This window comes from Paroedura picta, chromosome 3 (genome assembly GCF_049243985.1).
Source record: "Paroedura picta isolate Pp20150507F chromosome 3, Ppicta_v3.0, whole genome shotgun sequence".
NCBI classification, from domain to species: domain Eukaryota; kingdom Metazoa; phylum Chordata; class Lepidosauria; order Squamata; family Gekkonidae; genus Paroedura; species Paroedura picta.
This window is the reverse complement of record NC_135371.1, coordinates 12,077,138-12,326,936: the sequence shown is the minus strand read 5'-3', so window position 1 is coordinate 12,326,936 and position 249,799 is coordinate 12,077,138. Positions and strand designations below refer to the sequence as shown.

General features: G+C 47.5%; 8 protein-coding genes and 2 long non-coding RNA genes across 24 annotated transcripts; 5 read left to right on the top strand and 5 right to left on the bottom strand.

Annotated features, from left to right (window-relative positions):
* Nucleotides 1-20,411: 20,411 nt before the first annotated feature.
* Nucleotides 20,412-31,184, bottom strand: LOC143831536 (uncharacterized). 4 transcript variants are annotated; one of them, XR_013228911.1, is made up of 4 exons: nt 30,797-30,955; nt 21,129-21,215; nt 20,890-21,006; nt 20,412-20,758 (listed from the first exon to the last, which is right to left on the bottom strand). XR_013228911.1 is itself a non-coding variant. In XM_077324595.1 (2 exons), the coding sequence occupies exons 1-2, from the start codon at nt 23,636-23,638 to the stop codon at nt 22,694-22,696; spliced, it is 828 nt and encodes a 275-aa protein (XP_077180710.1). In that variant the 5' UTR covers nt 23,639-28,072; the 3' UTR covers nt 22,119-22,693. The 4 variants fall into 4 exon arrangements, 1 of the variants encoding a protein (XP_077180710.1); XR_013228910.1 differs by having other exon boundaries at nt 20,890-21,009; nt 30,797-30,954; XR_013228912.1 differs by lacking the exons at nt 20,412-20,758; nt 20,890-21,006; nt 21,129-21,215 and adding an exon at nt 22,119-22,879 and having other exon boundaries at nt 30,797-31,184.
* On the top strand, nt 28,559-65,937 carry LOC143831537 (natural killer cells antigen CD94-like). Of its 5 annotated transcripts, none has more exons than XM_077324598.1 (7): nt 28,559-29,448; nt 34,706-34,875; nt 56,248-56,389; nt 57,580-57,669; nt 59,808-60,004; nt 62,020-62,114; nt 63,716-65,937. In XM_077324598.1, the coding sequence occupies exons 3-7, from the start codon at nt 56,260-56,262 to the stop codon at nt 63,834-63,836; spliced, it is 633 nt and encodes a 210-aa protein (XP_077180713.1). In that variant the 5' UTR covers nt 28,559-29,448; nt 34,706-34,875; nt 56,248-56,259; the 3' UTR covers nt 63,837-65,937. The 5 variants fall into 5 exon arrangements, with proteins under 5 accessions (XP_077180713.1, XP_077180712.1, XP_077180711.1 ...); XM_077324597.1 differs by having other exon boundaries at nt 34,706-34,894; XM_077324596.1 differs by having other exon boundaries at nt 34,706-35,021.
* On the bottom strand, nt 49,370-52,581 carry LOC143831539 (uncharacterized). Its single transcript, XR_013228913.1, has 2 exons — nt 52,474-52,581; nt 49,370-51,433 (listed from the first exon to the last, which is right to left on the bottom strand). It is a non-coding gene; the product is annotated as an uncharacterized LOC143831539 (long non-coding RNA).
* A 364-nt stretch (nt 65,938-66,301) lies between the features above and the next one.
* On the top strand, nt 66,302-96,468 carry LOC143834494 (uncharacterized). The gene is made up of 4 exons (XM_077331320.1): nt 66,302-66,330; nt 66,420-66,500; nt 67,924-68,087; nt 90,505-96,468. Exons 1-4 carry the CDS (start codon nt 66,302-66,304, stop codon nt 92,361-92,363), a joined length of 2,133 nt encoding a protein of 710 aa, XP_077187435.1. The 3' UTR covers nt 92,364-96,468.
* LOC143831535 (uncharacterized) lies at nt 77,278-83,979 on the bottom strand. Its single transcript, XM_077324594.1, has 4 exons — nt 83,798-83,979; nt 81,829-82,131; nt 80,778-80,882; nt 77,278-78,919 (listed from the first exon to the last, which is right to left on the bottom strand). The coding sequence occupies exons 1-4, from the start codon at nt 83,904-83,906 to the stop codon at nt 78,738-78,740; spliced, it is 699 nt and encodes a 232-aa protein (XP_077180709.1). The 5' UTR covers nt 83,907-83,979; the 3' UTR covers nt 77,278-78,737.
* An 11,986-nt stretch (nt 96,469-108,454) lies between the features above and the next one.
* On the top strand, nt 108,455-123,653 carry LOC143831534 (C-type lectin domain family 2 member E-like). 3 transcript variants are annotated; one of them, XM_077324591.1, is made up of 6 exons: nt 108,461-108,784; nt 111,412-111,551; nt 114,667-114,798; nt 115,239-115,459; nt 116,262-116,350; nt 118,605-123,653. In XM_077324591.1, exons 2-6 carry the CDS (start codon nt 111,419-111,421, stop codon nt 118,735-118,737), a joined length of 708 nt encoding a protein of 235 aa, XP_077180706.1. In that variant the 5' UTR covers nt 108,461-108,784; nt 111,412-111,418; the 3' UTR covers nt 118,738-123,653. The 3 variants fall into 3 exon arrangements, with proteins under 3 accessions (XP_077180708.1, XP_077180706.1, XP_077180705.1); XM_077324590.1 differs by having other exon boundaries at nt 108,463-108,784; nt 111,417-111,551; XM_077324593.1 differs by lacking the exon at nt 116,262-116,350 and having other exon boundaries at nt 108,455-108,784; nt 111,417-111,551.
* A 1,445-nt stretch (nt 123,654-125,098) lies between these two features.
* On the bottom strand, nt 125,099-155,674 carry LOC143831532 (killer cell lectin-like receptor subfamily F member 1). Of its 6 annotated transcripts, XM_077324583.1 has the most exons (8): nt 155,411-155,674; nt 153,020-153,112; nt 140,494-141,193; nt 135,108-135,206; nt 132,055-132,210; nt 130,811-130,965; nt 128,568-128,680; nt 125,099-125,975 (listed from the first exon to the last, which is right to left on the bottom strand). In XM_077324583.1, the coding sequence occupies exons 3-8, from the start codon at nt 140,567-140,569 to the stop codon at nt 125,822-125,824; spliced, it is 753 nt and encodes a 250-aa protein (XP_077180698.1). In that variant the 5' UTR covers nt 140,570-141,193; nt 153,020-153,112; nt 155,411-155,674; the 3' UTR covers nt 125,099-125,821. The 6 variants fall into 6 exon arrangements, with proteins under 6 accessions (XP_077180698.1, XP_077180699.1, XP_077180700.1 ...); XM_077324584.1 differs by lacking the exon at nt 153,020-153,112; XM_077324585.1 differs by lacking the exon at nt 140,494-141,193 and having other exon boundaries at nt 155,411-155,673.
* Nucleotides 155,675-155,967: 293 nt separating this feature from the next.
* LOC143834493 (uncharacterized) lies at nt 155,968-198,227 on the top strand. Its single transcript, XM_077331319.1, has 14 exons — nt 155,968-157,018; nt 158,150-158,522; nt 160,512-160,622; nt 162,553-162,749; nt 165,249-165,355; nt 166,616-166,816; nt 168,673-168,748; nt 170,717-170,919; nt 179,303-179,427; nt 180,013-180,141; nt 182,065-182,202; nt 183,677-183,864; nt 187,074-187,180; nt 192,085-198,227. The coding sequence occupies exons 2-14, from the start codon at nt 158,441-158,443 to the stop codon at nt 192,185-192,187; spliced, it is 1,767 nt and encodes a 588-aa protein (XP_077187434.1). The 5' UTR covers nt 155,968-157,018; nt 158,150-158,440; the 3' UTR covers nt 192,188-198,227.
* Nucleotides 198,228-202,445: 4,218 nt separating this feature from the next.
* On the bottom strand, nt 202,446-213,351 carry LOC143834517 (uncharacterized). Its single transcript, XR_013229791.1, has 6 exons — nt 212,872-213,351; nt 210,424-210,504; nt 207,992-208,117; nt 206,160-206,314; nt 204,924-205,018; nt 202,446-203,019 (listed from the first exon to the last, which is right to left on the bottom strand). It is a non-coding gene; the product is annotated as an uncharacterized LOC143834517 (long non-coding RNA).
* Nucleotides 213,352-219,880: 6,529 nt separating this feature from the next.
* Nucleotides 219,881-249,528, top strand: LOC143831530 (C-type lectin domain family 2 member D-like). The gene is made up of 7 exons (XM_077324581.1): nt 219,881-219,902; nt 231,140-231,250; nt 232,261-232,342; nt 238,305-238,403; nt 239,681-239,853; nt 242,410-242,516; nt 247,653-249,528. Exons 3-7 carry the CDS (start codon nt 232,282-232,284, stop codon nt 247,879-247,881), a joined length of 669 nt encoding a protein of 222 aa, XP_077180696.1. The 5' UTR covers nt 219,881-219,902; nt 231,140-231,250; nt 232,261-232,281; the 3' UTR covers nt 247,882-249,528.
* Nucleotides 249,529-249,799: the final 271 nt, after the last annotated feature.

Here is a 249,799-nt window from a genome sequence, read left to right as displayed (position 1 = left end):
CCCCGTCCCCCGAGGAGAGTAGGACTGTGACTCAGCGTGCAGCACCCCAAACTGTAAAGGGGGAGGGGGTGATAAGGGAGCGAACCATCTCTACAGCAGGGGTGTGTGAAGAAGAAGAAAGAAAGAAGAAGGAAGAAGGAGAAGGAGAAGAAGAACCTCGCTCCCGTTCCCTGTTGCCCCGAGTCCATTGAGAGCCCTGCGCGGGTGGACGGCTTCTCTCCTGCTTCAACCTCATTCACAAGAAGAAGAAGAGCTGGTTCTTATATGCCGCTTTTCCCTACCCAAAGGAGTCTCAAAGCGGCTTACAGTCGCCTTCCCTTTCCTCTCCCCACAACAGACACCTTGTGGGGTGGGTGAGGCTGAGAGAGCCCTGATATTACTGCTCGGTCAGAACAGTTTTATCAGTGCTGTGTCGAGCCCAAGGTCACCCAGCTGGCTGCCTGTGGGGGAGCGCAGAATCGAACCTGGCAGCACTCCTAACCACTACACCAAACTGGCTCTCAAGGAGGAGGAGAGCCGCGGCGGGGCGCCGAGGAGCCGTCTGAAGAGATCTGACATCGTATTGGATACGTATCTCCAGGAGGAGGAGGCGGGGACGACAGGAGCTGGGGAGGAGCCTTCGGAAGAGATGTGATACCCGACACACACCTCCAGGGGGAGGAGGGCCGGGGAAGAGAGGAGCCAGTGCCTTTCCCATCCCCAAGGGACGGTGACTCAGTGTGCTTTTTCCATCCACGAGGGAGCCGGATGCCCTGGCGCCCCTGCCAACCCCACACTGTAAAAAAAAAAAAATGGGGGGTTGAGAAGGGAGCCACCTCTGCAGCAGGGGTGTGTGTGTGGGGGGGCGGTCATGCTTTGGGAGACACTCATCCGCTACCTCTCTCCACCACACCACACCACATCTTCTGGAAGTCCCCCCCCTTTTTTTTTTTCTTTTCTCTCCTCCCCCTCCTCTCCCCTCCCGTTTGCCATTGAAGTAAAAAGTCTTCCGGCCTTTGTGCTGGGGATTCAGTATCCCCCCCACAGAGACCTTCTCCTGTTGAATAGCCTCTGCTGTCCCCCTCCCTCCCTCCCTCCCAGCTGTTTTCTCCAGAGGAACTGGTGCCTGGAGAGCAGTTGTTCTTCCTGAAGATCCCCAGGCTCCCTCTGTACGCTAACAAAAGGAATAGGGAATCTTGTGGCAGATTCAACAAGATTCAACCTGTTCTGCTTGCATAATGAATTTGATATTTGCCATTCCGTTGTGGCGAGTTTATCTATTCCCCCTGTAGGTTAGCAACCCAGCTGGCTGCACATGGAGGAGGTGTGGGGGATCAAACCGGGCTCTTGATATTAGAGCCTGCCTCTTTCATGACTTCCGCCACGCTGGATCTCAAGATCAGGTGGGGTGCAGGGGGAGGAGGGTCAGCACTCAGGAAAGCCACCGTGCAGGCATGGGTGCTAGCTGGGTACAACAGGGATACAACGGTCTGGTACCTCGAATGAAACTCTGCTGGTTTCCAGTGTGCTGCTTTCTTCTGCATCTTCAGTCCAGCATGGCTACTCCGCTGACCTTTTCCCGTGGCCCAAGCTGTCCATTCTTGGAACTCTTTGCTTGGAAGTCCCATCCAGGAAGGCAGCCTGAGATGCCAGGATGGGAAATCTCACTGCCCCAGGGACTGGGATCGAGCAGGTTCCCCTTTCCAGAGAAGCGGGGCAGGGTGGCTGGGAGGGAGGGAGGGAGTGCAGACTCCTGGGTGGCTCCCTCCCCCCAAAGCCCCAGCTGGCAGAAGTGCCTGGCGGTCTCACCCACACATGATGCACCCTGTTCTTGCAGCAGGCGCCCAGCCCTGTTGGAGTCAGCTCTCCCCGTTTGGGTAAGTCCGGAGCTTGTCCCCCTTGGAGGGCATCAGCTGCATTGATGTTGGGGGAGGGGGAGCTGTGGTGGGGTCTGAGCAGTTCCTCCTCTTTCCCCCCCTTTCTCCCCCTTTTGTGTGTGTGTGTGTGCAGGGCCGGTTTAGCCATGTAACACACATAGCACTGCTAGAGGCTTCCAGGGGTTCTGCATGGTGCCTTCTGTTGGCATAGGCAATGTCTGGTGTACATGATCTGCTATCTCCAAAGTCAGGGAGAGAGGCTGGCCATTGGGGAGGAACAGTCACGCCACTGCTACCTCCAGTGCTCAGGGCAGGATTAGCTCCCCAATTCTATTCAACATCTCCATGCGCCTTCTGGCTGGACCCAGCCCATATCTGTGGACAAGCTGAGCCAGGGGGCAAAGGACACCCAGCTCTACCTGTTGAAGAGCAGCCATCTGAATGCTCCACCTGAATCTTTGTCCAGGTTTCTGGACCCTGTGCCTCCAACAAAGCCACCTGGCTGGGTAGAAAAGGGCCAGAAGAGGAAGTGTGGCTACCCTGTTTGGACAGGGCTTGGCTTGGAAGCAGCATGCACCCTTTGGAACCTGGGAGAGGCCTTCAATGCCTCCCTTACTATGGAGGAGCAAGTCACCAAAGTAGCTCATCAGGCATTCTTTCACTTACACCAGGCAAAGCTACCGTATCTGGCCCCAGATCACCTAGCCACAGTGATCCATGTAATGGTAACCTCCAGGTTAGGGCTCTGCTCTGTCACTTGCTCTACACGCGTCTATCCTTGTTACAGGTGGGGGGAGGGGGAGGTTTCTATAGCTCACTGGTCTGGAGTGCCAGGTGGTGTTCAGGGAGAGAGGGGCTGTCCCAAAATCAAAGTATGTGTCTAAGAGCCAGGGAATGGTGATAAGTCCTCCTAAGGTCAGGGTACAGAAAGCTGAGCCAAGGATCTAGGCCAGACTTGGCCACTCCTCTTAAACTGACTCAGAGCCAAGCATGGCGGGCGACCTTCTGCTTGATACTCCTGGCTCAGCCTGCTCCCTAGACAGCCCTGTCTGCGGTGAAGCAGGCCTGCTTTGTGGCCCTCCCACCTGTTCTTTTGGGGCCTCTGAATGAACTTAGGTCCTTATGAGGGCACCATGGAGGGCGCATATTCAACTGGGAGGCTTTCTCAACCAGGGCTTCGTGAAACCCTGGGGTTTCTTGATGGTTTCCCAAATGAGAAAAGTCCTCCAGATTATGTTTTGCTTTTGCTCGATGGTATGCAACTGGAGAGTCCAGAAAATGGTTTCTTATTTTGCACCGATGTTCTGTGATTCTTGTCCTGAATGATCTACTTGTCATTCCTATGTAATTTAGGTTGCATTTACACTCTATCATATAGATTACATTTTTTGTTGGACACGTAATAAAATCCCTTATTTTTATACAGAAATCATAGGTATGAGTATAACAGTCAATCTCCCGCATTTATTTATATACTCTACACCAGGGGTAGTCAGCCTGTGGTCCTCCAGATGTCCATGGACTACATTTCCCATGAGCCCCTGCAGGGGCTCATGGGAATTGTAGTCCATGAACATCTGGAGGACCACAGGCTGACTACCCCTGCTCTACACAATTTCCACTTTTTGTGATTTCCCTTAGGCATGTTCTATTAAATGCCAACGTTTCATACTAATTTGTTTAGTTCCTTTTGAGTAATCTGAAAAATCAAATGCACAGGTAATTCTGTTAGAGGTGCTATGGTGCTTGTATGTTAATAGCGTCTGTCTTTCCACTCTGTCTGTGAGGCTTTTAGCACCTGCAAGGTATTTCGCTGGGTAACCTCAAGCCTTTAGATCTTGTTTTAAAGAGTTGCAAGCTTCTAATCTTGTGAGCTGGGTTTGATTCCCCTCTCCCCCACATGCAACCAGTTGGGTGACCTTGGGGTCGCCATAGCCCTGATAGGGCTGTTCTCACAGAGCAGTAACAGCATGGCTCCCTCAACCAACTCTTCTTCAGTACTATGGGGGCTCTCTCAGCCTCACCTCCATCACAGGGTGTCCGTTGTGGGGAGAGGAAAGGGAAGGCGACTGTAAGCCGCTTTGAGACTCCTTCGGGTAGAGAAAAGCGGCATATAAGAACCAACTCTTCTTCTTCAGTAATCTCAGGACTCTCTCAGCCTCACCTCCCTCACAGGGTGTCTGTTGTGGGGAGAGGAAAGGGAAGGCGACTGTAAGCCGCTTTAAGACTCCTTTGGGTAGAGAAAAGCGGCATATAAGAACCAACTCTTCTTCATTAATATCAGGGCTCTCTCAGCCTCACCTCCCTCACAGGGTGTCTGTTGTGGGGAAAGGAAGGTGAAAGGGATTGTAAGCCGCTTTGAGCCTCCTTCGGGTAGAGAAAAGTGACATATAAGAACCAACTCTTCTTCTTTTTCCTCCTCAGAATAACCTTAGGAACAGAATTTAATTGAAGTGGAAAACTTCCCCAGCTGCTGAGGGCCGAGACATGGAACTAGGCAGGAAATGGACAGTACTAGCAAGGCCCATCCCCTTTCCATAGGCCTGTTTGGCAACCAGCTGACCACTCCAGGTTTGGAGGCGAAAGGGGGCTGAAAGAGAGCGGCAACAGAAGCCGATACAGGCTCGGCCCAGAAGGTGGCGTCAGAGGGAGCCAGCCAGCCCAGCTGTCGGAGCAGGAGGCTTGTTAGAGAACAGGCACTGGTGAAATCCAGTGCCTGCCCCGCCCATGCTGAGAGACCAAAAGGAACCAGGAGGGTGAAAGCAACCACACCGAGATCAGTCCCCCTGGAGGAAATGGCTGCTTTGGAGGGGGGATTCCGTAGCATTACATTCCACTGAGGCCCCGCCCCGCCCCAAATCCCGCCCACTCCTGGCTCCACCCCCCTGCAAAGTCTTCCCAACCCAGATCTGGCAACCATACTAAGCTTGAAAAAGAGATCCTTTCCCTCCAATGGTGTTCGTGGGAAAGATTCCCTCCCTGTCCTTTGGAACCTGGTTGCTTTTTCCCTCTCTCTCTAACCCACTCGCTCAAAGGAATGGCGCTTTCCCCTGAACTATGTACCCGGAAGGCTCCTTGGAAAAACTTGCCCAGCAAGGAGGGAGGAGCAATGTGATGCTGGGACTCCCCCTACCCCCTTGGTGAATCTCCCTTTCCTTTTTTTGCTTGGCAACTGCGGGTTTGTGTGAACCCCAAATGGGTGAGAGATGCTTAGTAAGGTTTGGACTATGTCCTCCTCCAATAATGCAAGTTTAAGAGAGATTCTCCTGACTTCTCTTTGCCCAGTTTCTTCCCAGCGATTCAGCCTGATCTATTCAGATCTTGGAAGCTCAAGCAGGGTCGACCCCTGGCTAGTATCTGAGCAGTATTTCCTCCAAGGAACACCAAGGGTCATGGTGCAGGGGCAGGCGATGGAAAACCACCTCAGAACGTCCCTTGCCAGGCTGTCAGACAATCCTCGGATTTCCTGGCTACACTACACACACCCCATAAATACATAAATCCTGACATTCAACAAAATGTTTCTTCTTAAGAATCTGGACCAGTGGTTCTCAACCTTCCTGATGCCGCGACCCTTTAATACAGTTCCTCATGTTGTGGTGACCCCCCCCAACCATAAAATTAGGCAAGTGTTCTTTCACAGTAATTAAACCGAAACTGAAGTGAAGATCCATTGTTCATGATTGGATACCTATTGATTATAAATTGGCAGGCGCCTTCAGGAGAAGCAGCAACAGTGGCAGCCCTACCCCCCCCCCAGCCAAGCTGCTCCCCCTGCCGCGACCCCCTGTGAAAGGGTTGTTCGACCTCCAAAGGGGTCCCGACCCCCAGGTTGAGAACCACTGATCTGGATGCTGTTTCTGATCGATACCATTGTTACGAAAGGGTTGTTTGAAGAGGGAAGGGGCAGCTGAAGGGAGATTCCGCAGCATTTCACTCTGTACATGTTCAGAGAGGCAGCTGGTCTCAGGCCTTCCTGTCCTCCTCCTGGAGCATCCCCTGTGTCTCTCTTTTCAAAGAGGAATCCACAGCTGTATCTAAAATGAATTTCAGGAGAAGAAATTCTCCTCTCCGTGACTGTGCTACAGCAATACCTGCCAGACTGCCATCGGACGGGTCTCTCAGAGTAGCAGGTGATCAGGACTGCAGAGTATGGCCAGATCCTGTTGGACCTCAAAAGCTAAGCTGGGATTCCCCAGGTCAGTGCTTGGATGGGGGGCCTACCTGGAAGCCCAGGGTGGCTGTGCAGAGGTCCACAGGGGCTCATGAGCATTGTAGTCCATGGACATCTGGAGAGCCACAGATTGGCCACCCTGATGAAAGTGCTGGCATTGTTACCTGCAGTGCTTTGGCACATGGATGTCTTTCAAAGCCGGGTGGCACTCTTCAGCATATTCACAGAGCAACTTTGTTACAGGTGACCTGGTATGTTTTCTTTAAACTCCAAGATGAATGTTTTTACCCTTTGCTTGTTTCAGAGGAGTGAGAAAGGATGCTTTTCGGAGAGTTTTAACATCTTGGGCATGGGGCAGAGTAAACAGCTGCAAAATAACAAGGCGGGTAAGCCTAAGAAGGCAGAAACCGAAACAGATTAAAAACACCAAGTGAAACAGAAAAATTGCTAGATACGCTGCAGGTGTTCGAAGGGTTAACAAAGTGTCATGGGAAAGGAAGTGGCAGTGATAGGAGCTGCAGCAACAGAGATCACACAAATGACAAGGTGGAGAGATTCTGCAGAACAGGAGACAGGCAGCCTTGTGGCAGGAAATACTTCACCAGGAGGGAGGGGGGAAAGGAAGGGAGAAGGAAGCAAGAAAGAAAGAAAGAGGGAGGGAGGGAGGGAGGGGGAGAGAGAGAGAGAGAGAGAGAGAGAGAAAGAAAGAAAGAAAGAAAGAAAGAAAGAAAGAAAGAAAGAAAGAAAGAAAGAAAGAAAGAAAGAAAGAAAGAAAGAGGGAGAGAGGGAGGGAGGGAGGGAGGGAGAGAAAGAGAGAGAGAAAGAGGGAGGGAGAGAGAGAGAGAGAAAGAGAGAGAGAGAGAGAAAGAGAGAGAGGGAGGGAGGGAGGGAGAGAGAGAGAGAGAGAGAGAGAGAGAGAGAGAGAGAGGCCTTGCATGCAAATACACCACGAAGTGGCACTATGATCCATATATATACACACACACCCTTCAATTATAAAATCTGCCAATTCTTGTTCTGTTTCTTCCCCCAGGCCCAATGGGGAGGAGTCTAATGAAACTGGAACAGCAGGAGCCCAGAGCGAATTCTGCATGGAGCAGAGCTGTGCTTTGGAAAGGCGGGAATGCCAGAGTGGCATTTCCTGGGGGAGGGGAAAGCAGCCAGAGAGTCAGGCGCCAGAGGGAGCAGGGGCACCGCTGTGTGCTTACAGCTTGCGACTGAGTAGATGAGGGTGGAGGAACTCAATGCAGATAAGGAGGATCTGGTGCCTGTGGTAAGGTGACCAGATTGTCCCACTTTTGGAGGGACATCTGGGGGCAACTGGCACATTGTACTTATGTTGAAAAATATATATTACAATACTATTTTTGCGTTCTATGAAAAATGTTGTTGCTCCATATAGACCAAATTTTAATCAAGAACCCCCCCCCCCCCCGGTCAATGGTGTCCCGCTTTACCAATATTATAATCTGGTCATCTTAGCTTGTGGAGAATATAAGAAGAGGCCTGCTGGATCAGAGCAGTGGCCCATCGAGTCCAGCATGTGGCCAACCAGTTCCTCTGGAGGTGAAATAAAGACAGAAGAAGAAGAAGAAGAGCTGGTTCTTGTAGGCCGCTTTTCTCTACCCGAAGGAGGCTCAAAGCGGTTTACAGTCGCCTTCCCTTTCCTCTCCGTGTGGCAGAAATCGCTAATTCCAAGAAACATGAAATGACAAATTTGGCACCGTTTCCTCTTCTTTCACCGAAGTTAGTTAACTGGCAGCCGAATTTGCTTGGAGACAAAATTGAAGAAGATGTGCCTTGTTCAGTTCAGTTCAGCAGATCTATTAACATACAATTACACAAACTGGCAACTTATACAAAAGGGGAAATTATGTATTCTAGAAATGAAAAAAAATTGCTATTCAGTTGAGACAATTTATGATGAAAAATACAATGATTGATAACATCTACCAAATTATACAATAGTTGAAAATATCTATTGCACTATGACAGTAGCATGAAAATAGTTACATGGTAATCAAAATGCAAAGAGAAACCTTCCATTGAGCAAAAGTCCTCCCAGCTCATATAAACTCTCCAAAAACAGTTGTATGTTATAATCAAAACATTCAAACTGTTATGGACCATGCAGTGTAAAATGTACAAGACCACAACAAAGCCAGCTAAGCAACAAGAGGATTTATTTAGGATACATGTGTACAACGATATAGGCTAGATATCAAGAAAAAATTTTTCACAGTCAGGTTAGTTCAGCAGTGGAACAGGCTGCCTAAGGAGGTGGTGAGCTCCCCCTCACTGGCAGTCTTCAAGCAAAGGTTGGATGCACACTTTTCTTGGATGCTTTGGGCTGATCCTGCGTTGAGCAGGAGGTTCGACTAGATGGCCTGTATGGCCTCTTCCAACTCTATGATTCTGTGATTCTGTTTCTAGCAGAAAAAAGTCTCTCTCCTTAGCGCTCTTTTCGTTACCCACAAGTTTCCGGTCTTGCCGGAATCGCAACAAAGGTGGTGATATTTTTCCACGCTTCTTCCCGCCCCTGGCCATCAATCAAACAGAACAGCCAATGAACTGTTGTGTTCATGCTCCCCAAAAGCCCCTTTCCCTTTAAAAACTGTTTTTAAAAAACCCGAAAACAACAATAGCAAGGTATATTTGTTCATTCAATGTTTCAGAAAGGTCTTTTTCACTGGCGTAGGAGCTGGTGCTTAATCGTTTACATGCTCTTCAAGTAAAAAAAAAAATTCCTCCCCAATGGGTGCAATTTCTGGCTGAAATTACAGGCATTGTAGAACAGGGAGCTGTATTGTGTTTGGAAAGTTTAAAGACAATTGCAGAAGGGAGCTTTGTTTTACTGTTAAGCACTTCTTAATTGCTTGTGGAGGGACTTCAGCCAAAGAAGCCTCGCTTATTCGTTGCTTTCACTGGTTTAAGGGGGGGAAAATGGCGAGCGTGTCTCCGGAAGCTTGGGGGCGAGAGCTAGGGAGGGCATTCTTTCTACCGCTATATTGAGAACATGCATGTCTTTTTCGGATGTGTTGCAGGTTGTTCTCAGGAGTGAAGCAGGTTTTTTAGGGCGAATCCACTTTTTACGATTCCCCTGAAAGCGCTACATCGAAGCGCTTTTTGTGGGAGTGTTGCGGGAGTGTTGCGGACTGTGTACGACGTCGTGCATAATGTTAAAAAATTAGCATTACACAAAAGTTAGACTTCAGCAACATTAGCGCTGTGCGGAATGGCCCTGAAAATTACATTGGGTGTGGCTAAAGTTATAATGTTACCTTGATATAACAGTGTTTTAGTTTCTTTAAAAAAAATATACAGCCGGGATACTGATAAAAACGTGCAGCAAACATAAAAGGGCTGGTGGCTCTGTGACACCATTGATAACAACAGCACTCTGGTGGAACCCCTGAATATTGAATGCATTTGCATAAGCAAATGGACTCGCAGCTTTAAAAATTAAGACGAAGGGCAGACATGCAGAAGATCTGTGCCCAGGCGGATTTCAATGCTCGTGGCACAACTGCAAAGGAAATGAGGAAGTCGAGGGTGTGTGACAACTTATTTTTCCAGTCAGAGTCACCTCTCGCAAGAACAGCCCTGACAAGTTTAACTTTCCAGACGCCACAGCTAAAGAGGAGCAAAGGCACTCTCCACATGGGAATCCTGGGGATAGGGAAGTTAAAATGGTAGTGGAGCCAGCCCAGCTGAATGGGCCCTGCAGTGCCCCAAGCAGCAATAGATTAACCACCAGCATGCTGTGCCTGAAATGGATGTTGGCTACTTGCCTGTTGCCTCTTCCTGCACTGCTGCCCACTTGCTGTAACTGGTGAGCAGACTAGCAATGTCCTAGGCAGAGTCTGCACTTACTTTGTTTATTCCATTGTCAATCCTGTTGAATTCAGATCGATTTGAACTCGAGTCTTCCTCTCCCCCCCCCATTGAAACAGGGATGTGTTCTGCACGTGGTTAGGGAAGCTCAGAAGAGGGGGGGGAGGCAAATGGAGACTCTTTGTTTTCTTGAAGGGGGGAGAGGATCCAAGAAGTCAGAGGAGGGAGGAAAAAAATCTTTCCATTTCTTGAAGGGAGGGGGGAGGATCGAAGAAGGCAGGAAAAAAATCCCACACGTTGAGAGAAATTAGGGGCTTCTCCTTTAAGGCAAGTTTGTCACATGACCACCTGTGGCCAATCATGGGAGAGCCCAGATTCCAAACAATGCGATTTTAAAATATATTGAGAATTAAAAGCACTCTAAGTGCTTTTAAGTTCAGCATTCATGTCACTGGAAAGTTACTCCTAAGTCCAAAACTGTGATATTTGATATTTACAAAAATGAGGGGAATTGTAAAAACAAACAAAGAAAACCCTGGAAAATCATATCCCTGGCCACAGGCTAGGAATGGCACTGACAAATCTAAAAGAATCAGAGTCCAGTAGCACCTTTAAGACCAACAAAGATTTATTCAAGGCGTGAGCTTTTGAGTGCAAGCACTCTTCGTCAGACTAAGAACTCCTTACATGACCATGGGACTATATAGCAAAAATTAATTCTGTTACATTAGTAAACTGTGTCACACATCCAAATACAGCCAATCAATCCCTTTGAAATTCAGTTGTTATTCACACACACATGGGAGAAATAAAACTGTCTGGGAAAGTGATCAAAGGCTATCACATCAGATAGTTACCTTGTAAGAATGTTTCACACTGGCATGGGAACAGATGGGGCAAGCAACATATGGTGATGTAATAGCCTTTGATCACTTTCACAGACAGAATTGATTTTTGCTAGGAGTTCTTAGTCTGACGAAGAAAAGCTCACGCCCTGAATAAATCTTTGTTGGTCTTAAAGGTACTACTGGACTCCGATTCTATTGTGCTACTTCAGACCAACACGGCTACCCATTTAAATCTAAAAGAATGCATGCATAGTTAACAACAAAAGCCAAGGAAGCTATACAATTTAAAGATGCTCCTGTTAAAAAGGGGAAGATTCAAGCATGCACAGGAATATATTATTCCTGGGTTTCATTTTTTTAAAGAGCAAGTCTTTAGGCCTTTCCCGCATGGAAATATAAGGAAAAGGGCATATTTCTACAAGGTAGGGGGACAAAGACTTACCTTCTAAAAGAAAAAGAAGGCTGGGAATTCAGAGAGCCTGATAAATCTTTTGAAGGGGCATTCTTATATTGATAGAAGGATTGTATTTAAATACTGAAAATAAGATGAGTTTTCTTGAGGGGGAGGAGCGGGCATGGTGTGATAATGATGACAGTCTAATAACTGAAAAGTGGATGGAAGGTGAATAGGGGAAAAAATCCAATATAAACATTACACAGGAGGAAAACATGGTCTCAAAAGAACTGGAAAATCCCCTGAGGAAAAACAGAGTGAATACCGAAGGCCCCAAACTGCATGTGGAAATCGGGATTAAACTGAAGCCATATGGGGCCAGGACTGAGGGGAAGAACACATGTGGGAAAAAAGCTGCTACTTGCCTGTATATTGGTTGTGAGTGTCCTGCATAGTGCAGGGGGTTGGACTAGATGACCCATGGGGTCCCTTCCAACTCTAGGATCCTATGGTTGGAGCCCATGTTTTTCTCTATGAGTAGCCACCCTGATGTTTTGTTGCTGATTGATTCTGCACCAAACCACAGAGGAAGGTGGTTGTTTCTAAAGGCTTCTGCCAAATTAATGTGACAACGGATGACGCTCCATGGTGGGGGTGGGGTGGGGAGTGTTTGGACACTCTTTGCCCATAGAAGCCTTTTAGCCCTCTCGGGAGGCAATTCACCTTCGCTATCAACACTGGGGAGGGTTTGTGTGTGTGGAGAACTGTGTTGTCCGGTGGTGACTGCCGAATTTCCAAGAGCTGAGCAGAGAGGGCTTGCGCTGCTTCCACATAGCAACCTTAATCTTTCTTGGCTGTGTCTCTCAAGGGCAACGTTTAGCTTGTTTAGCTTCCAGTCCCTGACAAGACCAGGCTAGCCTTGCCTACACAGCATAGCTTACGTAACATGCAGAGCCTGGTGGGGGAGGGGACTTGGGCCCGGTATGGTAAGAAAGGGAAAAAGAGGAGAGGGAGGAGGGAGGAGGAGGGAGCAGACGCCAACCGTTTCTTTCCTCCTCCTCCAACAGGGAGAGGAGAGTGGAGTAGCAGCAGAACTAGAGTTACAACCACATCGGTTTCACTCCCACCAGCTGTACTTTTAAAAAATATCCCTCCTTTTCTGTGCCTTCCTGCTAGCCAGCGTACCAGAGGATAGATTCGAGTGGGTAGCCGTGTTGGTCAGAAGCAGCACAACAAAACAAAATCAGAGTCCAGTGGCACCTTTTAAGACCAACAAAGACTTATTCAAGGTGTGAGCTTTCGAGTGCAAAGCACTCTTCCTCAGACAGAGGAGTTACAGTTAGTCTCCCAACTACAGATATCAGTTCTCCTGGGTAGGGGGGGAAATGGCTACTTTGGAGGGTGGACTCTGTGGTGTTGTACCCCACTAAGGTCCGCATCCTCACCAGACTACGACCTCAAATCTCCAGGAGTTTCGCAACTTGCAGTTGGCAACTTATACTTCCGTCCCCCACTGATAGGGAGACCTGGCCACCCTATGTCCCGGCTATTTGGTGGTTGGTTCTGCCTCCTGTGGCAGCCATTTTGTTGCCACGGCCAACACCCTGTATTTGAATTCCAAAGACACCCACAGGTTCAGAAAGGCTGAGAGACTGCTCTTAATTCACAGTGGATATTTTCTCCCGGCATTTGCAACATTTAAACTGTGGGGCTAAGAAGTGGGAAATCTTCATCTAGAATTATGAAATATTATTCCTCTCTGTCCTCAGGATTTAGAAGACTACCAGATATTTTTTGGCAAAACTGGGTTTGGTCCAAGGATGCTTATATCACTTTATATTTGTGGGTCTTTCAAGGGCCCCAAAATGCTCTGTCCTTTTTTGATGATAGGCTAGCCTGCCTATTTCCTTTTGAAACTGTGGAGAAAAAGGGGGAGAATGAAGCAAAAAAGTCTGTCAGCTGCTCCAGATAAACAGGTGGGAAATGTTACGTTGTGGGTCAGGCAGGACTCAGTCCTCAGAGGAGGAGGGGTCTGGTGTTGCTAGCCCAGAGCTACCAAAAGCTAGCCAACAGGAGGATGAGCTAAAGGCATGCCAGGACTTACAGTCAAGAGCTGATGCAGAATCACCTCCACCCCCAACACTGATCACCAGGTGTAATCTAGTTGCCCTTTCCCAACCATCTGAGATCCCTTTCACCTTTAGCAGAAAGAGGCTTTAAAGGGAGCTACCAGCTCAGGGGGAAAGTGCACGCCTCCTGGCTCAGCACCAATTATCTGCCAATACTATCTGCCAATACCTCTGAGGAGTCTTTGCAGGGCTGTGACTGAAAACCTGACATGGAACTATAAAGTCTCCCAAGAGACACTGTAAGTGTACATAAGGTATGAAGGCAAGTACACAGCAGATGTTGCCTTGCAACACGGCCTTGAATGATATCTAGCAATCTGACTTCTGGACTGAAGGACTGAACTTTGAAAACTTCCCTCATCTGTGGGGCTTAATTGAAAAGTACTGTAAGCAGACACCAGCAGGAGCCCGCAGGCTATTACATGCTGAGGCGAGGGAGTGAGGAGTAACGAAAGAGAAATACCTCACAGTGGTTTCATTCAAATATCAAATGGATTGCTTGTTGAGTTACTAGGTTCATAGTGCTCCTTTCATCCCTGAAATCCAAAACAGATCATGGGACTTAAGGGCAACGCAGAAAAACAGCAAAATACATTTGACAAAACAATACCATAAAAAGTGAAACACAGTACAAGAAAATCAAACCTGTGGATTACAAAATTAGAAAAGACTGCAGTATGAACAGCTTAAAAAGGAAGAATAAAAGAAAATGGCTTAATTTTTCTTCACAGATTAAATCCTCTTATTTAAAAAAATCAGTTCTTCTTGTTTCAATACAACTTTCTTATGTTTTATTGTGGGGATTTTTACTTGTAACCTTGCCACGGACCTGCCAATCTGGGAGTGGCAAGTAATAAATCAAATGATAACTAAATAAAAATAAAACCCTGTTCCCTTTTTAAAGAAATGCCATTATGGCTAATTCTATTTCCCTACAGCCATATTCCCTTGATGCTGCAGGAAGGTGCAAAGAACACCTCCGTTGAGGTCAGCAACTGTTTCTCTGACATCAAGATGCAGCCCCTGAACACAGAATGGGCTATAAAAGTGTGGGGAGATGGATTCAGTCAACCTTTGCCCTTTCCTTTCTCAGCCCAGTACATGAGCTAAGCTTCATTTGCATCGATAGCCAGCTGCAGGGCTCTGCTGAAGCAAAGGAGGATTTTCGTTGCTTGCATAGCAACATGACACTTTCAAGAGTAGGAGAACACCTAACCTCCCCCCAGGAAGCTTCGAACCCAACCCTTGAATTAAGGAAGATAACAAGGGTGGGAGATACAGGAGAGGGGGGAAAGGTGCACAGTCAAGACCTTACGTTCTAACACGTCTATGTCAACCAGGTGTACTTCAAGGCAAGAGATGAACATAGGGGATTTGCCATTTCCAGGTCTGCCTCTTGTGTCACAACTCTTGCTTCCTTTGCTGTCTCCCATCCCAGGACTAAACAGAGCTGTCCCTGCTTAGCTTCCCAGACATGACGAGACCAGACAAGCCTGCACCTTGTTTCAGCCAAGAACAGCAATAAAATGTTTGTTTGCCATGAAGAAGGGCCTGAAGGACATTCAATGGCCCCAGGTCTTCTGGGAGGCCGTTCCAGGCATTGTTGTTAGTTGTTGTTAGTTGTGAAGTTGTGTCCGACCCATCGCGACCCCATGGACAATGATCCTCCAGGCCTTCCTGTCCTCTACCATTCCCCGGAGGCCATTTAAGCTTGCACCGACTGCTTCAGTGACTCCATCCAGCCACCTCATTCTCTGTCGTCCCCTTCTTCTTTTGCCCTCAATCGCTCCCAGCATTAGCTCTTCTCCAGGGAGTCCTTCCTTCTCATGAGGTGGCCAAAGTATTTGAGTTGCATCTTCAGGATCTGGCCTTCTAAGGAGCACCCAGGGCTGATCTCCTCTAGGACTGACCGGTTTGTTCGCCTTGCAGTCCAAGGGACTCGCAAGAGTCTTCTCCAGCACCAGAGTCCAAAAGCCTCAATTCGTTGACGCTCGGCCTTCCTTATGGTCCAACTTTAACAGCCATACAGGCATATGGAGCAGCAAGAGAGAGATGGTGGAGTTATCTGAAGGAACAGGAGAACTCAAGAAGGCTGAGCATGGTGGAGAGGGATGAGAAAGGCAAAGGGTACCTTCAGGCAGTGGTCCCCAACTTGCGGGCCGCTGCCCGGTGCCGGGCCGCGAAGGCCATGGTGCCGGGCCGCGGCTCCCTCTCCCCGCCCCCCCCCGCAGTAAAAAACTTCCCAGGCTGCAAGCTTGCGGCCCGGGAAGCTTCTTACTGCGGGAGGGCGGGGAGAAGGAATCAGGGCCGGGCCGCGCCCCTGCAGGCGCGGCTCATGGGCGCGGCCCGATGCGGGGCGCGGCCCGATGCGGGGGCGTGGCCCGCGCCCCAATGCCCTGCCGGTCCCCAACCTCAGAAAGGTTGGGGACCACTGCCTTCAGGGATGTGTTTGGATAGAGAGTGGGGAGCAAAGGAGTTAGAGCTAGTGGAACAGTTCACAGAAGAACCTTTCCCAGGCAACCTGTCTTTTGTCCCTAAACTCCTCTTGGAAGCTTGGAAGAGCTTCCTAAGCACAATGCATTACAAAGCATGCTGTGAAACAAGGAGGAAATCCGGTGAAATCCACCTCTTTCTCCCTTTTCCTGCTTGCATCAGCAGATGAGGGAAAGAGTAGGTGAGTTTAGCTGGTTCCCTATGCCTTGCTGTGATTGTGTCTTTTCCTTGCTTCCCATTCCTCTGGAAGAAGATGATTTAATTTTTATCCCACCCTTCCCTGAAGGCTCAGGGCATAAAGCAGCTGCTTGGGGAAGAAGAGGGCACAAAAACATCATAAATTGGAGAGATGCTTGCCAATCTGTGTAGCAATTTATCTACTCAGGGTAATGGTCTGACTCAGGCGGAGGAAAAATCTAGAGAAATTCACGTACAGAGCGGAGAGAAAGGGCAAAAGGGGGCCATACAAAAACTACTCCGGGGGACAGTGATGTTGTCACTGTGGCTGTAGCCAAATAACATGAGGGATCCTCATTTCTACCTCCTGAACTCTGAGTATTTCATCCTTTCTCAGCCCAAAACACAATGCAGAAACAACTTCCACTGCAGGTCTTTTGCCGCTGCTTCCTGCCTTTCTCCGTCTCTTTCCCCTCCCCCCTCTCTGTTGAAAGAGAGAATCCGGCTGTTGCAAAGTTCTTTGTTCTCCGGATTTATGTCCAAGGTCTTTTATTGTCTCTGGCGCATTTCCTACTATCTCATGTGATCACGTGATAACAGGCCTGTTGGGAGGATAGTGCTGGGATGAGAAAGGCTGTTTATGTGGCTTTCCTAATCTTTTCCAGACTGCAAGGACAAAGGGGATGATGCTCTTAGGTTTTTAGTCCATTCTGTTTTCTGTCAGATTACATTTTTTTAAAATCACCCATGCAAAAATTCTGCGAATAATCAGTGTAATAATTTGCAGCTTCTTGGTTGTGGGAAAATATATATGAGAGAATCCAAAGGGCTACTTTCGGTCAAGGACGTGAGAGATTTTGAGTTTTTCTCAGAAGTACAGGTTCTTCCTCATCACTTTGGGATGGTCCCCTCTGTTTTTTTGTTTTTATGTTGCTCCTCACATGTTGGGGATGCAGGAAAGGATCTTCCAGGTCAGACAATGTGGCTTCCAAACAATCTGGGGACATCCCTTATTTGTAAGGATTTGTCCCTAGCAAACAGATGCCTCTTGGATAGCATCTACCTGTCTTATATGGTAGTAAAATTAAGGGCCATTTCCCACGGCTTAAAAATAGCACAATGGTTGCTGATTGAAAACGCTACTAATTTGGCATAACGCACGACGTCGTAGACAATCTGCAACACTCCTGAAACCGACCCGCAAAAAGCGCTTCGTTGTAGCGCTTTTAGGGGAATCCAGAAAAGTGGATTCACCCTCCGGATAGCGATACACTCCTGCAACCAATCTGCAACACTAGCGCTAAAGACCTGTGCGTTACCATTGTTGCGGGTTCTTCAAAGTCCCTCCTCCTGAGCCTGCCCTCCAAACTTCCGGCGAAGCGATCGCCATTTTTTTTTCTCGGACCGAGCACAGATCAACGAGGCAACGCGACAGCGACTGGCTTTCTAGCACGATCACTGACGGAATTTGTGCCCGAACACCACAAGAGTATTTCAAAAGCACAGTGGCACACACCGTCACGTTCCCAAAATGTGCCCAAAGCTTAAAACCCCGTCTACCATTGGCCAGTCCTAGCGGAGTCAACGTACAGGGAGCATTTTAAAAATTTTTCCTCTGAGCATGCCAACGAACGTTCGCCGCTCGCAGTCTCCTGCTTAGCTTAGAGGGGTTCAATAGACATGATTCGAGGTGATATCATGAGGGGCGGTTTATGTGTAGTGGGTCTTTGTGTGGTTCCCGGTGCGTGGTTGTGCTTGGGTGCGGACAACCCCTTCCATCGGCGGCTAGACCTCCGGCAAGCGGAGTCGCCGTCCCCCGTTCATTTTAAAAAACTTTCCTCTGAGCGTGCCAACGAACGTTCGCCAGTAACATGTCATGTTTGGTTGATTTATGCTGTGGCTGGTGAATATTATTGGGGAACTGCCGAGTACTGCTGCACTTGCTCTCGGTTGAACACCGGCATGCGTTTGTGTAATGGCGGACATTTCCGTAAAATGGCTCCCGCTGCATGCCCATACTGCTCTTCTCGCGTGTAAACGAATTTGCGCATGCGGGAAGTCAAACAACAAGTGCGCCAATCTGGCCATTAGGGGCAGATCCTGTTCCCGCGCGAGGAGTTTTGAACGTGACATGTGACCCCGTGTGGCCAATGTGCGTGTCCCCTACTGGCCACCACCAATCAGGAGCCGGCTGGTCCCTTTGTCTTTGTGTGCGGGAAGGTATGTGATCCGTTGCACCCTGCACCTCGCATCTCCATTTTGCTCAGCTACTTGCGAAGGCAGCATGGAATCTTCTTCGCAAGCGTCGTCCGTTCCGGCAACCGGCAGGGGGCCAACATGGAGGGACGCCGAGGTCAGGGACCTGATCGCAATATTTTCGGAGGAGAAAATCCAGGACGCCTTCCAGTCCTCACACAGGAATCGGGAGGTTTTTGAGCAAGTGGCCATTAAGATGCGTGCCCTGGGCCACCAGAGGACCGGCCTCGAATGCCGGTCAAAAACAAAGACCATGCGGGCAGAGTACATGCGTGCCGTTAATCATAATAAGGGTTCTGGCAACGCTAAAGTAACCTGCCCGTATTTCGAGGAGCAGCGGGCCCTGTACGGCGAGGGGGACGGAGCCGGCAGGCCGAAGCGCGTCGGGAGGAGCCTGAAGGTGATTCATAGGCCGGCTGCCCCGGTGGAGGAACCACCCGCTGACGAGGATCCCGGAGAGGGCACCTCGTCCACCGTCCGGCCTCCACCCCAGGTCCAGGAACGCGGAGCGGACCTCGTGACGCTGGACCTAGTGGCCATCGTTCCTGGGGAGCCAGAAGAGATTCCGCAGGAGACGCCCCTGGCCTCCGGTAAGCACTTGTATTTTAATTTTATATTTAATTTTGAGCAAATGTGTGTTCTGACGTTTGGGAATCGTTTTCTCGTGTGTTCGTTGCAACGCATAAGATGGTAGGCTGTGGACTGCTTGCTGTGGTTACTATTTGAAACGGTTATGTTTAACCAACAACCCCAAAAGATTTGCTGCATGCCTCGCCCATAGGCCTTCTGCAGTACTTTGGCTCACTACTTTGGGAGCTTGCTGTGTGGTTCATGTTGTATGCTTGCTCATTTTTCACTATTTTCTGCTCTTGTCCACAGAGACACAGTTGCCAGGGACGGGGCCCCTCGAGTCTCCAGCAGCGCCGGACGTGGATAGTGATTCGGGGGCATCAACAAGCATTGGTAAGTATTAGTAACAATAGGGGGGGGGGGCTGTTTTAACTGCTTTGTGCTTTTCTGTTTGTGCAGGGCAGCAGCACTGCTAAGAGAAAGAAGAGAGTCCCTCTGCGTTGCTGGTGTAGGCTTTGAAGCTTGCTTTGCCACCCTTTGGTCCTAGATCTGTTTTTTTTTCTTTTTTTGCAGATTTCATACCCGGAACACAGGAGGAGGAAGAGCGTGGGGTGCCTGGACCTCCTGCCCGGCGCAGGCGGATACAGATTCAAGATGGTGAGCGTGCATGAACTGTTCCTTTCGAGCCATAACTGCAGGACAATGTCGCAAGCCACTAACCATGTGCTCCCTTTTCATTGTTGAGAGTCTTGCTGTGAAAGTAGGCAAAAGAAAAAGTCCACCATGGGCAAACAAACACTAACCATGTGTTCCCCGGGGATTGTTTAGATTCTTGGTTTGAAAACACGGGGACAAAAAAGCACACCATGGGCACCATGGTGTGTTTTGACTGTATCGATGGTACTAACAGTTTTGTTTCTCATTTTTTGCCAACAGAGGTTCTTTCAGATGAGGAGGAACCACCCCTGGCTCCAGCCAGCCCACCACCTAGAGGTGCGCCTTCAGCAGAGGAGAGGCTTATGAGGGAACGCGGCAGACTTTGGCGCGTCTCCATCTTGACAAGCGTGGGAGAGAGGCTCCTTGAGCACTGCCAGGAGGAGTCACGGCGTGCTGCGGCCGCTGACCAAGCCATGCTCACCCTCATTGCCCAGGAGGGGAAAAAATTGAGGGCAATCCTTAGGGAGTCAAACCAAATCCTACGCGAAGGCGTGGAGGAGGTGCGACTGATAAGGAGACTGATGGAGAGGGCGGGTAGCGGTCATGGAAAGGGCCTACCCTCCACAAATCACCGTCAACGTCCCCCCCCCCCCACACCAACACCACCACTTCCAGCACCCACCCCACCGACTCCGTCTCAGAATGCCGCCACCCAAACAAGAAGGAGGACTATTCTCGGGAAGAGAAAAATAAAACCAGCGGACAAGTACTCCCCCTCCTAGTTTGGGCCAGTTTTTCTATTTAATGTTATCTGTGTTTTGTTGTTTGTTGAATAAAGTTTATATTTTTGACTCTGTCTCTGTGTACCCTACTGTAGAATCAGGAAGGCCGAAAGCGGCCTCTCTAGTGATTGTGTATATTCTGGTACTGTTGTGTGGGTTGGAGGTTGGAGGGGTGTCAGTTCAAGGAGTTTTAGGAGTGTGGGGTGAAAGGTGTGCGCGTTTAAGGAGTCACACAGGAGTCTTTTAATAAAATTTGCAATAGCATTTTATTTTCAAAAACATTTTAACAGGGGAAAAACATTAGGGAGTGTAACTTGGAGCCCCACCAGCACCACCACCCCCCACCCCCCTGGAAAACCAATTTTTTTTAACAAATGTATATATTTAACAGGGGAAAAACATTAGGGAATGTAACTTGGACCCCCCCCCCACTCCCCACCCCAAAACACACACAGAAAACATAACTCAATTCCCACTGCTCCCCTCACCAGCCCCTTCCCCTCCGGTCTCCGCCATCTCCCTCACTCTCCTGCACAACCGTCCCCCTGACTTTGCGGCGGAAGCGGTCTTTGCCCTCCTTCTTCTTAACTGTGTGGAGAGGGAGAAAAAGTACACATTAGTGCCAAACATATTTTCCAATCTGGAGTTTACATGGATACACTTTTTAGTGGCCTGAGCCACAGTGTGAGAAGAGTTGGGCAGTGGGGAACATAACCTACGTTCTTCCGCCTCCCTCTGCTGCCTCTGCCTCTCCATCTCCCCTTTTAGGTCTGCCACTTCTGCCTCTAAGGATGTCACCCTGGCCTCCATGGCACGCAGCCTTGCCTCCATAGTTTCTGCTATAGAAATCAAATAAAGAATTCAATCACACTTCAAATGGAAGCATCACAGCAGGCTCCCTTATGGCTCCATGGGGGTACACACACATGGGTCTCCCTAAAAGACATAAAACTCTCACCTGCAGCCTGTCCTGAGGTGGAAGGTCCCTCTTCCTCCCCTTCCTCACGCTGAGGTAATTTTGCAAGCTTGGATGGTGATTGTGTAGCTGGGCAAAGAAAAAGAGAAATCATAAGTAAAAGCACACAAACCAGAGATGAAACACAGCTGATGGCCACACCACAATCAGAGTCAAAGCGCATTACCAAAGTGGTTCCACAGTACTGGCGGGCTAAGTCAGAGGGGGTTGACAGCATCTTAATACTTTCTCGAATTTCATTGGGGACAGTAGGGGAAAGAGGCATCTAGACATTCCACGCATGCTTAAGGGTAAAACACAACGAGGGCAGCACTCACCCATATGCCTCCTCATGTCCAGGGGGGGCTTCCCAGCCTTCTCCCATATCTTGACCATCTGGTCATGGAAGACCGTTCTCCCACTTGGCTGCGGAACCCCCCCCCCCCCCCACACTGTTCTAGACTATTTAGGAAGTCCAGCTTCACCCTCTTAAATTTCGTCCGGACCTGCTCCCAGGTCCGGACGTAGCCCCTCTCCCTCAGCTTTGATGCCAACACCAGGTAAGCACCCTTGGTGTGGCAGTGGGTGCTGGCCATAAGGCGGCCAACGCTTTTAGACTGGAGAACCAGCTCCAGAAGTGCCTCAGCCTCGGCGCGCTGCCAGAAGGAGCCCTTCCATGGCTTCGGCATCTTCAGAATGACGGTTAGGCAACGAACATGCGTTGCTCCGATCGACCACCCCAATTTCAAATGTATCAAAGCTGCCCACCAATAAAATTATTCCTTGGAACATCAGTGGTTTTATCCTCCAGTTTGACAGGGGTCGCCAATACTTCCTGGCTACCCGCCTCCCCAACCTTTCCCTGTTCAGCGCTTCCGTACTGTGTTTGTCAACTTCAGCGCTGAGTTAGCATTAAGGTCTGTCAAAGTGCTTTTGGGCCAGAGACTCCCCGTTTTTTTGGCAGGTAAAATAGACAAACCGCACAAGACAAGGTTAAACAAAGAACATAAACTTTTATTTTACAACAGAGTAGAAAAAAACAATCACACACGCCTCCTGTTTCTGTAGAGGTGAGTGGCCACAGCGTCCCGAACCCTGCACCCCTCCGCATACATCCTTTTTCTCCTAGCTTCAGGGATGTCTTGTGTATCCTGAAGGACTACAGGTTCAGGTTCATCCACAGGGAAGGGGATGTTATGTCCCTTGTCCTCGCATATGTTGTGCAAAATCACACATGCGATTATCAGCGGAGTCACATTGTCAATATGTACATGGAGTCGTGACATTAAACAACGGAACCGTGACTTCAAACGTCCAAAGGCACGCTCCACTACATTCCTTGCCCGGGAGTGACTGAGGTTGTAGTGGCTCTGCACGTCCGTCCTTGGCCGCTTATAGGGAGTCATGAGCCAGCGGCGTAATGGGTAGGCTCCGTCCCCGAGCACCAACGCCGGCACACGCACGCCCTCAATGGTGACGGTGAGGTTTCCTGGAACAAAGACCCCTTCGTCCATGGCTTTCCTTAGGTTAGATTCCCTGAAAACAAGGGCATCATGCCTCCTCCCGCTCTACCCCACCTCGGCATCTATAAAGCATCCGGAGAAGTCCACAGTTCCTTGCAGGAGAACAGAGCAAAAGTCCTTCCTGTTCCCGTATTCCTTTATGCTTCCCCCGGGTGCACGGATAGGGATGTGGCTTCCATCGACGGCTGCGAAACAATGCGGGAATCCTAGCCTGGCAAACCCGTCCATACTCTGAAATAAGGGAAAAAACCCATGACATGTTAGCGTGGGGTGCCTCGCGTATTCGTTGCTCACCTGTCAAACAAGAAAAAAAAATTTAAAGGGAAAAGGGCATAGAATGACACTCACCGCTCCAAGCCGGTCTCCGAGGCACACCACCTTGCTGTACAATTCTGCCTCCATGGCGAGGCAGAACTCCTTAAGGATATCGCCAACCGTTGTGACTCCGAGTCCGAATTGCTGGGCTACTGTCCGGAAGTACTGAGGGGTGGCCAAGTACCACAATGCGGCTGCCACCCTTTTTTCAACTGGAACGGGGCGCCGCATGCCAGTGACTTGCCTTTCCATGCGGCCACGTAGAGCCTCTACGAGTTCAAAAAATGTCCCCCTCGACATCCTGAAGTTGGCAATCCAGTGGTCATCATCCCAGCGAGTCCACACAAAATTCTCCCACCAGTCAGAGGATCTTTCGTCCACCCAGAACTGTCTGGGGAACCGGACCTCTGCCAGAGCTTGCCAGCGTTTCTTGGCCGCCATGGTTGCCCTTAGAGAACGTCTTCTGCTGGTGGTCATCGTTCCGGCCACACGTTCTCGGTACTCCTCGATAGCAGACGTCCTACGCGACACGGTGGTATGGATACGCTGGACCACCGCGAGCATCTGAGCCAACAATTGAAAAATAATCCTCTCCATTGCAATGTTGACCTGTGCTGCGGGCAGTAGGCTACGCAAACAGAGAGTGAGGCCGACCGCGTGTCTGCCCAGGTGCATATAAGCAGGTAACCTGTGGGCGTGTACTGTGGGCGGGGATTAACCAATCAAACATATCAATGCATCAACCTCTGGTTCATAGAAAACAATAGAAAACACGTTCCAAGGGCGCCAATGATTGGACGATAACGCGTTGCTACGGGGTTTCCTGGGTTTTTTTTAAAAAAAGGGAACCCCGACAAGTCCGGCTTTAGGGTCGAGGTCAAAGGTGTGCCTGCAGTTTGATTGATGGGCACGGGAGGCCAGAAGCGCTAAAAAGGGACCTCCTTTGTAGCGATAAGACGGAGAACCGGAAGCCTGTGGGTTACGAAAGTAACGAGAAGTGAAAGTGCTAAATTCCGCAAAAACCGCAGCTGTGCGTTACGGGCACAGCTAGTTACATTTCGCTACTTGAAGTAGCGCTTTCACAAACGGCAACCAAATAGCAACTTTGAGCTCTGTGCGAAATGGCCCTAACTGTCCTCAGTTCCAGGCCCGCACAATAGACAAAGTCTATGCAGATCTGCTCTGATATTCTAGTTACAGAAGACTCTTGAATACATTTTTTCTGCAGCGTCAGGCAGAATATGATGCAATTAATTTTGGCAAGGGGGGGAATGTAGTGAAGGTTTAATAGCTTTTTAAAGTCATGGACAGTTGTTTTTAGGGTTTTTTAAAATTGCCTTTTTAACTGTTGAGGCTTCTTTATTTGCCTTCGATTCCAGGATATTTAGATTAACTGAATTATCTGTATTTTCATACGGTGCTTGCTGGCTGGGACTGCCTCACCACACTGGTAAATGTCACAGCTGCTCAGAGGAGATATTGGTGAACCAGGAACCTCCTCCCTGTGAATCACATTACAGATGAAGTTTGGCTGAACTGCCAGTTTGTGCGTTGACCTCCACTGCTAAGGTGACAAACTTTCGATTTCAAAACCCTGGGAGGTGGATTCTTGCACCTTGGGCAGAGCTGTGGTCGGAAGCTCCTGAGCACTGACAGACCTGAGCCAGTGTTTGTCCCTGGCTGTTGCTGGGAGAGACAGAAGGCTGATTTTCTGTGTTTTGGATTTAAGGGCAGAACAGAAATGGGTGGTGTTATGTCTGTGGGCATTCCGCCACTGATGCAAATGAGGGCTTCTGCCAGCCAAGGAACCAATCAAAGGAACCTGATCACTCTGTTAGAGCCAATCAGATTGTTCTGCTTAGGGGCCAATCGGATTGCTCTGCTTAGAGCCAATCAGAGGCAGCAGCTGGCTGCCTGAAAGGTATAAAAGTGCAGGAGTTTGCCTTGTTTTCTCTGCTGAGTAGTTGTAGTCTGTTGTTGGAGTTGCTAAATAAAAAGAGCTGTTCTGAAGAACTGGAGTCTGTGATCACTGACCCCGCAGACTCATCAGTCACTACATTGCTATGCTATTATTCAGCTGCCTGTTTACTCTCCACAGAGCCCGCAGAAAGCAGCCTCACAGGAAGCACACTCAGGCATTTAACAAGAACAGATGCTGCTTTGGTGGAAAGCAAACCCTGCTGGCCTCATTTTCCATTTAGTCGGCAGTCCTACATCCCGCACTTCATCAGACGTGTGTCCTGTTTATACCCCATTTCCCTGCAATTACTTTGACACATTTCATTGATGGAACTCAAAGTTACAGGTGGGGATGAAGGCATTCGCTGGCAGGGGCTCATGGGAATTGTAGTCCATGAACATCTGGAGGACCACAGGTTGACTACCCCTGAGTTATGGTACCTACAGAACTCAGTACCTACTGAGTTCCTACAGTATGGTACCTACAGAGTTATGGTACCTACAGAGTTATGGTACCTCTCTGAATGTGCCCCAAAGGAACACTGCACTCAGCCAAAGCCAACAGGCCAGTGGTCCCTGGCCCCAAAGAAATTCAGCCAGCCTTGACCCCGGGCTCCTGCCTGGTGGAAGGAGCTCCCAGAAGACATCAAGGCTCTGTTGGAACTCACCGAGTCCTGCATGGCCTACAGAAGGGAGCTCTTCCACCAGTCCTATGGTTGAGGCTAGTAGAAACATCCACATCGCCTTTTCCTCCCTCCTGTATCACACCCCCACTCTGGCTTCAGGTTTTGCGCCCCAGGACGGAGTTTTTAGGAATGTTTTAGAAATGTTTAAACTGTGGGTTTTAATTGCAATGTCTTTATATATGTTGTTTACCGCCCTGTGCCCACTTTGGTGGAGAGGGCGGTTTATACATTTAAAGCAAGCAACACTAATACTGGGGCATCTGTGTTCAGAGATGCCAAAAGACTGGATATAGGTTCTTGAGAGGCAAATGACAAAAGTAGGCGGCAGCTCAGGCAAGCCTGATCTCATCAGATCATTAAGCAGGGTTGAACCGTGGTTAGTATTTGGATGGAGATCTCCAAGGGACACTAGGGGGTCAAGAGGCAGAGGCAGGCCATGGCAAGCCTCCTCCAAACACCTCCTTATAGAAGAAGTATTGGTTTTTATATGCTGCTTTTCTCTACCTGAAGGAGTCTCAAAGCGGCTTACAGTCTCCTTCCCTTTCCTCTCCCCACAACAGACACCCTGTGAGGGAGGTGAGGCTGGGAGAGCCCTGAGATTACTGAAGATGAAGAGCTGGTTCTTATATGCCGCTTTTCTCTACCCAGAGTCTCAAAGCGGCTTACAGTCGCCTTCCCTTTCCTCTCCCCACAACAGACACCCTGTGAGGGAGGTGAGGCTGAGAGAGCCCTGATATTACTGAAGAAGAGTTGGTTCTTATATGCTGCGTTTCTCTACCCAAAGGAGTCTCAATGTGGCTTACATTCGCTTTCCCTTTCCTCTTCCCACAACAGACACCCTGTGAGGGAGGTGAGACTGAGAGCCCTGATATTAAGAAGAAAGAGCGATAAATAAATAACATGTAGTCTGCTAATGGGAGCTGGAGGCTGGACGTTGTGCAATACAGGCCCCTTTAGTGAGAAAGATCTTTGTTCTCTTCTAGCTGAGCACTTTGTTTATTCTTCTTTATCCACAGCACCGAGTTCAAAAGAGTTCAGCGGGGTATAGCCAATGTCAGTTTATTGCAGCATAAAACCAAGACTCCTGCTTTTGGGCAATGATCCATATTGACTAACAATTCTGCTGGGAGAAAAGTGGTTTTAACTTCTAGCATGTTTGGACTGGAACTCCATGCAGACCCATGGGGTCTCCAGACGTGTTTTCACCTGGATTAATTACACTTTATATTCCACACAAAGTTGACATTTGAAAACTGTGTCCTTACACGGAACATTGCTCTCTTTACTTCCCAGGCAGCTTGTACTTGTAGTTTAAACCCATTACTGATCATTTTCTGATTCTGTCATTCTAGCCCTAGTAGTGCTTTATTAGTCAGATGTCTTATGGTAAATAAGTACGCCTGGTTCATGAATAAAGTTAGCAGTGGTTTGCTGACACCTTTTCTTCACAAACCATGAGAAAAGTGGTGTGAAACATTTCTTCAGAACTGCTCTGAAAGCATCATGGTTTTCCTACTTACTGAGCTGGGGCTGTTTTAGGAGCACTGAAACTTTTTCAGTGGGTCAAACCGAGATCTTTTTCTTCAGTCTCAGTTTGATTCAAGTGGGTCGGCGTGTGGGCCTGAAGTAGCACGAGAAAACCAGAGTTCGGTAGCACCTTTAAGACCAACAAAGATTTATTCAAGGCGTGAGCTTTTGAGTGCAAGCACTCTTCCTCAGACTAATGAATTACCATCATCATAACTGGAAATACAAAGCAAAATGAGAGAGCCCCCATCTACCTGTTGCATAATTATGGGCTGGTCCAAGGGAACCTTTGTTGGTCTTTACTGGACTCTGATTTTGTTGTTCTCCGTTTGAGTCCAGGGGCACCTTTCAGACCAACAAAATGTTATTCAAGGCATAAGCTTTCGTGTGCATCTGCAGACATGTTCATGCACATGAACATTTATACCTCGAATTAAACTTTGCAGGTCTTCAAGGTGCCCCTGGATTCCAAATTTGTCCTGCTGCTTCAGACCAACCCAGCTGCCCACATGAATCAAACTTCAACATTTGTGATATATGAGGAAGAGGACATTCTCCTCCCATCAAAGTCAGCATTTAGGAATAAAGAACTAGTCATTTTGCCGACCAAAATTAGCCAGCTCACTTAGATAGGGGAAAGTTTCCTCTCTGAAATACTCCCCCCCATCATGTCTGCCTCCAAATTTCAGTTCTGCATAAGAGTCTCTCACAATAAGTACGGACAAGATAAATAAAGGAAGGTTGCTTTTACACTCTGAAATTAGCTTTGGCCCAAGCAAAGGCATAAATCCCCAAGAATGCAGCTCTTTGTATTGGTTTGCTTTCTTTATGCCCTATTTTTCTCTTCGGAGTGGCTTACAGAAGGGGTAGTCAAGCTGTGGTCCTCCAGATGTCCATGGACTACAATTCCCACGAGCCCCTGCCAGAAAATGCTGGCAGGGGCTCATGGGAATCGTAGTCCATGGACATCTGGAGGACCACAGGTTGACTACCCCTGTGCATGTTCCATTTTGTCCTTGCAACACTCTTGAGGGGTAGTTTAGGCTGACAGTGCATGACTGACCTGAGGGGAAAGTCTGATCTGGGTCCCTTTCCATAGAGGGGCAAGAATTTGAACCAGGGTCTTCCAGAAATATGGTCATGCGAACCTTTCCCTCCATGGCTAATCATGGGCCTGGAGAGGGTGGGAAAGGCGTACCCAGCTCTGTTTCCCAGCCATAATCTCCACACGATCATGCGCTTCTGGGGTTTCTCAAAGCCTGAAGTGTTTCAGGGCTTTCTCAACAGTAAAAAAAAAAAAAAAAAAAAGACTGAGAAATGCTGGTCTAAAGGCCATGATGGGCGGCAAGAGCGCCTGACTGGCTGACGCAAAATGTTTAAAAAGAGAAGGGTGAGAAGACAACCCACTTCCTTCCTGCTCTTCTGAAATAGCTAGCCCACAAATGCGAGCCAATGCAAAGCAGACTCAAATGGAAGCGGCCCGCGAAACCGAATTTCCTCTCCATGGGAACGACAAAAGCCTGGCAGCAGGAGGCGGCTTCGGGCTGGGTCCTCTGCAGAGAAGCTTTCCGGCCGCCTCAGCCTGATCTATGGCGGAGGAGGATCACGGCGAGGGAATCGGCTCCAGCACAGGAGGATCACGGCGAGGGAATCCTGCTGCCGCTGGGTCCTGCTCCTGCGATCCTGCCCCGTCGGCACATTCCCGCAAAGGAGGAGATCCTTTCTCCCAGGCTGGCCTTGCGGGATTCAAGCGGGTTGGCCGCGTTGGTTTGAGGGAACGCAACAAAATTTCCGTCCGGGGGGCACCTTGAAGGCCCACCAAGGTTTGCTCCAGACGGGAGCTTTCGAGCGCATTCTTCTTTGTCCGCATGAAACGCGCAAAGCACGTTTTGAAATTTGCTTCGCGGGAATCCACTGCGGGCTTTCTCAACCCGCAATCCAGGGGCTCCGCGACGGCCCTGGAAGGCTTTCCCGAAGAGACGGGAGTTCATTCATTTTAAAAATGTGTTTGTCAAAAATTGTGAGACGTTCGCCCAAACGGCCAGCGCCGTAGACCGCAGAATAACTCCCTGGATTGCAGCTGGCTGCGCTTCATTTGGTTTCCGCGCCTAATTCCGCTTCCAAGGGCGCCAGCGCCAGGAGTGGGCGGCGGGTTGGCCCTATCCGCGAGCGTAGCGTAGCACGGAAAATCGCAGAGGACGGCCGCTTGTTTGTCGGAGATCCGACGATCGCGGTGAGCTCCTGGGAATCCAGCCAAAAGCCCCCGACTGTGCCTCCGATGGCAGCGCAGGACCGTCTCCAAGCGACGAATGCGTAAGTGCGGCCCCGTTTCTTCCAGCGTTTCTCTCGGACGCGGGCGGGGCATGTGGCTTTCCGACAGGGGAGCGGCAGAAAGGGAAGGACAGCAGATCCAGCTGGATCTCTTCTATTATTTATTTTTGGGGAGAGGGGGCTGGGTTGGAAGCTCACGTTTCCCCCTACCCGGCCCCTGCGACACTCGGTACAGGGCAGGCAGCGAAATGCTCCGCAGCTGTTTTGTGCTGGTCTGGAAGTGGCGACGCGGACTACTGAATTCGGCAAGAATTCTCCCGTCGTCTTGGACCGAAGCTGATCGGGGCCCACGGAGCAGGATGCAGTTGTTTGGGTTTCGCCGTGTGGCGGTCGGATCCCAGAAGCTGGAAGCCTTTTTGGAGCAGGGGAGGCGCTTTCCTGCTCTGAGTCGCTGCTCGCTCTTTCAAGGCCTTTCTCACGGCTGGTTACTGGGGAGAGGGACTAGGGAAAGTCGGCGCCACCGTCGTTAAAGGGCCGAGCCTTGTTCGCGCTACAAAGAAGGCTTCCATTTTCTGATTAATCTTGTTCCTCGTTCTTTGATCTTGGCTGGTTGTTAGCTAGTTTTGTGCGTGGCTGCTTTCTGGAGATCTACCACCCCGTAGTGGTGAAAACGATGAGCTGCGCTTTCATAGAATCATGGAATCATAAGAGTTGGAAGGGGCCATACAGGCCATCTAGTCCAGAGGAAGTCAAACTGCGGCCCTCCAGATGTCCATGGACTACAATTCCCATGAGCCCCTGCCTGCTGGCAGGGGCTCATGGGAATTGTAGTCCATGGACATCTGGAGGGCCGCAGTTTGACTACCCCTGATCTAGTCCAACCCCCTGCTCAACGCAGGATCAGCCCAAAGCATCCAAGAAAAGTGTGTATCCAACCTTTGCTTGAAGACTGCCAGTGAGGGGGAGCTCACCACCTCCTTAGGCAGCCTATTCCACTGCTGAACACTGCTTTTTGAAACATCCCACCCTCTAGTGGCGGAACCAAATTTGAGTCCGACGGCACCTTTAAGACAAACAACGTTTTCCCACCCCCCTCCATAAGCCCAGCCTCAGCGGCCTACAATCCAATATTTGTTTCCTCGCTTCCCCTCCCCTGCCTCTGAGGATCTTAAGGAGGCACACCGGGTTCCCCCCTCCACTGCCCCCTCCACATCCACCACCGCAGCCCTCTGAGGTGGGCCTGGTTGAGCAACCAGCCCCAGGTGACAGGATCCTTGCTCGGGTTTGGGATGGGGGGGGGGTCTGAACCTGGCTCTCCTGCGACCCCCTTTTTCCGCACAGGTTGGGGGAGGAGAAGGGAAGTCACCGTCCCACCCTCCCCGATACTCACTCTGCCTCCAGCTGCATGACAGTGCAGACAACGGCTGCGGCGACTTCCCCCTTCGCTCCCTCACTGGCTTCTGGGGCTTTCTCCTCACGGTGGCATGCGCAATATTCTCCACGCTTCCTGTTCCTCCTCTTCCTTTCTCCTGCTGGCTAATCCATTTGTCAGCAGACTGCCACTCTCAATGCTACGCCTCCCTCAAGGAGTGGCTTCACCAGTGAGATAGCTTCCTGTTTCCCTCCTTCACACAAGCTGCCGATTCTGGCCTGTGGGCTGAATAGTGGACATCCCTTGGGTTACTGCCACAGCTTCAGAGGGATGGTCGGTTTTACTCAAATATTAACAAGGACGGACTCACTGCCACTGACGAAAGATTGAAAACGGAAAACAAATCTAGAGACCGTTCTGGCAGAGTCAAAGCCTGGATAAATAACATAAGAGACTCTTTATCTTTTCAAGCTTTATTAAGCCACTGGATAGATTCTGTTTCTCTCTTGTCACTAATTTGGAATCGTCCATTTTTTTCGTGCAGCAGGTTATCAGAGTGCAGCTGGGAACCCTGCCAGGGGTAGTCAAACTGCGGCCCTCCAGATGTCCATGGACTACAATTCCCACGAGCCCCTGCCAGCATTTGCTGGCAGGGGCTCGTGGGAATTGTAGTCCATGGACATCTGGAGGGCCGCAGTTTGACTACCCCTGTACCCCTTTAAAAATGAAACCAATTTGGCTTTAGAAGCCGATAGGACTTTTAAGACCAACAAAGATTTATTCAAGGCATGAGCTGTCACTCGAATAAATCTTTCTTGGTCTTAAAGGTGCTACTGGACTCTGATTTTGTTGTGCTACTTCAGACCAAACTGGCTCCCCACTTGAATCTATGATTTTGCTTTGTGAGGGTCCACTGCAGGCTTTCTTTGTGAGGGTCCACTGCAGGCTTCTCCTCCCGGGGGAGCCTGGGGGGCTTCATGACGGCCCTAGAAGGGTTTCCCGAATAGGTGGGAGTTAATTAATGTTTAAATATATATTTTTAAATTTGTTATACATTTATCGGGTGATATGATCAGGTTGACCCACCCACTCCCAAAAGGGCCAGTGATGTGCCTGGAGAGGTGGGAAGGGGAGGGACATGTTTGGATAACAAAGGCGTGGCAACTCTGGTTCATTGGGAGAGAGGTTTGTGTTGTTTCAAAGTCAGACAGGTTTGTTGTCGGGTAGGCATTAGGGTGCTTGACACCCCCCCCCCCCTTTCTTCAACCCATTTGTTCCAAGGGCCGGATTTGACTTGAATGTCACTTTGTCGGGTGGCCCACAGACAGACACAATTAATTATATTGTTTTTTACTTAAAATGCAAACAAAATCAATTGATTCCTAGCATTGAAAGCAATTGATTTAGCAGGGAAACTCAGTAAACGGATTGAATTGTATGCAAGGCTAGGTTTTTTTTTCCTTAAAAAGGAAGATATATTTCCAGACAAATGAGTTACTTTTTGTACCTGTAGATTCAAATGGGTAGCCGTGTTGGTACGAAGTAGCACAATAGAATCAGAGTCCTGGAGCCCACCATGTTTGTGTGAATAACAACTGAATTTCAAGGGGATTGATTGGCTATTTTGGCAAAGAATTCTCATTGGCTGTATTTGGATGTGTGACACAGTTTACTAATGTAACAGAATTAATTTTTGCTATATATTCCCACGGTCATGTAAGGAGTTCTTAGTCTGAGGAAGAGTGCTTGCACTTGAAAGCTCACGCCGTGAATAAATCTATGTTGGTCTTAAAGGTGCTTTTTGTACCTATACCCCTGTTAGGAGACAAGTCATTTCCTTTGCAAGTGAACAAAGTAGTTTTTCAGTACCCCACCTTCGTATGCCCAGCCTCAACAGCCAAGAAGGGTGATGATCCATCTCTCGCTCTTTGTTTCCTCGCTTCCCCTGTCTTACTTCTGAGGACCCAGGGAGGCACAGTAGACTTCCCCCGTCCACTGCTCTGAGGCGAGCACCCGGCCTTGTGTGACCCAGATGACAGGTTTCCTGCTGCAGGTGTGTGTGTGGGGGGGTCTGAACCTGGATTTCTCAGACCCCACCCCTCTCATCCCTTCTGCATTTTCCTCAGAAGGGCCAGGGCTGAGGGAAGGCCTGGTGGAAAGGTTGTTTTTGAAACCTCTGGGGGGGGGGCTTTTTATCCTCTCATGACCCCATTTTCCTCTTAGGTTGAGAAGAGTTGGGGGAGAAGGGAGGTCATTGTCATTGTCCAGCACTTCAAATGTGCTGCTGGAAACAGTGGGGGCCCTTTCCCGCTTCGCCCCCCCCATTGGCTTCTGAAGCTGGGGAGGGAAGCCTTTCTCCTGCCCTTTCCCCCTAATTTGATGTGCCCTCCAAGCCCAAAATGGGAGAGAGGCGGTACAAAAATCCCATTAAAATATTATTAATAATAAAATGAATAGAAAAAGTAGTGTTGGTTTTTCTCTACCCGAAGGAGTCTCAAAGTGGCTTACAGTCGCCTTCCCTTTCCTCTCCCCACAACAGACGCCCTGTGAGGGAGGTGAGGCTGAGAGAGCCCTGAGATTACTGAAGAAGAAGAGTTGGTTCTTATATGCCACTTTTCGGTACCAGAAGGAGTCTCAAGGTGGCTTACATTCACCTTCCCTTTCCTCTCCCTACAACAGACACCCTGTGAGGGAGGTGAGGCTGAGAGAGCTCTGAGATTACTGAAGAAGAAGAAGAGTTGGTTCTTATATGCCACTTTTATCTACTCAAAGGAGTCTCAAAGTGGCTTACAGTCGCCTTCCCTTTCCTCTCCCCACAATGGACACCCTGCGAGGTGGGTGAGGCTGAGAGAGCCCTGAGATTACTGAAGAAGAATTGGTTCTTATATGCCACTTTTCTCTACTAGAAGGAGTCTCAAAGTCGCTTACATTTGCCTTCCCTTTCCTCTCCCCACAACAGACACCCTGTGAGGGAGGTGAGGCTGAGTGAGCCCTGATATTACTGCCTGGTCAGAACAGTTTATCAGCATTGTGGTGAGCCCAAGGTCACCCAGCTGGTTGCACGTGGGGGAGGGCAGAATCAAACCCAGCTCACCAGATTAGAAGTCCGCAGCCGCACTCCTAACCACTACACCAAGCTGGCTTTGCAGTCTCACAGTTCTGTAGTCTCCTGCTAAGTCACCCAACTTGCACCCCCTTGTCTGTCCTGCCTGCACTTTCCTTGCGTTTCAAGAGTAAAAATTCAGCTTCTCTTGCAAATAGCTAATCTGGATTCTCTTATTTGGATTCCTTTCAGTTTTTGCACTGAAACTCCCATGATCTCTTTGAAGTTTTCTGATATATTATGCCTGTTGTAGGCAGATGCGTGGATCTGTTGGTTGCCCTAGAACAGTGGTCCCCAACCTTTTTATCACCGGGGACCATTCAACACTTGACAATTTTACTGAGGCCCGGGGGAGGGTAGTCTCTTGCTGAGGGACGTCACCACTGCCTGAGCCCCTGCTCCACTTGCTTTCCCGCCGGCGCTCCTGACTTCCTGCCACTTGCTGGGGGGTACTGCCAGCAGCAGCTGCACAGTGCCATACCGAGGGGGAGCCCCAGCCATGGCGGCTGCCAGAGAGCACCAAAGGTGAACTGGTGCAGAGTGGCAGGCCAGCCCCCGAGGCAGCAGCTGGGGAGAAGGACGAGGAGGAGCCGTGGCCCGGTACCGACTGATCCACGGACCGGTCCCAGTCTCCGGACCGGGGGTTGGGGACCACTGCCCTAGAAGATTTATTCCTTCAATGAGTCAGACGTGTGTCATTGTGCTATCCATCCAATCCAAGAATAATCCCAAATGATTCCACTGCATGGCAATATAGTGCAAGAGTAGCAGAACTAAAAAACTAGGATTCTCACGCTGAAATCTTTATCTGCTCTTTGTTCTAGGTTTGCTGCAGTCCTGGGATTGCTTGAAAGTACCTTACGGCAAACGCTGCTTGTTAACCTTACGACAAACACCATGGGAGAAGCCTGCTGGGACTCTGCACACCCTTTTAAGTCCAAGCTGCTGCTGTCGCGTCCAGGAGGGCACCAATCAGAGAGACGTTTATTGAGCAGTAAGATCATGGAAAGCAGGCATGGCTCTCTTCCTTGTGACCACTCTGGGTTATGGAATTACCTTGCCGGGAGGATCTGCAGAGCATCAAGGTCGCTCAGGAAGCCAGGTCCTTTGGGTTGGTGTTTGACGTCCCCTGGGAAGCACGTATGTCTGAATGGTTTTAGCTTCACCCAGTTGGCCTTTTTAGCTGTTTTACGCTGCATCCCGATTACGTACCTGTTGTCACGAACTGTAGGCTGGTCTGGCAGACCATAGGAGACCCCCTTGTAGAGGGGGTCCATATATGTGTGGTGCTAAGAAATCAGTCTTTATTGAGGGATTCCATGGGGTGAAGTGGGGCAAAGCTTGGCAGGAACTGGAACATTGACAGAGGCACGCACAGGTAGCCCCCGCGGGTCTATATATGGGGGTTAGTTTAAGCGGGAGAGATCCTTCTCATAGAGAAGGCTTTTGATCTAAAAGGACTCCTTTCCAAGGAAGCATCTAGTTCAGCCTGCTCCATGCTTCTGAGCCTGCTCCTGGATTTGGATGAGGACTAGCGGCTTTGCTAAAAGTGAGAGTCAATGTACTGTCGGGATGGGAGTGCTGGATTAGGATCTGGCTGGGAGACCAGGCTCTGGTACCTCCGGTTGCTACAGAAGGGCACCCAGGCTGGAATCCCACCTTTCTCACAGCATTTTAACAACATTTAAATATTGGTTGCCTGAGGAAACATACCAAGAGAATACAAAGATGGGGATATACAGTATATAGAACAGGAAAAAAAATGAAGCAAAAGCCACTGTGTATAAATATAAACATCAACAGTGGCTTCAGAGCCACTGATGAAAGTTCGTTTCGAAAATGAGCATTTGTTTTGGCTCAGTGCGTGTGACTCATTTTAAGACTGCGTTGCTGTTTTGCCGTCGTCTCTCCAGCGACACACAGGAAGCAGGAAGATACAGGCCCTCTCTCACTCTGGCAAGGGGGATGAAAAGGGAAATGATGTCATGCCTGCGACATTCTTGTAGGCACACTGGGAAATGTAGTTCTTGGTCAGGCAGAAGCCTGATTTCTTCCTGGGCCTCTTCTGCATGATGGAAAAGCTAATAAAAACTCACTAAATACATTGTTGTTTTTCTGATCTCTGCACTAAAGAGTGAATTTACTCCGCAAAACTGATTTTGCTCTGCATGGTGAACTGCCTCTTCGGTGCTTTGAGCGTCTTTTAAGCGTTGTTTCTGAAAGAGGCTTTTCACCGGTTCATTTCTCTCCTGACTGCCTGTTAGTCGTGCAGAGAAGCTCCTGGTTTCTGATTTTGCTTTTGCGTGGGCGGCGAGGTGGTTACCTGCCCAGAATGAAGTTGGTTAGCTTTCCTGTCAGAACTCATGTGCTTGGGAAGGCACATTCTTCTGGCTTGTGGGTCAATTGCTGAACCGGTTAAAGAATCACACGAAATGTATCTGGTTTGTTGTGGGATGATCTTGTGCCATACTGACAAAAGGAGGAAATGCCCAAAGTACCTCTGCAGCCCTTGAGCCCAAACTATGTGCCCTGAGAAACAATTCTTAATGATTTCAGTTGGGCATGCATGTGAGTAATGACTGGGGAAGGCACTGGCAAACCACCCCGTATTGAGTCTGCCATGAAAACGCTAGACGGCGTCACCCCAAAGGTCAGACATGACCCGGTGCTTGCACAGGGGATACCTTTACCTTTTATGCATGTGAGTAAGCCAGAGAAAGCGCATATCACTTTAATGCGTAAGCCCACCATCTGTGGCTTTTGTGACCTGCCTTCAGGGATTATTGTTTCTGCATTTGCATTTTACAACTTTTAAAGCTCATTAGCCTCGGTGAGATCCTAGTTGATTGAAAGACCACATAAAAATAAACTTAAAAAATGAGGAGGTTAGGTTAACATAATATCCGCATAGATTCAGATGGGTAGCCATGTTGGTCTGTAGAAGAACAAACTTTGAGTCCAGTTGGGCCTTTAAGACCAACCGAGTTTTATTCAAGGTAAAAGTTCTCAGCTTCAAATGCTTTGAGTATATTTGCGGGGGTGGGAGTAGGTTTCTGAAAAACTGCCTTATTCCCTTGCAAGGATGACAACTTGCCTCCTAAGAGTGTTACACATCCAAAAAGTAGCCAATTTACATTGAAATATAAGGCATCTCCTTTTTAAGATATCCCTTGGGGGAAACCTGAAGCTTACACTTGATTAAATGCACTGATTTGGACTTTTGTGGGTTCCCCAGTAAATGAATTGCTTTTACTGCTAAGAATCAATTGATTTTGTTTGTATTTTTAAAATATATCCACTGCATTTGCCTGGGTCCTTTGTAAAGTTTGTACCGCTGGTACCTGGTATTCCATTTTGTGGCAAGTGTGGTCCAGCCCGACCAAGTGACATTTAGGTCAAATCCAGCCCTTGGAACAAATGGACCAAAGAAGGGGCTTATCTAGCACACTCATGCCTACCCAACAAGAAATCTAGCTGCCTTTGGCGGCTGAAGCCGCTCCGCTTTTTAAAGCAACAACAGAACTAGCATGGCCGCCTCCGATCCACCATTGAAGGTACAGACAGATGATTTTTCACCACTAGAGGGCGGTAGATCTCCAGAAACAACCTGGCTCTCAACCTTCCTAATACCGCAACCCTTTAATACAGTTCCCCATGTTGTGGTGACCCCCAACCATACAATTATGCAAGGGTTCTTTCACAGAAATTAAATCAAAACTGACCAATGGCGTGAAGATCCGTTGTTCATGATTGTATATAACTTGGTTTCCCCCCCCCCCAGGGTTTCTCAGTTCAGTTCTGCCTCTTGTCCCACCATGCCGATCTTACTGTTTTCCGCTGCTCCAGACAGATGAACGGTCTACCTTGATCTACCCTGAAAGGCTGTTGTGTGGATGGTGCCCCCCCCCCGTCAAGCTGCTTGCACTGCTGCGACCCCTGTGAAAGGGCCATTCGACAACCGAAGGGGTCCCGACCCCCAGGCTGAGAAAAATGGAGCCATTCCAAAAGCAGACCAAGGGGCCACAGAAGAACCAGAAACCTCCTTTATGACAGGGATGTCAATTAGCAAGGCTCAGCCCTCTGATGATGGTCGTAGCAAAACAGAAATTGAGTCCAATAGGGTCTTTAAGACCAAAAAAGATTTATTCAAGGCATGAACTATTCGGGTGCCTGCCCTCTTCCTCAGACAAAATGGAACAAGGATCATAAGTGTACAGATATAAGGCAAAAGTAAATTAGTGGCAAATTAGTCGACTGTGTCATAAGGTCCAAATTAAGCCATGTTGTGCCATATGATAATTTTTTTGCTAAAACAGCTAATCAGGCCTTTTGAGTTCAGCTGTAGTTCAGAAGATCATTGGAGAAATAGAACTGTCCACGTCAGTAATTAATGGCAGACACTTTTCCAGTTGTGAAAAGGAATAGTTAAAAGAGACTAGTTGCTGGCCCCATCCATCTCCACCCAAGCGTGGAAGCATCCTTGCAAGTGACAATCTGTGCTGGAAAGTTATCTTGCCCAATACTCAGCCTGCCTCAGATACAAAGATAGGAAAACGGGAGAATCTCAAAGGGCAGTCACTTCCCTGCTCATCACGGTGTCACTTGCCTGCCTCTTTCCCCATGCAGCTGCTTGCCTCATCACATATAGAACCCTATATCAATGACCCTACATGGAGCAGGACTAGATGGCCCATATGCCCCCTTCCAGCTGTATGTTTCTACGGTAAGTTTGCGTTTAAAGAAACAGGAGATCTTTGGCTTTGAAACAACAGTCTCAACATTGTAAGGAAAAACTGTCACATTTGTCAAGATCTCTCCACTATGCCTGTGGCATGTAAAATGCTACAGTTCTTAACTGTGGGAAGAAATGTAAGCTGTCAGTAACGAAAGTCTTAGACTTGTGCAACTGTACCCTAGTGCTCACAACTTGAATAACTCAAGAATGACTTTTGCTTTTGCCTGGAGCGTTTGGCTCTCCCTCCGTGGAAAGGGCCAGCACCTCCTTTATCACAGCTTTCTCAGCTGCGGCCTTCTCCTCTTTTTCAATCTCTTCACAGTCCTGATAGAAATAGAGATCCAGCATGACCTCCCACGGATGTTCACAGGAAATCATGCTGCGCACAGGTAGAACCTCCTGCGCCGACTTCCACCACATCAGGCCAACTGAGTAAGCCCCCTTGTTGTTGCAGGGGAAGAAGAAGAGTTGGTTCTTATATGCCGCTTATCTCTACCTGAAGGAGTCTCAAACCGGCTTACAATCTCCTTCCCTTTCCTCTCTCCACAACAGACACCCTGTGAGGGAGGTGAGGCTGCGAGAGCCCTGATATTACCGAAGAAGAAGAGTTGGTTCTTATATGCCGCTTTTCTCTACTTGAAGGAGGCTCAAAGTGGCTTATAATCGCCTTCCCTTTCCTCTCCCCACAACAGACACCATGTGAGGGAGGTGAGGCTGCGAGAGCCCTGAGATTACTGTAGTTGTAGTTAGTTTTATTACGGTCATAGACCAGCATAAGATGATACAGAAGCATCCATTAAAACCAGGAATTAAAACATCTTAAAAGATAACAATAGAAAATAGAAAAGGTAGATAAACACAGCTGTCCAGATTCATTTAAAACAGACCATTCTATTACGAATTTTGATCGCTGCTGCGCAGAACTTGGCAATTCTATAAGTTGTGTTATTTTCTATATCTGCAAGCAGCAGAGAAATGTAAAATTCTCCTGAGCGCCCTGGGAATCTGCCTAGCAACGGAAGAATTAGACTAGTTCAAATCTCATTATAGAATCAACATTGAAAGAGAACATGTTCCATGGTTTCTACATGCCCAGAGCCACAGGTGCATTTCCTTTCAGTATACGGTATTTTCCTATATAGGCCCTCCTATGACGAGGTACTTCAAGCTTGCCCAGATATGTCATAGGGAAAGATGAATATCTATTGGGTTCACTAATAATGAAAGATGGGTTATTAGCTAGGTCCTGTTGGCGTTCTATGTCAGTCAATCTCTGCTTAACAACTTCTTTGGCCTGATCATATCCCATACTCGGTAGGAACTCAGGAGAGAACCCCAAGAGTGTGATTTTAGTTCTGATGTTTCGTTGCCAAGATGATTGATAGCCATCCTCCGTTGTTAGTAGGGCAAGGCCACGAGGGAAAAAGGACTGTCTAAGCGAGTGATTTAAAGCAGTCAGCCATACTCTAGCCTCCATCTTCATGGAACCTGTCTCAAGTCTCAGAGTAACATTGGAGGCACACTTTGGCACTTGAAGAGCAGATCTTAAAAATTTAGATTGAACCCTCTCTAAGGGGGCCAAGTTTGAGAGGGGGCCCAACTGTGTGCCATAAAACAGTTGTGACACTGCCTTGGCTTCAGATAATTTGAGTGCTGCAGGTATATATTGTCCACCTTTTGATCTAAAAAATTTAAGAATGGCATTTGCACTTTTCTGTGCGTTGTTGGCCACATAGTCCCCATGGGCTTTCCAGCTACCAGAGGTCTGAAAGACCACCCCTAAGTTTTTGAAATGACAGACCTGTTCAATTCTGTGCCCATCAATGATCCAGGAATGTCTCTTAGGTTTTTTAGCAAATGACATAATTTTGGTTTTCTGGTAATTTAGTTCTAATTGGTCCATTTTACAGTATAGGAACCCAAAAGTCCAGGTTGTTTTTTATAGCCTCTGCAGGAATTAGGTCTTCCCCTGGAGCTTTCCCTGATCTTAGCTGTGCTATTAGGCTCTTTATCTCTGCCTCAGTCACTGGTGCCCATGGTTAACTTCCACTGTCCCTTTAACCACCTGCTGCGTATAGGAGACTCGGATTTTCAAATCTTGTTGGAGGTTAATCCATTTCCTCTGCAAGTTCGTTTATGCGTTTCAATATGACCACCAGAGTCTCTGCAGACAGAAGGCAGACCTCATGAAGAGGTTGAATAAGAAGCCGAGGAGAGCTGGCAGCCTGTTCTTGGAGGTTATCTCCCCTTCTCTCCTCCCCCGCAGGCTGTCTCATCCGAAGGCTTTGGTGAGTCGAGGGGGAGTCCTGTCTTTTGGCTGTTCTCTGCAATTCCTTATTAGTTGCGGGAGAGAGTTCCGAGGCCATAACTCTTTTACTCACATCTTGCGTCAGTTCTGCAGCAGCGACAAAGTCATCAATCCTCATCTGTTTCTCCGCTTTACAAGGTTTAGAAATCCCGGTTTCATTGGCAGGACTGGTCCTTATTCTTTTCTTTCCTCTGGATATCATTTTGAACCATAAAAATTAGGCCGGAGGAAGGTAAAACCAAAAATAAAACAGGAGCTTCTCTGGGAGCTGCTAGGCAGACGCCGTCTTTGGCTCCTCCCCCTGATATTACTGAAGAAGAAGAGTTGGTTCTTATACACCGCTTTTCTCTACCTGAAGGAGTCTCAAAGCGGCTTACAATCTTGCCTTACCTTTCTTCTCCCCACAACAGACACCCTGTGAGGGAGGTGAGGCTGCGAGAGCCCTGATATTACTGAAGAAGAAGAGTTGGTTCTTATACACCGCTTTTCTCTACCTGAAGGAGTCTCAAAGCGGCTTACAATCTTGCCTTACCTTTCTTCTCCCCACAACAGACACCCTGTGAGGGAGGTGAGGCTGCGAGAGCCCTGATATTACTGAAGAAGAAGAGTTGGTTCTTATACACCGCTTTTCTCTACCTGAAGGAGTCTCAAAGCGGCTTACAGTTGCCTTCCCTTTCCTCTCCCCACACCAGACACCCTGTGAGGGAGGTGAGGCTGAGGGAGCCCTGAGATTACTCAAGAAGAGTTGGTTCTTATATGCCGCTTGTCTCTATTCGAAGGAGTTCCAACGTGAAGCTGAGAGAGCCCTGATACCACTGCCCGGTCAGAACAGTTTTATCAGTGCTGTGGCGAGCCCAAGGTCATCCAGCTGGTTGCATGTGGGGGAGTGCAGAATCAGCACTCCCGGCTTGCCAGATTAGAAGTCCGCACTCCCAACCACTACACAAAACTGGCTCTCCACCAAGCATGTCCATGTAATGCCGGGAGAATCAGTGTTACACAAGGCAATGGTGGGGATGTTTACATAGGATGCCTCAGTCAGAGGTTAATAATCGGCCCTCAGATCAGTAACCACTAAAAGGCGCGGCGCGCGGAAGGCAGTCTGGATCTGATTGGTGAAAGTACCAGGAGTGAAGCGGCCAGCTCTAGGTGTGGCACCAGTTGCAGCAGTAAACTTCAGAACAGCATGCTTGCCCGGTATTCCTGGAGGACATAACGATCTCGTCAGCCGGGTTCTCAGTCGCAAAAATGGCACAGGCAGCCACAAGCAGTTTTTCCCAGGTCCTCTTCAGGCTGATAATATAAATGCTATCAGTCTTCCTTTTATAGATGTACTGTTCCATCTGGAAGTCTAGACTGGTGCCTCCCAAGTGCAGCAAAGAATTTGAGGACAGCTTCTTGTTTTACTTGCAAAACATCAAGGCCTCCAGACCTTGTGAAAGCTTCCTTTGACAGCAAGGACAGGAAACGCAGTGCAATGCCGTCTGGAGCAGAAAGAGCCCCTGTCACAGATTTTAATGTCTTGTCCCTAGATTCTTCCTCTTTCGTGCTGCTATTTCTTTTCAAGCATGGACAGCAGCAGCTTCTTTGAAGTAGGGCTATGTGGCTGTGTAGAGTTATTCCCCCTGCCCCCAGACCAGAGAAAAACATTCCAATCTACCAAACCAAATTACATTACTTGCTACTATTCATTACATTACATGGCAATCTGCTGTTCTGATCTGTTACTCCAAATAAGAAAATAAACTAAAATATGGCCCTTCTGGAAGATTGTTAAGGATGCAGACATAAGGGCTGAATGAAGTTAGCATATGTAGTGATCTAAGAAACCGATATCCCTATTGCGTCCTGGGAATTCCATGGTCTTGAGTGTTGTAATAACTTCCAGCTCAGCAATTTCCCCTTCCAGTCTGTTCCTGATGTTCCTTTGTAATAGATCAGCTACTTTCAGGTAACCCTTTGAATGTCCTGGAAGGTTGAAGTGCCTTCCTAAAGCACTGGTTCTCAACCTGGGGGTTGAGATCCCTTTGGGGGTCGAACGGCCCTTCCACAGGAGTCGCGGCAGGACAAGCAGCTCGGCCGGGGGGGGGGCGCCATCCACACAACAACTTTGCGGGGTAGATTGCGATAGAGCATTCGTGTGTCTAGAGCAGTGTAAAGGAGCGAGATCGGCATGATGGGACAAGAGGCAGAGCTGAATGAGAAACCCCGGGAAAAAAAACAATATATATACAATAATGAACCATGGATCTTCACACCATTGGTCAGTTTTAGTTTAATTTCTGTGAAAGGACGCTTGCATAATTTTATGGTTGGGGGTCTCCACAACACGAGGAACTGTAATAAAGGGTCGCGGCATTAGGAAGGTTGAGAACCACTGTCCCTAAAGGTTTCTCATTCACGAGACTCTCAATGTCAGATTTGTGCAGAGAATGGAAGGCCATTGTTGGCATTTAATGGCATATACAGTGTTAGAAGATGAGCATGTCAATAAGTCTGAGATGGAGTAGTTGATGTTTCTAGGTCCAGTGATGGTGCCGTCTGGGTGTATGCGGCAGCAGAGTCGGCATCTGGGTTTATACCAAGGTTTGGTATCAGTACTTGTGAAAGGGGACTGTCATTTTCCAATAGAGGCTGTAAGTCACTGATGATGGTTTGAGTTGAGAACTGTATGTGATCGCTAGTGGTGTCTTCTTGTTGTTGTTGTTAAGATCGAATCAGAATACAGGATGATTTTGATAGGCTCGAGAACCGGGCTAAACTAAATGAAATCAAATTCAATAGACAAATGTAAAGTTCTGCATTTATACCAATATAGGACGGGGGAGACTTGTCATGGCAGTAAAGGTAAAGGTATCCCCTGTGCAAGCACCGAGTCATATCTGACCCTTGGGGTGACGTCCTCCAGCGTTTTCATGGCAGACTCAATATGGGGTGGTTTGCCAGTGCCTTCCCCAGTCATTACCGTTTACCCCCCAGCAAGCTGGGTACTCATTTTACCGATCTCAGAAGGATGGAAGGCTGAGTCAACCTTGAGCCGGCTGCTGGGATTGAACTCCCAGCCTCATGGGCAAAGCTTTCAGACAGCTGCCTTACCACTCTGCGCCACAAGAGGCTCTTGTCATGGCAGTAGCATGTGCGAAAAGGATCCACGGGCCTTCGTAGACCATACATTGAACATGAGTTAGCAGTGTAACTCGGTGGCTAAAAAGGCAAATGGAATTTTGGGCTATATCAAACAGAGTATCGTGTCCAGCTCACAGGAGGTGATGGTACCGCTGTACTCTGCTCTCGTTCGGCCTCACTTGGAGTACTGTGTTCAGTTTTGGGCACCCCAGTTGAAGAGGGATATAGAGAAACTGGAGCGTGTCCAGAGGAGGGCAACAAAGATGGTGAGGGTTTTGGAAACCAAGACATATGAAGAAAGGTTTGGGGGAGCTTGGTGTGTTTAGCCTAGAGAGGAGATGACTCAGAGGGGATCTGAAAACCATCTTCAAGTATTTAAAAGGGTGCCATATAGAGGATGGAGCAGAGTTGTTCTCTCTTGCCCTGGAAGGACAGACCAGAACCAATGGGATGAAATTAATCCAAAGGAAATTCCGTCTCAACATCAGGAAGAAGTTCTTGACAATTATAGCGGTTTCCCAGTGGAACAGGCTTCCTCAGGAGGTGGTAGGTTCTTCTTCTTTGGAAATTTTTAAACAGAGGCTGGATAGCCATCTAACAGAGAGGCTGATTTTGTGAAGGTCCATACATGTTACAGTGTATGAGCGATAAGAGTTGTGAGTCTCCTGCATTGTGCAGGGGGTTGGACTAGATGACCCATGAGGTACCCTCCACTTCTATTATTCTTTTCTATGATCTCTTTGGGGCCTGTCTTGCAACAGGTAGATTCAAGTGGGTAGCCGTGTTGGCCTGAAGCAGCAGAACAAATTTAGAGTCCAGTGGGACCTTTATTGGCTTGAAAGGTGCCATTGGACTCTAAATTTGTTCAACCAAGACAGGGGTCCTTCCTGGACTTCCCAGAGATATCTGTGTGGCATATAATATACTGGATGGATGACTAGTCTGATCCCACAGTGGAGTTCTTGTGAAAGCTGAGCACTGGGAGAATGTATGTTTGGCATACCAAAGGTCTCAGGTTCAATCCCTGGCATTTTGATTAAACAGGTGCGGTGGTAAAGCAAAACAGGCCCGACATACAAGCCTCCAGATGAGGAATTCTGAGCATAAGATCCCCTCACCACCACTTTAATTGCTTCCCCACCAGAGGTGAGAGATACAGAAAGGTCCAAATTCTCTTGAAAGTGCCTTTCCATTGTTGTTTTAAGATTGGGATAAATTGCTGACTATGTTTTGGTCCAGTCTATCTCAAATCAATAACTGCTGTGACAGGGCCAATTAGAAATACCTGCTTGTAAGTGTTTTGGCCCTTTTTACGGGGTTGTCTAAGGCTTTAACACTTCCTATATGATTAGACACGGATTTCGACACCAAGAATCTTATTCAGCTCTATTAGCCAGAGGAAGCAAAGAAGAAGAAAAAAATCCCCAAAAAGCAAAAGAAATATGACGACATTGTTAAAGGACTTCTTACATGGCTATGCTACCTGCAATTAATACGGGGCAATTAATTAAATTTATATACTGCTCCTCTCTGTAGACTGGCTCAGGGCAGTTAACAACGTTAAAATCAGTTCAAAATACAATTTAAAAAATTGTTGTTGTTAGGTGCAAAGTCGTGTCCGACCCATCGCGACCCCATGGACAATGATCCTCCAGGCCTTCCTGACCTCGACCACTCCCTGGAGTCCATTTAAGTTTGCACCAAATAAAAAAAAATAAAATAAACCAAATGTTCGAATTTGTCCACTACTTCTCCATGTATTCAGTATTCAGCAGTGAGACTTTATTCTGGAGAAGGAAAGAAGGAGGCCCACATAATTTCATTTGCTTGTTCCGGCCTCAGCCATATGTCTTGTGGAATAGCGACATTTTGTTGGCCCAGCTTGAATGGTTCCATCAGGGCCTGCGTCTCACCTGGCAACTGATTCCACCATGTCGAGGCCAGACGTACTTCTTTGGTGCCAGGGACCACCAACGTGTCAGCATTTGATGACCGTAATGTTCTTCCGGTAAAAGCAGTCCTTCAGAGACTCTGGGCCTAGACCAGGGGTAGTCAAACTGCAGCCCTCCAGATGTCCATGGACTACAATTCCCAGGAGTCCCTGCCAGCATTTGCGTTGGAAGGTTAGAGCCAGGTCCTTAAACTTCATCTGGAATTCCACTGGTAACCAGTGCAGTTGCTGGAGGGCAGGTTGCATATGGGCCCTCCATGGTGTCACGGTAAGGACCCCTGCTTCTGCATTTTGTACCAGTTGAGCTTCCGGGTCAAGGTTATGGGCAGACCCATGTAAAGTGAGTTACAATAGTCTACCCTAGAGATGACTGTCACATGGATCACTGCGCCTTGGTTTTCCGGGGTCAGATAGGATGCTAGTAGCTTCTCCTGGCAAAGGTGGAAGAACGTGTGGTTTGCTACCTTACAGTTCCTTACAGAGCGTGACACTGTCGGTTGTACTCCACCCGTGCAGTGGAGACGCACTTCCTGTTCTGGCACTTTCCTCCCTAAACACTTATGCAAGAATAATTTAAATGGGCCATTGGTCAAACTGGGCACAAAACTAGCTATTGCAATCTTAGAGTTAACTTGGTGTAGTGGTTACGAGCGACGGCTTCTAATCTGGCAAACTGGGTTAGATTTCCCGCTTCCAGAGGCATTTAGGCCTGGAAAGGGTTTAAAAAGTGGAGGAGTTTCACTTATTCATTTCTACAATATTGTTTTCCAGTATCTGTAATGCATCCCCCCCCACCACCCGTTTTTTTAGCAGTTCTCTTGTTTGTTTCATGCCCGTTCCAAGGTGTTCCAGAACCATTTTGTCCTGGAACAGGTGAATAAAGATGTGAGAGTTAACTTCTTCATTTCTAAAATATTGTTCTTGAGTGTCTGTAATTCACCCTGCTGGTTTTTGTGGTACCCGTTTGTTCCAGGGTGTTCGAGGCATTTTGACCCAGGATTAATAAGAGGGAGAGAGTTACACTTCTTCATTTCTAAAATATTGTTCTCGAGTGTCTGTAATTCACCCTGCTGGTTTTTTGCAGTTCTCTTGTTTGTTCCAGCCTACTCTCAAGGCATTTTGGCCCAGAATAAAGGGGTGACAGTTCTGCTTCTTCATTGTTCTCAAATGTCTGTAATTCACCCTGCTGTTTTTTGCAGTTCTCTTGTTGAGAGCCATCTTGGTGTAGCGGTTAAGAGTGGCAGCCTACAATCCGGCAGGATCGTCACAGCCCTGATAGGGCTGTTCTCACAGAGCAGTTCTGTCAGAAGCTCTCTCAGCCTCCCCTACCTCACCAAGGGCGTCTGTTGTGGGGAGATGAAAGGGAAAGCAATTGTAAGCCGCTTTGCGACTCCTGGTAGAGAAAAGGGGCATATAAGAACCAGCTTCATTTTACTGACTCAGGAGAGCTCAACTAGGGTGCCCACTTGTAGATTCAGGGCTGCACTTTGATTGGTTCGTGTGAGGGCCTGTGACCCTATTGGTGTGGAGGTCAGGGACCAGACTGGCTAACCAGGCTGACCTTTGAGAGCAGGGGTACTTGAGTATTTATGAAATGGCTGCCTGGGCAGATGGCAAGTTTTAGCTCAGTGGCTAAAGGGTACCAATAAGATGGGCAAACGGCCCCTTGCCCTGTCCAGAATTGTAGCTGCAAGTCAGAAACAAGAGAGCTGTTATTTTAGATTGCAAACGTAGCTCATTCTGTATGTCACAAAAGGTATGGCGAGCTCATGGGGCTGTGAAAGGCACATCCAGGTGGACTCTGGATGTGGCGGTTCTAAAGTACAACTTTTGGAAATGTGAGCCACTTTTTTAAAACACTGTTTTCAAAACTAAAGCCTCCTTTTTTTTTTTTTTTTTTTGAGTGCCGAGGTGTTCAACATCTTCACCTAATATGGGCATTTGTATTTTGCTCTAGCTGAGGCATGGTGTAGGGGGAAAGGATTAAACCAGTGGTCCCCAACCTTTTTATCACCGGGGACCACTCAACGCTTGACAGTTTTACTGAGGCCGGGGGGGGGGGGGGGGTAGTTTACTCCTCTACTCTCAACCACTGCCCTAACGCTCTCTGATTGCCATGGTAATGTTTAAACATCCCTTCAAAATAAGATACAGGCACGCCACAACAATGAACATAAGGAACATTTTATTTTCATGGAAATTTTAACTCATGACAATGACAAATCAATGGGAACCCCGAGCTTGTTTCTCTGCAACAAGATAGTCCCATCTGGGAGTGATGGGAGACAAGGACACCCGGAGTGTGTTGCTTATGTCCAGTCTACTCCGTTGTTTTGTTTTGGTTGCTGTCACTGCAGAAAACCCCGTTTCACACAGATAAGGTGTTGGAAATGGCAACAGGGCTTTCAGTGCTGTGGTGGCGATCTCAGGGTACTCTGCCATGACTTTAATCCAGAATACCGGCAGAGTTGTTGTCTCAAAAATACTTTTAAGGCCGCCGTCATTTGCAATCTCCAGCAGCTGATCTTCTTCCTTTAAAGACAGACTAGATTCACCTGGTTTGTTGGCAAATGGGTCGCGGATCCATTCCTTGCCGGTTCGTGGGTCTTTTGTGGTTGGGAAGTAGCGCTCAAACTCCTTTAAAAGTAAAGCCAGGTGATTGTGCACCAGCTGGGAGAATGAAGGCACAGGCTCAGTCTCACCCAAAATCCCCGCTAATGTGGGAAACATGTCCAATATGCCCCTGTTCACGCTCTGTCCCCACAAATCCAATCTGGCTTTAAATGCAGCTACTTTATCTGCCAAATTGAAGACAGTTGTCATTTTTCCTTGGAAGTGACAGATGGAGTTCATTGAGCAGGTTGAATATGTCACACAGGTAAGCCAGTTTGGCAACCCGTTCCTTGCCACTGAAATTTGCTTCCAGCGGTGACTTTTCTGAGAGAAATGTTTGCAGAGGCTCTCGTAATTCAAACACTCTGGCCAGCGATTTCCCTCGGGATATAACCATCTTATTTCTGTGTATAAGAGAAGGCGTCTGTAATCTGCATCCATCTCGTCACAAAGCTGCTCAAACAGGCGTGAGTGGAGGGCTTGTGCTTTGACGTGGTTAATGACTTTAACAATACCATTCATCACGCTGTTCAATTCTGGTGGCATTTTTCGGCTTGCCAGCATTTCCCTGTGAATGATACAGTGTGTAGATTCACATTCAGGTGCAACTTCCTTGATCTGAGCTGTTAAACCAGACAGCCGTCTGGTCATGGCAGCAGCTCCATCTGTGCAGATGCCAATACAAGAGGACCATTTCAGTTTTCCTGATATAAAACCATCCAGCAACTTGAACGGTTCTGCAGCGGTGGTGTTGGTTCAATCAGTCAATCAGTAACCTTTTATTGGCATAAAATGTATAAGACATATAAAAATTGGGTTTAAAATTTCAACAAAATAATAAAATGGGGTTACATGACCAAACAGATCTTAAAATGATTAAATAAACTATAAGAGATAAAATACAAGGTAGGCAGCATATTATAAAAGCATCTTAGTTAAAACTCTGGCAACTAAAATGGTTATCTCTGGGTCTTTGTCAGAGAGCAGAAATTGCAAGGTCATAGATTTACTTACAGAAGGCTTGTTTCCCAGCAAAGCAACAAAGCTGTCATCCCGACCCTGCTCATATAAGGGGCAATCTAACAAAATGTGTGAGACAGAGTCAGGGCAGCCAGAACCACACGGACAGAGTCTCGCATGGTATGGGATATGGTGGAATCTTCCCTCTAAGACCTTTGAGGGGAAAGCATTCATTCGTGTGAGGAGAAAAGCTCTTCTCAGGGGTGGGACATCAAGGAGATGCAAATATGTAGGCATAATATTTCTCTGCATAATGATGCCAAAGAATGCTGGTGAGCAGACTCGAGGCTGGGTAGGTATGAGTTCCTGCTGCTCATGGTCTAAAATTCTCTGTTTAATAATCCGGAAGATACATTTTTCTTCCAGAGGTAGAAGGGAGTTCAGATCGATGCCAATGGAGACTAATTTTTGTTCAATAGCCTGGAACCATTGAAATTTAAGAGGGTCACTTTTTAGACAAGTTAAAAGGCTGCCAGTTTCTATTCTAAAAAACAGTCTGACCCAAAATTTAAAAGTAGCTATCCAGGCCCTTGTCTCTACCCTAATTTGGCCAAATTCTGCGCAAATGGCATGGTAGGAGACACAGTTGGGAACCCCTGCAATTTGCTGGTTGGCAAATTGTGTTGTGTTGGTTGGCAACGATAACATATCCTCATGCACATCCTCCTGATAAAGATATCGCACATATGCAAGTAGTAATGCCTTGTTGTCAGCATCTGTAGATTCGTCAACCTGGAGGGCGTAGCATGGTGATTTATTAATCCTCTCCAACAATTGTGTCTCGATGTCTTTGAGCCAGCTTGGTGTAGTGGTTAGGAGTGCGGACTTCTAATCTGGCATGCCAGGTTCGATTCTGCACTCCCCCACATGCAGCCAGCTGGGTGACCTTGGGCTCGCCATGGCACTGATAAAACTGTTCTGACCGAGCAGTGATATCAGCGCTCTCTCAGCCTCACCCACCTCACAGGGTGTCTGTTGTGGGGAGAGGAAAGGGAAGGCGACTGTAAGCCGCTTTGAGCCTCCTTCGGGTAGGGAAAAGCGGCATATAAGAACCAGCTCTTCTTCTTCAGTAATATCAGGGCTCTCTCAGCCTCGCCTCCCTCACAGGGTGTCTGTTGTGGGGAGAGGAAAGGGAAGGCGACTGTAAGCCGCTTTGAGCCTCCTTCGGGTAGGGAAAAGCGGCATATAAGAACCAACTCTTCCTCTTCTTTGGCTATTTCTGCGATGCGCCAAGTCACGGTGCTACCCGACAGAGGCACCTGTGTGAACTTTGTGACAGCAGCCTCTCCTACAGGTTCACGGCACATGTGTACAGAGCAGGGCAAGACCAATTCCTCAGCAATAGTGAATGGCTTTTTAGCCTTGCCAATTTCATTAGCCACCAAGCATGACACTTTCAGTGCATTCACATTTACTGATGTGGTGGCCTTCGGTAATTTCTTCTGTCCATTGTGTTCCTGTTTTTTTTCTTTCAAAAAACTCCAGGGGCTTGTCTTTTAATCCAGGGTGCTTGGTCTCCAAGTGGAGAAGCAGTTTTGAAGGCTTCATTGCCTCATTAGCCAGCCATTTGCCGCATATTATGCAGAGTGGGCTTGGTATGTGGGAATCACCTACCGGGACAAATCCATATTTCAAATAAGACTCGTATTGTCTACAAACTTTCCTTTTCTTGGAAGCGGACGGTTCTTCTGTGTCTTCACTGAGCCTTTTACCCTTCGCAAAGAAACCTTACAAAGACATCTGCTTCTTACTCATTTTGCTTGATTGTGATGCCTCACTATTTCTACAGCTGTGTTGGCCTGAAACAACACAAGAAAGTATGAATCCAGTGGAACCTTTAGGACTAACAAAGTATCTGAAACTGCTGGGGGTGGGGCTCTTACAGCATGTGAAATGGTGCAAGGAGAGGGGATATGGGCTTGATCAGGGTTCAGGCTTGTGGCATTTTGGAATGGCTGAATAAATCTCTAGAACGGCTTCAGTGTCCATGGGTCAGACCTGTGGCTGCTGTAAAACCTTGTTTGGCCCTAAATTGGCAATCTCTACCAATTTCCCTAGAGCCTCTTGTGGCGCAGAGTGGTAAGGCAGCCGTCTGAAAGCTTTGCCCATGAGGCTGGGAGTTCAATCCCAGCAGCTGGCTCAAGGTTGACTCAGCCTTCCATCCTTCCGAGGTCGGTAAAATGAGTACCCAGCTTGCTGGGGGGGTAAACGGTCATGACTGGGGAAGGCACTGGCAAACCACCCCATACTGAGTCTGCCATGAAAACGCTGGAGGGCGTCACCCCAAGGGTCAGACATGACTCGGTGCTTGCACAGGGGATACCTTTACCTTTACCAATTTCCCTGATCCACCATCATTTTGTGGAGGTGGGCTGCAATGTGAAGATGAAGCAGGGAGGTTTCATTATGCTGATGGGAAATTTGGTCTAGATCCAATCCCATACAACAATAAAGCCCCTTTATTATCGTGTCGTTTTCCTACGTTTTGTAAAATGCACAATGATAACATCAATGCATGATGAAAAGCACAGAAAAATCTCAAAAGCAAACTATTCATCTGACCCCAAAGGCTTGCATTTAAAGCCAGGATAAACCACCCCAGTGGTACATGTAGCAGCTGAAGGTGTGGTTCAATGTACTAAGCATCTTTGATTTTATCTCCATAAACCACAATCTGTCAACACCATGTGTGATGGTATGGTCATTGCTGTTTCCCAAAGTGAAATGCAAAGGCTGTAATGGTATTGCTTCTGCTGTTGACGATCTTTTAAAAATTCCAAAGGTACAACGAGGATTATAGTCAACAAGGAACTAACATGCTTTTCAGACAAATCCTCACCCAGTTCCAATTGCCTTTGAGTCCAGGCCTTCTCCTCAGGCAGGCGGGCTTGCTGGGGCGGGGGAGGGAGGCAGCCGGAATGCAAAGGATCGCTCCTTAATTGCTGTGACGCCGGGTGGGCGGGGCAGCCGAGGCGGCGCTTCTCCCCAGGGAGGCCCTCCGAACCAGGCAGCTTGCACGTCAATGGGGATTTGGGCACGACGGAAGAGCCCCAAAGTTGCAGCTTTCGCAGGGTGAGGCAAGGAATTCTTTACAAAGTTTCAGCGCGTCCGGCTCCGGTGGGCCCGGACGTTGTTTTTCCTGGGGCGGGGCGTCCCGCCTTGCTTTGGGAAAGCGGCGGCATTGCAGGCTGCAGTCCCACCCCCTGCCCACGGGGCTCGGACGTGAGAGGTGCCCGCCCCCTACCGGGGCGGAGGCGGGTCCGCCTGTTTCCCTTCATGGTGGCAGAGGCAAGGCAGCTGCGCGGAGGGGCGCGTAAGTGGGGCGCAGGGCAAGGGCTCGGGGCGGCGGCGGCAGCGGCGGGGATTGAGCCCGCTCGGTTCTCCTACAGGCGGCGCATCCCGGTGACTCGAGCACGCCTGCCAGAGGGTCTGCGACTCGCTCCGCCCGTCCCAGCCTCTTTTCGCGTGCTGTAATTCATTCGCACGTGAAAAGAGGCTGGGACGGGGGTTCAATCCCAGCAGCCGGCTCAAGGTCGACTCAGCCTTCCATCCTTCTGAGGTCGGTAAAATGAGGACCCAGCTTGCTGGGGGGTAAACGGTCATGACTGGGGAAGGCCCTGGCAAACCACCCCGTATTGAGTCTGCCATGAAAACGCTGGAGGGCGTCACCCCAAGGGTCAGCCATGACTCGGTGCTTGCACAAGGGATACCTTTACCTTTAATTAATTCGCACGAGCGGGAGACTGACTGCCAACCCCGTTTTTATTATTATTATATCATTATTAGTCGTCAGAAAGGGGGGGGGAGGGAGGCGTTTGGAGGCCCTGTCGTGCACTTCCCACCCCACACCCACCCCCGACGGCGGTGGGGCAGGGGAGCGTCGGCCTCGGGGCTTGGCTTCCGCCTCACCTTTGACCGGGCAGGGGGCGGTGGGCTTCCGCCGCAGCCTCCCCCTAGCAGGCAGCGAGTAGCGGCGCTCTCCACGGCGGGTCTCTCCTCGCCGGGGCGGCCGGCTGCCGTGCTCCGCCGTCCAGGTGCAGCGCGGAGCGTGGCAGACCCACTGACACTGGGAGCCAGGCGTGTCTGTGGGCATGGCAGCGAGCGGGCGGCCACCTGTAGGGGCAGATTTGGGGCTCGGACACTCGCCGGGGGGCCGGACAATTAAGAGGAGCCAAGTTAATGCAGCTTGCATTAAACAAGTTGAAAAGGTGAGGGGTGAGAAGGAAGCCGGAGGCACGCCGCACTCGGGCGGCGATTTCAGGGCGGGGCAAGGGCAAGGGCGAGGGCTCGGAGCCAAGAAGGATTTTGCGCTGCTCGCCCTAACCCTTTCCCTGCTCCTGTGGCCGTTTTTGCACGCTTACGCCGTTGAGTGGGAGTAGGAATGCCGCCTTTTCCGGGGAGGAGGCCAGTCAGGGAGAGAAGGGCTGGCTTTTGCTCTTCCTTTTTAAGGGGCCGCTCGGCTCAGGTGAGGAGACGGCGCTCTCCAGGGTGTCCAGCCGCTCTCCAGGGTGTCCAGCCGCTGTTTGGACCTGGGCGCTCAGCAGGGCCAGCCCTGGTGGCGCATTTGAATAGGAGACATCTACAGGCTGTGTCGCAGCTAAGTCAGCTGTGCCTGGACGGCCCAACAAGGATTCCTGAGAGACCCCCCACCCCACCCCTTCATCCTCTGGAGGAGAACTCCTCGCTGGCCGCCCCTTGCCTGTCCCACCCTCTTTTTTGCTCTCGGCTTCGCACAGAGAGACAGCCACAGTCTGTTTGGGGCCGGCCGCTACAGAGCTTGTGGAAGGGGTGGGGGGAGATGTCTCCTCCGTGCACCATGAATGGCTCCAAAAGTTCCTAACTCATTGTTTTACCCAACTTCTATACAGCTTTCTCCGCCTGCCATTGCTGCTCTGGAGCTTGAATGGCACCATGCCCTGCCCGCTGGCGAAAACACGCCACTTACAGCCTTTCTGTCAGAGCTGTTTGGGTTAAAGAATCTCGATGTGTCGGTTGCCACCCACTGTTCCCTTTTGACAAATCGGCTGTGGGCCCGTTTATCGGTCCTAGAGGAGGGAGGGAGGGAGCCAAGGCCCACCAGGCATGCCCACCAGTTGCTGCAGTAGTTCCTCCTTTGGAAAAATGACTTCCCGTCCAGAATCTCCCTGCTGTTTTCAACTTGCTTGCACACTTGCGTTGCGGCTTTCTTTCTTAAGAGCTGAAGTGGGAACACATGGTAAAACCAAATTACACCGTCTTCATGATCAGAATTTGCAGGGAGTGTTTTTCAGGAGTTCCTAGGTTGACTGTGTACACATCCTACTTCAGATGTGGTTACAAGCGGCTGCTTGTGTGGTTCAGAGACTTGCCATGGGGTTTTCCCAGATTCTGGGATCCCTGTCCAAGAACCTAAGAACTATAGCTGCTCTGCATACCAATAAAAAGCACCCCTTTGTTTAAACAAAAACCACTGCCCTCACACCCCAATCCTAGGTGCAGATTCAGCCTGAAGCAATGTGTAATGAACCCACAAAACTTGCATGTAGGTGGAAAAGATCATATCATACAATCCTATAAATCAAATAGCTCCCGGGAGGTGTTTCCTCACATTTGTCTGTTCAGTCTCTTGCTTCCCTGCTGGCCGTGCTTCTTGTATGTTGCCCGTGAACCCATGGCAATGTGTATGAAGAAGAAGAGTTGGTTCTTATATGCCACTTTTCTCTACCCGAAGGAGTCTCAACAGCTTAGAAAAGGAGCAGTCTATGGTGCCAGAGGGGAGGTTTGTGTACATATTAATGTATCAGGAAAATTGCTTTATTTTTCAGTGGTTTACAAGGCAGTGATTTAGAAGTCCCCAGTAGGCCTTCGGTGTTTCTTAGAAGTAAAGGTAAAGGTAAAGGTATCCCCTGTGCAAGCACCGAGTCATGTCTGACCCTTGGGGTGACGCCCTCTAGCATTTTCATGGCAGACTCAATACGGGGTGGTTTGCCAGTGCCTTCCCCAGTCATTACCGTTTACCCCCAGCAAGCTGGGTACTCATTTTACCGACCTCGGGAGGATGGAAGGCTGAGTCAACCTTGAGCCGGCTGCTGGGATTGAACTCCCAGCCTCATGGGCAAAGCTTTCAGACGGCTGCCTTACCACTCTGCACCACAAGAGGCTCTTAGAAGTAGGGCCTGCAAAATAGAGCTCTTCCACCAGGTCTATGGTTGAGGCTGGGGTACTGCGGAAGATACACCCCCCACCCCCGGTCAGCCAGAAGCTAGTCTTACAATCTCGAACCCTCTTTCCATCCCTCCATTGATGGCGGTAAAGGGGGTGGGAATGGAGGAGTTTTCTGGACTTTTTACTGCCAATGGTGTTGGGTTTTATTGTATTTGTGGTCCGTTTTAATGGGGTTTTGACTGGGGTTTTTATTGGAAGTCTGTAACCAGCCATGAGCCGGATCTGGAGTGGCGGGTAATAAATTGAAGAAATAAAAAAACGAAGTAGTTGACAGCGTCTTAAAGCTGGTCATGTGTAAGAGTCAGTAAATACCTAAAGGCTGGGCAAAAGTATAATTTCAGTGATGTTGGGCATCAAGCCCCTGTGGACAGTGTAGAAATGAAGGTATTGTCAACATTTTCTCATGCAGGTATCGTATTAAATGGCAGCTAAGGTAGACAAGATGGCATGTGAGATCCCTATTGAAGGTGAAGAAGATGTGAACAAAACGCTAATGAAGAATGGTGGTCGCCACAAAAATGGCCCAGACAGGCGTCCAAAAGGATGGCGTGGTAAGTTTAACTTGCTTTGCTGAAGAAGTTGAGGCTGAGGTGCTGGCCCTTTCCATGGAGGGGGAGCCAAACGCTCCAGGCAAAGGCAAAAAGAAATCTTGAGTCGTTCTTGAGTTATTCAAGATGTGAAGACTAGGGTACAGCCGCATAAGTCTAAGACAGTGGTTCTCAACCTTCCTAATGCCGCAACCCTTTAATACAGTTCCTCCTGTTGCGGTGACCCCCAACCATAAAATTATGCAAGGGTTCTTCCACAGAAATTAAACCCAAACTGACCAATTGCATGAAGATCCAATGTTCATGATTGCATATAAATTGTTTTTTCCCCGGGGTATCTTAATTCAGTTCTGCCTCTTGTCCCGCCATGCCGATCTCGCTCTTTTTCACTGCTTGAGACAGACGAGACAGCTCTATCTCATAGAATCATAGAGTTGGAAGGGGCCATACAGGCCATCTAGTCCAACCCCCTGCTCTCTCGATCCACCCCGCAAGGCTGTTGAGTGGATGCCCCCCCCCCACAGCCAAGCTGCTTGCCCTGCTATGACCACTGGTCTAAGACTTTCGTTACTGAGAGTTTACATTTCCTCCCACAGTTAATAACTGTAGTGTTTTACATGCCACAGGCATAGTGGAGAGATCTTGACAAATGTGACCGTTTTTCCTTACCATGTTGAGACTGTTGTTTCAAAGCCAAAGATCTCCTGTTTCTTTAAACGCAAACTTACCGTAGAAACATAGAGCTGGAAGGGGGCATATGGGCCATCTAGTCCTGCTCCATGTAGGGCCATTGATATAGGGTTCTATATGTGATGAGGTGAGCACCAGCATGGGGAAAGGGGCAGACGAGTGACACCGTGATGAGCAGGGAAGTGGCCACCCTTTGAGATTCTCCCGTTTTCCTATCTTTGTATCTAAGGCAGACTGAGAAAGTCACAGAAGCTGTGGAGAGGGCCCCCCCCCCCGCTGGGAAACAGTGGTTGCTTTTTCTTTAGCAAGGCTGCTTCCAAAAGCACCCCAAAAGCTTTTCTTGGCTGGCCAATTGTTGTCATGGCTTCAGTCATTTGGATTCAGATACAGCCTGTTCGCCCCAAACCTCGGGGCAGCCGTAGTAGAGCCAGGGAGTGTGGATATAACTCTGATTTAAAAATACCCTTCAAGTGATGATATTTTCTTTTCTTTGTATTTAAAAGCTTGTCAATGGTTCAAGAGGAAGAATATCATTATTGCAGTCTTAAGCTGTTGTCTCCTGGGCTCAGTCATTGGCAATATCATTCAGGCCGGTGAGATCTTAATTGCCTAATATTGTTTATCTTGCATGATGGTGCTGTGTATTTTGAAATATGTTTCCTATCTGGACCTGAAGGCATTCGTATATGATTTTTTTCAGTTTCTGCTGAATCTCTTGTTGCTTTGTCTCACCCAGCAGAGCTCTTCTTAGGCAGTATCTGTTAACTGCGCATGCATTGATGTTTTTAAAGTTCTCATCCTTCTTGGGCTCCAAAATCAGAAACAAGATGAAATGGTCCACAAATGAACGGGGCCCCTCACAATCTGCCGCTTTTGAGCATTTTAAATCGGCTACCCCTCGAACATGTGTTGCAGCAAGATCAAAATGGCAGAAATCTTATCTGCAGGAATTCTGAAGCCAGCCTAAACTGGAATAATTTTAAAAGCTTTTCTATCCAACTATCGCCCCATCTCGCACCTAGCATTTCTGGGGAAATTGCTTGAAAAAGCGGTCATGGGCCAATTGTCAGCATACTTGGAAGAAACTTCGGTCCTAGACCCATCCCAGTCTGGTTTCCGGCCTGGCCATGGGGTAGAGACAGTGCTAGTTGCCCTGATGGACGACCTCCGTCGCCAGCTGGACTGGGGGGGGGTCAACGCTGCTTACATTATTAGATCTCTCAGCAGCGTTCGACACAGTAGATCATGAGCTTTTAGCTCATCGCCAATGCCGGGATCAGAGGGACTGCCCTTCAGTGGCTGATCTCCTTTCTCCGGAAGCGCGGACAGAGGGTAGCATTAGGAGAGAGCTCATCAAGCCGTCACCAACTGGCTTGTGGAGTCCCCCAAGGGGCAAGTCTCTCTCCAACTCTATTTAACATCTTTATGCGCCCTCTTGCCCAACTGGTGCGGAGATTTGGGCTGGGTTGTCACCAATATGCTGATGACACCCAACTCTTCCTCCTGATAGATGGCCGCCCTGACTCTCCCCCAGAAACATTAGCCAGCTGCCTGGAAGCGGTGACGGGATGGCTCAAGCAGAGTCGTCTGAAGCTCAACCCTTCAAAGACAGAGGTCCTGTGGCTGGGCAGGAAAGGTCCAAGCGAGAAAGCGCGCCTACCCAATCTGGATGGAGTGCAGCTAACAGTGGCCCACTCCACCAGAAACCTGGGAGTGATACTTGATGCCTCCTTCTCTATGGAGGCTCATATCACGATGGTAGCGCGGCTGGCATTTTACCACCTTCGCCAAGCCAAACTACTAGCGCCCTACTTGACCCCGGAACCCCTAGCCACAGTGATCCACGCGACGGTCACCTCTGGGATGGACTTCTGTAACTCGCTCTACGCTGGCCTACCCTAATCCTTGATCCGGAAACTGCAGTTGGTCCAGAACGCGGCTGCCAGGGTCCTCACAGCAACACCTCGGAGGTCCCACATCCAGCCCATCCTCCAGCAGCTGCGCTGGCTCCCGGTTGAATTCCGGATCAGGCTTAAGGTTTTGGTTATCACCTTTAAGGCCATTCGCGGCCTGGGCCCAGTATACCTGAGGGATCGCCTCTCCGCCTACACCCCTCAAAGAGCCTTGAGCTCTACTTCCTCCAACCTCCTGGTGGTCCCTGGCCCCAGATAAGCCCGCTTGACCTCAACCAGGGCCAGAGCTTTCTCCATCCTGGCCCCCACCTGGTGGAACGAGCTCCCAGAGGAGATCAGGGCCCTGATGGAACCCAAACAGTTCCGGAGGGCCTGCAAAAGGGAGCTCCTCCGCCAGGCATTTGGTTGAGGTTGACCTGGACCATCGCTTCCAATTGGCTCTCTTATTATGACCGCCACTAATCTGCCTAACGCACTGGGTCCCAGTAAGAGTTGAGCTGAGGCTTCTTTGCAGTCCTATTTTATTATTACTGCTGTTATCATGTTGGAGTTATTATTGCTGTATTGTTATTGCTGTTGTCACAGCTGTTTCCTTACGTTACCTGTACCTGTTTCCTGTTCCCTGTAAACCGCCCTGAGCCTTCGGGGGAGGACGGTATCAAAATAAAAACAAATACTTTCTTCCCCTGCCTAATGAGCCTCAGAAAAGTGGTAGCCCCCCCTCCCCCACCCAGCTGCAGCAGGATGTTGGCAGCGTCCTGAGGAGATGGTGGTGAATCTCACAGATTTAATTAAATTTCTGCCCCCCCCCCTTACAGCCACCAGACCTTCCCCCCCCAGAAAAAATGAAGGAATTGCAAGCGAAGATATTGTAGATGGATGCATTCGTGGTTGGAGCCGACATGGAGACCAGTGTTACATTTCCGACAATGCGGAGCACAGTTGGGACTTCTGCAACAGCTTCTGCTCTGCATCCGATGCTTCCTTGGTGACACTGAACTCTGAGGAGGAAAGGGTGAGTCAAACCTCTGTGTAGTTGGGAAATGTGTGGTCGCTCATGGTCACTAGGCAACACTTCATGGGGGTTAAGAACAAAAAGACATCAGTTTGTATTTGTGGTCTTCGGTGCTTACCCCCAGGGGTAGTCAAACTGCGTCCCTCCAGATGTCCATGGACTACAATTCCCATGAGCCCCGGCCAGCGAACGCTGGCACGGGCTCATGGGAATTGTAGTCCGTGGACATCTGGAGGGACGCAGTTTGACTAACCCTGGGGTAGGGGAATGGTTCTGGATGTGGGCAAACCACTTGACGCTAAATCCCCAAATATGTAATAGTTAATTCTGTATCAAACCTAACCTTTGTCCTGATTGACCAATATAAAAATGCATCCTTTATTAGCCTGTGCAATTGCCAGTTTGGTGTAGTGGTTAGGAGTGCGGACTTCTAATCTGGCATGCTGGGTTCGATTCTGCATTCCTCCACAGGCAGCCAGCTGGGTGACCTTGGGCTCGCCACGGCACTGATACAACTGTTCTGACTCAGCAGTGATATCAGGACTCTCTCAGCCTCACCCATCCCGAAGGGTGTCTGATGTGAGGAGAGGAATGGGAAGGCGACTGTGAGCCGCTTTGAGCCTCCTTTGGGTAGGGAAAAGTGGCATATAAGAACCAACTCTTCTTCTTCTTCTTCTTCTTCTTCAATATTTGGCTAATTTATGAAATTTAGAAGTATAGCTCTTTGTTTTCCCTAAGAAAAACTGGAAACATACCCAATACTGTAGGCTGTGCTGTCATAGCGTATGTATCTTTACTGTTTGACATCTGAGAAACAGGAGCAAAAATTAGAGACAACAAATTGTGCAGTAAATAGAATAAAGTATATTTGGACAGAAGCTCTCTCGTAAAGTCGCAGTTGGTGACTTTATAACTTTGAAAACACTGCCCTTTTTAAAATAATGTATAATCATTAACACATTATAACCTATTAATTATTACCAAAATTATTTACTTGTCTCCTCCCATTTTGAATATGTTGTATATGTTTGCAGTTTAAGGTGTTAGGATTTTTTTTTTAGTGCCCCCTATAATTTTCCAATTCTTTGATTGGAAAAATTGGAAATTCTTGAAGCAACGGGGGGGGGGGGGGGAGCATGATTCCTGTGTTTTCTTAATCTTTCCAAGCCTTTGCATCACTCTGTGGTCTTTCATAGGGGTCATCTTCTCCTTATGTCAATGCTTCAGTAATCATGCCTGGAACATTACCCATGTTAATTCCATTATTTCAGATTCTTTGTTGCATAAATTAATGTATTTGTAACTGCAAAACTGACTGTGGGGCTTCCCTAGATAACATTTTAGAAACTAATTGGTGCTGATAACAGCATAATCTGATGTTAGGAAAGAGACATTTGGCCGCTAATCTTCATGCTAACCTGTGACATACTATGTCATGTGGAAAAGATAAATTCTTTTGTACATCAACAAGGACAGAGAGCTTGAGTGAAAGTAATAAAGATCTCAATGCTGAGGGGGATAGCTTTTTTTTTTTTTTTTGAGAACCACACACTTTGACAAAATTCCACAGCACAAAGGTTTGCAGCAACCTGCAGAATTATAATTAACAGTAGGGGCCAAGCCCATTGCATTCAAGAATACAATGGGCACTAGATTGGGGGGTGGGGGGTGGAAGAACTCTGCAGACAGCCTCTCCCCAGGATCTGGGAAGGCTGCAGACAGCTGTTAGGGGACTCATCTGCAGGGGCATCGATCTGCAGCCTCCGAGCCTCAGAGGGAAGTAGAAGAATTAGGGGGTGGGGGACAGAAGGCGATTGGCTGGCTGCTGGACAGACAGGCAAGCTGGTTGGAGGAGGAGGCACTCAGGGTGGCTCAGCTGCCCTGAGTGGATTGGAGGTGCTGAGTGGCATTTAAGCCATGAGACACGCTCCTCCTCCAAGCCCTTACCAGAAATATTAAGTGGAACAGATAAATGCAGCTTAAAAGATCATAAACTTGATTTGCTTTTAATTAAGGCTTTACTAAAGAGCAAGGAAGGTGAATACTGGATTGATCTTCAGAGGGAGAAGGGAAATCAGTGGAAGTGGAAAAACAGTACCAGTGTTACCGAGTAAGTATTGCCATTTTCTGAACAAACCAGATTTGAGATGTTTTCAGAGGATTCAGCTCTCTAGAAGGAATAAGGTGTTGTTGTTTTTTTAATCACCTAAACTTTTTCTGGTTTTTTTATGCATGGTGATAGAATTCTCCTGCCTGAGTATCAAAAATGACTCAGATGCAGTGTGTTTTTTGTTGAAGAAAACTCAGCCAAGTTTGGGTCTGACATGGTTAAATACCTGCAACTTGATGCTAGCGAACAAACATTGCTGCATTTTCAAAATGCGTTTGGGTAGTCAGAGCATGCTCAGCTCTTTAACTCTCTTTTATAACCAGGAGAGCATTCAGAATTCTGCTGCAGGTTGAAAGTGTACATCCCAGGGTAATATATTTTGAAAAGGAGCTGTCTGCAGTGGTTTGATACCCCACACTGACGAAGGGAAAGGGAGAGAAGGAAACGGGAACGTAGAGCATCATCACCAGCATGTTCAAGCTGAGACAGTGCTAGAAGGAGAATGCGCCAGCAAAGTTCACCAAAATGATTGTAAAACAGATGGGGTTAAGGAAGTCCACATGCATACTTTCCGGAGAGGAATAGAGTAAACAGTTTATACATCTACAAATTCTTTAGCATATGTTCTCAATATTAGTGCCCAAGAACAGAATGACATTTTTTTAAAGAAAGAGAGGGACCATTTACGCACAGGGGGCCAAATTGCCTGTAATTATGGGATAGTAAGTTGCGCATTTTTACCTCTCTACACTATAAAGCCTTCCTGCATTTTTCTGCCACTGCATCACTCCTTTTCCTGTGCTCACTAGTGGGGGCGGGGAAAGGCAGAAGAGAGAGCAACGCGCACTTTACTCACTGCTCCTTGGCCTGTCAATCACTGGAGGCAACCAATCCCCTCTCAATGGAGGTTGGTGGGTCTCCAAAGTTCCCCTGAGCATGAAAATGAATTTTTTAAAAATTCAAACTTACGCGTTGCAATGTATGTGTGTTGCTATAAAAAGAGCCAACTGTTCTTCACATTATCCCTGGTGGCTCACTGGTTGCTCACCGATGGGATGTGCAACAGAGGGTGGTAATCCATTTCCCTGGATTTAACACATTGCACTTTAAAAATGGCCGAATCTCGACCCATCTACTGGACAGCCTCAGGATGTTGGCAGCGTCATGAGGAGAGGGCTCTAAAAGCCGACAACATTTGGAGACTCTCCAGGAACATATTTCTTGTGCGGAAATGAAGGAGAACAGAATGAAGGAGAACAGAAGTATTTTGGTGATAGGAGTTGATGCAAGATGAATCAGGATGGGTTTGCCAGAATGAGCTCACTAGAAGGGTTGATAAGATTGTTTAGGGATATAAGGGGCGGGAATAAGAGTGGGGGATCCCAACCGTCAAACGAGCAGCTGTTAAGAATGATGTAGTTGGGAGCATTTGATGAATCATGGCTGGATATTTTCAAAGAAAGAGAGAGAGAGAGAAACAAAGAAACAAAGAAAGAAATGTGGAGAAACAAGGCTGTCATCTATCATTCAAGGCTTCTTGTCTGTATTGGTCCATGGTGGAACACAACTCCTGACTAACCTCTGGGGTGGTTCTCTTTCAGATTTGAAGTGAAAGGGACCGGTTTCTGTGCCTACACGAGTGGTGATACAGTCAGCTCTACAACCTGTGACAATATCCGTCGCTGCATATGCAGGAAACAGGTGTCAGGAGCCAAGCAGTAGATCCCCAGCAAACTCTCTCCCTAGACTAGGGGTAGTCAACCTGTGGTCCTCCAGATGTTGATGGACTACAATTCCCATGAGCCCCTGCCAGCATTGACTACCCCTGCCCTAGACATCACTCTCGGGCTTCAGTGATGGATAAGGGGGTGAAATAATATTTTCTTAATTATTGTTCTGTAAAGAGAAGCTCAGTGTACCAGACTGTTTGGTAACACAAGGTCCAGAAACTTGTTCTTGATTGTATCTGATATGTTCTGTTCTCAATGCCAGTGACAATTGTCTATATCAGGGGTAGTCAAACTGCGGCCCTCCAGATGTCCGTGGACTACAATTCCCAGGAGCCCCTCCCATGAGCCCCTGCCCGGACATCTGGAGGGCCGCAGTTTGACTACCCCTGGTCTATATCATGCCATTGTTTATGTTACCAGAGGATTGGAAAAAAAACTGGGAAATGGTCTTTTGTAACCCTTTCCCAGTGACTTAGCATAATGGCAATGGGGTGGTCCTGTGGGATGTGCAAGGGGTGGAGACCCCAGGTTATTGGTTTGACCCGAAAAGCATCATCTTTCCCTGCCTTCAGTGTATTATAAAGTCTCATTCAATCCTTTGTTCGACACACAGGCTCTTTCGGGACCTACCCCCCTGTGTCTTTTTGTTTAATATAAAATCATAAAAGGTTTTCCAGTCTAGTGGTCATTCTATTTTGGGCTACTGCACACTAGGCAAATGATCCCAAAATGCCCTGTGCTATCATCACGGTGAAGCCTTAAGTAGAAAGTCTTTCTAAGTCTTTGTATGTTTTGAAAATAAAATTGTGGAAAAACTTTATTAATATTCTCAAGCCCCTCTACTGTATTTCTTACGAACTGCCCGTCGCCACCTGTTCACACTTGTGTCTTCTTTTTATGAGACTGAATAGAAAGCAACTTGATTCCGAGTCACTTGGTGTCGTTTGCACATCAGGCCACTCTGGCTTAACTCTCACACTCCATCACTGACCTGGTCCCCAGCCTCTCCATTGGGGAAGCGAGTGTGGAAGAGGGAATGTTGGACCCAGCCTGGAGAGATCTGGACTGAAACCTCTACCCAGCCACAATTCTGGGCTATTTACCAACTCTCCGTCTTACCCAAGAGAAGTTTGGTGAGAGGCACAAAAAGGAGGAGTTTTGGGAGGAAGCGGGAGATGCAAATTAGAGAAAACACCCTGCTTTTGAAACAGATTCATGGTGGTAGCTGTGTTGTCCAGGAGCAACAGAACAAAGTTGGGCACCTTGAAGACTCAACAAAGTTTTATTCAAGGTGTAATCTTCTGTGTGCATGCACACTTTCTCATTTTACATTGTGCTTGAAGGCGTGTGCATGAACATGGAAGTGTATACCTTGAATAAAACAGCCTCGAGTCTGCTCACCAGCATTCTTTGGCATCACTATGCAGAGAAATATTATGCCTACATATTTGCATCGATGTCCCACCCCTGAGAAGAGCTTTTCTCCTGGCACGAATGAATGCTTTCCCCTCAAAGGTCTTAGAGGGAAGATTCCACCGTATCCCATACCATGCAAGACTCTGTCCGTATGGTTCTGGCTAAACGTAAATGTAATTTTGATCTTTACATTGAATTAACATGTAGCATGGGGATATGTTTATATTTATATATATTATATATTGTACACTTATATTTAGAATTCACTGATGAAGAATCGAAAACTGACTACACTTGGGAATACGTTTTGAAATGTTCTGGCTGCCCTGACTCTGTCTCACGCATTTTGTTAGATTGCCCCTTATATGAGCAGTGTTGGGATGTCAGCTTTGTTGGTTTGCTGGGAAACAAGCCTTCTGTAAGTAAATCTGTGACCTGGCAATTTCTGCTCTCTGACAAAGACCCAGAGGTAACCATTTTAGTTGCCAGAGTTTTAACTAAGATGCTTTTATAATATGCTGCCTGACTTGAATTTTATCTTTTATAGTTTATTTAATCATTTTAAGATCTGTTTGGTTATGGCCTATTTTATTATTTTGTTGAAATTTTAAACCCTATTTTTAAATGTCTTATATGTATTTTATGCCAATAAAAGGTTATTGACTGACTGAATGAAACTGTTTTGTCTTGAGGGTGCAACTGGACTCGACCTTCGTTCTTCAGACCCTTCTGTGCATACACTTTATATATATCCCAATGTTTAAACCAGATTATTTGCAATTATTTCTCCCACACATACACCCATTCACGTATTGCTGTTACAAATGCAGTATGGAGCATGGTTGCATTGCATACATGTAAGAAATACTGTGTAGGACAATTTGGGTCCTCTATATCAAGGGTAGTCAACCTGTGGTCCTCCAGATGTTCATGGACTACAATTCCCATGAGCCCCTGCCAGCGTTTGTAGTCCATGAGCATCTGGAGGACCACAGTTTGACTACACCTGCGTTAGAGGATAAAACGGAGGACAGGAGAACAATGGGGGCCACTTTGGAGATAAAGGCCAGGTAAGACATTGGGGCTCAATCTAATGTTGCCTACAGGCAGCCAACAAAATATGATCACCCCTGGGTTGCTTCCTCCAATATCCCTGCAGCTATTTTGGCAGGAGACGGAACTACTCCGCCAGGATTCGTATTGCTGTTGAATTTGGCAAGCACAGCAAGCTGGAGCACCCGTAAGAGGAACAAGCGAGCATAGCTATAATAAATAAATATGTCTGGAACCAGCGTACTGGAAATGCTTGCCAAGGCTGACTCGGGTTTTGTGTGGTAATGGAGCCAAGTGGTACCAGACTTGGCCTCAGAAGCTCCACAAATAATTACACACACACTCACAATAAGGCAAAACAGAGCTTTACTCGAGAAAAAGGGTTTCAAAACAAGGCATATAATTCAGTGGCAGGAAGAGTGCATTGAAAAGCAAGAAAGCTAACTAGCTGCCTGTTCCTGGAGCCCGAACACAGCACAGTTGGTCCTGAAAGGGAAGGGATCTTGAGCATAATAAAAGTGTCTTCTTGGCAGTACAGTAAGAGGGTAAAGATAGAAAGTAACTAACTCACTAACTATATTGATAGAAAACTGCAGGCCATATCCCCCTGACCTCTTCAGCCAATCACTGGACAGTATCCATGGAATCTTCCAAGTAAGAGCAGATCCCCCCCCCCCAAAAAAAACACCCATCGCTGAACTAAAGTGAGCCAAATTCACAGGCCTGGATGGACAATCTGGTTGAAGTGTTGGGGGGGGGAGGGAAGGGGGGGAGAGAATGACCATCGGCACCTGTAGCGTAGCCCCGTGGAGTTAAAGCGTCCTTCAAGGCAGGGGTAGTCAACCTGTGGTCCTCCAGATGTCCGTGGACTACAATTACCATAAGCCCTTGCCAGCGTTTGCTCATGGCTCATGGGAATTGTAGTCCATGGACATCTGGAGGACCACAGGTTTGACTACCCCTGCTTCAAGGGACTTTCCAGCACCGTCGCTGGTCCCGCCTCCGTGTTGGCACAGCCGGGAGTGGGGAAGAGAGAGGATTGGACCAGAGCACTAAACGGACCGCGATGTGATTGGCTACAAGAAAGCAAGAAGAGGCGCGCCTGCCGTTCAATTCGCTCCCGAGCTGGAGAAGAGAGCGGAGCAGAGGGTCGGCGTGTTTTGTCGTCTCCAACGACGGGGGTTGGGGGAGGGGGCTTTCCTTTGAACCTGAAATGTCTAAATGTCGTCCCATCGGTGTCCGTCCAACTCTGTTATTCCCCCCCCCCCGATCCTTTCTCTAGAGAGCTCAAAGTTCTTTCCTCCTTGAACTTTCACAACAACTCGGCGAGGTAGGCTAGGGCGAGAGACCCGGGGTGGGGGTGATTGGTGAAAGGCAAGCCTGCTCGCCCCTTCCCTCCCCGAGGATCTCGTGGGTCTCTTCGCGGCCAGCCCGGCTGTTGGGACGGGGGAGGCCGCCTCGGGGGCTTTCAAGATCACGGAAAGAAATCCTGCCGGGAGCCATGCCCCGGCCGCGGCGGGAGGGGGACGGGAGACTCTCAGTGGCTTTCTCTGACGCCAAAGAGGAAGCGAAAAATAAGTTGGGCGGGGAGGGGGAGGCTCCGGTTCTAGGGTCCCGCCGCTTCCTTCTCGGAAGGACGCGTGTGCCAAAAAAGGGCACCACGTCGGTCACTTTAGTTTCTCCCGAAGCCGCTGTCAATCCTGTTGGGCTCAACCGACTGCGCTCTCGGCAGGGGACGACGCCCGGACACCCTCGGCCGGCCGCCGCCATGGGAGTGAGTAGGACCCCCCGCTTCTCTGGCGCTGCTTGGGGAGACTTCGGAGGAGGACGGGAAGGGGGCAAGGGGGGCGACCCCAGGCTCAGGGAAGCGGCTCAGAGAAGCCGAATCAAATGCGTTCCCGCGGTAGTTCTGGCCTCCTAACCGGGGCCCATTCCACACACGTCGGAGTGCTTTTGCGGCTGGGTTTCCTTGTGCAGAACAGGAAAAATCTGCTTCGAAAGTGCATTATCTAACGCAGGGGTAGTCAAACTGCGGCCCTCCAGAGGTCCATGGACTACAATTCCCATGAGCCCCTGCCGGCAGGGGCTCATGGGAATTGTAGTCCATGGACCTCTGGAGGGCCGCAGTTTGACTACCCCTGATCTAACGTGTGCATAAAGGACCCAGGAAGGCCCGGTGCATTTCTCTCGCGGCTAGCAGCTGTCTGCTGAACCGAGTTGGCGTCCAGCAATGCTTTCCAAGGCCCCACAAAGTGTTATTCTGGGGGAGGGGGAGCAAACTGTTATTCTTGGGGGGGGGGGGTTTAAGAAGCAAACTTCGCTGGACACAAACTTTGTCCTGTTCATTGCGACCGACGGGGCTGCCCCGCCCCCTCCGCTCTCCGAATCGCTCTGCCTGCTGCTGGGCGCTCCACAAACCTCGACGCCGGGCGCTTCTTGTCCGAACCGCTGCCGGGCTCCGGCTTGTCCAACCTCCTGCGTTTGGGGACCGTGGTCTGCGGCGCCGGGGTGGGAGCGAAGACCGGGGGAAGGGCGCGGGAGCTGCGGACGCCGTCGGGCCGGGCACAGGGTTTACGGGGGGGGGTTTACAATACATTCCTGAAATTGACTTTTTCTTGATTCTCAAAACTCTTTTACTATTATTCTATCTCGGACCACCGTTCATAGGTTTCGCTTGGGGGGGTATTTCTTTTATTGCATCTTCTTGGGTGGGGGTGTGGTTGACCCCCCCCCCCTTGCACAGGACCTTGAGACCCGCCAGTGTTTAAAAACTTGGATTCTTGCAGAAGGTCTCCCTTCAGAGTGTCCTAAAGCAGATTTAGGCGTGTGGTTGGGCAATCCCCTTCCCTGACTCTTGGCAAGTGGGGAGGGGAGATGTGAGGTCTGAGTCAGCTACCACCAGCGGATCCGCTTTCTCCCAGGCCGAAGGGGAAAGGAGCTAGTCAGCTGAGCTGGCTGACCTTGAGCTTGGGGAAGGAGCTAAGTAAGGGTCTCTTAAGAAATCAACAAGCTTCTTTTGGGGGGAAGGGGGATCAGCTTTCAAGGGACCATGGAAGCTTCAATTTTACACAGCACATAATCGGGGATTCTTGTGGGTCTCGTAGGCGCTCCTGCATGCCAAATACCTTTGGATAATACACTTTCTATGTGTTTTTGCAGCTGGCTTTTCCTGTGCAGAAGAGAAAAAAATCTACTTCCAAAGTGCATTATCTAACGTGTGCAGAATGGGTCTTGGTCTCAAATCTCTCCCGCGGTCCTGCTGCAGACCGCTGCCAATTGGATGGCTCCCCTGCCTGTTAAGCTTTCTTGCCAAACTCCCTCTTAATTCTGCCTTCTAAAAAGGGAGGGCCCAGGTTTGCCAGTCTCCCTTAAGTTAAATTAAGAACATTCTCCAGTCCATGCCTCTGCCAATTAATAGGAGCCTCAAGGAAGGTTTGGTGCTGGTGGGGAAGGCACAGGAGCACCATAGCAGCCAGCTCCCAGGGACTGCTGCCATCTCCCACCCCCCTGTTTTTAAAGTCTGGGGCTAGAAGGAAAGGCATAGGACCATCACAGCCTCCCCTGGCCTCCCAGCCCTCCTTGGAGGAGTGGGGGGACCAGGAAAGGCAATGCACAGGGATGAGCACCCCGCTGGGTGCTCCATGCCATGGCACACATCTCCTTGGCCCTCCTCGGAGGAGGGTGTGACATGGGGAAATGTGGCACACAGAGGTGGGTGCTCCACAGTGCAGCACCCAGCCCTTCTCAGAAAGAGCAGGAGGCCAAAGGGAATGCCCATAAAATGGATATAAATCCCATAATTTATATATTTCTTATAATCCTAGAATTATATCCTGTTAAACTAGGTACTCTTAGGATAAATACAGTAGAAGGCCCTGTTGGCATATACAAAAAGGTTGACACTACATGAATACCTATAGATCCCCATGCATAAATCTTTCATTTCTAAAGTTACATGCATCTGTATTCAGTGTTCAGCACAATCTTCTTTGAGAGGCAAGGTGCCTTAGTATCTGGATCAAGTGGTTAGCAGCCCATTCAGGGGTAAAAAATATTCTAATGGTCTTGCTGACCTTCACAGCATTGGCAGAGTTTGAATATGCAAGAAAAGGGAGTGCCAAACTGCTTAGAGGAATTCAGTTTTATTTAGAAGAGAAACAACTTTGCAAAGAAAGGGAGGGGAGACCAAGATTCCTAACTGTGTAACTGTTATGTTGTTCATTCTGTCTGTTCTGGAGGCAAGCAGAGAGGGAGTGGGTTCAAAGGACACCGAAGGAGATTGATTGAAATACATCAGGAAGTTCTCATTACAACTATATTAAATACACATCTCTGATGCCCCCTGTAGGATATTCTCCATATGCTTTTGAGTCATGCACGTCACAGATCTTGCATATTCCAAAACATAGCTCATTGTCTGTTAATTGGTTCTCAGAGAAATTAAGTCCGTTTTTTTTTTTATTTTTCACTGACTGACTGGACCCCATTTTAGTTTAAGACCACAGGATACTTGAGGGGCTTTTCGCACCGGGATCTTTGTAGCAAACTGGTTGCTGAATGAAAAATCGCCATTTAAAATAGTGGAATTCGTCGTTATGCATACCTGCCTTTGTAGTGGAATCCAGTTGCGTTTTGTAGCGTTTCCCACAGGCTTCCGGTCTCGGCAAAAATCGCTAGAAAGGAAGCGCTCTTGCCAAGCTCGTCCCGCCCCTGGCCGTCAAGCAGCCAATGGGCAGCCGTTAGCATGCTCCCAAACAGCCCCTTTCCCTTTCCCTTTTAGAAAGTTTTTTTTAAAAAAAACCAGACCCATTGCAACGAATCTGTGTTGATTCGTTGCAACGGAGAGACCCATCCAGCTGCCTGGTGTGTTTGAGCTGTCATTTATTCGTTGCCACGCTCCCTCCGAGTGAAACCCCCCCCCTCTCACGGCCCGATTTTCGGCTGAAAATCCAATGGACAGCCGTTAGCATGCTTCCAAACAGCCCCTTTCCCTTTAAGAAAGTTTAAAAAAAAAAAAACCAGACCCATTGCAACGAATCTGTGTTGATTCGTTGCAACAGAGAGACCCATCCAGCTGCCTGGTGTGTTTGAGCTGTCATTTATTCGTTGCCACGCTCCCTCTGAGTGAAACCCCCCCCCCTCTCACGGGCCCGATTTTCGGCTGAATGAATTTGTAAAAAATAAAGGGAAAATGCATCAGCAAACGGGCTTCTCTTGTTTGTGCTTAGTGACTGAAGGGGAGGGACTGAAGCCGGGGAAGCCTCTAAACAGAGGCTCGCTGGTGCGTTTATCCCCGCTTGCTCGGAGAAAAAAAAATGGCGATCGCTTCGCCGGAAGATCAGAGGAGAGAACCAGGGGGAGGGACTTTGTAGAAACCGCAACAATGTTAACGCACAGGTCTTTTTCGCTAGTGTTGCAGATTGGTTGCATGAGTGTATCGCTTTCCGGAGGGTGAATCCACTTTTGGGGATTTCCCTGAAAGCGCTACAAGGAAGCGCTTTTTGCAGATCGTTTTCAGGTGTGTGGCAGATTGTCAACGACGTTGTGCATAACGGCAAATCAGTAGCGTTTTCAATTGGCAACCATTGTGCGATTTTGAAGGCGTGCAAAAAGCCTTGAGTCTTCTCAAGCCAGAATGTCTCACAATAGAGGACACAGTAATGCTGGTGTGAAATTTCAACAGAGGTCCCAATTAGACCAAAAGGGCATCAACATTACTTTGAGGGCTAAAAATAAGGGTAACTTGCACATAGCCCTTGAGAATCTTGTTGCTATGTGTCCTGATGGTGTGAGATCTGCTGCAGCCAATAAGAACCAGTGTTACAGGAGAACTGGCAACATAACTGTGAATAGCTGGCCAGGGTTGGTCCACCAGGAGGCTCAAGGCCAGGCATAACAATCTGTTTGAGCCTGAGGCCATCGGATGTTGGGTTAAACCACAAAACAACTGTTACAAGAGAAAGAGACAACCACAAAATGGCTTCAACAGAGGCCAGCCACAAAGTAGGTGCCACAACAAGTCAAGCCAGCAACAGAATGTCAAGAGGGTGAGGTTACATGCAACTCTTCGGCATTTTAAAAAGAAGCTTTGCAAAGATGCCTTGCAAAAAGAACACATTGATCACTAAACATAAAAAAGCTCAAACCGACAGGCTACTTGCTTCCTGATTGACCCTTGGCCCTCCCTTGTAGCTTAGCTCCTATCAAGAGGAAGCCCTTGGCCAGGAAGGGCTGATAAGGGTGAGCTCTCCACCAGAATCTCTCTCTCTCCCTCCCTCCCTCCTTCCCTCCCTTCTTCCTATGATTTATACTTTTGCCAGAGAGCCAGTCCTCAGGAAGGCCACAGTGCAGGTGTGCATTCCAACACCTGTTGTTTGTATCCCCTGTGCAAGCACCTGGGTCATGTCTGACCCTTGGGGTGACGCCCTCCAGCGTTTTCATGGCAGACTCAATACGGGATGGTTTGCCAGTGCCTTCCCCAGTCATTACCGTTTACCCCCCAGCAAGCCGGGGTACTCATTTTACCGACCTCGGAAGGATGGAAGGCTGAGTCAACCTTGAGCCGGCTGCTGGGATCGAACTCCCAGCCTCATGGGCAGAGCTTTCAGACTGCATGTCTGCTGCCTTACCACTCTGCGCCACAAGAGGCTCTAACCTGTTGTTCACATGGGTGCAACAGGCTCTGCCTCTAATTTTAAATATTTTCTCGCATAGACACAGTCTTCAGTTGTACAGTGAACATCTCTGGTGTCACCTGGTGACCAGGTGACAACTGCTACCAAGTGATTTTTTAAAATCTGCACAGTTCACTTTCTCAAAACTCTTGGTAGGTGCCGTAAAAGGTTTTGGCCCCACAGTGGGGAAAGCTGTCCTAGGAAATTGCTTAGGATTCCAGTGGTGGAGAGGTGCCATCTGGCCCTTTGTCCTCCCCATTGATTCCCAGCCCCCCCCCCCCGGTGCCACTGGGAGGCATCTAAGGTGGCCGGCTCTGAGTTGGGAAATACCTGGAGATTTTGGGGGTGGGGACTGGGGAAGGAGGGGTTTGGGGCGGAGCAACTTCAGCAGGGAATAATGTCGTAGAGTCCATCCTCCCAGGCAGCCATATTCTCCAGGGGAGCTGATGTTTGTCCACTGTAATAGTAAGAGATCTCTAGGCCCTCCCTGGAGCTTAGCAGCTGTAAAAAAATTTTTGGCCTTGCTGGAACCTGGTGGGGTGGTCAAACCCCAGTTCACAAAGGCCAAGTCCACAGACCTCAGAGAAGAGGGTGGTGCATGAGAAGGGTCAAAACAGTTACAAAACTAAGGAGGCAGATAACCCAACCTCCTTGTTTAGTAGTACTGCCACCACCTCTGAATGGGCCCCTTGGCGCCCAAGACCGAGAGGCAGTCTTGAAGTCTGTCAGGGGTTTTCCAGGGAACTTGACTCTGTCCAGAGGCAAGGCCCACAAATCAAAAGGATTAGTTGGTAGTATAGCATGAGTCAGGCAGGCTGGGCTTCGACTTAGCTTGTTCCAGAATTGAAACACAAAGTTTTAAAAATTATTTGATATGTATTAAGGTGCACAGATATAAATCACATGCTAGCAGTGAGAAAATAAGAACGTTGTACAATATTTCTGGCTAACACAAGATACCTTCCGGAATGGCATAATACAAGCTGCAGGTAACTGGAACAAATCAACATCTGAACAGGCCAAGACCTGAACTGAGCAGAGATCTGAACAATGTGATGTTACAATAGAAGACCTTTATGGCTTACACCTACATGGGGTTTTGGACACAGAAACCAATCAAGACCAAATTAACAATTGATTAATTAACCAATGGGGTTACTAGAGTCAGGGTAGATGAGCCAATCCTGAAACAGATGTTGCAATGCTGACTCATCTCACTCAAGTTGAGTGACCTGTTCTCATAACAAGCTAATTCAGAAGGGAAGCCAATTGTCTTATCAGTATGTGTGGACAGTGCTGGGCTTCTCAAGGGCACAGGTGTGACTAATTGGCATTACATTCTTTCACTAAGAGAAGCAAAACATTTCCTCATGCGGCCCACTAAGATTTTGCTGGGCCGAAGCCTGAACCAAAGTTTCATGAGCAGGGTTTGAAACCATATTTCACTACACTCCTTGTGCGGATGGGCTAAGCTGGTGCTGTGGAATGAAGCAAAGATTTTCGGAGGGTGGGTCTGAGACCACTCCTGCTTTTGTGTTATTAAAGGACATGCACACTAAAATAAAGGACAGCCACTAATCTTCAGTGAGGTGTGCCTAGCCCAGGGGTAGTCAAACTGCGGCCCTCCAGATGTCCATGGACTACAATTCCCAGGAGCCCCTGCTGGCAGGGGCTCCTGGGAATTGTAGTCCATGGACATCTGGAGGGCCGCAGTTTGACTACCCCTGGCCTAGCCTCACGGATCTGTTTGACACATAACCAGTGTTTGCAGAGATGAACAGAAATTTCTGTTGGGTAGGGCTCATCAAGAACTTTGGGCATTGTGGAACAAGACCAGCTCAGGCGATTTTATTTATTTTACATTTGTCTGCTAACTCAAGCTTGCAAAGGAAATGGAATTTGGGGAGCTCGTTCATGATTTGGCAGGGGGGTGGGGGAAGACCAGGAAAAATGTCTTTAAAGTGAATCAGTGTATAAAATGTTTTGCAACAAAATTGTCCCAATGAGAATAATAAAATGTTACGCAGTACTAAATGATATAGAATGTGGTAAATCTCTGGGTGGAGATCTGTATTATGAGCTTGTATTGGACCCAGAAAAAAATGTTTGGACCCGGTCCTGTCACAGCAGATTAATTTACTTGGTGGGACAATTGGCAGAGGTGGGAAAGACCAGAACTTGAGGGGGTAGGTTGGTTCTGGAAGCTCATATATTTAACGCAATCAATTATATCAGTCATAGCCTCTCTCCCAATCACCAAAAGTGTGGCAAAGATCCTGCTTTCTGAAACACACCACTCCCATTAAAAGTTAAACACTTTTAAAATATATTTCAGATTTTCCTGAAAACCGGAGGGGTGTGTGTGTCAGGTTTGCAGAAAGATGTGTTGTCTTTGCTTCTGGCTGCAGTCTCTGGATTTAAGTATCCACATATTTGGGCATGTTGAGGATTAGGTATACTAGCAACGGGGGGCTCACAAGACTCACAGAGGGGGCAGAATTTCATCTCCACCCCCCACTCCCTTGTCGAGCCCAGCCTGGTACTCCAGGTTGTCCGGCAATTTTCTGCATCTTGCCCAGAGCTGCGCAGGGTAAGCCACTGTAGACCATCCCCAGCCTCCCTTCTCTGTGGCTCACAGGAGAGCTGGGGGTGAGGGGAGGTTCTGCTGGCTCGCCTGGAGTGGCTTTCGGTGAACTGCAGAGAGTAGGTGGGGCGCGTCTCTAAGGCAGGGATAGTCAAACTGCGGCCCTCCAGATGTCCATGGACTACAATTCCCAGGAATTCCTGGGAATTGTAGTCCATGGACATCTGGAGGGCCGCAGTTTGACTACCCCTGCTCTAAGGGCTTGCCCTGCTCTGAGTCGGCCAGTACAGACTTCTCCTCAGCTGACCGAGGACAGCTCTAGGAGAGCTGGGAGATATCCTGACTGCTCTCTATTGCCCAGAGCTCTCCCTCACCCAGCACACTCTTCACTCCCTAGTTGCTATGCCTCCAACACTAGGTGCAGCATGGCTCCGTGAGAGAAAGATTTTTTTTATTATTATTTTGTCAGGAATCCCTCTCCCATGCACACAAAGTGGCTTTAAGTCAATGTTTTTCTGCAAACCTAGAGGGTATCTTGAGTTTGCAGAAATATCGGTTTAGCATCCATGTGGCCTTATCTGCAGATGGGAGGCACAGATGGCTGACGGTAGGTAGATAATAATTCACCTATGTTATTGTGAGGTTCTGTCAAGTCGTTTCACACTCATGGTGACTTTATGAATCAAGGCCTGCCATCCAACTCTGTCTGTAGTTATTTCTTTAAAGTTTTTGTGAGGCCAATCCACGTATCTTTGACTCTATCCATCCACCTTGTTCTTTATCTACCTCTTCTTCAGCTTCCTTCAAACTTGCCAAATTAGAATCATTTTTTTTTCCTAATCCACCATTTGCACACCTTTGTTTACAGATCATTGCAGTTGGGTTGAATTTGGTCCAGAATGGATCGAGTTGTTCTTTTTGCAGTCAGGCCCATAATTCACGTATATCTTTTTTCTCTCACACTTCCTTATGGTCTAACTTACCTATGGTATACAGAACCTAGGTACACATTTGATGAAATTCTTGCATCTGTTTGCCTCCAGTCAAATTCTTAATATTAGGTTCAATTCCTATTCACTGGGTGCCACTTGTGTGGGGAAAGTCTAGGATACAGATTCCATAGAGCAGGTTTAGCAATGACCCAATGGCTCTAAGAAGCCATTGCTATTGGCAGGGGTAGTCAACCTGTGGTCCAGCGTTAGCTGGCAGGGGCTCATTGGAATTGTAGTCCATGAACATCTGGAGGACCACAGGTTGACTACCCCTGGCTATTGGGGAATGCGAAGCAGCTGGATGAAGCCATCAGCCTCCTGTTGGTAGACAAGCAATACAAGGCATCCCCCTAGACTCAGCTGCTCATCCCCCCTATCAAAGATGGGCAAAGACAGAGCATGCTGGTGAAAAGCTAGATCTGCCCACACTGGACTACATTACAGGACTACATTACAGGCTGCAGTCCCCTTTCCAGGAGGCAGGATGTTGTGTCTTGTAATAATACCCCCCCAGTTTAGTTATTAGTTCCAAAAGTCCTTTATTCCATCCATAACAGCTTCATAGACCGCAATGCAGTAACAGCATAAAACACCCCTTAAGCCTGCTACTTGCCTCACCCACTCTTTCATGCCTTATAAACAATCCTCTTAAAGGAACATACGCTTTCTGCACCACACAAGCCCCACTGAACAAAACAGGACTTACTCAAAGTAGACTTCAAGTCAAACTTTATTACAGGCAGAAGCATAGGAGACCGAAACAATAAAAAAGGTAAAGGTATCCCCAGTGCAAGCACCGAGTCATGTCTGGCCCTCTAGCATTTTCATGGCAGACTCAATACAGGGTGGTTTGCCAGTGCCTTACCCCCCAGCAAGCTGGGTACTCATTTTACCAACCTCGGAAGGATGAGTCAACCTTGAGCCAGCTGCTGGGATTGAACTCCCAGCCTCATGGGCAAAGCTTTCATATGGCTGCCTTACCACTCTGTGCCACAAGAGACAAGCATAAGAGACCAAAACAATAAATAGACAGAAGCATAAAATACAATATGGTCTTTAAATGTAATACAATTTAAAGCAGATCCATAAAATAAAACTATATTGCTAAAACTATATTTACTTTGGCCACCTCATGAGAAGGAAGGACTCCCTGGAGAAGAGCGTAATGCTGGGAGCGATTGAGGGCAAAAGAAGAAGGGGACGACAGAGAATGAGGTGGCTGGATGGAGTCACTGAAGCAGTCAGTGCAAACTTAAATGGACTCCGGGGAATGGTAGAGGACAGAAAGGCCTGGAGGATCATGGGGTCGCGATGGGTTGGACACGACTTGGCAACTAACAACAATATTGCTTTGGACCATCGGATTTGTATGTACACCTACCTAGGATTTCTTCCAGAATGCGGGATTTTATAAATGCAGCATGTCCCTGAAAATTCTCATGTGGAAACTGCATACCCCTAGCACCTTAACCTACAACTGGGTGTAGTGGAAAAGAGCAGCTTCAAATCTGGGGGAACCAGGGTAGATTCCCCACTCCTCCACATGCAACCAGCTGGATGACTTTGGGGCAGTCACTGTTCTCTCGGGGCTCTCTTTGCTATAGATTGAATTGTCCTTGAAACAGTGCTGCATCTGCATCCTTGAGGCTCAGTAGATGGGGCTGGAAGATAAGATTTGCCTTTGCCAGCTGTTGCCAATTAGCATTTTGAGAAATTGGCCTGTTGTTGATGGGTCATCTTTTTCAACCAACCCCCTCATTGGTCGGTACTCTAGCTTGCCACCCTAGGATCTAGCATACCATTGGCCTTAATATCCATTGGTTTTATTTAGAAAGGCCCATGTGGGAGGGGGAAAGGAAGGCAATTGTAAGCGGCTTTGAGACTCCTTCGGGGAGAAAAGTGGCATATAAGAACCAAGTCTTCTTCTTCAGTAATCTCAGGGCTCTCTTAGCCCCACCTCCCTCACAGGGGGTCTGTTGTGGAGAGAGGAAGGGAAGATGATCACAAGACACTTTGAGACTCCTTCAGGCAGTGAAAAGTGGGGTATAAAAGCTAAGTCTACAAACAGTAGCAATTAGTCTTCCTTCATTAATAGCTGAGCCCCAGATAGTTCCCACCTGCTAAAGGCCATGCCAATAGGTGTCTCTTCCACACCCGGTATTTATTCCTGTTCCCTATACTCTGGAATCCTCTTCTTGTTCCTGATGAGGTAGTGACTCATTCATAAGTCGCTGAGGGTCCACTTCAGGTGTATCCTTGTTAGGTCTGCATTTAGACTTGATCAGCTTTTGCACCCCAACTCCTCCAGCAATCAGAATGATGCCAATGCTGATGCCCACAATAATCCACACAGGATCTGAAATCAAAGCAGAAAAATTCAGAGCGCTGGGGAGGAACGGCAAACGGCACCCTCGTATCAAAATGCACTGTTGATGATTGCTGTATGGCCAAGTGGTCCGAGCCTACCCCATCCAAACTCTGCACCTGCTCCTAGGCTACGTAAATGGGGCATTCAAAATGGATCTTGCCATTCAAAATACCTGCATGTTGTTTTTTTTTTCTTGGCATGATTCTCTAAGTCCCCTACACAGCCGGAAGCACAAAGGGCCACCTTCAGCTCTTTTGGCTGCAGGGCATTTCCCCTCATGGGATGGGAGAGGCAGCTGAAGGAAATGGCCCTGCCTGTTATCCCCATTTGCTGATTATGTGGCAGAAATGCAGGCTGTTTGGTTGCTTCATAGTCGACTCCTACTCAACAAGTGTGTCCCCTCTCCCATCCTTTATCTCATGCACAAAATTATCTCATGTGTCTGTTGTGGGGAGAGGAATGGGAAGGTGACTGTAAGCCACTGTGAGCCTCCTTCGGGTAGGGAAAAGCGGCATATAAGAATCAACTCTTCTTCTTTTTCTTCTTCTTCTTCTTCTTCTTCTTCTTTTTCATCTTCTCATGCACGTAAGTGCCTTCTCAACCAAGCATCGCATGACCCCTCTAACAGCAATGGGACACACGGGGCACAAGGAGTGCTTTGACATCAGCCCACAAGTGGGTGCCTGAAACAGGCGAGTTCTCAAGCTGGAACAAAACTGTCCTCTACAAGCAGAGGACAAAGACAATCTACTTCAGGCCTTGAGGTCAGAACTGTGTTCATGGGTGATTGTTGAGGCTGCTTCCACAATTGTACTGTTTTTGGCATCCAAGTTGGCCTGGGTTTTGTGGAGCATCCACATCCTTGAATGCTCTTCCCATCAAACTTTTCGGTTTTCCCTTCCTTTGTTCCGATCTTTTCCAAGCCTGGTTTGGCATGGCCTTTCTTGAAACCTGCACTCAAAGCACCTTAAGCACCAGACGAACAAGAAGGTTCCCTCTTTTTAAAATCCCATCCACATTAGCACTTATTTCCTCACCTCAGACCCTGTGACCACTGTTCCTCCCACACCACATCGTCAGAAGGCTGGCCATTTCCTCTTATACCTCCACAATGAAAAGGACTAGCAACGCACTCTTTTATTTAAAATGAAAAGGGGTTATTCAGAGGTGCTAGTAAACCATGGCAATTGCAATACTATTACATGAAAACAAGTTAAAATTTGTCGATTCAGGAGAAAAGCCCTCTACTAGAGCAGTGGTTCTCAACCGGGGATCGCACCCCTCAAGGGGTCATTTGGCCTTTCTTGGGGGGGTCACGGCAGTGGCAGGATGGCACTGGCCTCCTCCACGTCACCTCGGTGATCTCCAAGGGGTTGCAGAGCTACGGGGGTTGATAACTGCTGCTCTAGAGCAGGGGTAGTCAACCTGTGGTCCTCCAGATGTTCACGGACTACAATTCCCATGAGCCCCTGCCAGCAAATGCTGGAATTCATGGGAATTGTAGTCCATGGACATCTGGAGGGCCGCAGGTTGACTACCCCTGTTCTAGAGGTATGAAGGCGTGGGTAAGAAAAACAAGAAAAACATGGGAAGTGGATGCTCAGTTGCCACTTGGAATGGCTTTGCTTTTGCAACCGCAAAGAGAGGCACATGAAGGCTTGTTGCGATGACCCCAAAGTGGTGGAAAAACATTCTCCGTTTTCACAAGGCTATGAGGGTTCAAACTTGTACCTCCTGCTGCTCCTTGAAATTTGCCTCTGCTTCGTTAACAAGGCCGCTGACAACAAAAATGATTTAAATATGAATTTTAGGCAAGCGCACCCCCCCCCTCCCTCCAAAAACTTACTTGAAGAGGCGGCCTCGGGTGTTTCTGTGGCCCTGGAGGTGACACCTGAGGATACATCCAAGGAAGGCACGGCAGTCGTGGATACAGGATGATCTGGAAAGTGATCTGAAAGAAAGAGCTGGGGGTGAGCAGTCAAGAGTCACCATCACCCACTTGTCATGGAGGATGTGGCAGAAGGGCACCCAGTACCTCTCCCTGCAAGGAGCACATCAGTGGCGCACCCAGCATCAGGTGCATGTTTGCACACAGGTATTGCTTGTGCCACAATGGCTGAAGGAGAGAGGATTTTACAGGTCGGATGACGGGGGCCATCCTAAAAAGAGCTCCCTGGGACTAAATTGACTCAGCCCCGTGGAAGAAAATAGGAAGAACTTCTGAGGCTCGTCCCCAAAACCTGCTTGGTGATCAGTATTTCATTGACTATGTCTCAGTCTTGCCCTTTGGTCCACAAGAAGTTCTATAACACGGTGGTAGTTCTGCTGTCCTGAGCCCTGTGTTTGTGTCTCCCCTGCCCAATCTAGAGAGAGGAGGAAAAAACAAGCCTCTCACAGGCCTGGCACAATCAATTGTGACTCTCCAAGCCTGGCTTTCGAATTGAGGCTTTTGAACTCTGGTGCTGGAGAAGACTCTTGTGAGTCCTTTGGACTGCAAGGCGAACAAACGGGTCAGTCCTAGAGGAGATCAGCCCTGACTGCTCCTTAGAAGGCCAGATCCTGAAGATGAAACTCAAATACTTTGGCCACCTCATGAGAAGGAAGGACTCCCTGAAGAATGCTGGGAGCGATCGAGGGCAAAAGAAGAAGGGGACGACAGAGAATGAGGCGGCTGGATGGAGTCACTGAAGCAGTCGGTGCAAACTTAAATGGACTCCGGGGAATGGTAGAGGACAGGAAGGCCTGGAGGATCATTGTCCATGGGGTCGCGATGGGTCGGACACGACTTTGCACCTAACAACAACAACAACAAGCCTGGCCTTCTTCAGGGCAGATCTGTCCGAGTCCTCGGATCTCCATCCAGCCATGAACTTTCCCCCACCATCCTCACAACTTACCCAGCACAGTCACGTTGATTAAAGCCAAGCAACTGTTATTGACGTATTTTTCGGTTTTGTAAAGGCCTTCGTCACTCTTTTCTGCCCTCGACAAAGTGAACTTTCCAGGGACCAAAGAAATCGAGGAGGCCCAGATAGAGTGAGCATTCCCAGTAACATACACAGTTGTTTCACTCCATTCTTTTCTCGCAGGGTCACATTTCTTCACTATTAATTGCGAGTCTCCAGAAGGCGGTAGGGGGGCCGACTGACTGCCCCCTCGATATACTTCCACCTTGATATACTTCCCACAGCTATTCAGGCCTACGGAAAACAAAGTGGGAGTGTGAAAGGCATCAATCGGCTACTGAGGAAAGGATCGTGTTGGCTGCTCACCAAGTGGGCGAACCCAGGTCATGGCGAGGAAGGCCACAAAGGAGCTGCGGCACAGACGGCAATCCTTGCCCTGATTCACGATATAAACAGTCACCAGGGACACACCCTTCATTTAAACGCTGGACCAAGAGAGATGCAAGACCAGATCAAGGGTAGGCAAGTGCTTTGCCCAGGCGCAATGTCACGCCCTCATCTCAGGCATCTCCCTGGGCAAAGATTATCAGTCAAGAGGAGGAGAGCCCTTTCCATCCCAGACCCAGGCCTCGGCCTAGACCAGGGGTAGTCAAACTGCGGCCCTCCAGATGTCCATGGACTACAATTCCCAGGAGCCCCCTGCCAGCGTTTGCTGGCAGGGGGCTCCTGGGAATTGTAGTCCATGGACATCTGGAGGGCCGCAGTTTGACTACCCCTGGCCTAGACTGAAATGGATCTAGAACAGGGGTGGCCAAAAGGTGGCTCTCCAGATGTCCATGGACTTTAATTCCCAGGGGCTCATGGGAATTGTAGTCCATGGATCTCTGGAGAGCCACCATTTGACCACCTCTGCTCTAAAGCAGGGGTTAGTCAACCTGTGGTCCTCTAGATGTTCATGGACAACAATTCCCATGAGCCCCTGCCAGCAAACACTAGCAGGAGCTCATAGGAGTTGTAGTCCACGGACATCTGGACGACCACAGGTTGACTACCCCTGCTCTAGAGGATTCATTGCTTTCAAGGACATCTGACCTTGTATATCCACTGCCTTGCCCAAGAAAGGAATGTTGGCCACCAGATAATGGTCATTTATCATGATATGACCAGATAGAATCACAGAATCATAGAGTTGGAAGGGGCCATACAGGCCATCTAGTCCAACCCCCTGCTCAACACAGGATCAGCCCTAAGCATCCTAAGGCATCCAAGAAAAGTGTGTATCCAACCTTTGCTTGAAGACTGCCAGTGAAATAATTAGGAAATAATTCTTATTGGGAGAATGTCACAACTCTATCCACATCTGTGAAATATTGGTAGTTATGTTGCTCTTCAGAAACTCAAAGCTTACAGATGTCTGGCAGGCCACCATCATAGAATCATAGAGTTTGGAAGGGGCCATACAGGCCATCTAGTCCAACCCCCTGCTCAACGCAGGATCAGCCCAAAGCATCCGAGAAAAGTGTGCATCCAACCTTTGCTTGAAGACTGCCAGTGAGTCATGTGAACCCACCCACCCCTCCCCAAAAGGCCACGTCTACGGGCGTGCAAGGATCCCGATCCCTCCCGCAGTGCTTGGCTAAATATAGCTTTGGACATCCCGCGCGGCTCGCCGGCGTCAAACGAGCCGAGAGAGCCGCAGCCCTGCGCGGTATTCCAGCAGCACAACCTGGCAATGCCCCTTCCCCCCCCCCGCCCACCCCGCCCATTAAGTTCGCTTCTCCGGCTAGATCAGCTGGCCAAAGTGGGCGCGCTTGGCACCTCCAGGCGGCCAAAGGCACGCACCCGCCGCTTCCCTTCCAGTCAGAGCAGATGCGACGTCCCTTGCCCCCCCCCCCACTCCCTCCCCGGTCCATTCAGTCCCTCCGGCTCGCCGCCGCCGCCGCGCCCCAGCCGGCCTCACCTTCGCACGCCTGCCCGGCCGCCTCCTGGCCTCGCGCCGCCCGCGCGCCGCTCCAGACCCCCGAGCAGCAGGTGACGAGCAGCAGCAGCAGCAGCAGCTCCCGAGACATGACCGCCGGCTTCTCTCTCTTTCTCTCTCGCGCGCGCGCACGTCGCAGCTCTAAACTTCACTCGCTGAAGAAACTTCACACGCACGCGCAGTAGCGGGTGTGTGGGGGGGTGGAACGCGGCCTGCGTCTCCGGGACCAAGATTGGTATCGCGGGCGCTGCTACAGGGTGACGAGGGTGACGCGTTCAAGTCCGGAGCCGAAGGGCTGAGCTGCCAAAACAAACAAAAGTTTAAAATCCAAATGTTTATCACAATTACCTGCACATGCTAAAAGTTTAAAACCCTGATTAAATAAAAAAATCTCTGTGTGCCGTGTAGTTCAGCAAGGACGGAATCAACATTAAGGCAGGGGACACGCCAGGCCCCCAACTCAGAGGGGTGTCCACCCCTAGGGGGTCTTCCTCAGGGGTCCCCTCAGTTGAAACACTCTTGTACAGTGCAGAGATATATAATAATACAACGCCGGCTCCCATGTGGAGTATCACCATGCGCCATTTTCTCCACAAGGTTCTTTGGCATCTATATGCGCGCCCCTTGCTCATCTGGTGCAGAGTTTTTGGGCTTGGGTGTCACCAATATGCGGATGGCACTGAGCTCTAGCTCTTGATGGACAGCCTGTTGGTTAACCCCTCCCCCTCAATTATTTGCCTGTAGGCCACAGTTGATTGGCTAATTTGATTGAAATTGTTATTTATTTTATTGGGGTTTTTATGTATTGGGGTTTTATCTTGTTAGCTGCCCCGAGCTCTTGGGGGAGTGGTGGGAGATAGATAGATAGATAGATAGATAGATAGATAGATAGATAGATAGATAGATAGATGGACGGACGGACGGACGGACGGACGGACGGACGGACGGACGGACGGACGGACGGACGGACGGAGAGAGAGAGAGAGCGAGAGAGAGAGAGAGAGAGAGAGATGGTGGAGTGATTCCAGCAGAGTCACCTGGAGCTCAGTCCCTCAAAGATGGAGGTCCTCTGGGTGGGTGAGAAAGGGCCAGATCAGGAAGTGTGCCTTCCCACCCTAGGCAGTGTCCAGCTGGTGGCTGCCCTATCAGCCAGGAGTTTGGGAGTGACCCTTGGTGCCTCCCTATCTATAGAGGCTCAGCTCATGAAAATAGCTCAGCTGGCATTTTACCATTTTTGCAGTGCTAAGCTACTCGTGCCTTACCTGCCCCCACCGCCTAGCACTATGGTCCATGAGATGGATTAGTGTAACTTGCTCCATGTGGGCCTTCCCTTATCCCTGCTCTGGAAACAGCAACTGGCCCAAAATGCATCTGCCAGCGTTCTAACTCAAACATCACTCATATGACACGGATTCTCTAAGCAGATGCATTGGCTTCCAGTTGAATTCTGCATCAGGTTTAAGGTGTTGGTTTTAACCTTTAAGGCCATATATGGTCCAGGTCTAGGATATCTTAGGGACCATCTATCTGAGTACATCCCCAGCCTGAAGAGCTTCACGGTCTGCCAGTGCCGACAGACTGGTGATCTCTGGCCCCAAAGAAGTGTGTCTGGCCTTGACCAGGGCCAGGGCCTTTTCAGTCTTGGCCCCAGCTTGGTGGAATGAACTCCCAAGTGAGATCAGGGCACTGTTGTAACTCCAGCAGTTCTGCAGGGCCTGTAAAATTGAGCTATTCCGCCAAACCTTTGCTGGAGGCCAGAGCAACCACTGCATTGCAGATATTGACAGGCCTCCCCTACACACACACACACATCCCATGGTAGTGTCTAAAAAGTGAAGCTCCAACTGGTGTGTATAGTATATAAGAATGTCTAATAGGAAGCTCAAATTGTGAAAAATGGTTCAAAAGCCACTCCTCTCAGTGCTGCCTGACTCTCATTCAAAGTGCATTTGCATGTGTTAAGCAAAAGAAGAGTGTTGAATTTTCAGGGACTGATGTCTGAATGGCATTTTGTCATTCCCCGAATGGTGTTCTACCATTCACGATCGAGCCAAGCTCATGGGACCTGCAGATGCCTCTTGGCAGAATTCTCGTCATTCCAAGCAATGCTGTCATGGGGAGGTGAGCTGGTGTTGTTTGCTCAGTGCCCAGAATATCCAGGTGCACCTGAAGACTACTAGTTTCAACTCCAAGGACAACAGGTGGTAATGGTGTTATTTAGAGCAGTGGTTCTGGAAGAGCACCAGCAACAGCAGAGTTCATCTTGTTATTGGTCCAAGGGAGCTTTGATTCTGGAAAATTCACCCCCCACACACACACTCCCCTCAAAAATCTTGTGCATGTCAAAGCTGCTGCAGGACTCAGATCTACTCATATTATTGGAAGGGAGGACCTGGGAGTAGAGGCATCAACTCCAATGGGTGACTGGAGACCTCTTGGGGGTGACAACAGGTCTCCAAGTTATGACAATCAGTTTGCCAGGAGACAATGGCCACCTTGGAAGGTGGACTATATGGCACCGTGCCCCCTCCTTGATGCCCTTGTCCTCCCCAAACCCTAGCCTCTTCAGTCTGCACCCCCAAAATCTCCAAGTATTTTCCAATGGGGAGCTGGCAACCTGACTTGTGAGAAACTCAGGGGAAAGTTCTTTTGCTGGTCCCCTTTTAGCCCTCTGGCTTCTGACTCCCCCATTGCCTTTCTCTGCCCTCCCCTCTCACTGCTCCCTGCCTGTTCTGCTGACCTTCCCCCCCCCCTTGCTGGGCCGCCAATCTACCAACCCATATTCAGCATTCTCCACGGCCTTTTTGTTTGTCATGCACTGCGCAGAGGTGATGTTTCTCTGTTCGGAGGGAAATTCACACCTTCCCACCCCCCCCTAATATTTTTCAAAGTTTTCAGATTGTAAGCCTATGGTGGGCATATGAGTACAGTGGCCGTCAGCCCATTGTTTTTTTTTACTTGTTTATTATTTATACTTCATTACTTTCCCCCAATTATTTAGCAGTTTTGTATTTGAGATTTAAGGCGGATTAGACGGTTATAGAACCACGAGAGGCTAAATAAACAGTGCAATTGGACTGGGTTTGCGGAAATGCAGAACTGGTATTGAACATGCTATGTCAAGCAATGCAGAAAATGGAACTGCCAAAAATGAAAACCATGCTGGAGGAGCATAACAGAACATACAACACATCAATAATGTATAGCATACACTGTGGCAGAGACTACAGTATAAGCTTTGTGAAAATCCCTTCCCAAGCTACTGTTTTACATGATTTGCATAATTAAAGAAGTGTGAGAGTTACTGAAACCTGAAACCGTAACCACAATCTCCTTTCTCCATAAACCACTAATTTAAAGCTGCTAATAGTGCCTGTAACTGCACATAAGGTAAAGGTAAAGGTGCAAGCACCGGGTCATGTCTGACCCTTGGGGTTTTCTTGGCAGACTCAATACGGGGTGGTTTGCCAGTGCCTTCCCCAGTCATTACTGTTTTACCCCCCAGCAAGCTGGGTACTCATTTTACCCACCTCGGAAGGATGGAAGGCTGAGTCAAACCTGAGCCGGCTGCTGGGATCGAACTCCCAGCCTCATGGGCAGAGCTTTCAGACTGCATGTCTGCTGCCTTACCACTCTGCGCCACAAGAGGCTCTTGTAACTGCACATACGCACATGTTTTCTCTTGCGGCTCCTATTTATGGGATGGCCTCTCTGAATTAGGAAACTTTCACACATTTGTAAAACAGAAGGGTTCAAGAGGGCATTTTAATAAAAGCAATTGAGCGCTATAGGATAATAGAATAATTCACAAAGGAGCTTTTATAAACTGAACAGGACTGTGAACTGTCTGTTTCCCGTTTCCTGTCTATATTTCCTGCTCTTCCTGCATTGATTTCTATGTCTGTAATATGCTGTGCGTTGTTTGACATAGCCTGGGTGATTATTTTTGCTGTGTTTCAAACTGCTGGGACCCTAGTCTGATTGCATTTCTTATTAGGGGTCTCTGGTGAATGGTTGCCCTGGCATGTACTAATTTGAGTCTCCGTGAGAAAGGTAGCCTACATATACATTGCATAGGAGCAGGCTGAGAGTCGGATTCTTTTCTAAGTGAACATATACCTGAGGCATTGCCTCCCCACCTACACCCCTCAAAGAGCCTTGAGCTCTACTTCCTCCAACCTCCTGGTGGTCCCTGGCCCCAAGGAAGCCCGCTTGACCTCAACCAGGCCCAGAGCTTTCTTCATTCTGGCCCCCACTTGGTGGAACGAGCTCCCAGAGGAGATCAGGGCCCTGACGGAACTAAAGCAGTTCTGTTGTTTATTGCAACATCTTTGTTCATCTTCCTGTTCCTTAATCTCTCTCTCTCTCTCTCTCTCTCTCTCTGCCTTACTCCAACCTTATTCCACTGCCCCACCCCCACCCCTGCAGGTTTTTAAAATCAGCAGGCCTCTTCAGGCCTGCTCATTCTGTTCTAGCCAATTGCACAGAGAATTCACCCTTGGAAGATTTATGACAGGACTCACACTTTTCATCTCAACTCCTTCCTTTGTTTGCATAGAAAATTTACACACGAGTGGGAGTGACCAACTTCACACTCACCCCCAAGGCTAATGGGAGGGTCGTGAAAAATTATTGATGGGACACCTTTTGTATCCCTTTTGCATCCCACTTGGCTACCGGCCTATCGTTACACCTTGTATTTCTAGATATTACATTTTTGTTCTATTTGATTTGTCATTTTCAAAAGAACTGAACTTGTGTGGGGGGGGGGAGGGGGGAGATAGATTCCTGTCCAAAGTCTTTCAGTTCAGCTTGGAAAGATGGGGGATGAAGGTGGCACTAAGAAGATTTCCATAGCCTCTGTCTAGCATTTGCACACACCCCCCACATCAGAATTGTTTGGGGGAAAATAAAAAGCTAGGATCAATATTAACAAAAGCTGTCTAAAATCTCCATATATAGCATTTCAACTCCATGTCAAAACAAAGTTTATTATTATTATTATTATCATCATCATCATCATTACTACTATTACTGTTACTGTTACATTTTTATTTCTAGGCCACTGTTAGTCTAGGGCAGCTCACAACAGGTAAAACATCTTACAAGATAAAACCATATGCATTTAAAACAATATTAAAACAGGCTCCATCAGTAAGACCTGGAGACAGATGGATCAGAGTTTCACCCAGGCTAAGGTGGGAAAAAGGGGGTGTTTCTTGTTTCACCCCCTTCCAGGTCAAGGAGGCTGCCCTGGATAAGGAACTGGGGCACCTGAATGTCTTCTGTCCAAGAATCCAGGTGCCACTTAAAACCTAAGGAAAAATTGTAGATTAGGAAGTCAAAAGGTGCCACAATACAAACTGGTTGTCCCCAGGAAACCTATAGGTGCCAGTTCCTATTTAGCAGGGGATCGCTTCCATCTTTACCATTCAAAAAAGAATTTGCCTTATTTCCAACTTTTGAGCTTAAAGAAGGAACTGCAGTTTGGATTCAGATTTCCACAGAAAAGCTCAGGGGCTGATCAGTCAGTTGGCTGATAGGAGGCATCTATTTACACAGTTCTTCTGCCTTTTCCTAGAGGTTCAGGATAACTTACAACAATTTAAAACATCCACCCAAATCGTTAAAACAAGCCTTGTATTAGGCCAAGAGCACTCCAAGTTCCTTTATTAATACCCAGAATTTGAAAACAAACTACAGATAGGATGAGGACAAAATTTGAATCCAGTGGTACCTTTAAGACCAACAAGGTTTTATTCAAGATATAAGCTCTTGTGCAAACACACTCCTTCACAGATATTCTTGTGGCTTTGTTTGGCTGCTTCAGACCAACACGGCTACCCACCAGAATCTACAGATGGAATGGTTATCATTGTAATGTACAACAACATATATACCCAAGTGAAAGGAGTAAATACAAAGATTCTGCTGCCTCCTGCCAGCCATTCCAAAATGTAGTTCTGATTCTCTTTTTACTTAAACCCCCCCCACCTAGAAATCCTAAGACACAATAGTGAGGAGCACATTAAACAACCCACTACCAAGTATCTAACAATTGATGGTAAAGAAATGCCAAAAAGAAATTTCCCTGGACATTGTACCATGTGGTGTAGCAGTTAAAAGCAGCAGATTCTAAATCAGGAGAACTGGGTTTGATTCCCCACACTGGGTGACCTCTTAGGGCTGTTCTTGCAGAGCAGTTCTCATAGAGCTCTCTCCGCCCCACCTACCTTACAGGCTGTCTGTTGTGGGGAGAGGAAGGGAAAGGCACTTGTAAGCCGATGCCGGTTGGCATGAAGACAAGATCTGTTAAGACTGGAATCTGTGAGCCCAGAAGCTACCTTTGATCAGCACTTCCTGACCTTTGCACCTTCGGATGTTGTGAGACACAGGGAGGGGTTCTGGGCCTTCCTTTAGGGCAGGGGTAGTCAACCTGTGGTCCTCCAGATGCCCATGGACTACAATTCCCATGAGCCCCTGCCAGCTGGCAGGGGCTCATGGGAATTGTAGTCCATGGACACCTGGAGGACCACAGGTTGACTACCCCTGCTTTAGGGAACAGTCACCCCGCAGATTAAAGGAGGAGGTTGGGTGGGGGTTGGGGGGCACCGGGATGCGATTTCTTTCCCCTGGGCAAGGCCCATGGATCCGGGGAAGGCTGACACGTCCTTGTGTTTGTGTTTCAGGGGAGGCACAGCCCCACTCGGAGACACGTCGTCGGAGCTCTCTCGCACCGGACGGTGGCCGGGCCGGCCCCCTGGGACTGGATCAGGTGCCCCGAGCACCCGGGGGCGGAAAAGGTGAGCGTGCCTTCGCCCCACCCGATGTCCGGCTGGTGCCTCCGCAGCCAGCTCATGCCCAGCACCACGGGGTAGTCGGCGAGCGGCGCGACCAGCATGGCGATGGTCTCCCGGTGCGGCCCGACGGTCAGGAGGAAGGGCTCCGTTTCTGGCGCGGTGGCGCCCCCGCCCAGGGGCTCCCCGTCGGCCCGCTTGAGAACCGGCGCATCGGCCAGCCGCTGGGCTCGGAGCCCCAGCCCCTCGACGGTGGCCGGACTGATCAAGCAGGCGCCGCAGCCGGAGACCAAACCCGCGCGGAGGGTCGCCCGCGCCCCGGTGCGCCTGTTCTCGATGACGGCGGGGACGAGGAGGGGAGACAGCACTTGCCTCGGCGGGGCGGGGGTGCCCTTCCCCGCCAGGTGCGGCCTGGCGCCGTCGGCGGGCTCCTCCTCGGCCTCCCCCGAGGGAGAATCGGGCGTCGTCGGGACTGGAGCACGCAGGGCCCTGGCTTTCCCCCGGCCCGAGGCTTTCTTGGCCGTCGGCGGGGGGCTCCTGTACGGGCAGCCGGCCACGAAGTGCCCCGCGGATCCGCACTCCAGGCAGAGCCCTTGCCGGCGCCACCGCTTCCTCTCGGCCGTCGAAGGGCCTTTTCGGGCCGTCGGGGGGCCTGGGGGTGGGCGCGGCGGGCTGGGCTCCAAGCCTCGCCGCCGGCGCATCTGCTTGAACTCGAAGAGGTCAACCTCGACCCGGCCGGCCAGCAGGGTCCATTCCTGGAAGGTCTGAGGCTCCCCGCGACGGAGGCACCACTGGAGGATCTCCGGGCTCAGGCCGTCCTTAAACCGCTGGATTTTGGAGCGCTCGCTCAGTCCGCCCAGCCGACCCACCAGCAGCAGGTGTTGGAAGTGGTGCAGGTAGTCGGCGAGGGGGCGCCCCTCTTGGCGCAGCCCCGCCAGTTCTCTCCTGGCCTTCGTTTCCCTGAAGGGGTCCTCGAAGCGCTCCCGGAGGGCGGCCCCGAAAAGCTGGAAGTCCCCCAGCGCCGGCCCCCCTTCGCCTTGCAGCGCCAGCCACCAGTCCCTGGCCGCCCCCTCGAGCTGGGATCCGAGGAAACCAACCAGCGCCGCCTGGCTGGGAAAGGTGTCCCCCCAGTCTTGGATGAAGCCCTCCGCCACGACCAGGAAGAAGTCCAGCTTGTCCGCCGCGCCGTCGAACCGGACGTGGAACTCTCTCCAGGAGAGCTGGACACCGGGCCTCGCCCCCTGAGGCGGATCGGGCCCATTTCCCCAGCCGGGGTCTCCCTGGACCGGCAGCAGAGGCAGGGCGGATGCCCCCAGCGGGGGGCTCTGGCCGCGGCCATCCTGTGGACCTGGGGCGGAGGAGACAGGGCTCTGGATTGCGGAGCCTGGCGGGTGGAGCAGCAGCCGCTGCTGCAGCTGTTCAGGCAACTCCAGCAGCTGGCTCCGGACGGTCGAGTTGCGTCGCTCCGTCGCCTCCAACTCTCCCCTGGCGAAGCGTCTCCCCTCCGGGCTGGCCAGGCTTTTCTCCAGGGGATGCAAGGCGGGAGGGACTCCCGAGGTCTTCTCGAAAGTCGTCTCCGGTCTTCCCGGCTCAGCGAGGGCCTGTCTGGGCGGAGCGCCGTCCGAAAGGTCTGCGGGATGCCCGGGGGCCTCCCCATGGCGGGACGAGACGATCTGTCCCTCGGCAACGCTCCAACTGGAGGAGAAGTCGGCTTCGACCCAGGTGGTGGCCCCTGCCATGGTCCCGTGTAGGCAAGACTGTGACCCCTGGCAGCCAGCTGTCCCCAAGCGAGGTGGTTCTCTTGCAGGAGCCAAGAAAACGGAGAGATTCTTCGCAGAAGAAGCGTCCAAGGCTGACGGAGCCCAGAAGATTCCTGCCAGGAAAGGGCTTGCTCAGAAGGACCGGCTTGGCCAGTTCCGAGAGACATATAGTCGCCCCCCTCCTGCCCCTGTCGACGCCCCTTTCTCATGCCGTTGTCGATTCCCACGGGTTTGCTCTTCAAAGAGCAGTCACAACAGAGCAGAAAGGACAGGTTCACACCTAGCGGCCAAAAGGGGGGGCTGAGCTGTTAACTGGAGCCATAACATGCAGATAACACCGCCAAGGACGCTTCTCCTCTTCCTGGGAACCGGGGTGGGCCGATGTGCCAGGGCAGGAGAAGGGGGGGGGACATGAGTCCAGCCAGATGGCTCTTAGGACTGGGCTCTCAGCCTGGATATAGGGCATGGGGTGGGTAGGACATGACATCTTTCCCCTTCCCCCTGTTTCTCTATAGTCCCCCCTTTTTGGGGGGGATTCCACATGTGTTATGTAGATTGCATCGTTACCCTACTGATCTGTGTGCAATTTTTAAAAATCCAGTTTTAGTGTTTCTGGAGCAAACCAGGCTGAAAATGTGAGGAAGCAGAGGTTTCCCAAGGCAGAGATGAATCTTTTGGTTTAAAACCACTTTCTCAGGCAGGGGAATCAAAGGTCTGGTTGCATTGTTTCGTTAAAACCCACTGAAAGGTTATCTTAGGGATGCTTAGATAAGAGACAGGGGTGAGGTAGAGGTGAATTAAAGGGATGGAAATTCATCAGTTGTGGGTTCAGAGGAAATGAGCAATTCTCCGGTGATTTGCAAATCACTGTGCTTTCTAGGAAGGGGAGGGGGGAGAGAGGACACATCAGTCCGCTGAATGACATTGCTGGGAGAAGATGCCAGGCCAACTGAGGAATTTCCCCAAAACATTGGAGGAATAAAACTGTCTACGTTAGTGATTAACGACAGTCACGTCCCCATTTGTTGTTGTTGCTTGAGTGCAGACAGTGCTGGTCCCTTATTAGGATCCGTTCTGCACACATTGGATAATGCGCTTTCAATGGCCTTTAGAAGCAGATTTTCCTGTTCTGCTCCAGTTGTGAAAGCACACTGAAAGTGCATTATCCAACGTGTGCAGATTGTGCCTAGGTCTCTAGAGCAGGGGTAGTCAAACTGCGGCCCTCCAGATGTCCATGGACTACCATTCCCAGGAGCCCCTGCCAGCGAATGTCCAGGATCCTCACAAATACACCGTGGAGCAGTGGTCCCCAACCCGCGGGCCGACTTGGCGCCGGGCCGCGGCTCCCTCTCCCCGCCCCACCCACAGTAAAAAACTTCCCAGGCTGCAAGCTTGCGGCCCGGGAAGCTTCTTACTGCGGGAGGGGGGGGAGAGGGAATCAGGGCTGTGCCCGCGCATTGTGCGCGGCCGAAATTGCGTATGCGCTGCAAAAATTGTGCACGCGTGGCACTTTCACGCATGCGTGATTTTGGCCGCGCATGGCGCATGCACGCATGCACGGGTGCGCGTGTGCAGCATGCGTGGGCGGGCAGTTGCCCTGCCGGTCCCCAGCCTCAAAAAGGTTGGGGACCACTGTCAAGAGCTGTTTCTCTCAGTAGAAAGTTAGAAACAAGCTTTTGCAGCAAACACTGAGTGACTTACTTTCCTGTGGGCGGGGCCAGCAGGATGACTGAATTCAGCTGGATGCTTCCTGTCCACGGTTGGCTGCAGTTCGTTTTCTCTCTTTTTTAAAAAAGAAAGAGTTGGACAATCCTCTGCAGCTGTACTACAAATGTAGGCAAATAGAGGCTGTGTTGTTCAAGGTGCATACTCAGAGGGTCTACTTGGAAGTAAGCCCCAGTTAATTTAATGGGGCTTCTTCCCAGGGAAGAGAATCATAGAAATATAGAGTTGGAAGGGAACTCGGGGGTCATCTAGTCCAACCCCCCTGCAGAATGCAGGAAATTTACAACCACCTACCCACCTACAGTGACCCCAATTCCAAGTATATGTGATGCCCCCCCCCCAAAAAAAGCCAGAATCCCTGGCCAGTCTGGCCTGGAGGAAATTCGCCTCCTGGTTCCAAAGTGGCAATTGGTATTTCCCTGGGCATGCAAGAGAGGGCTACAAGAGCCAAGCTCAGATGCAATCCCTTTTGCCCACCACTTACAATCTGCCTAAATTCACAGAATCAGCATTTCTGTCAGATGAGTATCTAGCTTCTGCTTAAAAACTTCCCAAAAAGGAGAACCCACCAACTACTGAGGAAGTTTCCCTGAGGAACTGCTCTGTTAGAAAATTCTTCCAGATGTTTAGCCAGAGAACTTCTTTTGAATTAATTTCAACCCACTGGTTCTGGTCAGACCCTCTAGGGCAAAATAAAACAACTCTGCTCCATCCTCTATGTTAGCGATCCCCAACCTGTGGTCTGCGGACCACATGTGGTCCTTCGACTAATTGGAGGTGGGCCCCAAAGGACGCCTTCTCCCCCCCCCCCCCGGCCCTTTACTTCATCCCCCCCAGCCCTTTACAACACACTTCATTATTGTGGCGTGTCTGTATCTTATTTTGAAGGGATGTTTAAACATTACCATAGCGATCAGAGAGCGTTAGGGCAGTGGTTGAGAGTAGAGGAGTAAACTACCCCCCCCACCGGGCCTCAGTAAAAGGCATTGAGTGGTCCCCGGTGAGTGGTCCCCGGCGTTGAGTGGTCCCTGGTGGTAAAAAAGTTGGGGACCACTGCTCTATGTGACAGCCCTGCAAGAAATTTTAAGATGGCTACCATATCACCTCTTAGCCTTCGATCCAGGCTTAACAAACTAAATGGATTACAGCCTCAGTGAGACTGACCTGGCCCCAGAGTTAAGCCCGCCACCTTCCTACTGATTTCAATAGGCAGTTTGAATAGCCCAGCCAAGCCGGATCATAGAATCATAGAATCATAGAATCATAGAATCATAGAATCATAGAATCATAGAATCATAGAATCATAGAATCATAGAGTTGGAAGGGGCCATACAGGCCATCTAGTCCAACCCCCTGTTCAATGCAGGATCAGCCCTAAGCATCCTAAAGCATCCAAGAAAAGTGTGCATCCAACTTTTGCTTGAAGACTGCCAGTGATGGGGAGCTCACCACCTCCTTAGGCAGCCTATTCCACTGCTGAACTACTCTGACTGTGAAAATTTTTTCCCTGATATCTAGCCTATATCGTTGTACTTGAAGTTTAAACCCATTACTGCGTGTCCTCTCCTCTGCAGCCAACGGAAACAGCATCCTGCCCTCCTCCAAGTGACAACCTTTCAAATACTTAAAGAGGGCTATCATGTCCCCTCTCAACCTTCTTTTCTCCAGGCTGAACATTCCCAAGTCCCTCAACCTATCTTCATAGGGCTTGGTCCCTTGGCCCCAGATCATCCTTGTCGCTCTCCTCTGTATCCTTTCAATTTTATCTACGTCCTTCTTGAAGTGAGGCCTCCAGAACTGCACAGTACTCCAGGTGTGGTCTGACCAGTGCCATATACAATGGGACTATGACATCTTGTGATCCTTTCAGATCTCGGAAGCTAAGCAGGGTCGACCTTGGCTAGCCCTTGGAAGGGCAGCCCCCAAGGAACACAAGGGCAATGAGACAAGGTGGAAGGCCTTGGCAAACCATCCTGGAACATCTCTTGCCTGGCAGCCCATCTGAGGATCTCCTGGCTATATAACACGCATGCCATACAATAAATAAACAAATTAAGAACCAGAGATGAGTGACTCATTTAGTGTAGTCAATGGGAGCTTAGAGTGCTGGGGTACAGCATCCATCCTGTGAAGGAGGTTAGGTAGGTGAGGTGCAGGATGCCAGGAGAAAGCTGAACCTGGGTCTTGTAGCTCCTGCACTATAGGTAATTTTTGCTCCTGATGTGGCTGGCGTCTTCAGTTGATTCCAGTCAGGAAAGCCTTTGACCATGCTCAGGGGTTTAATGGTAAAAATATTGAGGGTAAGACTGGGATTTTGATTTCTACCAATATCTTAACTGGGAAAAATATGATGAAATCTTTTGTGGAAGTGGGTCAATTTACACTAATCTCCCGGTCAGAGTTTGTTTAGCAGAATGCACAAACTGTATATAAAAGCTGCGAGGTTATTTTCTTCTTATCTTTAAATAGGACAGGGTCCTATTAAATAAAAGAGTAAGGCCACCTGGGGAGGAGTTAGGGCGGGCCCTGTCCAGGATAAAAACTCAGAGGGCCCAATCAGGAACCGCGAAGCGGCTCCTGATTGGGCCCTCCGAGTGTCCATCCAGGGCCAAGCAGCCAATGTGGAGGCGCGCAAAGTGCCTTCCTATTGGCCCCTCACCAGGACAGACCAAAATTCCATTCACTCAGCCCAGTCTGGCTGCCAGTCTGCTCCTGACCACCAAAGGGAGAGGAGGTCAGTAGGGCTGCCAAGGGGGATGAGAACAGAGGCTTGGACAGGCTGCGCCAGCCCTTTTCACCCCAAGGCTGTCCTAACTGTCGTGTCCAACTGCAAATTGCCTCAGAACCTTGACAGAGCTGGCCGGAGGCTGGAGAGTGCCCCCCCCCTTCAGGCCTGCTGCGAAGGAGCCTCTGACAGCCCCTGACTGAGGGGAGGAGGCCTTTCCAAGAGCAACGCAGGGGAGCCTGAGGGCCTTCCTTTTGAGGGGGGGGGACTTTCCCCTTCTGCCAAACAGTTGCCTGACAGGGAGGCCACAGAAAAGCCCCTTCTCACTTAAAATACTGCTCTGGCCGGGGGTTAGACACAGCCAAGCCATGTTTCTTTCTTCTTTGCAACTCTGCAGATTTGAGGCCACTGCACAGCGTTATTCTGCAGAGGAAGCTGGCTCTTTTGTCTCCTGTTTCATCTGCACAACAACCCTGTGCAGTAGGCCTCAAATCTTTCAATTCAACAACAACCTGTGTGGGAAGCCTTAAATGTTTCTTCTCTACCACAACCCTGTCCAAAGTAGCCCTTTCTGCCTGGGGAGCTGATCTTTATACTGATCTTTATGCAGGTGAGCTGTAATTCCAGGAGCTCTCCAGGCCACACCTGTAGGTTGGCTACGCCTGAGTTGGAAATATTCCTGGAGGTTTGGAGGTGGGACTTCAATATCGTACAATGCCTCAGAGTCCAGCCTTCAAATGAGCCATTTTTGCCTGCAGTTGGTAGGGAGTGGTACAGGAGTGTCCCTCCTGGCCTATGGGTTATGGCCAGCCCTTATCAGCAACTGTTTGTATTCTGGGGCGCAGACAGGCAGACCAGCATCAGTCCTGTGAGTCTGGAAAGTGCTGGAAGATCTAAATAAATATTTACAGCCTGAAACTAAATAGAGAACAAGTAAATGTCTGGAGACACAGTAACTGAAATAGTTACTGGCAAATAACCTTGGCCTGGCAAATAAAAAAACAGTATTAAAAACCTTACTAAGGTCAAGACTGCTGTGCACAGACAGTCTTCCTCTTAGGGTTGCCAGCTTCCCTATGAGGCTCGCTACCCCACCTCCCTCATGGGGAGTCTGCTATGGGGAGAGAAGGGGAAGACGATTGGAAAATGCTTTGAGACACCTGAGGCCTGCTGGGTCACTGCGGCCCATTCCCAGTTCTCTCAGATCTCTCACAACCCTACATACCTCACAGGTTGACTATTGTGGAGAGACAAATGGAAAAGGTGTTTGTAAACCGCTTTGAGACTCCTTTGGGTAGTAAGCAATAGGGTACAAAAATCCGTTCTTCTAAGGAGCAACCATGAAAGAAGCATGTGGGCACATAACATTTTATCAACAGTGAAAATATGGGAGACAGAAGGAACAGGGTGGACACCTGTGTACTGTGACTACCCCATGTGTATTAGGGCAGAGGGGCATTTCGGTGAATGTGGCCTAATTCACACAAGAAGGGAAATGGTGCAGAACTGGGGGGAATTGGTTGCCATGTAATCTTCCCCTAAGAAGAGTCTCCAGTCTGATTTTCCCTTCACATATCTGAGGACATGGCTCTGGAAAGCTCATCTGTAACCACTATGCCACAATTCCCAAAGGTCAGTCCTCTCCCACAATCAACGAACATTCCACACCACAGGTTCTTGACACCCATAGCTCCACACCCATGGCCTCATTTGCCACCATGCCACCACAACCTCCCACACAACACACATGACAACCCCATGCCCTTACAGACTGGACAACTCCTCCCCTTCCTCTTCCCACTGCCAAGCTCTAGCGCCCGTTGTATTCTTGGAGACAACGGGCTTTGTCCCTAGTTTCAAATAATAAGGTAGATCATCTTCTGTAGTAATACTGAATAATACGTTTACTTACATACTGGAGAACAGTCAAGCGCCATCTTTAACAGTAATTTTTTCTCTGAGGTAAAATCTGGTCTTCAGAGATACAGTTTCTTTTTCTTTCATTTATACAAAGTTACATGGTTCTTACATTGTTTTGTTTGATATTCACAGTACAGAAGTAGTGATTACTTTATGTTTCCTGACAGATAAACCTGAACATGAACAGACTCCAAGACACACACTCTCTCTCTCACACACACACACAAACACGCACGCACGCGTGACAACAAGTGTCAAAATGGAACACTTCCATCATGTATCAATTCAGCCTCAGAGTGAGCACGCAAGGATGCAAAACAATAATTCCAACACATACAAGCAATAGACTAAGGTGTATTCTGATTAAAGAGAACAGGAGAACGTTTGTATCTTTCTTTTTTTCTAAGACGGTAGGCATATTTAACGAATGGGCTAGTTCCATTTGGCAAAACCCAGGCAGGCTCTCTGTTTCCAGTTGCATTTCTGAGGCCCTGAGACAAACTGGTTTAATTGGGATATAGTAGGGTGTGTTTTTAACGTTAGGATTATTGTGTTATTTTTGTGGTATTTTATACGCTGTTACTGACCCTGAGCCTTTAGGAAAGGTCGGGTTATACATTAGAAGAAGAAGAGTTAGTTCTTATATGCCGCTTTTCTCTAGCCGAAGGAATCTCAAAGCGGCTTATGGACACCTTCCCTTTCCTCCCCCCCACAACAGACACCCTGTGAGGGAGGCGAGGCTGAGAGAGCCCTGAGATTAAGAAGAGCTGGTTCTTATATGCCACTTTTCTCTACCGGAAGGAGTCTCAAAGCGGCTTACAGTCGCCTTCCCATTCCTCTCCCCACAACAGACACTCTGTGAGGGAGGTGAGGCTGAGAGAGCGCTGATATCCCTGCTTGGTCAGAACAGCTTTATCAGCATTGTGGTGAGCCCAAGGTCACCCAGCTGGCTGCATGTGGAGGACTGCGGAATCAACCCCGGCTCACCAGATTAGAAGTCTGCACTACTATTATTATTGTTGTTGTTATTGTTGTTGTTGTTATTCAGGTGGGTAGCCGCATTGGTCTGAAGCAGCAGCACAACTTTAGAGACAACAAAGTTTTATTCCAGGTGTGAGCGTTTGTCTGGACCCACCCTTCCTCAGATACAATGTCATAGCAAGGAAGTAGTAATCAGTTCATACTTACAGGCAAGTGTGAGGGTAAATTAACGGACAGCATAATGAAAATGGTTATCTGGTGTCTGTAACAGACGTTTAGATAACTGTTTCCCTTGTTCCTTGGCAATCCAGTCCGACTGCCTGAATAAGGAAAAATGAGTAGCCGTGCTGGTCTGAAGTAGCACAATAAAATCATTAAGTCCATTAAGTAGCACCTTTAAAACTACAAAGATTTAGTCAAGGAGTGAGCTGAGGAAGAGTGCTTGCACTCGAAAGCTCACGCCTTGAATAAATCTTTGTTGGTCTTAAAGGTGCCACTGGACTCTGATTTCATTCATTCATTCATTCATTCATTCATTCATTCATTCATTCATTCATTCATTCATTCATTCATTCATTCATTCATTCATTCATTCATTCATTCTGACGAAGAGTGCTTGCCCTCGAAAGCGCACGCCTTGAATAAATCTTTGTTGGTCTTGTGCCACTGGACTCTGATTTCATTCATTCATTCATTCATTCATTCATTCATTCATTCATTCATTCTGACGAAGGGTGCTTGCCCTCGAAAGCTCACACCTTGAATAAATCTTTGTTGGTCTTAAAGGTGCTACTGGACTCTGATTTTATCATTCCAGGTACTGTGTTTTTCATTTGTCTCCCTTACAGCTAAGGTATGTGTATGGCCCCTGACCACCCCCTCCTCCTCCCACTTCCCTCCGAGGCTCAGAGGCTGCAGATCCCTGCTGCATGAGAGCTGTCCCTGCCTCCAGCCTGCAGCCTTTCCAGGTCCTGGGGGGAGGGAAAGGCCATCCACAGAGTTCTCCCACCACCACCTGCGATTAGATGTTTCTGCACCTCAGGACCAGCCACCACCGGCTGGAAACAACTGCAGGCTCCCCTCTGTGGACTCACAGAGCACAAAACTCAGAACTAGTACATAAATATAAATTAAAAAAAATTAAAATAAATAATTATCTATTGTGTGCAGAATAGGCCCCTGATAGAATGCAGCCCCCACTCCCACTCCGCTTCCGTCCAGACTTCACCTTCGGCTAAGGATGTCCATCCTCAGGTGGGACCTGGGATCCCCCAGAATTATAGCTCAACTCCATAGATTATAGCTCATCTCCCCCCACCATGGGGAGACTCCATAGCATTATTCTCCTCTGAGGTCCCTCCCCACCCCAAATCCCGTCCTCATAGAATCATAGAATCATAGAGTTGGAAGGGGCCTCATGGGTCATCTAATCCAACCCCCTGCACTATGGGTCTACCCCCAGAGACTCCAGGTATTTCCTAATCCAGAGTTGGCAACTCTACCTCCAGCAACCTTTCCAAAAACCTCAGGACAGATGGCAAAAATAGCAGGGAGGAGGGGGAGGAAAGGAGAGAAAGAGAGCAGGGCTGGAGTTGCAGACTGCAGAGATCGTGGAAGGAAAATGGAGGGAGGAAATGGGGGAAGGAAAGCTACACTGCAGTAAACCACAGAAGGATGGGGGGTGGGGTTCCTACCAAAGGCTGCTGCCGATGTGCACGCCCAGGTGTGCTGAGTCAGGACACTAGTCAAGTGAAGAGGTCTTGGAGGGAGGGGAGCAGCCTGGGGGATGGGCAGGGATGGGTAGCTTTGTAGAAGAAGAAGTGATGAAGAGTTCTGTGACTGCCCCTTATTATTTTTTTTATTGGTGTATTGTTATAGGGCCAAAGCCCATATTGATCTGTAGAAAATGCAAAGCTCTCAACTTATACCTGTCAGGATGGCTCTTAGAATGGGTCAAGTATAAATGGTTTGTAGATGTATCTGTATTAAGGATAAGGAGAAATTATGAAATCCTTTTGTAATTTTTTTTCTTTGTACATCTTTAAGGCAAAGCCCTACTTTCCTCTCCCTTCATCAGGGTATTGATACAGGGCCAAAACTCATACTGTGCTATAAGAAATGTTTAATGTTAAGCATCTAACTCAAACCTAGAAATATCTGCTAGGATAGCTCTTAGATTGTATCAGGCAGTTAACGTGAGGTCTACGATCTCTCAAGTAAGTTGACTAATAATAACTTTTCTTTTGTATATCTAAACAGGCCTTTTTTTTTTTAATGTAGTGGAAATGTGGATGGCTCTTAGACTCATGGCTCTTAGAGTTTTGGGCAAAAGTTTATATCACTGTGGAGTCAATGTGGGGTCGTATATTCTCAAATGATGATTATATTTCTATCTTTATGAAAATAAAAAAAAAATCATTATAAAAAAAAAAAGAGTTCTGTGACTAGTCCCATAGCCAGAAAAAAAATTTGGGGGGGGGGGGCGAATGAGTACAGTGGTGGTCAGCCCATGTATTTACTTTGCATTGAAAATCACTTTGCATTGCGAGCCACTGGTTGCGAATTTGAGCCTCTGCCAGAGGACGAGATGGAGACGGTGTGTGTGTGTGTGTTTGGGTGGCATAATCTTCCACCCTCTTCCATTTCCTTTTCAACAGCTGTGTTCTTGAAGGGAGCCTCAGCTCACTTCCTGCCATTTATATCCTGAGTAACTTTTACAAAAATGAAACAGTTGCCTTTCTCATGTGAGGTGAAGAGGAACAATCCAGTGCAACCCTACTGAAATACTGGCAAATAGAAGCTGTTAAAAGATGCCTCCTCAGAGGGTCGACTTGGAAGTAAGCCCCGTTTTATTCAATGGGGCTTCCTCCCAGGAATGAGTTCTTAAATTACAGCCTCAAACTGTTTACGCACTGGAGGTTTCATGCCAGGCTGCAGGCAGGAGTTTTAACAATCAATCAATCAAATACCTTTATTGGCATAATCATAATAGTAATAAAACATTTATGCAAAAGACAAGGTGGTTCAGATCCCAGGTCACTTGGAGAAAATCCAATGAAGGAATTTTGCAATGCCTTCAGTTATTTGAGGGTTGTGATCCAATAGGAGAAAGTACACTATTGTTGCAGGACTGTGAGTCTTGCTTGCCCCTACAAGGGGAAATATGTGTTGTTCTCTGAGATAGTTATGTTGCTCACAAAAGAGGAGAATGTGTTCCACTGACTCAGGTTTCTTTGCAGGACATGGGCACAGTCTGTCAGTATATTGGATTTTAGCGTACCGACCTTTAGTCACTGCTGTTGGTAGGCATAAAAAAAAAATCACTTCAAGGAAGACGATTTTAAAGATGTGAAGTACTCCGGGATCCTTCTTGCTGGGGGATAGATTTCGAAAAAGATGGGAGAGCATCTTCTACGTGCTCCAGCGACAGTGTTCTGCTAGTCAATATCCAGGATTCGTTGCCTGATGATATTGTAAGCTTGGTTCTCTTCAAGGTTTTCTAAAAGCTCAGTAGACAGGCCTACAGACTTTAGTTTGTTGTTAATCTTCACGAACCAGGGTGATATAAACTTATCAGACAGCATAAGGTAGACGAGACTCCCAGCTTGGGCTCTGAAGTTCAGGCGGAGCCAGTATTTAAAGATTCGGAGGCTGGCTGGAGTTTTAGTTGTCGCAGGTTGCCCCACTTCTTCCTGCACCCACATGGGGGAGCATTTGGACTGGTGCACCTCATCCACCCCCAATTTGTGCTCCTGCATGGGAGCTGGGGCAGTGAAGTTCCCAGTGTGGAAACAATCTCAGAGAGACGGGCTCAGCCCCAGAGTTAAGCACCCCGTCTTCCTAGTGATTTCAAAAGGCAAGCGGCTCCTTCAGTGTAGTCGGTGGGAGCTTAGAGTGCTAGGGTACAGCAACCATCCCGAGAAGGAGGAGAGTCTGAGAATGCCAGGAGAGAACTGAACCTGGGTTTCACTATAATTTCCCACTTGCTGAAGAACATCCCTCCCCAGGTTTTCTTCCCCAACGTCTCTTGGTGCTGCATGAAAGCTCTTTCATGTGGTCTAACCCAATTTAGCCTGCCCAGTACCTCTTATGCCACAGCTTGTTGAACTTCAAAGTTGAACAGTTTGAAAAGGTATGTTGTCTGCTACTCATTAAAAGTACTCTATAGCAGTGGTCCGCAACCTTTCTAGGCCTTTGGTACGGCGGTGGTGGGGAGGGCGATCGCGTGGCCGTGCATGCTGCGCATGTGCGGCTGTACATGCACAACGCACATGTGCTACCACAAACATGCATGCGCAGCACTTTCACGCATGCTCACATGCACGGCTGGGCCACGCATGCACGTTTGCGGCCGTGCATGGCGCAAACGCGCATGCATGTTGCACATGCGCAGCCTTGCTTCCCTCTCTCCCCCACAAAATGAAGCTTGCCGGGCCGCAAGCTAATTGGCCGCTTTTGCGGCCGATTCGTTTGCGACCCGGGAATTTTCTTACTGTGGGGGGGGGGTCGGGCGGGGAGAGGGAGCCGCAGCCTGGTGCCGGAGCCGGGCCGAAGCCAGGTGGTCGGGGACCACCGCTCTATATGTTCTACATGTAAATATTTTTGTAATGAAACCAACAGTTTTCTGTGATATATCCCTTGTCCTTATTGTTTGGAGAGCCAGCTCGGTGTCGGGGTTAAGAGCGGTGGATTCTCATCTGGAGAGCCATGTTTGATTCCCCACTCCTCCACATGCAGCCAGCGGGATGACCTTGGGCCAGTCAAAGTTCTCTTAGAGCTGTTTTCACAGAGCAGTTCTGTCAGAGATCACTCAGCCCCATCTACCTCTGTTGGGGGAGAGGAAGGGAAGGCGATTGTAAGCTGCTTTGAGACTCCTTCAGGTAGTGAGAATCAGGGGATAAAACCCAACTCTTCTTCATCTAGAAGTATAATTATTAGCAGGGTCACAGATATGCACATGCTGTATTTTAGGATTAAGGAGTTAAAAAGATTTATTTATGGAACAACGTACTGTGTTAGTGCAGAGGAGAGAGGATAGCGTCTGTCTACATGACTACCTAAGGAGAGAGGAGAGAAGAAGCAGGTTATTGCCTTAAGAGTAGAAATCTAGGAACAGACAAGAAAGCACACTTAACAGAAAAGTCCTGAAGTCTCTGACGTATCTAACAGCCCTCTGGCTGCCCCCTTTAGGGTCTTCTTCTTTTCTTATCTTTGTACACCAGACGGTCTATTCCAACAATAAGCATAACAGTTGTGTACAGATTCATGATGAGCAGCTCTCCCCTGTGCCAAACTGCCCCATTAACAAAAACACCACCTCCTAAGAAATATTTTCTGGCTGTGAGCATTGGCAAAATAGGACAAGTGTGTTGAAATCGCACTGCGAGGGCAAGTAGGGACTTTGTGAGGCTGATAAATCTCTCCCTCTGAGAGATTTTCTGAGACTAAAAAGGTAAATGGTGGTTTCAATCAATAACAGTTATGACAGTTTTGTGGTTAATAAGCATCTTCTCAGCTGCAGAGACCTTGTGTGAGATTAGACATTTCTAGGTTTCAGAATCCAGAAATTCTCCCCCCATGAGTAATAAAACCTCAAGTGTGAAAACCCCAATTTTTTTGCAGGTTGGAGAGAGGTACTATTAAATTCAGGTTAAACCAGGGCAGTCAGAAAAACAAAAACAGCAAAAGTTATTCAGACGTATATGAATGGCTTTAAGGGATATGAAGGTCTGATGGGAGATATGAGGAGACCTGTGGGGAAATGGAAGCTTACAAGAATGTGAGAAATGGAATGCGGAGGACAAAGAAGCACCTCGGTGATTAAGGAATGTGTGGAGAATTGTAAACATTAGGGAAAAGGTTCAAAGAGGAACTAAGGGCATACCGCCTCAAATCAAAAGTGACATAAGGAACTTTGACACGGGCAGTGATGCCCTGTACTCTTGGGGCTTGGGTGGGGGGACACAGTGGGAGGGCTTCTGGAGTTCTGGCCCCACTGGTGGACTTCCTGATGGCCCCTGGGTTTTGTCCACTGTGTGACACAGAATGTTGGACTGGATGGGCCATTGGCCTGATCCAGCATGGCTTCTCTTATGTTCTTAGGTGCTCCATCCCCTTCCTGGAGTTCCATTCCTGGTGTCCCAAAAATCAGGGTTCAGGCGCCTGGTGTGAAAGTACAACCAAAGAATCACACCAAAGGTGAGATTTGTTCAAAGTTTTTGTGCACAGGTAACTGACAGGAGCTTCTCTTGGGAAGAGTTTCCAAAGCAAGAGGGAGCCCATTTATATTTGGCGACATTGCCCACATATTGTATTAAACAAAGAACTCTTGTATATACTAATTATCTGTATTTTCTATAGGTTATAAAATCAAAAGGATAAAACTTGATGAGTAGCTTGAGTAGGCTCAAACTCAGGGGCTGTCACATGACTCTTCTAGGAACTCATCACTCCCGACCAATAGGAAAAGGTTTTGCATTTGTAATGTTCATATGGGAAGTTGGGGCACACTAGATCCTGAGAAACAACTAAGACACCTCTGTGAACTCATCTGATCACTCTTCACCAACAGAAGAGAGTCCAAATTGCATCTCGTTTGCCCACTTTTCCATTGTGTTAAGATCTTGTTGAACTCTCTCTTATCTTAACTGAGAACCATCACTGCAGAAGACATCAAGGGTTTGATGTAGGGTTTTTTTTCCCTATCCTCTTTTCTATTTTTCTCTTTTTTGCCCCCCCCCCTTCTCCCTCTTCTAACTGTGTCCTTCCTCTTTTAAAAACAGTTGGGTGCCTTAGGGTTTCTGTGTGGGGGGGCTTTGTTTGGGGGGGAATTGGGGAAATATTTTGTTGTAGCTGTTCTGTTTTTTTGTATTTTTGTTTTAAAGGTTACAGTTTTAAAAGTTACTGTTTTAAAAAGTTACTGTTCTGTTGTTCTGTTTTGGGGTGTTTGCTGCTGTTCTTTTTTGGGGGGTTATTTCATTGTTTTTATTTTCTTTTGGCCTGTTTTGGCCAGTTGCCACCTTTGGGGTAGTGCCCTGTGTGATGGTTCTTTGTTTCCTGTTGCTAGTGTTTGCTGCCAGGGCTGTTCTCCTAGAGCAGCTCTGTCAGGGCTCTCTCAGGATGTGGCCTGAGTAGAGCAGGTGAAGTTGTGGTGGTTGAAGGCAGTGGCCTTTGGCAGGTTGTTTGATTCCCCACCAGTGTTCACTGTGCAGTGTGTGGACATCTGGGGGGGGGGGATTTGTCTTTTAGCTGCCAGGGCTGTTCTCCCAGAGCAGCTCTGTCAGGGCTCTCTAAGGATGTGGCTTGAGTAGAGCAGTTGAATTTGTGGTGGTTGAAGGTGGTGGCCTGAGTGGAGGAAGGGAAAAGTGACTGGAAGCTGCTTTGAGACACCTTTGGGTTGTGAAAAGCAAGTCTTCCTCTTGTTCTGTATTTGTTAGGGGGGGGGGAGGCTGGATGGGAGAGCTAGTGATGAGTCCACAGCATGGATGGAGCACCCAGATTCTCCTCTGAGCTCCTCCATTTGCTTTCTGAGGCTCTCCTGGGATTAGTGTGTTGGTGTCGTGAAGTTTTCCAATTTCACAGGGTTTTTTTTGGGGGGGATCTCCAGGTCTCTCCTGGAGGTTGGCATCCTTGCACCACTAGTGTTCCTAGTGGTGCAGGAATATCCCCCTACAGACCAGTGCAGGGCTCCCCTCTCCTTGGGAACCCAGGTGAGCTCTGAGTGGACCTCAATGGTTCTCCAGTTCTCACCTGGAGGCTGACACCAAGCACTAGTTAGGCTGCCAGCCACAGGTTTCCCCTGCAGCTCTGGCATGCCGTGTCCCTTTCCCCCAGGGGAAGTGATGGGAATGGGGGAACTGCTCTCCCAGCAGGAATTTTACCAGGAAATTGGCAATTAACTCGCTGAAATTAATTTTTCCCACCTTTAAAGTCTATGGGGAATGGTGTCAGCCTCTTTTGGGAGCCCCTAGGATGGGACCCCTTGGTGCAATCTTCTTGAAACTTTCAGGCGAGTTCAGGGAAGACCCTCCCCGAGTCCCCTGCAAGTTTCAGGAAGATCGCACCAGGGGGTCCCATCCTAGGGGTGCCCAAAGACCATTTCCCATGTAAGTCTATGGGAATCAAGTTAAAACCAGAGATTTCCGAATCTCCATTCTATCCAATGGACCCCTTGGTCCAATCTTCTTGAAACTTGCAGGGGAGTCAGGGATAGGGTTGTGCGATTCGGCTGGTTCGGCGGCCGTTCCCTCCGGGCGCAGCCAGCGCCACTCCGCGCGGGGGGGAGGGCGGTGCCGGCAGCGGCGTGACAGCGGGCGCAACCTCACAGGCACGCCTGCGTGGTTGCGCCCGCTGTCACGCCGCTGCCGGCACCGCCCTCCCCCCCCTGCGGTGCGGCGCTGGCTGCGCCCGGAGGGAACGGCCGCCGAACCAGCCGAATCGCACAACCCTAGTCAGGGAAAACCCTCTGTGAGCTCCCCAAAAAGTTTCAGGGATGCAACTTACACCCCCTCCCCCCGCCCAGCCCCCGGGAAAGGCGGGGGAAGGATTTCCAATGCAAGTCAAGGGCTCCATTGACTTCCATTGGCTCCCAATCGATTCGTTCCTCCACAGCCAAAGGGTTCCTAGGGGCAACTCTCTTTTCCCATTGGTCCCGGGCACTTCTGTCGTCTGCCCATCCTGCTAAGCCAATCACATTCTTTGCATAAAAAGACGTCCTGCCCACTGTCCTCGGCCAGGGCTATATAAAGGGCGGGCGCCAAGCCCTGCGAGCGGGAATCGCATTCCTCGATTGGTGCACGCGTGGAGCGTCGTGTCGCGCGGCTCCTTCCCTTTCGTCGAGGCCGCCTCTGATACCAGCAAACGGAGCCCGCGAGCCGCGGAGCGTCTGAATCGCAGCTGCCTTGCCCGGGGAGAGAGAGAGAGCGGGAAGCCGGCGCGAGACCGCCTCTGTGCCGCTCCTCCCGAGCCGCTGTGGCGTCGAGGGGCCGCTCCGGAGAGCTCTTGCCGGAGCGCTGAGAAGCCGCCTGCTTTGCTGGACAGGAGAAGGTTTCACCTGGCTCAGGTGAGTCGCCACGAAGAAGCGGTCTCCGCGTGACCCGCCGGGGCTGGGCTGGGCTGGGCTGGGCGCGGTCCTGTCCCGTCGCCTGGCTCCACGGGCCGCCGTCCGCTCACCTGGCGGGGAAAAGACAGCGGCGGCGTCCAGGCTCCGGTGCGTGGCCCGCTCCGTGGCGTGCGCGGTTCGAATCCTGCAGCGCCCTTTTTGAGACCGGCATGTTGGGGCATGCCCTTTCGGGGTGCTTTTGCGCTGGATTTGCCCCTACGAAGCAGCAGGGAAGGGCGCCTCTCCAGGGCGTTATACAACCTGTGCCGAATGAGCTCAGCTTTCTTTGGGTGGGTGGGTGTGGAGGGGTGTCGTGCGAGACTCAAACGGACGTCCCCTGCAGTGGCGTTCGCATCACTGCAAAAGCGGAGATTGCAGAAGACATCCAGTGACTCCTGCCTCTGCCATTGAGTTTGCTTGCCGGGAATAGATGGTGAAACTATCAGGGAAGCGAATCAGTGGCCCGCGGGGCAAATAGCATCGTACAGTCAGGCCTTCTGCACGAGATCACGGGGTTTTTTTGGGGGGGTAGTTTCTAGACCCCCCCCCCGCAGATACTCCGACCGATTGTCTTCAAGCACCTTGTCTTGGCAAGTTCGAGCCCAGTGTAGGCGCTATTTAGTGAAATGGTCTCGCTGTTTTTCGTGAGTGAATTTGAGAGAGTCCTATTTCCCTGAGTGTCCTGGCCTCTTGTTCATGTGCTGTATATAAAATGTGAAACCCACCTTCATTGTCTGAAGTGGGTCTTCAGCCATGGAAACTTACAAATGGATAACATGCGGTCCGGTGACTCCTAGGAGGCGATCTGCTGCCACCTACTGGAAATGTGCAGAAATACTTCTAGTGCTCAGTGTTTTTTTTCTTAAGGCGGGACTGCTGAACACCAAGGCCTCTAACTCCTGAGTTGCATCATTTCTGGTGCTTTCTTCACATGATCCGTCCTAGAATCTAGGCCTTGGCTCCGGCTGTCGGGTTCGCAGGCCCTGCCAGGCTCAAGACATTTGGTTGCCTAAGGCAGAGTACAAAGTGGTACCTGTTAAGTTGATGGGTACTTCTGGTCTTCCTCTATTCCCCCCACCCCATTGAAACAGAAAAGCGTTCTGCACATGATTAGGGAAGCTCAGAAGGGGAGAGGAGCCAAGAACAGCAGGAGCCTCCTTCTTTTCTTGAAGGGAGGGGGAGAGGATTGGTGACAGCAGAGAAGGGGGAATAAATCCAAGAGGCAAATCTCTACCAAGAGCTTCCCCTTTAAGGAAAACTTGCAGCCTGGGAATGAGGAAGCCTTTGAACTGAGGCCGTGGCCAATCAAAGCTTTTCTACAGTATCGGAGGCTCGAGGCAGCTAGAGCCGCACATTTACTCATACTGATTTTTCAAATATTGAGGGTTCTATCCATTCCAGGATATTGCGGGGGAAAGGTAGGGTCACTCAGGATCAATCCTGCTTGTTGCAGAGGGAAAATTTAAATTGCCCCAAATCAAAATGGAAATCGCATTCAGTGTAGATGGCAGGGACTGAATTGACCTAGGATTGCAATAAAAGCTCCATGCAGATTCAGCCCAGGAACTGAAGTATAAATAAATAATCTAGTGATTCTTAGATGTTTGGGAAGAAAGTAATTTCAATCCAGTTTTAAAGTGTATTGCTCTTCTTGGGACCAATGTGCAAACTCCGTGGCATTCCCCTTCTCCCAGTCATCAAATTCACATTTTTCATACCTGTTACACTTGGGCAAGAGTATATTCAGTCAAGCAGAGGCTGGTCACAATAAAGTAAGCAGGTGGTTGGATTGATAGATTGATTCACTTAATGGTTTGTAAATCTCAGAGTTAACAAAAGTAATCTTCTGACTAGGACAAATGATAGAAGCCGGAAGGCTTTTCTAAACGGGATCAAGTTTACTTTATTTAGTTTGTTTAATGTTAAAACAATTTCCGCTCAAAGGGAGTTTCAATTGTGTGTACAAAATAACAGTATCAGAGTAAGGAACAGACCATGAAGTCTATAACATCTGCGTTGTGTTTAGCTACACATCTATCGCTTGTCCTTTCTGGAAACGTACAGGGGTTTTTAGGGATGAGACTGGGGTCTGCAGGTAGGTCATACTATTCAGAGCGTGCGAATAGCACTCAGGATGTAGGAACCTGGGTTGAAATCCCCCATAACCCTAAAACTTGTTGGACGACCTCAGGCCAGGGTGTCTCTCCGTGCCTCGCCTAATTTATCACACAGTTGGGGCAAAATTCTGTGGCAGGCAGCAGGTGTCTTGGCTTTACTTCTCAGTAATCTATGTGGCAGGACATCGTAGACCTTGCCTGTTTTGAAAAGCTGTTTGCAGTGCACGTGCAAGATTGCTAGCAAGGGGTTCTCCTTGTAAGCCGCCACAAGCTGGCTTTGCTGGGAATGGAGGGGTCAAAATCTAATATAACAAATATAAATAATTTGAGCACACACAGAAACACACTTCACCAGTGAAAAGGTTTACATTTACGTCTAGCAAATCCTGGTGGGGATGGGTGTCAGTATTATATGAATCATGCTGAAATGATATCGGTGGAGCCGTCTCTAATGTGAGTCTCATTTGGAAGGGCAGAAATGGAGGCCACTGGGAATCACCTGGCTGAAGCAGAAGACATGCATCTCAACCCACAAGGAGATTCAAGGGATCCAGCTTCAGAGCAGGGAGCGCCTTCTGGCAATGGAGACTTGCGAAGAAACCAGCAGAATGGTGAGTAAATTCACACTGTATTGATTTATTTGGTGATTTGACTTCTACATAGCCCTATCCAGGAGAGACCGGCTCAGGGCAGTGTACAACATAAAAGTTTAAATACAGATGTTAAAAACAAATTAGGTTTAAAAGTCATTTTCAAAAGCCACTGGCACAAACAGTTTAAAAATAGCAGTGGCATCTCATCCCTCAGAGCAGGCAGGAATTGAGTGGAGCTTCTTCCAGTCAATGTGGGTACCTAGTAGGTGGATGGGTGGGGCCATGAAATCGGTAGATGTTGATGTATATAGAGGCGGGGGTATTGGCCTTTCTGTAGAAGGAGCCAAATTAGTCCCTCCCTAAATCTTGTTTTTGGGACTAGCAGTCTTTTAAAGTTAGCTGTCCATAAAAGTTAGCTGCTGGTAGGCTTTTCTCAGCTGCGCAGAAGTAGTATCTGTACCAGACTGTAGACTTTTGATCTGTTGACCCTCCTCCAAATCAGAGTTTGGCTGCTCATCCTACTCCCCAACCTGTCCCCTTGTGGCTCGTGTCGAAGAAGGTAAGCCTGGCTGGGCTATAACCTTGTGGATTGATCCCATAGTGTAAGGCAGGGGGACTCAACCTGTGGTCCTCCAGATGTTCATGGACTACAGTTCCCATGGGAACTCATGGGAATTGTAGTCCACGAACATTTGGAGGACCACAGGCTGACTACCTCTGGTGTAAGGGACCGTCCTAATTGTTAGTCTCCTTTGTGTGTGTGAGTGGAAAGCAGACCAAGGAACTGCAGCTGTTCCTGTATATACTCCCATTAATCAAGTGAGGCTCATCCAGTGGTTTGCGGAGAGCCTCAATTGCCATTTGCAGTGCCTGCAAGAACCTCACAATTTCTACATGCCTTGTGGCACCAACCACATGCATAACTGGAGTTTAAGGAAAAAAGCTATCCGTAAAAGGAGCACTTTTAACTAGCAGAAGTATTTGATTAATTTTAGAACGGCCCCTCTCAGCGCAGCCATCTCGGGGCCTGATTAGATTTTATCAGCCAAGTAGCTCCCAGAGGCCTCACAGCTTATGTCCAACCCTTGGACGCCCTTCTTTGAGGTCAGGAAGTGACCTAATTACTCTAAAGCAGTGATTCTCAAACTTCCTAATGCCCCAACCCTTTAATGCAGTTCCTCACGTTGTGGTGACCCCCCAGCCCTAAAATGATGCAAGGGTTCTTTCACAGAAATTAAACCGAAACTGGCCAATGGCGTGAAGATCCATTGTTCAGGATTGCATATAAATTATTTTTCCCCCTGGGGTTTCTCAGTTCAAGTTCTGCCTCTGGTCCCACCATGCTGATCTCGCTCTTTTCCGCTGCTCCGGACAGACGAACGCTCTATCTCGATCTACCCCGCAAGGCTGTTGTGTGGTGCCTGAAGGAGGAGCAGAAACAGTGGTGGCACCGCCCCCCCAAGCTTCTCGCCCTGCTGCGAAGCCTGTGAAAGGGTCGTTTGACCCCCCCAGATTGAGAACTATTGCTCTAATTGTTCTGGGTGCAAGCTTGGATGCTTTAGGATGCTTAGGGCTGATCCTGCGTTGAGCAGGGGGTTGGACTAGATGGCCTGTATGGCCCTTTCCAACTCTATGATTCTATGATTCTATGGCCTGTATGGCCCCTTCCAACTCTATGATTCTATGATTCTCTGATGAAGATGGCAAAGTACTCTCTGCCTTTGCTGTCTCATGGGTTCTCATAAGCATCCCAAGGACATGTTCTCTTGCCTCAGCATGAAGAACATCAGTGTTGCCGAGAGGAAGGTTAAAATTGGTAAGGCTTCTGTAAAAGGGGAACCTAGTTATGGAGAAAGAGAGAAACAACTCCCCCACGCCCAGTGTGGCCACTGTGTTAATTTCCTGACTGGCTGTTTTGGTGGTTGTGGGAAAATGGTTTCTTTGCCAGGCAGCTGGAGAGAGAAGGGCTTGAGGGTGGGGTTGGGGAAGAGCAGCTCTTTTACTTCCACCCCCTAGCCTGGGGATGGGGGTTTCTGGAGGTGGTCAGCTGTCCCTCAGTCCTGGCTGTTATCCGTTGTCTGTTCTGGATGCATAAATACCCGCCCCCCCCCCAGTTTTCTTGCTAACTTGGTATGGGACAAAATACTGAAAATCAAAATGCTAAAGAACAATGAATACAACTCCTAACAATGCCCAGCAGCTAACCTGAGAATCACCAGTTTTTTGTAACACAAACAGGCTACAGTGTGAAGGGGGAGGGTTGGCTTTTATAAGCAATCCTTCTTGGCTTCCGTGCCCTGACAGATACAAACAGAGACACAAATGCCATCAGGAAGTTGGTTTTTTCTACCCCACTGTTTACTGCCCAAAGGGGTCTCAAAGCGGCTTGCCGTCGCCTTCCCTTCCTCTCCCCGCAGCAGGTGAGGTTGGTGGGGCTGAGGGAGCTCTAAGAGGACTGCTCTGCAAGAACGCCTCTATCAGGCCTGTGACTAGCCCAAGGTCACCCGGCAGGCTGCATGTGGAGGAGGAGGAGGAGGAGGAGGGAATCCAACCAGGATTGCCAGATAAGAAGCTGCTGGTCTTAACCACCGCACCCTGCTGGTTCATGAACAGTTCTGCTTTACACAGGTTCTGTGGAGGGATAAACGTTCAGGAGCCTTCCAGATCTCACTGGGCAGGTCACTGCACCTCTGGGAGGCACAACAGAGACTGCTTGGGTTCGTCTTTAAGATGCCACTGGCTTCTCTCCCTGTATTGCATCAGCAGCAGCTTCCAGAGAGGTTATCTCTGAATGAAGTGCTTACTGGCTCTCTAGATCAGGGGTTGTCAAACTGCGGCCCTCCAGATGTCCATGGACTACAATTCCCAGGAGCCCCCTGCTAGCATTTGCTGGCAGGGGCTCCTGGGAATTGTAGTCCATGGACAACTGGAGGGCCGCAGTTTGACTACCCCTGCTCTAGATCGTATGGCAATACAGGTGTGTATGAATTCCACGAATGTGAAGATGAAAAGCTCATGCCACAAGGTACCATGAAGCCTGTCTATAAATGCCCATCTGCATTTAGTGATGTCATTGACCCATGAGGACCCTTCCAACTCTATGATTCTGTGATTGTGTTTATGTCTGTTTTAGGTTACTGGTGTAGATTCCTTCACAGAACGAAGGCTTCCAGGAACGTGGGCATCATAGTGGGCATCCTAGTGGGCATCCTAGTGAGCATGGCACTGGTGGGCATCACAGTGGGCATCACAGTTGTTTACCTTGGTAAGTTTTAAGTGCCTTTATGTTCAGCTTACTGGGGAAGGCACTGGCAAACCACCCCGTATTGAGTCTGCCATGAAAACGCTAGAGGGCGTCACCCCAAGGGTCAGACATGACTCGGTGCTTGCACAGGGGGATACCTTTACCTTTATGTTCAGTTTACTGTGTTTTTTCACCTCCTAGATCTAGGTGGATGTAGACGTGCTTCTGTAGACTTGGATCCAGAGCTGATGGGAAGGATTTCCTGCAGTGGAACAGGACTTCCCCTCTCCCTCTGCAGCCTGAAATGCTACTCCTGGGGGATTGGGGGACCCTCAAAGGAACGCCATAAGTGGGGAGGTGGAGGTCTGCAACAGGAGGAGGCAGTCGGCATCCTGAGCTGTAGGGGCAGATGTCGTTGTAGTGGGGCATCCCATGCATCTTGGACTTCTTTCCTCTGGCAGGAAAAACAAACCAATCAGAAGGGACGCCAGCCTCCACACAGGAAGTGATGTCAGCCTCCACGCCATTACTAGAAGTGAACAGTTCCTGCCCCGACGGCAGCATTCAGTATGAAGACTGCTGCTACCGTTTTTCAGAAAGCGAAACCAAGTGGAATTTGTCGCAGGACATCTGCTCTTTGTATGGAGGCGTTCCGTTTGTGCCCCGCACTCCTCAGGAATTGGTAAGGCCTACCAGCTTGATAGAATGCACCTGTCATGGTTTGTGTGGCTGTCAGTGGCCGCTAGGTGAGACTGGGGGGTGATTGAGAAAGGACATCGATGTCACGATGACTCTGGTTTTCTCCTGCTCTGGGCCAAGAAGGGTCCTGAATATGAGGAAACTGTTTTGAGTCCAGGCAAGACTGAAATGATGGACATCTTGGTGTCCTGGGTTAAAAGCGGTGGCTTCTAATCTGGAGGACTCAGTTTGATTCCCCACTCCTCCACATGCAGCCAGCTGGGTGACCTTGGGCCAGTCACAGTTCTCTCAGAGCTCTCTCATGCCCCCTCCTCAAGAACCCTCGCCCCCACCCCAGCCATCACAGGGTGTCTGCTGTGAGAGGAGGAAAGGGAAGGCGATTGTGAGCCGCTTTGAGACTCCTTGAGGTAGAGAGAAGTGGCATATAAGAATCAACTCTTCTTCTTCTTCAGTAATCTCAGGGCTCTCTCAGCCTCCCTCACAGGATGTCTGTTGTGGGGAGAGGAAAGGGAAGGCAACAGTAAGCCAATATGAGACTCCTTTGGGTGGAGAAAAGTGGCATATAAGAACCAACTCTTCTTCTTCTTCACAAGCCAGCCTGTCAAAGAGAGAGAGAGAGAGAGAGAGAATATGTCTCAGACTTGCCTACAGTTCACCCTATCCCTGAAGGTTTAGCATAGGAAATGAATTCTTAAAACAGAATACTGAAAAGGTGTTGTTGTCATATGAAGGTGTATTATACAATCTAAGAGGCTAAACTGTTGTCTCCCCCCCCCCCCCCCCAGAAATTCATACATGAGAATAAACCACCGGGAGAGTACTGGATTTTTTTACGAAGAGAAAAAGCCACAGACGTGTGGAAAGCACCAGGCTGGTGAGTGGTGTTTGTTTTTCTGAACGTTGAGGCTGAGGAATGCTTAAGGGGAATGGTGCTTTTAGACACCCAACCTTTTGGCGTGGGGGATGATGTTTGGAGCTCCAGTGTTGTCAGACTATAGTCACGGAGATTGGGGTCCCCAAATCCCAGCACTGCCATGAGAGATGTTCAAATAATCGCTCCCTGTGTCTAGATCTAGGGCTGTTAACTGCAGGTAGAAGCAGGGGCAATCTCTCCCCCACCCACCTACCCACCCTGCAGCTTCCCACTAACACCATGAAACTGCTAAGCGTGAGACATCCATTTCTCACTAGGCCCACGCCTTCCCTGTGCGCTCTGCGACTTCCTGTGGCTTCTTCAAGAATAACTTGGAAGGGGGTTTTCCCTCATCCCTTCAGACCTCTGGACTGCAGAGTCCCATATCTATGCTTCTCACTCCCAGTCTGGGGATGTTGATAGTATGTGGTGGTGGGGAAAAAACGGAGTCCAATAGAACCTTTAAGACCAACAAGGACTTATTCAAGACGTGAGCTTTCGAGTGCATGCACTCTGAATAAATCTTTGTTGGACTTAAAAGTGCTATTGGACTCTATTTTTGTTGTGCTCCTTGAGACCAACATGGATACCCAGTTGAATCTAATAGTTGGTGAGTTGTCCTTTCCATCTGGAACACGACAGGCCAGCAGGGCTGTGTCGGGGTGCTCAGAGTTGCTCTGTTTTTTTCAGCCTTCTGAAACTCTTATGTTCACCTTGTGATTCCTGGTTGGTCTATGGCCGTAAATAAAATTGAAGAAAGCTTGGGGGAGCTTGGTCTGTTTACTAGAGAGAAGACAACTGAGAGGGGATCTGATAACCATCTTCAAGTATTTAAAAGGGTGCCATATGGAGGATGGAGCAGAATTGTTCTCTCTTGCCCCAGAGGGACGGACCAGAGCCAATCGAATGAAATTAATTTGAAAGAAATTAGAATTAAACCTCCAGAAGAAGTTCCTGACAGTTAGAGCGGTTTCTCAGTGGAACAAGCTTCCTCGGGAGGTGGTCGGTTCTCCATCTTTGGAAATTTTTAAACAGAGACTGGAGAGCCATCTGACGGAGAGGCTGATTCTGTGAAGATTCAAGGGGGTGGCAGGTTAGAGTGGATGAGCAATAGGGCTGTGAGTGTCCTGCATAGTGCAGAGGGTTGGGACTAGATGACCCAGGAGGTCCCTTCCAACTCTGTGATTCTAAGATGCTCTTCCAAGTGTTTCACTTGAGCTCTTCCTTGGGTTGCCACCTGTCTAGGCTCAGATAGCAGGGGCACCCAAAGCAGGATTAACGAAGATAACTGAAGTGGATGGGTTGGTTCACATGGGAAAGATTTTGTAGGTTATCACTGTGTAGATGCAACAGTGGCAGATAAATATTCCTTTGCTGCCCAGAGTAGGTGTTACAAGGAGCTCCAGCCTGCATCTTATCCGATGCACCCCAAGTTCTCTTCCACTGCCAACGGAGCTATTTCCCTTACCTTTTCATTGTCCACAGCCCCTCAGTGAATCCAAGCTGTCCAGACTCTTAGAGAGTGCGTCCGGGAGTAATTGTGTCAGTTGTTTGGGTCATTTCCTCTTTCCAGAGGGCAGCCGGGGCTTTCGCAGGATGACTCATCAACTCATTAGAAAAATCAGCTAATGCCACTTGGAGGTTCTGACAGAGAAACTTGTGTATTTACTTCATCGGGTTTCATTTATACTTCATTTTTCTCCCCTGCGATGACCCAAAGTGGTTTCTTTGGCTCTCCCTTTTATCCCCACAAGCCAGCCTGTAAGGTAGGTTAGGCTGAGAGGATGTGACTGAGCCAAGACACCCCCCCCCCCAAAAAAAAAGAAAGCTTGTGTGGCAGAATGGGGATTTTAATGTATGGGTCCCAGGTCCACATTTGATTTTCTTATCACCAGGCCACCGTGGCCCTTAGAAGTTGGGACAGTTGGAAAGAGATGTTCTCTTTAGAGCAGGGTTAGTCAAACTGCGGCCCTCCAGATGTCCATGAACTACAATTCCCTGGAGCCCCTGCCAGCATTCGCTGGCAGGGGCTCCTGGGAATTGTAGTCCATGGACATCTGGAGGGCCGCAGTTTGACTACCCCTGCTTTAGAGGTATATCGAGAAGAACAAGAACAAAGAGTCAGTTGGAGGGATATGGGTTTGAAAAGGACACTTGTTAACATGAGTGTGTGATGTTTTTTATCTCTCAGCTGACTTTTTGTTTTTTGTTGCAGGCTTGAAATAAAAAACAATGGCCTCTGTGCCACCCTCAACTATGACACAGTGAGCTCTACAGATTGTGACCAGACCCGGCTCCAGATCTGTTGTATACCTCACCCGGCCTTTAGTGGAAACCAAAGGCACTAACCTGCAAGAAGAAATGTCTGATGCAGATCTCAATTTTATTTCCTTTTCTGATCTTCTGCTAGATAATATCGGTGCAAACTCATTTCCTGTCTCTTCAAAAATCCCTAATAGTTGTAATCAAGGGCTAGTAGTTTAGGGATATGAGTAAAGGCAGTGGATGCCTGTATAGGAATACCGTAAGTTTGCAAGCAAGCTAATACAAACAAATCTTCACTAGTTTTATCTTGATGATTAAAGGGACAAAGCTTTTAGAGCCCAGTGGCAACTTTTAAGACCAAAGTTTAATTCAGGGGGCCTTTCTGCATGCCATAAATACAGTGAAATTCTTACCAGGCGATGATGCTATGTTTTTTGTGTTTCGCATGATGTCGCCAGCATCCAGGCAGCAAACTGGTAGCTACATCCTCCATTTTAAAGCACAAGCTGGGGAATTGCATAAAGTGGCTTCCCCAAGCTAAAAAGCACCAGCTAGAGGAGAGCAAGCAGCAGGCCACATGCTAAAAAAATGTATGGAGGCGAAGATGCGTTATCTCCACCTCCAATGTCCCACCCTCACACCTGCCTCCCTCTCCCTTCTCCCGGGGACTTTTTTTTTTTTTGAAGCACACTGCCTGGAGCAACAAATACACATACGAGCATCCAGGCAAAACCAAAAATATCCCCCCCTCCAAAAAAAAAAGTAGTCATACAAAGCATGCCTCTCTAAAGTGCCCCCACCAAATCAGGAACAAGATTTTTTTTTTCAGTATCAAGACTCATGAGTTCATAATGTGTGGCATTCAAAAAGCACTATGTATCTATGATTAGATACATAGGTGTTAAAAGGGAGAAGGATTGAATTAAAAAAAAATTAGCAGGCATTGTGGGCCCTCTTAAAGGCTGAGAAAGGGGATTAGTTGCTTGGCTTGATTGAAAAGTGGAAGAGAGTTGTGTGTAAAGCGCGTTGCTCTCTTCCACCATTTCAAGGAGGCACACAGACGGAAGTGAGATAGACAGAAGGTGAGGCATGGCTGGGGCGCGATTATTTTTAGCGCTATGCCTTTGCACTGGCGCAACACTATTTTTTAAGATGTGTGGGAAAGCTCTGGGGGGGAGGTAAGCTTTCATGTACAGGCACCCTTAATGAAACTTTTTGGGTCTTAAAGATGCCACTGGACTCAAACATGGCTCTGTTATTTCAGAGCAGCAAACTATCTGAACCTATCTTAAAGCGTGTCTGAGTTAAGAACAGATGGCAGAGTTTTTGTATTAGGATTCTGAAGAAAAGGAACTGATGTGTTCAATCTTTTTTTTTTTTTAATAGCAAGATTTCATTTGGCTGCAAAACTGCTGTTTGCATGCATGTTCCCTGCATGCAGACATTCTTGCATTACTGTTGAGACATGCAGTGCCCCTTAAAGAACCAGGACAATTAGCTTGTTGCAGTGTTTGCGCAATTTAAAGCAAGGCAAAGACAGACCTGCATAGCTTTGGCATCGAACATACTTATGAGCCATTGACAGTGCCATCCTAAGCAAAGTTACACCCCCATAGGCTTACTGATGTGGCCTTACTGTTAGTGGCCTTAGAATGGTGCAATTCCACTTAGGTTGTTGCTGTAAGATGGTCGTACAGCTTTCTTCTCGGGTTTGGGCTTGCAGAAGAGTCCATTTGAGGGTGCACAGAGCCAGGGGTGCCAGATCCCCCTTGGCCACCAGCAGGGGATAAGGGGGTGGGGTGCCAGATCCATCTTACAGACCTGTGCGCGCGCCACCACCGCCGGGGTTGCAGCATTACGGCGGTTGAGAACTGCTGCTCAAACACAAAACAAACTGCCTCTCTTGCTTTGATAATAAGAATGCTCCAGTGCATTGCAACAGTTTTGCATGCCCCACTGCTTGGAAACTGGTACAGCATTGCATGACTTCAGTGTCCATTCCATGGGCTGTGCCTGTTGAGCCCTAATGCCTTGGGCCCCCTTTGATAGTCTGTGTTGAGCAGTTTGAATGGGAACACACTAGAGGCATAAAAATGAAGCCAGGTATCTCTTGCCTGACTACTCCAGTGAAGCTTAGGGACCAATTATCTGCTTATGCCCCCTGCAGAGTGTTTCGCTCTGTGGGTATGAACCTGCTGGTTGTCCCAGGCCCCCGAGACATTCACCTGGCCTCGATCAGGCCCACGGCTTTCTTGTCCCTGTCCCCAACCTGGTGTAATGAGCTCTTGGAAGAGCTGAGGGCCTTGTTGGAGTTATCAGCATTCTGCCAGGTGTATGGTTGAGACCAGGGTGGGGTCTCGGTGATAGCAACGGTGTTACCTCAATGCTTGTTTTCGATCAGGACCCTCGCTTCCAGTGAGAGAGCTCATCTGACCCATGTGCTGAACAGGGTGTGGGAGATCAGAACTCTGATAGTATTGCCATATGATAAAAGAGTTTTTTGGGGAGGTTTTATACTGTATTTTATTGTTTTGTCGTAAACCACCACGCAACAGGATTAAGAGCAGCGGTATACAAGTCTAAATATAATAAATAAATATATGGACAAGGGCTTGCAAATGTGGGTTAAAACAACCACTTAGGTATTTTGATTTATATATTCTCCCCCCAGTGACATTGTTGCATTAAAAATGATTGGGTGTGACCAAAATACTGCAAGCAAAGCAAGCTTGAAGATGTGTGCCTAGACCAGGGCCCGTTCTGCACACATTAGATAATGCACTTTCAATGCCATTTAGAAGTAGATTTTCTTGTTCTGCACAGGAAAATCCAGCTGCAAAAGCACATTGAAAGTGCATTATCCGATACGTGCAGAATGGGCCCAGCTTTTCTCAACCAGGGTTTTGTGAAATGGGGGTTTCTTCATGGCCCTGGAAGTGTTTCCTGAATCGGTGGGAGTTAAGTTTTATATATATATATATATATGTGTGTGTGTGTATATATGTATATGTATGTGTATGTGTGTATATATTTATGTGTGTGTGTGTGTGTATGTATATGTATATATATATATATATATATATATATATATATATATATATATATATATATATATATATATATATATATATATATATATATATAAATATATATATAAATATATATATATATATATAAATTTGTTGAATGTTGATCGGTAGATATAGTCATGTTGACCCCCCCTCCCCATGGCCAGTGATGGCCCTGGAGAGAGTGGGAAGGGGAGGGGCCCCAGGTGGGCATGTACACAGCTATGATTCCCAGGCATATTCTGTGTAGTCACACCTCTTCTGGGATTTCCCAAAGCCTAAAGAATGTTTCAGAGGTTTCTTAATAGTAAAAATGTTGAGAAAGGCTGGCTTAGACCACAATATGAACTTTTCAAGAAGAGTGAACTCCGATGTTCATGAGTGTCATTAGCCTTTCTGGAGTTTTTCAGAGCCAGGTCACTTCCCAAATCTAGGAGTGGAATTTTACTAGCAGGCTTTATGTTGCCTGGGAACAAGCACAGGAGTTCTTCCTAGTAGACAGAGAGTGCGCGTGTATTTCAGAGCCTTCTTCTTTCACAAATTCATGTAGACTGAGAGCCAGCAAGGGGCAGTGGTTAAGAATGACAGCCTCTAATCTGGAGAGACAGATCTGATTTTCCCCCTCTGCTGGGTGACCTTGGGCCAATCATAGATCCATCAGCTCTTTCAGCCCCACCTACCTCACTGGGTGTCTCTTGCAGGGAGAGGAAGGGAAGGTGACTATAAGCCCCTTCCGGGCTCCTTCAGGTAGTAAAAAGCAGGGTACAAAAAACAGCTCTTTAGATCAGGTCTGGTAGGGCAGCTTCTTTTAGCAACTGAAATGATGCTTTCATTATGAAATCATGCTTTCAGTTGACTTCCAGTGCACTCTGCCACTAGATTTTGCTGTGTGAAATGGCAAAATCCAGTTGCTAATGATCTCTAAAGTGGGTTGAAATTGTATTAAGTGCCTGTTTTTTTCTCAGGCTAAGCACACAGTTGTCCCTAGCAGGCCCAGAGTGGATCATGGACTGCTATTTTTTAAAGGTAATATGTTTATCTTTGTTCCTTGCCCAAGTTCAGTTGGATCTCTCAAACTGGCTTTTGTTATGCCTTCCCAGCAGAAGTCTGCTTGGAAAGAACAGTGTAGGTCTTGACCTATTGGTTTATAAAGCAGCTTTGATTTACATTGTTTCCCAGACAGTAGTATTCGGGGCTCTTTTCATTTAGCCATGCTTGACATTTTAGCAAATAATTGGGCTTGACATCCTTAGTAAGTTTTGGTGAACCATTAGGGCTTGTCTCAGGGTTGAAAAAAAAAAGAATAAAAAATTGTGCCTTTTGATCAATATGCCAAATCTTTAATTTTTTAAAGCAAAATTAAAGAACCAACCTCCTTGGAGGATAGCCTTATTTTTATAACAGCCTTCAGCTAAGTGAAATTGAAATATGAGGAATTTTATTTGTTTTTTAACTTGCTTGTAAGTTTGCTTTGCTCCATAGAGACCATACTTTGCTAATTGCATTTACATCTAGTCATGGTTTGCTACTTTCAAGCTTCTTTCTTTTTGACAATGCTTTTTCACATTTAAGCAATCCAAAATGTAACCACTTAAATTTGCCTGATCAGCAATTCTGGAGGGATGGGGTGTGTGTGATTCATGAGTAAATAGTGAGACTTGGGTTTGAACTCATAGGGGTCCTTTGCAAATGCTGGCAGGGGCTCATGGGAATTGTAGTCCATGGACATCTGGAGGACCACAGGTTGACTAGCCCTGCTTTGGAGCTTCCCCTAGAATGCTGATCTCATTGCTTGTTAAAACTGCCTGGAATTCTCCCAGCAAGTCAGAGTGCATCTTGGCCTGATGGTTTCCAGCATAACTTTAGAACCATGTCTGTTTAGTCTTCCATATTCTTTCTCACTGTCTCAATAAACCTTTTCAGTATCTCAAGTTGGCCTCCATCTGAATTTTTGTTGGTAGTCTTGGGGTTCAGTGTTTTAAAACTTGTTCGTATGACTTTCTAAAGCAGCTGGATGAAGATCATTGGGTGGTACTTAAGGGTCTCTGTGCATCAGCGGTAAAACACATTGTGAAAATGTTCCTGAACTACATCAGTGAAGGTTAGAGATGGAAGACTGAATCCTTAGTTCTCAGACTGTGAACGAAAGCCATTGACCATAGAAAGCTAACTTTTGGGAGAGGATTCCAAACCTACCTTTGCTCACAAAACCTTCATTTCAATATCAGAATGTTTTTGATGAGGGCATCAAAATATATGACCTGCTGTCTGACCAAGAGCAAGTCTATTTGATGTCACCGTTCTGCCAGCTTGGTGTAGTGGTTAGGAGTGTGGATTCGTAATCTGGTGAGCTGGGCTTGGTTCCGCGCTCCCCCACATGCAACCAGCTGGGTGACCTTGGGCTCATCACAGATCTGATAAAGCTGTTCTGACTGAGCAGTAATATCTGGGCTCTTTCAACCTCACTGGGCGTCTGTTGTGAGGAGAGGAAAGGGAAAGCAAATTTAAGCCACTTTGAGACTCCTTCGGGTAGAGAAAAGCGGCATATAAGAACCAACTCTTTTTCTTTTTCTCTTCTTCAATATCCCTTTACTTTAAAATGTAATGTAAAAAAAAAAGCCATATTAGGTTCTGCACTGAATCACGTTTGATTCTGGAGTCATAGGTTTCAGACAGCTGCTATACAGGGCTGCCAACTTCAAGATGGGGGCTGGAAATCTCCCACAATTACTATTGGACTCTAGGCATTACGTACCAATGAGGTCCCTTGCCTTCCCAGCCCCGCCCTCCCCAGGCTCCACCCCAGATCTCCAGGAATTACCCAATCAGAGCTAACTATGCTAATGCAAAACCAAGGTCTGTTTGTACTAGAGGCTGAAGTTCTCCCCTATGGAAGGTGACCGTAAGCCACTTTGAGACTCCTTCAGGTAGAGAAAAGTGGCATATAAAAACTAACTCTTCAGTTCGCGGTTCTCAAAGCATCTGTCTCTTGGAACCACAGTAAACCGCATTCATATCTAGAACCCATCAGCATATTCCGAGGTTCATTAAATGAAGGTAACTCTCGTATGGGGAAGAGTGGTCTTCGCTACTGCAGGATCTTTCTAATGACACACTAAAATGTGGAGTGGGTGGGCTGGCCTTCCAGCAGCACTCCAAACAGGAAATGGCACCAAGGGAGGAGGCTGAAGATGAAGAGTGTTGGCAAGTTGAACTTACCAGCAACCCCTCATGGGACTTTTCAAGACAAGACTTGGTTTGCCATTTCCTGTCTCTGCATAGCAGTCTCTGGACTTCCTTGGTGGTCTCCCGTCCAAGGACTAGCCAGTAGTGTCTTGCTCGGACTGGGTTGTGCTCCCAAGAATAAGGAACCAGGAGTCATTAGAGGACAAACTACAATGTTTACAAATGTACATTCAAATTTAATTGCTGCGCCAGGTAAGGACAGTCTTCATACCAACTGTAAAAGCAGCCCTCTTGTTGGCCAAGAAGGAAAAGCTGGGTAGACACGTCTGTATTCAAATATGTTTTTTTGGGAAGGTCCATCATCATCAACATCATTATTATACTTAGATTTATTGCCCACCTTTCCCAGTGGCTCATGGCGGGTTACATTAGTCTGAATAAAACCCCATTAAGACATAAAAACATCACCATCCAAATGGACACGTAAACAGAAAAAAATGTAAAAAAACCCAAACCATCCCTTCTCCCAGTAACTCAAAGGGGAGGTGGGAAGAGGGGGCAGGGAAACCCAAGCTGCGCTACACACATTATCTTGGGCAACAGATCTTTCTCGTCGTGCCTGCCTCAACCAGAGACCTGGTGGAAGAGCTCTGTTTTGCAGGCCCTGCAGGGCGCCAAAAGCTCCCGCAGGGCCTACAGCTCCTCCGAGAGCTCATTCCACCAGGTAGGGGCCAGGCCCCAAAAGGTCCTGGCCTTAGTTGAAGCCGGGCTTGCTTCCCTGGGGCTGGGGATGACCATTGAGAGGAGGGTGAAGAGAGAACATTTAGGAACACAGGTGCAGCCTGAAAGAAATTCTCTTGAACCTCCCCTTAACAACTGCGTCTCCCAGGCCAAGGAAAGCTGTCTCAGTGCATTAAAGCAAGCCTCTTCTCAATGCTGTACGTTCAATCAGAACAGCGTCCTTCTCACAAATCCATTTAAACTGGTCAGTGCACATTTCTGAAAGAACTTGTTTGTCTTTAAGAACCCCGCATCCGTGTCTGTCCTTTGGGGGCGATTCTTGAAACCTGTGGAATGAAATGAGAAACCATCGATGTAGCAGCCTCTGTGGCCCTCGCATCAGGGCTTCCTGTGATATAGATACATTTATTTCGGTCAACAAGCAGCACAAAATACAAAGCAGTAAAACACTGTGTAAAATTGATTAAAAGTTCCCAAAAACTTCATGTATTCAATAAATCCATCCTAACCCTTATACATATTTAGCCAGGTACTCCTACATTTAATTGCTAGTCTTGCATATTTGTAATGTGGGATAAATTCTTATTTTTATCCGAAAGGAGTATTGAACAAGTAAAGTTATATAAATACTAGGGTTTCTTGTGTTTCCGAAGATTCATATGAGAACCTGGGCAAACACAGAATCAGATTGACAGAGCTAGAAGAGACTGTAAAGCAGTGGTCCCCAACCTGCGGCCTGCGGCCCGGTGCTGAGCCGCAAAGGCCATGGTGCCGGGCCGCGGCTCCCTCTCCCTGCCCCCCCCGCAGTAAAAAACTTCCCAGGCCACAAGCTTGCGGCCCGGGAATCTTCTGACTGCGGGAGGGCGGGGAGAGGGAATCAGGGCCGCGCCGCGCACTGCCCCTGCCCGGCCGAAATTGCACATGCGCGGCACTTTCACGATTTTGGCCGCACATGGCGCATGCGCGATGCGTGGCCCGGTCGCGCATGCGTGATGCACGGGCGGGGCCGTTGCCCTGCTGGTCCCCAGCCTCAGAAAGGTTGGGGACCACTGCTGTAAAGGGCCATCTGTCCCCCTCCTCCCTGGACTTAAAAATCACACACTTCTGACTGGCGCTCATCCAATCTCCTAAAAACTTCAAACAAAGGAGAGACTGCCACCCTCCAGGGCAGCATATTCCATCCAGGAATATCCCTCACAGTGAGAAAATGAGAAATGGTTAAGTGGAACCTCCTTTCCCCTAATTTGAATCCACATTGCCACAGAGGGATGCAGAACCAACCTACAGAAGCATCTGTGATTGAGAACATACCCCAGCCCTGATCACGTAACTGTGAAGAATCTTTGGCTACTCAGAAAAGCAAACTCTGTCCAGAAAACCGGAGCAGAACAACAGTATCCAAAGTTGGCAACCCACTACAACAGGTATAACAGCTACCAAACTGGGAGAATGGACAACTAACTACAACTACAGTGCCCCTCCCAGAACAAAACACTGAAATAAAGGACTATAAAACTGAACACTGTAAAAATCAACTTTTAAAAGTAACACAACCCCAAGAAGTAAAGCCAAGCAATGTCCCTCAGTAAATCCCAAGTCACCCCCCAAAACTGCCCCACCCCACCCACAGAAACCAAAAGAATAGATTGGAAGAAGTGATTAGGAAGAGGAAGAAGAAAGGTGAAGGCGAGAGGAAAAATAAGATCAGAGTCTCTCAGTTAAACCTTTGATGGCCTACAAGCAGCCAGAGCAAGCTCAGTTTGCAATACATTTGCAAAATGCATTGCAACGATTGGCTGGCATTCCACAGCCAATAAGCAGGCTGTTTAAAAGAATTCAATTACCGTATATACCCATGTATTAGCTGAGGGGGGCTTTTCAGTGTGAAAAAATGTGCTGAAAAGCTCAGCTTCTACTCGAGTACTTATTGTACTCTTATCAAGGCATTGTGGAAAGGGGGCTGGGGACAAAGGTCTTAGCATATATCCTGGACCCTGTTCCCCCTCCCGTGGGAATCCAGTGAGAACAGGGCAACATCAAACAGTTTTAACATATAGATGGGAATCCGGCTTCAAGGGAGAAGGGAAAAGAAACAGAGCAAATGGGTTGCTTAGAGGTGAGAAAAAGGAGAGGGGGGAATGGAAGTGGACATAAGCTTCAATATTTGAAAAAATCGCCATCAGTAAGTGTGTAGGTTTCTCCTTTTTGCGAATTAACATCCTGCTCTGTGCCTTGTAGCAAAGCAGTCTTCTCTGATTGGCCAGGGCGCCAGTTCAAAGACTTCCTGGTTCCTGGTTGCAAGGCTTCCCTCCCTGTCTTAAAGTGACTGCGCTCCAGAAGCCCTAACTTCTCTCAGCAGAGATTGGCCTCTTGGATTTATTTCTTCCTCCTCTGCTGTCTCCAATCCTCTCCCCTCCCCATGTTCAAGCAAAGAGACTCTTGCTACATTTGGCTCCCCTCCCCGTTCTGAGCTTCCCCGATCAAGTGCAGAACACATTCTGTTTCAATTGCGGGGGGGGGGGCAATGGAAGACCCGAGTTCAAATTGATCTGAACTCAGCAGGATCCACAATGGAAAAAACAAAGTGCAGAATCAGTCCAGATGGCAGCGGCTTTTGGAACTGTTTTTAAAACGAAGGCCTACTTGCCATGAGAATATCATAAAATCTTGATGCATGTAGGAATCAGTTCCTATACAGTGCCTGAAACCTGGGAGAGCTAGGGCATTTGGAGTTCCAACAACTAAGCTACCTTGAGCCAAGAGAAAATCAAAATATTCTAATTATAGATCACATTGTCTTAATAGGACAATGTTACGAAATAAAATATTCTAGCAATCAATCATGTTGTTTTACTATGACAATTACTCAAATTATTAACAATAGCTAAAGCATTTATAGTGAACATGGAGGGACTTACAAGGTTTGATTTAATGGTGAGCCATCTATCCAGGTCCAGTTCTTCCACTCAGGTGTAAATTTAAGTCCAATCCAAATACGATAGTGGCCTTGGCTGATGTTCCGGATGAAGTTCTACCAGAAGAAGTCGCCATGTTAAAAACAAATTACAGACCATAATCCAGAGAACCTTCCATCCCTGAAACCAGCCACATCTGAGCTCAGAATAAAGGAGCAATTAACAATAAATTAGTGACAAATGTGTCACCCAAATCCAGGTAGGAACTGTGTGTTAATCCTGTGTGTTAATTAAAATGGGCATGGAGGTTTGCTGGGGCAAATGGCTGCTTTGCAATGTACGACCAACTGGTGTTTATAAGGTGGAGAAGGAGGAAGAACAAAGCCTGGAAGCTTCAGTACATTTTCCTGGAATTCAGACCCATTGAAAAAAATCTGTCTGTCCTCTGAGCAGATCTGCGGCCCTCCAGATGCCCATGGACTACAATTCCCAGAAGCCCCTGCCAGCATTCGCTGGCAGGGGCTCCTGGGAATTGTAGTCCATGGACATCTGGAGGACCGCAGTTTGACTACCCCTGTCCAAGACCCTTGCAAATGTACCATAATATTACTATTTATTTTTCATGTATACTCTGCCCTTTTCCCCAATGTGGACCCAAACCGGCTTTCTTCATTCTCCTCCCCTCCATTTTGTGCTCACAACAACGCTGTGAAGTTGGTGAGGCTAAGAGTTTGTGACTGACCCAAGGTCACCCGGCAAATTTTCACGGCAGAGTGAAGCTGGGTCTCCCCCATCCTAAATCAACACTGTAACCCAGCCTTTCTCGACTTTTTTTACCACTGAGAAAACCCTGGGAAATTCTTCAGGCTTTGAGAAACCCTAGAAGTTGCATGATCATGGAGAATATGGTTGGGAAGTGTTGTGTACACACCCACCCAGGACACTTCTCTTTCCCACTCCTTCCAGACCCATCATTGGCTATTTTGGGGTGGGTGGGTCAACATAACCATATAACGTCATACCACCCAATAGATGCTTTAAAAATTAAAAATATCAAAAATTAATTGACTTCCACCCATTCCGGAAACCCTCCAGGGACATGAAGAAACCCCAAGGTTTTGTGAAACCACAGCTGAGAAAGCCTCAACTACACCAGTATACCACACTGCCTCTCACTATTACCCAGCATGTATGCAAACTTGTAGTAGGTGATACGTAATTCTACTCTTAACCTAGAGAATCTTTTTTAAAAGTCTGGGTTAGAATAAATTAGCCAATACATGTGACATGTCAGATTGGGGGACTCTAGGCCTTACTCATGTCACACACAGTGTCTACCCCTCAACAAGCTTTGGAAACCACCACTATCACTCAGGGATGGTTGATTTTCAAGTCTTACTAGGCCTCTTACTTGTATAGTAACAGATGGGGCAAACAGTAAGGGGCTTTCCGCACCGGGATCTTTGTAGCAAATTGGTTGCTGAATGAAAAATCACCATTTAAAATAGTGGAATTCGTCGTTATGCATACCTGCCTTTGTAGTGGAATCCAGTTGCGTTTTGTAGCGTTTCCCACAGGCTTCCGGTTTCGGCCAAAATCGCTAGAAAGGAAGCGCTATTGCCAAGCTCATCCCGCCCCTGGCCGTCAAGCAGCCAATGGGCAGCCGTTAGCATGCTCCTAAACAGCCCCTTTCCCTTTAAGAAAGTTTTAAAAAAAAAACACACCCGTTGCAACGAATCTGTGTTGATTCGTTGCAACGGAGAGACCCATCCAGCTGCCTGGTGTGTTTGAACTGTCGTTTAATCGTTGCCACGCTCCCTCCGAGTGAAAAAAAAAAATCCCCCCCCCTCTCACGGGCCCGATTTTCAGTAGCGTTTTCAATTGGCAACCATTGTGCTATTTTGAAGGCGTGCAAAAAGCCCCTAAATGATGGGGTGAGAGTTTTTGATCACTGACAGTTTTATTTCTCCTATGTTTTTGTGAAGTACAACTGAATTCCAGGAGACTGATTGGCTGTTTTGGCAACAAATTATCATATGGCTGAATTTGAATGTGACACAGTTTATTAATTGAACAGAATTAATTTTTTGCTATATATTCCCACTGTCATGATGGTCAGATCATAATCTGAGGAAGAGTGCCTGCACTTGAAAGCTCATGCCTTGAATAAATCTTTGTTAGTCTCGAAGGTGCCACTGGACTCTGATTTTATTGGAATCATACCCGTTGGAATCTGTGCCTCTTACCAGTTCTTCCTTGTCCTGGAACACAATCAGGTGGGCGTTCTTCCTAGAACAGAAGTCATGGGCCTCAATCCAGTTCTTAGTCTCTTTGGAAAACCAATAGCACTTTCTCTTTTCTGATTTCCATTCGATGGGACAGAGTTTACACTCGGTATTCTCTAAAAGGATAAGGTGATTTTCTTACATTGCATAATTTCAGCTTGAGCAAAGTTCCAGCTCATAAAACATTCCCCCTTGGTGTTTGTCCTGCTTTGTTGCCCAGCAACCTGGAGGTAAATTGGGGGTGGGGCAGCACCATTTGATCGTCACAACTTTCCTAGCACTTTGAAGATGCAAAATCTGCATTGCATGGCTATCTATTATAAGTAAACAGCCAAATTGCCTTAAAATTGCTTTTAGCTAACCCCTTGGTGTTCGTCCTGCTTTGTTGCTCAACAACCTGGAGCGAAATTAGGGTGGGGCAGCACCATTCAATTGTCACAACATGCCTAGCACTTTGAAGATGCAAAATCTGTATCGAGTGGCTCGGCTATCTTTTATAATTAATCACCCAATCAGCCAAGAAAGCCTATTTGCACAACCGTTTAGTTTCATGTTTCAAAATCCATGAAGTTTCTGCAGTCTGAAGATTGGTTATTACAAGTCCTTAGGGAGTGGCACATATATACAGCTTTTAGGGGTACCAATTTCAGGTTCTGAAACACCTAGAAATTTGAGGGTGAAGTTTGGGAGGGTGTGGTTTAGGGTGGGGAGGGATCTCGGTGAGGGTACAATATCAAATAGCCCATCGTCCAGAGCAGCCTTTTTCACCAGGAAAAGTGGCACAAATCATCTAAGTAAATAAATAATAAGCTATCTATGTGGCCTGACAATCCATTGTCATTCTAGCTCTCCAGCTGCACCTGGAGTCTGGGAACCCAAACTGGGACTGAATGGTTTGCACTTGGATTATCCATCACTATCCTTTCCCTTGCACTTATTAGATGGTGGTACTCACTGGTATGGAGGACCTGCACCTTTCTGGGACCTCTGGAGAGCCACAGTTTGGCCACCCCTACGGAGCTTTAAAGGTCAAGACTACAGTAACACTTTGAATTGAAACTGGAAGCCAGGGCAGATGGTACAAGACTGGAGTGATACAGTTTCTAAGGCCTAGCAAAGCTATAATTCCATCTCCCTTTCAACAGTAGCTTCCGAGGAGGAAGAGGATGATTCTCAGATATTCTACAAGAGAAAGAAGACCATACCTGTTGGTGACTCACACAAACTGTGCTTCAGGTGAGTGACGATATCCTCAAAAGGGAGAGAACACTCTGGCAGGCCGCGTGTCCGGTTTCCTCCTTCATACAGAGTGGCATTTGAGGCTCTTAAAATGTCTTCGTTGCAAAAGCTACACTGAAAAACTTGATCAATAGGGTTTCATATGACACAAACCATCAACAACCTACTGTTGAGTGAAGCATTTGGAGATCATTCCAGATGCTTTGGTTTACTTGGGGCGGAGAGGTATAACTGTCAGTTAAGCACTCAGATAATAATTTGTCGCAAATTAAACAGGAACCAAGACGGATTCTGCACTAACGATATCGGTGGGATTTGCAAAAGTTGACTTTTCTGCCTGTTTCTGCACTAAAATCTACTTCCAGCACACACCCAAATTGACTTCTAACTTGTCAGGCAGCAAAGAAATGCCCAGAAAACCCAATTTCATCTTTTCAAAGGGGGGGGGGTAATAATTCAGGGCTGTTCAGTGCAGAAATGGTAACATTGTTCCCTCCCCTCATGCCTGCAATTTTGAGTAGTTTGGGCATGCCCTTTTCTTCATTGTGGCAGCAGCGTTGCAATGCGAAAACCGTTAAAAAAATAATAGCGAGAAGGGGGGAAGATGATCGAGGGCATGGAACAGTGAAATGAAGGGGCACAATTTATAGAAAGGTACAAGCAGGCACCATCTTGCAAAAAAATAAATAAAACTTTGGAAAAGGGGAGGGGGTAAAGCATCGTGGGAGGCTGCCTCCTTCTGACAGTGCAGAAAACATATGGCACATTGCAGCCGGAAAAACAAGGAGAGGAAAGTCCAAATGCAGAAAGCAAAGTGTGAACTTGTAGCACCCAATCGAAATCCAAGACGAGGCTAAAACGAAGTACGACTCCTAATGCAGAAACAGTCCCTGTGGCAGCTTTAATAAACTTGGTTCATATTAAAGATGCTACGTTTTTTATTTTACTCCACCTAGATACTGTTACCTAAACAAATTTTGTGACAACGGCAGGATTGTTGAGAAGGAGGGACGGTAGGACAAAATTTGGTAGATGGAGGGAAGTAAGCAAGGATCCCTACTGGGGCCAATAGTACTGAATTTGGTCATCAGTGATTTGGAACTGGGAGAGAAAAGTGCAGTAAACCAGTTGGCGTACGATAACCAAATTATTCCAGGAGGTGAAAGCCAAGGCAGGTTGTGAAGATGTACTGGATGATCTCTCTCAATCAGATACATCACGGGTAGTCAACCTGTGGTCCTCCAGATGTTCATGGACTACAATTCCCATGAGCCCCTGCCAGAAAATGCTGGCAGGGGCTCATGGGAATTGTAGTCCATGGGCATCTGGAGGACCACAGGTTGACTACCCCTGAGGTACATGATTGCACATAGGCCCACCAGCTACTCCTGCAGAGAGGATGTGGGCAAAGCTGCAGTGGGAGGGAATGCTGGGAGCTACTTCTGGCCATGGTGGGCAGAAACCCAGGGAAGGGCTCTAGACTCAGCCATGGCAGCAAGGAGCACCAGGTTATGGCTACAGGGCACACTCTTGGCATCCCTGTGGTGTCAGGGAGCATCAGAAGAGGCTCCAGATTTAGTTGCTCCTGGGATCGCCTCCTGGCCGGATGTTAATGTTCAGCCCTCATTCAAGAGGCACAAGTAAAGGCAAAGAAATTGTTAAAATGCAATAAAAATAGGAGTCTAGTGGCACTTAAAGGATTAACAAAATAAATTCCAGCGTTACCGTTGGCAGTCTTGTAGGTGCTGCCGGACTCTTGTTTTATTTTGCTGCTACAGATAAAACATGGGATTATCAGATTAAAAGAAAGACCGGTTCTGCAACTGATGTCATTTGCCGTTGGCTAGTCCTGTGCTCTAGAAAAAACTTTTGCAAATCTGAGAACAGCACATTGAAGGAAGAAGAGAGAACAGACGTAGAAGACTCAAGGCAGCCACAAGGCAGACAAACAAGTTCCGCTCCTTTATAGCAGATTGTGCCCTGCCCAAGTGACTGTCAGAAGACCAAAGACAATCGGTCGCTTTTTCTGGGATTGACCTCTTCTTTCCGACTTGCCCCAACAAAAATGGCAACAGAACAGCATTCTTCTGCAAGGGGTGAGCAATTTAGGTTTCAGTGATAGGATTGTGAGTGTCTTGCATAGTGCAAGGGGTTGGACTAGATCAGTGGTCCCCAACCCCCGGTCCAGGGACCAGGACCAGTCCATGGATCAGTCAGTACCGGGCTGTGGCTTCTCCTCATCCTCTTCCCTGGCTGCTGACTCAAGGGCTGCCCTGTCACTCTGCCACCGGCTCACCTTTGGTGCTCTCCAGCGGCCGCCATGGCTGGGGCTCCCCCTTGGCGTGACACTGCACAGCTGCTGCTGGCAGTGCCCCCCAGCAGGCGGAGGGAAGTCAGGGGCGCCAGGGAGAAAGCAAGCAGAACAGGGGCTCAGGCAGCGGCGACGTCCCTTGGCAAAAGACTACCCCTCGCCCCCCGGGCCTCAATAAAATTGTCAAGCGTTGACCGTTCCCCGGTGATAAAAAAGGTTGGGGACCACTGGACCAGATGACCCAGGAGGTCCCTTCCAACTGTTATTCTGTGATTCTATGATTCTGAAACAATATTTGGGAACACATTCTTTCAAAATAAGATGAAAAATGAACATCTAAACCAGGGGTAGTCAAACTGCGGCCCTCCAGATGTCCGTGGACTACAATTCCCAGGAGCCCCTGCCAGCATTCGCTGGCAGGGGCTCCTGGGAATTGTAGTCCACGGACATCTGGAGGGCCGCAGTTTGACTACCCCTGACAAGTGAACATCCTTGTGTCATTGACAAGCATTAATGAAACAAGGCAGGCAGCGGATCCAAAAGCCAGTGAGAAGGGCGAGGCTGGCGGTTAAACTAGCAGTCAGCTTCCTGAGGTAAATCTGACAAAACGGAACGAGAGAAGAATTCTCTGATACTGCTGTCTCAATAGTGTCTTAAATGCAGAAGTACTCTGACACTTTTCTGAATAGACGTCATAGAGGCACTTACCGAAAATGCCCAGCATGATCACACCCGACCCAAGGAGGACACAGCAAGCGGTTAATATCCCTATCGTGATTTTGTGCCGTCTGGAGTTTGTCTGTATACCTGCAAGGATAAAAAGATGGTTTAACAGGTTTTAAGTGGACTCAGGTGATTGGCATTTCCCTCTCTATCACAGTTACTAAGAGTAAAGGAAAAAACAAGCCTTTGAAATAAGATGTGCCACTGGTTTTTACAAAAATTATTATCGTGGAACCCAAACAGGCGACACCATGCCCTGATTCAAGACATTTCTTGCCGTGCAGAGAAACACTCAATTAAAAATGAAATTTTAAATGTTTAAAATACCAGAGTATTCAGGAAAGAACTATTACCTCAGGTGTAGTCCTAATTTTGATTCCTGCAACACAGTCAGGAATTGTCAGGGCTGGCTAACATCCTGAAAAGTTAAGCTGTGAATATCTGCCAACCTTTATTAGGTAAGCTATTTACATTCCCCCCCCCCCCTGCCCTGCAGATTTAAATCATTTTAGGATTTAGGCTGTAGAGAAGTCAGCAGCCATTTTGGTGAAGACAATGCTATCTTGTTTAGGCATCTTGAGATGCTATTGGTATCATGTATGAACTAGGGTCCAAGCCCGTCGCATTCAGGAATAGAACGGGTGCTAGATTAAGGGGGTGGAGTGGAAGAACTCTGCAGATGGCCTCCCCCTCCCCTCAGGACATGGAAAGGCTTCAGGCAGCTGTTAGGGAACTCGCTGGCAGGGGCAGCTCTCACACAGCAGGGATCTGCAGCCTCCGAGCCTCAGAGGAATGTGGAAGGGGGAGGGGGTGGTCAGGGGTGGGGGACGGAAGGCAATTGGCTGGTCGCTGGACAGACAGACAAGCCGGTTGGAGGAGGAGGCACTTGGGGAAGGGACAGCCGCTTTTCACTACCCGAAGGAGTCTTAAGAGTGGCTTACAATCGCCTTCTCCTCCTCTCCCTGTAAGGTAGGTGGATCTGAGAGAGCTCTGAGAGAAACTGCTCTGTGAGAACAGCTCTAGCAGGACTGTCACCCAGCTGGCTTCATATGGAAGAGCGGCGAATCCAACCTTGCTTGCCAGATTAGAAGCCGCCATTCTTAACCATTATACCAAGCTGGCTCCAAGAGAGAAGTCTGGCTTATGCCTAATTCTATTCCCCCTAATTATCTAACCAATTGAGATTTTCCTTTGTCTTCACCAGACATTTAGGTCCAGAGGAGGGTTGGGTAGGGGCTAAGGACTCTTCTGACATCTTGTTACTGAAAGGAACTCTTCACATGCTCTGAGGAACCTGCTGCAGCCTAAGTAACATGTATTTGGCTGAGTTAGATTAACTGTACTTTTTACTTGAAAGTCTGTGCACTGTGTTATTGTGTGCCTGTATTTTGTTTTGCCTTTTAGTCACCACTTCCCCCTTCTCCCTTTTAAAATAAACAGATTTATAAATACAGTTTGGGGCTTTGTTTAATACAATCTGTTTCTCCAAAACTCTCCCATGTGCAGATCATGCAGGCACAACATAGTTCATTATAAAGTATTTTCCAGAGTTTGTTCTTTCACTTTTCTATTGTTCCAGCACTATGCTGGAAGGATACCTTCTCAGTGGGTCAGTCTAGAAGTTCTCAGGACTCTACTGAGTGGTGGCAACTGGTTACCAGGGTGCTTTTGAGGGCACCCTTAGTTCAAGAGAGTTCCCCAGTAAGGAAAAGCACCTCCCTCCTTCCCTCCATAACACTGCCTCAAACTCCTTGAAGGGTGAGATAAAAAGGGGAACGATGGGTGGGGTATAAATGCGACAAAAAAATAATAATTTCTTTTCCAGGATAGAATAATATATAACCACCGAAATTCAGTCACCCAAAACTGAAGATGAAAAAACTCTGGGGTTGCCATCCCCAGACTGACAACTGGTGGAAGATTAAGCTGGAGCGGGGCGGCGATATGGCAATATTCTAGCATTTGCTTAAAACTCTATGGTTTGACCATAGAGTTTATGGTGAATCCTCTAGAGTGGGAGTCATCAACCCCCGGTCCGTGGCCCGGTACCGGTCCGCCGCCCGGTACCGGTCCGCAAAGGCCACAGTACCAGGCCGCTGGCAGCCGCGCCTGCCTCCCCCCCCTCAGTGAGAAGCTCAGGGAAGAGGCAGGCCCAGCACGCCGGCGATGCAAATGCACACGCACAGTTGTCGCGTATGTATGTTTGCGCCCCCTGGTGGCGAAAACATGCACGCACAGTTGCAGCACATGCACGTTAGCCCCCCCTGGTGGTGAAAACGTGTGTGCGCAGCAACTGCGCGTGCGCATTTGCGCGCAGCTGCCGTGCGGCACCCGGGCCGTCGGCTCTCCCCTCGCCCCGGAGGCGGTCCCTGACCAAAGAAAGGTTGGGGACCGCTACTCTAGAGTGTCACCCAATGTGATGATGTTACTTCTGAGTCGTGTTGGAAGTGATATCACGGCACTGGTACTATGTAAATCACCTCCTCCCTCCTTTCCCCCAAAGTGGCAACAGGCAGAAGTAGGTCTCCCTTAAAATCACTGGTTTTCTGCTTCTTGTTTCTCGAAGTAATTCCAGTGCCATCTTGAGAACATACAGAGAAGATCATTTTCTCCTCTGTAGACAGACAGCAAACGTTGCTGCCATGGGAGTTTAATGTGGAGATTAGTTTGTAAGTGTCTGGTCCATTTCAGGTTGTGCTCTGTCTGCTTGGGAGCATCTCTGTCTTGCCTGCCATCTCGTGAGCTTAGAGTCCCCACCATCCCCCTCTTCCACCACCACGACCACAATATCCTGTCTGAGCTGGCCAAGAACTCTTCGTGCACCAACACTGGAAAGGAAACCCATGGTTGGAAACAAAGACTGTGGGGGCATTTTTCAGTGCTGAGATATTGTCACAACTTTCCTGGCAGATTTTCCTCCTGCGAGCTTCTGAGAGAGATGTGGTCTGTGCTGCCCATTGAGGGTCCATGCTTAATAGTCAGCCAAGCAATGTTTTCCACAGATAACCATGGCTAGTTTATTCAAACGGCGGAGTGAAACAAAGCACAGCTACTTTATAAAGCTACCCTGCAGTAAAACCACCTCACTCGGGAGCCCCACTGTTCTCAGAATTATCAGCCACTCCTCTCTGGCTCTAACCTTGACCCACAACAACTTCCGGCCTGGCTTAAACAAGCTGCCCCTTGTCAACTGTTCTGAGAGACGCCAAGCCTCCTCCACTTCCTTCAGAGTCCTGCACAGAGGGATATAAGATTGTGTTGATGCTGTGCAGACCCGGAGGTGTTCCCTTTTTATCCCTCCCTGCCAGAGCATGAATGACGGAATGTTTCAGGCCTGGCCCTTCCACCTTGGAGGTCTTGACACGCTTGCCATAATGAGGAAGTCAACCAATTCATACCATCCCTTTACTGGGGATGGTACTGGGGATGGTAGGGCTGCTAGGCCTTATTGGGCCACTGGTGGTGGACGGGAGGGTAGGGCTGCCAGGCCCAGGTTGGGAAACTTCTAGAGATTTGGGGACGGTGACCTGGGGAGGTCAGGGATCTCAGTAGGGTACAATGCCATGGAGTTCACCCTCCAAAGCAGCCCTTTTCTCTAGGGCAGGGGTAGTCAACCTGTGATCCTCCAGATGTCCATGGCCTACAATTCCCATGAGCCCCTGCCAGCGTTTGCTGGCAGGGACTCATGGGAATTGTAGTCCATGGACATCTGGAGGACCACAGGTTGACTACCCCTGCTCTAGAGGAACTGTCCTCTGTAGTTTGGTGATGAAATGTAATTCCAGGGGATCCTCAGATCCCACCAGGAAGCCAGCATCCCTAACCTCTTCTAAGTGTTCCACAGACCAGTTGCCAATCTCCAGGTGGCACCTGAAGATCTCCTGCTTATTACAGTTGTTCTCCACTCATTCAAAATCAGACTCCTCTGGAGAAAATGGCTGCTTGAAATGGTAGACTCTATGGCAGACTTTCTCAGCCAGGGTTTCGTGAAATCCTGGGGGTTTCTTGATGACCCTGGAAGGGTTTCCAGAATGGATGGGAGTTAATTGATTTATGTATATACTAGTTTCAAAGCCCATTTATAAAAATGGGCTTTGAAAGGGGAGAAAGGGAAGGGGAAGGGAGACGCGCCACCCACCCGGGCGAGACTTGCTGACTTTAAGACCAACAAAGATTTATTCAAGGCGTGAGCATTCGAGTGCAAGCACTCTTTGTCAGACGAAGAGTGCTTGCACTCGAAAGCTCACACCTTGAATAAATCTTTGTTGGTCTTAAAGGTGCGACTCTGATTTTATTGTGCTACTTCAGACCAACACGGCTATTCATTTGAATCTTGCTATAATAATGTTTATTTTAATTATGAGATACAGTGATATTGCATTGTGTGTCTTCCCAACTGAAAGAATAAGGGCACATTGCCAGCCACTTAAGCTGCATATTACGATGGCAGTTTGACACAAAGAGATCATTCTCCACAGCTGCCCCATTTAACCGCTCACTTCAAATGGATCCAATTACTCTTACAAACACAGTTTACTTTGTCCTCCCAGCCATTCAGAAATTCGCCTAGGGTGGCTTGTCACATTAATGGATTTGTTATTTTTCCAGCTCAGTGGCTTGTTATCGGTCAATGCTTGGCTGTGCTCCAAGACACTGAGATGGATTACTAATAGGATTACTAACTATTAGTGGCTACAATCCCCTAAAGTTCAGCCTATATTCTCAGTGGCTAGCCCGAGCTAACAGATTATGAGCTCTAAAGGTACAACAGTGTTAGTCTTTTGAAGCAAAATATTACTATTATTTCTACTACTAGTAGTAGTACTACCACTGCACTACTACTTGTAGTAGTACTAGTACTCCACCATGACTACTACTAAGTAATAGCAGCAGCAGTATGACACTTTAAAGCTTAATTCCCTAAATAAAGTCTTTTAATTGTTATCAGTCTTTTTTTCTTTTGTTTTTACTGGATTATGGAAGTGAACATCAGAGCACTGATATCACCATAAAGGCTTGGATCTTTACGAGATGTTCAGCGGGCCACTCCTTGGTGGTGCTGATCTCTTCCAGGTGGATCATGGATTTGATCCAGAAGGGCAACAAAATCATACTGCACACTTACAAAGAAGCAGTTTCTTTCTACATGCTTGGGGGGACTCCCTGATGCGCAGACAAATATTATTTTGCAGATTAACTGATAAAAGAAGAAATACACTCCCTTTTCTCTGCCTTTTTTCACTACAGGCTGGGAGGAGCAGGAACACTAAAACACAGTGATACTATATCCGAAGATCTGTAGAAGATGGCTTTATTTGGAACAACTGAATGATAAACACCTAGAAATCCACTTAATACATCCAAACCTTACCTCGCCACTGGAACATCGCGTTGTGTTTCTGTCGGTCTTTCCTTGGGCAAAAGTTTGTGTAACAGGCCTCTTCCATCTAGTGAAATGTCCCAAGGCTGGTAGCAGAGCTCTTTTCTACAGCACCCAACCCAGCTCTCTGTGAGAAGCAGCAGTTCTACTTGTTCCTCCGTGGCAAGGAAGAGTCACACAGGAAGCGGGGGCTCTGAACACTCGACCACCTCCTAGCACTTAAGATTCTCTGCTATCTACTGGGGGCTGCCCAAAGCCTCTTTCCCCCTGAAAAAAAAAATCTAGTTTCTATTTCAAGTTCAGGGCCTCAGATCTACTTAGAAAAACAAATTCTACAACTAGCAGCCAGGGCAGCTCGATATCTGTAGCTGGAAAAGTTTTGGAACAAATCAATCAAACCGCCGGTCCTTGAGCAGTTGGAACAGAGAGCTGTGATTTCTAAGACTCCGCACAGGTTTTGCAGGAACAAGTCATCCCTTATCTCTTTTTTTGAGAAAGTGACTACCTTGCTGGATCAGGGGAATGCTGTATTTCAGTAAATGCTGTATTTCAGTGAAGCTTTTGATAAGGTTCCTCATGCTACTCTTGTCGACAAGTTGGTCAAATGCGGAATGGATCCTAATTCTGTCAGGTGGACCAATAACTGATTGACAGATCATACCCAAAGGGTGCTTGTTAATGGTTGAGCATCCTGTTGGAGAAAATTGAGCAAGTCGAGTGCCCCAGGGATCTGTCCTGGGGCCTGTGTTGTTCAACATATTTATAAATGATTTGGATGAGGGAATAGAGGGGGTACTTATTAAATTTGCAAACAATACGAAACTGGGAGGGGTGGCAAACACCACAGAAGACAGAATCAGAATACAGGATGATCTTGATAGGCTTGAGAAGTGTGCTAAACTGAATAAAATGAAATTCAATAGTGACAAATGCAAAGTTCTGTATTTAGGTAAAAAAACCAAACATATATACCATTATAGGATGGTGGAGATTTGTCTTTGCATTAGCATGTGCAAATGGGATCTACAAAACTTAGTAGACCATACATGAGTCAGCAGTGTGATTCGATGGCTAAAAAGGCGAATGGGATTTGGGGCTGTATCAAACGGAGTATTGTGTCCAGATCATGGGAGGTGATGGTACCGCTTTACTCTGCTCTGGTTCAGCCTCACTTGGAGTACTGTGTTCAGTTTTGGGCACCAAAGGTGAAGTGGGATGTAGACAAACTGGAGCATGTCCAGAGGAGGGCAACAAAGATGGCGAGGGGTTTGGAGATATGAGAAAAGGTTGGGAGAGTTTGGTCTGTTTAGCCTGGAGAAGAGATGACTGAGAGAGGATCTGATAACCATCTTCAAGTATTTAAAAGGCTGCCATATAGATTATGGAGCAAAGCTGTTCTCTCTTGCCATGGAGGGATGTACAAGAACTAATGGGATGAAATTAATTCAAAAGAATTTCCATCTAAATATTTGGAAGTAGTTCCTGACAGAGCGTTTTCTCAGTGGAACAGGCTTCCTCGGGAGGTGGTGGGTTCTCTCACTGAAAATTTTTAAACAGAGGCTGGATATCTGTGAAGGTTTAAGGGGGTGGCAGCTTACAGTGGATGAATGATAGGGCTGTGAGTGTCCTGCATTGTGTGGAGGTTGGACTAGATGACCCAGAAGATTCCTTTCAACTCTGTTATTCTATGATTCTACTAATGCTTTCCTCAGTGGCTTTCTTTTTAGAAATCTTCAAGTATTTACGGGTGTTACAAAGCTACTAGTAGTACTCTATAAATAAAAATATAAGTAACAGTGAATTTTACAATGTTATCATCAGAAGCTTTATATGCACAACAGCAAAGAATAACCAACAGAGAATCAGAATTGCAATACATGCATATCCTTATCCATAGTTTCTCAATATATTAGTAAAACAGCCTGGGGGATGGAACGTGTCCAGCTGTCTGAGTTGGAATAGGGCCAATCAGGGTGATTGGCCCAGCCCCTGAAGCTCCCGCCCATTGTCCCTGGACTCTAGCCTCTTTGCTCTCAGATGCACCTCAGTGCCTGGAGCCAGCAGCAGGTAAGGGGAGAGGGCCCTGGGCAAAGGATGGTGGTGGAGGGCCTGCTAATGCTAACAAGGGCCTCTCGGCCTGCTAAGTAGGGCCTCTTGGCCTGCTAGGCTGGCCCTGCTAACGAGGGCCTCCTGGCCTGCTGACTGCCTGCTAAGGAGCTCTGTCCTGGCCCTGCTAACGAGCTGTCCAGCCCCTGCCCACCCCAAAGCCACCTTAAGCTGCCTGGCCAGGGGCCAGAACAGGGGACCCTTTCGAGTTTCTTAATAAAGAGTTAATACAGTGGAGAACTCCACCTGGTGGAGTCTTGGTACATGCCTTAAATGTCCTCAGAAATGTAACACTTAACCATGTATTAAGTAGGAAAACCTAGCATGTTGATGAATGAATCATTCTTAAAGCGATAGAAACCAATTTTAAAAAGAAACAACTTAGGTTTGAGTTTAAACCCTTCGGAGAAAGGGACTGGAGTTTAAATATATGATTCCCGTTGCAGCAATTTTTCATAATTTTCTATCTCCTGGTTGTTGAATATGTTCCAAACCAAAAAAACCCCTAAAACCATTGTGATCATGGTTAGATTTCAAGAAGTGTTCTACCATAGGTTCTTCCTTCATGAGATTGGTGTTCTATTATAATTTCAAATGGTCTGGTAGACGTGCCTATATAAATGAGGTCACCCTTGCATATTATGCAATAAACGACATCCTTGGAGTTACAGTTAAGGAAGTCCTTAATATGAACAATAAAATTATTAAAACGGAACTAGTCAGTTTCATAAAGCGACTTACAAACTTCGCATGTGCTGAGCTTGAATTAACCATTAGTAAGTGCTTGATCCTGGTAAGTCTCTTTACTGATAAAGCTGTTTTGACCAAGCAGTAATATCAGGGCTCTCTCAGCCTCACCCACCTCACAGGGTGTCTGTTGTGGGGAGAGGAAAGGGAAGGGGACTGTAAGCCTCTTTGAGACCCCTTTGGGTAGAGAAAAGCGGCATATAAGAACCATCTCTTCTTCTTCTATGTAGTTCTGTAAGGGGACGGATATTTACTACCGTTTGCTTTTGAGAAGTGTACGCTCAGAAGTCAAGATACAAGATTTTCACTATACAAGCCCGTCTGTCGGTTTCTTTGCTCCTTGGCTGCAATCTCCAGGTGGGGCCAGGAGATCTCCAGGAATTACAATTAATTTCCTGATGACAGAGATCAGTTGCCCTGGAGAAAAATGGCTGATCTGGACTGTATGGCAGTGGTCCCCAACCTGTGGGCCGTAGCCCGGTGCCGGGCCGCAAAGGCCATGGCGCCGAGCCGTGGCTCCCTCTCCCCGCCCCCCCCCCCCCGCAGTAAAAGACTTCCCAGGCCACAAGCTTGCAGCCCGGGAAGCTACTTACTGCGGGAGGGCTGGGAGAGGGAATCAGGGCCGGCCGCGCCCGTGCAGGCTGCGCCAGCGCGGCCCGCGGGTGCGGCCCGAAGCGTGGGCGTGGCTGCGGGCCCTGCGGGCGCGGCCCAATGCCCTGCCGGTCCCCAGCCTAATAAAGGTTGGGGACCACTGCTGTATGGTATTATGGGCTGCCCCCCTTCCCAGAGTCCACTTCCATATCTCAAGGAATTTCTAAGCCAGAAGGTGGCAGGCCTACCCTGTCCCATTTCTGCTGGCAAAGAAACAGGGAGCATGACTTGAGAAATCATAGAATAATAGAGTTGGAAGGGATCACCTGGGGTCATCTAGTCCAACCCGCTGCAGAATGAGAGTTGGCTCCACAGAACTTTCAGAAGGGCCTGGCGGGGGTCAAGGAGGAGAAGGAAAGGTGCTTCTGCCTGCCCCCACCCTTCAAGACTCTCCGGTTGTTTCCCTGATCTGGCCAAGATCTCCTCATCACAGTCATCATCGCAGCTTGGTGTAGTGCTCAAGAGTGAGCTGGGTTTAATTCCCTGCTTCACCACATGCAGCCGGCTGGGTGACCTCGGGCCAGTCTCAGTTCTCTTGAAGCTGTTCTCTCAGAGCTCTCTCTGTCTCACTTACTTCACAGGCTGTCTGTTGTGGGGAGAGGAAGGGAAGGCGATTGATCGTAAACCGCTTTGAGACTCCTTCGGGTAGTGAAAAGCAGACTATAAAAAGCAATTCTTTTTCTTCGTCTGCCTTATGCACATCTTTGACAACGCCGCCAGAGGCAGAATAGTAAGAGAGTTTAAGCAATGCTGGGCAGGAAGGGGATTTCCACCAAAAAAATAAAATAAAATATGGCTTTCTTCGTTCAAAAAGAAAGGATGGCGGGCAGCCAGTATTGAGCAGCTCACGGCAAAAGCACAGCTCGCCGACTGACAGAAAATGAAAGTAATCGTTAGAAAAGGAAACTAATCCACCATGCTTGCGAAAGAGGTTCCTACAGGCTTTACCTAAACGTCTTTCCTTCAGTTTACCAAAGGTGAGTCCAAATGCTGTCCCGAACAGCTGAAGGTGGTTCTGACTGCCTTGTTTGGTGCAGTGGTTAGGAGTGTGGACTTCTAATCTGGCATGCCGGGTTCGATTCTGCGCTCCTCCACATGCAATCAGCTGGGTGACCTTGGTCTCGCCATGGCACTGATAAAGCTGCTCTAACTGAGCAGAGATATCAGGGCTCTCTCAGCCTCACCCACCCCACAGGGTGTCTGTTGTGGGGAGAGGAATGGAAAGGCCACTGTAAGCCGCTTTGAGCCTCCTTCGGGTAGGGAAAAGCGGCATATAAGAACCAACTCTTCTTCTTCTTCTTCTTCTTGTAGATTTGATTCAATGTGTGTGGCTGAAGGGGCTGAGCTCCCTCCGTGGTTGGGGAGGAAAGGAAAGTACCTTCACTGTCTTCTTTGCTTCAGCAGGACTAAAAACAACTCTGTTTAGAGCACTGGAGTGGCATGTGGCCTTGGTGAGAGAGAGTAGAAAAAGTCTTCTGTCTCCCTTTCTTGCCAACGACTTAAAGGTAAAGGTAAAGGTATCCCCTGTGCAAGCACCGAGTCATGTCTGACCCTTGGGGTGACGCCCTCTAGCGTTTTCATGGCAGACTCAACACGGGGTGGTTTGCCAGTGCCTTCCCCAGTCATTACCGTTTACCCCCCAACAAGCTGGGTACTCATTTTACTGACCTCGGAAGGATGGAAGGCTGAGTCAACCTTGAGCCGGCTGCTGGGATCGAACTCCCAGCCTCATGGGCAGAGCTTTCAGACAGCTGCTTTACCACTCTGCGCCACAAGAGGCTCAGTTCTAAGCCAACGACTTAGAACTGCTCAATTACATAAGGAGAGTCACAGATCTCTAGTATAACTCATCATTGTGTTTATTCCACCCACCCCCCTCTTTAAAACTTTGGCCCCTTTTGAAAATGGCAACTTTTCAGGGTGTTCAGAACTTGCCAGGCGGATTAAGCTGAGAGAGAGTGTGTAAGAGGCCCAGGGATCTGTCATCCATTTATCGTTTTCTGTCTGCTAGCTGCGACTTCTCCTTTGCATGCTGCTGCTGGGGGTGGAGGGGGAGAAATGTTTTTTAAAGGAAGCCGTCTACGTTGTTGTATAAGCAATGACTGTTTTTATGACTTGCATGTCTTTTAACTCCTTTAAAAAATGTTTAAATGAGACGTGTGCTTTTCCCAGAGCCTTTTCTGTGAATTTTAATGGTTGTAAAATGTGATTTTTATCAGTTTGCTTTAAATGGTTAGCCATCCGGGTGGCTCCGACAGGGTCAGAAAGGCAGGATACAAATTCTGTAAATAAATACAGGTCAACGTATTGAATATGTTTAATTAGATATTAAGTTCGCCTATTGATGGCTTTCTTTTGGGTTTCTTTTGTAATACAAAAGCAAAGGTAATACGTGCACAAAATGCAATTGGGGAGCCATCAGGATTGGTGGCCCTGATTTTATGCTGGCCCTCATATCAGGGAATTGGGGATGAAACTGCATGATGTTCAGTGACAGAACTGAGAGATTTTTTTTAAACTAGTTTATTTTATTTATCATTAGCTTTTTATACTGCCCTACTCCCATAAAGGCTTGAGTTTGTTGTTGTTGTTAGGTGCGAAGTCGTGTCCGACCCATCGCGACCCCATGGACAATGATCCTCCAGGCCTTCCTGTCCTCTACCATTCCCCGGAGTCCATTTAAGTTTGCACCGACTGCTTCAGTGACTCCATCCAGCCGCCTCATTCTCTGTCGTCCCCTTCTTCTTTTGCCCTCGATCGCTCCCAGCATTAGGCTCTTCTCCAGGGAGTCCTTCCTTCTCATGAGATGGCCAAAGTATTTGACTTTCATCTTCAGGATCTGGCCTTCTAAGGAGCAGTCCGGGCTGATCTCCTCTAGGAATGACCAGTTTGTTCGCCTTGCAGTCCAAGGGACTCGCAAGAGTCTTCTCCAGCACCAGAGTTCAAAAGCCTCAATTCTTTGACGCTCGGCCTTCCTTAGGGTCCAACTTTCGCAGCCATACATTACAACTGGGAAGACCATAGCCTTGGGCAGGGTGATGTCTCTGCTTTTTAGGATGCTGTCTAGATTTGCCATAGCTTTCCTCCCCAGGAGCAAGCGTCTTTTAATTTCTTTGCTGCAGTCCCCATCTGCAGTGATCTTGGAGCCCAGGAAAAAAAAAATCTGTCACTATCTCCATTTCTTCCCCATATATTTGCCAGGAATTGAGAGGGCCGGATGCCATGATCTTCGTTTTCTTGATGTTGAGTTTCAAGCCAACTTTTGCACTCTCCTCCTTCACCCGCATCAACAGGCTCTTTAGTTCCTCTTCACTTTCTGCCATTAGAGTGGTATCATCTGCATATCTGAGGTTGTTGATATTTCTCCCTGCAATCTTGATCCCAATAAGTGACTCCTCTAATCCCGCATTTCTCATGATGTGCTCCGCATATAAGTTAAATAGGCAAGGCGACAGTATACAGCCTTGCTGAACTCCTTTCTCAATTTTGACCAATCAGTGATTCCATGTTCAGTTCTCACTGTTGCTTCTTGACCTGCATATAAATTTCTCAAGAGACAAATAAGATGCTCTGGTATTCCCATCTCTTTAAGAACTTGCCACAATTTGTTGTGCTCCAACACAAGTCAATGAAGCAGAAGTAGATGTTCTTCTGGAACTCTCTAGCTTTCTCCATGATCCAGCGTATGTTGGCAATTTGATCTCTAGTTCCTCTGCCTCTTCGAAATCCTGCCTGTACTTTTGGAAGTGCTCTGTCTACATATTGCTGGAGCCTAGCTTGTAGGATTTTGAGCATAACTTTGCTAGCATGAGAAATGAGTGCAATAGTACGGTAGTTTGAACATTCTTTGGCATTGCCCTTCTTTGGGATTGAAATGTAAACTGACCTTTTCCAATCCTGTGGCCATTGTTGAGTTTTCCAAATTTGCTGGCGTATTGAGTGTAGCACTTTTACTGCATCGTCTTTTAAGATCCACTGGAATACTGTCACCACCACTAGCTTTATTGTTGCTCAGACTTCCTAAGGCCCATTTGACTTCACATTCCAGGATGTCTGGCTTCAGGTCAGTAACTACCCCATTGTGGTTATCAGGGATATTAAGCTCGCTCTTGTACAGTTCTTCTGTATAATTTTGCTACCTTTTTAAAATCTCTTCTGCTTCTGTGAGGTCACTACCATTTTGGTCCCTTATCATACCCATCTTCGCATGAAGCATTCTCTTCATATCTCCAATTTTCTTGAAAAGATCACTGGTCCTGCCCATTCTATTGTTTTCTTCTATTTGTTTGCACTGTTCATTTAAGAAGGCATTCTTATCTCTTCTAGCTTTTCTCTGGAATTCTGCATTCAATTGGGTGTATCTTTCTCTTTATCCCTTGCCTTTCACTTCCCTTCTCTCCTTAGGTATTTGTAAAGCTTCCTCAGCCATTTTGATTTCTTGCATTTCTTTTTCTTTGGGATGGTTTTCGTTGCTACCTCTTGTACAATGTTGCGAACCTCCATCCATAGTTCATCAGGCACTCTGTCTATCAGATCTAATTCCTTAAATATTTGTCACCTCTACTGTACATTCATCGGGAATATGATTTAGTTCATTCCTGAGTGGCCTAGTGCTTTCCCCTACTTTCTTCAATTTAAGCCTAAATTTTGCAACAAAAAGCTGATGATCTGAACCATAATCGGCTCCTGGTCTTGTTTTTACTGACTGTATAGAACTTCTCCATCTTTGGCTGCAGAGCACATAGTCAATCTGATTTCTGTGTTGACCATCTCGTGATGTCCATGTGTAGAGTCGTCTCTTGGGTTGTTTGCTATGACCATTGTATTCTCTTGACAAAATTCTACCAGCCTGTGCCCTGCTTCATTTTGTATTCCAAGGCCAAACTTGCCTGTTATCCCAGTTATCTTTTGGCTTCCTACTTTAGCATTCCAATCCCCCATGATGATAAGCACATCATTTTTTGGTATTGCTTCTAGAAGGTGTTGCAGGGCTTCATAGAACTGGTCAACTTCATCCTCTTCAGCAGCAGTGGTTGGGGCATAGATCTGGATCACTGTGATGTTGAATGGTTTGCCTTGGATTCGAACTGAGATCATTCTGTCATTTTGGGGATTGTATTCCAAGACTGCTTTTCCTACTCTCTTATTGATTATGAAGGCTACTCCATTTCTTCTGTGAGATTCTTGTCCACAGTAGTATACCTGATGGTCATCTGAATTAAATTCACCCATTCCTGTCCATTTTAGTTCACTGATTCCTAAAATGTCGATGTTCAGTCTTGTCATCTCTTGTTTAACCACGTCCAGCTTGCCTTGATTCATGGATCTGACATTCCAGGTTCCTATGGAATACAAATCTTTACAGCATCGGACTGTCTTTTCACCACCAGTTACTTCCACAACTGAGCGTCCTTTCGGCTTTGGCCCAGTCGCTTCATTCATTCTGGCGCTACTCGTACTAGCCGTCTGCTCATCCCCAGTAGCATATTGGACACATTCCGATCTGAGGGGCTCATCTTCCGGCGTCATATCGTTTTGCCTTTTGGAACTGTCCATAGAGTTTTCATGGCAAAGATACTGGAGTGGTTTGCCATTTCCTTCTCCAGTGGATCACCTTTTGTCAGAGCCCTCAGCTATCACCTGTCCGTCTTGGGTGGCCCTGCACGGCATAGCTCATAGCTTCACTGAGCTACGCAAGTCCCCTTGCCATGGCAAGGCAGCGATCCCTGAAGGGGGTGGCTTATCTTAGAAATCTGTAAATATAGAGGAACAATGGGGAGGGTTTTTTAAATTTCAAATTTAGCTACCTAATTGGTTGTACCTGGGTCTATCCCATCAGATTTTACAGATAAAACTGATTCCCAGGGATGCAGGGTCCTATTCAGATTGGAGATGTAGCATGTCAGGAAAGGCCCTTAAGCCTTCTTCAAGCCTTTCTCATGCCATGTTTTCTTGATCTAAAATGGCATCAGGGAGCTATTTGCTCCACTGAAAAAATGAAATGTCTTCCCAGGGCAATTTTAGGCCAGGGAACTAGTGAAGGGAGAAGGATTTTCCCCCCCCTACAGTCCAAAATCTAAATTTGTCCTTTATATGCCTGGGTATTTAAGCTGTACCTGGGAATTCCCAGTGCCACCTCTCTTTGATGATCTTTGGGACTGTATGCCCTTAAATTGCAGGGTGGGGCCCTAAATTGTGGGGTCCTTCAGGGAGCTATTCTCTCCCCAATGATATTCAATATATGTATGTGCCCCCCCTCACCCAGCTGATCCAGATTTTCAGGCTGGATTCTCACCTGTATGCAGATGACACCCAGCTATTTCTGTTAATGGGTGATCATCCATCAACTCCCCCAGACAACCTGGCCAGGTGTCTGGAGGCTATGCCTGACTGGTTTGAGCAAAGTTGGCTGAAGTTAAATCCAGCCAAGACACAGGTCCTCTGGCTGGGCCAGCATGTAGAATGGCAGATGATACAGCTCCCAGCATTTGATGGGGCACAATTAACACCAGGACGGAAATCTGGGCATGACTCTGGATCCTTCATTAACAATGGAGGCCCAAGTGACAAAGACCTGGCATTTCTCCATCTGCATCAGGTGAGACAGTTTACATCATACTTCTCACAGCCAGACCGAGCTGATACGATCCACACAACGGTCACTTCTAGACTAGACTTCTGCGACTCGTTCTATGCAGGGCTGCCCTTGAGACTGCTCCGGAATCTCCAGTTGGTCCGAAATGCAGCTGCAAGAGTCCTGAGAGGGACTCATTATGGAGCACGCATAACACCAGTGCTCACTCAATTGCCTCGGCTCCAGTTTGGGGACAGAATCAGGTTCAAGGTGCTGGTATTAACTTTCAAGCCCTTAACAGTCTGGGACCCGTGTACCTGTGGGACGACTTTCCCCCTTATAACCCCCAAGAGCGTTGGGATTGTCACGACAACATCTGCTCAGGTAAAGCTGGCCCTGGCCCCAGCCTAGTGGAATGAGCTCCCAGGAGAGATCAGGGCCCTGTGGGACCTAAATCAGTTCGGCAGGGCCTGCAAGACATCCACCATTTTAGCTGGCTCAAAGTAGGAGGGGAAAGAGAGGGAAGATCCGCTCCTTCCAAACCACTCCCATCAAGGACTAAGTCAACATGAGTAAGAGAAATGGCAGCCGAACTGGGTGAGATTCCTGAGGAAACAAGCACGGTATATAGTGAGGGGCTTTTTGCACGCCTTCAAAATAGCACAATGGTTGCTAATTGAAAACGCTACTGATTTGCCATAACGCACGACATCGTTGACAATCTGCAACACTCCTGAAACCGATCCGCAAAAAGCGCTTCGTTGTAGCGCTTTCAGGGAAATCCCAAAAAGTGGATTCACCCTCCGGAAAGCGCTACACTCTTGCAACCAATCTGCAACACTAGCGATAAAGACATGTGTGTTAACATTGTTGCGGTTTCTACAAAGTCCCTCCCCCTGGCTCTCTTCTCTGAGCTTCCGGCGAAGCGATCGCCATTTTTTTTTTCTCCGAGCGAGCGGGGATAAACGCACCAGCGAGCCTTTTTCAGTTTAGAGGCTTCCCCGGCTTCAGTCCCTCCCCTTCAGTCACTAAGCACAAACCACAGAAAAGCACGTTTGCTGAAGTATTTTCCCTTTATTTTTTACACATTCCATTCAGCCGAAAATCGGACCCGTGAGAGGGGGGGGGATTTTTTTTTTTTCACTCGGAGGGAGCGTGCCAACGATCAAACGATCAAATGACAGCTCAAACACACTAGGCAGCTGGATGGGTCTCTCCGTTGCAATGAATCTACACAGATTCGTTACAATGGGTCTGTTTTTTTTTTTTTTTTTTTTAAACCTTCCTTAAAGGGAAAGGGGCTGTTTGGGAGCATGCTAACGGCTGCCCGTTGGCTGCTTGACGGCCAGGGGCGGGACGAGCTTGGCAATAGCGCTTCCTTTCTAGCGATTTTTGCTGAGACCGGAAGCCTGTGGGAAACGCTACAAAACGCAACTGATTCCACTACAAAGGCAGGTATGCATAACAACGAATTCCACTATTTTAAATGGCGATTTTTCATTCAGTGACCAATTTGCAACAAAGATCCCGGTGCGTAAAGCCCCTGAGATCTTGAGAAAGGCACAAGGGGGTGGTGGTGGTGGTGGTTTCAGTTTCAATACCTGGTTCCTGTAAATGGGTGTAGCCAGCAGAGTACCAGGCCCAGAGTAGGAGGAGAAAGAGAGGGAAGATCTGCTCCTGCCAAACCACTCCCATCAAGGACTAAGGACAGGTCTGTGTTTGTCTTCTAGTGAGGGCTGATGAATCTCCAGAAAACTATTCAGAGAAAGGGCTGAGTCACTCTCCCTGCTCATCTTGTGTGGGTCGGGTTGAAATGTGATGAAAGCCTTTTCCACAGCTCAGTGCAGAAGGGCTGCAAGCATCCACACCAAGTGCACACCCAGACACACGCACACTCATAAACACACATGAAGTTGTCCTCTGTTGAGGCAGACCCTTGGTGTCTCTGGGCAGGTCTGGCCAAAGGCTGTGGGCACCCTACGTTGGTCAGGCCAGGTGGCCTCTTCCCCACTGACTAGGCTGGGCCTCCCTGAGACTCCTAGAATCATAGAATGACAGAGTTGCAAGGGACCTCCTGGGTCATCTAGTCCAACCCCCACACTATGCAGGACACTCACATCCCAATCGCTCATCCACTGTAACCTGCCACCCCCTTGACCCTTCACAGAATCAGCCTCTCCGTCAGATGGCTCTCCAGCCTCTGTTTTAAAATCTCCACAGATGGAGAACCCACCACCTCCCGAGGTGCACGAGGACTTTGAACCATCAGGTAGCCCAGAGGGTCCTCCTTAAGCTGCCAGGTGACCAGCCCAGACCACGGTGGTGTGAAAAGCCATCAAATCATAGCTAATGTATGGCAACCCTGGTAGGGTTTTCATGGCAAGAGAAGAGGTTTGCCATTGCCTGTCCCTGGGTGGTCTTCCCCATTCAAGTACTTACAATGGTCAGCCCTGCTTAGCATCTGAAATCTGATGAGATCTGGCTAGCCTGGGCCATTTTGACCAAGGCAGCTTGGAGCATCCAGCTTGTAAACTAAACAAAAAAAAAAAAGGACATAGAGAAAGATCTTAAACAGGTTTTCTACAGCTGTGCGGAAACAGGATGCTGTAAGTAAAAGTGGCTAAGAAACATTTGCAATGATTTCCTGACCAGAGTGGCTGAAATGTGAGAAACTATCTTCTACTGGGGCATTTGAAAGCTTGTTAAAGGCGCGGGGGGGGGGGAGGAGATGAATGCTTTTAGGGATGTGGTGGTTCTTGATATATTCTTATACACTTGGGGGGGTAGGAAGTGTGTCTGTTTTGACAATGCAACATGAAAAGATGTGAAGCGCAACCTTTATCCTACTTGCTCAGGTTTCTAATTAAATATGACAGGCCCCTAAGAGGGTGTTCTGTGAGAGAGCTGGTCAGGGAGGGGATAGAGTCCATGTATCTCGGTGGAGCTACCAGAGCAATGAACTGCTATATTGGTTTAGTGCCCAAGTCGGTTGAATTAGAAGAAGAGCTGGGTTTAACACCCCGCTTTTCTCTACCAGAAAGAATCTCAAAGTGGCTTACAATCGCCTTCCTTTTCTTCTCCCCACAACAAGCACTGTTGGGTATGCAAGGCAGCAGAGGGCTGAGCTTGGGGTCGGGAGCAGGATCCAAGCAGCCCCGAAGAACAAACAATGAGTTTGAACCTCCTGTACATATGTATATAAGTGGAGGGGGGGGGCGTGTCCAGGCAAGTCTCCAGTCTGCGTGGTTACCGTCAACATGTACCCACTCCTGGAAGCAATCAAGAGCTGCTTGATGCATGACCGCATGTCGCTATTTCCTAGTGAACCCACTATACAATGATATAGATCAGGGGTAGTCAAACTGCGGCCCTCCAGATGTCCATGGACTACAATTCCCAGGAGCCCCTGCCAGCATTCGCTCTATTCCTAGCGTACACATCTTTTGTTTGCCACTGTGAGGTTTGATGTTGACAAAGAAATCGGAAAGGTTGGTTGTTAAAGCCTTCTAAGGGGGATGCCTTGCTTCTTTCTGCTGGGCAGATGTGAAGGCCGGTAAATCAGTGAAGAAGAGAAAAATTGGGGAGAATTGGTCTGTGAAAGCAGCTCTGATAGGATTGCGACTGGCCCAAGGTCACTCAGCAGCTGGCTGCATGCAAAGGAGCGGGGAATCAAACCCGTCTCTCCAAATTAGAGGCCACCATTCTTAAGCATTACACCAGGCTGGCTCAACTGATTTCCAGAGATCAGCCCCCCCTTCCCTAAAAATGACAGCTTTGAAGGGCAGACTTTTATGGCTTCCCCCTCCCAAACTAGCTGTCCTTAGCTACTGTCCCAGATCTCCAGGCGTTCCCAATATCAGCAATCCTAGAATCATAGAGTTGGAAGGGCCCATACAGGCCATCTAGTCCAACCCCCTGCTCAACGCAGGTCAACCCTAAGCATCCTAAAGCATCCAAGAAAAGTGTGTATCCAACCTTTGCTTGAAGACTGCCAGTGAGGGGGAGCTCACCACCTCCTTAGGCAGCCTGTTCCACTGCTGAACTAGGAGCAGGGAAAGCAGATTAACCACTACCACCACACTGGCTCTCCTACACCACGCTGGACTGCCATGGTATTATTAGGAATGTTTGGTTGGCCAGCCAAACATCCCCTTGTCATGCGCCTGTCATTTTGTACTGTTTTCAGTGCATCGTCTGGCTGCCACGATGGTTCTCGTTCTTGTGAGGCAGACCCCCCCCCTGAGATGTACTATTATTGTTCCTCCTCTTTTTCGATTCTAAAACGTCTTTGAGGAAGCACCTGCAGGCACAGACATGACTCTGCCACTTCAGACAAGCTGGAGGCAGCTTGTTAAATGTATGACTTATTGCGGTTTTGGGGATTTGATATATTGCAAAGACTACACATGCTCAGCAGCCCAATCTCCACACTTCTATGACCAAAAAACAAAACACCTGCCCAACTCATCACAGTTGGTGACTGACCACTAATACTAACGCACTCTCATGTCAATAAACATTTAATGGTTCTGCTTCTTTCATCCATGTAGTGGTTAAGAGAGGCGGCGGCTAATCTGGAGAACTGGGTTTGATTCCCCATTCTTCCTCCGCAAGCTGGGTGAAATTGAGCCAGTCACAGTCCTCTCAGCTCTCTCAGCTTCACCTACTTCACAGAATGTGTGTTGTGAGGAGAGGAAGACCAGGTGATTGTAAACCACTCTGAGACTCCTTCAGGTTGTAAAAAGCAGGGTACGAAAAAACAGTTCCTCTTCTTCAAGTGGGGTCCAACGACTAACCCCCCCCCCCCCGCATGAGAACCCCCCCCCTTACCTTAACCGCATCTCTCAGTGCCAAAGAGGTGACCCCTCTGCAGCACGGTTGCTCCCAAGGAGCCCCAGAATTCACAGGTTTCTCAGCCTACTTAGAAGTCGGATGAAAAACTAAAGACAACCTTCCAAGTGTAAAGGAAACTGAGGATGACAAAGCTGTTTTGTAACCAGTTCTTTGGAATCTAAGACTAAACATTGCGCAACTAACGGAAAAAAAGAGTTGTTTTTTATACCCAACTTTTCACTGCAGCTCATAATGGCCTTCCCTTTCCTCTCCCTGCAGCAGACAACCTGTGAGGGAGGCGAGGCTGAAAGAGCCCTGATTTTACTGAAGAGTTGGTTCTTATATGCCGCTTTTCTCTACCTGATGGAGTCTCAAAGCGGTTTACAGTCACCTTCCCTTTCCTCTCCCCACGACAGACACCCTGTGAGGGAGGTGAGGCTGAGAGAGCCCTGAGATTACTGAAGAAGATTTGGTTCTTATATGCCGCTTTTCTCTACCTGAAGGAGTCTCAAAGCGGCTTACAGTCGCCTTCCCTTTCCTCTCCCCACAACAGACTCCCTGTGAAGTAGGTGGGGCTGAGAGAGCTCTGACAGGACTGCTCGGTCAGAACAGCTCTATCAGGACTGCGACTAGCCCATGGCCACCCAGCTGGACGCATGCGGAGGAGGAGCGGGGAATGAAACCCAGATTGCCAGTATAGAAGCTGTCGCTCTTGACCACTGCACCAAGCTGATACCAACTGGCTGCATATCCACTGCTACTACTTCATTTTCTTTATTACATTTCTATGCCACTACTGGTTTACAACACATTCTAAACCAGGGGTAGTCAAACTGCAGCCCTCCAGATGTCCATGGAGATTCGCTGGCAGGGGCTCATGGGAATTGTAGTCCATGGACATCTGGAGGGCCGAAGTTTGACTACCCCTGTTCTAAATAATCAAAACATTTACTATTAATTAAAACATGTAGATATTAATTTACAAAAATGTGTTAAATTTCTCCTGAGCAAATATCTTCTTTCCCATTGGGGGGGGGAGGGGGAGTGGTGTGTTGGTCTAGTTCTTCAGTGCCCAATGTTGTTCCTACATGGTTTCCGCGTGGGGAGGCCAGCTTTGTTGTTGTTCTGTCCGTGGAGTCAACCATAGGCCTGGAGGAACAGCTCTGTCTCAACAGGCCTCGCAGAACAGGGCCGTGGGGCCCTAGTTTCTTCTGAGAGTGTTCTTGAAAGATAATTTATTGTACAGATGCCAGATAATTCTCTATGGCTGGTGGCAGTTCCCAGAAAACAGGGGGCGGGGAGTGACAAACCAGAACATAATGTTGTGATGCTGAACAGTGTCATGGATCTACCCACCTACACCTCCTGAGATGAGAAGACGGAGGAAGCCAGTCCCACCCCTTGGAAAGTGCAAAAAGATCTGCTGGACAATAAGGCTCCATCAGGTGCAGAGGGATTGTTTCAAGCCAAAGCAGCAGCATCTCTGCAGCCACCAAGAAGTGACCCCTCTGCAGCACGGTTGCTCCCAAGGAGCCCCAGAATTCAGAGGTTTCTCAGCCTACTTAGAATGTGACTGAAAAACTAAAGACTCTCAACCTTCCAAGGGTAAGTGGGGATCTGGCAGATTAAGGTGGAGGGGGGGATTGGGTGGGGCTAGAGGGGCTTGGGGGGCTGAGGTTTATATGGGCTTCTGTATCTGTATTTTCATTGTATGTTTAATGCGTTGTGAGCTGCCATGAGATGGCTGGTCTGGGAGCGGCAGCATATAAGTAGAATAAATAAATAAATAAAATAAACAGGCCAACTGGAGCTCAACAGATCTTAGAAGCTAAGCAAGGTCTCCCAAGATTAGTACCTGGATGGGAGACCACCAAGGAACATGCAGGTCACTATGCAGAGGCAGGTACACAACCTCTGTTTGTCTCCAGCCTTGAAAACCAATTAGAGTCACCGTAAGTCAGCTGCAACTTGACAGAAGGAGAAAAACCATGTTTTCTGATGGGCAGGTATTTCCTCAGTTTGTGGCAGATAACCAAGTGGACCCAAATTTGTTTATAAATGAAAGCGTTTCCCCAAATGTATTTATTTTGGGGGGGGGGGGAGAAGAATGCTGGGATGCTGACCAAATCACTTTCTAGAGGCTGGACAAATAGGTGTCCATTTTAGCCCTAAACCAGAGGTTCTCAATCGTCCTATTGCCCTTAACACCTCATGTTGTGGTGACCCCCAAATATAAAATCATGCAAGGTGTTCTTTCACAGAAATTAAACCCAAACTGACCCATGGCGTGAAGATCCATGGTTCATGAGTGCATATAAATTGGTTTTTTTTCCAGGATTTCTCAGTTCAGTTCTGCTTCTTGTCCCACCATTTTGATCTCGCGCTTTTCCGCTGCTCCAGACAGATAAATGCTCTATCTCGATCTGCCCCGCAAGGCTGTTGTGTAGATGGTGCTACCCTGGCCAAGCTGCTTGCCCTGCTGTGACTACTGTGAAAGGGTTGTTCGACCCACAAAGGGGTCCCGACCCCCAGGTTGAGAACCACTGCCCTAAATCAATGTTTAGGTATTCTCATTGAAGTCTTCAATGAATATCATCTGTGCCATGCCTTTAAATAGTAAAATGGCTGACCTCCTTCCTTCCTTCCTTCCTTCTCCTTCCTCTTCCTTCCTTTCTTCTCCTTCCTCTTCCTTCCTTCCTTCCTTCGTAACATTTATATCCCATTTTATCTCCTCAGATGCACAGCAGCTAACAGAATAGCACCAACAGAACTAAGTTTAAGTCCAGCGGCATCTTTAAGACCAACAAAGTTGAATTCTGGGCACAAGCTTTTGTGTGCACACTTCAGATACCAAGGCACACTGAAGGACACAAAATAGAACAAGTTTTTAAAAAACACAACTTGTGTCATGACACGAGTCTTGCTCACAATCGGGGCTTCATGAAAGGAAAACCAACCTGTTCTGCTTAAGAAAAACAATCCGTCCTGCTTAAGTTTTTGTCTGCGGGCAACGGCAAGAATGAAAAGATGTCAAACTCAGATGATACATCTGAAAACACGTACCTACAAGGGGAGCCAAGTGAACAAATGGCAGCTTCTGAAAGGCAAAGTAAGTTGGAATGGCTGTAAATAGCCTTGGAGTACCCAGATGTAACATTTAGTCCACAAGGCAATTCTGATACAGTTTCCGCACAAGGAATTTTTAGCGTCATAGCCTCGTAATGTTGTCAGCTTATTGAGTCCCTTCCGATTGATGTCGACAACATTCAGAGGCCGTTTCGGGATGCGGCCGTTTTTAAAGCGGGATGGGGTAAATCTAGGAAAGTGGATTTACCACCCTCTCTTGCGCGTCCCAGGGGTGAGCAAGCAGCCAGCAGCCAGGGATAGGAACATATGGAGGGGAAAAACACACAAGAGACTTTTGAGCACTGTCCCACCGCCTCTGCTTGGCCACCAGTAGCTCAATCACCATCTTTATCTTAATAACCCCCATTGCCGTGTCTGTCTCACCGCCCAAACTCAGTCCATATAAAGAAACACTGTTGGCTTCTCGTAGAAATACACCCAAAAATCAAACGAAACCAATAGGCAAAAGTGGTACCTTCTTGAGATTTATTAAATGCTGTCCTAGGTTATTTAAATGTTTTTGCAACCAGAACGGGGTCCCAGGTATTCAATCCCGCTTTCTGTTACTTCTGCAGTTGTTGCAGTTGTAGTCTTAATATCAAGATTTAACATCACCAGTATTAATTTCGATTCTAAAGGTAAAGCATATCACATTGGCAATAGCTCTTCAGTAAAGGGGTCCCTTCTTCAATTGGGCCCAAGCTGTCAAACCCCCCCCCACCCCCCGTCCCTTCCGCTCCTCTTCTCAACCCCGATCCACCCCACCCCGCTGGTCCCTGTGCGTGCCACTCTGCCTTCCCCACTTGGCTTGGCCTCTTCCTCTAAGAACAGTTCTGAAGCATTATCTTGCCCCTGCTGCTCCCCCCCCCACACACACACACACAGTTCCCTGTGAGGTTTTGCCGCTGCTGCCACTGCCACTGGCACTCACAAACACACACAAACACACACCACTCACGGGGAATGTTCTGATTTGGTATTAGGCATGCTCATGTGTTTATGGGAACTGCGTTCAGCATTCTCAGAACGGAGTTCTTGTCTCTTTTTTGTTATCGGCAAGTATCAAGTTATGTGTGTGTTGTACAGAAGCATGGAGAGACCCAAGCTGGGCGCCAAGTTTCTGTCCCATTATTGTATTCCTCCCTGGAGTTCTTCAGGTTCCCTATAATCCGAGCAATTAATTTGTTACTTGCCAAAGACAAGGGGGTATTTGTAGATCTGCAGTATGTACCGCCCAAAATCGCTGCAATGAAAGTTTAAACTGGGTTTATTATTCACGTAGGCACAGCAGGGAAATACCAATTCCTATTGAGATGGGCCTGTGGACATCATGCTGCCCCATGCTCTCAACGCCTCTAGTTGGGAAGGGGAAGAAGGTTGGGAGATTATCCGCCATGTTATGGGTTTTAAGTCTTTTCATGGGGGTGTTTTAGTGGGGTTTTAAGACTGTGTTACCCGTCACGAGCCCACTTGGGAGTGGCGGGATACAAATAGAATAAATAAATAAATAAATAAATAAATAAATAAATAAATAAATAAATAAATAAATAAATAAATAAATACATTGGATGGATGGATGGATGGATGGATGGATGGATGGATGGTTGAGACCAGGGCAGCTCTCCCACTAATCCATCAGAGGATCCCCTCCAATATTGAGATCTCTAACATCGAGATCATTGTTAGATCTATTGTATTGGTGCCACCCTCTTCTGAATATTATTCTCTCCACCAGGCTGAACTAAGATCAGAATAGTGACCACCGCCGCTATATGTTATACGTAACTTTTGCTGATGTTAATTGGGGTTTTTATGGGGATTTTATTGTGTTTTAACTATTTATGTTGTAAACCGCCCTGAGACCTATTTGGAGAAGGGCGGTCTAAAAATAAAATAATAATAATAATAATAAATAAATAAATACATAAATAAATAAATAATAATAAATTTGCTTCTCCTTCCCTCCCTCTAGGCTTGCTTTGGTGTTTTAAGTGGTCCTTGAAGAAGAGAAATATAAAACTGTGGATTTTCATTGTTCTACAGATTTTCTTACATGTCATCCTTTTTGTTATATGGTGGTCAGGTGAGTTTTCTGATTCTAAACCATGTTGCAGCTATGTCCACCTCTGGCTTCTAAGCCACACACCTTTTTAAATTTTGTTTATTTAAAAAAATCAATACACTACCTATTACAGAACTGCCATTTTTAAAAGATGTTAGATTGCTATCTTACAAGACAAAAAAAATAAAATAAAAGGGAAAATAAATCTTGTTCTGGGAAAGAAATTCCACTATGCAAGGACTACATCAATCTAATATCACGCCACATAACCACATTCTACATGCTTTCTAAAAAGTAAATATGCAATTTATACATTGATTACTTCTTTCCATCTCATTTTTACTGATCTATATAGTCTGAGATTGGACTCTATTTTCTTCTAAGTTATGTGAGTTTGTTGTGCATCAAATATGTCAGTTTTGCCATTGTCACATAGTCGGTCATTTTATTTGGCCCGTCCATAAGATCTGGTGAAGTTTCTCTTTTCCATCTTGACTCATATAAGATCCTGGCAGCTATAACCATGAACTTAACTAGCTCACTGTACATTCTAATACTATTTGGTGCCATATTTAATAACACACATTTTGGATCTAGCCACATTTCTTGAGAGCTGTTTGAGAGCTGCTTCTCTCTACCTTCCCCCCCCCCCCGCCCCACTCCATCCAAAGAAGCATTTTGATTTAAGGAATCATACGGAGGTGAAGATAGGATCTTTGTTCCTTGTCAACCAGTCATTGTTCTCCTTCCTGGTCAAGTAGTTGGGTAGGAAGAAATTACAGGCTGGTGCACCTATAGGATCTCCAGATTCTAACTCTTGCAGAAATGGCATCCAAAATTTTACTTATGTGATATCTCCATAGGCACTGTCCTTTGAGAAAAGCTGAGCCAAATGTTTGCTAGACGCTGCAATTTATGTTGTGTTTGGGCCCTGAACATTTCAACATCCTTTTCAAGTTTGTTGTGCCAGCTTGGGGTAATAGTTAAGAGTGGCAGCTTCTAAACCGGCGAGCGGGCACTGATTTCCTGTGCCTCCCCATGCAGCCAGCTGGGTGACCTTGGGCTAGTCACAGTCCTGTTAGAGCTGTTCTCGCAGAGTAGTCCTGTCAGAGCTCTCTCAGCCCCACCTACCTCACAGGGTGTCTGTTGTGGGGAGAGGAAAGGGAAGGTGATTGGAAGCTGGGTACAAAAACGAACTCTTCTTCCTCTGCCTCCTGATGAACGCTTGGCCAGATCCCCACCCAGAACAACTTGCCAGATGTCAGGTGTAATGTCTCTTCTGGCCCAAGAACCAACGTCCAGATTGTCTTGTTGAACACAGGTACGTTTATTTGCACAACGATTAAAAGAAAGCTGGAGCAGCAACAAAAAGGCGATAGCGAAAGGAGAACGCCACACCAGAAAAACAAGGTTGCTTAAATACATCACAGGTGTGCTAAGAGAATGAACCTCTTAAAGAAACATACATCACAGCTGTGGCCAACAGTTAAAGGAGAGTTACCTGAAGTTGAACCCTTCAGAGATGGAGGTCCTGTGGCTGGGCAGGAAAGGACCAGTAGAGAAAGCATGTCTGCTCACCCTGGATGGCATGCAGCTCTCTGCTGCACAGCCAGGAACTTGGGAGTGATATGAAATGCCTCAAGTCAGAGGAGTTCAGTAGGCATTCTTCCACCTGCACCAGGCTAAGCTATTTTAAGCTGCAGGAAAGCATCTTCCCTACCTGGCACCTTTGCACTCTACAAATACAGTCAGCTAGAAGGGTCAAGATCCTGGCTGAAGAACAATCTCTGAGCCCTGCACATCTGAATTTCTCACGGCCAAATGAAAATATATCCTCAAGGTCCATTGTTTTTATTCATCGTTTTTATCCACACCCCAAGTGATTTAATCTGCTGAAATTAAGATGTCTCGGTTTAAATCATCATTTTAAATGTTGTTTTCTTACTTGTAGCCATAAAGAAAGAAGCAGCTGGCCAATCCCCAACTTGCCCATGTTCACCATGGATCATTTCATGCCCGGAAAGCTGGGTGGGGTACCAAGGAAGGTGCTACTATTTCTCAGAGTCTGAGGGGACCTGGGACTTCAGCCAAAGGCAGTGCTCCTCATACGGTGCTTCACTAGCCTCAATAGACACTCAGCGGGAAATGGTAAGAGAGCTATTTAAGCGATGAGCCCTACAATTGATTGATATGTGCATGGTGGTTAGACCTTGGCTGATTCTGCACTTAATTTTTTTCCCGTTGTGGATCCTGCTGAATTCAGATCGAATTCCCCCCCTCATTGAAACAGAAAGTGTTCTGCACTTGATTGGGGAAGCTCAGAGTGGGGAGGGGAGCCAAGCGCAGCAGGAGCCTCTCTCTTTCTTTTCTTGAATGAGGGGGGAGGGAGTGGATTGGAGACAGCAGAGGAGGGGGAGGAACCAAGAGGCAAATCTCTGCTGAGAGAAGTTAGGGCTTCTGGAGCGCAATCACTTTAAGGGAAGCCAGGAAGACTTTGAACTGATGCCCTGGCCAATCAGGGAAGACTGCTTTGTTACAGGGTTGGAGGCATGAGGCAGAATTAATTCACAAAAAGCAGAGAGCTGCACACTTACTGATGCCGATATCTCAGATATCCAAGCTTACATCCAATTCTGGATATCGTGGCAGAAAGGTAGGGTCACCATGAATCAATCAGGGATGTTGCAGATGGAAATATTAAAGTGCCCAAAATCAAAATGCAAATCGAATTCAGTGTAGATGGGAGGGATTCATTCGAACTGGGACTGGGTCAAAAGCCCCGTGCAGACCCTTGTTGCGAGTATCACTAATAATTTCCTGTAAACTGGCCTGGATGAATGCATTTGATAGCATGAAAGTCTTTTTCAGTCCCTCCCTCCTTTAGCGAAAACCAAGTGAACACGACTCACCAGCAGCGATTCTCCGCCTGGAGATGGGATAGAAACCGTGACACTTTAGAGCTCTGCTGATTCTTCAAGTCACATGTGGCTCTTTTACTTGCTATCTGTGGCTCTTTTAAAACAGTGGTAGTCAACCTGTGGTCCTCCAGATGTCCATGGACTACAATCCCCATGGGCCCCTGCCAGCAAAAGCTGGCAGGGGCTCATGGGAATTGTAGTCCATGGACATCTGGAGGATCACAGGTTGACTACCACTGTAGTCCTGGTTTCGACACATACCACTGTTTTAAAACATTTGGTAATGGGGGAAGAAAGTGGTTGAGTGGGAGAAAATAGAAGAGGAACCCCCCCCAGCTGATGGCAAGCAAGTCCAGGTGGTGCTACTGTACTTGCTCCTGTACTAGCAGGCAAAGTGAGTCCTTCATCCTTCATTGTCCCTGCCCTGCTGCAGCTGGCTCTATTCTAAACAGAGGCAGACATGGCAAACATTAGGCAATGTGGCCTAGTGCTTGCCTCTTTCCCGGGCTGACTCAAGAGTGCTTGTTGTGATTTGCTGGGGCTTTGAGCTGGGTGCTCCAGAAGAGAGGAGGAGAAGAATTGGTTCTTCTATGCTGCTTTTCTCTACCCAAAGGAGTCTCAAACCAGCTTACAGTCGCCTTCCCTTTCCTCTCCCCACAATAGATACCCTGTGAGGAAGGTGAGGCTGAGAGAGCCCAGAACAGCTTTCTCAGTGCTGTGGTGAGCCCAAGGTCACCCAGCTGGCTGCATGTGGAGGAGGAGTGGGGAATTGGACCCGCCTTGCAAGATTGGAAGTCCACACTCCTAACCAGTACGCCAAGCTGGGGGTTCACCTCTTGAATCATGTGGTGCATGAAAGCTGCCTTGGTCAGGCCCTTCCTGCAGGAATGACACATACAACGTTTGGGCCACGCCTTTTTGAACGTTTTATGAGCCAATAGGTTTATTTGCAGTAGAGTTCTTTGCTGAACATGCGTGGGGAAACAATGCAAGGTTCCAAGCAGCCAGGCTTTTAAATGACACGCAGAAGAAATATTAAGGCCTGACAAAGCCTTTTGTTCAGGCATCTGCCAGCTGGCTCCAATGAATAACTCAGAGTACAATTCAGAGAGCACAAGTTAATCACATTTGATATAAAAAAATATAATTTAGAATATAATTTAGAATATAAAAAACGATTGAGCTTTTTTTTTGCTAATTAATCTCCTTTATGTGAATGTAGAAAAATGTAATGTCAAAATGTAAGTTTTATTTTTCTGTTGTATTCTACTTTTTTCCTTCTCTAGATGAAATCTATTGGGGGGGGGGAATACTGGGGGGAGGCATTGCCAATACTTCTGTCTTTTAATCCAGGTATTCCTGGAAGACAACATTAATAAACTGGCAGAATTACAACCAATACTAAGACTTACAATGGCCTACACAGTCTTATGTATCATTTGCCAGTTCGGGGTAGTGACTGAGAGCGGCATCTAGTAGTCTAGTGAGCCGGCTGGGTGACCTTGGGCCAGTCACAGCCCTGATGGTGCTGTTCTGACCAAGCAGCCCTCTCAGAGCTCTCTCAGCCTCACCTCCCTCACAGGGTGTCTGTTGTGGGTGGAAGAAGAGAAGGCGATTGTAAGCTGCTTTGAGACTCCTTTGGGCAATGGAAAGCAGGTTATAAGAAACAACTCTTCTTCTTCTTCTTCTTCTTGAAGATAAGATGTTTGCATTTTATTTACATTCAAAGGAATTTCTGATGCGTTATAAGACCTCTGCTGATCATTGGTATGGCCTTCGGAAGAAGGCAGACAGTCAGCAATGGAAATGGACAAATGACTCCATCTTCAATAACTGGTAAGTCTTTCATTTCTAAAGTCCTTATAGCAGAGACAGGCACTTCAGTGCACTCCCCTCCCCCCAAAAAAGTATCCATGAAAAGTTTTCCCCCTGTTTGTATTGCTGAAGAAGAAGAGTTGGTTTTTATACCCTACTTTTCACTACCTGTTGTTATATATGTGGCCATGTTAACAATCCTACAGAGAATCGAGCTTGGGGTCCAAAGTAGGAGCGAAGCGAGCATGTTATTGACCAATATGCCGTGAGGATCTCTGCCCTAGGATCCAATTGGTTTGAATAAATCAACTAAGGTATTAGCCAATGGCACACACTGGCAGATAGATTTATTGTTTGTGGTTGTATATTGGTTTTTTTGAGGGGTTCATTGGTTCATTTCAGTGGGCCATTCCGCATTACTTAAATGTAGCAGAAGTCTTACCTTTGGTAAACGCTATTAATTCAACATTCCGCATGACGTCGTACACAATCTGCAACACTCCTGCAACACTCCTACAAAAATCGCCTCGTTGTAGCACTTGTCGGGAAATCCAGAAAGGTGGATTTCTTTTTCCCCTAAAAAAACCCCACTAGACTCTTGAGAACAACCTGCAACACATCCGAAAAAGACATGTGTGTTCTCAATGTAGCGGTAGAAAGAATGTCCCTCCCTCGCTCTCGCCCCCGAGCTTCCGGAAACGCAATTGCCATTTTTTCCCCCTTAGACCTGCAAAAGCAACAAACAAGCGAGGCTTCTCCGGCTAATGTCCCTCCACAGAAGTGCTTAACAGTAAAACAAAGCTCCTCTTCTTTTTCTTCTTCTTCTAAAGCCCCGCCTCCAAGACTTATATTGTTATACCAATCTATGAATCAGGTTCTCTGAATTCCCAGCGTTCAGTTTTTCAAAAGAAAATCTTGAGTTCCTTTCGATGCAGAACTGTGCCTTTCCCCTTATACCTCTGCAATGAGACGGAAAGCTGGGAATTCAGAGAACCTCTGTGATAGACAACTGATGATTTTTAAGAAGCTCCTTGGTAGCTGTGGTGGGGAATGGGAAGAACAGCTATTGTGGCTGAAATGACTGCCTTGTGAACAGGACTGGGGATTCAGGGTCTTTCCTCTGCTGGGAGGGGTTTTTGCTCCGGAGCCCCCTTAGAATAAAGTTCCTTCCTTAGGTGCAAGACTCCTTATTTTGCAAAAGAAAACCATTGGATGCAACTGTTGACTATCATGACACATGTCAGAACAACACATTGACTCCCGTGAATTCTTATTGTACAGGTTTCACATCGAAGGCAAAGGTTTTTGTGCTTACTTGAATGACGGCCGGACCTCTTCAGCTCGGTGTGATACACCAAAAAACTGGATATGCAGCAGAGCACTTCACAGTTTTTGCCGAGAGAAGCCTCCGCATGTTCTCACCAACACTTCATCACTGGACAATGGATACCAATTAATGAACTGCTCCATGCCAGGGAGCTAGCAGAATCATAGAGTTGGAAGGGGCATCCTGGGTCATCTAGTCCAACCCCCTGTACCATGCAGGACACTCACAACCCTATCGCTCATCGAATGATCCCCCAAATTGCTGGGGAATCATGAAGATAGCAAGAGGCTGGGTAACGTAGGATCTTTTACTACCAATTTTTACGGGGTCCTTTCCCTGGAAGAAACCCTTCTTAAATGAAGAAGACAATTAAGCTTACACTCAGGGGATTTATTTGGGGAAAATATTGGGATACACTCAAAACACACACAGAGCAAACACATACATACACTAAGTTCTACAGGGGGACAAGTTACACTAAGTTCTACACTAAGTTCTACAGGGGGACAAGTTCAAGATACTGCACCTTTCTTGGATCCAAGCAGCCAAAACACAGGGTTCACGACATCAGGGGTGGACAGGATGCCGGGTGTGGAGGGACAACACACACACAGGATGTGCGCAAGGCTTGATATAGTGTTTGAAATTCCCGGGCCAACCCCAGGGACTGCCCACTAGGTCCGTGATTGATGATTGGTCGCTGATAATATGAGTACCTGATAGGTGCGTTTGAACTGTGAGGTCACTAGAGTGGAAGGTGTGGAGTAATCTCATCAAATAGAACAATACCTTGGCTAGGTGTACTGTGTCGCTAATGGCCCTGTCTTTGTTTTATCGGGAAGGACAGGGGGAAGACATTTGGGGATAAGAGATGCTGCTAGACAGAAATTACACTGGGCAAGAGAGACAAAAGAAGTTGCAGTTAGTATCTTGAAGGGATATTCCTTTCCTGTAGATAGTCTAATGGTCTTTGGCTGGGGGGGGGATTTAGATAATGTGCACATTTAGCTCAGTCAGTTGGGCAAGGAGGAAATGTAAGAAATCTAGTGTAGCCCAAACAAGATGGAGACCTGGCCTGGCTTCCTAGGTTTGTTGAGAGGCCCTACTGACTCCATAGTCTGTGCATGAAGGTGCCTCTGTGTGAGGCACCTTTCCATTATGGGCTACCTCTAGGGTAACAGACTGCAACCTGCCACCTCCTTGAACCTTCACAGAATCAGCCTCTCTGTCAGATGGCTATCCAGCCTCCGTTTTAAAATCTCCAAAGTTGGAGAATCCACCACCTTCTGAGGAAGCCTGTTCCACTGAGGAGCCGCTCTAACTGTCAGGAACTTCTTGTTTAGATGGAATTTCATTTGAATTAATTTCATCCCATTTGTTCTGGTCCGTCCCTCTAGGGCAGTGGTCCCCAACCTTTTTATCACTGGGGACCACTCAACGCTTGAAAATTTTACTGAGGCCCGGGGGGGGGGGTAGTTTACTCCTCTACTCTCAACCACTGCCCTAACGCTTTCTGGTCGCTATGGTAATGTTTAAACATCCCTTCAAAATAAGATACAGACACGCTACAACAATGAACATAAGGAACATTTTATTTTCATGGAAATTTTAACTCATGACAATGACAAATCAATGGGAACCCCGAGCTTGTTTCTCTGCAACGAGATAGTCCCATCTGGGAGTGATGGGAGACGATGACACCCAAAGTGTGTTGTAAAGGGCCGGGGGGGGGGGGGGGCGATGAAGTAAAGGGCCGGAGGGGGGGAGAAGGCATCCTTCGGGGCCCACCTCCAATTAGTCGATGGACCACATGTGGTCTGCGGCCCACTGGTTGGGGATCGCTACTCTAGGGCAAGAGAGAACAACTCTGCTCCATCTACATGGCAGCCTTTTAAATACTTGAAGATGGTTATCCAAGAGACAGATGAAGACATAATTTGCATGTCTATTCCTTCTTCAGCTGAAGGACACGTCCTGTGTTCTTCACTCCTTCTCTCCCAATGCTTAACAGCAGTGAAGCACATGGGAGGTATTTGAACACAGCCAGCTTCCTTAGAAAGGAAAAGGATTTTGTTTATGACTGTAGGGTAACATTGCAGAGCATTAACGGGTAGCTCAGATCTTTTAACCCTTCCTGCCTCAGATGGCTTGAAGTCCCACGTCCAGTCCTGATCCTAGAGCAAGGGTGTCAAACATACATGTATGCCAGTCCTGGCCCTCATAATAAACGAGTTGGATACCTCATGCCCCCAATCAGTATGAAGCTGCATCTCATGGTCCAGCTGATGTTTTGGCAATAGCCCATCCATCTTGCCCTTCGTGGCAAGCTGGGCAAATGATACTCTCTCTGCAGAAACTCATCTCTGTCCATTGCTTGTACTACGAGCAATGTATGGGCCTTTTCCCTTGAAAAAGTCTTTTCTCAGAGCTTTTGGAACTCTCACTAAGCTTTGAAGCACATTACAATGCTCAGGCATGATAATTTTTTCTGCCTTGCAGTCAAGACTGCCAGTGGAGGTTCCCTGCGGGAATTGCAGATCTCTGCAGGGGTCTGGTTTGGATTGGGGCCATGGCACATGAGAAGGAATTCTGAGCAGAATTGGTCCAGCTGGTCTCAAAGGCTGTGTTGGATGCTCATATAAATATTATCCTTTCCATTTTTTGATCAGGTTAGGAGACTACACACTGACTGGATAGTCCAGGCGGGCCAAGATGTCAGATCTTAGAAGCTAAGCAAGATCAGCCCTGACCTGTATTTGGATAGCGAACAACAAAAGAGGGAACAAAATAACTTGACCTGTATATACAAGCTAGGAACCTTGAGCAGCAGAAGAACAGCAATGAACACCAAACAATTCACAATGTTTCTTCACTGAAAGCTTAGTGCAGTGGTTAGGAGTGTGGACTTCTAATCTGGCGAGCCAGGTTTGTTTCTGCAGTCCCCCACAGGCAGCCAGCTGGGTGACCTTGGGCTCACCACGGCACTGATAAAACTGTTCTGACCGAGCAGGAATATCAGGGCTCTCTCAGCCTCACCTCCCTCACAGGATGTCTGTTGTGGGGAGAGGAAAGGGACGGTGAATGTAAGCCACTTTGAGACTTCTTCGGGTAGAGAAAAGCGGCATGTAAGAACCAACTCTTTATCTTCAGTAATATCAGGGCTTTCTCAGCCTCACCTCCCCCACAGAGTGTGTATTGTGGAGAGAGGAAAGCGAAGGTGACTGTAAGCTGCTTTGAGACTCCTTTGGTGAGCCAGGTTTCATTCCCTACTCCTCCTCCATGTACAGCCAGCTGGGTGACCTTGGGCTCGCCACAGCAATGATAAAACTGTTCTGACCAAGCAGTAATCCCAGGGCTCTCTCAGCATCACTTCCCTCACACGGTGACTGGGGAAGAAAGGGAAGGTGACTGTAAGCTGCTTTGAGACTCCTTCGGGTAGAGAAAGGCAACATATAAGAATCAAGTATTCTTCTTAATGAATTGCAGAATTTGCTTGAATAAAGAACTGGAAATGATTCAGTTTGTACTTTCTTCAGTTCAGTTGAGTATCAAAGTAAAGCCAAAACAGTTCTCGATTACAGTCAAACATGAAAATGGTGGTTAGCAAAGAACCCACAGTGGATTTCTCGATGTGCTCTCTTCTATCCAAATACGCAGCCTCCCTGTGCAATAGTGTGAGGCTAATGTTAATATTTAATATTTCATTATTATTACCTGCCGCCATCAGCAAAGCCATCTCGTGGCGGGTTACATAGTAGTAAAACCCCTCATAAAATTTATATTATTAAATCTCCATTAAAGTTATATTTCCTGGTGGCAAAAACCCCAAACCAACTTCACACCCCAAAACAACTAGCACCATCTCTGTGCACCGTGCATCTCGAGGGTCTGGCCCGGTGGTGGTCTAACCTCGAGGAGCCCCATCTGATCTTCCATGCCCTGGTCTCAAAGAGCTCCATTGTACAGGCCCTGAGGGATAGACTCCCAGGGAAGTGTTAAGGGGAGAGTTGCCTCTGAGATGCTTGCAGCCCCCCCCCCCCGCACTGGGCAGTTAGTGCATTCCCTTGCTAGGAACGCCTCCAAGGTGGAAGACGGCACAGTTAGGGATCAAAGTGCCTGGCAGTTGTCCAGTTTTGCTGTATGGATCAGCTGGCTATGCAGCCCTGGGACTCATTCCCTTGCTGGATTGGAAACTATGGAGGAGGAGTAACAGCACAGATGGTCAACAGCAACTGCAGAGTTCTTCTTCAAAACTTTGGTAAATATCAACTGGCTGCACGGTATGTGTGTGTGTGTGTGTGTGTGTGTGTGTGTGTGCAGGGGGGTCTCTTAGCAAATGCTGCTCCCCAGAGACCCTAATGGGGCACCACAGACATGGTTGTGGATGGCCCAGCATCTGTGCTATTTGCCATCATCGCACAAGTCTCTGTTACAGGGAGATAATATCATAAACAAAATCAGAGTCCAGTGGCACCTTTAAGACCAGCAAAGATTTATTCAAGACATGAGCTTTCACGTGCAAGCACTTTCTGTCAGAATGAATGAATGAATGAATGAATGAATGAATGAATGAATGAATGAATGAATGAATGAAATCAGAGTCCAGTGGCACCTTTAAGACCAACAAAGGCGTGAGCTTTCGAATGCAGGCTCTCTTCAAGAGTTTACCTTCCACAGCTGCTTTTCCCCCAGGCTTGAGCCCAAATCCCAGAACTCCAAGCTCTGCCTGGAGGTTACACAATAGACCAGAAATCACTGCTAGAAAGCCCCGTATAAACAATCCATATCCATGCAACGAGATGTTTATGTTTACAAAAATTATTCCAAAAATGTTTTGTTGAGGATTTTTAGTCATAAACGTCACACTGTGATCAATCCACACCAGACTTCTGCTTCTTCAGTGGACTCAAGAAACGATCACAGTAAATCGTAGAAAAATATAATATTCAGTTGCAAAGGCAGTGTTGTAAAGAACTTTCATTGGTCAATAGAGAGTACAAGATACATGGAGTAATAGTTTTAAGCAACAGAACAGATTGGCATAAGTTATACATAGGAGATGGAGCGCAGAGTGGTAAGGCAGCCGACATGCTGTCTGAAGCTCTGACCGTGAGGCTGGGAGTTCGATCCCAGCAGCCAGCTCAGGGGTGACTCAGCCTTCCATCCTTCCGAGGTTGGTAAAATGAGTACCCAGCTTGCTGCTGAGAGGTAAACGGTAATGACTGGGGAAGGCACTGGCAAACCACCCCGTATTGAGTCTGCCATGAAAACACTAGAGGGCGTCACCCCAAGGCTCAGACATGACTCGGTGCTTGCACAGGGGATACCTTTACCTTTAATTTAAAATACCAGGAATTAACCCCCCCCCCCACACACACACACACACACAAACTCACACCTGGGAAGGGCCCCTCCTTCAGCCCACTCTGCCCCCGAAGGAGGTGGAGGAGATGCAGACTGCGGCTGCAGCGAAGGCAAAAGCCAGCGCCAGGCTGCCTGCTGCTTCCCGGGTTGCCATTTCTGGCTGGGGAAATTCCGGGCGGGGGGGGGAGGTAAGGACACCACAGAGCCCCCACCCCGCCCCAGGTTGCCCTGCCCTCCAGGAGAATGGCTCGCCATACGACAGAGAATCCGGGGGGGGGGCGGGCTCCAGGCGCTACCCGGTGGTTGGCGACCGCAGCGGCTTCCCTCCCCTGGGGTTGGGCTGCGAGCGGCGCCTCCCTCCTTCCGTCCCTCCGTCCCTCGCTTGCCGGGCGCCTTGATCCGCGGGCGCCGCTGTGGCCTCCCTCGCCTTCCCTGCTCGGCCCTGAGAAGTTAGAGGCGACGGGAACGCACCTTCGAAGCGGCGCTCTCTTCGGTGGTTCTTCAAAGGCCAAAGAAAGTAGCGGGCGGGAGAGACCTCTGGAGAGTGAGTGGCCGCGCTCGGTTTTTTGGTTCCGAATGGGGGGGGGGAGGGAGAAAGAGAGAGCGAGAGAGATTGACGCGGGCCGGAGCGGGCGTGCAAAAGAAGCGAGGAGAAGAACGGGGGGGGGGGGGGGGGGCCGTGCAGAGACGGTCGAGAGAGGGGCGGGCGTGCAAAAGCAGAGGGAAGGGGGGAGGAAGTGTGGCGCAGCCAGCAATCGGCAACCAGTGCAGCTGCCTCAGCACCGGCTGGATGTGGGCCCTCCAAGGTGTGCCAGTGAGGACCCGAGCAGGTGCGTTTTGCACTAGCTGGAGTTTCCGGATCAAGGACAAGGGAAGGGCCGCGTAGAGCGAGTTACAGAAATCTATTCTGGAGGTGACCGTTGCATGGATCACTGTGGCCAGGTGTTCGGGGGACAGGTAGGGCGCTAGTAGTCGGGCCTGGCGCAGGTGGAAAAACACCTGGACCGCTACTTTTTTGACCTGTGCCTCCAAGGTCAGGGAGGTGTCGATGATCACACCCAAATTCCTGGCCTGGGACGCGATGGTGAGTGGCGCCCCTGCCAGGGTGGGTAAGCGCGCTTCCCGGTCCCGCCCCCGCCCCCTACTTCCCAGCCACAGGACCTCCGTCTTGGAGGGGTTGAGTTTCAGGCGACTCTGCTCAAAGCATTCTGTCACCGCTTCCAAACATCTGGCAATTGGTTCCGGGGGGGGGAGTCCGGGCGGCCGTCCATGAGGAGATAGAGCTGGGTGTACATCAGCGTACTGGTGGCAACCCAGCCCAAAGCTCCGCACCAGCTGGGCCAGAGGGCGCATAAAGATGTAAAACAGTGCACACTCCGCCTGCGGATTGGGAGGAGGGGAGGCAAAAAGTGACTGCCGAGCGCGGTTCCTTTGGAGATTTGACTTCATAGAATCATAGAACCATAGAGTTGGAAGGGGCCATACAGGCCATCTAGTCCAACCCCCTGCTCAATGCAGGATCAGCCCTAAGCATCCTAAAGCATCCAAGAAAACGGTGTATCCAACCTTTGCTTGAAGACTGCCAGTGAGGGGGAGCTCACCACCTCCTTAGGCAGCCTATTCCACTGCTGAACTACTCTGACTGTGAAAATTATTTTCCTGATATATTATTGTACTTCCTACAGGACTAGGGCAGAGTCTGCACTTACTTTGTTTACTCTGTTGTCAATCCTGTTGAATTCAGATCGCTTTGAACTCGGGTCTTCCTCTTCTCCCCCTCCCCATTGAAACAGGAAAGTCTTCTGCACGTGGTTAGGGTAGTTCAGAAGAGGGGGGGGGAGCCAAGCCTCTTTCTTTCTTTTCTTGAAGGAGGGGGGGGAGAGGATCGAAAAAATCCAGGACTGACAGACGCTGAGAGAAATCAGGGGCTTCTCCTTTAGCTTCTCTTTCAGCTTGTCACATGAGTGGGTGTGGCCTAACAAAACCCCTTCTTTGCTACCGGGTTGTTTTCTTGCCTCCCCCCTTCTCCTTCCGGGAAATCTTTTGAGGAACAGAGCCCTGAAAAGGAGGAGGCAGGGAGTGTGAAAGGGCGACCCAGGAACTCTGCCCCCCCCCCGCAAAAAACAAAGTCTCTCCACATTTTTAATGACAAAACACCCCTCCAATATTGGAACGTTGTGCCAATGTTAACAGCAGGGCTCAGTTGTTTCCCTGCCCAGGAAAAACAAGAAAAAAGCAAACACCCCTATCTAATCAACGCAGAGGTTCTCTGACTGGATTAAAAGTTTCGCTCCTCTTTAAGATCACTGCCACATTCCATCGGGCGAAGGATTTGCAAAATCAATGTGACTCTTCTCTGGGTGTTTCACTCTCTCTCTCTCTCTCCGTGTGTGTCCTGTTTTTTTATTAGGATTTAAGACTTGCTCTATATGTACATGGCCCCGGCTGTTTTATTAGACTAATTCCACTGTGTATTTCTCCATGTGTCTGGAAAACTTTGACTACAGTTCCCACCCACCCTGCCTCCAGTGTGTATGTGTGTGTTTTGCTTCTCTTCCTGCCTGGTACAGAGAAAACACAGACTTTGACCGGCTGGCTTTGATATTTTGGCTCCCAGTTTTCGAATGAAATCTGCCCTCAACCCCCCCCCCCCCCCGGTTAGTTTCTGCTCAAAGCTGGAAGGCTTCTGCGGTCCTTTATTTCTTTATCTCTCTCCGGTATGGAAATGAAGCATAGTTGGCCAGGAGAGGAAGAGGGCACCTTAACTCACTCTTTTTCCTCCCTGCTCCTACTTTTGGGAAATGGGAAGGCACCCCCCCTCCCCCCGGAACATCTTGCCTCCAACAGGATGGCTTATTCTTATCCAGAGAGGAAACATCTGCGTCACCCAACTTCCTGTGCCTTGGCTGCCTTCTTTACTGAGGTACATCTGACAACTGTTTCAGCTGACAGGGAGAAGCAGACCTTGCGGTTGGGGACAGAGGAGAGACGGTGAGAAAAGCAGGACTCCCTGGGGTCTGCAAAGCCTGGCCTGCACAGAGGTGCTTTATATGTTGTGGACTTTCGCCGAATTTGGCCCAGTGTTGTTCAATTTAGTGCATGGATTCCTGGAGGTAGAGGAACAGGGGCTCAGTGGATGTTGATGGTTCTGGTCGACCTCAACCAAGTGCCTGGCAGAAGAGGTCCTTTTTGCAGCTCTGCGGAACTGTTTTAGTCCCGTTAGTGCCCTGATCTCCTTTGGGAGCTCGTTCCACCAGGTGGGGGCCAGGACGGAGAAGGAGAACCTTGTTGCTGCATTTTGGGCCAGTTGCAATTTCTGGATCAAAGTTAAGGGCAGGCCTGCATAGAGTGAGTCGCAGAAGTTCAGTCTAGCGGTGACCGTCACATGGATCACTGTGGCTAAGTGATCCGGAGCTAAGTAGGGTGAGTAGTATGATAGACGTAGCTTTCCTCATCAAGTTGACAGGTCCAGAAATGCCTGTGCAGCTGTTTGTGTAGATAAGAATAGCCTAGCTGTAGCCTGCGTGCTTGTCCGGCAAGTGTGTTTTGATACGATGGGGATCTGAGCAGTATTTTTTATTGTGAAAAGGATATCAGTAGGAATTTCTGACTGCCCCTCTTAAAACTGATCAATTAAAAACATACAAACAAAACCGTGGAGGGGGTCTCGCATGGGAATCACTTAGGTCAACAGAATGTCCCTGGTTGGCACTTAAGCACTGTTTTTTTTTATTCTTGTTAATTTCAAAGTACCAGCCCCAATGCTCTTGATACACAGATCCTGATGAGTGTATACAGCCAGCACTTTGAGAGCCTCTGAGCAATTATGTGCTGTGCAGGAATCCTTTTGCACAGCTCCCAGCCTGGCCCTCGACTAACATCCTCCCCTCCTCGGCTAACATATTAAAGGATGTGCAGAGACCTAATGGTGTGTGGCTGGATTTGGGCTGCCCCTCTCTTCCCCTGAAAGGCCTGTGCGCAGATGTTTGGGTAGATAACATTGCTTTGCTGTAGCCTTCTTTATCGTCCTGCAAGTGTGCTTTGATGTAATGAGGGGTTGAGTAACGTTTTTTTTTCTATTGTTGGGAACTCCAAAGGGGTTCATACCTCAGCAGATGCCCAATTGGGCTTTAATCAGAGCAAGGTGCATCCAAAGACTGGTTAGCCCCCCCCCCCCCCGAAAGGGCAGGGAGTGTGATTGTGGTTTGCTGTAGCTTGGCTGTCCAGGGAGTGTGTTTCGGGGTGATTAGTAGAAGGGTGGGGTACGAGTAAGGGCTTTTTCTTCTGTTGTGGACTCTTAAAACTGATCAACATGAAGTTTTTATTCTTGTTAATTTCAAAGTAGCAGGCCTTTGCCCCCCCTCCATACACAGAGCCTGAAAGCAGCTAGCTGTATACAGTCAATGATGTGAGCGTATCCGAGTTGACTGATTTATTTTTGTATACAGTCAATGATGTGAGCGTATCCGAGTTGACTGATTTATTTTTGGAGAGTGGGTGCCCAAGAAGATTCACAATATAAAGAAAATACATAAAATATATCACATAAAATACATACAGAAGCAAATTTTAAAACCACAATGTAGGACTGCTTTAATCCGTTGCAATCCTAAATAAAGCTGACAGCTACTTAGTAAGGACCGAAAGCGCGAGGTTCGGGTGTACAACCCAGAGGAGATTGTTCCACAAGTATAGGGCTGCTGCTGAAAAGGCCCTTTTTTCATGCAACCACCAAATAACCTTCTTTGGTTACTGGGACAGCCAGGCAGGCCTCTCCCAGTGATCTTAATTCCAGGGCTGAGATTTTCTATGCAGTGGTATTTTTGTGTACAAGGAAGCCTTCGGTTGTCTGGGCTCTCACTCGCAATCTGCCATGGTAAGCCGCATGGAGGATCACCATCTCACTGAGAATTAGATCTACATTCTAGGGAAGATCTTGTGATTGGAACACCAACTCAATAATTTGGGTCTCAAAAGCAGCTAAAGGAGATCTGATGTGGACTGGAGCCGTGGAAATGGAGAAAGGGGAAGCAATTAACTTTTGTCCCAAAGTCGTTTCACCAAGCAAAAAATGGCCTTCCCCAAGCCTGTGTAGGGGGAAAAGATGGGCATAATACAAAGGCCTGACTTTTTTCTATACCAGGACTTAACAGACCTAGGGAAGGGAGGAAAAATTTCCAATGGGGTAAATAACAGATGGAGAAAGTTCCTCATTACCACAACATCAATCTAGTCACACACACACACACACACACACACACACACACTCAACTTTTATCTAGGGCCAAATTACATGCTCAATTTTCTGCTCTGTGTCTTTTTTCCTAGATGCTATTCCTGGGACATCTCTTGCCACCCTACAAAAGCAGGCTCCCCCCTCCTCTCCCATACTTTTGTTTTATAGTCTTGTGTTAATGCCACAACTCGTACTGCTGAAAACTCACAAAATAATAAATACCACAACATAGACAGAGTATAAAAGAGCACAGACCCCTCCACCTCTCCCCAAAATATTCTCAACACGGAGTGTTTAATCAAGAATTTTATTTATTTGGATTTTTATACAATGTTTAAACAAAGTTATACCCGATAACAGCAATATTCCTACACGTTCTGAAAACCTGCTGCCAGCAATCTGAACAACAGTTTGTACAGATAGAGACAACTTAGTCAGTCAGTTTGGTATAGAGGTCAGAGTGCTAGACACTGATCTTGGAAACACCGCTCTGAATGCAGTTGTGGAGAAAAAATTAAAAGCAAAATGCTTGCTTATCAATTGCACTTAGGGTTTCTTTAGAACAAAGTAGGGGGTTGAGGGGAACATATTGCTAATCCTCTAAAATGAAATTAATGAGTCTTAAAGCGCAGACTTTAAGATTCCGTTATTCTTGAAGATGTATAAGGGGGTAGGCTGGGGTGGGACTAGGCTGAGGTCCCTATATCTGTTTTAGTATTGATATCCCTCAACAAAACAAAACAAAACAGGACGTGTGTCTTAACGATTTCTGTACTGTGTCCGGTCCTCTGAAAAAACAGGCATTTCCCTCTCGCAACTATACCACATGTCTAATAGCAGTTTGTGGATCTGAAGGAGTAACAGATTAAAGAGAAACTGTCACAGATGAACATTTTCCTGCCTTTCCTTTCCTTTCTTATCATTTTTTTTTGGGGGGGAGGGTATAACATTATCAGCTTGCTTGTCACTAATCAGGATTTCTGTGAAGACATCTCAGGCAGAGATTTTTTTTCCACCAGCGCTATGTCTTCAAACTGCGTAGGAACTGCAAGGAAGTGTGGTGTTTATGCTTGGGGAGATAATGGAAAGCAAGACAATCAGAGTACATTCCAAGATTTTGACAAACAGTTGCCTGATTGCAAATAAATTTTATTTAGCTGCTACCCAAATCATGAAGAACGTATATGCTTCAGGTTCCTTTCAGCAAACACCAAAATAGCCCAGGCATCTGAACCTGCTCATATTTATAAAATAAGAAAGTGATGTTTTCAAAGTACAGGATGCTTGTACAAACAGAAATATTATTTACATCGATCTTGTTAATTGTTAAATCTTGGCAATGTTATAAGCTCGAAGAAAACTTTTGGGGTCCAACAGAAATGCGCTCCCCCTTTTCCTCCAAAACAGCTTTACCAAAGCAATGTGCCTTTTTACATACCATCACCGTAGTTGTATCGTTAAAAAGTTTTGATTTAAAAAAAAAACATATGCTGCAAATTATGAATCTGTGTAGGCATGGTAACCTTGGTAGAACTAAAAAAAAAAAAAAAGGTCTTGCATAACAACAGGGGTGCTGCAAGGTTACAACAAGATTAAACTAAATCTCCAAAGAGATTCCCCCACAGCCTAAAGAATAAAATATCCTGAAAAATAAGCATATACGCTATATAAGACTTGTTTTGGTGGCTTAAGAGGCCAAACCAGTAAGAAATATTGCACTACGTGTCTGCATTTTCCTTAGAGGGTTGTACTCTAAATAACTGAATGTAAAATAAGACAATATTTAAAATCTTAATTAGGACCGCCAATCAATAAAACTAGATTACACAGATGTCATCCTACATACGACGGATTTTCTCGTCCTTCCATTTTCTCGCATCAACCCCTGCGAGGTAGTTTAGGCCGAGTGATTGCCCCAGGGTTGCACAGTAGCCGTTACAGTTGAATGGGGATTTGAACTCAAACCTCTCCAGTACTAGTTCAGTTACAATTTCTGGATCAAAGTTAAGGGCAGTTTTCTAATACATGTGTATTTCTAAAGGATGGAAAATGAGCCATTTGAACTGACACGTGAGCATGAATCCTCTGAAAATGAACCAAACAGTAGGGATTCTACCCAAACACAGCAGACAAGCAATGGATTACAAGAGACAATAGAAGATCGTGGTGAGTTATTTCTGTTTCTTGAAAAGCTCTAGGCCAGCCTTATCCTTTCTCAACTTTTCTACCATTGGGAAACCCCTGAAACATTCTTCAGACTACAAGGAACCCCAGAAGTGGTGCAATTGTGCAGAATATGCTTGGGAAGCAGAACTGTATACACACCCACCCAGCGTTCCTCCCTTTCCCCCTCCAGACCTGTCATTGACCATTGGGGGGGAGGTCAACATTACCATATATGATCATATAACCTGATAAATGTTTAACACATTTTAAAAATATATTTAACAGATTTAAAATATATTTTTTAAATTTGCCAGCATGATGTATTGGTTAAGAGTGGTGGCTTCTAATCTGGCGAGCTGGGTTTGATTCCCTGCTCCTCTACATGCAGCCTGCTGGGTGAACTTGGACTAGTCACAGCCCTGATAATGCTGTTCTGACCAAGCTGTTCCCGCTTGAACCCCCCAGAGCTATATAAGACCGGGAGAGATCATGGTTCCTTGTCTCTGTCAATGACTCTTGTTGCTATCTCTGCGTGTTCTGCTCTGCTTTACGGATCCTTTCAATAAAGACTGTTTTCCTTTACAGTCAATGGAGTCGAGTTGGATTCTTGTCCAAGAGAGGGTCTCTCCCAGGCTCCAGAAGCTCAAGACTGTAACAATAGATTGCTTGGCGGCATGGACCATTCACGATCCTCCAGTAATGCAGCGTTTTTAGGTAATGTTTTTAGAATTTTAGGTAATGTTTTTAGAATAAATTCTTTGTTTTTAATGAAACTAAGAAACTCTTTTTTAATTATACCGTTTTGTATTTCTTCCTTACCGCGGTCCCAAAGCCCATTTTTAAAATGGGTATTCCTACTAGTACTGCTCATAATGCCAATAAAGACATCTGTATCTATCTAAAACAGCGGTCCTCAAACGCTGTAATGCCACGCCCCCAACCGCGTCGAGGAGGTGGCGCCCTCGGGAGGCGGGCGGACGCCAGCAGAAGCCCCTCTTCCTTCTCAGGCATGCTCACTATCAACAAACAAAGCCTGCTGGTGTGCTTTGAGAGCATCTTCGGCGGCCCCACACCGCCCCAGCCCCCCGGTGCTGCTGTAGAGCCCTCCGTGTCTCGCTCCGCCGCCATCTACTTGTAATTGGAGCCCCACGGCGCAGAGACCTTCTCCCGGCAAGCAGCAGCTTTGGCTGCCACCAAACTGGCGGCCCCGTGGAAGGGGCCCGGCAACCCCAATTTGTGTCCCGACCCCAAGGTTGAGAACCACTGATCTAAAGTATCTGCAGAGGCCAGGGGCTGGGCAACAGAACCAGCAGGAGGGGTGCCAGGAAATGACCACATCGTTGCTCTAGCAACTGCACAGCTCTGCTTACAGCACCTCATGGGGCATGATGTCAAGCCTGGGGGGAAATCAACCAATCACAGGGTGGCAGCTGGGGTTCCACAGCTCAGCAGAGGAGAGGGGTGGGGCTGTGCCCACAGCACATGAGGGAGGTTTGGCACCAGAAAATATGTCCATGAGGTTTGGCACCAGAAAATATGGTGGTGAGCAGTTGTGAAGGCGCCTGGCTTGCTGTCACCGGCCCATCCAGGTGCACCTTATCCACCTCAGTCTAGTTAGGCCTGTGATGGCTGTCACCACCACCAAAGGCTGACACACCCATGCCACCTATATACAGAGGAATACGGAGGCAGAGCTAGTTACCATGGGAGCCTCTGGACCTCAGGAACCCTCCCAGCCCTTGGTGCCAAACACAGGATGGTGCTGTGGGCCCACAGAGCACAGCCCCAGGAATGAGGTTAGGAGACTGTGGCAGGGCTAGGTAGGGGTTATAGCACAGGGGGTTCCCCCAAGTATACTGTGCGGTTAACTGTCCCTACCTCCTCTACAACCTTTGTCTAGTTTGCCCCTACCAAAGGTCACCTTTATCCATCTCTGCCTAGCACTGCATATTTGGGTGGCACAGCAATGGCAGAGGAGGCTCCATGCCTTGTAATATTGGGTCATATCAGCATCCTGCAGCCCTCCAACAGTACCTGGACTGGACAGGGCAGCCATGGAAGCTGTGTGTGAGGAGTTCCACCCAGTGCTCCAGGGCTGGGAGCCATATCTGTCCTGCAGAACAGTGGTCCCCAACCTTTCTGAGGTTGGGGACCGGCAGGGCATTGGGGCGCGGCCCGCGCGGGCCACGGCCACGCATCGGGACGCACCCGCGCATCGGGACGCGACCGCGGGCCGTGCCCGCGCATCGGGACGCACCCACACGGGCGCGGCCAGCCCTGCTTCCCTCTCCCCGCCCTCCCGCAGTAAGAAGCTTCCCGGGCCGCAAGCTTGCGGCCTGGGAAGTTTTTTACTGCGGGGGGGCGGGGAGAGGGAGCCGCGGCCCGGCGCCATGGCCTTCGCGGCCCGGCACCGGGCTGCGGCCCGCAGGTTGGGGACCACTGCTGCAGAAGATGCTGCTGGCCCTTTTTCTTAGCTACGGGCTTCTTCCAGAGGGGTCAGGGCCAGCGTTCTGGAGGTGCCCCAGTTGTCTGCAACTATAAATGAAGTGAACTAATACTGAGAGATGCAGCTTAAAAAAAACATTTAAGGAATGACAGCAGTACTGAATAATAAACAAGCATCTCTCTCTTTTTCAGGTGGCAGACGAGAAATAGAGCAGTGCAAACATAGAAACGAAAAATGGAAAATCCTTAGGCTTATTCAAAAGGATCCCCAATTTGTACTTCTTGTTTTTGTCATAGTACCTATTTTAATTATGGCCTTTGGTGTCATTGGTGAGTTCTTATTCCTCTGATCCATCATCTGTGCCTGGTTCTTGTTGTGTTTGTTTTGCCTGCAGGCCAAAATGCCTTCACATAAGATCCCGCCCTGGACCCCCCCCCCGAGGAACTATGTCTTACTTTGGTCAATACGAAGTTCCCAACTCTGCGTTTATCGAGAAATGAAAGTGGGGAAGGGACCCTTTGCTAGAGCAAGCCAGTAGGCTGATGGTGTGTGCGCCATTGGCCTCCTCCTCCTGTGCCCTTTTCCCACAAAGTCTCCCCTCCCAACTAAGCTGCTACCCACCCTCTCAATGGCAGGGGGACCTACCAAGCAACAGGGAGGATAAAGGCTGCTTCCATCTCTTGCCACACCAAATCAGAATCTTGCACTTTATGATTGTGAGAACATTAGTTTCTTCAGAGTCTTGAATGCTGTGTGACAAGGTGTTAACCTTTAAGGCCCTCCGCAGCTTGGGCCCTGCCTATCTGAGGGACCACTTGTCTCCTTATGTCCCCCGCAGGGCTCTTTGCTCTACAGGTGCTAATCTGCTTGTGGTTCCTGGGCCAAGAGAAGCACGTCTGGCCTTGACCTGGGTCAGGGCCTTTTTGGTCTTGGCCCAGACCTGGTGAAATGAGCTCCCGGAAGAGCTAAGGGCCCTGATGGAGTTATCTCAGTTCCACAGGGCCTGTAAAACGGAGCTCTTCCGCCAGGTGTTTGCTTGAGGCCAGGATCAGGAATAACTGAGGCCCCCTCCTTCAGCCAATGCTGTGCCATCTTGCGAATTTCCTCCGTGTGATCATGGCTGACTGTGGATAGGGGAGGTTGGAATTACATTGCTTCTTGTGTTCTATGTTATTTGGGAGGGTTTGTTTGGTTTTATTGGGGATTTTTGTATTGTTTTATGTGACCCACCACGAGTCCATGGAGAGTGGCGGGATATAAATTGAAACAATAAATACACAAACTAAATGTTGCAGCACTTAATCCTGTTTTTTAAAATAGCTGTGGTGAGCTAGTATAGAAGAGTGGCTAAGACAATGCACTGTGATTTAGGAGGTCATCAGTTTGAATATCAGCTCAGCCATAAATATATGAGGTGGCCTCAGAATTTACACAAGGTGATAGGAGTGAAGCTGCCTGAGACCTGGAAATGCTATATTGACAGGGCCTGTTTAGCATCCTGAGGACTCTGTTCCTCCTGTTCCACTCTGTGGGTTCCAGAGCCAGTGCCAAGGTGAAAGGCAGCCTCTCTAGACTCGGGGGACAGAGGCATGGCTGTGGGAAGTGAAGGTGGTGCCAACCTCTCTGCTTGCTTCTGCTCACATGCCAACTTCTGCCAGTTCGCTGGCTGCATCATTAGACATTGAACTGGCTCATGTGTATGCTTCTGTGTTGAGAGCTGCTGTTTTTCTGCTAAAATTAATAAGCCTAATCAACTGCTATTTCTTAAATTAAGGAACACCCCTGTTTGTATTGTTTTAATAGGGTTTTTTTTAGGAAAATGGACCGAATCAGCTGCCCCATGGCATTGTGTTTCATGCCCTGAATGGTGGGTTGGGTACAAAGAGAAATGCTACTATTTCTCGGAGACCGAGGGGACCTGGAACTCCAGCCAAAGGAACTGCTCTTCACATGGTGCCTCCCTGGCCTCGATAGACTCTCAACAGGAAATGGTAAGAGGGACTCGGTTTGTTTGATTATTTGCGATATAGTATGGGCCATTCCGCACCAGGATCTATGTTGCAAATTGGTTGCAGAATGAAAAAACGCCATTTTAAATAGTGGAATTCGTCGTTATGCATACCTGCCTTTGTAGTGGAATCCAGTTGCGTTTCTATCGTTCCCACAGGGTTCTGGTCTCAGCAAAAATCGCTAGCCAGGAAGCGATATTGCCGATCTTGTCCCGCCCCTGGCCGTCAAGCAGCCAATAGGCGGCCGTTATCATGCTCCCAAAAAGCCCCTTTCCCTTTAAGGAAGTTTTAAAAAAAAACACGTTGCAACGAATCTGTGTTGATTCGTTGCAACGGAGAGACCCATCTAGGTAGCAGGTGGTGTTTGAGCTGCCATTTCATCGTTGCCACGCTCCCCCCGAGTGAAAAAAAAATACCCCCCCCCCCGACACAGGTGCGATTTTCGGCCGAAAAGACAGTAAAAAATAAAGGGAAAACGAAGGCTCGCCGGTGCGTTGATCTTCACTCGCTCGAAGAAAAAAAAATGGCAATCGCTTCGCCAGAAGATCAGAGGAGAGAGCTAGGGGGAGGGACTTTGCAGAAACCACAACAGTGGTAATGCACAGAACTTTCCCACTAGAGTTGCAGATTGGTTGCAAGAGTGTAGCGCTTTCCAGAGGGTGAATCCACTTTTGGGGATTTCCCTGAAAGCGCTACAACGAAGCGCTTTTTGCGGATCGGTTTCAGGAGTGTTGCAGATTGTCAACGACGTTGTGCATAACTGCAAAACAGTAGCGATTTCAATTTGCAACCATTGTGCAATTTTGAAGGAGTGCGGAATGGCCTTATGTATTTGCTCCTGGAAAGCCCATATAATGATGGTGCTTGGAATGCTATCCATGTGCCAAGGTTTATCTCTTTTTCATAAAACCCTAGCCCCCCTCCCCTCCACCGGGCTCCTGCATTTATGTGGTATATGGCCAGAGTAGTATGCATAGAATAATAGAGTTGGAAGGGACCTCCTGGGCCATCTAGTCCATCCCCCTGCACTATGCAGGACACTAAAATCCCTATTGTTCATCCACTGTAACCTGCCGCCCCCTTGAGCCTTCACAGAATCAGCCTCTCCATCAGATGGCTCTCCAGCCTCTGCTTTAAAAATCTCCAAAGATGGAGAACCTGCCACCTCCCAAGGAAGCCTGCTCCACTGAGAAACCACTCTAACTGTCAGGAACTTCTTCCAGATGTTTAAATGGAATGTCTTTGGAATTAATTTCATCCCATTGGTTCTGGTCCATCCTCCAGGGCAAGAGAGAACAACTCTGTTCCATCCTCCACATGGCAGCCTTTTGAAGATGGCTATCAGATCCCTTCTCAGTCGTCTCCTCTCCAGGCTAAACAGACCAAGCTCCCCCAGCCTTTCCTCATACGTCTTGGTCTCCAAACCCCTCACCATCTGTGTTGCCCTCCTCTGGACACGCTCCAGTTTGTCTACATCCCTCTTCAACTGGGGTGGCCAAAACTGAACACAGTACTCCAAGTGTGGATGCCAACTGTAGGCTGACCTAACAATGATGACTGGGATTTGTGGCACAAGAAAGTTGTCTGCTGCTTAGATTTTTAGAAATCATTTATTTGTTTGTTTTTGGCCTTAATTAATTAATTTAATTAATTAATTAAATTTATGTGCCACCCTCCCCTGAGGCTCAGAGTGGTTTACATAAAAAGTAAGTACATAGAACTGATTAAGCTTTTCAAGGACTCGTTACTGTGACTGACGGCCAGCAACAGAGCATGGAGGCTGAGGCCTTCCCATTATTGCCTCCTGGCTCTGGGATTCAGAAGCCGAGTGCCTTTGAATGTGAGGGTTCCCCTCAATCACCATGGCTGGTAGCCACTGATAGAATTATCCTCCCCGAATCCCTCTAATTCCCTTTTAAAGCTGTTTATTCCTGTGGCCATCACTGCATCCTCTGACAGCAGATTCCACATTTTAATCCATCTCTGTGTAAAATAGTATTCTCCCACTGCCCGTCAGCTTCATCGGATGGTTTTCGGATTTTGGGAGAGGCAGAACAGAGGCAGGAGAGCTGAGCCCAGGTGGCTTGCTGTTGCCTGCCTCTGAGCAGTGGGCAGGACCCCTCCCCGCAAAGGGGCATGCTGTATCCCTTGAAGTGACACTGATCCTGTGAGGAATTGCACAGCAAGTGCCCCATCCACCACCACTGTTGCATAGGGCTCCGATCCTGCCAGAAAATAGGGGCCATGGTTGCTTGGCCAGCTGATCATGAGACTGGTGGAGCTTCCAGGCACCACAGGCCACGTGGGGGATATTGGAAAAGAAGGACCTTGTGATTTCTCTTAGTCTCAGCCTTCAGAAGGCGGCTGTGAGAGAGAGGTTTAGGGATAGATAGGCTAGGGCCCCAGTATCCTTCTTTTCTCTACTTTTCTTGCTGTCCCCTTTGATGTGTAGACTGATACTTCCTTCCTTTCAGGGAACTTCCTTCCTTTCGGTTTCTTTTGCACCTGCAGCCAAAGTTCTCCATCTTTGGCAACATGGAGGCAAGCATGCCTACCCTCATCCTCCATCCCTGCTAGATAGATAGAGCAGGAGAGAGAGAGACCTAATCTTTTCTATCCAGCAATGTAGTTCTTTTATAAACTACTTGTACTACTTTGAAAAAGACCTTTAGTTTATTTTTTTTCCTCTTGCACGCAAACAGATGGCATGGTAAGTTTCGGCTTCTGCTCTGAACCTAGCACACTCTGCTAACCTAAGGGAATATTGCCCAAATATTCCAACAGGGGGAGGGGCGCCCTGGCAAAGGGGTGTGCTGCCAGCCCAGTACAGAACTGCCAGGATCCCTGCCTCCTCGTCATGGGCATCACTGCTTCACAGGGCTTTTGGATGGAGCTCTGAGAGGGGGAGGGGTTGCTTGGCCTTTCATTGGTGTCTCCATGATCATAGTACAGTTTATTGTAGGGTACATTTGGGATAGGAAATAAAGCCTTTTGTCCATGGAGCAATCTAGAAAGGCAGCTAAAACTGCAAGTAATGAGAACTCTGAATACTGGTTGAACTTGATAAAAAAAATTAACTTACTTTAACCACAGTAGCTCAGGGTGGGCAGGCAATCCAAAAATTAAAAACGTCATTAACATTAGATTAGAATATATCTTGACGTTTAATACATCTTTCTTGTTTATTAAAGGATTTTTTGAAGCACTTTAAGGGCCATAAAAGGTTTTGGATTGGCCTTCAGAGGGAGGCAGTGGGAGAACCCTGGAAATGGACAAATGGTTCCATCTTCAATGACTGGTAAGTGCTCTCTTTGATTCCATGTTCCAAAGTCCATGAAGCAATGATAGGCCTTTTCATTTTACTTACGACTAGAGCTGTGCCCAATAGTTCCACTTGTTAACTCTGAAGCGTGCTGTGTTTGCAGCAAAAGACTCAGAGCGGCCGTATACAGATTTTTCTAAAATGATATATTTTTTAAAGTCACAAATGACTTAAAACCTCCTTAAAAAAGTGAGACATGTTGCTTGGTTACAAAATTCGCCATGAATTTGGGATCAGGTAAGTCCAATTACAATTATAATCCCCCCAGGATTCCGATGGAGGGGGCAAGGTGCATGCAGGGAGCCCATTGTTGGTGTCACCACATGCTGGCATTGGCCTCCAATGTATGTCTGGTGGAAGAATGCTTTGACAGCTCCAAAAGGGCCTGGCTCTCTGTTGGCAGCTCATTCCACCAGGCTGGAGCCAGGGCTGAAAAAGCCCAAATTCTGGCCAAGGTCAAATGAACTTCTGGACCAACCATAATTTCCAGATCAAGATTAAGGGAAGGTCTGTGTATAGCAAGTTACAGTGTCTGTAGCTGAGTGTTCTGGGGCCAGGTAGGGCACTAGTAGCTTAGCTTGCCATAGATGGAAAAATGCATGTCAAACTACCTTTGTTACCTGTTCCTCCATGGTAAAGGAGGTGTCAAAGAGCACCCCTCAATCCTTGATGGTCCATGCAGCTACCAACTGAATCCCGTCAAGACAGGGGAGGTGCACTTCCTCTTCTGGACCTTTCCTATGCAGACACAGGATATCTATCTTCAGGGGGTTAAGCTTTAGATAGCTTTGTTGGAGTAATTTAGTTACGGCTCCCGGACACCTGGCCAAGGATCCAGATGGAGTATTCCGATTATTATTATTATTATTTATTAGATTAGATGTATAGTCCACCTTCCTTCTGAGACTCAAGGTGGATCACATAACAATATACCCCCATAAAACCCCCAAACCCTTATTTGCCATATTAAGCGGTAGAGCTGGGTGTCATCCATATATTGGTGACACACAAGACTATAACACTGAACAAGCTGGGCTAGAGGGTGCATAAAGAAGTTGAATAGTGTCAGGGAACAATTTGTGGCTTGGTTGTTAATCTCCAGTGGTGACCCTCTGTCCCCGACCATGGAGAAAAAGACTGTAAGCCTGATTCCCACTCCACCCCTGTTTTCCCTTGTTGGTAAGATGGTGAGCTCAAAACTCATGGTCTACTATGAAGAATGCTGCTTTGAGGTCTAAGGGCACAAGCAGTGGCAATCTACCTCTGTCCAGCTGTCTTCAGAGATCATCTGTCAAGGTGAAGAAAGCCTTTTCCACCCTGTGGCTGGGTCGGAAACTGGACTGAAATGGGTCCAATACTGATGTTTCATTTAGGGATGCCTTTAGTTGGAAGAGTAAGGATATCAACCTTAATACAAAGTGCTGGCTAGTCAACGCCGTTGTCTTCCCCATAACAACCAATGGATGTGAAAGCTGGACCCTGAAGAAAGAAGGCAGGAGGAGAATAGATGCTTTTGAATTATGGTGTTGGAGACGAATGCTGCAAATCCCATGGACAGCCAAAGTGACCAACAAGATAGTTTTAGAGAGGAGCAAACCAACTATTTTATTTTATTTATTTATTTATTTATCATACTTCTATACCGCCCTCCCCGGAGGCTCAGGGCGGTTTACATTATAACAAGGAACCTTACATAAAACAGTCTGTAAAACATATACGTCAATAACCAACAATTGCAACCAAACACAACACAGTATAACAGTAAACAGTTGTGATACAAACAGGTCCAGGGCTTGTTGATGGGATTCTGAGGGGGGTGGTTTATTGATTGAATTCTGAGGGAGGGTGGGGGGGGAGCAGGGGCCCTTGGTCGCTGTTGATTACGTCTGGTCTCGGCCAAATGCCTGATGGAGGAGCTCCTTCTTGCAGGCCCTGCGGAACTGTTTAAGCTCCGTCAGGGCCCTGATCTCTTCTGGGAGCTCGTTCCACCAGGTAGGGGCCAGAACAGAGAATGCTCTGGCCCTGGTCGAGACCAGACGGACTTCTTTAGGGCCAGGGATCCTTAGCTGATTTGAGGCAGTAGAGCGTAGAGCTCTTTTGGGGGCATAGGCGGGGAGGCGGTCCCTCAGGTACACTGGGCCCTGACCGCGTATGGCCTTGAAGGTAATTACCAGAACCTTTAGTCTGATCCGGAATTCAACTGGTAGCCATTGCAGCTGATGAAGAATAGGCCGGATATGGGACCTCCACGGTGTTGCCGTGAGGATCCTGGCTGCTGCATTTTGAACTAGTTGTAGTTTCCGGGTCAGGGCTAAGGGCAGGCCTGCGTAGAGCGAGTTACAAAAGTCTAGTCTAGAGGTGACCGTCGCATGGATCACTGTGGCTAGGTGTTCCGGGGCCAGGTAGGGCGCTAGTAGTTTGGCTTGGCGGAGATGGTAGAATGCCAGCCGCGCTACCTTTGTGATCTGGGCCTCCATTGTGAGGGAGGCGTCCAGAATCACGCCTAGGTTCCTGGCGGCATGAGCCGTGGAGAGCTGCACGCCATCCAGGGTAGGCAGGCGCGCTTCCTCGCAAGGGCCCTTCCTACCTAGCCACAGGACCTCCGTCTTTAAAGGATTGAGCTTCAGACGACTCTGCTTGAGCCATCTCGTCACTGCTTCCAGGCAGCTGGCTAATGCTTCTGGGGGAGAGTCAGGGCGGCCATCCATCAGGAGGAAGAGCTGGGTGTCATCTGCATATTGATGGCAACCCAGCCCGAACTTCCGTACCAGCTGTGCGAGAGGGCGCATGAAGATGTTGAATAGGATAGGAGAGAGGACCGCTCCTTGTGGGACTCCACAAGTAAGTTGCCGGCGGCCTGATGTTTTCTCTCCTATTGCAACCCTCTGTCCACGATCCTGGAGGAAGGAGATCAGCCATTGAAGGGCTGTCCCTTGTATTCCAGCATCGATGAGGCGGCGAGCTAGAAGCTCGTGATCGACTGTGTCGAACGCTGCTGAGAGGTCTAATAATATCAGCAGTGCCGACCCGCCTCGATCCAACTGGCGACGGAGGTCGTCCGTCAGGGCGATTAGCGCTGTCTCTACCCCATGGCCAGGCCGGAAGCCAGACTGAGATGGGTCTAGGACCGAAGCTTCTTCCAGGTATTCTGTCAGTTGGTTTGCGACTGCCCTTTCTATCATCTTGCCCAGAAACGCTAAGTGAGACACGGGCCTGTAGTTGTTAGGCTCTTGTGGGTTTAGAGATGTTTTTTTCAACAGTGGACGTACCACAGCCTCTTTCAAACCCTCCGGGAATTCTCCTGTTGTTAGAGATAGGTTGATTATCTCCCGGAGGGGGCCCATTATCTTTATGCCAGCTGTTTTCAAGAGCCAGGATGGGCAAGGATCTAGTGGGCATGTAGTTGGTCTTATTGTCGCTAGAATCCTGTCCACTTCGGTCAGCGTGAGTCGTCTGAAGTTACTCATAGTTTTCTCCAAAGACGGCCAAGGGGCCTCTAGTTCACTTTTTGTATCTAAGGTTGGGGGGAGGTCGTGGCGGAGTGTCGAGATTTTGTCCGCAAAATGACTCGCAAATGCCTCACAGCTGATGTCCAATTGGCTACTGTTTTGTTGCCCTTCAATCAGGGCAGTGAGGGATCGAACTACCTTAAACAATTGAGCTGGGCGTGAGTCTGCAGATGCGATGGTAGCCGAATAAAAATTGCGTTTTACTGACTTCACCGCCATCTCATAGGCTTTCATCTGCATTCTATAAGATGTTCTCGAGGCTTCGTCACGAGTCTTCCTCCAAACTCGCTCTAGCCGTCTCAGTTCCCGTTTCTTGTCGCGAAGCTCCTCGGTGTACCAGGGGGCTCGCTTGAGACGGGGCCGGAGAGGGCGTCGGGGAGCTATCTCATCAATGGCAGTCAGCAGTCTGTTATGCCAGTCACTGACCAGGCCATTGAGAGAAGTGCCGGGAGGCATTGGTTCCCGCAGAGCATTCCGGAATCCTATTGGATCCATAAGTCTCCATAAGTCTTCATTAGAAGGCAAGATATTACGGCTAAAGCTCACTTACTTGAGACACATCATGCGATCAAACTCGCTAGAAAAATAATTAATGCTCGGCATGGTCAGCGGCAAAAGGAAACGTGGTCGCCAAAGAATCCGCTCTCTCGACACGATCAAAGCCGATAAAGGGATGACCACGAACCAACTAAAAGAAGCAGCCAGAGACAGGGGCGCATGGCGAAGACTTTCCCATAGAATCACCGAGGGTTGGATACGACTGAACGGATAACATCATCATAATTAGTTGGCTACCTGTGCCAAATGTGAGATGGCGTGGTAGTTGGCAGGGTTGTGCAGGTCCAAAGATGGATTTTTCAATAGTGGTCAAACCACCACCTCCTTCAGCCTCCCCAGGAAAGTCCCTAAGGACAGGGGCTGATTTATTATAACTCCCTTTCAAGAGCCATGAGGGTCAGTGGGGCAAGTGGTTGGACCTCATTGAAGGTAGCAGCCTATCCACATTTCTGAAAGCCCCCTGAAGCTGTCAAAGTCCTCACCTGAAGATAGCCAAGAGGCCTCCAGTTCACTTACTGTATCATCTGTTGTGGGGGAAGGTCATGGTGGAGAAACAAGAGGTTATCTGTGAATATAGACATGATGGATCAGTAGATCAGCTGCAATAAGGAATTTTGAATATTGGAAATGGTATGCTTTAATGAATTTGGGAGGAATGGGAAGGATATAATTGAAGCTGGAGCCGCTGTCACAATACATTTTAAGCACCACTTGACCCTTTGTGTGTTTTTTTCAGCATTGTAATTAAGCATAATAGCATCAGTTTGGTGCACATCACTGCAAAACTCTTAATCTATTGTGTCCTTATTGCAGGTTTAATGTTGCCGCTGATGGCCTTTGCGCTTACCTGGATGATGATGTCAGTTCAACATTTTGCGACTCGCAGCGATACTGGATATGCAGTAAATCTTTCTGAAAGAGAAAGATTTCTCAGAACAAAAGGCATTATAGTTTACACTACCCTTTCTCCACTTTTTACCATTGAGAATCCCTTGAAATATTCTTTAGAATCATAGAATAATAGAGTTGGAAGGGATCCCCTGGGTCATCTAGTCCAGTGGTCCCCGACCGTTTTATCACCGGGGGCCAGTCAACGCTTGACAATTTCACTGAGGCCCAGGGGTAGGGTAGTCAATCAATCAATTTTATTTACGGTCATAGACCAGCCAGTAAAAAACATAAAATTACAAATATAACATCAATTATAAATGGGCAAAAACTAAGAAATAAGAACAGTTGTATATGGATCCAATATAAAAGCACTAGGGAACAGGGTTGGTCCAGCTCTGCCTTATTTTTATAGCTACCCAAGCAAATCTAGCAATAATTTTTGTTAGATCTTTATTTGTGTCTGAAAGTAGTAGCTTAAGGTTGAGCTACTAACGAGGTAGGACGCAGGGCGGCTCTCTCTCTACTCAGGATTATAACATTAACAGCTGAGACTTTTATCTTAATTGAGTCAGCACAGTGAGATGATTTTAGGAGCTCCGTCTTCTGCTTTGGAATTTTAACTATTTGTTTCGGCTAGCTGAGTACAAAGATAAGGACTCCCTACCGAGACCTTCCTACCTCTCGTTCTCGCTTTCCACCCCACCCACGTATGCCGTAAAACCTTGCAAAACCTTGCAAAACCTCTATAGAAAATAATTCTGGAAGCTTAGTCTGGAAGTCTGGAAGTCTGAATGCCGGAAGATATTAGTAGTTGCTGATTTGTAGTAGGATATTTTACTTTAATGAGCACTGCAATGGGTGGAAGTAAGAGGAGAAGAGACGCAGAGGGGGATAGCAAAGAGGAGGAGGTGGTTTTGCCAGCTAACAAACAAAAGAAAATTGATGATTTTTTTAAAAAGAAAGGATCCACAGCATTTAACGTGCCAGTCCCAAATCACTATTCAACTTTGTCAGTAAGGCAAGACAACTCCAGCGGACCACAGCCCCAAATTGAGAGGAAGATTGGGAATGAGAAGCCCGAAATCAGCTATGAGGAGATAAGCTCTGAGGAGACTGGAGCCAGCTTAATAGCAAGATATGCAACTCTGACCGCAAGTACTGTATCGAGTATTTTTGATATGGTAGGAGATATCAAAAAGGACTTGAGGGATCTCTCTCTAAAAATTGAACCATTAATAAATGTGGTACAGTCAATACAAGGAAGTAATGCCCAGCACTTCACTAAGCCATTAGAGAGGAAGCCTGGAAGTATTGGTTGGTCAACAGCTCAGACTACCCAACCACAGTCTCATACCCAGAAGCTTATTCTCCAAAAAGAAAAAATTTGCCTGACAGTCTGCCCACAAGGAGGATTCCTACCACCATGGGCCCCACTAAGAATAGCAATAAGACATCTGAGCAACATCTTAAGGAGACCACTATATTCCATCAACCTGATTGCAACGGAGTTGCTAAACAGCCCGAAACAAACAACAAAAGTAGTATTAACTTTTAGTTCTGCAGCAATCCCTAGGCTGTTGATGAGGCAGAAGGAAAGGCTAAATAGGATGGGGCTGTTCCCTTGTAGGGTATTTAAGAACAATGATATCATGCCTCTTTTAATCTATAAACATCAGCTGAAAGAAGAATCAGTTCTGAAACATATCCCAGCAGCTTTGAATAAAAATTTATCAGAACAGACACTGACTAATCAAAGTAAAAATAATGGACAAAAAGAGACAGAGAGTGGGACATTTTATCTGGAAAACTCGATAGAAGAAGATCTTTTAAAGTCTTTTGGAAAACTGCCCAAGGTTGAACAGGATGTAATAACATCACGCTTGAAGGATCTTGGGGCTAAGTTAGAAGAAGTAGCGACCAGCGTAAACAGAATGGAAATGGCCTATACAACCCCTTATGAAAATGCTAGTACAATGATGGAATCAGCTCAGCCCATTGATGTGAATCTGGATGTGCCTTCCATACATAAGAACACCAGTGACTGTGTTGGACAACTACCCCAGATGTTGCCTAATAATAATTCGCCACAGAAACATCAACACATCATGGGGAGCGAATCTTTGCCACCAAAGAATGGATGTGTTTTCAATGATCAAGATGGTCAACTGGATCTTATCACTTTGGACTGACTAGATAAGCAAGATCTGAGGGAAGAGGTTGTGGGAGGGCAGGACCTTACCTTGATATCATGGAACACCAGAGGTTGGATTATTAGGAAAACTGATCCACAAGTCTCCAAGTTTCTTAACTCCTATGATGTTATCATGGTTCAGGAGACATGGCTTCTAGATTCCCCATATTTACCTGGCTATAAGTCATTTGATCTTCCAGCACAGGCTTCTATGCATGGTAGAGCAAAAGGGGGGCTAGCCATTTTAGTGTCCACTCAGCTAACGATAAAATCAGAATCATTGTCTAATTTTGGTCAGCTAGCCATGGCTGTGATCTTGTCATTCCAACAGATGAAATACTTGCTTGTAAATGTATACTTTCCCCCAGGGGGAACAAAAGCAGAAGTGGAGGCTACCTAGGAGGGCTTTGAGAACTATGTAAGTCAACTAATGCACGCTCATCCCTTTGCATTTTTTATACTTGGAGGAGACTTCAATGCTAGGATGGGTTATGATGATTGTGCCCTATATGCTGGCTATAATTTACATGTACCTGAAATTGACATACCTGAGCCTTTACTTGCAAGAGTGTTCAAAGACACCAAATACAACTATGCTGGACTTATGTTGGCTCAGATGGCACATAGATTGGATTTAGTTATTTTAAATGGTGCAGCTATTGAGGACCATCCAGCTGAGTTTACATTTTGGGCTGGGGATAAAATGAGTACAATTGATTATATAATTGTCTCTAAAAATCTGATACAAGTTCTGAGGTCATTTGAGGTTTCATCCTTCTATGATAGTGACCATTTCCCCTTAGTAATATTCTGTACTCTTCCATTTAATCGGCTTCGGTTAACCCAGTGCTTTGAGGGTCTTGCAGTTGATGAGAACTGTCTACCAAGAATTAAATGGAACATCAAGACAGACAAAATAATTAATGACCTGTTTAGCCTAACATCTTTTATAAACAAAACAAAAGAATTTCTATCTAACTCTGAAAGCACCTCAATCCTAAACAGGTACGAAAGCTTGATTGAGGTCTTTCAGGATGCATTATCTAATGCTATGCAATGTAAAAATAAGCAGACAAACAGCCATTACAATACTTGGTTCGATGGAGAATGTAGAGCCATAAAACGGGCCCTAAGAGATAAATACATATATTATAGAACCGATCCCTCTGATGTTATAGGAAATGAGATCAAGCAATTAAAACAGAAGTATAAAAGTGTGATACTTGTTAAAAAGAAGAAGGCTGCTAGAGAAGCCTGGGAACAAATCAGGCAAGCTGTTCTTGATAAAAACTCATCTTGGTTCTGGAAACTAGTGTCTGATTGTAAAGTAAAATCAGTTTCAGCTTCAACCATCCCACCGGGAATATGGGAAGCACATTATAAGGCGCTATACTCTTCATTAGAGATAAAGCTAATTCAGGCAACAGATGTGGGAGAGCTGACCAGGATACCGGAATGGCCACAAGTTAATCACTCTGAAGTCAGGAAGCTCATTGGTACCCTTAAATCAGGGAAAGCCCCTGGCTATGATTTAGTACCTCCTGAACTAATTAGAAGGAACATAGAATGGTGGGTGCCAGTATTGGCTAAGTTGTTTACAACAATTGATAGAACAGGTATCCTTCCAAAAGGTTGGGAAGTAGCAGTGGTGGTACCCATATACAAGAGAGGAAATAGGAAGGAACCCCAAAACTACAGACCAATAAGCCTCCTCAGCACCATAAGTAAGCTCTATGCTAGGCACCTATGCTGGAAATATAGAGACTGGCTAGAAGAAGAGAACATCCTAGCAGAGGAACAAGGAGGCTTTAGGGAAGGACATTCCACACTGGATCATTGTATGCTGGTAGATCACCTAATAGCTAAATACTCCTCAAAGAAATCAACCTCCCTTTATATCTCATTTATTGATTTTAAATCTGCATTTGACTCTATTCCAAGAGATCTGTTATGGGCCAAATTAGGCAGGACCTCCATAGACAGGAGGCTACTTGTGCTTATTAAAAAACTACATGAAAATACTGCCATAAGAGTTAAATGTAGCCCTCAAGGACATCTCACAGATTTAATCAAGACAACAAAGGGAGTTAAGCAGGGATGTATATTGGCCCCCCTTCTATTTAATTACTTTATTAATGACATTGGCAGCTATCTCAAAAACCCAAATTTCCATCCTCCAAAAATCAGTGGAAAACACATTTCATTTTTGCTTTATGCCGATGATCTAGCCTTATTCTCTAGGACTCCCATAGGAATGAGAAGAGCTTTGAGTGCCTTAAACTTGTACTGCCAAGCAAACTACCTTGAAGTGAACCACAATAAAACTCAGGTGATGGTTTGTGGAAAGAGGCCAAAATCTCACATTTGGGTAGGGTAGTCTTTTGCTGAGGGATGTCGCTGCCGCCGCCGCCGGCTAAACCCCTGCTCCACTTGCTTTCCCACCGGCGCCCCTGACTTCCCGCCACCCGATGGGGGGCACTACCAGCAGCAGCTGCACAGTGCCATTCCGAGGGGGAGCCCCTGCCACGGCGGCCGCTGGAGAACACCAAAAGTGAGCTGGCAGCAGAGTGGCAGGGCAGCAGCTGGGAAGGAGGACAAGGAGGAGCCACGGCCTCGTACCGACTGATCTACGAACCGGTCCCGGTCCCTGGACCGGGAGTTGGGGATCACTGATCTAGTCCAATCCCCTGCACTATGCAGTACACTCACAACCCTGTCAGTCATCCAGTATAACCTGCCACCCCCTTGAGCCTTCACAGAATCAGCCTCTCTGCCAGATGGCTATCCAGCCTCTGTTTAAAAACCTCCAAAGATGGAGAATCTACCACCTCTTTTACAGAATTTTAAAAACCTTTCCTTTCCTCTCCCCACAACAGACACCCTGTGAGGGAGGTGAGGCTGAGAGAGCCCTGATATTACTGCTTGGTCAAAACAGCTTTATCCCCCAAGGATGCTGGTTTTCTGTGGGGAGTGTGACGTGTAGGGCAGATGGAGGAAGGAAGGAGGGGAGGGAGGAAGATCAGTCAGTGGTGACCTGGAGGCTGGCATCACTGAACCTCCCTGGGGAGCAATGTCACAGAGTCCCATCCAAACAGCTCTTTTCTCTAGGGTAGCGATCCCCAACCTGTGGGCTGCAGACCACATGTGGTCCTTCGACTAATTGGAGGTGGGCCCCGAAGGACGCTTTCACCCCCCCCGGCCCTTTACAACACACTTTGGGTGTCCTTGTCTCCCATCACTCCCAGATGGGACCATCTCGTTGCAGAGAAACAAGCTCAGGGTTCCCATTGATTTGTTATTGTCATGAGTTAAAATTTCCATGAAAATAAAATGTTCCTGTATCGGCTCCTTAGGGCCTGCAAAAAGGAGCTCCTCCGCTAGGCATTTAGTTGAGACCAGGCACAACCAACAGCAAATGAAGGGCCCCCGCTCCCCCCCTTCCTCCCAGAACTCCACCAGAGCACTCTGGACCTGTTGTGGTATTGCACTGTTGCATCATTATACTATTTTATTATATTGTTATACTGTTATATTGTTACAATATATTCTGTTATATTGTTACAACCACTGTTAGTAATTACTGTATGTTTTTTAACGAAGACTGTTTCATGTATTGTTGATTAGTTTAATGTAAACCGCCCTGATTTGGCTGCGAGCTGCGGCCCAAAGTCACCTTATGCAGCCGGGCTAAGGCCTCATCTGATATTGCGGCAACTCTTAAATAAATAATGATGATGATGATGATGATGATATTATCCGTTCATTCTTGTCCAACCCTCGGCGATTCTACAGGAAAGTCTTTGCCATGTGCCCCTGTCTCTAACTGCTTCAAAATAAATAAATAAATAAATAAGAAGAAATACTTAATCTTTATATCTCACCCTTCTTGTGGAGCTCAGGGTGGGTAACAGCACAACAATATCCAAACAGTAAAAGCATAAAAACCTTTTAAAATAATCTCCGTTAAACGTAAAGGTATCCCCTGTGCAAGCACCGAGTCATGTCTGACCCTTAGGTTGACGCCCTCCAGCGTTTTCATGGCAGACTCAATACGGGGTGGTTTGCCAGTGCCTTCCCCAGTCATGACCGTTTACCCCCCAGCAAGCAAGCTGGGTACTCATTTTACCGACCTCGGAAGGATGGAAGGCTGAGTCAACCATGAGCCGGCTGCTGGGATTGAACTCCTAGCCACATGGGCGAAGCTTTCAGACAGCTGCCTTACCACTCTGGGCCACAAGAGGCCCCTTAGGTATTACCAGTTTCTTTAAATAAAATAAAGAAGCCTTCCTGTGGCAGTGGAAGAAAACTGCAGGGAAATTTTCCATTTGGATACACCATTGCGACCAAGATCTCCTCTGCTTTTGCATCGGCCAACAGTTTGCTGTGCTTTAATGCCTCTAGAGTTCTTCCTGGCCCTGGAAGAACTGATTCCCTCCCCCTTCTAAATGCTACTCGTGCATATGTGCTGTCCTCACCTTTTCTGTCTCTGTCTCAATCACAGCCAGGGAAGAGCCATGGGAAGCACAAAAACTTTGGCTGGAAGTCCAGTTTTCTTCTTCCTCTGAGAAGAAGTAGCATTTCCCTTCATAGTTAAGCCACCAGGGAGGGCAGGCTGGACGGCAGGTTTCAGAGACATCCACCGCACAGTACTGCTGCTTAGATCCTCTCCCTTTCAGACTGCATGTCTGCTGCCTTACCACTGCGCCACAAGAGGCTCTATTGACACTGTTACCAGTCTGTAAACCAGAGCTCCACATATGCATCCCTAGCAACTGCATCTTCTTTTGTTGTACACACAGTTCCTTATCCATCTTGGAGCAGTTGCTCCCATGCCTACCTCCAAATTTGTGTATCACCTAGCTGGATGAAGGTGCTTGCGTTTCTTGGTGATCCTCAGGTCCCCCCTAGGGTCTGGCGTTCCTGCACTTATACTTATCCTGGACACTTGAGTCTGATCTTGCCTTGAGCAGGGGGGTTAGACTAGATCGCCTGTATGTCCCAACTCTGATTCTGTGAACCTCCCTGGGGCACATGCTGCATAGAGTCAACCCAACCCCCCTCCCCCCCCCCAAAGCAGCCCTTTTCTCCAGCGGAACTGAACTTTGCAGTCTGGAGAGGAGCTGTCATTCCAGGGGATCCCCAGGTCTCACCTGGAGGCTGGCATCACTGAAGCTCTCTGGAGCACAGTGCCACAGAGTCCACCCCTCTCAAGCTGCCCTTTTCACCAGGGGAACTGAGCTCTGTGGTCTGGAGAAGAACTATATTTATGGAATCCCAGAGATTCCTTAATGCCCTGCGGGACCCGATGCCCTCCGGCAACTCGTTGTCAGCCTTGGTGGAGGACTGGAAGTCCCGCCTGATGGCCGCTATCGACACGATTGCTCCTAGGCGCCCTCTCCGCCTTCGCCTCAAACAGGCTCCGTGGTTTTCCCAGGAGCTCCGGGAGAGGAAGAAGGAAGTGAGACGGCTTGAGCGAGTGTGGAGGAAGACTCGCGACGAAGTGACAAGGACAACTCATCGCACGCTTATGAAGGCGTATGAGAACGCAGTGAAAGCGGCAAAACGAGACTTCTATGCTGCAGAAATCGCGTCCGCAAGCTCTCGCCCGGCACAACTGTTTAGAGTGATTAGGTCACTTACCGCCCTTGAAGAAGGGCACCCAAAATTAAGGGAACTGGATCTGAGCTGTGGGGCATTTTCAAGCTATCTTGTGGATAAGGTTCTATCACTCCGCCGCGACCTACCTGCCACGATTGATACAGTTAGCGAACTGGAAGCTCCGTGGTCGCTGAGGGGGTTAGTGTTTGATGGTTTTAGGCGGCTCTCTTTAACTGAAGTGGACAAGTTACTAGGATCAGTGAGGGCCACCACAGTCCCTTGGATCCCTGTGCGTCTTGGTTGCTTACAGCGCGACCAACGGATAGGAGGCCCCCTGAGGGAGATTATGAACCTCTCTTTGACATCTGGAGAGTTCCCAGGGGTGGCTTAAGGAAGCTGTGGTTTGCCCTCTGCTGAAACAACCATCGCTGGACAGGCAGGACCCCGCCAGCTACCGCCCTGTCTCGCATCTTGCGTTTCTAGGGAAGGTAGTAGAGCGGGCCGCAGCAGACCAGCTCCTAGTTTTCTTGGAGGAAACTTTGGCCCTCAACCCATACCAGTCTGGTTTCCGTCCTGGCCATAGGGTGGAGACCGTGCTGGTCGCTCTGACGGATGATATCCGACGCCAGCTGGATTGAGGCGGGTCCACTATTCTCGTGTTATTAGATCTGTCGGCCTCATTTGATGTGGTCGACCACTAGCTATCGGTTCACCGCCTCGCCAGGACCGGAATTAGTGGGACTGCGCTGCAATGGCTGGCCTCCTTCCTCCGGAACCGGACACAGGGTGGCAGTGGGGGATGAACTATCGGATCCCTGCGAACTCCCCTGTGGGGTTCCGCAGGGGGTGGTACTCTCCCCTACGTTGTTCAACATCTACATGCGGCCTCTGGCCAAGTTGGTTCGGGGTTATGGGCTAGGGTGACATCAATATGCAGATGACACCCAGCTCTATCTCCTAATGGGCGGCCGGCCAGACTTCCCCCCCCCCCCAGATACATTTGCCAGTTGTTTGGAAGCAGTGGCTGGATGGCTCAGGCAGAGTCGCCTGAAACTCAACCCCTCCAAGACGGAGGTCCTGTGGCTGGGCAGAAGAGGGCAGGATCAGGAAGGGCGCCTTCCATGCCTAAATGGTGTACAATTAACATCTACACCAGTGGTCAGGAACTTGGGAGTGACTTTTGATGCCTCCCTGTTTATGGAGGCTCAAGTCACGAAAGTAGCCCAGACGGCTTTTTTTCATCTTCGCCAGGCCCGGCTACTAGCATCCTATCTGTCCTCGGAACACCTAGCCACTGTGATCCATGCAACGGTCACTTCCAGACTAGACTACTGTAACTCGCTCTACACAGGCCTACCCTTGACTCTGATCCGGAAGTTACAGCTGGTACAAAATGCGGCAGCTAGTGTCCTCACTAGGACACCTTGGAGGGCCCATATTCAGCCGGTACTCCGTCATCTTCATTGGTTACCAGTCTGTTGCCGGGTCAAGTTTAAGGTGTTGGTCTTAACCTTTAAGGCCATACGCGGCTTAGGTCCTACTTAACTGCGGGACCGTTTGGTTGCTTATGCCCCCCGCAGGGCTCTCTGCTCTGCGGGTATGAATCTACTGACTGTCCCAGGCCCCTGGGATGTTCGCCTGGCCTTGACCAGGGCCAGGGCCTTTTCGGTCCTGGCCCCAACCTGGTGGAATGAGCTAAGAGCCCTGTTGTAACTACCATCTTTCCGCAGGGCCTGTAAGACAGAGCTCTTCCGCCAGGCCTTCGGTTAAGGCCAGGGCAGAGCCCGGGTTCCATCCAAGATCCCTAATCCATTGGCCAGTCTTTCTCTCCTGTCTCTCTTACAGAATTAACGTCCAACCTCTCTCTGAACAAATGGGGAAAGTTATAGAATAGAATGCCATCTTTTATAGTAATAATGGGGTATTTATGGGATTTTATGTGATTTTACTTTGATTTTATATTTTATTGTGAACCGCCATGAGACCTTTTGGCGAACGGCAGTATATAAATCCAATCATAAATAAAATAAATAAACATGCAACTGTTCTTGATTTACTTTGATATTGAACTGAACTGAAGAAGATACAGGCCGAAACATTTTCAGTTCTTCAAGCAACTTCTATCAATTAAATATTTTCATTGAAGGAAGAAACTGTAACAAGTTTATGAACTGATGTTTTTTGTTCTTTGCCAACCACCATTTTCATGTTTGATTGTAACATGCAACTGTTCTTGATTTATTTTGATATTGAACTGAACTGAAGAAGGTACAGTCCAAAACATTTTCAGTTATTCAAGCAACTTCTATCAATTAAATATTTTCATGGAAGGAAGAAACTGTGACAAGTTTATGAATTGATGTTTATTATCATTGGTATTTACTGACACACAATAGTTCTCTTTTGTTTCCCACCTGGAACCTGGCATCCCTGCACCTCCATGGGGTCCAAAGTCAAAGAGTCCCCCACTCCCCTTCCCCCTCCCTACCAGCTGTTTTCTCCAGAAGAATTACTGCCTGGAGATTAGTTGTTATTCCTAAAGATCTCCAGGCCCCACCTGGAGGTTGGTGACCCAGTTGGCTGCACATGGAGGAGGAATGGCTGCTCTTTAACCACGCCACCCCACTGGAGATCAAGATTCAGTGAGGAGGAGGCCCAGCATACCACAATGCAGGATACCACAATCCTAGCACCCGTTGTATTTGGGCTTTGCCCCTAGTCACATATGCACAGTGATCTAGCAATCGGCAGTGAGCTGATAAAATAATTCCTGTCACTTTCCACTACACAGAATTTGTGGATCAGGAAAAGAACATCATCTTCTAATTAGCTGGAGCCTTCACGTGGGTATCTGAAGACATGGGCATGCGCAGGAAGGGTTATACCAGGAATAAAACTTTGTTGGTCTTAAAGGTGCCACCGGACTGAAATGTTGTTGATGTTATCAGAATAAAGCAGCTGCTTTTTGACATACCCACTTAAATAGCAGATTGCACGTTTCAGACTGGATTTTATTGGATTTTAAAACCCCACAGCTTGTTGCAGGTATGAAGGAAATGCTGGGAACGCTGTGGAAAAAAAGAGAAAAGCTTTGGTGAGTTATTTAGGCAACCACTCTGAGAAGGATGCTGAACTTGGGCTTGGTTTGAATTTCCACCCTGTCATGAACGTGGGATGGTGGATGACATTGCTCCAGGCTTACTCTCACGGGGTTGTTCTGAACTGGGGCTCATTAAGAAAGAGGAGGAGGAGAACTTTACACTATCCGAAGGATCCCCAAAATGGCTCGCAAACACCTTTTCCTTCCCAGAACAGAAACCTGGTGAGGTAGGTGGAGCTGAGACAGCTTGAAGAAAACTGCTCTGCAGAGAACCACTTTAAGAGAACTCTGCCTGGCTCAAGGTCACCCAGCTGGCTACATGTGGAGGAGTGAGGAATCAAATTTGGCTCTCTAGATCAGGGGTAGTCAATCTGTGGTCCTCCAGATGTCCATGGACTACAATTCCCATGAGCCCCTGCCAGAAACCGCTGGCAGGGGCTCGTGGGAATTGTAGTCCGTGAACATCTGGAGGACCACAGGTTGACTACCACTGCTCCAGATTAGAGTTTTCCACTCTTTAACCACTACACCATGTTATTAACAACCATGAAAGGCACATGGTTTCTGGGATGCTTCCACACAGGGTGATTTTTTTGTGGTACTCTGGTTGCCGATGTAATTCTATGTGAAACCACCCTTGCAATGCAGATTACAGAGAGCCTGGGATAATAATTTTTCTGTCCACTGTTTTCACACCTGATTTGCATTGATTCACTGCCCACCCTGTTTTATGTCTTTACTTTGAGAAGCATGGATCATGCTGTACACATAACACATCAGCATCCAAAAACATTTAAATACCCACCTACTTACAGACAGCTCTGGAAATTCCCTCCCCTTCTTTTTTTTTTAAAAAATGAGCATGAATAATGCTGGGTAGGAATGCTGGGTATGGCTGCAAAAGTTGGACCATAAGGAAGGCCGAGCGTCAAAGAAATGAGGCTTTTGAACTCTGGTGCTGGAGGCCTTCCCCTCAGGCCTAGAAGCACACCTGGGGCTTTGAATCTAGTATCAGGACATAAAATACCTTCTGCAGCAGCTCAGTTAAAAGGTGAGATACAAGCCACTGGGAGCCAGGTGCCACTGAGAGCTTATGTCCTCACTAGATTAAAAGCCCGTTTGTGAGAATGGGGTTTTAAAGCCCCCCCCCCCCCCGGTGTTCTTCTAGGCCCGAGGGGAAGGCCTCCGTCTTTACTCACGGTGTCCTGCCGCTTCCCCGTGGCTTTCTGTCCTGTCCTGGTGAGTGCCTCGAAGCCTGTCCTGGTGAGGGCCTAGAAACCTTTCTGGCCTGTGCTGGTGAGGGCCTAGATCAGGGGTAGTCAAACCGCGGCCCTCCAGATGTCCATGGACTAAAATTCCCATGAGCCCCTGCCAGCGTTCGCTGGCAGCGAACACTGGCAGGGGCGCATGGGAATTGTAGTCCATGCACATCTGGAGGGCCGCAGTTTGACTACCCCTGGCCTAGATTGTCCCCTCAGCCGGACTGGCCCCGCCCACTGTCTGCCCACTTAGCCCTTAGCCTAATATGAATACAACGAAAGCTGTATAAAGCTGTTTGGTTAATGCTGCCATTTTTAAAAAGTGAGCTTGGTCGATGGAACTCACTTAGAGTGACAGCCCTTTCAACTGGGGGGGGGGGCTCCATCCCCAGTCTGGCTGCTCCCACCACAGCTCTGCTCTGCTCTGAGAGGGCCCCGCAAATCCTTAAACTGGCTCTGGTGACGACCAGTATGGATCAAAACCACAGTGAATAGAGAGACTGGGTTTCATAGGCCTTCCCCTTTGCACCATTCTGCCAACCTAAAATGGCCCAGGAAGCTATTGAGAAACATTATGGATAATATTGGGATGGGACACATGTGATATACTTACACACTTGCATCCACCAGCGAACCATTTATCCAAGTCCATTTCTTCAAAGCGGTATAATTAAGTCCAATCCAGACACCAGTTACCAGTGTGAACTCCTGCCAAGAAGATCAGGAATATGGTCATTCTTAATTTCTTCTGCTATAAGGCTGCCTGGAGAAAAACCGTGCCGTCTTTTCACGGGCTGTTATAGCCATCGTGGTGTAGTGGTTAAGAGTGGCGGCTTCTAATCTGGAGAGCGGGGTTTGATTCCCACTTCAGACCAACACAGCTACCCATTTGATTCTATACCATTATTTCTTGGGGCTACACCTAACAGATTTCCCTTCACCGCCGAGCTATACTTCATAATTGGTTTCAGATATGAGTGCATTATTTAATATTACTGCTTGAAACAGCAGCATTGGCCTTACAGTCATTTCATTCCTGTCTGTCCTGCCAGTATCAGCGGGCAGTGGTGCCAACTGGTCTACATTTCCTCTCTCTCCAGACAGTGAGAAATTGTGGGTAGGTAGTGATTGCTCTTCTTCACTCAATTTAGACCAGGGGTAGTCAAACTGCGGCCCTCCAGATGTCCATGGACTACAATTCCCAGGAGCCCCTGCCAGCGAATGCTGGCAGGGGCTCCTGGGAATTGTAGTCCACGGACATCTGGAGGGCCGCAGTTTGACTACCCCTGATTTAGACCATAAAGGCTCACCATAGAGGCTCTTCTTCACTCGGTTTAAACCATAGAGGCTCAACTTGCCTCTTGTGCTTTAAAACTCATTCTGGACATCGCTGTCTCCCTCCCCACCTGTGGCCATCGCTCTGGCAGTGGTACCCAACACCATCATCTAGCATGAATAGAAGCATAGCTGCTAGCCGGAGCTGAATGGAAGCAAACACATTGATGCTCAGTCCAGATATTCCCAAGATCAAATGACATGGGACACTGGGAACCTATGACTGAATGTGTCCCTTCACCTCAAAATGTGGCCACGGGGTGAAGCCTATGGACTAGGGGAAGGGGAAGTCAACTCTTTCCTTCATTCCGTTTTTTAGAGAGAAGCAACACGGCTGAGATGCTCTACCATCTAATATGCGTGATGTTGCCTGAAACACACACAGTCTTTCCTTTGGAGCCTAAACAGGGAAAACCATCAGGAAATACTGAAATTGCTGTTGTTTTCCTCCTAGAGATGCATTCATATGGCATTTCCCCCTCTTTTGATTTTCAGGCCACAGGGTTCTTCTTACCGTTTCATTCCAGTCCAGTTCCACAAGCATCTGAGCTCGCTTACTGACACAGTCATTGTAGGCCCAGAGCCATTCCCTTTTTTCTTTTGAGAGCCAATAGCACTGCCCCTTTTGTAACACCCAGTTGACGGGACAGAGTTGGCACTTGGAGTCCCCTGGAAGGAGAAGCAGAAAATGATGGTTCCTTAGGCAGTGTGGCCAGATGTTTGCTCATCTCCTACATTTCAAGCCCCTCTGACTCTCTCCCTGCTCTACGCTTTCTCATACGTGATTGGCCTTTGGATCTGTCACTCTCTCCAGGCCTTCCCCAAATTGTTCTTTGTGCACAGAACAGCCTCTTCCCCACCCCATATTCATTAGCTTATGTAAACAATCTTCTTTGAATTCCCTTCAGAATATCCACTTCGCCAGAAAATGCTTTCCTAAACCATTTGAAGAACTCTCATCATCATTCCACGTAATAAAGCTGGGCATGTATGTGCCTGACGCATTTGCTAGGCAGCTGATTGGCGAGCTAGCTGGCTGGCTCACCCAATAAGAGCCAACCGCAGGACTTACCTTGCCCCGTTTCAGCTGCTTCCTCCAGTTTGCCTCGAAGGAGAGGCGCAGCTCCGGGTAAGTGGCCTGTCCTTAATCTGCCTCGGTTTGGAGAGGGAGGTGGGGCAATGAGCCACCTGATGAGGAATACAAGGGGCACCTGCACTGTGGCTTTCCTGGATGCTGACCCTCCTCCCCCTGGTCTCCACTTGACCTTGACATCCATTGTGGTGGGAGTGATTAAACAGTAGTAGGCTCTAATATCAAGAGCCTGGTTTGATCCCCCATGCCTCCTCCATGTGCAGACAGCTAGGTTGCCAACCTCCAGGTGGGGCCTGGAGATCTTCAGGAATAACAACTGATCTCCAGGCACCAGTTTTTTGGGGAAAGCAGCTGGAAGGAGGGGGAGGAAGGGAGAGCAGAGGCCACTCTGGGTCCTATGGGGCTGGTGGGGGGCCTTTACTCCTTCTGCCCCCACCTGGAATCTTGAGGCTGCACCTCCAACCTTCAAGGGGTCACCAACCTCCAGGTGCGACCTGGAGACCTGGAATTGGAGTTCATCTGCAGACTATAGAGATCAGCATCCCAGTGAAAAATTCCTGTTTTGGAGAGGGAATTTTGCTATGACAGCTCATCTCCAGACAACAGGAATCAGACTGTGGCATCGTGCCCAAAGGAGGTTCAGGGATGCCAGCCTCCAGGTGGGAGCTGAGAATCCCCCAGGCTGAAAGCTGTTCTCCAGACTGCAGAGATCAGATCCCCTGGAAGAAAGGGCTGCCTGGGAGGGAGGGACATCTGTGAAGCACTGTGCCACTGTTCAGGAATGCCTGCCTCCAGTTGGGACTTGGGGATCCCCCAGAATGAAGGCTCCTCTCCAGATTGCAGAGATCAGATCCCCTTGAAAACAGCCACTTTGGGGGGCTACTGCCCCCCCCCCCCATCATCTACACAGGTCACCACTAACCTTCCTTCCTTCCCTTTTCTTTCTGTTTGCTCTGTTCTACATCATTTTGCTCTTCTTTTTTCTCTGTCTGTCTGTCTGTCTTCCTCCCTCCCCCCTCCTTCCTTTTCCCACCTGGAGTTCCAAATGCCTGATGTATTCTGGGGTACAACAGGCTTTGCCCCTAGTGTATTTATAATATGATTTAAAGCACCTCAAGCCCGATGGGAAAGAGCTGTTCTGGTATTTGAATAATAATAGTTTCGACCCCATTTTTCCCTATTGATGAAGCAGCTATAGGTTTCCAAATAGAGATTACCATGTCATGTGTACTTCTGCCCTGAAAGACCATTACCTTCTATGCTGCTGTTAAGAGCCTCACAAATGGACCGTCGAAATTGAGTCAGGCCTGTGCCATTGGTGGGTCCCTCAGAGGCACAAGCCTTCTCTTGATTTTTCATAAGTTGTCTGATCTGAAAAACTTTAACAAACATTTCCATTTAGGTCTACAATCCCCATGAGGAGTGTGTGTGTGTGTGTGTGTGTTAAGAGGGGCTTTGGTGCTGTTCGATGTATTTTCTGCAGGGCCGGATTTTCCGATAGGCTAACTAGGCTTCGGCCTAGGGCCTCAAGATCAAGAGGGGCCTATATTCCACATTTTTTATAAATCACAACATTTCATTTAACTTATTGATATATATCATAGAATCACAGAATCAGAGAGTTGGAAGGGGCCATACAGGCCATCTAGTCCAACCCCCTGCTCAACGCAGGATCAGCCCAAAGCATCCTAAAGCATCCAAGAAAAGTGTGTATCCAACCTTTGCTTGAAGACTGCCAGTGAGGGGGAGCTCACCACCTCCTTAGGCAGCCTATTCCACTGCTGAACTACTCTGACTGTGAAACATTTTTTCCTGATATCTAGCCTATATCGTTGTACTTGTAGTTTAAACCCATTACTGCGTGTCCTTTCCTCTGCAGCCAAGGGGAACAGTATCCTGCCCTCCTCCGAATGACAACCTTTCAAATACTTAAAGACGGCTATCATGTCCCCTCTCAACCTCCTTTTCTCCAAGCTGAACATTCCCAAGTCCCTCAACCTATCTTCATAGGACTTGGTCCCTTGGCCCCAGATCATCTTCGTCGCTCTCCTCTATATCCCTTTCAATTTTATCACAGTAATGATGTATTTTATTATCTCTCATGTAATGTACAAACTTAAAAATGGGAGGTGAAAGGGCCACATAAGTGGAATAGCCTCGGGCCTCTTTTCATGTAAATCCAGCCCTGATTTTCTGGTGTCTAATTTAGAATGAGAGACTGTCATTTCTAGTCATCACTCATCACAGCTGGTCACTTGTGGGGCTGCTTCCATGCTTAGGTGGGGACAGATGGAGTGTAGTGACAGGGTCTCTGTTAATTTCTCCCAGCATATCTTTGTCTATTAGTCTCTGATCTTGACATTTTAGTTTCCTTTAGTATGTTCTCCCGCCTTGAATAAATCTTTGTTGGTCTTAAAGGTGCTACTGGACTCTGATTTTCTTGTGCTACTTCAGCCCAACACGGCTACTCATTTGAATCAATCCTTATAAACTTAGCTTGCTATTCCTGTAAGAGTGCCAGCTTGGTGTAGTGGTTAGGAGTGTGGACTTCTAATCTGGCAGTTTGATTCCCCACTCCTCATCCACTTGCAGCCAACTGGGTGACCTTGAGCTCCCCACAGTAATGATAAAGCTGTTCTGAGCAGTAATATCAGGGCTCTCTCAGCCTCACCTCCCTCACAGGGTGTCTGTTGTGGGGAGAGGAAAGGGAAGGTGCTCCCTTGAGACTCCTTCAGGTAGAGAAAAGCCACATATAACAACCAGCTCTTCTTCTTCAGTAATCTGAGGGTTCTCTCAGCCTCACCTCCCTCACAGGGGGTCTGTTGTGGGGAGAGGAAAGGGAAGGCGATTGTAAGCCGCCTTGAGACTCCTTCCGGTAGAGAAGGAGTTTGGCCTGATACAAAGATTTCATAGAATCATAGAATAACGGAGTTGGAAGGAATCTCATGGGTCATCCAGTCCAACCCCCCATTTACAGTATGAACTGCTAGTATCATGCCAGATTCTAGCCTGGCTTCATTTTCTCTCACCTGAGTACACTCTGATATTTTTAGCAGTTTCAATTAGAGATTAACAGGAAGTCATTTGTCTCTGAACTGAATCATTGCATGTTTACAAGTTTTTCAGGCTACTCTTAAGATCACAGTTACAAAAACCTGTTTTACAATTTGGACAGTTTATGTTTATTATCAATGTAAGATCGATCAAGTTGGATCATCTTCCGTTCCTAGAGGTGATCAACTGGAAGATGCCCTCGTAAAGCATAAGTAGGGTAGCCAACTGGTCTGGAGAAAAGTGTTAATGGGATGTTCTTTGCCAGGTGATGTTATTTGCCCACAACATGTTGGGAAAAGGTTGGACTGACCGTTTTTACATATGAAGCCTCTGTTGAAGGGACCTGGCAATTTCTTTCACCAGGAGGCTGCTGGCCAACCTCCCCACAAGCACAGCATGAAGGCCGATTTCCCTCTCCAAATGTGGCTTCCTTGGAACTAGGGTTTTCAACAGGCCTGGAGAAGAATGTCCTTTTGCTTTGATCCTACCCCATCCAGTGACACCTTAAATCCCATGTCAGACCCACAGTCCAACAGTAATATTTCTGTCCTGCGGGGATTAAGCTTTGATTTATTAGCCTGCATCCACTTCAAAATGGCCGCCGGGGTTTCCAAAACCTTTCTTTACTCACCCAATATGATTACACCCACCAACAGGATGACAGTCCCGGCCCATCCAATCCATAGAGCAATCTTTTGGCAGCAGGATGAATCTGTAAATAAATGGCGATTCATCTAGCACAAAGAGACACAATCGAGATCCAAAATCATAGCCCTCCACATTAATGCACAGGCGTTACTGTATAAATAAAATTGATAGTACTTTTTCCCTAATTTTGTGGCTGAGAATTTTAAGTCTCGATAAGAAACGGTGACTATAAATAAAGTAGTAGAAGAAGAAGAGTTGGTTCTTATATGCTGCTTTTCTATACCAGAAGGAGTCTCAAAGTGGCTTACAATCTCCTTCCCTTTCCTCTCCCCACAACAGACACCCTGTGGGGTAGGTGAGGCTGAGAGAGCCCTGATATCACTGCTCAGTCAGAACAGCTTTATCAGTGCTGTGGGGAGCCCAAGGTCACCCAGCTGGCTGCATGTGGGGGAGCGCAGAATTGAACCCAGCATGCCAGATTAGAAGTCCGCACACCTAACCACTACGCCAAACATGATTAAATAATTATATAAAGGTAAAGGTATCCCCTGTGCAAGCACCGAGTCATGTCTGACCCTTGGGGTGACGCCCTCTAGCATTTTCATGGCAAAATAATTATATAAGTAAATATAATTAATGTGTCCTCTAACTGTTAAACTGAAATCCCTCTACCTTTAGCAAAGAACTTGAGCAAGAGAGATTTATTTTCACTATATAATTTTTTCACAACTGCAAGTATACATGTGCATCTCTTGCTTCAAAATATAAAACTGCTTAAAAAATATAAAATTACAGTGCTGGAAGCAGCTGACAGGCCAGCTTGTGCTGATGCAGTTAGAGCAGTTCGAAAGCCGAAAAACTGAACTCAATGAAATAATGGAGCTTTGCCTAAAAGTGCTGAGCCTCATCCAATCATAAGGATTCATAATATGGCAGGAGGAAATTATGGCATATAAGACATGCGCAGTTTCAAAAACTGGTTATATAAGCCACACATGCGCTTTGAATTTCTTGCTGCGCCAGAGCTTATGGCCAGTCATATTGCTATGTCAAAAACTTGACCTAATAAGGGCAGGAGGAAACAAGAGTATAAATATTCATAATGTACTCCCTCCACTGAAGGACCGTAGAAAGAGACCTGTTGCTCTGTTCTTCCTTTGCTAGCACAATAAAGTGTTTTCTTTAATCTATATGTATTCTCAGGAATTGCAGGACACAACACCTTTATTGCAGCCCAACACTTACTAACAAAGGAACAGAAAGCTAAAGAAGAACAAATTCAGGGGGTGGAGTTTTCCTCCACTCCTAATCAGATTAGAAACTAGAAAGGATCCTCCGTATGTGTTATCCCGAAGCATAGGATGTCATTTTATCCCTCAGTGGAGATGATGCGGAAGAAAGTTAAAGGGTTCTCTTAGCAAACTGGGGACTTAAGACTCACTCCCTGTCCCAGTTATCCCAAATCTGCCACAGCCATAAAAATCAGTCATGTGGCAGTGTTGGGTGCTGATGTGGATTGGGGTGTGTATTTGTGTGTGTTGTGTTTTCTTCAATTAAAGATGATCCCCAGCCATGGGATGGAGAAAAGACAGGCACAGAAGCCACCCCCTTCCACAAAGCCAGAGCCCCAATCCAAATCCCCCCTCCATTGTGGGACAGCTGTTTAGGGCCAAATTGCACATCTAGTGTTCCTGTCGTGGAATTCCAGGATCACACAACTCTTGGCCCTGAGGTGGCATTTTGGAAACTCACTCATAAATTAAAGAGAATCATCGTTCAAAAGAACAGCAACAATTCTTCATTAAAACATTCCAAAATGCACAAAGGCACAATCAGAATAACAGCATATCCAAAAGAAAATGTGACAGGATTAAATAGAGACTAATTTGACTTTCTATGATGTTATTCACTTGATAGAGGGAAGTCTCTGAGGAAGGGAGCTTTGAGTCTCAACAGCTCATACCTTGAAATTGTTCGTCTCTGAGGTACTCCTGGACTCGAATCTCCGTCTTCTACTGAGAACCAGGATGGCTGCCCTCTGAAACTACATTCATCAGGACCTATCTTTATAACAAAATACCCTCAACTCAATGAAAAAAGGTTCCAGACTTTCACAGGAGGGCAATGCTCAGAGATACATTATCACTAAATTTCGATCTCACTCCCCCCACCCCGAAATCTTATTAATAATTTCTGGAACATGGTCACTTAGTAGGAGCAAAATAAACTTATTTTGAAAAGCTAAAAATAAAATAAATCCACTGTGAATAATTGGGCAAAAAGTGTCCAGAGTATTCCCCACAAAAGAATACTGGCTGATAACCATTAAAGGTTGTATGCAAAACTATCGTTTCACATTCTTTTACTCAGAAAAATGCAAACACAAAGCACAGAGGCTGTACATTTGAACCAAGACTCCTGAAAGAGATACCTTTGGTCCTCTGAACGTGTGAACAACGTGTGGTGGCTTTGTTCCATGGTCTGGTCTTCAATGCCATATATCCCTCTTCATCTTCCATGGCCTGATAATGGTTGTGCTTTAAGCGTCTCAAGAAACAATGTTCAGTCGAGCGCCTATGACATGGGACTCAGGGCTACAGAGGAAATGTGAGCACATTCAGTGTCTCAACTGTGAAACCACAGGGCTTTTGAGTGACCATCTGCAGATCAAAATCTGAAAATACCAGTAGGCTACCTTGTCAGACTAATACTGAATTATGGATACCAGGACTCAAAGGTACACATGACCTACCCTAATGATTTCAATGGTGGAAGCCAATCCAGTGGACTCCTTATTCTTCCTCTGCAATTAAATTAAGTGGGCATTTCAGAGATTATGGAAGTCTGTGGACTTAGGTACTCCTTTGAACACACGTTTGCTTTTGAAAGACCTTTGGATTTGGTCAGATTAGTTTTCCAGAACCTCGTGTTTCATTTGTCTTTAAAACAACATTTTCTCTCTCTCTCTTTCTGTATTACAATTTATTTAAAAATCAAACATGCATAGTAAAATTCATACATATGGATCGAAAAGGAGATACACAACTATGAAAAATCCATGAAAAATGCCGCCCACCAAATTTATAAATCACGCACAATAACCTAAAAAAAAATCCCCAAAACTAAAAATCTATAACTCTACAAGATGGTGTTAAAAATACTAAAACATTGGAGGGAAACATTGGAGTCAGTCGAGGTGTGGGTCCAGATGTTTGGTGATGCTAAAAACAAGGGATAGATCACCCAACAGCCCAGGGCACGGTCTCATACCATGCCCAGGAACCTAAAAGGGAACCTAAAGGTGTGTGGGGGGGGGGGGTTGTTAAACATAACATTTAACTTAGATAGTATCTTCATTTTTATTCAAGTAATTTGTCCTGATAATTTTAATTTTTGCCCTCTTTGTATTTTATCTCTATGGTAATTAGTTCACAGTTTAGTTTTATATTTTTTTCTTTCAGGTTCACTAACCAAATACCGATGGATGGATGGATGGATGGATGGATGGATGGATGGATGGATGGATGGATGGATGGATGGATGGATGGATGGATGGATGGATGGATGGATGGATGGATGGATGGATGGATGGGGAGAATAGGCAAGGACCATGTCCATTGTGGGGCAGCAGGACCACTTCACACCTTGAATGTGAAAGGGAAAATTGTGTTTTTGGAAACAGAGCTGTTGGCAGCCTTCTATGGTCAAGCAAGAAGCAGAGGTGCAAAGCCACAAGGAAGTGTTCTGAGAGGCCTTGGTTCCTGTGCAGCTTTTCTGACTTCTAAGAAGCAGGCAGTGGAGTCTCTGACATACAACAGCCTCTGGCCATCAGAAATGGATCCTGACATTGTGTATGGCTGCAAGATTGGCTACAGGGGTGAGACGGAGCTGGTTTGACGTGCCGTCACATAAAGTCACTTGTCCCTTTTCTCGGTCGTGAGCTCTTCATGTACATTTTCAGAGCCCCGAGACGTACAAAGTATAACATAGGGAAAACTGCTGAGTTTTATTTTAGAGCAAAATTTTATTGCAAAATTCCGTCCAAGAAGCTTAGTAATATAACACACCTGTAGAATAGCCGTCTGTCTGTAAGTTCCCATTGTGATCAAGTAATGGAACAGGTTATCAGCAAACGGCAAGATTTACAATCAGATACAAGGCAAACAATAAAATCAGAGTCCAGTAGCTTTAAGACCAACAAAGATTTATTCAGGCTCACGCCCTGATTAGAGGATCTCTATATGAGAAACAGAAAGGCCAACAAACATCTATTAAGAATACAGCAACATTTAGGATTGGTCAAGATTTGAGCTTTCTGTACTCATTCTTCCCCCCCTCCTCTATACTTTTATTATGCACTAACAAAATCCATGCAAATTAACTCAATAACCAAACATAAATGAGAATACATACATAACAAAGAAAGGTGTTTCAATCAGCACACATTCTAAGCACATGGTGTGCCTTCTTTATGAGTTGATGCTGATGTTCTCTAATATATAAACATTGACTGATTCTGCAAAAAATGAATTTAAGGTTTCAGGAACCTAACTCCAAAATGGAGAGTGAAATTGGACTGATCCCTAAGCTCAGACACCTTGGCTTCATCCCTCCAGATACCTGAATGCTCTGGCTTAAATAGGACTGGTTTGTTTTTTTTACAACAGATTTTTTTTTTGGGGGGGGGGGTCTGAGGAAAAGTGTATGCACTCTAAAGCTCAAGCCTTGAATAAATCTTTGTTGGTCTTAAAGGTACTATTGGACTCAATTTTTGTTGTTTTTACAACAGAGTTATCATATTCCTACCTATTTTGCTTTATGTTGCAATTCAATGCCTGTTTACTTGTATTTAAATACATTGCATAGTTGTATGCAGTAAAAAAAAAACACACACATACCATTTAGAACAATTGCTTGTCATTTTGGAAGAGGTTGGGTTCCTTTTTGGTTCTGAGACCCCTGGGAATGGGTTAGGCTGGCAGTATTCTAGCAGTACAGAGAATATAAACCCTAAACCAGGGGTAGTCAAACTGCGGCCCTCCAGACTACAATTCCCAAGAGCCCCCTGCCAGTATTTGCTGGCAGGGGGCTCATGGGAATTGTAGTCCATGGACATCTGGAGGGCCGCAGTTTGACTACCACTGCCCTAAACCCTATATGTTCTTAAAAACAATTTTTAAAAACTCTACATTATAGGAAAACTGGATCTCCTAATGTTTCAAACCAAATCAATTTTAGAAAGTTTCAGTGGCCAAATACGCACACAGAAATAGCTTACCTGGATCTTTTGACAATGTTTTCACAAATGTGCTTTTTGTCTGGGATTCTTTATAGGCAAAAACCCAGTTGAAAACGATGGTAGGGCTGTCTAACAGGTGATTGTACTCTACATGACTGGTCTCTCACACCAGAGTAGTCATCTTGCAGATGTGTCTTGTTGCATTTTGATTGGAGCTCATTGAAGATTAAAAGCCTAAGTTTAAATCTCAATGGCAATTAAATCAGCAATAAATCTAGCATTTCTTTAGTTACTTTCATTAATTGTTATGGATAAAAGAGATCTTACACATTCAACCTGCACTTTACAATAAGGTCATTAAATGTGCCTGAAGACACACATGATTAGCATGCATCTCTGTGACAATCAAATGTAGGTGACTTGCGACAGGTGTATGTCCTCTCCCCAAAACCTTAATAAGCAGCTTTGGGAGATGTACTTGGGAAAGGTGGTCCCTTAGGTACCCAGAACCTGGACTGCATAAGACCTTAAAGGTCAAAAACTATACCTTGAACCTGATTCATAACTCCACTGGCAGCTAAAGCAGTTGCCAGAGGGCAGTCACATTCTGTACAAGCTGTAACTTCCAGATCAGAGTTTGGAAGGTCCACATACAACTAGTTACAGTAATCCTGTCTGGTGGCGACCATCACATGGATCCCTGTGGGAAGACAGGCTGCTACTTTTCTTGGATGCTTTAGGATGCTTTGGGCTGATCCTGCGTAGAGCAGGGGGTTGGACTGGATGGCCTGTATGGCCACTTCCAACTCTATGATTCTATGATTCTAGTAGCTTCGCTTGGCATAAATGGAAAAATGCCTGCTGAGCTACTCTAGTGAACTGTGCCTCCACTGTAAAGGAGGCATCACTGTAAAGGATCACGCCCAGATTTCTGTTGGTAGGTAGAGCTTTGAGCTGGGCAATCGCACTTCCTCCTCTGGGGCCCTCCTTCCCAACCACAGGACCTCTATCGTTGCAGGATTCAGCTTCAGGTGACTTTACCTGAGCCACTGCGTCACAGTTCCCAGACACCTGGCCAAAGATTCAGGTGGTATATTTGGCCAGCTGCTCATCAATAGATAGAGCAGGGTGTCATCAATCAAGTCTGTATCTCTGGACCGGCTGTGCTAGGAGGATGAAAATGTTGAATAATGTCAAGGAGAATGATAACCCTCTGTCCCCAGCCTTGGGGAAAGGAGGTAAGCCATTGCAGGGCTGATCCCAGTATCCCCACATTGATGAGGCAGCAAGCTAAATGCTCGTGATCTACTCCATCGAACAAGCAGCACTGACCCACCTCAGTCTAGCTGTTTTCGGAGGTTATCTGTAAGAGTGACCAAAGCCATTTCCACCACATGACCAGGTCAGAAGCTGGACCAGAATAGATCCAGGATCAAAGTTTCATCTAGGTATTCTTTTAAGTGATCCATGGCTGACCATTCAACCACCTTGAGCAAAAATGCTGGATGTGCAAGAATGATAAAACAAAAATTCCAAAAGTAATGGGGTGGTAGCTGGCTGGGTCCCATGGGTCAAGTGATGTTTTTTTCAGTAGAGGCCAAACCACTGTCCCCTTTAAACTCCCCAGGTGTGTAGACAGGGATAGCTTTCAGGAGGGACACAATACCCTAAACAACTGAATTGTGCATGAGCTTGATGATGCAGTGTAGTAATCCTTCACAGGTATAATAATCCTTTACTGTGTAGTAATCCTTCACAGTTTGTACTGCCATCTCATAGGGTCGCATAAGCATCCTATATCATGTTATCAGTGCTTCATCCTTCCTGAGTCTTTCTTCAAACTCGCTCTAGCTGACTGAGCTCCTGTTTCTTTTTGAATAGCTCCCTGGAGTACCAAGGGGCTGGCTTAAGAAGGGGGTGGGGAGGACATCGGGGAGTGGTCTCTTAGATGGCGGTCACTATTCTCAAGCCAGGCTTGCCTGAGAGCTGGAGAAAGGATTTCTGTAGAAGCTGGTCAAAAACAATAAAGCCTCAGTTCTGTCAGATTTATTTTCCAGAGGCCATAATGATGGATGTCCACTAGATGTCAGTGTTGTCATTGTTTGTTGTCGCTTGCTTTTCACTGCCCAGTTCATCCGCTGCCAGATTTTGCTCCATCTTTAAATTCTGCTCTGTCCCGAATTGCTCCCAGCTCCTTCTTTGTCCCTGTGGTCTCCCCATCCAGGTGATGTCAAATATCGATCAGTCAGGCTGCTGTGAGGCCCAGCCATCTCCCCAGAAACAGGATTGTTTCCAGTTGGCAAAGGTGCCAAACAAGAATGCATCTTTTTCTTCCTACGTCTTCAAACTGTATGCAGAGCAAATCCTAAAGAAAACTGGATTAGATTTAGATGAAGGTGGGATGAAAACTGGCAGGAGGAACATTAACAATTTTGAGATACGAAGATGCCACCGCATTATTGGTGGAAAACTGAAGACTTGAAATGCCTACTGATGAAGGTAAAAGTGGGACGTTTCAAAGACGGACTACAGCTATACATCAAGAAGGCAAAAGTAATGACTACTGGGGAACTATACCATTTTATACTACGTTAAGGTTGATGATGAAGAACCTGAAATTTTCTATACCTTCGCTTCCATCTATTTAAAAGGAAGACTACACCCAAGAAGTTGCCGGAGGAGATTGAAATTGGGGAGGGCAGCCATGAAGGAGCCAGAAAAGATCCTTATGTGTTTCTGATGACCAAGGTCAAGTTAATTGATAACGTAGTATCCCCCACTGCTATATATGGGCATGAAAGCTGACAGGAAGTAGATTCTTATGAAATGCGGTGTTAGAGGAGAGTTTTATGGATTCTGTGGACTGCCAAAAAGACAAATAAGTGGGCCCTAGACCAAATCAAGCCTGAACTCTTCCTAGAAGCTAAAACAAAGCTATTGTACATTACGAAAAGATCAGTCAATGGAAAAACTATGTCAGGAAAAGTTGAAGGCAGCAGGAAAGAGGAAGACCCAGTATGAGGTGGTTTGATTCAATCAAGGCAACCACCGCCTTCAGTAGGAATACTCATAATGACAGGACATTTTGGAAAGTGTTAATTCATAGCATCTCCATAAGTCAGAAGTTACTTGATAGCACTTCATACACACAAACACACACACAGAGCCATCCATCAGTCTCTTTCAAGATCCCTGTGTCCACTTCACTGCAACAGCCACCACTAATCTGTTATCAGAAATGGATCTGTCGCCTGAATTTATGACAGGGGAATGGATAATTCTAGACCAATAAGCAATGCAAACAGCAAGATCTCCACCAAAACCTGGAAATTAATAAAAGTGTTATTGAAAGTAAACTAAAATTTTATTCCCTAAAGTTTAATCTGGAGCATACATTCTTCATGTTCAGAAGTGGTGGTGATGTTTCAAGGAACGAACCAGATACCCACTGCGTGGTTTGTGTGTGCTACAACAAAATTGGGGCGATGATTTGCAGGTTAAGTTAGAGAGGGAAATGCAAAAACGTTTCATGTTAAACCGACCCGAGGCTGGCAGGACCAACTATAGCCAGGGGTAGTCAAACTGCGGCCCTCCAGATGTCCATGGACTACAATTCCCAGAAGCCCCTGCCAGCATTCACTGGCAGGGGCTCCTGGGAATTGTGGTCCATGGACATCTGGAGGGCCGCAGTTTGACTACCCTGAACTATACCAAGCGACCAGTTCATCCATAGAGAAAGCATCCCCAATTCCTAAACATCCAATCTGTGTGTGTATTTGCAGAGTGTAAGGAGCGTTTGCAAAGTGTAAGGAAGGCGTGCCTGTAAGTAAATGAAACTACTTCTTTTGGGCTTCTCTCCAACAAACCTGAGTCATCAAGAGAAACTGCATGAACGGCATTCAGAGCACTAACCTACACAAAGAGAGAAAGTAACTGATGTCCTTGTGGGGAATTGCTATCTCTCCAGAAATGTTTCAGGGCCCCCATACTCACCTGTCCCCAGTAAAAACTGAGGCTTATGGCTAATTCTGCATTGAGCTGCTCGCCTAAAATGGAGAAACCCCCAGAAGCTCCAACACCGGGCGGCGCTTAGAAAACGAAACCGGTCGTTAACGGAGGTTGTCGTGAACGTAAGCCAGCTGCATAGTTATAGCACGCAGCCATTTTTATGCCATGTTGCCAGCTTGTAGTTCGAGACACACCGTCGAGTTCACCGCAGAAAGGTCAGTCGCTTCCGGGCCGGGGCTGGGGGATTCGTCTTTAGGTTTTCTTTTCCTCCTTTCAGTCTTCGGTTCGTTTTTTTCCGAAGGCGCCGGTCTCCTTGGGCGTAAGAGCCGATTATATAGTAGCTGCCTATTTCCTCGGCCAAAGCTGACGGGGAGGGCAGCAGAAGCCCCGCGTTTCTCTGCCCTCCTCGGCATATAAAAGCAGGCTGCGGGTTCCGGGGACGCCCGTCTAAAAGGGGGAGCGGAAAAGCGGCACATTTTACCACTCGCTCGTAAAGGAGGAGTTAGGGAGGCAAAGAGACCATAGGCCAGGGGTAGTCAAACTGCGGCCCTCCAGATGTCTATGGACTACAATTCCCAGGAGCCCCCTGCCAGCGTTCGCTGGCAGGGGCTCCTGGGAATTGTAGTCCATGGACATCTGGAGGGCCGCAGTTTGACTACCCCTGCCATAGGCCGTGGGGAGGAGGCGGGTTCCCGCCCCGGCGCGCTATGTTGGGGGCGCCTGCTACAATCCCGTGCCTCGTATGATATAAATAATATATTTATATATAAATAAACCCTGCGTCTCCATGCCCGGGTGGGAGGAACTTCAGATCCGAACTAGACGGGAAAGTCTGCGACCCATCCCTGTTTCCACGACTGCAGAAAGGCCTTAGCGGCCGCATGAAGTAATCCCCAGGAAAATATTCAAGGACAAACATTGTTATACCTGTTTATTAATTAACACATTTATACCCCCCTTCCACTCTACGAGTAATGATGATTAAAAGAAATAAAATTCTCCATCAGAAGGCCGGGGAAACAAACAAGGCTTGCCATCCCTCCTGAAGATTTCTGACAAGCTCTTCAGGAAGAGGGAGGGGGGGAGGCTGAAAAGACAGGCTGAGAGCACCAATAAAGAGTTGTTTGTTTGCCCAGTAGCCTGGTCTTTTTCTAAGAACCCACGGATCTAACACATGGCCAACATCATCATAGTCACGATGCAATTCTGCCTTCTGCTGCTGGAAAATTAGGAAGGCCTCTCCGGAAACACTGACCGTAATTTGTTTGGGGGTAATGGAGATGGCGCAGAGTGTTAAGGCAGCAGACATGCAGTCTGAAAGCTCTGCCCATGAGGCTGGGAGTTCGATCCCAGCAGCCGGCTCAAGGTCGACTCAGCCTTCCATCCTTCCGAGATCGGCAAAATGAGAACCCAGCTTGCTGGGGGGTAAGCGGTAATGACTGGGGAAGGCACTGGCAAACCACCTCGTATTGAGTCTCCCATGAAAACGCTGGAGGGCATCACCCCAAGGGTCAGACATGACTCGGTGCTTGCACAGGGGATATCTTTACGTTTAATGGAGATTATTTTAAAAGGTTTTTATGCTTTTACTGTTTGGATATTGTTGTGCTGTTACCCACCCTGAGCTCCACAAGAAGGGTGAGATATAAAGATTAAGTATTTCTTATTATTTATTTATTTATTTTGAAGCAGTTAAGAGACAGGGGCACATGGCAAAGACTTTCCCATAGAATCGCCGAGGGTCGGACATGAATGAACGGATAACATCATCATCATCATCATCTATTTATTTAAGAGTTGCCGCAATATCAGATGAGGCCTTAGCAACAACAAGCATCCTTTTACGCAAACTGTAATCTAAATTGGATTTTTAACATAACCCATTGCTCTCTCCAATCTAGATCCAAAGTAGTTTACATTGTTTTCCTCTCCTCCATAGCAGGAGCCTTGTGAGATGGGTGAGGGTGAGGGTGTGTGGCTGGCTCAACTTTACCCAGGAAGCTTCTGTGGCTGATATGAGATTTGAACCTGGGTCTCAGTACTGGTTGGACACTCTAGTGCAGGGGTAGTCAAACTGCGGCCCTCCAGATGTCCATGGACTACAATTCCCAGGAGCCCCTGCCAGCGAATGCTGGCAGGGAGCTCCTGGGAATTGTAGTCCTTGGACATCTGGAGGGCCGCAGTTTGACTACCCCTGCTCTAGTGTATGATACTGGCTGTGATAGGTTCTTCAACCCCCATTTATTTTTAAAGGAGGGACTATGTTCTCCCTTCTCAACCTGTGCTGCTTTTCTCCTCAGTTGAGGAGAACTCTGTGAAGTACATCTGTCTGAGGGTGAGTGGCCCAATGTCACCTAGCAACCTTCTGCGACAGAATGGGGATTTGAACCTGGAACTCCTTGATTCTAGTATGGCATTTTATTTTTTACTAGCTTCAAAGCCCATTCCTAAGAATGGGCCCTGAAAGGGTCCCCTCCCGTGGCCCCTGGCCCGGCTGCATAAGGTGACTTTGGGCCGCAGCTCGCAGCCAAATCAAGTGGGGCAGACGGGGGCTGGGCAGCTTGTTAGCAGGGCTGAGACAGAGCTCCTTAGCAGGCAGTCAGCAGGCCGGGAGGCCCTCGTTAGCTAGCCCTCCACGACCCTCTCACCTGCTGCTGACTCCAGGCACTGAGGCGTCTGAGAGCAAAGAGGCTAGAGTTCAGGGCCAGGGGGCGGGAGCCACATGGGCAGGGCCAATCAGGACAAAGCTGGCTGCAACCAGACACATCCCACCCCCTAGGCTGTTTCAGAAATATATAGAGGAACAATAATGGATAAGGATAATTTATAATTTTAAGCATTGTACCACACAGGATCTGATAGGGCTGGAGAGTTGTTAACCCTTGTTTGGTTTGTTACCGAGGGAACATATTTCACTGGCCTCTTTGTGCTGCCTGGTTTTCCTGGCTTCTTGTCAGTTGATTTCTGCCTCCCTTGCAAATAGCAGAGGGATGATGTGTCACCATGGTCTCGTTCCTTTTATTTTTGGTACTGAAGGTCCCACGATCATCCCGAAGCAGATGGCCAATTTTGAGACTGTTAGCTTGAATTTCTGATTAGTTATGCCTGCCAAAGACAACCATCCCTGTTTCTGGGAATTGTGTGAGGAAGATAGACTGGTTCCTTTCACAGGAGGAGTTATGCCTGCCGCAGATGAATATGGAGATTTAAAAAATAAATTTAAAACATTTCCTGTTCTTCCAAGTGGCCCAGAACAGCTAATGTATGTAAGTGGTAATAAAGCAGTGGTGATACTTCAGTACAGGAATAAGGTGTAATATAGCTTAGCGATCCCCAACCTGTGGGCCGCGGACCACATGTGGTCCTTCGACTAATTGGAGGTGGGCCCCGAAGGACGCCTCCCCCCCCCCGGCCCTTTACAACACACTTTGGGTGTCATTGTCTCCCATCACTCCCAGATGGGACTATCTCATTGCAGAGAAACAAGCTCGGGGCTCCCATTGATTTGTCATTGTCATGAGTTAAAATTTCCATGAAAATGAAAATAAAATGTTCCTTATGTTCATTGTTGTGGCGTGTCTGTATCTTATTTTGAAGGGATGTTTAAACATTACCATAGCGATCAGAGAGCATTAGGGCAGTGGTTGAGAGTAGAGGAGTAAACTACCCCCTCCCACCGGGCCTCAGTGAAAGGCTTTGAGTGGTCCCCGGTGCTGAGTGGTTCCCGGTGATAAAAAGGTTGGGGACCACTGATGTAGCTGACTCTTCCCATATTACAAAATAAATTAAAACATTGCACCTGCACAAATATTAGCAAGGTAAGGGCTTAAAACACAAGGAACATTTTAAAGTTTATTTTTATTTTATAAAGAAAGAACAAAAAAAGGCAAACCAATAATATAACCAACAATATAACCAATATTGATTGCATCATAACAAAAAACATGAATACATAAATTACAAAATTATTTCCTATATATCTGGTGGCTAAAGATGTCATTCTGAGGGGATTGCAGTGCAATCACTGCAGCCTGACAGGGGTCAATTGTGGAAGCAATCAGCAGAAAAAGAGGAGGGATACGCAGGAAGTCCTAGTGAACTCTTGGAGCCGTCTCCAATCCTTTAGGGAATTTATCTCCCCGGATTAGAGGCTGTCAGTGTTTCAGGACAAGGGGACCACTGCCATATTCTGTCTTGGACTATTTTTCTTTCTTTCTCTCTTAAAAGAAACTGCTTTAACCCTCTTCTACGATTTATTTACTGCAAGTGAATGTGGTGAACTGGGTGGAGGACAGCATCTGGCAGCCTCAACAAAAGCCATTAATCAACGCTTCAATAAATAACAGGAAGTAATCTGAGCCGGGCTCTCCGTCCGGGCTGCTTTTCGCCTCTCTCTTTCCCTCCCCCTCTCTCTGCCTGAGTAGCCACCTCAATTCGGGGCAGGCTAATTTTCTTAAGTAGAAGAAGAGGACTTAGATTAACTAGCAATAGCTTTTACAGCAGTTGTTTTGGTTTCAGGAGATAAGAGCTGTGATTGGGAAGATCTTACGAGAACTCTGCTCCAGAACGAGACTATTGGCTTCACTGACTTCAAAACGTCATTTACTAGTGCCAGGAAATTCTGATATGCGACCAGGTCTTAAAGGACACCTTTTTTTGCTATACTAAATTCAACTTGCTGAAAGTGCTTTAGTTCTCCGTGCTGTTTTTTGGTCTTCTGTTGTTGTTTTTGTTTTTTTCATTCTACACTGAAGAACGTCGGAGGACTAAACAGACTTTTGCTTTTTGCCTAGGACTCTCCTGGCTATTTGCAATATTGTCTGAGATTGGCTGCTTTCTTATAAGCCTAAAACATGTCTATGCTAAAAAGAATGGCCCATCTAATAGAGAAACAAACCCAAGATTTGAAAGCATTTACAGAAGGATTGCTTAAGAATATTTTCAAGGAGATCCAAGACTGCAAGGAAGAAGTTTTTAACAGGATTGATGGACCAATAACAGTGGTTGATGACAGCACTAAACAAGGTTGGAAATCATCAGCAGAAGAGAAATCTGAAATTTTGGAGATGGAAAAGGGGATGTTGGAGCCTCGCAGCCCAGATAAGGACACCCTTTTTAAAAAGGCACACAGCCATTTCAAAGCAACAGTACACAAGAATCAACCAAAAGATACATGGATCTGTTTTGAAAGTAATCAATTTAAAGGAGCTTCTCAGGAAAAAAATTGTACTGATATCGGAATCCAGGAGGTGCAACTGCCTCAAGATTCATCGGTGAATATTCTGTGGAGAAGAATACAACTGCACTTTCTACGCCAAAGTCTAACTGGACAGAATATAAGTCTACAGGAACAACAAGATGAAGTAAGCCTCGATATGAGACCCCCTTAAGAAGATTGGGGAAGGGAAAGGAGAAGCAAAGGAAAGGGGGAACAAGATGTTTGAAATCTTTTTTTTTTATTCTTCTGTACACTTTTAAGGCAATATAATTGTAAGTACTGGAAATGTCATGATAAAGTGGGGGGTTTTGCCCTTTCTTTTTTCTTTATTAGTGTATTGTTATAGGGCCAAAGTTCATACTGTTCTACAAGAAATGTTCAATGTTAAGCATTTAATTCAAACCTGAAAATATGGTGTTGAATATCTGTCAGGAAGGCTCTTCGACTGTGTCAAGTATAAAATGTTTTATAGGTGGTATGTGACACCAAAAGTGACTGCTAAAATTGCTAAAAACTATGTTAACAAATGTTGGAAACATGGTGATAAAGTAGGTTTCTTCTTTTAAATGTGGTGGAAATGTGAAAAAGCTTATATGTTTTGGGCAAAAGTTCATACCATTGTGTAGTTAATGTGGGGCCTTAGATTTCCTATGCAAGCTGAATCTGTATTATTAAGTATATCTCCACAGTGCCTCCCTGCCCAAACACAAAGCTTAACTAAAAGGGGACACTTAATGGAGGCGGTTTAAGTGTAACAAATGAAGACTGTATTTTATTGTTCTTTGTATTAACAACTTATACTATCTGTATTATTTCTATATTTCTATCTCTATGAAAATTATATATATATATATATATATATATATATATATATATATATATATATATATATATATATATATATATATATATATATTAAAATTATTTCCTATATCTGAAAATGTATTCTTATATTGTATTCAATTCTTCCAGCCTTAATTGCATCCATCCCTTTTACAAGCTCCTTGGATCATTTTAATGTTATTAGTGATTTTTTCTAGACTCACAAATTACTTAATTTTATTCCACCATTTATCAGTAACCAAATTTTCAGCATTTTTCCAGTTGCAATAGCCAGCAACGATCATAACAGCAATGATCATAAAATTCACCAATCTTTTTGTTTATAATATTCATTATGATGATTTAAAAATAGATTAAGAGGGGCTTAATCTATTTTTCAATCATAATGAATATGAGATGCAGTGGTAGAGATGCAGTGTGATGCAGCGGTAAAAAAGGCAAATACCATTTGGGGCTGTATCAAGAGGGGCATCAAATCAAAATCACAAGATGTCATAGTCCCATCGTATACGGCACTGGTCAGACCACACTAGGGCAGAGTCTGCACTTACTTTGTTTATTTCATTGTCAATCCTGTTGAATTCAGATCGCTGTGAACTCAATTCTTCCTCTTCCCCCCCTCCCCATTGAAACAGGAAAGTCTTCTGCATGTGGTTATGGTAGTTCAGAAGGGGGGGAGCCAAGCCTCTTTCTTTTCTTGAAGGGGGGGAGAGGAGCCAGGCAGGGAGCCTCTTTCTTTTCTTGGAGGGGAGGGGGAGAAAATCGAAGAATGCAGAGAAGGGAGAAAAAATCCAGGACCGACAGAAGTTGAGAGGAATTAGGGGCTTCTCCTTTAACGCTAGCGTGTCACATGACCAGGTGTAGCCTATCAGAGGTTCTCTACCACGGAGCTTTCTTTATTCAGGATTAGCAGCAGTCTCAGATATGGCACAATAAAGGTAGGGTCACTCTGGATCAATCATTCTTGCTGCAGAAGGAAAATTTAAATCACCCCAAATCCAAACGAAAATCACATTCTGTGTAGAAGGCAGGGATTGAATCGATCTGGCGCCGGAAATCAGTGGAGTGGAATGTGTCGGTATTGGATGGGACTCGGTCGAGAGTGTGGCTATCTGGTTGGTATACAGTCCGCCCAACGCGCCGCCAGATGTCCTGCCCCGCCTGCTGGAGGCGGCGGCCGCCTGGGCATTGCAGTACCCCAGGCTTCTGATCCTGGGCGACTTCAACGTCCATGCGGACGCGCCCCCTTCAGTCCATGGCGGAGACCTGGTGTCATCCATGGCGACACTGGGGCTTTCGCAATTTGTTGCCGGGCCCACCCATCACGCCGGCCACACACTCGACTTGATTTTCAGCGCTGGGATAGAGGTGGATCTGGATACAGCTCTAGCTGTGCCGTGGTCAGACCACTATGCCCTGTGGGCCCGGCTCAGGATACCACCCCCCCCCCCAGTTAGGTGGCGGGCGCATTCTAGCCCGCTCGCGGAGACTTATGGATCCAATTGGATTCCGGAATGCTCTGCGGGACCCGATGCCTCCTGGCGACTCACTAGCGGCTTTGGTGGCGGACTGGCAGTCCCGCCTGACAGCTGCTATAGATGAGATCGCCCCTAAACGTCCTCTCTGCCCTCGACTCAAACAGGCTCCCTGGTACACCGGGGAGCTACGAGAGAAGAAAAGGGAAGTGAGACGACTGGAGCGAGTGTGGCGGAAGACTCGCGACGAAGTTACGAGAACATCTTATCGCATGCTTATGAGGGCCTATGAGATGGTGGTGAAAGTGGCAAAACGTGAATTTTTTGCCACGGAAATCGCGTCCGCAAGCTCTCGCCCGGCCAAATTATTTAGGGTAGGTAGATCCCTTACCGCCCTTGAGGGGCGCCAAAATAATAGCAAATTGGAACTCGGGCGTGAGGCATTTGCGAGCTATTTTGCGGAAAAAATCTCGTCTCTCCGCCACAATCTTCCCGCCACAGTTAATACAGTAAATGAACTGGAGGCCTGTTGGCCGCCTTAGGAGGTGACGTTTGAAGGCTTCAGACGGCTCTCTTTATCCGAAGTGGACAAGTTGCTAGGCTCGGTTAGGGCGACCACTTGCCCCCTTGCACCCTGTCCATCATGGCTCCTCAAAGGAGGCGGCCAGAAGATAGGAGGACAGCTCAGGGACATTATCAACCTCTCCCTGGAGTCCGGGGAGTTCCCTGAGCAGCTGAAGGGGGCAGTGGTTCACCCTCTCCTGAAGAAATCTACGCTGGATCCGCAGGACCCCGCCAGCTATCGCCCAGTGTCGCACTTGGCATTCCTGGGCAAGATGGTTGAAAGGGCCACGGCAGATCAGCTCCTGGCATTCTTGGAAGAAACTTCGGCACTCGATCCATATCAGTCTGGCTTTCAACCTGGCCACGGGGTAGAGACGGTGCTGGTCACCCTGTTGGATGACCTCCATCGCCAGCTGGATAAGGGCGGGTCGGCAGTGTTGGTTCTTCTGGACCTGTCGGCCGCTTTCGACATCGTGGACCACAAGCTGTTGGTCCACCGCCTTGCTGGCACGGGGATACGGGGCACAGCGTTATGCTGGATACGCTCCTTTCTCCAGGACCGGACCCAGAGGGTTGCAGTGGGAGATGAGTTCTCGCATTCCTATAGACTCCCTTGTGGGGTCCCTCAGGGCGCGGTCCTCTCCCCCACATTATTCAACATCTTTATGCGCCCTCTGGTCCAGCTGGTACGGAGTTTTGGACTGGGTTGCCACCAGTACGCTGATGACACCTAGCTCTATCTCCTCATGGATGGCCGCCCGGACTCCCCCCCGGAACCATTTGCCGGATGTTTGGAAGCAGTGACAGAATGGTTCTAGCAGAGTCGCCTGAAACTCAACCCCTCCAAGACGGAGGTCCTGTGGCTGGGACGTAGGGGGCAGGACCAGGAAGCGCGCTTACCCACCCTGGCAGGGACGCAACTCACCATCACGTCCCAGGCCAGGAACCTGGGTGTGACCATTGACGCCTCCCTGACTTTGGAGACGCAGGTCAAAAAGTAGCGGGCCAGGCGTTTTTCCACCTTCGCCAAACCCGACTACTAGCGCCCTACCTGTCCCCCGAACACTTAGCCACAGTGATCCATGCAACGGTCACCTCCAGAATAGATTTCTGTAACTCGCTTTACGCGGGCCTTCCCTTGTCCTTGATCCAGAAACTTCAGCTAGTGCAAAACGCAGCTGCTAGGGTCCTCACTGGCACATCTTGGAGGGCCCACATCCAGCCAGTGCTGAGGCAGCTGCACTGGTTGCCAATTGCTGCCCGGATCCGGTTCAACGTTCTGGTTCTAACCTTCAAGGCTTTACGCGAGTTGGGACCCACATACCTGAGAGACCGCCTATCGCCCTATGCCCCTCGCAGGGCCTTGTGCTCTGCGGGTAAAACACTGTTGGTCGTTCCCGGCCCTAGGGAAGCACGGCTGGCCTCGACCAGGGCCAGGGCCTTTTCGGTCCTGGCCCTGACCTGGTGGAATGAGCTCCCGGGAGAGCTGCGGGCCCTGCGGGATCTTTCAATGTTCCGCAGAGCCTGCAAGACGGAGCTCTTCCGCCAGGTTTATGGTTGAGGCTGGGGCTGATAATAGATCTTTGCCTCCCCCAGGGATTCGGGTTCTGGACCCGAAGCAAAACATCATCAGGACCTCCTCTCTACCCGCTAGTAGTGGGAGGGGGGGGGGAGTTGAGCTGCTGTTCTTGCCATGCCGGCAATATTGGCAATGTTATTATTGTTTTTATGGGGTTTTAATGGGGATTTGTGATATTGTTACCCGCCACGAGCTGCAAGGGAGTGGCGGGCTATAAATCTAATAATAATAATAATAATAATAAAAGCTCCGTGCAGTTTACACCCTGGAGTACTGTGTGCAGTTCTGGAGGCCTCACTACAAGAAGGATGTGGATAAAATTGAAAGGGTATAGAGGAGAGTGACGAGGATGATCTGGGGCCAAGGGACCAAGCCCTATGAAGATAGGTTGAGGGACTTGGGAATGTTCAGCCTGGAGAAAAGGAGGTTGAGAGGGGACATGATAGCCCTCTTTAAGTATTTGAAAGGTTGTCACTTGGAGAAGGGCAGGATGCTGTTTCCGTTGGCTGAAGAGGAGAGGACACGCAGTAATGGGTTTAAACTACAAGTACAATGATATAGGCTAGATATCAGGAAAAAATTTTCACAATCAGAGTAGTTCAGCAGTGGAATACGCTGCCTAAGGAGGTGGTGAGCTCCCCCTCACTGGCAGTCTTCAAGCAAAGGTTGGATATACACTTTTCTTGGATGCTTTAGGATGTTTAGGGCTGATCCTGCGTAGAGCAGGGGGTTGGACTAGATGGCCTGTATGGCCCCTTCCAACTCTATGATTCTAATGGAGCTGATGGTTCTATCTTTTATTTTATAGTTTCTTCTATTTCCAGCTGGATCGGGGCAGTTTGGCCATACTTGTAATGCTCAATCTGTCGGACTTGTTTGATGCAGTCAACCATGAGTTGTCGGCCCACTGCCTTACTGGGGCTGAAATTCAGGGGACAGCCATCCAGTGGCTGTGATCCTTCCCCTGGAACTGGACTCGGAGTAGTTGTGGGGGGAGGATTTATCGCATCACTATTGACTCCCTTTTGGAGTCCCACAGAGAGCGGTACTCTTCCCCACTTTATTTAACATCTTAATGCACCCTCTGGCACAGTTCGGGCTGGGCTGTCACCAATATGTGGATGACATCCAGCTCTATCTTCTCACAGATGGCCTCCTGGACTCCCCCCTGGATACATTTGCCAGATGTTTGGAAACTGTTGCTGGATGGTTAGAGCAGAGACACCTGAAACTCAACCCCTCCAAGACAGAGATCCTATGGCTGAGCGGCAAATGGGCAGGACAGGAAGTGCTCCTACCCACTTTAGCTGGGGTACAAATTAACATCTTGGCCACAGCAAGGAATTTCTATATCTTCTTGTAATACATTTTTAATATTTTAAAGATTTGTTTGTTTGCCAGGATATCCTTTAAAGTCCATAGCACAAAACATTTGGACCTCACATTGCACTTGATATTGCTTGAAACGTAGGGTGATAAAAAACAGGTATAAGAGGAGAGATCCCAGGATGCAATTTCTTCCTCCATTTTTTCCAAATCAAAATTGTACTGTGAGGAGTGAACATTGAATTTAAGTTAATTTTTTTCTCCAGATTTGTCCCCCTATTTCCTCTAAATTCTGGCAATCAATATTCAGTCTATTATTTAGGAAGAGATAATAAGGGAATTAAATGCCTTTATTGATATTGTTATTTATGTGGACACTGAGATTGTGCAGACTGTATGCAAATGAAGTATCATAAACTAATGATGATGATGTTGTTATCTGTTCAGTTGTATCCGACCCTCGGCGCAAAGCCCGGCTCCCCATTGGCTGCTTGGCCCAGCCTCACCTTGCCCGGCCGGGGACTCACCACACACAAGGAGAAGCAGCCTTCCCCAACGGTGAGTACTCCTGCTGGCTTCCCCTCGCCCAGACACACACACACACAAAACCCCCCTGGCTGCCCCCCCACGATCACTCCGCAGCCGCTTCCCTGCCCCCACAGAGACACACACACACACACACACACACACACACACAAAACCCTCCTGGCCCCCCCTCGCACCACCGCCGCTTCCCCGCCCCCACAGACACACACACATACCCACCCACCAGCCAAACCCCATGGCCGCCTCCCCCGCGCATGATTGCACCGCCGCCGCTTCCCAGTCCCCACAGAGACACACACACAAACAACCCCCCCTGGATGCCCCCCCCATTGTGCCACTGCTGCTTTCCCGCCCCCACAGACACACACACACCAGTCAACCCCCCCTGGCCGCCCCCCCGCATGATCATACTGCCGCCGCTAACCCGCCCCCACAGAAACACACACACACAACCCCCCTGGCCGCCCCTCCATTGTGTTTCTGCCACTTCCCTGTCCCCACAGACACGCACACACACAGATGCGCGCACACACACATACACACCAGCCAACCCCCCCCTGGCCGCCCCCCCGCACAATTTCCCCGCTGCCGCTTCCCTGCCCCCACAGATACGCGCACACACAGCCACCCACCCCCCACGCTCTCCCACCCCTTCCCCCACCCCCACCCCACACATCCACGCACACACTCCTCTCTACCCCCTCTTTCCTAGCCACCTCCCCCTCCTGATTTGCCCCCCCGCAATTCCCCCCCACCCTTCACCCCACCCTGCCCCCTTCCCTTTCACCTACCTCTCTGCCTGCCTTCCTTTCTTCCTTCTTCCTTCCTGACTTCCTCTATTTCTCCATCTTCTTCCTGTCTCTCTGTCTCTCCCTCTCACTTGCTTCCTGTCTCTCTCCTTTACTTCCTTCCTTTCTCCCTTCTACCCATCCTTTCAGCCACCCCTTGCCCTCCTTTCTCCCTCCCATACCTCCTTTCCTCTTCTTCCTTCTTTGCCTACCGTCTGCCTCCCCATTCTCTAGCGCCCGCTGTCTTCCTTCTACATGAGTGATGAATCAGCCCAAAGACAGCGGAGGAGTCTATGTCTGTCAACTAAAGATTATGGTAAGCTAATCCACCCCTCCCTGTTTCTTGGAAGGCTGTGGAGATTGAGGCTAGGGGAAATAGTGACTTTTTCCGCAAGCTGAAGCTCATCCACTTTCACTTCTGATTAACAGATTTTTGTTCTGTGTTTCAAATCTGTACCAAACCACTATGATCAAAGATATGAGCGGGACAAAGTAATTATCAAGGAAAGTAAGCAAAAACACACATGTCTCAATGGGCTCTGTTGTCTGGGGCTGGTTGGCAACTTAATGTTTGACATTAACATGGGAAGTCAGTTGGTGTCTTCTTGGGTGATTCTTCTGCTGCTGTCCCCCTTTCTCGTCTTTTCTTCAGCTTCCTCTTTGCTCCACAAGAGAAGGCAGAAGTTTATTTATTTCAGATGTCAAGTAAAAATACAGGAACCAAAGAACACAGTGTTCTCTTTTAAGATGATCTTTATTTAAAATCCCTCTGATCACTCTTTGGATCAGACCAGTGGCCCATCTGGTCCAGTATCCTGTTTCACACAGTGGCCAAGCAGTTCCTCTGGACAGCCAACAACAGGGAATGGAGGCCAAGGGCTTACCCTGATATAGGTTCCCTCAGTCAACATGGCTAGAAGCTACTGATAGACATCTTCCATGAATGTTATCTAATTCCTTTTTAAAGCTGTTTATTATTGTGGCCATCACTATGTCCTCTGGCAGCAAATTCCACATTTTAATCACTCTATGTAAAGCAGTATTTTTGTTTGTCCAACCTGAACCCACTGCCCATCAGCTTCAGTTTCTTCTGTTTCTGTTTCTTCAGTTTCTTCTGATGGCATGATGTAGACACTTCTGAGCTTAAACTCAACATTTTTCTCAAACTTTGTTCTGTTCATTCCGCTCCTTCTAAGATTTAGGCTGGGCAAAAAACACACATTGATTTTTAATTATTTTCTCAAGGCTGGAACAGTGAAAGTATTGCTGTAACAGTAAGAAGCAAATTTTCTACTGCTCTCATCCCTGACACTGATGTTGTGCAATACCAGATCAATTAATAATAAGACTACAACTCTGCAGACGTGTTTTGCAGAGCATGAAGTCAACCTGGCATGCATGACCACGACCTGGGTGAGGGAGGACAAAACTGTTGCCCTGAAAGAACTCCCCCCCCTCCCGTGGTCACACCCCTGTTCCACAAGGCCAACTCCACGAGAAGGGTCAAAACAGTTACAAAACCAAGGAGGCAGATAACCCAACCTCCTTGTTTGGTAGTACTGCCACTACCTCTGAACGGGCCCCTAGGCGCCCAAGACCCAGAGGCAGTCTTGAAGCCTATCAGGGAGCCTGACTCTGTCCAGAGAAAAGTTCCACAAATCAAAAGGCTTAGTTGGTAGTATAGCATGAGTTAGGCAGCCTGGGCTTTGACTTAGCTTGTACACAAGGTTTTAAAAATTAATTGATATTTATTAAGGTGCACAGATAAAATTATATACTAGCAGTAAGAAAATAAAAACGTTGTACAATATTTCTAGCTAACACAAGATACTCATGAGAATGGCAAGATGGTAAGAAAAGGATATGAGTGGGTACCTGGCCATGATGCTTCATGCAACAGTCACCTCTGGACTGTATTATTATAACTCGCTCTACGCAGGCCTGCTCTTGGCTCTAATCTGGTTCAGAATTCTGCTGCATGGGTCCTCACTAAGATGGCATGGAGGGTCCACATAAGACTAATAGTGCAGAGCTACATTGGCTCTCTGTTGAGTTCTGGGCTTGGTTCAAGATTTTAGTGCTAAAAATTAAGGCCATAAATGGTCTGGGGCCTGTACATCTAAGGGATCACCAGTCTGAAAAGTCCCCTGGAGGAGGGGTAGTCAACCTGTGGTCCTCTAGATGTCAATGGACAACAATTCCCATGGGAATTGTAGTCCATGGACATCTGGAGGACCACAGGTTGACTACCCCTGCCCTGGAGGACATTTTGGTCAGTGATGGCTAACCAACTGGTAGTCCTTGAGCCCAAAAGTACAATTAGCCCTGGCCCCTGTCTGATGGAATGAGCTCCCAGAGGACATTTTGGCTCAGAGTGAATACAGTTCCACAGGGCCTGCAAGACGGAGCTTTTCCACCAGGCATATGGCTGAGGCCAGTACATACAGAAGATCAAGGAAGATCTCATGAGCCTCCCCCTGATGGCTTGGGTTTCTCCTCCTATGCCTTCCCTCTACAGGGGGAGTGTCCATACATGAAGGCAATATTGTTGGTATTGCCGTTGAAGGGTATTGCACTGCTAGTTTTAATTGATTTTAAATGTATTATGCTATTCATTGTTGATAGTTTTATTGTTTATAATAATGATGTGAGGTGCCCTGAGATGACTGGTTTGAGAGGGGAAGATATAAGTATAAATTAATTAATTAACTTAAGAGGCCATGACACTTTGATTGCATAGTTTATAACTGCTGATTTACTGCCTGCATTATACTGTGTTTTTTCTACGGTATTCTCTATTTTTACAGGTACTGTGGACTATTTGCTGCTTGTGTGCAGTGCTTTTTTATATTCATAACTTTTGCTGCCTTGCGGATGCAGTTTGGGTAGCAAGGTGACACAAAAATTTTTTAAATAGATAAAAAATAATATATAAGGAACTATACCTATGTAGTCTGGAGATCAGTTTTAATTCTGGGGGGAGAGGTCTCTAGGCCCCCCATGGAGGTTGGCAACCCTAACCAAGAGCAATCCAAAGCAGTTTTATTCAGGAGTATGCGACATGTTGCAAAGGAAGCAACCACCACCTGGGAAGTGGCACAGGGAAAATAAAAGGCCTGGTCACAGCTGGTGGGAAGATGCCTCCTGGCACCATGGACATTTCCAAAACCATTCTTTAGGCATGCCCTGGATGACCCTCACCTAAGGGGGAGCAGGAGCAGGACTGAAGACTCAGGGCTGGCATTAAGGGACGTTCCCCAGCAAGAAAAGAGCTCTGCGCTCCACCGCTACCAACCAGTTAAGGATCCCTGGCCCTAAAGAAGTCTCACCTGTCCTGGCCCCCACCTGGTGTAACAAGCTCCCAGAAGAGATCAGGGCCCTGACGGAGCTTAAACAGTTCTGCAGGGCCTGCAAAAAGGAGCTCTTCCACCAGGCATTTGGTTGAGACCAGGCACAACCAACTGCGAATGAAGGGCCCCTGCCCCCCCCTGCCCTTCCCTCAGAATTCCACCAATATGCTCTGGAGCTGTTTGCACTGTTGCACTGTTGTATTGTTTATATTTAATGGCAGAAAGTGAAGAGGAACTAAAGAGCCTGTTGATGCAGGTGAAGGAGGAGAGTGCAAAAGTTGGCTTGAAACTCAAGAAAATGAAGATCATGGCATCCAGCCCTCTCAATTCATGGCAAATAGATGGGGAAGAAATGGAGATAGTGGCAGATTTTATTTTCCTGGGCTCCAAGATCACTGCAGATGGGGACTGCAGCAAAGAAATTAAAAGACGCTTGCTCCTGGGGAGGAAAGCTATGGCAAATCTAGACAGCATCCTAAAAAGCAGAGACATCACCCTGCCAACAAAAGTGTGTTTAGTCAAGGCTATGGTATTCCCAGTTGCAATGTATGGCTGCGAAAGTTGGACCATAAGGAAGGCCGAGCGTCAAAGAACTGAGGCTTTTGAACTCTGGTGCTGGAGAAGACTCTCGCGAGTCCCTTGGACTGCAAGGCGAACAAACCGGTCAGTCCTAGAGGAGATCAGTCCTGACTGCTCCTTAGAAGGCCAGATCCTGAAGATGAAATTCAAATACTTTGGCCACCTCATGAGAAGGAAGGACTCCCTGGAGAAGAGCCTAATGCTGGGAGCGATCGAGGGCAAAAGAAGAAGGGGACGACAGAGAATGAGGTGGCTGGATGGAGTTACTGAAGCAGTGGGTGTGAACTTAAATGGACTCCGGGGAATGGTAGAGGACAGGAAGGCCTGGAGGATCATTGTCCATGGGGTCACGATGGGTCGGACACGACTTCGCACCTAACAACAACAACAACACCTAACAACACCTAACAACACCTAACAACAACAATTGTTTATATTTTTTATACTGTTATATTGTTATATGGTTACAACTATTAGTTATTATTATTCTAAGGTTATTCACATGTTTATAGACGGTTTTATGTATTGTTCTTTGTTCTTATGTAAACCGCCCTGAGTCTTCGGGGAAGGCGTTATATAAATATAATAAATAAAATAACTAAATAATAAATAGAGATCCTCTATGTACCACCCAAAGAGCCTCTTGTGGCGCAGAGTGGTAAGGCAGCCGTCTGAAAGCTTTGCCCATGAGGCTGGGAGTTCAATCCCAGCAGCCGGCTCAAGGTTGACTCAGCCTTCCATCCTTCCGAGGTCGGTAAAATGAGTACCCAGCTTGCTGGGGGGGTAAACGGTAATGACTAGGGAAGGCACTGGCAAACCACCCCGTATTGAGTCTGCCATGAAAACGCTGGAGGGCGTCACCCCAAGGGTCAGACATGACTCGGTGCTTGCACAGGGGATACCTTTACCTTTACCTTTATGTACCACCCAGCCCATTGTTGTCTGTAGTACTCCATCCTGGGACTCCACGGTACCCGAAATCTGTAGGACAGCTGTTCCAGGGGTTCTCTGGAAGGGGTCAGGGCAGAAGATGATTAATTAATTAATTATTCGATTTTAAGCCCACCACTCCCGAAAGGCTCGTGGTGGGTTACAACATATAAAAACCCCAGTAAAATTCCCCTAAAAACGATATAAATTACACAATACCCATACAAAGATCCAAGATACATTGCGGCAAATTTAAAACAACTAAAAGACACCCCCCCCAACCAAGACCTCTGGGGGAGGATATGCTCATTGACTAAGAACATCAGGGCCAAAGGACCTGCAGGTAGGGAATTAAGAGCAGTCCTTGAGACCAGTGCTACACAGCCTATGCCTGTGTCCATAGCCATCTCACCTCCAACCCCCCACTTCCACAGACTTCAATTATGACAATTGGGAGCTCATGGCACAGAGCTCAGGCAAACTCTCTGCCACCACCTGTTCTCATGGACCATGAGGACACACACACACATACTTCTGAGCTAGGACAAGGGAATCATTCCACCATTTCAGGGTGGATGTTTCTGTCTGTGACGTGCGGCATCAAGAAGTGGAGCTGCCCCTAGCATCGGTGAGGGTCACACTGGCATGCTTCATCACCAGCCCATGCAGAAGCACCTTATCCACCTCAGTCTACTTAGGCCTGTGATGGCTATCACCGCCACCAGATGTTAGCACATCTATTCTACCTGTATACAGCGGAATATGGAGGCAGAGCCAATTACCGTGGGACCCTCTGGATCTCCAAAACCACCCCCGCCCTCCATATAGGATGGTGCTGTGGGTCCACAGAGTACAGCCCCTGGGATGAGGGGTAGAAGACTGTTAGCCAGTCCTTACACTGTGGCCGAGCTTGGTGTGGCTCTAGGGGCTACAGCACAGGAAGTTCTCCCTGTGCTGTTTAACTGTCCCTACAGCCTCTGGCTAGCTTGTCCCACCAGGGATCATCTTTTATCCATCTCTTCCTGGCACTGTATTTTTGGGTGGCATAGTGATGGTAGAAGAGGCTCCATGCCTGGTAGTATTGGGAGCATGTCGGCATCTTGTAGCCCTCCAACAGGTTTGGACAGGTGCCTGGGCAGGTTTGTGCTGGACAGGGCAGCCATGCAAGCTGCATGTGAGGAGTTCAGCCCAGTGCTTCAGGACCAGGTGCTCACCATTAGGCCCCACCTGTCCTGCCGAAGGTGTTGCCATCCTTCTGGTTCTTAGCCATGGGGTCATTGCCGAGGTCCTGGAGCTGTCCCAGCCGTCTGCAACTCTAAATGAGCTGAACAAATATTTATAGATGCAGCTTTTTAATAAGCCTTTAGAGAATGATTGCAATACTGAATAATAAAAGGCATTTCTCTCTCTCTTTCTCAGATGACAACGAAAAGTGGAGCAGATATGTAAAACCGAACATGATAATCACTACACTTTCTATATTATCACTTGTTCTCATGATTGGGAGTACTGCAGTTGGTGAGTGCTTAGCTGTTTGTTGTGTTTGTTTCATCTGCAGGCCTAAATGCCTTCACATAAGACTAGCACCACATCCCCGCCAAGGAGGAACTATGTATTACTTTAGCAAATGCAAAGTTCTGAACACTGTGTTGGCCAAATAAGAGAAATATACGTGGGGAGGGCAGCTGTTGCAAGAGAAAACCAGTGGGCTGGTAGTGTGCACGCCATAAGTGTCTTCCTGTGCCCTCAGCATCTGTTCCCACAAAGCCTCTCTCTCCTAATTATGCTTCTTTCCACCTTCTAAATCAGGGGTGGAGAAAACTACCAAGTAGAAGGGCTGTGTGTATTTGTGTGTGAAAACAGCCGGTAGAATAAAAGTTGTTAACAGAATATTGCACTTTACAAATGTGAGAAAATTAGTTTGTTCAAAGTCTTGATTGCTGTGTGACAACTAACTGTTGTAGCACTTGATCCTGTGTTGAAGTAGCAGTGGTGAGCTAGTATAACAGAGGGATTCTGGAGTTCCTTGAGAACTCCCCACGGGTTCCCCAGCCTTTCTCATAAATTTGGGTAATTGCTGATGTCACTGACACCTCCTCCCCCTGTTGTTCTACAGGCCCTACACAGAGCAGACACAAATCATCCACTTTCATTTTATCCTATTGGCCTTTCCCAACACTGATCACATCCAATGGGAGTGTATGGGTGAGAGAACTTCCGGTGACATGTTACTACTGGGGACTGTGGCAGGCAGCCATCGCCAGCTAACATAACTTCTGGGGGTCCTCGAAGCCTGAAAATAATTTCAGGGCTTCCTCTATCGTAAAAAGTTTGAAAAATGCTGGTCCACTCAGCCATAAATTTAGTAGATGGCCTCAGGCCAATCGCTCTGGGGATAACTGCGGTGCTGCCATAAGGATTTAAACAAGATGGTAGGAATGAAGCTGACTGACCATTGGAAATGCTATACTGACAGGGCCAGCTTAGTATATTTTACTGCCCGTCCTTCCTGATCCACTCTGTGGGTTCCAAGGCCGGCTGCCAAGGTGAAATGCAACCTCTCTTGAACCCAGGGGACAACAACATGTGTGTGGGAAGTGAAAGCTGGTGCAGGCCTCTCTGTCTGCCCCTCCTCCCATGCCAGCCTCTGCCAGTTCGTTACCCAATGTGGCTGCCTGCCTCATTTAGACAGTGAACTGGCTCCTATGCAGAGCCGTTGCTTATATTTATTGTAAATTTTATCTGCTAACTACTATTTCTTAAATTAAGTGACATCTGTATTTGTGTTGTTTTAGTAATCTTATATGTCCAGACCCAACGCCTTTTAGTTCCATGTCCTAAGAGATGGGTTAAGTACGAAGAGAAATGCTACTATTTCTCTGAGATCGATGGGTCCTGGGACTCCAGCCAAAGGAACTGCTCTTCATATGGTGCCTCCCTAGTCTCGATAGACACTCAACAGGAAATGGTAAGATTATGTTTTGATTATTTGTTATATAGTGTTATTTGCTCCTGGAGAAGTCTTGGGTGCCCTCCTGGTGTTTCAGGAGAGGGAGAATAGAGGCAGGAGAGCTGAACACAAGTGGCTTGCTGTTGCCTGCCTCTGAGAAGTGAGGACCCCTCCCCCTAATGGGGCATGCTGTATTCATCCAAGTAACACTTTTCCTGTGAGGAAGTGCACTGCAACTGCCCCATCCACCACCACTGTTGCATAGGGCCCCAATCCTGCCAGAAAATAGGTGCCATGGTTGCTTGGCCAGCTGATCATGAGACTGGTGGGAGAGCTTCCAGGCATCATCTATTGGAAGAGAAGGACCTTGTGACAAGACCAACCTTATCTCTTTTTTCGAGAAAATGACTACCTTGCTGGATAAGGGAATGCCATGGACGTAGTTTATCTGGATTTCAGTAAAGCGTTTGATTAGGTTCCACATGATGTTCACAAGTTGGTAAAATGCGGTATGGATTCTAATTCTGTCCAGTGGATTGATAACTTGTTGACAGGTCATACCCAGAAGTTACTTATTAATGGTTCAGCATCTTCTTGGAAAAGAGTGACAAGTGGAGTACCCCAAGGATCTGTCCTAGGGCCTGTGTTGTTCAACATATTTATAAATGATTTGGATGAGGGATTAGAGGGGATGCTTATTAAATTTGCAGATGATACTAAACTGGGAGGGGTGGCAAACAGAATACAGGATGATCTTGATAGGCTTGAGAAGTGGGCTAAACAGAATAAAATGAAGTTCAATAGGGACAAATGTAAAGTTCTGCATTTAGGTAGGAAAAACCAAATACACTAATATAGGATGGGGGAGACTTGTCTTGGCAGTAGCATGTGTGAAAAGGATCTAGGAGTCTTAGTAGACCATACATTGAACATGAATCAGCAGTGTGACTCGGTGGCTAAGAAGGCAAATGGGATTTGGGGCTGTATCAAATGGAGTATTGTGTCCAGATCACAGGAGGTGATGGTACCGCTTTACTCTGCTCTGGTTCGGCCTCACTTGGAGCCCTGTGTTCAGTTTTGGACACCCCAGTTGAAGAGGGATGTAGACAAACTGGAGCATGTCCAGAGGAGGGCAACAAAGATGGTGAGGGGTTTGGAGATATATGAAGAAAGGTTGGGAAAGCTTGGTCTGTTTAGCCTGGAGAGGAAACGACTGAGAGGGGATCTGATAACCATCTTCAAGTATTTAAAAGGCTGCCATATAGAATATGGAGCAGAGTTGTTCTCTCTTGTACCGGAGGGACAGACCAGAATGAATAGGATGAAATTAATTCAAAAGAAATTCCATCTAAATATCTGGAAGAAGTTCCTGACAGATCGGTTTCTCAGTGGAACAGGCTTCCTCAGGAGGTGGTGGGTTCTCCATCTTTAGACATTTTTAAACAGAGGCTGGAGAGCCATCTGACGGAGAGGCTGATTCTGTGAAGTTTCAAGGGGGTGGCAGGTTACAGTGGATGAGTGATAGGGATGTGAGTGTCCTGCATAGTGCAGGGGGTTGGACTAGATGACCCAGGAGGTCCCTTCCATCTCTATGATTCTATGATTCTATGTCTCTTAGTCTCAGCCTTCAGAGGGGGCTGTGAGAGAGTTTTAGGGATAGATAGGCTAGTGCCCTAGTATCCTCCCCATCTCTATTTTTATTGCTGTCTCCTTTAATGTGAAGGCTGATACTCTCAGAACTTCATTCCTTGATGTTTCATTTACAGCCCTCTCTCACACCTTCATCCAGAGTTCTTGATCTTTGGCACATTGGATGCTTCCTGCATCTCCATTCATCCTAGATAGATAGAATAGATTCTTTCCCGTACTATCTAGGAAGGTAGTTCTTTAATAAACTACTTATATTACTTTGAAAAAGACTAAAGAAGTCTCAGCTTGTTTTCTAACTTGCACATACACAGATTGCATGGTTAGCTTCTGCTCTGAATCTAGTGCACTCTGCTAACTTTAGGGAATATAGGCCGAATATTCCAACAGGGGGAAGGGATTCTGGCAAAGGAGTATGCTGACAGCCCAATGCAGAGCTGCCAGTGTCCCTGGCATCCTGGGCATTGCTCCTGGGCACCTTTTCCTCGGAGTATAGCCAAGTCACTCCCATATTACTGATTTCAGTTATCGAAGCCAGCATAGCTGTTGCAGTGCTTGGACTCATGCTGGGGGAAGAAGGGAGGCAGGTGTAGACTTCTGGGCCAGGTCATCTGGATTTCTGTCCTGCTTATCTGTCAGTATGTGATTGACCTTTTGACTTGAACCACCAGAGATGGGCTACCTGTAGTTTATTGTAGGGTGCATTTGGGGTATGAAATAAAGCCTTTTCTCCATGGAGCAATCCAGAAAGGCAGCTAAAACTGCAAATGATGAGAACTCTGAATACTGATTGAACTTCATTAAAAAATTAACTTACTTTATCCGCAGTAGCTCAGGGTGGGCAGGCAATCCAAAAATTTAAAATCTTCATTAACATTAGATTAGAATATATCTTGACTTTTAATACATCTTTCTTGTTGATTAAAGGATTTTTTGATGCGCTTCAAGGGCTCTGCATATTATTGGATTGGCCTTCAGAGGAAGGCAGTGGGAGAACCCTGGAAATGGACAAATGGTTCCATCTTCAATGGCTGGTAAGTGCTCTCTTTGATTCCATGTTCCAAAGTCCACGAAGCAACGATAGGCCTTTTCATTTTACTTACGACTAGAGCTGTGCCTGATAGTTCCACTTGTTAACTCTGCAGCGTGCTGTGTTTGCGGCAACGGACTCAGAGCGGCTAACAGAATTGAAGCTGTATACAGATTTTTCTAAAATTATATATAAGAAGTTACAAAGTACTTAAAAACTTCTAAAAAGGTGAAACAAACTGCTCCATTACAAAACTCCCCATGAATCTGAGATCAGGTATATCCAATTTAAGATTATAATTCCCAGGATTCAGATGGAGAGGGCGTGGTGCAGGCAGGAGGGCCCATTATTGATGTCACCGAGTGCTGGTGCTCGCCACAACTCTACACCTGGTGGAAGAGTACCATTTTTGACAGCTCCAAAAGGGCCTGGATCCCTGTTGGTAGCTCATTCCAACAGGGCTGAAATAGCCCTGGCTGTAGTCAAGGCCAGCTGCACTTCTTTGGGGTCAAGGACCAATAGCAGGTTAGCATTTGTTGAGCAAAGAGCTCTTTGGGGGACATACTTGGAAATGCGGGCCCTCAAAAATGCAGGCCCCAGACCATGTAAAGTCTCCAGTTCACTTCCTCTATCAACCTTTGGGAGAAGTTTGCATGCGAAAGACAAGAAGTTATCCATGAAATAGCTTACAAAAGCCTCACCATTTTATCCTTGAAGCTGGAGCCACTGTCACAATACATTTTAAAGCATGGCCAATTGACTTATTTGAGCACCCTTCCTTGAGCACAACTTATGGCCAATTGACTATTATTTGAGTGCCCTTTCATGAGCACGGTAAGAGATTGGATTACCCTAAATAATTGATCTGAGAGAGACCTGGCAAATGCAATAGTAGTTGTGTAGAAATCCATCTTTGTAGCTTTCACCACCATTTTATCGGCTTTCATAAGCATCCTATAAGATATTCTTGCTGCTTTGTCACAAGTCTTCCTACAAACAGAACAAGTGATCAGTTCTAACAAGGTCTTTAAAATTCTTAGTCCATTTGAAAGCAATTCTAGGACTGTTTATGCACTGGAGGTTTCATGCCAGGCTGCAGGCTGGAGTTTTAGTCATGGCAGGTTGCCCCACCTCTTCCTGCACCCACATGGGGGAGCATTTGGCCTGGTGCACCTCATCCGGCCCGGATTTGTGCTCCTGCACGGGAGCTGGGGCAGTGAAGTTCCCAGTGCATAATCGGTCTAGATGATGCCTCAGTCCCTGTCACATCACTCATCACATTCCAGGACTTGGAAACAATATTTTTAATGGTGTAAAACAGAAGAAAATACTCCAAGACCCAAGTAAGTTTCTTGTCTTCCTTAGGTGGTTTTTCTTTTAAAAGAGTCTCTAGGAATGGCCACAGACCTGTGAAAGGATATACAAATGATCTTATCAGGATAACCACGAGCCTTAAAATCTCCTGCCAGGAAATTGGCAGCCTCTAAGAAATCTGCCTCAAGAAGTCATTCCTCTTACATCTTAAATATTGGCCAAAAGGAAGATTTCTCTTAATATATTGAGGATGATATGAGTGATAAGAAAGTAAAGAATTACAGTCAGTAAGCTTTTTAATAGAGATATCTGTAAGGGAACCAAAGTGTCAAGGAAAGAAATACTGTGTTTGTTATAGGTCTCTTCAAATTTGATAGAATGATGCAAATAATTAGACCATTCAAAAAAATCCAAAATACAAGCTTTGTCATCAAATAATAGAAAAATGTTGTCAATATAGCACCCCATAAAAATAATATTTAAAAATAAGGATTGTTATCAGGATTCAAAAAATATATTATTTACAAAATGTACCATATATAAAATGGCTGTGGTGAGTGCTACTGAGCTTCCCATATCTATCAATCTGTAGAAAAAACTGGTCTTCAAATCTGAAAAAAATTGTAATGAAAAATAATGTCAAGAAGACCCATAAGAGCTGGGTGGGGAAGATGGCCGTTCAATGAGCCCTCTATTCAGTGAGCTGCTGAATCAAGTGGGGGTCTGATAATCAGCGATAATCAGAATCAAGCTGTTTATACAGAATGGGCCAATTAAAAATTTGTAGACGATAATGAAGCAAAAGTTTTGCAGGTAAGATACATGCTTGAGACATATAGACACAATGGCTCAAGAGATCGGCTGTAATAAGATATTTTGAATATTGGAAATAGTATGCTTTAATACATTTGCGAGAAACGGGAAGAATATAATTTTCAGTTTTATCCTTGAAGCTGGAGCCGCTGTCACAATACATTTTAAAGCACCATTTGACCTTTTGCGTTTTTTCCAGTATTGTTGATTTGGTGCACATAACTACAAAATTCTTACTGTTGCGTCCCTGCTGCAGGTTTAATGTTGCAGCTGATGGCCTTTGCGCTTACCTGGATGATGGTGTCATTTCAACATGGTGCACTACGCAGCGACATTGGATATGCCATAAATCTTGATGAAAGAGAAACAGTTTTCTCAGAAAAAAATATATTATTGCCTACAGACTAGTGATTGCCCAGGGCCTTTTCTTTGCCTCACTAATAATAATTAATGTTTACCTCCCTCCTCCCAGAATTATTTGACTCTCAACTAAAACTGGGCCAAAGTTTCTAATTTTATATTTTCAATATATAACGATCACTCTTTGGCCCAATTTATTATTTTAGGAGATTTTAATGCGCAAATTGGCACTAATAATAACGATATCTTTGCAAGGTTGGGTTTTCGGGAAGATGATGAGGACTTACTATCCTCCCTTTGGCCTTTGAGGAACTCAAAGGACAATGTCATTAATGAGGCAGGAATCAAATTAACTGAATTATGTATAGAGCACAATTTTCTGGTATTAAATGGTCAAAACAAGTTTCCCACATCTGCAGATTTCACATTCATGTCCCCTCAAGGACAGAGTGTGATTGATTACGGTTTATGCACTTTTAACTGCTTCCAAAATATTTCTTCTTTCTCTATAGAGTCGCGTACTGAGAGTGACCACCTTCCACTGACTCTAACCTGGGATTATACTGGGATAGATGTTTAGAGTCCCAGTGTATCTCTACCAGCAGCTCTCACTGAATCTTGTTTGAAACGGATTAGATGGTCCGCTAAGATGGAGAAAGAGATTACATCTCTTTTGGAATCTGAAAGAATGATAGAACTTCAGGAGATTTTAATTAACTCAAGCTCACCTATGACTGCTGTAGAGCTGTATTCTCAGATAGTTGACCTTTGCAGCCTTAAAGCACAACCAGTCTGCAACAAAGGCAGCAATTTCTTCTGGTTTGACCAAGAATTATATCTAAAAAAAAACAAAAACTGAGAGAGCTATTTAGACAGGCCCAATCGTCAGAGGATCAGACTATTATCCACTATTACTTTGAACAAAAAAAACAGTATAATTATCTTATCCGAGAGAAAAAAACGGCTCTATTCTCATAATAATTGGGCCCGCCTATTTGATATTGTTAAATCCAGAAATTCCAAAGCATTCTGGTCAGCTGTAAGGGGGCCCTTGAGTGGGAAGACTGGTAATTTAGAACTTATTATTGCCCCCCAAGTTTGGGTTGATCATTTTTCTGCTCTGTTTAATGTCCCAGCAGCTCCAGAAAATCTGCTGAATGACTCCATCCCAACTAATGTCCCTAGATGGTCCCCAGTATTGCCTGATGAAGTAGAGGAACTAATTCTGAGCCTTAAGATAGGCAAAGCCCCAGGCCAGGATGCCCTATCAGCTGAACTTCTAAAAAACAACCCTAAATGGTGGGCTCCACCTTTGGCTAACTTATTTACCTTAATTGATTTACATGGGATTGTCCCCAGTTCTTGGTTGAATTCAATCATTGTTCCCATGTTTAAAAATGGTGACCATAACGACCCTAATAATTTTAGACCTATTAGTTTATTATCAACTAGTAGTAGAGCCCGCTGAAACCAAAATTCAGCGGGCACTAGGGGCCCCCCCTTCCCCAGGGCTTGGGGGGCTTTTTCCTGGACCCCTTGAGCTTGGAAAAAGCCCCTGAAGCCCCGGGGAAGGCGCCTTCCCCAGGGCTTGGGAGGCTTTTTCCTCGCCCCCCGAGCTTGGAAAAAGCCCCCGAAACCCCGGGGAAGGCGCTCCGCGGCTCTGCGAGCCGCAGATCGCCTTCCCCAGGGCTTCGGGGGCTTTTTCCTGGCCCCCCCGACCTTTGAAAAAGCTCACCAGGCCCCGGGGAAGGCGCGATCGGGCGGCCTGACACTTCGTAGGTGGTAGGAGCAACTGCGAGCCGCACTGTGCGCGGCTCGCTGTTGCATGGGGCTGGGAATCGGGGGGACCAATCGGCAGGCGCTTTGCGCCTGCCAATTGGTTCCTCCGATTGTCTGTCCAGAGGAAGGGTCCAATCCGGACCCTTCCTCATCCCGGACACATCCCGCCTCAGAACGTCTTACAGTTTTATTTAGTCCGTGGCGCCGCCCGCGGCGCCACGGGCGGTGTTAAGATAATAGGTAAGTTTTATGCAAAACATCTTGAACGGCACCTAACTGATTGGGCTCGCTCTCAAAGAATTATAGGTCCTGAACAGAGGTTTCTTGCAGGGTAATTCTACTATAGATCATTGTTTAACTCTCTCATGCCTGGCCAAGAAATATATGTCCCAAAATGGTAAGAGGCTATACACAGCTTTTATAGACCTTAAAAGTGCCTTTGATAAGATAGGGATATGCTCTGGAATAAATTGCGATTAATGGGTATGGGAGCCAGACTTGTGTTTCTCATCCAAAAACGTTGTGTCCACCTCCTGTCAAGTCCGGTATTCTTCAAAGGGAGACTTAACCTCTAAGATCTCAACGACCATTGGAGTTAAGCAAGGCTGTATTCTGGCCGCCTTGTTGTTTAATTTATTCATTAATGATTTAGCGCAAAAACTGGAACCTATTAATGGTCATCCCCCAAAACTTGGTGTGCTGCCCTAGCTGGGCACACCCAGGGTTAGTACAAGGGCAAACACGGTTACCGAGTCAAGCAAGTTCAAAGCGTGTACCAGAGAGTAGTCAAAAGTCCAGTCTGGGTCTTATCAGGAATTGTTAGCTGACGAAGTCCAAAGGAGAACCGAAAGAATTGTCATTTATCTTTACCAAGGTCAAACCGGGAATCAGTCAAACAGAGCTTCGCCGAAGCATCAGGAAGCAGTCAAGGCACTCAAGCCAGGAAACCAGTCAGGGCAATGGGTGGACATGTGCACAAGGTTGCAGCCACACTGAGAAGCACGTCTGCTGTGCTTAAGAACAAGCTGAGCTGTCACACCAAGTGGCTGCACCTGGCACTCAGCCTTCCTCCGATGAATGAGCCCCACCTGAGCCCAACCTAGCCTGTTGCTGTAGTCTAAGCCCAGCACTTTGCCTGCGTGTTGCCAACGTTGTCCTCCTGCATTCCCTCCTGCGCTCTGGAGATGAGTCTGGGCTGTTCAGGGGTGTTGCTGCAGGCTGAGGTAATGCTGGTGCAGAGGGCATGATGCTTGTCCGGCTGGGACTTGGTTGTGGCTCCCTATTGGGACTTGCCTCTCTAAGCAGCATCCTGCTGCTTTGCTCCCGCTCCTCCACCTCTTCCTCCAAGGGAGCTGGCAGAATGAGCCCAGGCAGTGGTGCAGAGGCACCCTCTGGAGACGGGGCCATGACACTTGGTTCCCAGCATATTCCTTTGTTGTTGTATGCCGACGATACTACAATACTCTCATATACAAGGGTTGGTTTACAACGATACTTATCCACCTTTTACCAATATTGCCAAGATAATGTTAGTAATTAACTATGGTAAAACAAAAGTTTTGGTTTTCTCTAAGAGCTGGCACACAATGACTTGGTCTATTGGAGACACTTCAATAGGACAAGTCAAAACATTTAAGTATCTAGGTGTTACCTTCCAATATAACCAGAACTGACGCTCCCACTGCCAACGAGCTATCAATCTGGCCAAATCCTCAACTTCCTTGATAAAACAGTTCTTTTTCTCTGCGAAAGGTAATCCATTTATTCCTGCAACAATTAAAATTTTTAATGCCAAAGTGATGTCCCAGCTCCTGTTTGGATGCCCCTTATGGGTTCCTGCCTTTAATAAATCTATTGAGGGTGTTCAATCTGCTTTCTACAGGCAAATTGCAGGGGTTCCCAATTGTGTCTCCTACCATGCCATTCGCGCAGAATTTGGCCAAATTAGGGTAGAGACAAGGGCCTGGATAGCTACTTTTAAATTTTGGGTCAGACTCTATTTTAGAGTAGAAACTGGCAGCCTTTTAACGTGTCTGAAAAGTGACCCTCTTAAATTTCGATGGTTCCAGGCTATTGAACAAAAATTAGTCTCCATTGGCATTGATCTGAACTCCCTACTACCTCTGGAAGAAAAATGTATCTTCCGGATTATTAAACAGAGAATACTAGACCATGTGCAGCAGGAATTCATGCCTACCCAGCCTCAAGTCTGCTCACCAGCATTCTTTGGCATCACTATGCAGAGAAATATTATGCCTACATATTTGCATCTTCTTGATGTCCCACCCCTGAGAAGAGCTTTTCTCCTGGCATGAATGAATGCTTTCCCGTCAAAGGTCTTAGAGGGAAGATTCCACCATATCCCATACCATGCGAGACTCTGTCCGTGTGGTTCTGGCTGCCCTGACTCTGTCTCACACATTTTGTTAGATTGCCCCTTATATGAGCAGTCTCGGGATGACAGCTTTGTTGCTTTGCTGGGAAACAAGCCTTCTGTAAGTAAATCTATGACCTGGCAATTTCTGCTCTCTGACAAAGACCCAGAGGTAACCATTTTAGTTGCCAGAGTTTTAAGATTCTTTTATAATATGCTGCCTACCTTGTATTTTGTCTTTTATAGTTTATTTAATCATTTTAAGATCTGTTTGATTATGTAACCCCATGGTCTATTTTATTATTTTGTTGAAATTTTAACCCCTATTTTTTATGTCTTATACATATTTTATGTCAATAAAAGGTTACTGACTGACTGACTGACTGTCTTTGCCTTTTTGTCATGAACCCCGGTTCCTGACACACGTTTCCCCTGTGTCCTCTTGGTTCCTCACAGTCTATTGGCAATAAATCCATAAATCAACTCTTGGCTCCTTCCCTCCCTTTGCATTCCAAAGCATCCAGCTGCCAGAACCCCTTATCGCTCCTTGACCGTGCTAAGAGCTGTGAAGCCTCAGCATTTGTAATTCCTTAGATCAAAGTTGAGACATATAGTAAGGGCCAGATGGCTCTCTTGAGAACTATTGT

What these genes read in the sequence shown, in the direction of transcription:
- LOC143834494 (XM_077331320.1), top strand. Translation starts at nt 66,302, where the DNA reads ATGGGGGCCACTTTGGAGATAAAGGCCAG. An exon ending in ACTTTGGAGATAAAGGCCAG is followed by an intron (nt 66,331 to 66,419) that starts GTAAGACATTGG and finishes ATATCCCTGCAG; the next exon opens with CTATTTTGGCAGGAGACGGA. An exon ending in GGCCGGCCGCCGCCATGGGA is followed by an intron (nt 68,088 to 90,504) that starts GTGAGTAGGACC and finishes TTTGTGTTTCAG; the next exon opens with GGGAGGCACAGCCCCACTCG.
- LOC143831532 (XM_077324583.1), bottom strand. Translation starts at nt 140,569, where the DNA reads ATGGAAGAGGCCTGTTACACAAACTTTTGCCCAAGGAAAGACCGACAG. An exon ending in GATCATGCTGGGCATTTTCG is followed by an intron (nt 132,211 to 135,107) that starts GTAAGTGCCTCT and finishes CTATTGATCAAG; the next exon opens with TTTTTCAGTGTAGCTTTTGC. An exon ending in TCCAGGACAAGGAAGAACTG is followed by an intron (nt 128,681 to 130,810) that starts GTAAGAGGCACA and finishes TTCTTCTGGTAG; the next exon opens with AACTTCATCCGGAACATCAG.
- LOC143831535 (XM_077324594.1), bottom strand. Translation starts at nt 83,906, where the DNA reads ATGTCTCGGGAGCTGCTGCTGCTGCTGCTGCTCGTCACCTGCTGCTCG. An exon ending in GGCCGGGCAGGCGTGCGAAG is followed by an intron (nt 82,132 to 83,797) that starts GTGAGGCCGGCT and finishes TGTTTTCCGTAG; the next exon opens with GCCTGAATAGCTGTGGGAAG. An exon ending in AATCAACGTGACTGTGCTGG is followed by an intron (nt 80,883 to 81,828) that starts GTAAGTTGTGAG and finishes TCTTTCTTTCAG; the next exon opens with ATCACTTTCCAGATCATCCT.
- LOC143831534 (XM_077324591.1), top strand. Translation starts at nt 111,419, where the DNA reads ATGGAGGCCACTGGGAATCACCTGGCTGAAGCAGAAGACATGCATCTC. An exon ending in CATCACAGTTGTTTACCTTG is followed by an intron (nt 114,799 to 115,238) that starts GTAAGTTTTAAG and finishes TTCCTCTGGCAG; the next exon opens with GAAAAACAAACCAATCAGAA. An exon ending in CCCGCACTCCTCAGGAATTG is followed by an intron (nt 115,460 to 116,261) that starts GTAAGGCCTACC and finishes CCCCCCCCCCAG; the next exon opens with AAATTCATACATGAGAATAA.
- LOC143831537 (XM_077324598.1), top strand. Translation starts at nt 56,260, where the DNA reads ATGGCAGCTAAGGTAGACAAGATGGCATGTGAGATCCCTATTGAAGGT. An exon ending in GCGTCCAAAAGGATGGCGTG is followed by an intron (nt 56,390 to 57,579) that starts GTAAGTTTAACT and finishes TGTATTTAAAAG; the next exon opens with CTTGTCAATGGTTCAAGAGG. An exon ending in AACAGTACCAGTGTTACCGA is followed by an intron (nt 62,115 to 63,715) that starts GTAAGTATTGCC and finishes GTTCTCTTTCAG; the next exon opens with ATTTGAAGTGAAAGGGACCG.
- LOC143831530 (XM_077324581.1), top strand. Translation starts at nt 232,282, where the DNA reads ATGAGTGATGAATCAGCCCAAAGACAGCGGAGGAGTCTATGTCTGTCA. An exon ending in TCTGTCAACTAAAGATTATG is followed by an intron (nt 232,343 to 238,304) that starts GTAAGCTAATCC and finishes TCTCTTTCTCAG; the next exon opens with ATGACAACGAAAAGTGGAGC. An exon ending in GGTTCCATCTTCAATGGCTG is followed by an intron (nt 242,517 to 247,652) that starts GTAAGTGCTCTC and finishes ATCTTTACCAAG; the next exon opens with GTCAAACCGGGAATCAGTCA.
- LOC143831536 (XM_077324595.1), bottom strand. Translation starts at nt 23,638, where the DNA reads ATGCACCTGGGCAGACACGCGGTCGGCCTCACTCTCTGTTTGCGTAGC. An exon ending in TCGGAGACCGGCTTGGAGCG is followed by an intron (nt 22,880 to 22,996) that starts GTGAGTGTCATT and finishes CCCTTATTTCAG; the next exon opens with AGTATGGACGGGTTTGCCAG.
- LOC143834493 (XM_077331319.1), top strand. Translation starts at nt 158,441, where the DNA reads ATGTCAAACTCAGATGATACATCTGAAAACACGTACCTACAAGGGGAG. An exon ending in ATTTTGTTTATGACTGTAGG is followed by an intron (nt 168,749 to 170,716) that starts GTAACATTGCAG and finishes CTGGGCAGTTAG; the next exon opens with TGCATTCCCTTGCTAGGAAC. An exon ending in AGAGACAATAGAAGATCGTG is followed by an intron (nt 179,428 to 180,012) that starts GTGAGTTATTTC and finishes TTTCCTTTACAG; the next exon opens with TCAATGGAGTCGAGTTGGAT.